Here is a 269,358-nt window from a genome sequence, read left to right on the forward strand (position 1 = left end):
AAACCTTTCTTCATATTTTATACCTTTCCTTTTACCTTAAGGTATTTCCCCAGATCAGAAATGGACTACCTAAAACAACTAATGCAGAATTCAGATCCAGGTTCTAGTGCAATATCCAGTACATGTCTTATTATTCTTAAAACGGGAGGCCAAAGATTCCCATTCTGCTAGTGGAGGCTTTCTAACAGTCACCAGGATTCTTCTAGACTGAAATAAAACTAATGCCATCAGATATAAATAAGAAATCTCCTTCTCAAATACTTATCTAGAGACGCAAGTCAGGGAGCATCTAAGTTTACCAGCGTGATGGAATCTTATGGATAAGCAGCAACATCCTGACATACTGATTCTGCTGTCATTTTCTATTCCCATTCAAAATATTAACAGATCTTTCAACTGTGTTGACTCCCTGGGGTCTTACTGATATGCTTGGTTGATAAGCAATGAAGAGTATTACATTTGACCTATACAAGGTGATTTGCTCAATTTTCCATAACCCTGACACCTAATGTTGGAACTCGTATGTGATAAATGTACAACAGGATTTGTGTTGTGTTTGTAGGCTTTGTTTTGTTTTGTTTTATTTTGCCAAGTATAATATAGTAAGTGCTTTTCTCATCCTGAGTGTCTTCAAATACATGACCTTCTTTAAAGGGAGACAGGTACGCTGTCCCTCCACACATACATCAGCCTACCCCATGACCCAACTCTTGTCAGGGTCCTTTCCCACATCACCCTCTCCTCTGGACAGAATGACTTTCAAAATAGGCAAATTCACTCTTATTTTACCAGGTCTTGAGACTGCTTCCTCCAGACCTCACACCACCTTCTCCCCAAGTTCATGACCCTTTACTTTCCTTGAAGACAGTCTTCTAGACGCTGCCCAGCATGTGTTCTCCACATTCACACCTCTCATCAACTCCTCACATAGATCAGATCCAGCTTCTTTCCTCATCACTACCCCAAGATTTCTGTCATCATTGTCACCAACAAACACCAAGCTTCCACAGCCAGAGGGCCCCTTTCTTTCCCCTCACTTAGCCATCTTCTCAGCAGTCCTGGTAAAGTTCAAAACTCAGTCCTTTCTCAAAACATTCTCCCCACTGGCCTTCCTCCATACCACATTTCCTATCCATCCTTCTTTGTCTCTTTCTGGCTTTTCCTCAGGCTTCACCTTCTCTTCACCCTATAAATGTTGGGTTCTCCAGTGCAAAGAGTTTCTCCTCTCTCTAGCCATCCTCCTTTGTGGCTTCATCTTTCCCATGACTTTAAATGTGATGACTGCAAATGTGAGTCTCCAGCTTAGATCGCTCCTCTGAGCTCCTGACTAGTGTTTCAACTTGAAGATTTCACGGACTTCTCAAACGTTGCATCAACAAAGTGGACTATGGATTCCATTCCTTTCTCTCTCACACCTGTTTCCCTCTGCATTTCCTATTCCAGATTTCTCCATCTACCCATTTACTTAGGCTAGAAATCTAAGAGTGATTTCTGACTTGTCCCTCTCTTCATCCCATATCTGATCCACCTGCAAGTTCTTTCCATTTTCTGCTTCAAAATATATTATAACAGCCTCAAGGGCTCTGAATGATTAGGCCTTTCTTCTCCAGCCTCATCATAGAACTCTCCCATTTATTGTCTAACCACACAAGCCACCTTGCTATCCTTAGAACACATCAAACTCTCCCATACTCAGACCTCTGCCACTAGGCCCCCTCCCTGAAAACTTCTCAGGCCATCATTCATTCAGATGGCTCCTTTCTACCTTTTATGCATCAGAATACTTGGTGTTCTCTCCAATTCAGAATTCTCTCCTTACAAAGAACCTCCCTGACTGTAATCATGGTTTATGTCATCATGTCTTGTTTATTTTTCCTTAGAGGATTTATCACAATTTATAAATCATAGTGTGTTTTTTATTCATTTGCTTGTTGTCTATATTATGTCCTTGAATCCTAGCTTGAAAAATGAAAATACCATGTCTGTCTTGTTTAGTAATATATACCCAATATGCAGCACCATTTGTGACATGTAGTATGCACACAATTAACTGTTTACTGAGTAAACTGGTAAATATTTTAGATGAATATACTCAGCCAAAGTAAGGTGGCATAACTTGCCAAACTGTAAGTTTAAAATCCAGGATTGGATTGCAGGTCTTCATACGTAGATTTAAAACCTTTCCCACTACACCAGAGGATCCTCCCTACCAGCAACCCAAATAAAGAGTTCATGAGGCATCCAGCTGGCTTAACCCTTGAAGGGGGATTAAAAAAATGTATCAACTAGGGCATCTGCTTTAGAAAGGAATTATTTTATTTGGCAAAAATTTTACAGTTAAATAAATATTCATTAACAGCTAGATAGTAGTTGTTAGAAGATGTTCCAAAACAGGGTCATTGCCATTAGGCATGCATAGGGTCAGACACAACCAGTCTACATGCATCATCACATTTGCCCTGGATCCAAGGAAGAGAGGCTAAGATGCTACTTACTGAGTTTCCCTTGTATACCTCAGTCACCACCGGGATAAGTTTGCAATAATAGCATAAAGATAAAATATGCCGTCCCCTTCAGTAAGCCTAAAGAGCTCAGGTATATCCGAGACAGACAGATATTTGCAAGATGCACATATAATATAAATACAGGCATTTATTATATACAAACGTGTATATATTATATGTACAAAATATTTTTAAAACATACATGTATTACATATATGTGTGTATTCAGACATGTCTATTAACAGATATATATGTAGTGTTACCCAAATCCACATATACACATGCATAAATGCCACACATGTACATAAATATAAACATACATAGGTTTGTGGGTATATGTTTACAACACACACATACATACACAGAGGTTAATCATACTTCTGTTTGACATTTCTCCAGGCATTTACATGTACCCATAAAATTCTTGAGAAAAAAAAAGGCCTTTTATTTTGGGAGAATGAAGACAATATATCAATACTGCATAGTGTCTATATATGCCACACCAAAATATGAGGCAACAAGCATTATTCTATATATAGCATTCTTTTTAAAGCTGTATTGTTCAAATACCTATTTGTTTAGATAGTTTACAATGACAATACAATCTATAAGCATTGGTAAAATTTTTCAACAGTAGCAGTTTCTGTTTAGAATAAATGGAAAAAGAAATGCTAAAAAAAAAAACAAAATCAATTACCACATAAAGGGGGAACTATTTACATTTTTAGTGAATTATGTCACAATAACTCCTGGACTCCCAGAAGAATGGGAATATTAAAATTTTTGCTATATGTATACTTATTTTATCCCTGTGAGCCTTCTTTCCCCTAAATTATCTAGATAATCTCAGGATCAGTACAGGATGCCAATTACTCCAACCACATTTATTTCATAAAGCCAGCTTAAACTAGCCCTGTCATTTGTGTAAACCAAAAAAAATCATTACTTGAAGAATTCAAAATCATTCTAATTTATTTGCTTATAGATGTCTTATAAATTAAACAGAATGGTTAGACACACCGTATGATTCTCTATATCCAAAGGTGTATCATTTTATAAAGTTCAACCAGCCAATCGCCCCTTCAACTGTTCACAGTCAGAGTCACAGTAGTGGGAAAAAATGACCCTTCAGAAGCCAGAGTGGGAGTCTTAATACTCCTCCACTGTCATTTCAGATGGGTTTTTTCTTATATTTCCCACCCCTCAAGACCAATCTAGGCTGATCTTCATGTTCCTGAAGACAGAGGTCCTAGCACTTGCCTTGGTTAGCTAGCTCAGAAACTCTAAGTTCTAGCTGGATGTTTGCTCTGCCTTTCCTCTTACCCTGCTAACAAAGTTAAATGTTCTTATGCTTGCTTTATGCTCATTATAATATATACGATGTTTAATATTTCCCCACTCTCCTTGGATTTAACATCTAGTATACTGTCTTCCTAAGTTTTTGCTGGAATTTCTGTAACCTACCCTCAGTCATCGCAGAGGAAATGTCTCTATGTATTTAATGCTTTCAAACAATCAACAAAAATGTAGTTTCTATTTCATCTCTGTTGTATGAGCCCCCTCATTCCTCATGGCATCCCACCAAAATCAAATTGGGGACTCATCCTCTTAATATATTTTTTTCCATGTAGCCCCAGAACTGTGGGTCTTTCCCTACAATGCTACCCTCCTGACGATGTATGTACAGCTTATTTTTACCAGCACCCCATATGTGTCTAATCCTATGACATTCTAAGCCTCTTTGTAAATCTAATTTGCTTTCTTTCACAAAACTATAAGTCTACTTATGTGTTGACCATCAAAATTGAATTGACCATCATCAATTGAGTAAAAATGTTAAAATAGTACTTGGAGACATAAGCTCTATTTCTATCCCCCAAAAGAAACTCATTTTTAAATTTTTGTTTATCTCAATTATATTGATTTCTATCATTCACTTTATCTCTTTCTATTCAAATTTATAATTCTGGGTAGACACACACACACATACACGAGTATGTGTTGATGAAAGATACACAGGTATATAGACAAGAACCAAATACTGACACCTCATCCACCATACACCTTTATACGTGGATTTAATATTTAAATTGAATAAGTACATTTCATATATTAGTCATAAAAGTGACTAAATGGCCAGTAATAGCATACCTGGTAGTTTTTTTTTTATATAAGTCTTACCCGCAACCTCCAAATTGAACACCACATTCAGCCTTTCTGTATGGTTTGTCCAGCTGGTTCCACTGCGTATGCTACCTGCTGCCCAACCAAACTGAATTCCTTGAACAAATACAATATGGAAAAATCATAGCTTTCTCCAAAGTCCAAGGGCATAACTAACTGTTCTTTTATTTTGCTCTTCCCAGAATGTCACCAAAAAGACATCTTATTTATTACATTGAAACTTGATGCAAAATCAACACTCTTAATAAAATTTTAACATGGTATTTGGAAGCTTCTGAAAATTAGTCAATACACTGAATAGAGACAAACATACTATCCTAAATCAGACATAAGGCTGTTACAAGAATATATGGCATATTTCTGCTATTTTAAAGTATATTACTTATTGACACAGCACAAACAACTCACCTTCCTTCCTTCCACGGATTGCTGGTAAGTAGATTGGGAAATGCATCTGAATTAATGTGATTGATATGCATTACAACTATGAAATACTTCCAAAGTATGTATCTGTGTAAAAGTGTCATACACATCAGATACTCAGCCAATTGCCTTATGATAAATATATGGTAGCCGCATAAGTGTATTAGAAAATGAGGATAACCATCTGAAATTTATAAATATTCAAACCTTTACTGAAAGCAGCTTGTATGTGAAATTTAAATGACATATAATACACTAGAAAAAAGGCTCCATTCCAAAATTCTACAAAAAAGAATTGTATTTACAGATGACATGAACTAATCAAATACATCTAGCATCGTCTGGAAAACTTAATGGCATGCCATAACTTAATATCACAGTAAATATGCATAACAGAACCCATAATTATTTTTCTAATAATCAAGCCAAAAGCAAAGAAGTAAATGGAGCAATATAAAAATGAAAACAGAAAAAGACAAAGGCAAGTAGCATAAAAAAACATTTATGATATAACTCAGATGGCTTGAGAAACCAGTTAATCCCCTGAAGCTATGTTTTTTTGTCTTGTATTTTTGTGTTTTTTTGTTTTTATCACATGCTAGTCCTATCTGTCCCTAAACACTAAAATGCCCTCATGATTCTGCAGATACATCAGACTGCGGCTATTCCTCCAAAAATCCCTCCCACTGAAACAAGTTAATGGAAAGTACAGATGTGTCCATAAGACACGCAATCTCTCCATCAGGAGAACTGCTGAATGGAAAGCAATCGCCCCTCTATCCCACAGCATCTTCTAGGTGGTCACTCTTAATTTGCCTCTGAGTCCTGCCCTAGGTATTCACAACAGCTGCAGAGTAAAATGCTGTGTCCAGAACAAAGCTCGCATACCATGCGGGTTCTCTGTTCCCTCACCAACACCAAACTGCTCCTTGGTGGAGGTTTCCAAGATGCAAATGCAAAGTGGGCTTCTCAGATGGATTTGATTTCAATCAAAATTAGTGCCAAACAAACATCTTTGATATGCAAAATGTCTGCATGTCTACACCAGCAAATAAAAAAGAATTATCCACCAAGCAGCACAAAGTTTTCTTCCAAGATGTTAAAGGAAATAGCAGATCTGTAAATGTTAAAATACCTGTTGTAAAGATGAAGAAACTGAGAGACAATAATTAAGGGAATCAAATGATCAGAAGAACTACAACCCATAAAGTCTTGGGAAAAGTTAATATTTCATAGTCTTTAATAAAGCAAGGCTATTATCATTTCATATGGAAATATTTTGAAAGTTTATAGCTAGTGCATATTAAAAGCACATTTCATCAATAAATTTTCACATCCTGAACATATTAGCATATAATTTTAAATAAGAATTTCAAAATATCAAACAGAACTAAGTACTAAGCTAAGGTGCTTGGTTTTTTTTTTTTTTCACATATTTTCAACCATATTACATATTACAATTAATCCACTGAGCTCCTAAAAGTCCAATCTGCTTTATGTGTAATTTGGTGTACAGATTTGCCACTTTTTTTATTTTTATTTTTTTAGATTTGCCACTTTTAAACATAGTTTAAGGTTTCTGTAAGCATGCACAATTCAGTGAATATAATTAGATAACCAAACTCCTGTTGGTAAGAACGTGGAATAAGTACACATTCTCAGTCTGGTTGTGGCCCATTGTAACTGATGTGTTTGCCTGGCTCTCGCCACAAGCACACTGCTATCTATTTTTAAGTCATAAATAATTGGCTTACAGGAGTCAGTGAATATGTATGTGGATATGCATGTGTGTGGAGAAAAGATGGAATAAGTTCTCTGACAACATTTGTTTTCCGTTCTTAATTATTCTCCAAAGATTTTTTCGAAGTGAATGCCAAGAAGGAGACTTTAAATCAAAGCTTCCCTGGCCCAGGTAGTGGTATTATGTCATTATCAGACCTTTGTGACCTGCATGACCCCTAACAGGTGCAATGAAAGGGAGACCCATGCTACCTGCTTCTTTGAGAATTAGGTTAGTGATAGCACCTACATAGGATGGAAACCTGTGGTTATCTGGAAAGATTCTAGGACCTTCCTACTGGAGGAAATCACAAGTAAAATGTAAAAGCAAAATTGAAATACCAACTAAAAAGCTCACAACTAATTCTATGCTGGGATCACCAAAACAAAATGAAAAAAAAAAAAAGTTCCGTCTTAAAACCTCTCAAGAAAATGCTTGTGGCAATAGTTTGATTAGTGATGTATTTGAATATGCCGACCAATAACCAGAAATAGTAATCCAGCAAGCAAAGAAAAAAATATCCCCGCCGGGGCCAGAAAAAATGACCAGCCATACAGAACAGAAGGGGTGAACTCCAAGCAGTCTCTCATTTTCATGTTTTTGTAGCCTTCCATGTCAGCCACTGCCTGGACCCAGATGACATACAGCATCACCACCAAGGAAAACAGGATGCCTGAGAAGGACAAAACAAAAGACCTTTAGTTTTTCTGAAGATGTTTTCCCAAGAATGCTAACCAATCATTTGCCTGATGATATGTCTCTAAAAATACCATTCTAGCCAAATCACCTACTTTGTGTCATACCCTTTATTATGTGCTTTATATGCACACTGTTATCTTTAATTTTCATAGCATTGAGACAGGTTATGGCAACAAGAACAATGGCAACAGCTGACATGCATTTATTGAGTACTTACTGTATGCCAGGCTCTGTATTAGGGGTTTGTGAACATAAGAGTCAAAGATCCTGCCTGGAATTTCTTCTAACACTTTCCATCTGTACTATATGCCTGATTTGGGGTGAACACTATAATACATTATAGTATTATACTATATATATATAACTATAAATATAATAAATATATACTAAATATATATAATTATATATTTAATATGTATTTCAATATATACAATGAATTGGCAAATATATTTAATATATATTTCAATATATACAATGAATTGGCAAAATAGATACTATTGGCCCCCAGTTTTAAGTATGTGCAAACATAGCTACTAATTTTCAGATTTTCAGCTCAGGTCTTTCCGACTATTATTATGTTATTATAACACAGCCAACTTGTGCTGTGGATAATTTTGTCAATGAAAGAGAAGCCAAGGTAAGTACCAGACAAGAACAGAGATGAAAGCACTGAACTAATGTAAAAAAATAGACATGATTCCTTCAAAGTGAAATATAGATGCTAAAGACTGACCTATAGCATAAAGGCAACAATGCCTGGAAAGAATGAGGAAAAAAATTAATGAAAAAATTCTGTGGAATGTAAAACCACAGGTTTAAGAGCAAGAGTCTTGGTAGATAAGAGAAAGAAATGAAAGGAGAACGGACGGATGTAGGGAGGGAGCACTATGACAGAAGAGCTTTACAAATACTAAAATTTGAGAATATTGCTAAGCATATACTTTTCCATGTGGCTGTTACTGAAATAACAGAAGGGAGCAGCACCATGATGCTGAGCTACAACCCCAGGAAAGTCAGCTAAGCTGATTCATTGGTGAGTGAGTGACAGGTCTTGCACACATTCAAACCACACACCCTGAGGGATTCAAATTTATACCTGAGCAAAATATACTTGAGGTCATTTTCTAGTCGCCCAAAAGTTCAATCCAAACATGTCAAGGACCTATTATAGTCTTTGAATTAATGAATGGAACCATCATGCATAAAATCTCCATATTCTAATTGCGAGTCAGTCTGAAAGGTAAACATAACCCTGTGACTAGAAGCAGAGAAGGAGGCACATTGGCAGGACAGAGTATCTTTTAAGAGCCCAGCCATTAATCACCCTTCTCCAGTTAATTGTGCTCCAACAGTATTTGGGATGTCCTCTCTCTCTTAGGCCATCAATTGCATAAAGAATCCTGAGAAGTACACACAAAAGAAGAAGGGCTCATAAACATGCCGAGGTGAGTCTTAAACTTTCTCATAATCGTGATACGAACTATGAAGCAATGAAGAATCAACAGAGATGCTTCACTAATAAGAAACATTCTTCACACTGTGGTCTGTAATGTAAATGCAAATACTGGAGCACAGAAGAGTGCAATTTAACCACTGAACAACAGCTATGTCAGAGAGAAATAGTAAAGTCATAGCCGGCGAGCAAACTACTTGCAAAGCCGTACCTCAGATGTTGACAACAATATGGCAATGCCATGTGTTGTCGAGCAACTCTGTGCATTTCAATACATTTTTCTGCAAATATATAGACACTGTTCTCTCCTAATGTAAAGGTTTGGCTTAGTTATTTGCATACTATTTGCCTAATGCAAACACACTGCAAACCTTTGTTATCTGTTGCTATGTTTCTTATCTCTGTTGTATCATGTGAATCTCTCATGCTTTCAGATATTTTTATAAAAAATGAAAGTTGCTTTTGTGAAAAACCAGTAGCCTTATGCATATTTTCTTTCAAAAGTTGCAAAACCTATTACTGAATTGAGTATTTTAAAAAAATGTATGGCAAGTAATCATGTGGATGATTCTTAATAAGGAAGAATTAACTTATATTTTAAAATTGCTGTTATTTGAAGAGCATTTACATCCTGAAAACAATGAAAATAGGCATTTCTATCACTACAGTCTTTAATTGTTCACTAACTGAAGAAACTGTCCATTTAATTTATATCATATCAGTTTATAATTATATCTTCCCATGGGGTAAAAGAGTGTTTCCCTACCTATTAAATTGCCAGTATTTCATACCAGTGTGTATATGTGCATGTGCGCACTCACATGCAGAGAGAGAGAGATAGGCAGAAAGAAAATGAACTAACGGGCATTGGAAAGTATTTATACCAAAGGCCAAACGTTTAGCTGATGCGGCAGCAAGACTTTATGTTGAGGGCTTTACATAAGGCATTTGGCCAACAGAAGAGTCAGAAGACTGTTACATAGAGGTAGACTAATGAAACAAATAAATATATTGATTGAAATTAATTGGAGTCATGTTATTCACTGCCTAAAAAGGGAGTTACAAATTTGAAAAGGAGGAAAACTAAAATAAAGCCTATGATGTTTGTTTGGAATTAAATCTATCAGTGTGAATTTATGGTGATAGATGGATAGATAAATATAGAAGTGTGTGTGTGTGTGTGTGTGTGTGTGTGTGTGTGTGTGTGTTAAGATACACTAGTATATATACAACTGCATATATGTCCTGGCTCCGTGTCCTGAGAGAATCTGAGAGCAATAACACCCCAGTTGCATGGAGCACATTAAGTGTCCAGATCATGGTTTCTAAATACCAGGAACCAGGTATCTCAAAGAAATAGGTGAATTCAGGCTGGAGTGGAAAGTACAAGGTAAATCTGGAATGGCAGATGTGCTCTAGGAATGGCGGGAGTGTTTCAGAAGCTAGCTTGAGGGGCTTCCCTTAGCCAGTTCTGAGGCGATCAGACTATCAAACAAATAATGATAATGACACATGATACCTTACTAAATAAAAGAAAAATCCATGAGCCCACCGTGATATAAATAAATGAATGAATAAATTAGGCAGGGAGAAGGGAAATCTTTTCCTTTGAGAATGCTAACTTATGGGGATCCCTGGGTGGCGCAGCGGTTTGGCGCCTGCCTTTGGCCCAGGGCGCGATCCTGGAGACCCTGGATCGAATCCCACGTCGGGCCCACGGTGCATGGAGCCTGCTTCTCCCTCTGCCTGTGTCTCTGCCTCTCTCTCTCTCTATGACTATCATAAATAAATAAAAATAAAAATAAAAAATTAAAAAAAAAAGAGAATGCTAACTTATAAATGTAGAAGGAATATTTCAATTAGAAATCACCACTTGGCAATCATTTAGGTAATAATTCAGGCAAGAAACAAAAATGGATGCTAAAACTAGTAAACGAAATTCAGATGAGAAATAAATACTACACAGGTTCAAAGTCTCTTCCCACAAGACACTTAACAATTGTAAAGGGAAAAACAGTAATTTCATACTGTAATTTTATAGTAAACAGTAAAATTATTGCAAACAGTAATTTTATATTGAAATATCACCAAAATATCCCCAAAAATGATCAAAGTGAACATCACCAGTGGCATGACATATGACATATTGATGTCACTAACCACCTTGTAAGATACAATGAGAATAATACAGCATCACTGCAATGATACAGCCAAAAATGAAGAGCATAAATCCAACCAGAAGGAAATATCAGGCACACCAATTCAGGAACATTCTAGAAAAGCACAGGCCTGTACTCTTGAAGAGTCAAGGTCATGAAGGTCTAAGTAGGACTTATTCTGGTCTGATGGAAATTCAGATGACATAACTACTAAATGCAAAGCATGTCTCAGGACTGGAGTCTTTTGCTGTAAAAGACATTGAGATAGTGAAAGATGAATGGAATCTCTGGGTGGAAAGAGTTTCAACTTCTATGTAAATCTGAAAATATTTCAAAACAAAAAGCAAAATGAATGGGGATCCCTGGGTGGCGCAGCGGTTTGGCGCCTGCCTTTGGCCCAGGGCGTGATTCTGGAGACCTGGGATCGAATCCCACATCGGGCTCCCGGTGCATGGAGCCTGCTTCTCCCTCTGCCTATGTCTCTGCCTCTTTCTCTCTCTCTCTCTCTGTGACTATCATAAAATAAATAAAAATTAAAAAAAATTAGAATTAAAAAAAAAACAAAAACAAAATGAATAAATAAAAAATGCATGGGGGGGCGGATCTCTGGGTGGCGCAGCGGTTTGGCCCCTGCCTTTGGCCCAGAGCGCAATCCTGGAGACCTGGGATCGCATCCCACGTCAGGCTCCCAGTGCATGGAGCCTGCTTCTCCCTCTGCCTATGTCTCTGCCTCTCTCTCTCTCTCTCTCTCTCTCTGTATGACTATCATAAAAAAAAAAGCATGGGGGGAATCTGTGTTTACGTGTATAGAAAGTGCATGCTGGGAGGATGGGAGGAGAGTATGTGTGTTCATACATCCAGAAAGACACATCTTCTTTTGGTGGGCTATTATGACAATTAATGAACAATAATATTGCTGATTTGTCCCATCTACCAAGTGGAGAGTCCCATTTGGAGGAACACTAATGGAAAATACTATGGAAAAAACTTAATTATTATCCCCTGATATCTTAAAGAATTCTCATTCATGAAAACGTTAAATAATATCTGTCTTGAGTAACAAGTGAGTTACATTTCAAACCCATTTGCCATTATGATTTTAGCAGGAAGAGAAAATATTGCTAATATTTAGGTAATAATTTATTTTTAATTAAGTTATATTTAAATTTGGTCATATTTTGAAAGCATAATTTATTTCCAATTAAATTTTAAAATACCTAATTTTTGAAGACCAAAAAAAATAATAAAACAGCTCACTGGAGGCATAATCAAAGTAAGGTACCAAATCCCAAGAAGATTTGTGATAATAAAACCATAGACCAATAATTAAGTCACAAGAATAATGTGTTGGTTCTCTTATTAATTAGCAGTATGGGAAAGAACCATTCAAATGCATGATTTTATATGGATCATCTTACAAAGTTGAAAACTTTTCCCTCTAAATATCTGATTTCGATTTGGAAAGCATTTTCTCTGAAACAAAGTTCACATAGTCACTAAGGGCCATTAGGAACGCAATTGCTAATGATAAACAATAAGGAAATCTTCACAATGTGGAAAAAAATACAAAAGAATTTACCCAACATCAAGTCACAGACTGAAAAATAAAACTGGATGTCCTCAATATTTCATGGAAACAAATATGGAAAAATAAGGCATAGCATAAAGATTTTATATACTATATTATAAAAACCAGATTTAAAAACACATTCCTAGGGAAAAGTTAGCCACAGAAATGGAAACTCTTCAAAAAGACAGGCAAATGTCAAACCCCTATATTCTTGCTTAGAAATATATCTACCTGTATCAAAAAAACAAAAGCCTGGGCAGCCCCAGTGGCCCAGCAGTTCAGCGTCGCCTTCAGCCCAGGGCGTGATCCTGGGGACCTGGGGTCGAGTCCCACATTGGGCTCCCTACATGGAGCCTGCTTCTCTCTTCTGCCTGTGTCTCTGCCTCTCTCTCTCTCTCTCTCTCTCTCATGAATAAATAAAATCTTTAAAAAACAACAACAACAACAAAAAGCCTGAATAACTGAAAAATAATAAACTTGATTAGGTATAAATGAACTGCCTTTGAAATATGTTTTAACAACGTGAATCACAGGCAGCTATTGGATTACTTAGGGAAGAATCATAAATTTAAGATGATTCCATTGGCCTCTTTTAGTCATGCTTGCACACAAATTCAGTGGCAACTCATTTTAGCTTTCAATGGGCACAGGAATGGCCAAAGAATTCTGTAGTCAAGAAAATGCATTATGAAGGAAGTTAAAGTGAACAGTGAACAATACATTAGAATCAGAAAAAAAATTGCCTTTTCTCCCACTGTAGGCAGCATGTACTCTAGAGACAGGGCAATATCCAGCAAGCACATCTAGAAAAACAGAACTAGAAAGCAAGCTTCATAAAATTTTAGGGATGATAGCATCAGCTTACTCCTTGTGTCTATTTTCAGAGGATGATATGAGGTCTGCAGTCCCAAGGTCAAACCAGCCTGTGGCATAATTCAAAGGGATACCCTGATAACAGGTACAACACATTAGGATGAAGACATTCAAAGATATCCTATAGCAGGGAAAACATTCCAAGGAGGTGGAAGGAGACGAAGTTACTTTTCCAGGGGGAGATCCCAGGAAGGCAGAGAGAGGATTCATGCTAACTACAGAAATGAAGAAAAATCTGGAGCATGGGTAAGAATGCAAAGGATAGTAGCACTAATGGAATGGTAAACCTGGGTCTGACATGCCCAGAAGGAAGATCAAAAAGGAAGTTTGATAAGCTATGTATTTACTATAATTTTCTAAAAGGAAACATAGCAATTCCCCAAGAAACATATAACAAGTGCCTTCTCGGATCTGCATAGGAGCACTGGGCAGCGTAACTGACCATGTCCCCACAAGGGGCCTTTGCAGAAGACCCACAAGTAGTCTTCAAATAAACATTTCTGAAATCAGTCCACACTAATATTTGAAGGTACTATATTAAGCCCCAATAGTTTGCAGGTTGTTCTAATAGGTAAAAAAGCCTTCCAAGTTCATTGTTTCTTTCTTTTTTAACTGAGGTGTAATCTATATAGCGCAAAATGTAGGAGTTTTAAGTATATGGTTTGATGAGAATGTATGGTTTGAGAAATGTAACCATCAGTGTAGCCACAATCCATTGAAAATAGAACATAGTCATCACTATCATCCTAGAGAGGTTCTGCATGCCTCCTCACACCTTTTCCCCAAAGCATCTATCAGTACAGCAGAGTTTTGCCCTTAGAACCTCATAGAAATGAAATCACGACAGTGTGCAGTTTTTTATCTCTTTCTGTTCATACTCAACATGATGACAGAAAACTACCCATGTCGTGCGTGTGTTAGTAGTTCCTTCCTTTTTACTGCTGCATGCTATTCCCGTTGTATGAATAGACCACAATTTGTTCATCAATTTATCCTTTGACAATCATTTGGGTTCCTTCTCGGTTTTGGCTACAATGAATTAAGCCACGATGAGTGTTTTTGGTTCATGATGCTCAAACTCAAACATAGAATCTTGAAATGATGGATACATTTCCTCAGACAAATGATTTTCAAAAAAGAAATAGGCAACAACATCTTTTTATGAACCATGATTTTACATCAAACTGATAAAATGACACCGGGCTCACAGGTGCTATGGCAGTGACCTGAAGCGCACCCACTCAGGCTTTCCCCCACACCCCTCAGCCCTCCTAGGAATACAGTCTTCCCTTCTCTTCCTCATGTATCCGTTTTGTCAACAAAACTTTTGACAGCTGTTCAATAGTGCTCACTGTGCAATTAAACTCTCAAGTGCTTGGAGCATGGGGATGTTTTGTGACTCTTTGTCTTCTCAGTTCCTTGATTCTTATTTTTAACTGTTATGTATTATTTGAAATATACAAAATATGACATATGAATGAATGTTACGAAGTTTCATTATAAAATTAACCCCTGTGAACTGGTCTGCTAGGTAGGAACCAGATGGCAATCCTGCATGTTTGTCTTCTGAGACTTCTTTGGAAAGACAGTTGCCCCTCAGGTATCTAGGGAGTGTCTCTAGCCTTTAATTTAAAGGATATAAAAGTACAACCAAGGAGAAAGAGTTAGACCCTTCCTGAGAATGAGCAAGGGTTTAACCTCTTGGGATGGAATAATAGTGCTCCTTCATGATATGGATGACACTGGAGTCCATAAGCAATATGTGTTTGGGGCCCAAATTCATAAAAAGACTTTGAATAATGCCTGCAAATTACAATTATATATAGGGTCATGATATTTATGTATACGTTTTAAAAATAGAGAGTATTAACTTATAAAATGTAAACACTGAATGCCGCAATATTTTCAAACTGGTTTGTCATGTATTAACTTTTCATATACTAAGAAGCTTAAAAATTGCAGTGTTTGAGACCTTTTTCAACTTTTAAGAAACCAATGTGTCAGGTTAAAGGAGGAAACATGATATGAGGGTAGGTTATTCTCATAGATCCATTCCAGAATCTAAAATGCATACTTATTTTTCAAACATTACATTATGGGGAAGGAAACTTTGCCAATTCTACATTTTCTGAAGACTTGTTAGACTTGTCATTACATCGCAACATACTTTCAAAGTAATTATGTATCTGTTAGTTCACTCACTAAGTTAGTTTTTCTGGGAAATACATTAGAATGTCTTAAAAATAATTGAAATTGTACCTTTTAATAGTCCTTCTTTACATTAAAAGCTATACTTTTCTCTTATATTTAAATTATGCTAATTTTTATATGTCATATTTCAGAAATTTTAAAGCTGCTCATGCATAGTGGTCAACCATAAACAATTTCCACTCTTCATTTTCTTAAACTCAATTTCCACTGATGTTTTTCTAATTTTCTGCGACAGTCTGAACACCTTATATAACTATAATTTCATATCTGTATGTTTTCATTACATCTATTTGATTTCCAAATATTCATTGCTACCCAAACTTTACCACACACATTACTGTACAAATATATTAATTGACTCTTCGCTTTCATTTTCTGGCCTCATGTTTTTATTTAGTCAACCAAACCTATATAATGTCTATTGGAATTCTTAAGTATTTATTACTTTCTTAGATTGGCATAATCATTGTAGGCATTAAACACCCTGTCTATCCAACACTCTGTACTCTCTTGAGAAACAGTTATTGATAGAGAATGATCCTGAGGGTTTATCCATCTGCACAAGTCATTAGGGATTGCATCTGGAAAGTGGATTTTCATTTAACTCCAAGGAAGTGTTTACTCACAATAAATGAGTTTCAAAAAGCAGGAGGTGGTTGAAGGGCATAGGCCTGGACTCTAACTTTTTTGGTAAAATACAGATCATGCAGGTGCCTACTGCAGACAGTAGTCATGAGATTAATGGAGGTAACACGCACTGGGCGAGGTGCCTGGAACAGGGCAAGCGCATAATAAGCATTGGCTAGTTTTGTTATTATCATTATTTTTATTGAGCTTTGGCATTAGCTCCTGATAATGGCTAGTAAATATTATTCTCTGAAATCTTTTAAAGCGTCAGAGCTTCTCATATGACTGGGCTATTTCAGGACTAGTCAAGAGGCAAGGGGATAAACTGCCTTCCAGTCTGAGATTTCATGAGAAGTGAGGGAGATTGTCTGCCCATGTCTTACTAGAATCTTCCACCAGGTGGCACCAGTCACCCCATAGGCCCATCACAACATTTTAGGAAGGTTAACAGGTGAATCCAGACTTGTGCTCACTTATACATATTAAGGACATTTTCTGTTTTAAGTGTCCAGTAAGCAAGCTTTCTGCCCATCCCCAACAACCTTATAGTTACAAGAAGTAAAAATCCTTCTAGGACAGACTTAGCAGATGTCAATCTGGTCATTCAGGGGAGTCTTACTAATGTATTTCTCTTTTCTACAAGTAAGTATAAAGGGTGGGAGAAAAGGCCTCAGGAAATTCATAAAATTTTCAGTAAAAAAAAGCAATATGCCTTACTCATTAACCACTAGCTATTTCTGAGCAAAGTGATTATTTGGGAGAAGGGTATGGAATAAAACAGAATATTTGCAAAGAAATTAAATCCCTTGCAGAACTAAGTTAATAGTAGATGTTAATGATACACATACTTTAAAAAAGCAGAATGAAGCAGATGGAAATTCATTCTGCCTTTCCACCGTACCAAAAACTAACCCCAAACTAGATATGCCGTTTATAAACCAGAACGAATCTTGTCGTACTACACATCTGAAAACTCCCTTTCAGTGTGGAGATTAATTATATCCTATAATAAAATATCATGTGAGTAAAGGCATTCTTTTGTAGGCCTACAGCTCTAGTTCTCAGAAGAACCACACAAATACATTTTTAAAGGGGAATGGGGACCATTCATTCATGTTTGCAGTTCAAGGTTTTCCAAAAAGTCCTACTAAAGCTGTTACTGAGCTGACCTCTCATACCCTAGATTCATCTGGGCAAGGGCTGGACCGTCCTCTCAAATGTCTCCCATAAGGACACATATGCACAACCAGCCCAGGTCAAAGTAAAGACTTAGGAGCACAGGTCTCTCTACGCAACCACTCTGCGTCTCTTCTTCACATTCCTCATCCCTTCTCCAGCCTTCATTTGACTGAGGTATTAGAAACTCACAAAACTGGGCCTCACTCATGCCCTCTGAATTCTTCCTCTGGGAACCTGCCTCTTCACTGTTGCATCATACATCCTATCATACTGGTGCCCCGTTCAACACTGAGTGGGGACAAGTCTGATCCTAACAGCCCGTTACACACATACCAACTAATAGCAATGTGGGGAAAAATAAACTTTCAAAGAAGTATCTGAGAAAGAAAAGTTATATGCCTTAAAGTATTTTTGTAAATGAAAATTCTTCAGAGCTCTTTCCTCTTTAATATTGACCAACACTGATTTATTCTAGCACTTGACATTTCTATGAAGTGACATATTGAGGTCATTAAAATTCCACATCAAAATTTGAAAGGAGGCCTTCCCACATTATTATATTATCAATATCCAAAACAATGCTTTTCCTGAACAAATTACCAAATATGGCAACCAAAGGCACAAAGCCAGGGCATGAAGCAAGTAATTTTAGAAACATAAGAGTGACTGGTTCTTCCAGAAGTACTCAGAAAGCACATCTAGTGTACAAAGGTTTTGGACTGAGCAAAAGAGAAGTAAATCCAAGCTGCTGTTTTGTGTGTCATAAAAATCGGAGACAGGAATCCTAGTACAACAAGCACATTTGGCTCACGTATCAGTTACTTCCAGTTATAATGAGTCACGCCTTTGTTTCTGTCACGTACCTCCAACAGAACAGACCTATGAATGAAATGTTAAGTCCTGGACTTTGGTGAAATATTCTGTTCCCCATTGGGAGGTTATGTTGTGGTTTTCTCCCGAAAGCCTACTTTTGGTGCACTAAGAAAGACACAGAAGCTTTAGAAAAGCCATTCTGGCAAGCATTCACAGGCCTTCCAGGCCTGTTCTGCTAATAGAGAGGCCCCTTTGCTTGGCCGTGTAAGCGGCTGTTTATAGCCTGGATCTCTCACTATATAGACATGGAGACAGCAGGTGCAAGTAGGGAGATGCGTGTGCCTGTAAGTTTAGAATGCCTGCCTCTAGGCTGTCAGCAGTTCTTCCCTAATCCCTTCCTGCTCATGGTCTTCTGTTTCCTCTGCATATTCTTCTCTTGCTCTACTTTATCTGGAGGAAGATGTGAGGAGCAAGGTACGACACTGAATTCTTCCTGGAAGCCATGTGTTCAGTTTCAACAACAACAACAAAAAAAAGAACATCTAAAATATGTCCCTTGGCTGCTGTGTCTTTTTTTTTTTTTTCTAGGATTAAGGTGAAAAAGTATCTTGTAGTTTTCATCACCACACCTATTTTATCTCATATAGAAATAAATATGGTTTACTGATGAGCTACTACAAATTCCATTGATCTTTTGAAAGAAAAGGAAAACAAACCACAAATCCAATTTAATTCTGATTCAATAGTTTATATTATATTTTGTAGTCAGATTTTTATATTCCTGTCATTACCGCTCACCTTTTCTATTCTACTTTTTTTTTATTCTATTTTTTTATTCTACTTTTTTTAAGAGGGTTCACATCACCATAGTTTCAGAAAGCACTGTCCTCCAGATCCAAAGCGAGCAGGGAGGGGTCATGGAAGGATGTGCTTCAGACAGTTTGTCCCACATGGCAGAACATTTTTAAATTCACCCCAAATCACTCAGCTTGTATCCCTGGTGACCAGTAATGGCTTGAGCAACAGCCTTCTGGGCAAGGAGTATACTCTGTGGTCACAGAGTGGGGCAGGAGTCAAACCACTGCTTTGCCGCCAAAGAACTAACTAATTGTTCCAAAGGGCTAATTACACAGCAGAGGTACCCTTTGCTTCCATTAATGCATCCTGAGTCTAGAATAAAGGCTGCTATCTTCCTCTGGCTTACAAGATGTCTGTGTAGTCTCACCAACTTGAGGGTCTCACAAGGGACTTAGTTGAGATTCAGAAGCCTTTCAGGCACCTCAACCCAGGAGGGACTCTGTCTGGCACTACATTCAGCAGAAAAATGTAATCTCACTTTGTCACTCAGGAAAAGGCTATTTCAATTACAAAAGAAAAATATTTGTACCCTAATATGCTGGGAAATACTGATTTCAAGTTTTTACGGCTTATTACCTAGTAATGTCAGTATCCCGGAACTTCCAGATCACATCATTATTCTTTCCTGTACACTTAGAAGTCTTACTTATGCACAGCAATTCCTGTATTGATGTTGCTTTGCCCAGGCACTAGGAATATTCAGCTATGTTTAATTTCCTCCATATAACTTAAATGTTTTATAGTGGTATGCTCACCCATTCTAATTTCTCCTGCATCTTTCTTATCACCTCCAATATCAAAGAACTAGGAGAAGACAAGTGTCAGCCCCTTTGGACTGGAAAGTCCTCTGGGAGTCCACATTAAAACAAATTTCAGAATTTGCTTAGGTTTTATAGAGTGTGCGATGAGATTCACTGAAATAGGTTTGGTGTTATAACATCCTGATGATTACCATGCACTTGTTCCAGAACTGAACCTCCTCGGGGAACACATGGCTTAGCCTGATTGAAGAGGAATCTGCCCAACTGCAAGGAGTGGCAACATATGTCCTCCAAACTTTGCTCTAAGCTTGTTGACAGAGCAAGAGGAATACCATGGACCCCTCCCCTTACTCATACCGACAACTGTGACATCAGCATGACTCAGTCATGCATGGAATGCCCAAAAACAGTCTTCTTACTAATGCCAAAGAGACTTCATACATGCACACACCCAGCATTGGCCATTTGGAATTTGGCTATTCCCCATCCTAAAGCCATCTGTCCAAATAAAGAGAGAGTGTGCAATCTTGTTTGTGGCATTGATAAAGCTGCCACGGCAACCCCAGGCCCAAGCTGCACCTGTTCCTAACTGCCCAGCACAGCACAGAGCGTTGGCACAGGGCAGCATGGGAGCTCAGTTAGGCAGGGAATGACAAGGCAAGCCATAAAAAACAAAGAGATTCTAGAGTACCAGACACATAAAACGAGATCCCTTCATTTTGAAAATATAAAATCTAAACAAAGAAAGCATTCTAAGTTCAGTTCAGTTTAACTCATTGACTATGTGCATAGTTGCATACTAAATGTGATACACAAAAATTTGGCTGGCCGAAAAACCTAGTGTTTACTATATATTTTCCAAGTGTTCATATAGCATATAAGTTTCCAACTTTGATTCTGAAAGGATAAGTTGCTTATTAATATTACCTGAGAATCTTAATAATAAACAATGAAAAGATTTTTTAAATTCTTCTATCAATAAGTACTGAAACTTAAGAATGATTTATTGAAAAAAAATAAATAAATAAAAGAATGATTTATTGGCCCCATAACCACCTTATAGAGTTGTTTCACTGTAAAAACTGCCACTAGACTGTAAACTTCAGTTATTCCTGAGAATATCACCTTTTCTGCCCAAGCTAATTTTGTCTCATCCTACAGAATTTCTCTCTCTGTTCTTTGGAAACAAATGGCCCTACACAAACAAAGAAATCTGCCATGAAGGAAATTAAAAGTCAAGTTTGAAAGGAAGTGTCCTCATAATTGTCCAGTTTGGTTGTTTTCAGAATGGGTCCCAGAATATCATGGACACCTCTCAGTTCCCAGGGGCCTTTTACATGAAGACCTGAGCAAGGAGAACCCCAGCCCCATACCCACACAGAGCAAAGATTCTCAAAAAAAAAAAAAAAAAAAAAAAAGAACCTCACTGGTCACAGGCATGTGAGTACAAACTAAATACTTTATCCTCCTACAGAGTTCTCAGCCAAATGTAATTATTTGGATATACTACCTTCTTGCACAATTTAAAAATGACCAACATTTTTTTTTCAAAAACACTAAACACACACAGGGACACACAATTCTTTGATCAGACTAAGCCAAAAATCAGAGTGTTTCTGAGTTTAAAACAACTGTGCTGTCCATAATGTATACTAAACTCACACTATTACAGTTGACCTTTGAACACTGTAGGGTTAGGAGCACTGACCTTATGAAGTTGAAAATCTGCCTACAAATATCTTAACTCGGGATCCCTGAGTGGCGCAGCGGTTTGGCACCTGCCTTTGACCCAGGGCGTGATACTGGAGACCCAGGATCGAATCCCACGTCGGGCTCCCGGTGCATGGAGGTTGCATCTCCCTCTGCCTGTGTCTCTGCCTCTCTCTCTCTCTCTCTCTCTCTCTCTCTCTGTGACTATCATAAATAAATAAATAAATAAAAAACAAATATCTTAACTCCCCAAAAACTTAACAATAATTGAAAATTTGCCTGTAACTTTTTTTTGCCTATAACTTTTTTTAAGATTTTATTTATTTATTCATGAGAGAGACACAGAGAGAGAGAGAGATGCAGAGACATAGGCAGAGAGAGAAGCAGGCACCATGCAGAGAGCCCAACATGGGACTCGATCCTGGGTCTCCAGGATCATGCCCTGGGCTGAAAGTGGCGCTAAACTGCTGAGCCACCCGGGCTGCCCTGCCTATAACTTTTGATATCACAAAGACTTAATTGTAGTTAAAAATTTCCCTGTAACTTTTGACTCCCCTAAGACTAAGAGCCTACTGTTGACCAGAGAAGTCTCATTGATAACAGTCAATTAACACTATATATTGTATTATATACTATATTCTTACAATAAATTAAGCTAAGAAAAGAAAATAAAATGTTATTAATAAAAATATAAGAAAGAAAAAATAGATTCACAGGATTGTACTGTTTTTATTTTAAAAATTGTGTTTAAGTGGACGCATCAGTTCAAACCCATATTCCAGGGTCAACTGTATATATTTCCTTTTTGGGAAAGATTTATAAAGAAAGGTAAGGAATGAGAAGAAACAAATATTTATACACTCTAGCAGACAGCTCTTGTTTCTGGGAAAACCATGGAAAACAATGTACCTTCACAAGACCTTTGAACAAAGTAAAGGTAGAATGTGGTTTGCAGGAGGAAAAACTATTTGGCTCAGAAATGTTCAGTTTTATGGCATATAAGGGGTTTGGTCTTATGGAATTATTAATTAAAGAAGACGATTATAAATTGAGATTGAAGTGAAAGAAGCCTGATACAAAAGGCCACACATTGTATGAATCCATTAATATGAAATCTCCAGAATAAACCCAAAAAGATAGAAAGTAGATGAGTGTTGGGAGCCTGGGTGGCTCAGCGGTTGAGTGTCTGCCTTTGACTCAGGGTGTGATCCCAGAGTCCCGGGATTGAGTCCTGGGATTGAGTCCTGCATCGGGCTTCTGGCCTGGAGGCTGCTTCTCCTCTGCCTGTGTCTCTCATAAATAAATACATAAAATCGTTTTTGTTTTTTTTTTTTTTAAAAAAAGAAGAAAGTAGATGAGTGTTGACTCAAGCCCAAGGGGAGGAAAGGAGAGGAGACAATGAGGTCTCTTTGTGAGGTAATAAAAAATATTCCGGAATCAGAGAGTGGTAATATTTGCACAACTCTGGAAATGTACTAAAAATACATTTTTATACTGCATTATATACGTTAAAATGATAAATTTCGTAGGTAAACCCAGGCCCTTGAAAACAAGGTCCTTGGAAAACTAGTGAGGAAAGAAGTGAATAAAAGACAAAAGAATGACAGAATGGGTTAAACAGGACTCTTATTCACAGGGTGGGTTTGGGTTGGGTGGGTTTTTTTTTTCTTTTTTGAACTCTTTGGACAGAGGATCCATATCTGATTATTCTTTTTTATTCCCTCTACAGAATTAAGCACAATATTATGGACTAGGTCTGCTTCAAGGAACTGTTAATTGGCCATCAATTAAATGATGACGGACAATATCAGGAGCTGTCTTTGCAATGATTTAAAGAGAACAACGCTATCTATTCTATTTCTTTCCTGTCGCTACCATTTCATACAGAAACACTTTGTCCTTCTGATTTGATGCTATAAAATAGCATAGTCATGTACAATGTGGTCTTAGTCATAGTGAAGTTCGTCTCATTTTCTAAAACTGTTACCTTTACAAATCATCTGTGCTTATATGTTTTCAGATTAATGTTCTGGCTTTTACTTCCCAATTAAATGAAGGACACTTAACATTCACAAGATACACCTAGTCGATTATTTTTCTATTTTTACTAAGATCACTGTAGCAGGATTAAAAAGACTAGTTGGAACGCTGACTAAAACAAATGCAGGTTTTGCCAAGGACAGAATGTGTTTTGATAACGCACATGAACCACAATTTAAAAAAGTGAATGATGACATTGTAGAAAGAGATGTTTTTCTTTTTTTACCTGTGATAAATAAATCATGCCAGTTTGTAATTATCATCATGGGGCTATCTTTTTAAGAATGCACAGAAAAGTTCACACATATCCTGATGTTACAGAAAGACATGTTATGAACCCATTTTACGGATAGAAAAGAAACAGGTTAAGAGAGATTAAGGAACAGAACTTTCCCTTCCTGTGCTGTCATCCTACAACGTGGATACAGTGAGCAAATGCTGTGGAGCACACAGGAAATGCTAAGTCCCTGGAGGAGGGTCTGCATACAGTGGGCACTCAAACAATACTGCATATGAACATCATTGTATTACTCCTAGTAGAGGCCTGAAATCTGAAACTAGAAAAGGAAAATGTGAGGATATGGAGAAAAACATGGCTGGAAATCACACTTTTTGCCCTGCACATACCTGCAGCGATGTACCCGCCTCCACCAGCCTTATAGAGAACGTGACTTGTGAAAGGGGCTGCACAGATGATCAGAAAGCTCGCAGTCACCACAGCGATGACGCCCAGAAGCATCAGGACTGCCCAGAAACCACGGTAAACTGGAAACCCCAGGGGGAAAAGGAGAAAAGAAAAACGCATTTAGATTGTGAACCCCACTTAGACTGTACCAGTCAGTTTCTTTCCACTTTATTGTTCTGATTTTAGCCATAGCAAGTTAGAATCCCACGCCATAATCCTGGATTATGATCCAAAGGAAATCTTATTAGATAACTCTATACTTAGTGATGTCAACCTTCAATTCACTCATGCTTGTTATTTGTACCCCACACACTCCCAGGACAATCTGGGAGCTCATTTTCTGAATATATTTTCCATTTTAGAAGTGGAGATGTTCTAACATTCTGGAAAGAGTTACCCTGAGTCCGTACCTAGTTGAGTCACAGGTAGGTGTTTCATACCAAACGTACAACGACATGAAAAGGCATTCACATTTACCAACACTGCTTCTTACAATCACTATCACCCCCTAGGAGCTAATAATCACCCCAATTCCCTAATAAAAAAGTATACTTCTGTTTAGACTGTGACTTTATTGGAAAATAGTCTTCAGGTAATAAAAATGTCAAACAAAACAAAAAATAAAAGTTCGTACAGACTGAGATTTTAAATCAGATATATTTAAGGCATACTACTTTCCACCAATATTTTTCTTAGAAAGACTCAAAATGAGAAGCGAGAAGTTAGAGTGGTCTCTTATGCATGGACCAACAAGACTGAATTAATGGATGCAGCTGGTGATAAACGGATTGTGGGTTTGGTGATACATAGTAATCAAATAAAGAGGAAGTCTAATGATCATTTTTGAATGGGATAATTACTGATCTATTAAACAAATTCATCATTTCCCAAGGGCTACAACACTAAAATAAGTTCCTTTTGGTGTAAATGAGGGAAAGCTCCATAAAATACATTAGTCAAATTACATTTTTTAATGAAAACATAGGCTTTATATGAGAAAGCAAAAAATGATTTTTCTCCACAAGCCCACCTGGCAAAGAAAGAAATGTGCCCATCAGCTGGAATCTTAAAGCAAAGACTATGGCAAGATGGAAATTTGTAGGGAGGAAGCACTGCATTTAAATGGGAAAGGAAGGCTGGAAATGTTGTGTGGACACATCTGAAAGACAGGAGTAAAAGACCGGCTTGTACCCCGCATGCCCATGCTGTTCACTTGACAGTGGCTTCCAGGTTTGCAGTGCTAGGAATATTCTATGGCTGCTTTCAGGCTCTGCAGGGTGCCAAGCAGTGAAGGAATACTGATCATATTTGAGCGTGGGAAGAGTGGCAGACAGTGAGCCAAACACGTGCCATCCGGGTCCTATCAGAATTTGCTAGAGAATTGGCAAGCTTCACATTTTACATTTTCATTCACATACACAGAAAAGATTTCCTGCACATTGGTGAGCCACACATTTTACACTTGTATTCCCTTCGTTTACCTAAATGTCTATTATGTGGTAGGTTCTGTGGCAAGTGCTAGGGGTGAAAACATGATTAAGAGCCAGTCCACGGGGGATCCCTGGGTGGCGCAGCGGTTTAGCGCCTGCCTTTGGCCCAGGGCGCGATCCTGAAGACCAGGGATCGAATCCCACGTCGGGCTCCCGGTGCATGGAGCCTGCTTCTCTCTCTGCCTCTCTCTCTCTCTCTCTCTCTCTCTCTCTGTGACTATCATAAATAAATAACAATTAAAAAAAAAAAGAGCCAGTCCACGGAATAAGGAATAAGGAGCCCATTCTGTTGCTCCCCTGACCACAACTAAAATGTGGACACACATGGCAAACAACCACCTGAGGAGTCTGAAAAGTAAACAACAGCAAGTGTATTCAGGAGAGAAGTCAAACCTTAAGGAAAGATAAAATTGGCTACAAAGAGTTTTCAGAGTATTTCCTTTTTTTCTCCTTCTGGATTTGGCCTGAAGGCAAGCCAAATTGGGAACTTTATAAAAGGTGCAAACAGCAAAACAAAAACAAAAAACCTGGAGTTAAGATTATTATTCTGGCTAGATCAACAGGAAAGGGGGTTGGGTCCCTATAAGCCAGAGTATGGGGAAAGTCCTTGTGTTGAATTTTCTCTTTTTATTTTCCCAGGCAGGCCTCAAGGCCTCAAAAGTAAATCTACACTTCTACCCCGGGCGTGGGGGGTGGGGAATGGACACTTAAGATCCCAAATGATGATTCAACATTTTGGCTATAAGAAGCAGAAAAATGGGGTGCTTGGGTGGTTCAGTGGGTTGAGTGACTGACTCCTGGCTTTGGCTCCGGTCATAATCTTGGGTTGTGGGATTGAGCCCCACATCCACTCCCCCTGCATCAGGCTCTACGCTCAGCGAGGAGTCTGCTTGAAGATTCTCTCCCTCTGCCCCTTCTTCCCACTCATGTGTTCTCTCTCTCTCTTTCTCTCTCTCTCAAAAAAAAATCTTAAAAAAAAAAAGAAGCAGAAAAAGGGACACCCCTCCCTCCCCAGTTTGCAAAGGGTGAAGGAACCACTGCTATGGGTTTCCTCTTTCTTTCACTGCATTGCATGAAACTGGGCCATGGCCCAGGAGGCCAACTCTGAGAAACTCATCTTCCCATCCATAAAAACTGGAAAAGTGGGCCCTAGAAGCCTGAGGAGTAGAAGAAACCCCACAGACAAGAGAGAGAGCCAGAGAAGAGAATCTCTAATCTGTGTTTGATCCTTCACAAGTGATGAGTTCATGCTCCAAGTTGTACATGCCCAGAAAATGCCCAAAGAAGTACAATGATGGTTTTGAGAACTAAATTACAGTATAAAAATCACCCAAGTACCAGAATAAACCCTGAGTGATATACAAGCCCCAGGCAGACCCAAACAGCATGGCAAATGCATTGAAAAGTGAACTGATCTTGACATGACTATCACAAAAGAAAAGGACAGATCGCACAGGTGGTTTGCCTGTTCAAACAACAAATCAATATTCTCCAGAGAATTTTCACAGTATGCCAAGTCTAACGATATAATATTCAAAATGTCTAGGTTAGAATCCAATATTATTTGATATACTAACAACCATGAAAATCTGACTAATATCAAAGGAATGAGCAAATGAGCAATCAGCAGATGCCAACCCAAAGATGGTTCAAATGTGTGAATTATTACACAGACTTTAAAGCAGCTACTAGAACCATTTTCTATGAACTAAGGTGAACATTCTTGAAATGAATAAATGACAGAAATTCTTAGAAATAGAGTCTATTAAAAAAGAACTAAACTGAAGTGAAAAATATAATATCTGAAACTTAAAATCCATGAAATGAGCACAATAGCAGAATGGAGATGAGAAAGACAAGTGAACTTGAGGTGAGAACGGTAGAAATTATATAATCTGAACAACAGAAAGAAATGAAATTGAAATAAAAAATGGCTAGACTCTCAGAGACGTGAGAGACAATGTCAAAAGATGTCACATTTGTGTCACTGAAGCCCCTAAGGCAGAGACAGACCATATTGGTACAGAGCGAACATACATAGAAATAATGTCTGGAAAATTCCAAGCTTTGCTGAAAGATAAATTTATAGATACAAGAACTCAACAAACTCTGAAGAACATAAACCAAAAAAAATCAGCCCAGACACATATTAATAAAATTACTGAAAACCACAGATAAAGAAAAAGTTTTGAAAGTAGTCACTGGCGGTTGGGGTCGGGTGATATATTAAATCCAGGGAAACAACAATCCCGAGGACCACATTTTCTCATCAGATATGATGGAGGCCATTTTTAAGATGACAAAAGAAAAGAACTATCAACCTCAAATTCTCCTTCTAGTGAAAATATCTTTGAGGGATGAAGATGAAAAAAAGCCATTTCTCAAGGAGGAAGACAGAATTTATCAAAGCAAACCTGTTCCATAAAGACATAGGAAAAGGAATTTCTTTAGGTTGAAAGAAATGACACCAGGGTACTCTTGAAACTTCACGAATAAAGGAAGAGAAACAGTAAAGGTGAATATCTGCATAAATATAGCCTACTATTTTTTCTCATCTTAATTTCTTTAAAATATTCCTGCCTCTTGAAATACAAAAATATATTGTCAGCACAGTACGATAAAGACATGAAGGTTAGAATCAGATACTCTAGAATCAGAGTAACTTCTTTACCATTTACATGTGGTATAACCTTGGACCAGTTACTTAAGCTTCCTGAACCTCTCTCTCTTTTGTAAAATACAGATGTTTGTATACCTCCTTTAGAGTTATTAGAAGAGTTAGTAATAATGTATGTGAAGTGTGTGACATACAATAAGAAATCAAAGAATGACATTTATTTTGTGGTTGCTTTCATTTACATTATTATTTAAATTGCATGAACACTACACAGCATGTGGTACTGTGTTCAGTAATAGGAAAGTGAATTACTTCCCTCAGAGAGCCTTAAACACTGCTTTTATATACCATCGATGTCTGGAAATCCCTTTAGATTCCTGCACACAGTGCAATAGAGAAGTTGTGTTTGACATACTGTCTCCCATGGGAAGTTTCCTTGTCTGCTAACCTCTAAGAAGGCAGTGGCCATAACATGTGACTCTACTCCTAAATACTCAAAATACAAGCAAATAGGGTCAGATACCTAACACAAAGACAGCTCAAATAGGGTGACCTCTGGCCCATGTCTTATGACCTACGTTTTGTAAAGATGAGTTGGGCCCATCATTGTGATCCCTGGAAACCTGGACAACTGGAAACATGAGGCGATTAGTAGCAGGGCTGAAGTTTAAAAATCCAGAAGAGCCGTATGCAGGCAGGAGAGCAGGCATTACAAATCAGGCCACAGAGAGGACAGAAACAGCAGGACACGCCTCTCCACAGAGAAAAGCTGAGGGACTCAAAGGAAAGAAAGTACCTGGTGAGGGAGAGAAAAGGAGCAAAATAGAAATGTGGATGGATGCTCCTCGGAGCTGCTGTCGCTCCTGACAGCTACCAGTTCCCGTCCTGTCATTTGCTCTAACAGAATAGCCTGACTTTTGATTCTGAGTCCCCTGTAAAAGGCAGGAGCGACAGATCTGTATTTAAGGGAAGGAGGAAGTTGTTCCCTGAAGAGGTGTGACCATACGGAAATCGCTTCCAAGAGAGTGATTCCTTATTGCGGTGACTGTGTGATTTATTTTTCTGCTTGTCCCTCAGCATTCAAAAGTGTGTTAACTTCAAGTTTATCTCAAAATTTTTTGGAACTTCCTGTTCCTTAGCTAATTATATTACCTACTTCAAATATATGAGACACTTTGATTCCAAAATTAAAATGTTCACTCCCAATTAGGAATCATCTTATGGAATTGGGTAGAGTTCTTTCACCGTCTGACATGAGACTGAGGCAATCAGAGAATCCTCTACATAAAGTGAATTAAGTATATGTGTTTTGAGAGTCTGCATGATATTGGGCCGTCCCACTAATTGTGTGACTCTGACAGACCTTAGTTTTCTAAGATGGAAAACAGTATCTGTCACATAAGCTTATAGAAAGAATTGAGAATATATAAGAAAAGTAGCTGCATGCAGTTAAGTACTCACATACATTTGCTATTACTCTTATAAATTACTACTCACTCTGTAATAAAATGTCCTTGTGAACAATGTAGTTCACACACAAAAGATATCTACTAACCTCATGGATCTAGGATGGGGACAAGCTTTCAGTTCTAGTATATCTACACCTTTGAAATTTTGTCAGGGAGGATGTTTTTGTTTGGTTAGTGGTTTGTATTAAGACCCCTAGATTGTGAATTTATCTCAGAGAACACTGATTTGTTTCCTTATTCCTTATATGAGCCCATTAAAACTGCGAAATTTCGTCTTTGAAATCTTTGGACCATGCCAAGTGACATCATCTCCAAAAATCCATTTGTACCATTAATTACAAGTCAGTGCTTAACTTACACAATATTGGATTTCCATTAATTCCTATTAGAACACGAGGCAAGATTTACAATGTAAATAGATTCACATGTAATCTATATTATCACAATTTGGATTAATTAAAGAAAAGCGTCATCTGAATCTGTGAAAGGCCAGAATTAATGACTACTTTTAAAGCAATGAAGTTCTGTTGATTCTAAATAAATTGGTGAATTGACCTGACAAAGTGCTCCTTGCTCGAGTGTTGTAATGAGGATGAGTAGTAATTAGTCTAACAACAGATGTTATAGAAATGGTTCTTCTAGAGTTTATTTTCCTAAATAGATTAAGCTTTTACCCAGGATATCCTGAAACGGCCTATCAGTATATTCCATGCAAGTATGTCACTTCATATTTTTATAATTTTATAATATTTTCACTAGTATACAGTTATTTTCTTTTTCAGTTTTCATTAGTTTTAGTCCTGAAGTTTTCATTTCAGGACTATCCTGTTGCTTTTTAATGGCAAAAAAGACATATCAAGTCATTAGAGATTGTCTAGTTTGTTAAATAAGAGTGTATACGGAATGAAAAATGTTCACAATGCATTTTACTCATAAAAAGTACTAACATAAAGAGTATTAACCACTTTGAAAATCCAAATTTCGGACTGAAACATACATCAAAAGGAGCTTATATCTTGGATATACCTAAAAAGTCAAATTCCAAAAAGACATAATTAGGAAGTGTTGGGAGACATCTATTAAGCATCCTTCAAGAAGGAAACATAAAAATCATCCCAAACTGTAGGACAATGAAGGCCATGAAATAAAGCAGACTATGAATTGTATACATCAATATGTGTGCCTAGGTGTGAGTGTGAGTGTGTGTGTGCATGTGGACATGTATGCAGATTATGCATGTATGCAGATTACCACCGACCGCAGACAGGAAGCTAATGGCAGAATTGGCATCTGCTCTGAATTCCATCCACAAGTTTGGAAAATTTCCACTGAAAATGTAATAAACATGCACTAAAACTCATTAATTTTGATGATGGGTAGAAGCAGCCTGAAGTTTTAACCCTGGGTTATTTTATAAGAAGACCCATTCCCAGCCATTCACATCCATCCAGCAACTCAAGGCAGTGTCTCCCAAGAGACTGCAAAAAGAGACCCTGCCAGGCTTGCTTGGCAAATGGGTACATGGTTAACAACCGTAAGTCACTTAATTTAACAAACATACTTTGATAGCTCTCTAGGCACCAAACACTGCCAGAGTAAGACATGATCCTTACCCTCACAAGTTCAGTCTAGTGAGGAGAAAACAAGTAAGTTTAACGCTGTGGTAGGTGCCCCAGCCAAGGTATGCACAGCAAATCATGGAGCTGGATGGACTCCTGCCCTGAGAATCCACTATTTCAGGGTTGAATGGTAGTGAGTAAAGCCCTACAGTTCTGAATAGAGTTGGACTATTGGAAGGCAGGAGGAAGGTCAATCCAATTGGAGTAGGCAAGAGTTCCATGGATCGGGAAATAGAAACCAGCTCCCTGCAGCTGCCTCCCATGTGGATGAAGGGGCCAGAAAAGAAGAGGGAAGGGTAGTCATGGCCTCATGTGCCACCCTGAAAGAGTTGGTCCTTATCATACTGGTCCTGGGGAACCCCTGAAGGTCAGTTACCAGAAATCATAGCCACATTTGTACCAGAATACCACTCCCATCGCTGTCCAGAGAATCAACTGGCAGGAAAAAGAACAGAACGTGGGCGGGAAAACTAGTCAGGTAGTTATTATAGTAACACCCAAGTGGGGCCTAAAGCCAGGAAGTCAGGACAGAGACAAAATCAGCTTTAGTGATAAGCTGTTGTCACAGGAGGTGAGAAACCAGCAAGAATAAAGCCTGTCTTCATAGATTTTTCATTTGAATGCCAGAACAGTTTGTTCGGTTAAGATATTAACAAATCTCCTCTTGTTTTTGTGATATTATAATGTACACAACAAATCTTCCATACAGAGTACAGAGGGAAAAAGTCAACCCAAATGATCACAATTCCAAATTCGTAGTGTTTTGATAAATTATTTTATTGTGTATATAAAAATGTAAATATTGTATTTGCAGTTTAAAGATAAACTTAAGTGTTATTCATTTTTTCAAAACTTGCTATCTTGCCTCAGACACCTCACAAAGCTAGTTCATAAAGCTAATCCTATGTTTCGACACATCCTCAAGCACACAGTGTGAAGTGCTATAAAATGTTTTATGAGAAGCCAAAACAAAACACGCCACCCCCCTCCACCATCCTCAGCAGCAAATGAGAACCTCCAGCATATGTTGCCGTAGCTTTAGGCAAGACGCTTCTGTTACACAGGCCAGCAAGCCTGTCCTGCATCTCCATACACTACTTGTCTTGGCAGCGTTGGGCAGGTCTAAAAATACAGTCATGCCTTCACCAAAGCAGAAGGACAGGCTGTACAGTGTGTCCGCGTCTGAGCTCCGCAACTGTGGACGTGCCAAGCCAAGTCACGTGCTCTGCATGGTCCATTGATTTTTTTCAGAACAAAAAGAACATTGAAAGGCCTGATGGAGTTTATTTACCTCCCTACTATAAACACAGGCAGTGAAGGAATAGCTGAGAGGAAGGAGTGTCTTGGGTAGGAGGGGCAGAGGCCTCACCTTCCCTGCTGGCTGTGACCTTGGCAAAGTCCCTGACGCAGGAGAAGCATGGGTTTCTTCACATGGCCTCAAGAGCTTTCCAGGCTTGAGAGTGCATCCATGGTCACTATCTCGTTTCTCCTCCTAACGATCTTGGGGGGTAGGGAGGGAGGTTTGCTGGGTGCTGCACTTTGCAGTATTAGAGGTAGAAGTGATGGTGACTGTGATAACAGGGCTACTAGTACAGTGCAGCTTGATCACAGAAACAGCCGGCAGACTCAAGGCCACAGGAGTGAGGAACTCCAGGCACTCAGAGGTGAGGCAAAGGAGGATTAGAATGTGTCACCCCAAAATATGCCACCTGGGTAAGATTACTTTGACCTGGAATCAAATCAGTGAATGCAGAAAGAAAACTTTCCTTATCTGACCAAAAGCAGAAACTTTTGAGAAATGAGGACTGCCACAAGTCTACTTCTCTAGGGGAGTTTTATGGCCATAAAGGAGACAGCTAGTCGGCACCAAGGTGGGTCATTGAACAAATCTGCTAAAATACCCTTACTGCCCACTACTTCCCCCATATATTCCCCAGTCACTTTCCCGGTTTGCCACCCTGAGCCCAAACCCCTTTCTCCTCTGTCTTGTCACATCACCACATTCACTGTTCTTTGTTAAAAAGGCTTTGATAAATAAGCTCTCAGGCCTATCTGCTTCTTTGATTCTTCGTTTTTCTATGAAGGCCTCCATATATGCATATAATACTAATAAACTTTTTCTCATCTACATCTTTTTGCTTTGTTTTGTTTTATAGTCTAATTTGCAGGGCCACACTCACTGAACCTAAGGGGATAGAACAAGGTTTTTTCCTTCCCTAGAGAGGTATCATGTACAACGACACTCAGATCCTAAAACAGAGGACCAGATTAACCTCCAGCTCCAAGGTCTTCCTCTGACCCTTGCTGCATCAGAGGGCCTAGACTAGAAGCCTCCATCCCTGCCTAAGCATCAGAGTAGCCTGGAGGATTTTAATATCATACCCAAGCCAGGATTCCAACCGAGACCAATTAGGTGAGAATCTCTCAGGGTGGGCACATGCAATTGTATTTTTTAAAGCTCCCTAAGGAGAAAGAAATACGCAGCCAGGTGGAGGACCACTGGACTCTTGGGTCTCTCTGGAGCTGCCAACATGATTGCAAAGATGCTGCATGCCACAGAATGGCTCAGCCTTTCCAGGGTTTTTTTTTTCCTCTGTCATCACAACAATCCCTACTCTGTAGTTTATCATAGGGCTGGAGAGGTTAAGTTCCAAAAATTAAACAGCCAGTAAATGACAAGGTCAAGATTTGAACTCAGGGCTGTCCAAGCTCAGTCTCAGGCACCAATAGTTTCTGTCTTCATTGTTTTGTTTGTTTGTTTGTTTTTTCAAATAAACTGCCATTGCTGCATTGAAGCTTTCCAGGTTCAAATCCCTCCCAATTTTGATGCTCTCACCTGATCCTCCAGAAATGCTGAAAGTTTACCTGTTTCCTGGGGGGAAATGCTGTTATGCCGCTAGGCTTTTGCAATACTGTTTCCCTTTCTAGAATGAAAAAGGCATCCTACTTGTCCCTTGAGATTCAGTCAAGCTCCTTCCTTTCTTGAAGGAACATAGTGGAGTTACTTCCTCATTTCCACCAAAAGGCAAGAGACCCTAGAACCACTAGAAGTAGAGAGCGAGACTCAAGAGGTGAAACACCCCTACTTGTGTGACTTTGAGCAGTTACTGAAGCCTCTCTATGCCTTAGTTTCCTTCCCCAATATGTAATAATAATAATAATAATAATAATAATAATACCTATATTATGGTGTTGTAAGAGGCCTGAGAGAGTTAACACAGGGAAACACTGAGCAGAGTGCCTGCCCTCCTTCTCAGTCAGTGTTCTTGACACCTGCCAGTCACCAGACTTAGTGGACTCTGGTCTATCTTGCTCACTTTATATATCCACCTCCAATTCTTGATTGTGAGCTCTTTTGGGGCAAAGTCTCAGTCTTGCTTATCATTCTTATCTTAGGGGAAGCTTCATGCCTGGAGTGTACTAGACGGTCAATAAAAATAGGAATGAGTGAATAGTCAGTAATTTATCACTCAGTACCAACTGAAATCTCAAGTTACACAGCCAAGGCCTATATTTAATGGCCATGGGACAAAATGAAGCAAACTTATTCACTTATTCCAGGAAGGAATCCATGGTCTCAGCCTCATTACAACAATGGCTAGGGAGTCTTTATTACCTAAATCCCTACTTTAGGCACTTGGAAAAGAAGAGCTGAGAGATCAACTAATGAGGCATTAACAGTTGGGGACTAAGCAAGGGTACTGATGACTATGTGACTGCCCTTTCCCTGTTCCTGAGTACCCCGTGCACAGAAATGAATCAAGAACATCAGAGTCGTGTCAGTTTTCCCACCTGACTCTAAAAATGCCAGAAGACATACATTTCCTCATTCCCTTTGTCCCTTCAAAAAAAAAAATCTGATATATACCAGATAAGCCTTGTTATCCTTTATATTCAGGTATGAAAAGAACATTTTTGGGACCACTTTACTCTTCTTTTGTACTTTTTGTAATATTCTTTTCTTGGAACATTAAATTTGAACCTGCTTGCCCAAAGCTTTTGTACAGATGATAGAAAATAATTATCACAAAGATTTGCTTACTTTAAGTATTCCACTGTAAGTATTCTAGGACTCCTGAGTCTTCATATTCATATCTTTCAGATGATTTGCCTCTATAAACCTCTAATATCCTACACACCACATTTATCCAGGGAATTGTATGATCTTTTATCATATTGCAAGTATATGGCTAAGAGCATTTCCTTAGAGATGTGACTCAAAAGTGGTTTTTACTAGTTCTGTATAGGAAAGTTAGTTTAGGAATTCAATAGCGAGGAAATGATTTGATATGTTCCCTCTATTTTTATCATAAAATACCCAACAAAAGAAGTAACTAACAACTAAACTGAATTCCACTCTTTCATCTACCTACACTTAGACATTGATTGAAAAAAATCTACCTTGTATCAGGCACTGTGCTAGGTAAGCACTTCCTGGTGATACGACATGAATGAAAGTACAACGTGTGTTATCAAACAGTCTAATAGGAAAGAATTACACAATCAGATGGCTATTGGCTGTGCAAAGAGAGAAATCAATGGTATATTACACAAGGGAACTTGGCCCAACCTTGGCATCTGATGGAAGGCTTCCTGGAGGAGGCAATTCTTAGAAGGGAGGGTAGGAATGCAAGAAATGCAGGCAGAGAACAGAAAGCACAAAGAAAAAACAAACAGGAAAGTAGGTGTGTGCAAGAAGCTTAGTGTGAAGGCACAGAGAGAAAGAAGCTTTGGTGGCAGGGGAAGTGGCTAGAGAAAGAAAATAGAAGGCAGATCACAATAGTCCATGTAGGATACTGTCATTTTCCAGGGGAACATTTTCAGCCCATATTATGTGAAACTTTCCCTACAAATGATATGAAAAATCACAGATTAACTTAAATCAAAATAAACTTTTGGTACACACGAAGTTTCTATCTGTCAGTAATCCAACATTGGCATTAGGTTTGCAGTCTGGTTCATAGGGGCTGGGTTTTCAGTGAAAAAGACAAAAATAAAAACAGAAAAATACATATTCCCTTTTCTTTCTTATGGAAATTTGTATTTTCTTGATTTTTTTTTCCTGAAGGAGTAAAATATACTATGATAAAGCCACCAAATAAATCTGATACTACTTCATGGAAACTAGCCTGCCTTGTGGGGAAAATGAAATGGAAAAACCTTATCAAGAAATTGGAATAAAAAAAGACATGAAGCAACAAAGTTTCTAGGAAGAAAATAAAGGTATTGAGATGAGAGTAATCACCAACTGCTGTGGTGAAAGATTTTACAGGCAAGTAGTGGCCTGCCCCTCCCAGCAAATGCCTTTAGAAAAATACGTGGCCAGCTCAGTAGAAGGACCTGCGTGGTTTGAGATAACAACCACGCATGCAAGGAGTGCTAGTACAGCCAGTGAAGATGAGAGTCGCATGGGGACAGACAAGATAGCTGGGACACAGCTGGCACCGCTGGCACAGCAACACCTCATTTTACTCCAGAACAAACGTTCCCACTTTGCTTGTTCATGAACAGACTGGCAGTCGTATTTTCTCCACTTAGCAGGAAACATGACCTTTGGTGTTCAAAGTCGGCATTCACCAAGTATAGTACCTAAACCCCTCCTAGGCATCTTTCAGTGACTTGGCCTCCTCTGGGGGTCAATCTGAAGGAATGTGGCAGAAAGCCTACTGGCAGCCTTGAGTTCTCACCAACCTACCCACTATTTGCTGTGTGTCCCTTAGAAGCGAATCACTTAACTGGCCTCCCTAATTTTCTGTTTGATTCTTGATAAAAAGGTAGAAGTCTCAGAAGTCACTTCCAGCTCTTCTGGTTAGAGCCCCAGCAAGTAGATGGTCAGTACTTCCCTTTGATAATGAACTGCATAGATTGAACTTCCAAGTCTCCGCTGGAAAGGACCAGCCTGCAAAATTGCCCATTTTAAGCAGAAAATCATTGAAAAGATCAAACATAGCATCCCCATAGCTACTCCGTATATGGTCTAGTGGGGGATTTGGTTTTATTTATTTATTTGCAGTGATAGGATACATCTTTGGAAAACTTCCCTCTCTAGCTACCCAACATAGCAAACTGTTACAGCAAATACCCTCCATATTGCATAACAACAGCTGTTGCTCTGGAAACAGGTTAACACTTTGCTTTCCAGAAAATGCATTGCTTCCCTTAAAAATACTGAATTCAAAGCTCTGTGGATGTGAAAGATAGCCTTAGCCACTTACAGACCTGAAGGGATAAATTTGTGTATTAGGAGAAACACTCACAAGATCCATCGTATTTTAAAATAATTAAATTTAAAAGTCATTTTAATCTTACTTCTATACCCCCAAACTTGTTTGTAAAGAGTAACAAATAGTTTAAAGACAGGATGCCTGGGTGGCTCAGTAGTTGAGCATTTGACTTTGGCTCAGGTCGTGATCCAGGACTGGTCCCGCATCGGGCTCCCTGCGTGGAGCCTGCTTCTCCCTCTGCCTATGTCTCTGCCTTTCTGTGTTTCTCATGAATAAATAAAGAAAATCTTAAAAAAAATAGTTAAAAGAAACACTGACATTGACTCTCTGTACCAAAACTAAAAAGTGAAATAACAGAACTTAACAGTTCTTCTCTAATCAACCAATGGATTTTGTTTTAAAGTAAATATTGCATGCTAGATTAATGAAACATAATTTCCCCCACAGTGTTATCAAGAAGGCTACTATGGAAATGTAGGCAGCTTACCACAGAGCATGATCTTGGGGTTGAGAAACCTAAACACTCTCAGTTTCCTTGGCTTTGAAATGGCAGCAATAAATCCTACCTCATAGTGCTGTCACCAGATCTAAGGGAACAATACATATAATGTCAAATAGGTGGGCTACCACAAAGATGGCACATAGGAGAGGTTCCTCATATGCTCTCCAGTCCATTGAGCTTGTAATAAGAAATGAAGTAAGCCATTTTGTTGTGATATCAGTAATGCTTAATAAATAAATTAAGATGTTGGGGCCCCTGGGTGGCTCAGTCAGTTAAGCATCTGATTCCTGACTTCAGCTCAGGTCATGATCTCAGGATAGTGAGATTGGGCTCTGCCCAGCATGAAGCCTGCTTAAGATTCTCTCTATCCTTCTCCCTCTATCCTTCCTACCTCTCTCTTGCTCTCTAAAAAAGATAAAGAAAATGTTTCTTTTTTATATATCTATTAATAAATTAGTAGATTTAAATAAGCAGAAATAAGGACAGAAGCAAAATGCTTTGAAGTAATTGTGATGGTGTCTCTGAAAATCTCAAGGCTCCAATTACTGATAAATTCACTGGTTCTAATTCCTTATGCCAGCATGGGAATTTATCAAGAAATATTTGTGTTTATCATTCATATCCTATGATTTACAGATGGAAGAAAGAAAAAAGAGAGTTCAAAATAATGTAATCTGTTAAAAGGAAAATAAGAGTAGTGAGTCTTAGAAGGAGGAAACACAGCTTGGGAAGCAGAAGGTAAAACTGCTGGGGACAGACTGTTGAACCTAAAAGTCAGACCACACTCCACTCCTTACTCTGCCTCTTAGCACTTTTGACCAAACTTGCCACTCTTTCCTCTGAGAAGAACTCAACCGTAAAACATCCTTGAGCTCAGTCTCCTGAGCTCCTCACTCCCCAACTGGTCTCATCTTATTCCATAGCTTTAAATGTATCTCCACACAATGACTCCCAAAGGGCAAGGCCTGTTCAGATTTCCACCTTTAACACTAGACCCTGTGATCCAAGAACTGACATAATGTCTGCACTGGGCAGCTTAACCTGACATGTCCAGAAACTACCAAAGCTTCCTCTTAAAAATCAGGTCTACCTCAGTCTTCTGCATCTCTGATAATAGCAGCAGCATCCCTCCAGTTGGTAAAGACAAAAAAGGATCACTGTGGATGCTGCTCTTTCCCTCACACTCCACACTCAATCCATTGGCAAGTCTGGTCAGTTGTTCCTTCAGTATATAATCAGAAATGGTGAACTTCTGCTTTTTTCAATCCAATTAAAATCCCTGGAGAGTATCTATGAAACAAACAAGATTCAGAAATATAAGCAGAAGAGGAAGACCAGTGAAGGAGCTTAGAGTCCAAGTAATGGCACAGTAAGGGGAGTTCCCAGAGTTTTCTTTTTGCCTCATTCATCTTACACTTGACACTAGACAAGTAGATAAATCAAAAAATGGCAACAAACACAGGTCAGTCTAGACAAAGTGCCAGGAAAGGGGCAGTCCACCATGACACCATGTTTAGACAAACAGCACAGAAGATTTCAACAAAGTCTGAGTGAGGAGTTTAGATTCCCCTTCATCAGAATACATGGACTACTCCAACATCCATGCTAGGTGGTGTCAGGGAAGAAAGGGAGTGGAGACTTTCATCATTACAGATGGTAATATTCAGCCCCCATCCTGTGGTGTCCATGGAGATGGAAAAGCCAGTAACCTGGAAATGACAACAATCACAGACAGGAAGAGCCCTCCAAAACAACAATTTATCTAAAAGACAAGCTGAGGGGCTGCCGAGTAAGGCAGGAAATTTTTAGGAAATAAGCAAACTATACTAGTAAACACTACAGAGTAAGACTTTGGCCCTCAACTCTACTCTCATCAGCAAGACCAAGAAGGAAGCCTAGACTTTAACACTTGACAGTCGATAACAAGGTGCCCCAAACTCTCCCCTTACATACATATACATACATACACACACACACACACACACACACACATGCAAGGATGAAGGATGTATTTATTGGAAAAGGCTAAATAGGGAGTCAGAACTTTCATCTTTACAGGTATAATGAGGTGACCAATCACAGTGACAGGAGAGATGTTGGGTAGAGCCTGGACTTACACCCCTATAAGGTGAAAATGATACATTCCTTCCACCTAGGGTGCTATCAGAGGAAGCCTAATGGAAAGTCAGGTCTTAAACTACCACCCAATAGTAATGACACCACTCCTGCATATTCCCCATGTCAGTGGAAGCCATGGAAGAAACTGTAATGATTCAATCCTACCACTTCTGGCCAGGATGGTATCAATGGAAGCATAGTGGAAAGCCAGAACTCTCACTGCTATCCAGCAGTACCACTGCCTCTCCTCATGTTAACACATACTAAGTGGGAAACCTTGAATTCCATCCCACCTGATTTTTATTGAGGCAGTACCCACTCCTTCTCCTGCAGAAGCAGTGTCAAAAAGCCACCAAAACAGAAGATACGGAGTTTCATAATACCCCCAAATTCCAGGTTTTAACTGAAAAAAAAAAAAGGCTACTCATACAGAGAACCAGGAAAATCTCAACTTCAATTAAGATCACTCGGTAGACATAGCATTTGCACTACTAGGTATTTATCCAAATACAGTGATTCAAAGGGGCACCTGTACCCCAATGTTTATAGCTGCAATGTCCACAAGAGCCAAAATATGGAAAGAGCCCAAAAGTACATTGGCAGATGAATGGATAAGGAAATGTAATATATATATAATATATAGGAATATTACACTGCCATCAAAAAAAACAAAATCTTACCATTTGCAATGATGTGGATGGAACTAGAAGATATTATGCAAAGCAAAATAAGCCATTTAGAGAGACACAATTATCATACTATTCCAGTCATATATGGAATTTAAGAAACAGAATAGATGAACATAGGGGAAGGGAAAAATATAAGATGAAATCAGAGAGGAAGACAAACATAAGAGACTCTTAACTATAAGAAACAAGTTGAAGGGTGCTGAAGGGGAGGAGGTGGGGGGATGGGGTGACTGGGTGACGGATACTAAGGAAGGCACATGATGTAATAACACTGGGTGTGATATCAATGATGAAATACTAAACTCTACCTCTGAAACTATTAATACATTGTATGTCAATTAATTGATTTAAAAGAAAATTTTTTAAATATCACTCAGTAGATGCCAACAGTTAGTATTAGCTAACAAAGATTTTTAATGAGCCATGATAAAAAATGTCCCAAAGAGAAATACAGATATGCTTGAAAAAATCTTGCCAAAGAAATAAAAGATATAAAGAGGAGTCCAAAGAAAATTTTAAGAATAAAAAAATGTAATAGCTAAAAATAAAAACACAGTGGATGGTCTGGAAAGTAAAATGAAGTAGAAAAAGGAAACATACTAAAAATATTAAAGATAAATCAAAATGGAATAAAATTCTAAGAAAATTCAAGTGACCCATAGTAAGGCATAAAGAGAAGACAGAGAAACAACAACAACAAAAAAATCAGAACAAAGAGAAAATAAACATTTAAATGGCATGCCTAACATAAGAATATCAAACTGCTTGAGGTAGAAACTGACAGAACTGAAAAGAGAAAAGAAAGAATCCACTATTACAACTGAAGACTTCAACTCATCTCTATAAGAAATGGACAGATCCAGCAGGCAGAAAATCAGTAAGGTCATTTTGGCTCAGCAACAGAATCAATTAACTAGATATAACAGACATATGCCTACAGACTACTTCACCAATCAACAGTTTTCTCAAACTCATATGGAACACTCACTAAGATAGACCACATCCATTGGATCTACCATTAATTCAAGACCCGAAAGCACTCTTTAACAAATTTAAAATAGAGATCAAATAATGTCTGCTCTCAGACCACAACAGAGTTAAATTAGAAATTGATAACAGAAAGATAACTGGAAAATCCCAAAATATATTTGAAACATACTTCTAATGCAAGGGTCAAAGAAGAAATCTCAGGAGAAATTTAAAATATTTTCAATTAAATGAAAATGAAAACGCAACTTATCAAAATATGTAGGATTCAGAAGAAGCAGTGCCTGAAGGGTAATTTATAGTACCAACTGCATATATTAGAAAAGGAGAAACACCTAATACCAATTACCTAAGTTTAAACCTTAAGAAACTAGAAAAAGTTGAACAAATTAAATCCAAAGTAAGCAGAAACAAAGAAATCATATTAGAATAAAAAATCAATGAATTTGAAAACAGAAAAATTAATAGAGAAAATGAGTGAAACCAAAAGATTGACTTTGAAATGATCAACAAAATCAATAAATGTCTAGCCAAGCTATCTAAGAAAGATAAAAGAGGACACAAATTACTACTATCAGACATGAAAGAGGGATCATCACTACATTTTTGTATGGACGTTAAAAGGGCAATAAAAGATAGTTAGATTTATCATGGTGATCACTTCATAATGTTGAATCACTAAGCTACACACCTGAAATTAATATAACATTCTATATCAAATACACTGCAATAAAAAATTAATAAGCAGCCAAACAATGGGAGAATAAAGGAATACTATGAAATATTCTATGCCTACAAATTTGATAATGTTAATGAAAGGGACTAATTCCTTGAAAGACACAATCTGCCAAAACTCAACAAATAAAGGCCAATATCTATTAAGAAATGGAATTAACAATTAATAATCTTCCTAAACGGAAAGCACCAGGCCCAGATGGGTTCACTGGTGAGTTCTACCAAACAAATATTTATGGAAAAATTCTATCAATTCTCTACAATATCTCAGAGATAGAAACAGAGGTAACACTTCCCAAATCACTCAAGAAGGCCAACATTATCCTGACACCAAAATCAGACATTACAAGAAAACTAAAGACTAATACCTCTCATTAACACAGATGCAAAAATCTTCAACAAAATATTAGCTAATTGAATCCAACAATTTATATAAAGAATTATGTACCATGATTAAGTGGGATTTATCCTACATATGCAAGGCTGATTCAACATTTTAAAAAATTAATATAATCCATCACATCAGTAAGCTAAAAAAGAAAAAAAATCACATGATCATATCAATAGATGCAGAAAAAGCATCTGACAAAATCCAATACCCATTCATGATTTAAAAAAAAGAAGAAAAGAAACTCTCAGGAAACTAGGAATAGAGGGGAAATTCCTCAAACTGATAATGCATATGTACAAAAATCCTACAGCTAGTATTATACTTAATAGTTAGAAACTTGAAGCTATTCCACTAATACTCAAGGATGTCTCCTCTTACCACTCCTTTCCAACATCACACTGAAATCCTTGCTAATGCAATGAGTACTGAGATGAGAAAATAAAATAAAAGGTATATAGATTGGAAAGGAAGAAATAAGACTGTCTTTGTTCATTGATGACATGATCATCTATATAGAAAATTTAAAAGAATCTTTAAAAAAATCCTCAGGTACTAATAATAGCAAGGCTGCAGTAAGACTGATACACAAAAGTCAATTGATTTCTTATATACCAGCAGTGAACACATAAAATTTGAAATTAAAACCAAAATACCATTTATATTAACAGCCCTAAAGTTAAATAGTTAGGTATAAATTGAACAAAATATGTACAATATATATATGAGGAAAACCAGAAAATGCTGTTGAACAAAATCAAAGGAATAAATAAATGGAGAGATATTCCATGTTAATTGGTGGGAAGACTCAGTATAGACAAGATGTCACTTTTTCCCAAATGGATCTATAGATTCTATGCAATCCCAATCAAAATCCTAGCAAATTATTCTGTGGATATCAACAAACTGATATTAAAGTCTATACAGAAAAAAAAAGTTTATACAGAGAGGCAAAAGACCCAGAATAGCCAGTGCAATATTGAAGAAGAACAAGGTTTGAGGACTCACACTATTTGACTTCAAGATTCACTCTGAAGCTATAATAACAAAGACAGTAAAAAAATAATTGACGGGATCCCTCGGTGGCGCAGCGGTTTGGCGCCTGCCTTTGGCCCAGGGCGTGATCCTGGAGACCCAGGATCGAATCCCACGTCGGGCTCCTGGTGCATGGAGCCAGCTTCTCCCTCTGCCTGTGTCTCTGCCTCTCTCCCTCTCTCTCTCTCTCTGTGACTATCATAAATAAATAAAAATTAAAAAAAATAATTGACATATATAAATCAGTGGAACATAACACACAGCCCAGAAATATATTCATATAAATAGAGTCAACTGATCTTTGACAAAGGAGCAAAGAAATGCTCCTGGAACAACTGGATATCTGCATGAAATAAATTGAATATAGATACAGAACTTACACCCTCCATGAAAATTAACTCAAAATAGATCATAGACCTAAAAGTGAAACTATAATAGCTAAGTAAAATTAAACTTTAAAAGTCCTATAATATAAATATTATATTATATTATATTATTATATTATATTATATTATATTATATTATATTATATTATATTAGAAAACCTAGATGTCCTTGGATATGATAATACTTTTTGGACATAATACAAGGGCAGAATCTATGAAAAAAAGTAATTGATAAAAAAAAAGTAATTGATAAACTTGACTTCATTTAATTAAAAATTATTCCAAAAAAAAACATCAAGAGAATGAGAAGACAAACTACAGAGTAGGAAAAAATATTTACAAAAGAAACGTCCAATAAAGGACTGTGATTCAAAATGTACAAAGAACTCTTAAAAATAAGAAGACAAAAAAATTAAAAAGTATACAAGGATCTTAGCAGAAACAAAGAAGATATAAAGATAGCAAATAAGCTTATAAAAAGATGTAACACATTATATGAGATCAGGGAAAAGTAGATTAAAGTAACAAGATACCACTACACACCTATTAAAATGGTCAGAATCCGGAGCATCGGAAACATTGAATTCTAGAGGAATAGAGCAGTAAGAAATCTCAACACTATTGAAAATGCAAAATGGTTCAATCACTGTGCAGGAGAGTTTAGTGGTATTTTATAAAATGAAAGAACTCTTTGCCATTCTATCCAGTAATCAAGCTCCTTGGTAATCACTCAAAGGATTTGAAAAGTTGTGTCTGCATAAAAACCCGCATGCTGATGATTATAGCAGCTTTATTCATAATGTCCCAAACTTGGAATCAATCAAGTTGTTCTTCAACAGGTGAATGGATAAATAAACTGTGGTATAACTAGCCAACTGAGTATTATTCAGAAATGAACTACCAGTCCATGAAAAGATACAAAAAAATTTGAATGCATGCTACTAAGTGAAAGAAACCAATCGAAAAGGCAACATGCTGTATGATTTCCACAAAATGACATTCTAGAAAAGGTAAAACTATGAAGGCAGTAAAAAGAGCAGTGGCTGCCAGATGTTGGAGTGGAGCAGAGGTGTGAGTAGGCAGGGTGCAGAAAACTTTTAGAGCAGTAAAGTTATATTATATGATAATGTAGTCATGGATACAATATGCATCATTATATATTTGTCTAAACCCATAAAATGTACAATCTCAAGAGTAAGCGCTAAAATAAGTTTTGGACTTTTGGTAATTACAAGGTGTCAGTGTAGGTTCATCAGTTGTAACAAACATACCACTCTGGTGGAGGATAATGATAATGGGGGAGGCCTGCTTGTGTTGGGGCAGTAGTCATGAAAAATCTCTGTACCTTTTCTCAATTTTGCTGTGAAACTAAAATTGTTCTTAAAAATTTGTCTTTAGAAAAGAGATGCCTTAGCAGACTTGATAAAAAAATTTTCCCAACTATACGCTGTCTATAATTCATTTCAAATATAATAATATAGAAATATTGAAAATGAAAAAGTGAAAAAAATACACCACATAAATATCAATCCAAAGAATGGAGGAGTGGCCTTATTAATATCAGATAATATAGATTTTAGAATAAAGAAAATTATTGGCAACATTAAATTATGATAAGAGGGTGATTCTACCAAAAAGACATATCAATACTAAATGTGTATGCATCTAACAAAAAAGCAGCAAAATATGTGAAGCAAAAACTGATAGAAATGAAAAGAGAAGCAGATAAATCCACAATTATAGCTGGAGACTTTGATATGTAGGAAATCAGCCAGAATCAACAAGGTCATCGACCAGTAGGCTCCAACTGACATTCACAGCACATTCCATTCAACAACAGTACATTTTTTTCGAATGCCATGGAATGTACAGAAAAATAGACCATATTCTGGGTCACAAATAAAATCTTATTAAATTTAAAAGAATTTAAATTGCACAGATTATGGTACTTAATTACAAGGGAATCAAACTAAATATTAATAACAGAAAGATTGAAAGAAAATCTTCAAACTCTTGGAAACTAAACACACTTCTAAATAATCTGAGTCAAACAATAAGTCTCAAGGGAAATTAAGCAACACACTGAGTTGAATGAAAATAAAAATAAAACTTATGAAGTGTGGAAAAGCAGGGGCACCTGGGTGGTGAAGTCTATTAAGCATCAAACTCTTGGTTTCCTCTCAGGTCGTGATCTCAGGGTCATGAAATCAAGCCGCATGTCAAGCTCCATGATCAACACGGGATTCTGCTTAAGTTTCTCTCTCCCCATCCTTTGTCCCTCCTCCCACCTTCTCTCTAAAATGAATAGATAAATCTTTTTTTTTTTAAAGTGTGGGAAGCAGCTAAAGCTGTGCTGAGAGTGAAATCTATACCTTTAAAAGCTTATAATATAAAAGAGGACAAAATATCAATAATCTAATCTTTCATCTCAAGAGAATATAAAAAGAACAAGACAAATCTAAAGCAATCAGAAAGAAGGAAATAAGAAAGTATAAATTAATGAAATTTAATATGGAAAATCAATAGAAAAAAAAAGTAGGATCAGGAATGCCCGGTCGGCTCAGCAGTTGAACATCTGCCTTGGCATGATCCCTGCAAGGAGCCTGCTTCTCCCTCTGCCTATGCCTCTGCCTCTCTCTCTATGTCGCTCATAAATAATTAAATAAGTAAATCTTTTACAAAATGTAGGATCTTTAAAAAACTCAACAAAATTAACAATCTTCTAACAATATTGATGAAATAAAAATAAGACACAAATTACCAATATCCAGAATGAAACATGGGATATCGCAACAGATACTGCATACATAAAAAATTATATGGGAATATTTTGAATGACTCTATACATATAAATTTTATGACTTAGATGAAATGAACCAATTCCTAGAAAAATACAAACTATCACAAATCATATAATGTTAAATATATAATAGGAATAGCCCTATAACTATTGAAGAAATTGAATTTATAGTTTTAAATTCCATGAAAGTTAAATCTCCCAACCTAGATGATTTCAATGTTAAATTCTATCAAACATATACATTTAAAGAGAATTAACACCAACTCTCCACAATCTCTTCCTGAATAAGGCAGAAAAGAAGACACTTCCCAATTTACTTTATGAAATCATTATTACACTAATACTAAACCTAGGTAAGCAGTAAAAAAAAAAAAAAAAGGAAAGGAAAACTACAGACCAATGTCCTTCCTAAATACCGATGCAAAAATCCTTAATAAAATATTAACATAGAATTCAGCAATGTATAAAAAGAATTATTTATTATGAAACATATAGGATTTATTTCAATGATAAGAGTCTAGTTCAGTTTTTGAAAATCAATAAATGTAATACACAATACTAATATGCTAAAGAAGAATAGTATTGTGATCATACCAATTGATGCATAAAAAACCATTTAACAAAATTCAACAACCATTTATGACAAAAACTCTCGGGATATAAGGAGTAGAGGGGAACATTCTCAAGTTAATAAGAAACATCTGCAGAAAGGTCTATAGCAACATCATATTTAAGGAAAAAAATACTGAATGGTTTTTCCTGAAGGCTAAAGATGGTGGCAAGAATGCCTGCTCTCACTGCTGCTATTCACCATGATACTGGAAGTTACAGCCCATGCAATGAGGTAAGAAAAGGAAATAAAAGGCATATAAATAAGCAAGAAAAAAATAAAATGGTCCCTATATGCCAATGACATAACTGTCATATGTAGAAAATCCCAAATAATCTATAAAACAAAACCAAACAAAACCTCCTAAAACTACTAAGTAAATTCAGCAAGGTCTGAGAATACAATATAAACATTTAAAAAATCAATTATACTTCTATTATCAATAAACACAGGGAGACCATAATTAAAAATATAATAGTTATGATTGCTAAAAAATTGAAATATTTAGGTGTAAATCTAATAGTGCACAGTCAGGATTTGTAAGTCGAAGACTACAAATTGCTAATGAAAGAAATTAAAGGTCTAAATAAATGGAAAGATATATTGCATTCAGCGATTGGAAGTCTCAACATAAACAAATTAATTCTTCCCAAATTGATATAGGCAATTCCATCATCCAAGAAAGATTTTTTATAGATATAGACAAGATGTCCTAGATTTATGAGACGCCTGGGTGGCTAAGCAGTTGAGCATCTGCCTTCGGCTCAGGGCATGATCCCAGGATCTGGGATCAAGTCCCACATTGGGCAGCCCGCTTCTCCCTCTGCCTATGTTTCTGCCTCTCTCTCTCTGCATCTCTCATGAATAAATAAATAAAACTTTAAAAAAAAAATACTGTCCTAAATTTTATATTGAAATGCAAAGGATCTAGAATAGCTAAAATAATTTTGAAAAAGAACCTAGTAGGAGGAATCATTCACTCCAACTTCAAGATACAGCTAAAGTAATCAGGATAGTATAGCACTGGCAGAGTGATAGATACATAGGTCAATAAAACAGAATACATAATCCAGAAAAATTCCAACAGAAATATAAACAATTATATTAAGATGCATACAAAAGCAATTCAATGGAGGAAAGATAGTCTTTCTAACAAATGGTGTTAGAGCAATGGGATACGTTTGAAAAATTATAAATCATACACCTTATACAAAAGTAATTCAAACTGAATCATAGATTTAAATGTAAAACATAAAACTATAAAATTTTTGGAAGAAAAGTAGAGAAAATCCTCAGAACTTGGGACTTGCGAAATAGTTCCCAGATATGACACAAAAAGTATGATCTATAAAAGAAAAACTCCATAAACTGAACTTCATCAAAATTCGCAACTTTTACTCTGTGAAAGATCTTATTAAGGTGATGAAAAGACAAGCAACAGACTGGAAAGAAATGTTTGGAAACCACATATTCCATAAAATACTCATATCTAAAACATATAAAGAACTCTCAAAATTCACAGTAATAATCATTTTGTTTAGAAAATACGTTGATAACTATTGTGCTCACTTTGGCAGCACATATATTAGAAAATATGTTGATAATTATTATAAATGTTTAGAAACTGATACAATGAAATACTTTTAAAACATTTTTTAAAAAGGGAAAACTCTGGGATCCCTGGATGGCGCAGCGGTTTGGCGCCTGCCTTTGGCCCAGGGCGCGATCCTGGAGACCCGGGATCGAATCCCACATCGGGCTCCCGGTGCATGGAGCCTGCTTCTCCCTCTGCCTGTGTCTCTGCCTCTCTCTCTCTCTCTGTAACTATCATAAACAAATAAAAATTAAAAAAAAAAAAAAAAAAAAAAAAAAAAGGGAAAACTCATGTTTTAAAGGTACATAGCAGTCTGGACATGAGTGGTGTTTTGTTGTGTTGTGTTACTGCTATTGTCCACCTGGTAGATTTCCTAACTGGTTGTTAAATAATTTTAAAAGGACCATGCCAGCCTCAGACAAATGGTTCCTTCCTAATGTCTTTGTGTCAGCCATCTGTAATCCAGCAAACCTCCTAACTGATCCACCTGATTCCACATCGGGTTTTCTACAGTCTGTTAACGATGCAAGACCTAGACAAATTCTTTTACAACAAAAATCAGGTCAAAACCGTCCTTTAGACCCCTTCACCTCTTGTTCACAACATGAGTCACAACATGAGTCAAGTCCTTACAATGGCCCAACCTCCTGCTGTGCCCTCCACCTCCCTGGCTATTTCCCCTACTCTCTGCTCACTCCATCTCTTCCTTGCCGTGCTGCCTCTTCTGCGTTCTTTGCTCACATCAGGCATATTCTAGCCTCTGGGTCTTTACATCTCATGTTCTCTCTACCTGGAGCACTCTTTTGGATATCAAATGGCTCACTCCCTCACTTTCTACAAGTCTCCACTCAATATCATTTTCTCAGAGCCAAGCTTCCCTCTGACCATATTACAGAGTTCTTATCGCCCTCATTTCTGCCAGCCCCTCATCTCCAGCCTCTTTCCATGTTTTATGCTTTTTCAGAGTAGTTGTTATCTTCCAATACGCTAATTGGCTTATTTTATCTTGCCTTGTGTGTCTCTCCTCTCCAGAATGTCAGCCCTACAAGGACAGAAATTTCTATCTGTTTTGTGTGCTGCTATTCCCCAGAACCTAGAACAGTGCCTGGCACATAGTATGTGCTCAATAAGTATTTGTTGAATGAAATTTAATAAAAGTTACTAGATAAACACTGGCAAAGCTTGGCTACTACAGATGGTAACATTAACTGACTTGTACTAGGATAATGGTGATCATGATAATGATAATGAACACCGCTTTGAAGTCCTTATTCTTTGCCAGAAACTCTACCAAGTAATTGATGTGACTGCACACACACACACACACACACACATGCACACACACACCTCAGAGAACAGGAAGCATTTCACTAGGGAAAAGTTACAATGAACTCATGTGCCCTCATGAGGACTTATTTTCAGTGTTCTAAATTGGTATGTTGCCATAGCTGACATTTATTGAATACCAACTACATGGCAACTACTCTGCTAAGCATTTGGATTATTATCTCTCCTCATTTGAACAACTGTGGGATTTAAATACTATACTAATCTCCCCTTTACCAACAAGTACAGTGAGTTTTGTGGAGATAAAGAGGCAGAGCCAGGAAATGGTGGCTCTAGGTAGTGAACACAGACATACTGGCTGAAAGTCCAGCTTGTAACTCCCATAGACACCTTACCACAAGCCAGCCCCTGTGCTAAATACTCACTGTACAGCATCCATCTAGTCCTCAGAAGAGGGATTGAGGAACCAGGACAGCTTAGCTGGATGACAGAACCCTACTCAACCAGGGATGGCCACCTCAAAACAGACATCACTTCTGTGATCACCTTTTTTAATATCGAGATTGCCTCCACAGACACTCTATTTCTTTTTATTTCCCTCCAAGTACTTGACTGACTTATTTTGTTTATCATCTGTCTCCCTACTATAATGAAAGCTTCACTGGGGCAAGAATTTAGGGCTGACACTAAAGCACCCGGAATAGTGCCCAGGATTTAATATTTTCTCCATTGGATTGAGTAAATATTTTTCCTAAGAAAAGATCCACAACTCAGAGCAGAAGCAGTAATATTTAAAGATGAGAGAGACCAAGTTCAGTACCTTGTTCCTTTTTTTGTCTGCATATTCTGCATGGAAGAAGGAAACTAATGTGCTTTTCATGTGCCTTTGAGCCCAGACTTGGAACTGGGCACAGAATGTACACAGTATGAATATAATTCTGAAGAGCTTGGGTCCTCAGAAGTGTTAGCAATGAATATCTAGAATGTTCTCATCAAAGGTGGTTTTTTGCCCACCTTATACCCCAGAATATTTGGCTATAATGAGACATTTTTTGATTGGCACAACTGAAGGGTGCTACTGGCATCTAGTGGGTAGAGGCTAGGGGTACTGCTAAACATCCTACAATGTATGGGACAGTTCCACAACAAAGAATCGTCTGGCCCAAAATGTCAATCAATACTGCCAAGGCTGAGATAGCCTGGCACCAAGAGGTTCTCTGTGGTTGGATGAGATTTCTACTTCTGAGCGTAGCTGACATTTTAATAGGTATAACAGAAGCCTCTGTAGAGGCTGGAGCCTGTCCTCCATGATGGGAAGACAAGCCACACTATGTAAATATCCACAGTCTTGTTTACAGAAGGTAATCTCCCCCATTAGGGCAGGGATGTTACATAAGCTGCCAATCAATCCTTAGATATACATGAATAAATTGTAGGGAACACAAAATAACACCCTCTGAAAAAGTGATTTTTAATTACAGCTTTGATGTTGGGCCCTGGAACTGGAAAGCCAACTGTATCCTCATGAGCTGCAGTTTTGGAAGGCTGAGCAAGCTGCCCTATGAGTCCCCTCCAATCTGAATGCAGTAGAGCATTCACTGGGTCACAGAAAAAAAGTCAGCCAGAAATCGGGAACTGAAGCCACCCTGTAATATCATGCTGTACCTGTGGCCATCACTGTGTAATCCCAAATGTTTGAATGAATAGTAGGATGTTAAGGTATTTTTAAATATCTAGGTACTTGACATTTATGACCAAAAAATAAAAAAGGAACTGTATATTCCATTATGTTTTGCAGTGTATGTTTTCTATATAACTAAAGCAGAACAGAAGGCAGTTTGGTAAATTTAAGACAATGTCCAGACTCACCATATTTTCAACATGAGAAAATTGGTAAATAAGACCCAGCTACACCAGCATTATTGATCGGGAAGCAGGAGGACACCCCAACAAAATTAGATACCTAGCACATGTTGATACACCTTCTTAGTTATTTAAGTGTTGACATTAACTTTAGACTCGAATCTTAATTCATCTCTGTGCTGTTTAAAATTGTAAAATATAGGGGATCCCTGGGTGGCGCAGCAGTTTAGCGCCTGCCTTTGGCCCAGGGCGCGATCCTGGAGACCCGGGATTGAGTCCCACATCGGGCTCCTGGTGCATGGAGCCTGCTTCTCTCTCTGCCTGTGTTTCTGCCTCTCTCTCTCTCTCTCTCTCTCTCTCTCTCTCTCTCACTATAATAAATAAATAAATTAAATTAAAAAATTTGTCAAATATAATGGTATTTATATTTTATTTTGCCTTGTATAGTAAAGCAAGATGTTGTGTGTATGTGTGTAGTGTGTATGATTGTTTTTATAAGGACTTTGTACTCTCTGTAAATGTTGTGCTCTTTTGGTACTACTCCAAGTCCAAGTGCTGGCTAATCACAAAGGTCTCAACTTCCTCACTTCCCATTCCCTATACATCCCAAATGAGGGTTCACACCCCCATTATCCTGTTGCTCTGCCCCCTTTATGAGTATCTCTGCTTTCTGACTTCTCCTCTTGGGAGAGTAGATGGAGGAGCAAGCCTGAGGTAGGGCTATCATCAGGTGACAGAAGGTAGGGGAAAATGGAATGGTTCCCTGAGGGAGAAAGGGCATTGCCAGGAGAAGAGGGCAGGGCCCTCAGGTCCAATCTAAGGGAACAGACAGTGAGCAGGAATGGGATACAGAGCAGCAGGCCTACAGGTCTCAGGCCAAACCAGCAGGACACATAGGTTAAGGTTTAGAAAGAGATGCCTCTGTAGCTGAGGCTTCGGTGGGGACAGCTGTCCGTGGCCACCAGAACTCTTGCATTATCCTGTCTCACCCAATTCCTTTGTGCCCCTCTCACTCTCATTCACTCTGCATTTGTCACTGAGGGCTGTGACCTCCTTCCCAAGACTCTCCCTGCCACCAGCCCCTGTGACAGTGTTGACAGTCTGCTGATGAGCAGTTGATGAACTTGCTTTCCAAGGCTTCTTTTTCATTCACCTTTATGGACTGTCTCCGCTTCTTTCTTTCTCTAAGTATAATTGATATTTTACCACCTCATTTTCTGTGATTTTTTTCTTAAAGATTATCTCTGATATCAAAAAAACACTTCTATAATTCCTCATCAGTATCCGCTGCTCTAATGTCTTTCGGGGAAATCAGTTTTGTACATCAAGTTACACGCTGAATTATTTCAAAATGATGTTTTACCATAAACTCAACTTTAAAATGTTGAAATTCAAACCAAATTCCATCCTCCACTTCCAAATATGACCCTTCCTCCTATTGTTCGTATTTCTGTCCTCCTTATCAAATTTTCCTAGCTGAAATCATTCATAGTTCAGTACCAGTTGGCAAGTAATGTGGTACGATGGCATGATACAACAACAAAGAAAACCTATTCCTACCTTGTGATTCACACTTCCATAAATATAATCTAAAGAAGTAATACAAATTATGAAAAATGTTACATGTATAAAATTATTTTTATGTTTTATTATTCATTTTTTTCATGAAATTATTTTTAACGTAGAGGTAGCAACTAACATTTAAAATTTAAGAAACCATTAGGTTAAAATGTGGAGAAATGGTTGCTAACTTAGAAAAGATGTATGTTTATATTTATAATAATCAAAACTATGTACAATATGCATATAAAAGGACTGACAAGAAATATCCTAAAATAGTATTTATCATTTAGACAGAGATGACCATCCTACCTTTTATTACACATTGTTTAAATTGAATTATGCCTTTTCAAAAGGGAATTTCTTCATCATCTTAGATTCCTCCAGCTTTCTTTTGTTTGACTACCAAGTTTTACACATTAACTCTTTAAATATCATCTATATCCATTATTCCCTTTTCATCCTTGCTGCCCTACCCTTGTCTGAGCCCTTTTTTTTTAAAGATTTTTTATTTATTGAGCTACCCAGGCTGTCCTTGTCTGAGCCTTGATGACTGTTGATCCTTTATGGAATCAGCACTGACTACCAGCCCTTCTCCCTTTCCTCCTCTACGATCCTGACTAAAGAGCCAGGCAACTCCAAGTTGCCTCCAAGTTGCCAACTCCAAGTTGCCAACTCCAAGTTGCCAACTCCAGCTTACAGAGGCCACATGACACTGTCCTGGTGACTAGCACTTTGGTGGAAATCTACTGGAGAACTCTAGGGATACTCTGCTCTTCTGAAGATGAAAGAGCATGGTGGCAACTGTACATCTGCCAAGGATGGTGGGAGGAAAGCCTGAAAGCGCCTGGGTCCCTGACAGTATAATTGTGGCAGCTGCTTTTGACCTTGCTGTGGAACAAAACTGCCCTTATTTCTTACTAGTTAGTTTTCTGTCACTTACATCCTAACACATGGGCTTTCCTAGATGATTCTTTCCTGTTCTAGTCGGCTATAGTCTACTTCATCCTACAATTTTGCATAAGGATGAAGGAAGAGAAGACCAGAAAAGAATACAAAATAAATAAATATTGACAATAAAAGCAAAGGGCAGCTGACATGTGAAAGCAGTGCTGAAGATCTAAAAGTTATTAAAAGTATGAAAAACAATTTAAGAGTAATCTAAGTCCACTTAATAAAGGTTTGAGAAATTCCTACACACACCAACAGCTCCTTAGGACATCAGTATTAGTACCACAGTATAGGGTAGTAACAAAGACTCTCCCAGAGTATACATTTAGCATTCAGTCTACAGTGGGTACAACCAGTGAGCCAAACACACAAGACATCACTGCCATGGAACTTAGAGTTGAACTAGGAAGGAAATACATGAACAAAATAATTACACAAGTAAACAAAGTCTGTGCTATGGATATTCAAATTAAAGAATGACTCAGTCAGTAGAGTATTCAACTCTTGATCCCCATATAGTAGTGGGATAGGGGACTGGCAAGGAAGGCTTCTTTAGAACACTGAAGTGTGTACTAGCTTGGGGGATGAGCCTGCTTGTTAGAGAAATGAAGGGAAGAGGGGTGGGGAAGAGAGGAACAGCTTTTGGGGAAGAGGGATGCCTCCTACAGGCCCTAAAGCATGAGGGCAAACACTGATTCTGAGAAACTCAAGGAAGGTCATGGTGCGTGTACTTGTTCCAACTCACCAAGAACAGAAGAAACTATGTTCAATATATTCTTCTTACAAAGAAAGTCAAGATTTTTTTGCATTAAGTAATTCCATAGAGACATGTAAGCATTTACTAAGTGCCATGCACTATACTAGGTTCTGGGAGTATACAAATGAGTAGGATACATTCTGTACTTTAGGGAGTTCCAACAAATAATGAAGGGAGTAAGGTAAATAACTGTAGTTACATATAATGAGCACTTTGATTGGGGGGGGCAAAGGCTTTTGGGACACTGACAAAAATGACTAATTCACTCGGGCTGAATTATCTAGAAAATTAGTCTATGTTCTGTACATCATTGCCAATTGATAACAAATAAATGCACCACGACTGGGTTTAATCATAAAACAAACCAGAAAATCTAAATTCTGACAGATATCAAAAGGTAATGAAATTGTTTAAAGGATTTCAAAGTATATAATCCTACTTTAACAACCTCTCTAGGCTTGGGCAAATAACTAGATTTGAGCATAACCAAATTTTAGAATATGTTTTTGAGACAAAAATAAAGGAAACAGGGATCCCTGGGTGGCGCAGCGGTTTGGCGCCTGCCTTTGGCCCAGGGCGCGATCCTGGAGACCCGGGATCGAATCCCACATCAGGCTCCCGGTGCATGGAGCCTGCTTCTCCCTCTGCCTGTGTCTCTGCCTCTCTCTCTCTCTCTCTCTCTTTCTCTCTCTCTCTCTGTGACTATCATAAATAAAAAAAATAATAAAGGAAACACTAAATTAGACCTGATTATACACACAGGTCAGGATCAGATAGAAAAGTAGAAAAAGCCAACATAATGTTAAAATTGGTCTTTTGTTGAGATCCTGTGAAGAGACTTATACTCAAAAAAATTTAATGGCTAAAACTAAAATTTGCCCTTTGACTCACTGTAGCTTTTAAGATTATCAATAAACAAAATCCAGAGACTTGGACCTTTGCATTTGTTCTGCCAATGATCAGCTGTGTCACAACAGTCACATGGTTTCTCTGGCTCTCAGTCTCCATATTATGAAATAGAATAATTTCATCAGTAGCATCCAATAATTATAAAATAATCTTTCCAGAAAAATTAGACACCACTATATTATTTTCACTGATTTCAATACTGGCTAACTGCAACTGCAAGAACTCAGGAGAATACAAAGCCATTTTGCCAAGCTGGAATATATCAGATTTTACAAACAATACTTTGAATTTAGCCAGGATAAATTAGCAAATGTATAATGCTGGATAATTATAAGGCTACATGAAGCCAAAGAGTGGCTATGGAGTCTAGTAAAGCCCAGATGGCCTCACTAACTAGAAAACACGACTTTTAGTCAAGTAAAACTCTTCTAATGATATCCATGGCCCTTCTCTTGGAAAAGGGAACCATAAGAAAAAATCACCCAAATATAATATCAGATATCATTGTACATTATTATGAAGGTACATGAAATATGTATATGCTATTTCTGCTGTAGGACATGTTTCTTCCCATCTCAGTGATTTTTGCTAAAGTGTTTGATAAAGTTGCTTAAAGTGAATAGGGAGTTACAATATGTGAGCCAAAGAGGAGTCTGATAATTTAAAACAAAAAAAATTGGAATATGGTTTTGTCATTAGATCCAAAAAATGACAGTAATTATATGCAGTGCTACATAATAATTCTAAGCATAATTGCAGTATAATTTTTGTGACATGCACTTACTATCCATCTCCATCATAATTATTATGTTTAGATCATGTCACCTTGTTTTTCAAGTTCTCTACTATTTCCTTGAGGTGCAGACTTTTCAAATATGTAGATTCATTTTAAATATATGGTGCCCACGATACCTATCTCATCACAGGGCCTGAACATATAAGTATCAATAACAATACTAATACCTATGCAAATACCTAATGTTGTGGAAAGTCAACTCTGTACCATTTATCAGTCCATTTTACAAAAGTAAGAATGTCAGAGGATAGCTTTTTTATAACTTTTGTAATACAAAATGGTTTATCCTGCTCTTTCCCACACCATCTCTTCTCTTATCAGTTAGAAGGTCCATGTAACACACTATGCAAAAGGCTGTGACAAATGGGAACTGTCTTGTGCAGTTTTTAATGAAGAAGAGTACCCACACCACACATTCTCAAGGCCAAAAGCCACAGCCATTTTGAGCAAAAGCAACTTTGATGGACAAGCATGGCTATATGTCAACTCGCCTCTTTTCCTATCCAGATCTCATGCACACTCCATGAAATGTCATGTTAATCATGTGATATAAGTAAATGTTTATATTCTGTGCATTAATTTGTCAGACCACTCATATGGCCTCATCTAATTAGTTGAAGGCATTAAGAGTAAGGGCTAGATTTCCTAAAGAAGACATTATTCTAGAGTTTTCAGCCTTCAGATTCAAGACTATAATAGCAACTCTTAATCAGCCTGCTGGCTTCCCTTACAAATTTTAGACTTGTCAGCCTCCACAAACACATAAGCCAATTCCTTAAAATCTCTCCATCAATCTATCAAACAATCAATCATTCTGTCTCCCCAAACTCCACCCCCACCTATATATCTCCTACTGATTCTCTGGAGAATACTAATATGAGATTATTTGGAACATTAAATATATTACTTATTCTCTTTAAAAAAACAAATATTTTTGTATCTGTTTATGACATTGGTAAATTCTGAACCAACTCTTAGTTTTAAGATTATGATAAACACCCTTTATTAAAACTTCATGAAACCAGCCGAGAATAAAGCTGACATATTGAGCCTATGTACTTTCTATAAAACTAGATTTAAGTATATATTATGTATTTGCCATATGAACTAAGTTTGTGTACTTTCCATAGAACAAATAGTATGAAAATATCAAAGAAACTAGGTAATCATGACTCTCAGTTATGATATTTGACTATTCTTTTTCTATAAGTTATCACACATAACAAAGTTCAATCATTTTGTAGGAAAACAGGAGCATACTCAATTTGTATGTGCAACAACTGCAAAAACAATGTTTTAAAAGTAGGGTGTGTATTACAATTATTTTTCATTGTAAGACTAGTTTTAGGTCAGTTAAACCCATAAGAAGCAGTTCTTCCTAATAAACATAATTATTTCCACATTGGAAAATACACATTGGAAAATGCAGGTAGATACCAGAGAAAATGTTGAAATGATACATGTTAAATTTTTTTTTTTTCAGAAAAACAAGTCCCTCTCCGAGGGATTCTGTGGATAGAAGTACTTACTAACAGCAGAATCATACGAGGTTGAGTTGTGCTCGCCTCTCATAAAGGGATATGGTGACAGGTAAGCATGTGCGCAGTTCTTGGATGGTGGCTGATTGGCTAGGAAGGAGACCAAACGATGGTAGTTGTTACTGAGGAAATGAATGAAGACTCATTCTTAACAGGAGAGAAATATGGGATCTGGGGCTCACAAGCTACATAAATTGCAGGTTAGATCAACAGATTCAAAGAACTGTTGAGTGAGGAAAAAAAAAACTCATATCAAGAAACTCAGGGGATCTGGAAAGTGGATTTATCCAAAACATCTAGCTCAGGACATAGTTCAATGCAGAGAATGCACCTAACATCACCTTAAGATTAAAGGTCCTACCCTTCATTTATTTTCACAACCATATTCTCCAGTTCCTAACATGACGCCTAGTGCATGGTAAGTATTCAAAAAGTAATTGTTTTAAAAATCTAATAAACTTAGATGTAGAGTGGTTCAGTCAGTAAATTGTCTGCCTTTGGCTCAGTTCGTGATCCAGAATCAGCCCTGCATTGGGCTCCCTGATCCTCAAGGAGCCTGTTCTCCCTCTGTCTCTGCTTCTCTGTGTGTGTGTGTCTCTCATGAATAGATAAATAAAATCTTTTTTAAAAATTGGACTTAACCTTGATCAGTTCTGCTTAACATTAAAAGTATTCTATATTCCATTTTTAGGGAAAAATGGAAATAATAGATAATACAAGTTAATAATTCAAAAGCATTTTTAGTATTTGGAGAAAAACAAGAAAAAAATTTAAGATTCTATTTATTTATTTGAGAGAGAGAGAGAGTGAGACAGCACAAACAACGAGAGCTGCAGTCAGAGGGAGAGGGAGAAGCAGGCTCCCTGCTGAGCAGGGAGCATGAGGTGATTCTCAATCCCAAGACCCTGGGATCATGACCTGAGCCAGACAGATGCTGAACCAACTGAGCCACGTAGGAGACCCAAGAAAAACTTTTATGTTGTTTGAAAACTTCAAGATTTCACTGCAAGGAGTGAAATTCTTCCTTTCTCTAAGTCCTTGGCAAAGTCTTCCTCTTGCACAGTCTGACTTACTCTAACAGAGTCTAAATACTTTTCATTGGCAGATTGCATGCTTATTCTCTTCCCCAAAATGACTATAAGATAGCCTGTCAACTATTTCCTGCAAAATTCCATTTCATCATTACTTGGTTCCTTTTATGTATGCCAGCTTGTTGTCAGCTTGCTTAAGTCTTCCAAGATCTCATATTTTTATTATATATTCTTTTATTGTACAATCTTGACTACTGTGTAAATGCCATATCTTGATATATCACAGGAGTATATAAGGAGACTAATTATTTCAACCTATAATAACCTTTAGAGTAATAAGCAGTTTTTATTGTTGAATGCAATAAGATAGAATCTAGTTATTTTCGATGAACCGATTTTCAAAGATTAATATAATATAGGAAATACAGTGAAAAGAATGCATTGTATTTTCAAGAGGCTATTCTACTTCAAAAGAGAACTTTCAAGTTTCTATGAGAGAATGCAAACATCAAAAGCCAGGCATTTCTTGATATTGCCCACAAACATGCTTAAAGCCCAAACAGAGTGAGCTTTCATCCACTGCTGTCGGTAATTAAGTTTCATTATTTAAAAAAAAAAAAAAAGATTTTTTTAACTTTAAAGCCATGGATATAAAACAACATATCTCTATTTCTAAATCTTTAAATTTGTGATTTCAAGTGTTGATACCAAACCCCCCCCAAAAAACAAAAACCACCATTTACTTGCAATACAGCAATAATAGACACTTGAGAAAAACACCATAGGTAATATATACGGTTTTTTTAAAATTAGGTTTAGTGTATTTTAAGTAAGAGCAAGGAAACAACAGATAATTCAGTTTTGCATTAATTATTCAGGCTTCTACTTTAGGTTAGAAAATAAAATAATTATTCATATAGCCATTTCTACTTCCTGAAAAAGAATCACTTCATGAGTCTTTTGGAAGATGTCTTTTCAAGATTCTATAGTTAAGAATCCAATCCTATCTTGTAAGTGATCTGTACTAAATAAGAAGCTTTTCATTCTATTTTAATGACAAGGGGGAAAATAAATATAAATTGCACTTACTGTACCAGAACTTCCAAATACTAGAATCATTCCCTTCCACAATCCCATTAAACCAACATCTCCAGAAGAATCCTTCATGGTGGAAAGTGACGTTCTCTATCTGTACAGGAACACAGATGAAGTAACTTGCTGTCAACCAAAGTACATAACCAGGAAAATATCAAAGCAACGTATTTTATCCCAAATAATAACGGTCAGTAGTTTTCTACCAATCTCTTCTGTAAAGAAATAGGCACTCCACTACTATTCTCTGATTTCAAGAGGATACATAAGGCTATCTTCACCCTACCAAGTACATCAATATTTGGAAGAAGAAACGCACATTCTGTTCACCTGAACACTTCCCCACTTCAGTTGCAAGAAGCCAATAATCCGATCCAAAAGCCACCAAAAAGAGTAAAACCCCCAAAGCACCAAAGAGAGCCCCAAAGAAGATGGCAATATTTAGTCTCATTTTCAAGTCACTGGTTTCCCTTTAAATAAAATAAGAAATTAAGAAATGTCAGACACCTAGCTTCTCAATTAAAAAAAAAAAGAAGAAGAAGAAAGATGTTTTGAGTAAGCAGGATCTTCTTGAGAAGCCTCCCCTAGCTCATGTTGTGGTGGCTTCTCACTCACACTCAGCCAGTGGATTTGTGTTCCCTTTGCTCTCCCCTGGAGGCACTCCAGCCCAGCAGCTGAGAATGGCCAGCTATTTTAGGATACTGATTGAGGAGCTGTCTCTCTCCCATGGGGATCAAAAAATAGCTGACCTTCCCTTAACTATAGAGAGGAGTATCAGGAGCTGGCTAGAATGACCATTATTGCTATTGGGTAATCCAAAGAAGTGGAAAGAAGATGGAGTGGTATGTGGTCATTGGCAGTATTGGCTCAACATCTTAATTGTCTTAACGAGCTTCTCTTAGTCTAGAATGACCATTACAATCCCAAAGCCAAAGACACTTAAGACTCCCTTTGAAGATAGATAAATAACAGCTATAAGAAGCCACAGAGAGTTCTCTTAAATACAACTGAAGTTGTAATTAATTTCTTAATTCCTTTTGGATATTATTGGGATACAAAATAATCTGTGGGTCAAGTGGTCTAATGTAACATGTAACACAGAGTACAGTTCAGGTTTATAAACTACATTCAGATGTATACTTAAAAGATCAAGAATAAAGTAACATAAACTATTTATACAAAAAAGTACTTTCATGCTACATATGCTATTGACATAAAAACAGTATTTTGTACAGCAGCTCCCAGATCTTGTAGAAGTTACTCCAAATAACCATCCCCAAAGTGGCCAGGTGAAAAAAAAAAAAAAGTCTCAAAATATATTGTTTTCTGGATTAAGATGAAAGAATCTGGTCTACTATTTCTTTTGTTCCTTTTGTTTTAAATATCTGACTCCCTCTTAATATGTCATACTTAATTTTCAAAAATTTTATTTAAATTCAGTTAGTTAACAAATAATATATTATTGGTTTCAGAGGTAGAGGTTAGTGATTATATAATATATAATACCCGGTGATCATTACATCATGTGCCCTCCTTAATGCTCATCACCCAGTTATGCCCTCCCCCCACCCCTCTCCTCCAGCGACCCTCAGTTTGTTTCCTATGATTAAGAGGTTTGTCTCCCTTTCTGATTTTGTCTTGTTTTATTTATTCCTCTCTTCATCTATGGTCCTGTTTGATCCTTATACAAACCACCTAATGAATTGACACTTCCTTCATGCCTTGTTTCTTTTTTTAATTTTTTCATGCCTTGTTTCTACAGTTGTTCTCTTTTCATGTCTGAATATGCCAGAGAGGATTTTTAAGTATTTGTGTAATATTTTAAAATGTGTACTATCTCTATGGCTACTGTTTTTTAAAATACATATTCTCAAAAATAACATGAGTTACTGCATCTTCTGAAAAGGCATCAGCTCTACCACCTTCCTTCACCACTTCTGCTTGGTATGGGACAGATACTTAAATAGAGATTCAGTGAGGGCAAGAGATGATTCTTCAGTAAGGATGTAGGGCCTGGGTCAGTTCCAGCTACCTGAAGTCAGAGGTGCCTGAAAGTCACCAGAATTCTAAGTCACAGAATCAGTGGCTGTGAGGGTTAAATGGAGTTTGACAGTACACCTGAGATGATTCTTCATCTAATGCTCAAATCTCTTTTGTAAGACACCCCCATGGCATCAAGCCCTGCCATTTCTAGCCTGTCTAAAGGACATCAGTAATGTCCACACACCCTGCCTTAATTTCTGGCAAAAGCTGCTTCCCTAAAGTTTCCAGGATTAATCCTACTCAGTGCTCTGAGTTTGCACAGCACGAGTGTCCAATCCTGTCACATGACAATTTTCTGCTATCTTGAAGAAAATAGAGTCTAACACCTTACTACCACCACCTTTCCAATTTGGAGGCTGTGATAAGCAGAGTAATCATCTCCCAAAGATATCCACACCCTAATGCCAACCATAATCACATAATCTGTGAATAGGCTATTTTCCATGGCAATATCCTGGGTTGTACACAGGTAGGTCCAATCTAATCACATGAACCCTTAAAAGAAAAGTAGAGAATCTCTTCTAACAGAGTGGTCAGAGAAAGAAACGTGACAAGAAAAAGGATCAGAGAGTTGCTGGCTTGAAGGGACCGCAAGCAAAGTAATGTGGGTGGCTTCTAGTTCCTGGAAGAGGAAAAAACAGATTCTCCCTGAAAGCCTCCCTGAGAAAGAAACAGCTTTACCAACACCTTGTTTGGGGGGATTTCTGACCTCTGGAACTACAGGACAGTAAATTTGTATTGTTTTAAGCTAGCCACTAACTTTTTATTAATTTGTTACAGCAACAATGGGAAGCTAATACAGGTGCTATTCTCTAATCAATGCAATATGCAATCAAATTAAGTTTTTTTTGGGGTGGGGCTGGAGTAGGAAATACATCTAGAAAAAGTGCTTATTGAGAACTTAGGAGGGTCTAGGAATTTTGCCAGATATTAAGGTTACAGTACACAGGCCCTGACCTAGAGGAGTTCATACCCTACTGGGAAAAAAATGATTCATTAAAATGAAGTACATAGGAACGCCTGGATGGCTCAGTGGTTGAGCATCTGCCTTCAGCTCAGGGAGTGATTCTGGAGTTCCAAGATCAAGTCCCACATCAGGCTCCCTGAATGGAACCTGCCTCTCCCTCTTCCTGTGTTTCTCATAAATAAATAAAATCTTTAAAAAAAAAAAAAGAATGAAGTACCTAGAGGTTCTAATAATGAACTTCTGGCCAACCTAGACACGTTCTCCTGCTCCCCACCCATCCTTCTAGCAGCATTTGTGTGGTTGTGTAGTTGTGTTTGTAGGCATATCAAAAAGGTTTGTAGTAGGCATTAATACTAAATCTTTAACACACACATTCACAAACACACACACACATACAAACAATTAGATTTTTAAAATAAGCAGAAAGGAAAATTTTTAAAAAAATAAGCAGAAAGGAGTGTAGGGCTTTGTTATAGTTCATCTCAATTTTGATCTTTGTCACACACACACACACACAAAATCACCTTTCTGGACTGGTCCATCAACGAATAACATTTTCTTACTATTCATGGTTTATCCAAAAATGTATCAGCATCATTATAAAAATGTGTTTATTAAATCAATTATAAGTAACCAATCTAGGGATCCCTGGGTGGCACAGTGGTTTAGTGCCTGCCTTTGACCCAGGGTGCGATCCTGGAGACCTGGGATCGAATCCCACATCAGGCTCCCGGTGCATGGAGCCTGCTTCTCCCTCTGCCTGTGTCTCTGCCTCTCTCTCTCTCTCTCTGTGACTATCATAAAAAAAAAGTAACCAATCTATTTTTTTCCACCATTCACTTGTAAACATCTATTTGATATCACAGAGTACTTCTGACATCTTGAAACTGAACTCCTTCAGCTCCCTTATCACAGTGTTTGACACACAACAGGCACTAAAATAAAATAAAAATCAATTTGTATTAGGACTCTTGGCTGAAATCCAAATACATGACCTTCTGGGCTATCCAACTGGCAATCTATCCCAAAAGACATGGCCCTGATCTGGCATGGCCTGTTCTTTGTGAAACTTGGAGAGACAAATTTTAGTGGGGTATGTGCTTCCTTTGTAGATACTCACAAATCATGTTTTTGAGAATCTCCATTGAGACTCTTACTGAGAAATGAAACAGAACTTAGCATCCAGGGGTCAAAAAGTGTCTCTCTTTTTTAGAAAATCAGTCCACTTGCTCATCATTTGCAACTCCTCTAATTTTGTATGACCCCTAAAGTATTTCTAACAGCCATTGAGCATCTCTTCCTTGGGTTCTTTTGGCAGCCCGAACAATTGCCCATACACCAGGAAGATGGCTAAAAACTGCTGGGTTATTATCATCTCTACAGATTTGGGCAGAGCTTCTCTTTTTCCCTTCACACTCCTTTCTAGTTGAAAGGACAGGAGCTGAGGAGAGACAGACATACTTAGGCACCAACCTCAACTCATAATAATCCTATAAAAAAGTAACTCCATTGCCTATCCTTTATGTGAATATTACATCTATTTTTATGTTGATATGATTATCGCACTGAATCCACAAGGCCACAGCATAAATATGGTGTCTCAGGTTCAATCCTCTGGGAGAGTTTGATTGTCAAAAATGTGAAGTGAGGTACTGAGGTGAATAATAACAGCTGATATTCATGAACATCTACTATGTGGCAGACACAAAGCTAAGCATGTTAAATACCTTGACTACAAGTCAGTCTTCATTAGACAAAATGTGATACAATCACTTTCTCTGTGGGGGTCCACTCTCTTGGGCAGAAATCGTAGCATTTAAGTCTTCTTGGTGGTCAGAATTAAAGATTCTCTTGCTCACATGAAGATGGTGAGAGGTAAACCAAGAGAGATCTGCATGGTGTCTCACCACTAAAGGCAATTGACAATAATTAATGGGTCATGTTTCTATGTTTATACCCTAAACATTACCCTATAGCTTTGTTACGACTTTCAATTGTTCTCTGTGCCCTCAAGACTAAATGAAGAGGCAAGGTAGTTGAGTACTGACTTGGGACTGGTCCTCCAGAATACAATGAGCCTGGGTGCAAGAAGAAGACCCACAGGTACCAGCTCCCTTCCCTGAATTCTCCCCCACTGCCAGTCTTTTGGAATGAGGATTTCATTGAATAAAGAAGAGTAAGAATTTTCTTTCATAGGTAGTGATCTTGGGCAAATCATTCAAATCTCTGAGCTTCAATTTCGTATATCCTCTCAATACTTGAGAGGATAATTGGGGGTATAAGGTAAGAGAACATGTGTCAAATGAGTCAGTGCATCACACACATTGGGTTTCTATCTTGTCTTTAGCTGAAGATCAGTTTTTGGTAAAAAAAAAAAATTAACAATCATAATACAAAATAAAACTCCCTGTACTAGCATTCCAGATAGGACTCAGGTTTATTTCAATAGACACTAACCTCTCACCAAGTGCCCCAGTGTCCCCACACCCACACACATGGTCCTCCTTCCTGGGCCACCAGCAGCACTTCCCCCAATCCTTGCCTATTCTGTTCCCTTCTGATGAGAAGTCTCTTCTCTTCCATCTGTCTGATGAACTCTTCATTAATCCACTCAACGAATATGCACCAAGTCCCCGCAGTGGGCTATGTATTCTTTTAGGTGTTGAGCACCAGTAGCACTCCCAAAGAGATTGTATTATACAACCTATAACACTTTACCTTATTGGCTTAAGTACATTCTTTCTCCTCTATAGACACTTTTTGAATCCCTATGTTCTGGGAAAACTTGGATCAAGAAATGCTCAATGAACAAATGAATAATGAACAAACAAGTAAATGAAAGCTCCGTTATAAAATCTGCCCCATTAATCTTTAAAATGTTACCAAGAATATTGGTCCCTGCATCTACAGTTTCTTCTTAGGGAGACCAGGAAGAAGTTTCTGAATATTAAAAGAAGTTTTATTTCCACAGACCAATACTGTAATTTTTAATCTCAGAGGCACTATAAATCTTTATTCATTTGATGCATATTTATCACATGCCTGTTCTAAGACATTGCTGTTTCCCAGAATGGTGAAGCTCTCTTAACTTCAATGAGCTTATACTCTCATGGCACTGAGAGTGCTTCTCTTCTCACCTGGGTACCTAGAAAGCTCAGAAGCAAAATGTACAAAGATGATGTCCCAGCTTCCTAACCCTTCCGCTACCTGCCTTCCTTAGTATCCTTCCTGGCTTTCTCTATAACACATACTTATTTAACCTATTATTTTATATATATTTTATATATGTTTATGTAAACTGCTTCAAATACTTTAGAGAATAACATAAAGACTTAACAATGAAGCAAACAAATATAGGCACTTTGTGAAATCAGATATTAAAAGGCACAATGCACCTGGCTAAGAAAGCTGGTCATGTTTTGTTGTCCCATTCTGAAAGCCCCGTGAACTCTTTGGTCACCCCTGCTGTTTTCCTCTCATCCTGATCATTTCTACTGTCATAATTTCATTTGGAGATCCTCCTGACTTCCTGAAAATAACTTCCCTTTTAGAGTCTTTTGTCACTTAGAGAAATAATGACAAAATGTTTTTAATTAAAAAAAGTTTAAAAATCAATCTTTTAAAACCTAGAGTATATGAAGATCATTAGTACCACATTACCACCAAGATAGTTTGGTAAATTTCCTTCTTGTTTTTTACAAGTTAAATAAAACGTGACAACCAAAGGCTGGATTGCCATAAAAAGTGAAAGGCTTTCTCGGTGTCCATCGAAAGATGAATGGATAAAGAAGATGTGGTCTGTGTATACAATGGAATATTACTCAGCCATTAGAAACGACAAATACCCACCATTTGCTTCGACATGGATGGAACTGGAGGGTATTATGCTGAGTGAAGTAAGTCAATCGGAGAAGGACAAACATTATATGGTCTCATTCCTTTGGGGAATATAAAAAATAGTGAAAGGGAATAAAGGGGAAAGAAGAAAATATGATTGGGAAATATCAGGGAGGGAGACAGAACATGGGAGACTCCTAACTCTGGGAGACGGGCTGGGGGTGGTGGAGGGGGAGGGGGATGGGGGGTGGGGGTGGTTGGGTGGCAGGCACTGGGGGGAGGCGCTTGATGGGATGAGCACTGGGTGTTATTCTATATGTTGGCAAATTGAACACCAATAAAAAATAAATTTACATAAAAAAAATAGTGAAAGGCTTTGATTATTTTGATCCAGTCTCTCTCTCTCTCTCTCTCTCTCTCTCTCTCTCTCTCTCTTTCTGGTTAACTGTGTTTTTTGATTGGTAAATACACTGAAACTTAGCAGGAATCACAAGTCATGTTTAATTTGTGAATAATAATGAGCAAAACATTCATTTTTCTAAGGTCATGATTTCCAATCCTGATGCTGCAATAGTCTTAATTCTCTCAAAATATCTAATGAAACTAAACAGTCTCAAAACAAAATTAATTCTGGTTCACTTTAGTTTTAAAAAAATCAAGAATGACAATACCCAGTACCTAAAAATGTGGAACAAGTTTGTAAACAAATACAGGCATATGTCAGAGATACTGTGGGTTTGGTTCCAGAACACAGCAATGAAGCAAACAAATATCACAATAAAGTGAGTCAAATGAACTTATTGGTTTCCTAGTGCATAAAGAAATTATGTTTATAGCATACTATAATCTTGTAAGTGTGTAAGAGCATCATGTCTAAAAATACAATGTGTATACCTTAATTAAAAATATTTTGTTGCTAAAAAATGCTAAGCATTATCTGAACTTTCAATGAGTGGTTATCTTTTTAGTGATTGGGGGTTCTTGCCTCCATGTTGATGGCTGCTGACTGATTAGGGTGGTGGCTGCTGAAGGCAATTTCTTAAAATAAGACAACAACGAAGTTTGCAACATGGATTGACTCTTCCTCTCAAAAATGATTTCTCTGTAGCAGTTGGCACTGTTTGATAGTATTTTACCCACAGTAGAACTTCTTTCAAAATTGGAGTCCATCCTCCAACCGCGGCTCTTGCTTTATCAACTAAGTATGTGATATTCTAAATTCTTTTCTGTCATTTCAGCAATCTTCACAGCATCTTCACCAGGAGTAGATTCCATCTCAAAAAACCACTCTCTTTGCTCATCTATAAGAACAACTCCTCATCCATCAAAGTTTTATCATGAGATTGCAGCAATTCAAGTATAATAATAATAATGAAAAAGTTTGAAATATGGTGAAAATTACCAAAATCTGACACAGAGACATGAGTGAGAAAATACTATTGGAAAAATGGCACCAACATACTTGTTTGATGTAAGGTTGCCACAAGTGCTAATTTGTAAAAACAACAACAACAACAACACAGCATCTATGAAGCACAATAAAGTGTCCTGCAATAAAACAAGGTATACCTGTATAGAAATCAAATGCTCACAAGCTTCTATAGACTTGAGAATACACTTTCCAGAAAACTGAAATTTTTGGGGGGAGATTTTGTAGAATAATATAGATCCACAATACTTCTGAAAACCAAAAGCTGTTAGCAAGAGATCTAATTGACATAGGGGTGTATATAAATTATAGTGTGAATTTTCATGTATTTTATTGCATAAGCATGAATGTGTTTGATTACAGGGCTTCCCCAGGTTACACTGTGAGTGTTAGGCAATATAGAACATACTACTTTTCCAAAATCCTCAAAATTCTGACTTCTAAACACACCTGGCCTGGGGTTACAGGTAAGGGACTCTGGTCCCACAGTCTTAAACATAAGACAATAGACTGCATGATGACCCTGAACATCAATTGCTTCCCTATTATAATTACTAAAACAGATTTTTACTGCCAATGAAACGCTGTTATCTGTCTCTGTGACTCTACTGACTTTTAGGGGGAGAGGGAGAACGAGAAAGAGAGAGAGAGCAGTAGGGGAAGGATAGAGGGCGAGAGAGAATCCTAAACAGGCTCGGTGTCCAGGGTGGAACCTGACATGGGGCTTAATCTCATGGTCATGAGATCATGACCTGAGACTAAATCAAGAGTTGGATGCTTACTGGACTAAACCACCCAAGCATCCCTCTAATAACCTTTTTAAATTTTGTTTTTTATGCTGGTTCTTGGTTCTTGTGTGTGTTCCTTCCCATACATGCCCCATCCACCAATATGACAACAGGATCACATCCTGTAGTTTTTAAGAGATTATTCACAGGCATTCTCATCTTAAAGGTATACAAAACAACGAATAAACTCTATGGGGGTGATTAGTGGTTCTGTTTCTATTTACTGCCATATCCCTATCACCTCCCAGTACTTGAGGTGCATGCATGAGCAGGAAAAATTTAGTTGACCAAATAAGCAAGATTACGGAGTTGAACTAAATTGGGTTGAACACTGCCATCTGCTGGCCACAGGTAAAATTTGCATATTGTGGTACACAACGGTTGGTTGTTGAGATTTTAAGAGAATACAAATATGGTAGTGCAAAGATTTGTTATTTTCACAGTATTTGATGCTGATCAGCAACTAAGATGACATCACCAAAGTACCAAGGCCCTGATGAATAGCTCACACCGAACACAACTGCAGCAAGATCCACTGGCTCATTCACCTCATTAATTTAGGCGGCTTACACTCCATTAAATTGGGAGCTACTTACACAAGTAACTCACACAAAGGGAGTTGTATTACATTAACATCCTTTGCTTTGAAAAAGAGCTCACTATCTAGCTCCAGGTTAAATTCCATAAAGAACTCAATTAGTGAACTTAAGTGCATCAACTCCTGAAAGAGATTAAAAAAAAAAAAAACTTAGAACTTACTTGTTAAAAAACTTGCCTTCGATTGTAATCAAAACACAATAAACATTTCAGAAACAAAACTGGGTACCAAAGGGGAAATTTTTTGATATATAAAACTAGAAATCAAACTGATGTAACTTAGCAGAAGGTGTCTATTATCCAAATACATATCTTAAAGGACTGCTATCTTGGTTTTAATTAAGTCATCCCTTTGCTCCATTGTGATTCTTTCTTGAAAGTATATGCTGCACTCCAAGCACCAGAAGCCTGTGAATGAAAACGCTCCCATCTCCTGTCCCTTGGATGTGAAAGTGCTTTGCATGAATCATGTGTGCTGTGACCTGAACTTGAATATAGAGAAAAACACTTTTACTCTTGGCTCTGGGGTGTGTTGTCTTTTCCTCACATACCTTTGCCACTGGGTCTTCTTTATCAGTAAGGTTGATGGTGCACTTTTAATTCTTACTTCATATGACTTTGCCAAAGCAAGGGGTTCAAATGGGGTCAGTGTCTGCAAGCCAGTTCTGGTTATGTGCCCCAAAGGAAAGATAATCTGTTCCATGAATCAGAGTGCAAGGCAGGGAAATGCCACCATATCTCCAAGAAGAGAAAATAGTCAGTGTTGTGTGGGTATTAAAATCCAGTCAGAGCTGTCTGCAGAGAGGCCATTGTCTGCAGGTGCTGGTAGTTTCTGTATAAAGGACTCTACAGATGTCTCTTCATGTTTTCCTCAGCCAAGTCTTTCAAGTTGTGTTCATTTAATTACATATGCAGTACGGAGTAAGCACTTGAAAATCAGACATCAGGATACTCAAATAATACAAATAACAAATGACAACGGTAACAAAATAATAACATCCAGGGTTTGCACAGCATTCACTTTGTTCTAAGCACCATTCTAAGTGCCTTGGGCTTATTAATTCATTTAACCTTCACAATAACCCACTAAAATAAGCACTATGGTTTCCCCTATTTTATCAATAAGGAAACTGAGGCAACTCTGCATCTCTCTATGGCACGGTTTCTTATTATGCTAATTTGGGTGGCACCCCCACCTCCACTGTGACTGTAGTTGGGCACAGGGACTATTAGGAGGTAATTAAGATAAAGTGAGGTCATAAGCTTAGGTGGCACCCTAATGTGTTACTCCCAGAACATAGAATTAAAGCCAGGAGTTATGCTCTATGCAGATTTCAGTTCAACATCAGTTGTCAAAGAATTTTAGCAATATTTTAAAAAAAGTAGTAAGTTCCGTTTTCATCTTGGAAGTGTAGGGGACCGGAAAGAACATTCTGTCCACCTTCTCCTCAAGCAAAAGGTTAGACAAACTTTATATGAATGACTTTTCTTGAACCCATGAGAGAACTGAGGCCTCAGGTAAACAACTAACCAGTTTGTGTCTCTGGGGAAAAACAAGTGCCTGTAGGAAAAAAAAAAAGGAGAAAGGATCCAAGCATTTGCTAAGCTATAGTGTATGACACTGAGTGGAATACAAGCTCCTACGAATATTCAACTAAAAATTTCTAATGAATTGCTATGGGCCAAATGTGGCCAGCATTAAAATCCTCCAGGTCCCACAAACAGAGGGATTTGCATCTATTTATTCGCATCAATGAACCCTACCAGCTATTTATAAAGACTGGGGAAAATCTTGGCCATCTTCGCATCTCAGTGTTGCCTTGGTGCATAGAAAACTAGCCACTGCCAAACTCTACTGACCTGCCTCCCCCTGGAACAAAAGCCTTAATCTGCATGAAGAAGATCAACAAAACTGTCACATTAAGGCACAGGTGAAAACCCCCTGTAGCTGACAAAGATAAAAGGTTTTTTTAAAAAGTAAGGAAGAAAGGGAAGGAAAAAGAAATGAAGAAAGAAACTTTTTCCCAAGAGAGAAGCAGGAATAGGCTCAGAGTACACAGAATTGTTAGAGCGGTGAGGCCATTCTGGATAGTATTATAATGGTGGATACATGTCATTATGTATTCTCCAAACCCACCCACTGTACAACACAAAATGAACATGGATTTTGTGTGACAATGATGGGTCAATTCAAGTTCACTAATTATAACAAATATACCACTATGGCACAAGATATTGATAATCGGGGAAGCTGTGCACATATGGAGGCAGGAGATATATAGGAACTCTGTGCTTCCCACGTATTTTTTTTCTGTGAACCTAAAACCAATCTGAAAAACAAGTCTATCCCAAAAAAAACTCTCTTCCAGGGCACGAGCATGGCTCAGGTAGTTAAATGTCCAACTCTTGATTTTAGCTCAGGTCATAATCTCAGGGCCATGAAATCAAGTCCTGTGTTGGGCTCCATGATGAGCATGGAACCTGTTTAAGATTCTCTTTCTCTCTTTCTGCCCCTCCCATTCCTGCTCATGTGCTTTCTCTCTCTCTCTCTCTCTCTCTCTCTCTCTCTCTCTCTCAAAGAAAAAAAAAAAGCCCAACAAATAAACAAAAACAAAACAAAACACAAAAACCTTTCTCCCTGAGCTGGGAACTTAAATATGTTGATGCCAGGCCCAGTACTACAGCTAGATGAGAATATGAACACTTGTGAAGGTCATGCCCCCAAGCCTCAGATTTACAGTACCTGGCTAAGACATACTTGGAACATCAGAGAATGCTCCCCCCTTGCCAGCCACCAATATATTAACATGTGTCAAGTAGAATTAACAGTGGAATACATCTAGGAACTGCAAAAGAAAAACTGTCTCTGAGGGACAGTACAAAGCCAGCCAAGAGAGAAGCAGACATAATGGAAAACACTCTAGCAAACTATTTAAAACATAAGGTAGCACTAACTTTGGCACTCTAAACATTATGCACTGCATAATTCTCTTGTGGATGCTGTCCTGTGAGTTATAAGATGTTTAGCTGTATCTCTGTTTTCTACTCACCAGAGATAAGAGATGACACATTCCAATGTGGCAATCAGAAGTGTCCCAGGCAGTCCCAAATGTCCTCCAAGAGGCAATCACCCTCAGCCGGGAATCCCTGCACCCAAGAAACACCAAGCCAATGGCGCACTGATAATAACCATCAGGGTAATCACTGATGGTAACTGGGCAACAACAAATTTCAAGCTCAGTCCAACTACTGACTAGATTAATACACACTCTCATGCTGAAGAATCAGCAAAAGGGAAGTTATGCTCAACTCTAAGTATATAAGCAAAATATACGTATATATTTATGTTTATCTCCCTAACTAGTGTCCTATACAACATGTCAAGCTTTCAACAAAATATTACAGAGCATGTGAAAAGCAAGAAAAAAACGGAACCTGAGTTCCACTTCAATAATGGCAGCTTGAGGAGCTTCATGGACACTTTCCCCAATAACACAAACATAACTGGTAAAAGCTATTTAAAATATTCAACCATTTAAAGTCTAAGGAAATTGTCCTAAAGGCATACAGCACATGTAAAAACATTTAGCCAAAAAGTCTACTAAAAATTTGATAAAAACAGCAAGAGTCCTTGATATTTAAGTCATGGCCCACTGTCTCCCTCCCTTTCTCATAAAATATACAAAAAATTTAATTCACTGTGGATCAAAGGCCTAAATTTAAAAGCTAAACTATGAAATTCTTAGGAAAACATAGACATAAATATTCGTGACCATGGATTAGGCAATGTATTTTCAGATATCACAACAACAGCACAAGCAGCAAGAGAAAAAATAGACTGGACATCCTCAAAGTTAAAAACTATTGTTCATCAAAGAACACTGTCAAGAAAGTGAATAGATAACCTACAGAATGGGAGAGATATAAGTAATCCATACACTTGATTAGAGATTTGCATCTAGAAAAAAAAGAAATTTGCATCCAGAATATATAAAGAACTTTTACAATTCAATAACAAAAAGACAACTCAATTTAAAAATGGGCAAAGTATCTGAACAGACGTTTCTCCAAAGATTTGCAATGTAAATAGCAAATAAGCACATAAAAAATGCCCAATGGTATTAGCCATCAGCAAAATGTAAATTTACACAATTACCATTAGATAATAAATGTTGATGTGGATGTGGAGAAATTAGAATCCGTACCCACTGCTAGTAGGAATATAAAATTGTATGGCTACTTTTGAAAAGTTTGACAGGTTTTCCAATGTTTAAACATACAGTTACCACCAGTATTTCTACTTCAATAAAAATGGAGGGTGGGTGGCTCAGTCAGTTAAATGTCTACCTTCAGCTCAGGTCATGATCTTGGGGTGATGGGATCAAGTCCTGCATCAGGCTCCCTGCTTAGCTGGGAGCCTGCTTCTCCCTCCCCCACACCCTCTACTTGTGCTCTCTCTCTGTCAAATAAATAAAATATTTTTTAAAAATGGAAAATATATCTACATAAAAATTTGTATAAAAATGTTCATAGCAGTATTATATCCACAATATCCCCAAATTGGAAGTAACCCAAATGTCTGTTAACCAATAAATGGATAAATAAAATATGTTATATCAACAGAATGAATGTTATTAGCATCCATGCTACAATAGGATAAACCTTGAAATCAATATGGCAATAGAAGCTGGTCACAAGGGAACACATATTGTATAGTTCTATTTATTATGAAATGTCCAGAATAGGCAAATATATAGAGGCAAAAAGGAGATTACTTGCTTCCTAGGGCTTACGAGGGCTGGGAGTTTGCAGGGTGATCTCTAAGATGTACAAGTTCTTTTTGGAGTGACTAAAATATTCTAAAATTGATTGTGGTGATGCTTGCACAACCCCACAAGTATTCTAAAAGCTGTTGAATTGTACATATTAATTAGGTGAATGGTATAATATATAAATTACATCTCAATAATTTTTTTTAAGAGAGGGGCACCTGGCTGGCTCAGTTGGAAGAGCATGTGACTAATGATCTTGGAATTGTGAGTTTGAGCCCCACTTTAGGGATAGAGATTAATTAAATAAAACCTAAAAAGAAAAGAAAACAAAAACAGTCTGAAGACACAAAACAATCATCACAACCAAGCCCAGACATGACCCAAATATTGAAACTATCATAACACAGATTTAAAATAACTATGATAAATATTAAAGACTACAATAGAAAAGGTAGACAACATTTAAGACTTGACATGTATCTTCAGCAGAGATATGACTATAAGAAAGAATCAAATAAAATAGACATCAAAGCACAGTAACAGAAATGAAGAATGTCTTTATCGAATTCATCAGCAAACTAAAGACAGCCAAGAAAAAAAATCAGTGAACTTAAATATAGATCAATAGAGATTACCCAAGCTGAAATACAAAAAAAAAAAAAAAAAGAAAAAAGAAAAAAGAAAAGAAAAAGAAAAAGAAAAAAAGAAAAGAGGGGAAAAAATAAACATAACACACTATTCAAAATCTGACGGGCGATAATAAATGGTGTAATGCATGTATTACTGGAGTCCCAGCAGTAGAAGACAGAAAACTGGGCAGAAGAAATATTTGTAGAAATAATGGCTGAGAATTTTCCTAAATTAGAGATATACCAAACAGATCCAAGACACTCAGACAATATTGAGTAATATTAATATCAAAATGGGGGGGAGTAGGTCTATCATATACAAACTGCTGAACACCAAAGACAAAAATAAAAATCTTAAAGGCAGCCAGGGAAAACAAGTTAAATAACCCACAAAACAGTAAGAGTTACAGCAAGATTTTTCATTAAAAAACATGACAGATGGGGATGCCTAGATGGCTCAGTGGTTGAGCGTCTGCCTTTGGCTCAGGTTCTAATCCCAGGATCTAGTATCAAGTCCCGCATCAGGCTCCTTGCCGGGAGCCTGCTCCTCCCTCTGCCTATGTCTCTGCCTCTCTGTCTGTGTGTCATGAATAAATAAATAAAATCTTTAAAACAAAAAAAGAAAACATGACAGATGAAGATGATGGAGTGAAATCTTATATATATAAGATTATATACTGTAACACTCCATGCTCATCCTGTCAAGTGCCCAGCTCAGTGCCCATCACCCAGGCACCCCATCCCCCCGCCCACCTCCCTTTCCACTACCGCTTTGTTCATTTCCCGGAGTTAGGAGTCTCTCATGTTTTGTCACCCTCTCTAGTTTTTCCCTCTCATTTTCTCTCCTTTCCCCTATAATCCCTTTTACTATTTTTTATATTCCCCGTGTGATTGAAACCATATGATGATTGTCCTTCTCTGATTGACTTACTTCACTCAGCATAATAAATACCCTCCAGTTCCATCCACGTTGAAGCAAATGGTGGGTATTTGTCATTTCTAATGGCTGAGTAATATTCCATTGTATTTGTAGACCATATCTCCTTTATCCATTCATCTTTTGATAGACACCGGCTCCTTCCACAGTTTTGCTATTGTGGACATTGCTGCTAGAAACATTGGGGTGCAGGTGTCCCGGCGTTTCACTGCATCTGTATCTTTGGGGTAAATCCCCAGCAGTGCAATTGCTGTGTCATAGGGTAGCTCTATTTTTAACTTTTTGAGGAACCTCCACACAGTTTTCCAGAATAGCTGTACCAGTTCACATTCCCACCAACAATGCAAGAGGGTTCCCCTTTCTCCACATCCTCTCCAACATTTGTTGTTTCCTGCCTTGTTAACTTCCCCCATTCTCACTGGTGTGAGGTGGTATCTCATTGTGGTTTTGATTTGTATTTCCCTGATGGCCAGTGATGCAGAGCAATTTCTCATGTGCTTGTTGGCCATGTGTATGTCTTCTTTGGTGAAATTTCTGTTCATGTCTTTTGCCCATTTCATGATTGGATTGTTTGTTTCTTGGGTCTTGAGTTTGATAAGTTCTTTCTAGATCTTGGATACTAGCCCTTTATCTGATATGTCATTTGCAAATATCCTCTCCCATTCTGTAGGTTGTCTTTTAGTTTTGTTGACTGTTTCTTTTGCTGTGCAAAAACTTTTTATCTTGATGAAGTCCCAATAGTTCATTTTTGCTTTGGTTTCCTTTGCCTTCATAGACGTATCTTGCATGAGGTGGCCAAGTTCAAAAAGGGTGTTAGCTGTGTTTTCCTCTAGGATTTTGATGGATTCTTGTCTCACATTTAAATCTTTCATCCATTTTGAGTTTATCTTTGTGTATGGTGTAAGAGAATGGTCTAGTTTCATTCTTCTGCACGTGGCTGTCCAATTTTCCCAGCACCATTATTGAAGAGACTGTCATTTTTCCAGTGGATCATCTTTCGATGTCGAATATTAGTTGACAATAGAGTTGAAGGTCCATTTCTGGGTTCTCTATTCTGTTCCATTGATCTATGTGTCTGTTTTTGTGCCAGTACCACACTGTCTTGACGATCACAGCTTTGTAGTACAACTTGAAATCCGGGATTGTGATGCCCCCGGCTCTGGTTTTCTTTTTCATTATTCCCCTAGCTATTTGGGGTCTTTTCTGATTCCACACAAATCTTAAGATTATTTGTTCCAAATCTTGGAAGAAAGTCCATGGTATTTTGATAGGGATTGCATTGAATGTGTGCAATGCCCTGGGTGGCATAGATATTTTCACAATATTAATTCTTCCAATCCATGAGCATGGAATATTTCTCCATTTCTTTGTGTCTTCCTCAATTTCTTTCAGAAGTGTTCTGTAGTTTTTAGGGTATAGATCCTTTACCTCTTTGGTTAGGCTTATTCCTAGGTATCTTATGTTTTTGGGTGCAATTGTAAATGGGATTGACTCCTTAATTTCTCTTTCTTCAGTCTCATTGTTAGTGTATAGAAATGCCACTGATTTCTGGGCATTGATTTTGTATCCTGCCACATTCCCAAATTGCTGTATGAGTTCTAGCAATCTTGGGGTGGAGTCTTTTGGGTTTTTTATGTACAGTATCATGTCATCTGCAAAGAGGGAGAGTTGGACGTCTTCTTTGCCAATATGAATGCCTTTTATTTCTTTTTGTTATCTGATTGCTGAGTCTAGGACATCTAGTACTATGTTGAATAGTAGTGGTGAGAGTGGACATCCCTGCTGTGTTCCTGATCTTAGGGGACAGGCTTCCAGTTTTTCCCCATTGAGAATGATATTTGCTGTGGGCTTTTTGTAGATGGCTTTTAAGATCTTGAGGAATGTTCCCTCTATCCCTACACTTTGAAGAGTTTTGATCAGGAATGGATGATGTATTTTGTCAAATGCTTTCTCTGCATCTTTTGAGAGGATCATATGGTTCTTGATTTTTCTCTTGTTGATGTGATCTATCACATTGATTGTTTTACAAGTCTTGAGCCAAACTTGCATTCCTGGGATAAAGCCCACTTGGTCATGGTGAATAATCTTCTTAATGTACTATTGGCTCCTATTGGCTAGTATCTTGTTGAGAATTTTTCCATCTGTGTTCATCAGGGATATTGGTCTATAATTCTCCTTTTTGGTGGGGTCTTTGTCTGGTTTTTGAATTAAAGTGATGCTAGCCTCATAAAACAAGTTTGGAAGTATTCCATCCCTTTCTATCCTTCGGAACAGCTTTAGTAGAATAAGTATTGCTTCTTCTTTAAACGTTTGATAGAATTCCCCTGGGAAGCTATCTGGCCCTGGACTTTTGTGTCTTGGTTTTTGATGACTGCTTGAATTTCCTCCCTGGTTATAGGCCTGTTCAGGTTTTCTATTTCTTCCTGTTCCAGTTTTGGTAATTTGTGGCTTTCCAGAAATGCATCCTTTTCTTCTAGATTGCCTAATTTATTGGTGTATAGCTGCTCATAATATGTTTTTTAAACTGTTGGTATTTCCTTAGTTGTGATCCCCCCTCTTTCATTCATGATTTTATTAATTTGAGTCATTTCTCTTTTCTTTTTAATAAAGCTGGCTAATGGTTTATCTATCTTATTCTTTCAAAGAACCAACTCTTGGTTTTGTTGATCTGTTTTGCAGTTCTTCTGGTCTCTATTTCATTGAGTTATGCTCAAATTTTTATTAACTGTCTTCTGCTTGGTGTAGGTTTTATTTGCTGTTTTTTCTCCAGTTCCTTTAGGTGTGAGGTTAGCTTGTGCATTTGAGTTTTTTCCAATTTTTTGAAGGATGCTTGTATTGCAATGTATTTCCCTCTTATGACTGCGTTTGCTGTATCCCAAAGATTTTGAACAGTTGTATGTTCATTTAATTAGTTTCCATGAATATTTTTAATTCTTCTCTAATTTCCTGTTTGACCCATTCATCTTTTAGCAGGATGCTCTTTAACCTCCACGTGTTTGAGTTTCTTCCAAATTTCTTCTTGTGATTGAGTTCTAGTTTCGAAGCATTGTGGTCTGAAAACATGCCGGGGAAAATTCCAATCTTTTGGTATCAGTTGAGACCTGAATTGTGACCCAGTATGTAGTCTATTCTGGAGAAAGTTCCATGTGCACTTGAGAAGAATGTGTATTCAGTTGTGTTTAGATGCAAAGTTCTGTATATATCTGTGAAATCCATCTCATCCAGTGCATCATTTAAAGCTCTTGTTTCTTTGGAGATGTTGTGCTTAGAATGTCTGTCATTTGCAGAAAGTGCCATGTTGAAGACTCCCACTATTAGTGTATTATTATCTAAGTATGTCTTTACTTTGGTTATTAATTGATTATCATACTTGGCAGCTCCCACATTAGGGTCATAAATATTCATGATTGTTAGGTCTTCTTGTTGGCTAGACCCTTTAAGTATGATATAGTGTCCCTCTTCATCTATTACTACATACAGTCTTTGGGCTAAGCTTTACTGATATGAGGATTGCTACCCAGCTTTCTTTTGAGGACCAATTTGAATGGTAAATGGTTCTCCAACCTTTCATTTTCAGGGTGGAGGTGTCCTTAGGTCTAAAATGAGTCTCTTGTAGACAGCAAGTAGATGGGTCTTGCTTTTTTATCCAGTCCGAAACCCTGCGTCTTTTGATGGAATCATTTAGCCCATTCACGTTCAGAGTAACTATTGAAAGATATGAATTTAGTGTTATTGTAATACCTATTCAATCCCTGTTTTGTGGATTATTTCTTTGGGCTTCCTCTTTCTTTTACAGGGTGCCCCTTAATATTTCTTGCAGAGCCGGTTTTGTGCTTACATATTCCTTCAGTTTCCTTGCCCATCTTGGAAGCTCTTTATCTCTCTTTCTATTCTGAATGAGATCCTTGCTGGATAAAACATTCTTGGCTGCATGTTCTTCTCATTTAGTACCCTGAATATGTCATGCCAGCTCTTTCTGTCCTGCCAGGTCTCTGTGGAGAGATCTGCTGTTAATCTGATATTTTTCCCCACATAAATTAGAAACTCTTGTCTCTCACTGCTTTAAGGATTTTCTCTTTATCTTTGGAATTTGCAGGTTTCACTATTAAATGTTGAGGTGTTGAACAGCTTTTATTGATTTTCTGGGGGGACTTCTCTATCTCCTGGATCTGAATGCCTGTTTCCCTCCCCGAATTAGGGAAGTCCTCAGCTATGATTTGTTCACATATAGTTTCTGACCCTCTGTCCCTCTCGGCATTTTCTGGAACCTCAATTCTTCCTTCTGAGACTATCATTTATTTCCCTTAACCTTTCCTCATGGTCTCTTGTTTTTCTCTTTTTTCCTCAGCTTCCTTCCTTGCCATCAACTTGCCTTCTATGTCACTCACTCTTTCTTCCATCTCATTAACCCTAGTAGTTAGGACCTCCAGTTTGAATTGCGTCTCATTTAATTGATTTTTAATTTCAGCCTGATTAGATCTCAATTCTGCAGTAACAAAGTCTCTAGAATCCTTTATCCTTTTTTCCAGAGCCACCAGTAGCTTTATAATTGTGCTTCTGAATTGGCTTTATGACATAGAATTGTAATCCATATTCTGTAACTCTGTGGCAGAGAGTACTGTTTCTGCTTCTTTCTTTTGTGGTGAGTTCTTCCTTCTAGTCATTTTGCTCAGTGCAGAGGCTGTTTGAGTGGGCTGAGTCAAGAATATCAACCACAACCTAAGTAAATTTCACCCTGATGATTCTGAGGGGTCCTATAGGGTGATCCTCTTGGTTCTGAGTATATTAAGTTCTGTATGTTAGAAGATGCTCAGTCCCAAATTTATATTAACCAGCAATACTTGTAGAGAGCCCCAGCATTGACCACCAAAACATAAACAAGATAAAAGAGGGGGACAGAATGGGAATGAAGAGAGAATATAATCTCACAGAATGAACCAGCCCGGGATACCACTTGGTTCTGGGTGCATGCTGGTCATGTTTTAGAAGGCATTAACTTCTACCATTGTGGAACAAAATGAGACAGAGAAAACAAAAAACACAAAATAAAAAACCATATATTTTTTAAAGATTTTATTTATTTATTCATAGAGACACACACAGAGAGAGAGAGGCAGAGACACAGGCAGAGGGAGAAGCAGGCTCCATGCTGAGAGCTGCACGTGGGACTCATCCAGGGTCTCCAGGATCAGGCCCTGGGCTGCCGGCGGCGCTAAACTGCTGCACCCCGCGGTCTACCCTTAAAAAAACATATCTTGTATATCTCCCAAAATTAAGTTGAGTATGTTGAAGGCAATCTAGAAGTGGAAAACATATCTAAGACATGTAATTGTAGAAATATGAAAGTCGAAAAGGAAGAAACTTAAAAATGAAGAGGTGATAAGATATTGTAGTTAAGGTGGGAAAAGAGAAAAAAATATTGGAAATTTATAGTCTGATATAAAAACAAGTTGTACTGGAAAAAGGAAAAAACAGAGGAGGAGTACCCTCTGGTTCTATATACTGCAAATCGCTGCCTTCCCCTGGAGCTTTCCAGGGCTACTTGGTCAAGAACTTGCTCTTTCCCTGTCCTTCCAGCTGGTCTTCTGGGGGAGGGGCCCGCTGCACTGATTCTCAGGGGTGTGCACCTGGGGGAGCTGCCTCGCCCCCCTGCTGGGTGCCAGGCTCAGCAGGAGCTGTTTTGCCGTGAGGCCCCTCTTCCCTGACAGCCCCACCCCTCCGAGGCACAGGGTGACACCAGGAGGAACAATAACACTGGTGGCGGCCAGCTCTCCAGCTCTGGAGTCAGCTCCCCACAGTAACTACTGCAGTCTCCCAGTCCACACTGACCTAGGTGCTCCGGGGCGGGGGCGCTGACCTGCACGGCTCGGGGGCGCCTGGTGGCAGGAGCGTCCTCGCTGTCCTGTGCCCTCTCCGCCTCCGCCTGTCCCGAGGGGAGTGCAGGATCCTGGGCTGTGTCCCCCACGCCCTGGCATCCGGGGCCTGCGCTGCCGGAATTGTGTTCCCGGGGCTGCGGCTCCCCAAGGCAGCAGGGCGCAGCCCCCTCCTCCCGGAGCCCTGCCTGACCCCCGGCCTCTCCCCTAGGTCCCGACCGGCGCCCTCCAGCCCTTTACTGAGATCCGCCCGCGGTCTGTGGTGTGCTTTCCCCCAGGCGCACCTCTTCTGTTAGTGACCCCAGGAACCTGGAGGCTCCACTGCCCCTCCTGCCATTCTCCCAGAGTTACCTGCTGAGCCCTTTTCCCTCCAGGAAGAATCCGATGCAGATTTTTAAAGTTCCCACTTCTCTGGGGCTGGGCTTTCCAGTCCCGGAGGCTTTCACCACCCTGCTTTAGCCCAGCTCCTCGTGGGGCCCCTCCCCCACTTGATTATTTCTTATTTTATTTTTTTCCACCTTCCTACCTTGCTAGAAACAAAAACCCTTCTCTCCGTACTGTTCCAGCTGTTCTCTTTAAATCTCAGGTGGAATTCGTAGGTGTTCAGGATGTTTTGAAAGTTATCTAGGTAAGTTGGTGAGACCAAGTGAGTTGAGGACCCCTACTTTTCCCCAGAAATCTGGAGTGAAATCTTTTAAGTGCTGGAAAAAAGTAAAACCCACATGCCATTCCAGAATTCTATACCCTTTAAATGAAGAAAAATCAAACCTAGTCATAAATAAAAAAAGAATTAACTGCAGCAGATCTACTCCGTAAGAAATTTTAAAGGAAGTTCTTTGGAAAGAAGGAATGTGATACATATTAGAAAACTTGGTTCCAAAGAAAGAAATTAAAATTGTTTTTCCTTCAGTTTCCTAAAATTACGCTTAGATAATTGGTTTTAGACCTTTCTTCTTTCTGATATGTGCATTCAGTGTAATAATTTCTCAGAATTGCATTTTGCAATTCTGATTAAGTTGCATTTTCATTATCATTTAGCTGAAAATACGTTTTTAATTAATTAATTTGAGAGGAAAAGACAGCATGGGAAGTTGCAGAGGGAGAGGGAAAATCCTCAAGCAGACTCCTTACTGAGTGGGCAGCCCATCACCAGGCTCAGTCCCAGGCCCTGAGATCACAATATGAGTCAAAATCAAGAGTTATGCTGCTTAAATGACTAAGCCATCCAGGGAACCCAAAAATATTTTTTAAATTTCCTGTAAGACATCGTCTTTGAGCTGTGTGCTATTTCAAAGTGTGTTGTTAATTTTCAAGGGTGTTTAAAATCTGGTAATTTTATCAACTTTTAGTTTTTCCATTGTGAATAACTTTTATATTTTTCTAAATTTGTTAAGGTCTATTTTAAGGCCCAGAGTGTGGCCTCTCTTGGTGAATGTCAACATGAGATGAATGGATATCCTGCTGATGCTAGATGAAGTATTTCATAAATGTCAATTAGATCAAGTTGAATACTGGTGCTGTTCTTTGGTTTTCTGCATTTTGAATATACAACTCATGTAGGGTTTTTGGTATTTATCCTGCTTGGTGTTCATAAGCTTCCTATGGCATGGTTTCTGTCATTAATTTTGGGAAATTTTAGGCCATTGTTACTTCAAATAATAATCTTCTTTCTTTATCTGGTATTTCAATTGTGCATATCACATACTTTTGGAAATTGTTGCACAGGTCTTCAATATTCTGATATTTTTTAAAAATCATATTTTATATTTGCTTTTCACTTTGGGAATTTTCTTCTGACCTATCTTCACACTCAATGGTTCTTTCCTGGGCTGAGTCCAGTCTACTGATATGCACATCAAAGGTAATCTTCATTTCTACTACAATGTTCTTGATTCTTATCATTTCCTTTTGATTCCTTCTTAGAGTTTTCATCTCTGCTTGTATTGTCCCTCTGTTCTTGCATGTTGTCTACTTCCCATAAAAGCCTTAACATATTAATCACAGTTACTTTAATTCCTCTTATGATTAAAAGACATGCGCTCAAGTGAGTCTGGTTCTGATGCTTATCTCTTCAGATTGTTCATTCTTGCCCTTTACTATGCCATAAATTTTTGTTGAAAGCCAGCCATGTATGTATGGGGGAATAGAAACTCAAGTAATAAGGCTTTTAATTGGAAAGTTTTACATTAATATTGCTAGGAGTTAGGCTGCATTTAATATTTTTTATAGCTGTAGGTCCCAGAGGATTCAGTTTTCTCCAGTTCCCTTGTTTTTTTCTTCCCTGCTGTCTTTGGGTTTCCTTAGAAAGTCCTTCTTAAATAGGGTCTGTTTTACATCTTTCACAGTTGTAATGCCCTGTTACAATACTGGAACTCTGCTGATATTTTCATAAATTGTAAGAAAGGAGGAAATTCTATTACTTCATGATTAAATCTCAGGGTTTAGTGGGTTTGAAGTCTTTGAATTATGACTTTTAGAAGATACCTTTGCCTTTTCTTCCCCCCTTTTGTGTGAAATAAAAAGGTTAGAGGGTGCTGTAATTGTCTTTTTTCAAGTCAGATAAGACTATAGTAGTTTCCCTTAGAGTCACCCTTTGTTATAGAAAATGCCCTTTGTACCTCAAAACAGATAATTTCCTGTGGGTATATTTTTAAATGTTTACTTTTCTCCTCCCCTTGCTGAAGACATGCAGGGGCTTTTCTCAAATCTTCACCAAAAGAATCTGGTGTGAAGCTTCTGTTGGTAAATATCATGAGAGTATTTGGATCCCCAAAACTGGGCCCCAAGAATTCTTAACTCTCACACTAGTCCACTCTCAGCCTCAAGCAATTCATTAAAATTACCATTGAGTGTTCCTAGTAGTTACCAGTTCCAACAACTTCTGCTTGACCTTGACTGTAATTGTATTAGGTGAGGAAATCCCTCCAGATTTCCAGGTAATGGCTTATTCTGTGATCTCAATTTTCAGATGGGTCTATTAAAAGTTGCTGGTTTCCAGGTTCTCCATCTTTTTTACTTAATGTAAGAATGGGAGTTGCAACTTCCAAGCATTTTACATATTGGAGCTGAAAACAGAGTTCTGTGAAATCTTTACATAAATAGAATCCTACATGTATTTATTTGGTCTCTTTATTTAGTCAGCATAATTATTCTGAGATTCATCCATTCTGTGGTATGAATTCATAGTACTTTATTGCTAAGTAGTACTCCATTTTATGGATTTACCACAATTTAACAATTCACTTTCTGATGGATAGATTGTTTCCAGTCTGGCACTACTATGTACAAACCTTGTTTGGATATGTTCTTATATACATTGGGTAAATATCTTAAGAGTGTAATTGCTGAGGTATATATGGTAGGTATATGTTTAACGGATTAAACTTTTAAAGAAACTTCCAATCTTTTCCAAAATGGATGTGGCATTTCACATTCCCACAAGATTATTCCATATCCTACCACACTTAGTATAGTCTTTTCATCTGTAGCCATTCTAATGACAAATAGTGGTATATCAATATAGTATACTATACATGAGAATAATATATTAACAATATTCAGTCTTCCAAGTCCATGATCATGGTATATCTCTCCATTCCATGTCTTTTTTCATATCTCTCAGTGTACACATCTTTGTTGAATGTTTAATTTAACCTTTTGCCATTTAAATATTAAGTTAGCCTAAGTTTCACAGATGTCAACAGAAGACACGAGACCTCTGTATCAGAGACAAAACACTTTATTACTCATGATAAGACAAGCAGCATAAACATCATCATGTTTGCACCAGTTTCCTTGCTTCCATGTTCCATGGGAGTGATGCAGCAGACCCAAGTGGATTTTGATTCTGTAAACAGTGGTTTTTAATTACAACTGATGAACACTGAACTTGTTTGTAAGCAGAGAGTAAGCATTACCTTTGAGCAGTGGAAGGATATTACCTCACCTCTCAGGGTTACCAGCTGTATAATCAGGTCTGAGAAAATGGCACAAATAAATAATGGTTAGAGGCTTACCATCTTGGTGTGCCCACTAAAAAGCACAGGAATTCAATAGGTCCAAAGAGGTTTCTGCAAAAGTTTTAGTCAAATTTATCCTTATTTCATATTTAATTTTTCTTAAAAGGTTTTCTTCTTAAACTCCAGTATCTCATTGTTGTTAGGATATATGAATAAAATTGTTATCTGTACAATGACCTTGTATTTTGCAACCTCATTAAACCTTTGGTTCTAGTAGATGTCCTGTAGATCCCTTAGTATTTTCTATGTAGGTGGCCATGTGGACTATGAATATAGTTTTATTTCCTCCCATCATATCTGGATGTCTTTGTATCTTGCCCTGAGTTTGGACATTCTTTTTTTTTATGTTTTTTTAATAAATTAATTTTTATTGGTGTTCAATTTGCCAACATACAGAATAACACCCAGTGCTCATCCCGTCAAGTGTCCCCTCAGTGCCCGTCACCTATTCACCCCCACCCCCCGCCCTCCTCCCCTTCCACCACCTCTAGTTCGTTTCCCAGAGTTAGGAGTCTTTATGTTCTGTCTCCCTTTCTGATATTTCCCACACATTTCTTCTCCCTTCCCTTATATTCCCTTTCACTATTATTCATATTCCCCAAATGAATGAGAACATACACTGTTTGTCCTTCTCCGACTGACTTACTTCACTCAGCATAATACCCTCCAGTTCCATCAGTTTGGACATTCATGATACTCAATGGAAAGCCAGCAACCCGGGTGTCTGTGGAAATGGCTAGGAAATTACTTGGTAGAGCACATGGGAGGTTCACTTGGAGATCAGCTAGGATGCCCATGGAATTTGCTGCATGAGTGAGTGCCACTGGAACTTGCTGGGGAATAAGCACCGTTAGGTATTTCATACTCTTCTGGCTGCTATACACCACAGGAGCAAGAGAGAAAAGCACATTCATCTGGAAGAGAAGCTCCTTCTTCATGAAGTGTCCCTTCAACACCTTGTACTAAAAGTGTAACATTATACCAACTAGTAAAGGAGAAATTTTGACAGGGTTCTGCTCCAGAATCACATAGCAGGGCAATTATATGCGTATTTGGAAATGACATCAATCAATCAATAACTTTGTCCATCCTCTGGCTACTTAGCTTCCAAATACATCCTTCTATTCACATTTCAATTTCCATACAATTCTATTTTCCACCTAAAAGAAGGAAATGGTATCAATAATCATTGTACCTATTGCTGACTATATTAATTACTCTTCAAATTCAGTCACCATCATGCTGAATATTACATTATCTAAAGACATTACATTATCTAAAGTTAACCTCCAATCACTCGTATATATAAAATTATACTTGGAAGAAGACAGAAAAAATGGTTAGCATATACAAGTAATCATACATGTAGAACAAAGAGAAAATGTGCAGAGCTTCTACAGTCCCCACTACCGTAACTACCGTAACTGGGCACAAGGTCATAGTTGCTGTATCATCTATGGTTTTCTTCTTTTGCTACCTCATATTTCACTTGCCCTCTGCTAAAATATCAGCTGGTCAGAGTTCCTTACTTACCTCATGGAATGAATGCAAATCTTCATTAATAAAGGGTCTGATTCCGCAATAGTTTTATCTTTGTTTGTTTGTTTGTTGTGTAGTTTTCCACATACAGACTTCATGCATTTGTATAACAACAACCCAATTTCTCCTTGGTAATCAGAATCAATCAATTGCTCCAGCCAGTAGAGTAACTTGTTTCTTTCTGGTTTAGTGGTATATGCAGGCCAAAATGGACAGGTGATGGTCTCATTTTCTAACTCAATAGAACCTTTGTTACCCACCCTGGTGGAAGTATTGCCCTCTTGGGATCAAAGACCTCAAAACTGAGAGCTCAATGTTGCCAAGATGGCATTAGTATTCTAAGTGAGTTATGGAGTTACAACAGTGAGAGGACTTACTACCACTTGTACTATTTGATTCCTAAACTCTCTTTTGGAAATGAGAGAGATAGCACCATATAATGATCTCTAATTCAAAGCATATACTATACGTTTTAAAACAGAATTCCATTCTTTTAGGGTATTGTCTCCTATCTAGCACTGTAATTGAGTCTTCAATAAGCCATTTCTCATTCAATTAGGTCAACCTCTTCTTGGTGATGGGAAATCTGATAAGATCAGTTAATTCAATAGGGATGATCCTATTGCATTACTTCCTTTGTAGTGAAAGGAGTACACTGATTAGAAGCAATACTATGTGAAATACCATAGTGGAAGATATGCTACTCTGAGTCTATGGATAGTGGTATTGTCAGATGTATTATAAATAGAGATGGCAAATGTATATGCAGAATATTTCTTAATTCCATTGAGGATGGATCTTTGCACTTTCCATAATAGTAGAGGTCTGATACAATCAACTTTCTATCAGGTTGCTCCCTCAGGGAATGGTGGCATAGGAGGAATCAATTGTTGGTCTCTGCTGTTGACATATTAGGCATCAAGCAGTATCACTAATAAGTGAAGCCATGCTTTTAAGCCTATGTATAGTCTTCATCTATGTAACCACTGCTACTTTGATCATGGAGACATTGAAGAAACATTGGTTTGGGTAGGGACATCCAAAGAGCACATAATTTTGTCTACCTGGTTTTTAAAAGCTCTCTGCAGTAGACATCCAATGATGGGCATTCACACTGGAGAAAAGTTATCTTCTACATCCTGTGCCTCTTTAGACATCCAGCCATACATCTCTTCTCTAGAGTTCTTTATAATTTATCTCCCAAATCTATTCCATCTAGCCTATTAGAAATTGCCCATAAATAGTGTATTTTATTTTTTTGGCCATCTTTCACTCCAGTGACCAACCAAATTGCCACTTGAAGTTCCAAGCAATGTTAAGATTTTCTTTCACCACTATAGTCACTCCTGTGTAGTACTATAGTGCTACAGGGGTCTACTTTGTGATGGTACCAGAATGTCATGCCTATCATTTGTAAACCAACCTCAAGACTTTTCTTCCTCAGTCAGTTGGTTGTGAGGAACTCCCAAGAGGCCATGGATGGAGACAGTGCAACAGGTGTCAGTATTGAAGGACTCAAAGTCAATCCACCTGCTCACACAGTTTCTAATTTCTGGAACAGCCCAATACTGACTTCCATTTCATGATGGCACATACAACCTTATGTCTAGGTGAATGGGGGAGGCTTTTGTTTCCCCTAAGGAGATGTAGCCAGAAAAATCTTGCTAAAATCAATGTCAAAGAAATTATTGCCTATGTTTTCTTATAGGTATTTTATGCTTTCATGTCTTACATTTAGATCCTTTATCTTTTTTGAGTTTATTTTTGTGTATAGTGTAAGAAAGTGGTCCTGTTTCATTCTTTTGCATATAACTGTCCCAAAGGACAATAGTCAGACTTTTCAAAGGATAATAGGCCTGCCATGTTAACTCTTCTGCACAGTAGCTTAGAGTAGTGAGGTGATAGATGGGCACTGAGTCTCTGACAATTTCTTGTGGTAGACAACATTTCACATATATCACTGCTCATAGCGGGAAGAATTAATTATGTCTTGTGTGACTCCACTGGGATAAGATGCTTGCAGGCTTGTACCAATGTTCCTTTAGACTTCATCCCATGTAAGTCACTTTGCTGATTTTGCTTTGTGTCATATTCCTGTAATATTCTTAGCTGTGACTATATGTTGAGTCTTGAGTTCTCCTAGCAAATCACTGAATCTAGGACATGGTCTTGACAATTACCAGTACAGCTCCATTCTTACTGGTGGGGCACAGTGACATTGTGAGCCCCTAAGGATTAGTGTGTCTCTGGAGCCAATTTCTAGTAATTCTCCAAAGATCTGGGTATTTCCTTTTTCATAATGCCCACTCTTGTAACAGTTGTAGGTTCCACAGGGGAGAAGTCTGGAGGAAGACTTATGGTATACACTCACATGAATGCTTCAAGATTCCTTCTAAGATTATCTAGACTCCCCCTAAGTCAAAAGGCTCTGCTTGTGAATTGATTTATGTCTAGTACTGGGTGAGAGGCTGTGATCCCAGATCCTAGTGTAAGTCAAGTCAGGATTTGGGGTACACAATCCAGAGGTTTTTCTGTTATATATATCAAGTAATTCTCTGATAGACTATTTCATTCCCAGCGATATTATTGTCAATTAGCCAAAGATCCTTGAAAGCCAAGGCATTCTGATTACTGATACATGCTACCTTTTACAGTAAATGCACCCACCTTGCCTTTGATATCAAAGTGCTGCCATCTGGCCTCTAATAATCTGGAATCATATCACCTCCATTTAAACCAGGGAGCTGGGCAGCCCCGGTGGCTCAGTGGTTTTGCGCCACCTACAGCCCAGGGCATGATCCTGGGGACCCAGGATGGGTCCCACATCAGGTGCCCTGCATGGAGCCTGCTTCTCCCTCTGCCTGTGTCTCTGCCTCTCTCTCTCTCTCTCTCTCTCTCTCTCTCCTCTCTGTGTATTCTTATGAATAAATAAATAAAATATTTTAAAAAGTAAACCAGGGAGCTCACCTCAACAGCATTATCACCCATAGCTACACCCAGCCTACAAAAGAGAGCAATAACAAATCTTTTCAAGAATGTAAATGTTTCTCTAACATAGTCCTTAATGCCTTAATAGGTAGTATCTTCTGGGCCTTTTTTATGGAATATATTTGGGGCATAGGCATGCAGGTCATACATCATAAATCCACTCTAACATTCTTACCTCCCCAAGCTTTGGATTCTCTTCTTCATATTAAGTCAGAAAACCCCTGGCACCCCAAGATAATTAAATGTAGGTCAGCTCTGGGTCCATGTTGCAGTCAACCAACCCAGGAGATTACGAGAGCCACCTCCAGCTCTCCAAGCTAACACATTACATCTGGAATCTCTAGTTAAGTGCACCTTATCAGTGAATTCTGCCCAAACTAGTGTTATATTTTTTTCCTCCTTAATCTGACACACTTAAAATCTCTACCCCACACATTTCCAAGGTATGCTGATTATATGGGAGTCTTTCAATTCTTTTGGTCACACTTTCTTCGAGGTCATAGTGTCCATCTGCCCCCAGGAACACAGATTTTACCCTATTTATTTAGTGAACACAGTGAGTGGTTTCGATGGGTCTTGAAAAACGGGCATTCCTCTTCAAGGCACCTACCCCGAATGCGTTAATCACAAAAACGTTAAGCACAGTAAGGCTAGTTTCCTCCCATACAAGAGGACAAACTATTTCTAGTGGCAAAGGAGACTCAGAGTGGCCTAGGGTGGGGGTCTCAAGATTGTGTTTCATCTGGCTCCAACCACATATCTCCCTCCTAAATTCCAGTATTCCATTCTTCCCTAAAGAGTGCCCCAACTTTCATAGGACAAATTCTGCAACATCGAATCCATAGATGTAGTCATTTAGCTGCCTGCACGATGGTAAATTGAGATTTTCATGAAAATCTCAGACTCTTGATACCAGAGCTTGAAAGGAGCAAGGGCTGAAATAAGTTCCTGAATAAAAGAGGGCTAGTAACCACAGTTAACGTTTCTTAAGTGCTTACCATGTGTCAGTCATTGTGTTAAGTGATGGACACACACCACTTGGGTCTCACGCTCTGCTTCCTTCCTTTCACTGCACTGAGAGTAAGGCCTTAAAGCTCTACCAGGGTCTTTAAGGTCCTGAATGACCCCGCCTCCTGCCTATCTCTCAGATCAGTTTGTTCATAAAGCTTCGGCCACATTCGCGTCCCCGATCTCCTCGGCCCACTTGTCACCTCTTCCATGCTGCCTACGGACGCCAGCTAACTCCTTAGTCCCCACCCGGAGACCGTGCTCTCTCCCGTTTGTCACCGTAGTATCTTATTTATCGCGTTCTTCCTCCTCTCCTCTTGTACATTACACGCTTATGAATTAAATGACTTATCACGTTGATTCTGTGAGTCCCGGGAACCGGAACCTCTCGGGCTCAGGATGCATTTGCAGGATGCTCACAGCGCTCTGAGGTGAGTCCACCTCATTTCTGCCTGTTTTTGCAACAGGCAGACCCAAGTCTCCAGGTCACTCAGGGTCAACGACGGTCTACGTCTGTGGGTCGCCGCGGGCCCCACATTCTATGGGGAAGCTCAGCAGTTCCCTCCCGCCCTCCAGTACCAGAGGCCGTCTCTTCTCCGAGGAAAAGGGGAGATCATCCCACACCCCGCCGCGCCCGCCGCGCCCGCCGCCCCGGGCCGTCGCCCCGCCCCCGCGCGCCCCTCCGCGCAGGCGCACACAGCTCACTTCCGCCCGGGGCGGGGCCGGCGCGCTCACTTCCGCTCGGGGCGGGGCCGGCGCGCGGGGGGAGGTCCCGGCAGCGGCCGCGGGGAGCCGCGCCCCCAACCCGGCGGCTGGGAGTCGGGGGGTCGCGGCGGCCTGGCCCCGGCGGCCCAGATGCCGAGGCAGGAGTCGGGGGCCGGGGCTGAGGCGCGGGCAGGCGGCCCCGGTGCCGTCGGAGCCCGCCGCTTCCTGCTGTGTCTTTACCTGGTGGGCTTCTTGGTGAGTGCTGGGGCTGGGGCTGCAGGGCGACGGCGTCTTCCATCTGGAGCCCAGAACCCGATGAGACGTGTTTGTTTGTTTGTTTCCTGAAGCCCGGGTGGATGTAAACCTCAGCCAGGGCTGAGAACCTGCCATCTACCTGGTGATGCCTTCTTAACCTTTAAGCCCCTTTTTGCCCCCAAATCCCTTTCACCCTGCACCAGGCCACATTGCTGTATTGCCCCTCGCGGGCCCGGCCCGCAGCTCCTCTGCCCCCGCTGCCCTTTAAGAGCCCCCTGCGCCAGCCTGTCCTGTGACTGCGCCCGGCTCAAGGGTGACCCCAGGCGTTGGATCCTGTGAACCGTACAGAGCACGCAGGTGGACGGCAGGGCTCCTGGGCAGGTTTGGGGAGCCCTGGCTCTTGTGCTGTCCGTAGGTGTGGTCGGAATACACAGGCCAGTCAGTGTTGATGACCCCGCTCGGGCAGACTTAGGCACATTTCATTAGGGTTCCTGGTAGGCTAGAATGTTTAAAAATGCAAACCACGGTGACTTAGACACATCTGCCTTTCAACAAACTGTTTTTTGGAAAAGGCAGACTTTTTTTTTTTTCATGATTTGTCGGGGGGGAGGGGTTTCTAGTTCAGTAAGAACAGTTATTATGAATTTCCAACCTAGAATGGAAAGCTTAAAAAGATGAGTGTGAGGGGAAGTCATCCCTACCTCCCTCCATTTATTATTCATAGAATTTCTGAAAACCTTAATGTAATGGAGTCTGTGGAGCTCCATTCACTGAAATACACAGTCCCTGCCAGAAAGAACTTAAAATATTACTAGGAAGCTTGTGTTGGTAGTTCATGAGCCTATGCAGGAACCCTAGATCCAACTCCTCACTCCTCTCCTTCAAAGTCTAGACCCGGTTCAGTTGCCCTGGTTGCAAGCTGGTCCAGGTTAGGGGAGAACTGGGACAAGGACCCAGTAGGATTTCTTCTTTGCGGAGACTAAGACTATATCTTGAGGACAAAAGGGACTGGTCAGGTTAAGTGTCACTGGGCAAAGACTGCCCCCTGAGGCTTTGAATAGTTCCCAAAGGCACTAGGTCCTGGCAAAGAAGAATTGGTGTTTTCTGCCCAGATGCAGGTGAAGACCACTACTCCCCAGTATGTTAGCCTCACTGGAGTTTGGATACTGATCCATGCTCAGCTAGGAGAGAAGCAGGGAGGCAGTTTCCCAATGCAAGGTGTTCATCAGTCTGCAAAGGTTTGATGTTGAGTTATAATTGTTAAGACAATGATGAAAGCATTTTCCAAATCCCTGTAAACACAGCACCATGAGGCTCTCAGGAGGGCAGCACCTCACACAGAATCTCTGCCTGCAGTTAACCTTGCCTACCCTACCCCCAGGCCCAGTGCTTCCAGTTCAGAGCCTGGCATTCCTTAATCTTAGTTCAGTCTCAGGGTGTAGATACACCTCTTCCACCTTCCATTCCAGTCACCCACAATTCAGAACTATTGATTGTGAGTGGTTCTTGAAATTCCAGAAGGGAGCTGACTGCCATCCACCCTCTGGGAGGGTCTGGGACTGGCTATATGCTACTGCTCCCCTCTCTCAGACAGTGCTACTTGTCTGGTTCTGCCAGATGAAAAGAAGGTGGGCCCTCACCTGGAAAGTCCAAATTGGAGTTCAGAGAAACCAACATGACCTAAAATTCAAAATAGTTTGAATGTTTTCAATAAATTCACAGATCATTCACTGTAAGTTGGCCTTCTGATATAGATTTGACTATACAGAGCTTCTCATATGTTGTCTAGGTGCTGTGCACACAGCGAGTCTAATTTAGCAAGCCCGATGTAAAATTTTAATAATTTGTGCAAGACAGTTATTAGGTCTCTAATATGTTCAGGGAAAAATGTAAGATTTCCCAAAAGTTTAAGAGAGTAGGCCTTTTTTTTTTAAAATGGAAAATGTTGTAAGCTTTATTAAAATATGTGCAGCTTTGGATATTCTTGAAGGATCTAATGGCTCTTTGTTAGGTAACATCTAAGGAATATTATGCATAACTTAGTTATTACTTTAAATATATTTAGAGATGTGAAGACCCCTAAGACTTTTGGGGAAATAGTTTTGGATTAATAAGAGAGGAACGGAACAAGATTAAAGAAGTCATTTACCAAAGTATTCTGTTTTTAATTCTCATCTGGGCTTCTAGGTTTTAATTTGTTTAAGAAGGAAGATGAAGATGGCCCTCTAGGCCCTTTTTGGTTAACATTGTAAGATGGTGCTAAAATCTATGATTTCAATCCCTTTTTTCCTCCAGACACATGGTAAGATTTGTATTTTATTTCATCAGCTATAGTCAGGACTCTTACTCATTTTTATGCAATTTCTAATCAAGAGGCAATTTCTAATCAAGAAATAATTGGGTTCCTATCCTGAAAAAGATCCTAAAACTTTTTAGTGTATTCACCAATTTTCGTTGAGAGATGTCAGTGTTCCATGAAAGGTTTAAGAGGTCCTCTCTCACCTGATTTCCTTTTTTAAACAGTTACAAGCACATGACCAGTTGCCACATTCAAAGTGCTTTCAAAGCCAGTGGTTTTGAGGAGGCTGTGGATTCACAGGAAGAGAGGAGTTGCCTTTTATAGTAAAGGGGAAGAGAATTTTAGGACACAACTTCCTGAAAGAAGTAGCACCCGCACCCTTGGAAATAGATAATTTTTTTTTCAGGCTATAAAGTGTTAAAATATACTGATCTGCAGCTACTACTTATTACTCTGTTTTCTTATTGCCTTCCATAAATATCAGCCTACTTAATTATTTCTCTCTTATCTTTTATGGAGAATAACCTTTTGAATGTTACATGACAAGTGGAACTGGGAATTTTTTGGAAAAAAAATCTTTTTGGACAATTATGATTCCTTTTCTGAAAGATCCAGAAAATTCAGTAGGTAACTGATGTATTTTGGGTCTTTTAAGTATCATACATCAGCAAGTTGATGAAACAAAGCGGACAGCAAAGCCCAAAAGACATTGGCTTAGACCCAAAAGAAATTTAAAGTCCTTAAAATCAATATAATAAGCTGTAGTTCTAAAATCCTTAAAATCAATATAATAAGCTGTAGTTCTAATAATATAAATTTATGAGCTATTTAAGGACACTGGATAGTAAATACATGGCCATCAAAGATGTAACCATGGAAAGGGGCCACTGAAAAGTGCATAGAGGTTCGTGTTTCTAAAATTAAGTGAATGTACAGCACCAAGAAAAGGGGCAAGCAGAAGATTAATTGTGGTCCCAAAGAAAAAATATTTTTTGTGCATTTCTTTCTTACTGTTTAACCAGGATTATTAAAAAAAAAAAGAATTCCAGTTGAATATAAAGAAAACTGTGTGTGCACTGTGTTTTCCTTCTTCTAAAGCACTTAATGCAAGTAACCAAGTGAAGTAGGAATAAGAACAAAACTTAAAGGAAAAATTCATTCTTTCTGTGAACTCAGAATACCTAGCAAAAAGGATCAGTACATATCCCCAGGACTGGAGAAAAAAGAAAATATGTTTGAATTTCTGTTGTGTGTTACACCTTTCACAGCCATTACATCTCTTAATGTACATCATATTTCTACCAGACAGGTGTTACTATCCCCATTCTTTACAGATGACAGCACTGATGCTTGGTGACATTAAATAGCTTTGCAAGCACACATGTTTAGTAAGTAATAGAGCTGGAGCTTAGAACTGTCTTTCTGACCCCAAATCCCATGCGCTTTCATTGACTTAGCTGCAGAACATTGGCTTTCCCCACTGCCCCATCCTTCTCTCTCCTTCCTGGTTTGCTGAGACTTTCTTTTCAGATAGTACTTGATTAGGCTATAAACCACCTTTTAGTCACGTTCCCTGATTCCAGGACGACATTCATATTATGAAACAAGTGCTGCTTTGCCAAGAAATATGCATTATCCCTGCCTCCTTTCCCCCTTCATTACACACAAACACTTTTTGGTTTTTCTATTTGATTCACTTCTATAGCACGTCCTCCTTGAATATTAAGGATCAGTTAAAGGAAGCTAAGATTGAAATGATTCTAGGTCAGGGTGATCAGGCCTTTATAGGTAGCAACCATTATAAAACAATTGTATTTTGATTCTCTGATAACTTTAACCTAATGGGTATAGCATACTATAGGATGCAATTATGATTTCTTATTTGCTCAAAATTTAGATACTGGTTTTATTTTTTTAATCAGTCTTATTAGCATTACTACTTTAGGAACACCTAAGCATCAGTTTCTAATTTGTATTAATCAGTGTTTTGTTGTTTAGGATTTGTTTGGTGTCAGCATGGTCGTCCCTTTATTGAGCCTTCATGTCAAGTCTCTTGGAGCAAGTCCAACAGTTGCTGGAATAGTAGGTAAGTGGCTAATATTGCACATTTTTAGAGCACCGAATTTTCAATCTTCTGGACTAAGCACCTAAAAACAAATGAGTCTTATAGCTGAATATTACCCAAAGGTAAACTGAAAGTGGAATAAAAGGAATTTTTAGAATATTTCAAAATATTATCCTGGAGCGAATGTAATTCATCTTTCCTAGACTACCTGTGTTCAGAGAGGTTTTGAGGGTTAACATCATTCCCCTTCCTTCACCACCAACCATATTACAGTTACTTACTGAGCCTTTCCAAGGAGTTGGCTGTGTATGTTAAAGGCTAGGTGCAGACTTCAGCCTGCAGGAACCAGAAACGTAATCCACAGAAATCAAGTCCTGTTGCAAAGAGACTTCGAGTGAGCCTTGACAAATTGGTTGCAAGCTTCCTGCACCACCACCAGGGTGTCTTGGATGGATGATAGGGTTTCTCTACCTGTGCAGCATAAAAATTCCATCTGAAAGTCACTATTTACCAAAGAGACAGGACACAGCAGAGCTTAGGATTGTGCTAATTAACAAAAAATTGTTAAGACTAACAACTGATTATTCACAAGCTGGATAAGCAAATGTTTGGGGATAGTTGTATACACTGTATTTGGTAAGTCCTCCATGCCATGATTTGTGTTTCCCATGGAAAATAGAGTTACACTGGCCCACACAGCAGCATGAAGGTTTTTATGAAGAGCAGAAGGGACATGTGATTTGATGTAGTGGAGGCAAAAATACTCTGTAAAATTTGTCAGTTCTTTATGAAACTAAAGCATTTCATAAAACTGGAATGTTAGAGGCATAAAAGATAATACAAAAATTTTAAGACTTAGTAGAACTGTTAGAAGATTTGAATTTCTACTCCCCTGAGTCCTCTCTGTTGGGTCTTCTCAATTGAGGGACCACACCCTCATAAAGCGGGAGAGATCCTCTCGGATAGAATGGGCAGCCCTTGCCTTAAGTCTCTCTTCTGCTTCCTTCAATTTTATTTTGAAGGTCTTTTAATAAAAATTGTATTGCTTTACTCTTCCAACTGAAAAAAAGTTGGGAGGGGGGAATATCATTTTTAAAAATGGTCTCTGTTTTCCCCTAATGTTTTCCTGTTAATTTCTATACAATTGTTACCAAGTTAATCCATTTTTGTGGTGGGTCCTGCTGATTTTCTTGATGTTACTGATGTTTTTTGTAGGCTCCTCCTATGGCATTTTGCAGCTCTTTTCCAGCACATTGGTGGTAAGTCGTCTCCCATCTGGCAATACATCTTGGTAACATCTGGCGGGGATTACTCTGGTGGAGATGGTGGTGGTTATTAAAGGTGGTGAGTCGAGGACTTTCTGTGTTCCTTGCTTTCCTCAGGGCTGCTGGAGTGATGTGGTTGGAAGACGATCTTCCTTGCTGGTGTGCATTCTGTTCAGTGCCCTGGGTTATCTGATTCTTGGAGCATCCACCAATGTGTTCCTGTTTGCCCTTGCTAGAATCCCTGTGGGTAAGTTCTTGCCCTTTTCATTCAAAATAAATCAATTATATGTAAATGTATAAAGAGAGACAGTCTTACTTGTCAGTGCCTTCTTTTTTTAAGATTTTATTTATTTTAGAGAGGGATAACAGGTGTGAGCTTGGGGAGGAGCAGAGGGAAAGGGAGATAATTTCCAGCAGACTCCATGCTGAGCACAGAGCCTGACTCGGGGCTTGATCCCAGGACCCTGAGGCCATGACCTGAGCTGAAGCCAGGAGTCAGATGCTTAACCAACTGAGCCACCCAGGCACCTCTGTTGGTGCCCTCTTGATAAGAGGTTATATAAAGAGAGAATAATGGCAAGAGCAATTATAACTGGAACACCAGCTGCTGCTGTTGATGGTTCACTTAGTATCAGTCAGGCTCTGCTCACTTGGAGCTACAGAGCTACATGACAGGGCCCAGGGCCTGGAGCCCTCACTGTCAGTGTGAATCATTATGCTGCTGTGTAGACCTGTCTCCTTCCCATTGATCTCCCTACATTCAATCAGTAAGAATTTGTTAAATGTCTTTGGCCAAAAAAAAAAAAAAAAAAAAAAAAAATGTCTTTGGCCAGCACTATGTTTACTATTCTCTCCCTTTTCAAGTGAACAGTTTTAAAACTGGGCTTCCTGACTTCACATTGAAATTTCCCACTGTAGCTCTCCTGCAGCCTTCTGTAACTCTAGCTGTTGCTTGAGGGAGATACTAGGATGACGATGTAGTGACTTATGGGTCAGTGTCTGTTTCCAAACTGATCTTGAATGTTTCTGACATTTTCAAAATAGCTTTTATTTTGTCCATTCTTTGATACAGTGCTCGTGAGTGCTGTCATACTGTGGCTTATAGGCAGTTCCTGTGGAAGCTCTTTATTCTCTCTTTGCCTTTCTTAGCTGTTAGAGCCCTGGAGTTTCAGTGTTTCCTTCTCCCCTTACTCAATAGAGCGGTGACAGACTGCTGCCCTGGTAGACAAGTTTGCAACACTGGACCTCTGCCCATATTAAGCTGCTCATTTTTACGTAATGTCCCAGAGGAACAAAGCATAAAATAAGTCCTTTTCATCAACATAGAGTTGATGATCAGCTTATTTGGGATTTTCACACCATTTCTATGACATACATACTTAATCTCAAAGTCTTGAGTTCACCCCTCCAAAATTTGTGCTGTGCCTTTCTTTTGACTCAAAAAATATGCTTTAAAATAAATATGAGCAGTATCCTAACTTGCCTCCCTACCACACAAAATCCAACCAAAGGCTGCTCTGTGTGCATCTGAAGTTGAAGTTATTATACATGCTTTGTTTGGGTTGCAATGTATAAATATAATATGGTCCACCATTCAGCAGTAAGGCTGTTCATAATTCTAAAGAAATATATGAGGTTAATAGATCCTGTATACAATAGGTAGAATTTTATAGAGAAGATTAAAATATATTTACTTAATATGACATGAGCCTGCTTAGAGTAGTGCTGGCTCTATTATGTACATCATACTCTTGGCCAACAGGAGAGCTATATATAAAAATTCTTTCTTGCTACAGGAACCTCTACAATGTTTAGTTAGCCCAAGAATATTAGGGAGCCATGGGGAGCTTTGCCAGAGTTGTGCTGTACAATGTCACATGTAGGTTCAGGTCCTTGTATCCTGAAGATGAGCCTGAGGGAGGTTGAAGTACAGGGATTAGATACATAGTTTCCCCCTCCTTTCTCTGTCCCCCAGTCTAACCTCTAAAAGGTAACAGGAAGCTAGTCTGGGTTGCTCACAGGATACCTTCACCTTCCTCCTTCCTTGGGTGTGTAAGGTGAGCCCAACATTGGTATCATTTCAGAAATAATCACAGGATTCCTCTCAGGCCTCTTAGGAATCATCTCACATTTAAGGAAGTAGCGCTAGAGAGAGTCTTTCTACCTAATTCCAAAAGAGCTTTATAAGTTTGCTTCCCAAAGAGGCTGGTTACAGGCAAATGCCTGCTCTAATATTTAGACACAGTTGGGTATAGAACCCAGGATCAGCATGCAGGCAGAGTGACATACAGAGTGATATTAACTTCACAGAGATCACCGGAGGCCACCGTGTTGCATAACCGGTAGAACACTTTAGGCTGACCCACCAGCAGTGCTGATTGAGTTCCTGCCATGTTTTGATCAACACTGTGGGCAACCTATGCTACCAGAACCCATCAGTCTGTATTCAACATATGGGTGTATGGATGAAGACGAGTCAAGTACATCAGCAGAAGTATGAGGACTATAAAGTCGTTCCATACACTTAAATCTCTTATCCCACCTTTCAGTTTGTTTAGTTAACCAATTCACAAACCTCTTGCTAGTAGAAAGGCAGTTGATAGTGTATAGATGACCATGTCATCATATTTTTATATTTTTACTCACTCCCTATCCTTCTTTCCCTGCCCTGGTGCTCTCTAGCAGTTCTCACCTTTACATACGTGCACACACATGCGCATGTGCATGCACACTCACAAACTCTGTGAAGCATATGTTTGTGTCCATTTTGCTCTCTGTTCCTTGCATTAACTTCAGGGTCAGGACATATAGTAAGTGTGCAGTGAATGTTTATTCACTGAGCAAATGAAAAAAGAATGATACATCTCTGTGTAGAAGCCACCCATGAATTAATTGCACTTGGGTAACAGAAAACTGGAAATAACTGGGATGTCCTGGTAGAAGGAGGGAAAGCAGAGGACTCAGGGCGTGGCTACCAGGAATAAGGTGGTCAGCTAGGACTGTGAGGTTAGACCAGGAGTCCAGTCATGGCAGGATGAAACTGCAGACTTTAGAGGTTCAGTGGAGACCAGAACTCTATCAGTGACAGAGATGAAATGCAAGATCACATGCACAATTCTTTTGGTCCAAAAAATGTTACATAGCATGTTTCTTGTCTCCTTGCAGGTATTTTTAAACATACACTCTCCATTTCAAGGGCTCTGCTTTCTGATCTGGTTTCAGAGAAAGAACGGCCGCTAGTAATCGGACAATTCAATGCAGCATCTAGTGTGGGCTTCATCTTGGGCCCCATGGTTGGTGGATATCTTACTGAGTTAGATGGTGGATTTTATCTGACAGCCTTCATCTGTTGTTGTGTCTTCCTTCTCAATGCTGGTAAGTTGACATTTCATCATAAGAAGACCGTTTGGTTTATGCACTCCTACTGACCAACCTACCTATTTTATCTCCTTAAAATTCATGGTTCCTGAAATTGGCAGACTTTTTGGTGGTGTTGTTCCAGGATAGGTAATACACGTTGCTATATTAGTTTCAGGTGTACAATACAGTGGTCCAGCAATTCTGTACATCACACAGTGTTTATCCTGGTAACTGTATTCTTCATCCCCTTCACCTTAGAATAGGCAGACTTATTTTTCAAAGTTGGACCACCTCCTCCCCTGCTGCAGACCACCTGCCTGTATCTCCCCAACATGCTAAAGCACATTTGTGTCTCACATGGCATGTGGTGGGCTGGCCCTGCCCCTCTCTCTGCCTCCTGTGTGTTCCAGCCAACTGGCTTCCTAGTCAGCCTTACATGTGCCAGGCTTATTCCCACAGATGGGTACTGCAGTTTGCTTTTTTCATTTACCTACAACATTCTTCCCACATATCTTTACTGGGTCTTTCTTACCATTCAAGTGTCAAATATTTGCTTCCTTGGAAAGACCTTTCCTGATGATTCTGTTTAAAATGACTCCGTTTTCTTCATAGCACTTCTCAAATTTTACTCTCAATTTGTTTTCTTGCTTATATTCTCTCCGCCTCTCTCCTCCCTATCTCTCCACACCTACCATTAGAAAGTAAATGCCATAAGGGTAGAGATTTGCTCACTGTTGTCACTCCTGCCCAGAACTGGCCAGGCATAAAGCTGATGTTAAGTAATATCTGATGAATAGAAAGATACATACTGGACTATGAGCAGGGCCAGTTGCCTAAAGCAAAGAGGATGAATTTGCCCAGAGACTGGTACCTGGCTGACCCTTAGATAAGCAACTTTATAAACAAGAGGACTGGTTCATGTTACTCGGTTTTCCTTAAATTTAATGAGAATCTACTCTACTTCGTCTTTTTCAGTCTTTGTATTCAAGTCTCCAGGGTGAATGATGGATTCCATGTTGAGCTAGGGTATCACACTCAGGAAGCAGAGTTCAGGAGTTCAATGTCAATCCTTATAGGAATACTTTATGATTTCCTACCAGAAGTTTAACCTGTGACCTCAGCCAGGAGGTGAGGTCTAATGGATTAGTGTAAATCTAGATAAAATACTTGAAGCACATGACCAGCTGGTATGGCCAGGTACCTTCCCCCGTGAAGGAATGTGATGAATGTGATAGCTCTCAAAGTCAGAAGTCAGTGTATAAACGAAGACTATGATGATGGAGTTCTGTTCTGGATTCTCCAGCAATGATGCTGCTTAGTATCATGCCCTAACCTAAGCCTGTGAATGGATCTGGGTCAGTCAGGGATAGTTCAGCTGCAAGTGTTCTCAACCACAATAGCTAAAAATAGTAATAGGGATTTCTTGTGCATTCTTAAGAAATGTGGAGGTCAGCAGGCCAAGCTGACGCAGGCAATAGCAGAGGCAGGCCAGCAGACATGTCTCACGCCAGGGTTTGGGCTTCCAGTGCAATGAACACAGTATATTGCATTTTTTCCTTTAAATGCCTTCGACTGTTTTCCCCAACCCCTTTTCCACCTTCAGCTTCTTAGATCCTCACTCTGATCATCCACTTTGCTTGGGAAAGTACTTTTATATCTTTTTTTGTCCATGATTTCTGTTTTCCTGGTTAAAAACTCAGACTCTGGAGTCTGGCAGACATGGATTCAGATCCTGCTGTGCCACTCTTTAGTGTGGGCTTTGGGTGAGTTGCCTCAGTCTACTCATCCATAAAACGGGGCAACAACACTCCCAGGCTTACTAGGATGGGAGTTGGAGATCTTACATGTGAGGGGTTCACCCCACTGCGTTAAGTACGCTGAGTTCTCACTAAACATCAGTTGCTGTCATCACTATTATTTTTATTATTTTAATTATACTCTTCCTCTCAGTCCACCAGTGAGTCCTTTTACATTTTTATTGAGATTCTGTAAAGCGTCCAGAGGCACTTTTAAAGATGATAAGAGGTAGAAAGTCGAGGCCTGCATTCTCGTGTGGTTAGTTTTCTGTCACAAATTAGTCCCTGGTGAATCATCTGCCTGTACTGTGGAGAAACAACATATACAGATATGGTTGCTGAAAACAGCATAAAGCAGTCTGAATGGCCCCTGGTCTAAGTTGAATATAAGAGTGGAAGGACTAAAAATCCAGCAGGATGAGTTTGGAAAAGATGTCCTAGAATGGCAAGCTGGAATTTGGTTTGAAGAAATTTGGGGGCATGGATTGGCAGTAGGTCATTCTACTTGGATGGCATGGGATAAATAAAACGACCAAGGCAGGAATGTGCCAGTCCCAAGGGTGGAGATGGGATTATCTGAATAGGAATTGAGCTGCTCTGTAAGGTCATGCATCATGGTCCATGAGAATGGCACCCCCGGAGATTTTGAGGTGTGACTTGCAAAAGTACATGGTGGCCCTGACCAGGGGCAGTTCCAAGCAGATGCTTCCTGAGGGTCAGTAGTGTGCAGCTGCCCCTCTCTTCTCCACAAGGCAAGGGTGGGTGTTCACAGCACCCTGTGCTTCCCCTAACATAGCACTTACCCTATAATCCAATTGCTGTGTTTTACTTGTCCAAATCCCTTTTTCGAGTTAAATTCTTTGAGGGCAGAGATTTTTATAGGCCTTGTCTTATTGGTTAATATAGTCCTATTTAGGAAGCATAAATATTCAGTGTTCGGAATGAAGTACAAGTGGTGAATGGATGGGTAGGCAGATGGTGGATCGCAGAGAATTAGAAAGCATGAGAATTTCAATATTAAATGATATAGGAAACCATCATGGGCTCATGAGCAGAGAAAAAAAGTAAACATTTTGTAGATGTAGATTTTTTTTTTGAGGCGAATAGCAGAGTTCTATCAAAAATGGAGTAGAAGTGTCTGTGGGAATAGTTAAACACTGGATTCGAAAACAGATTAGTAAACGGACTAATACAAAAATACAGAATCGTAATCGCATGCAAATAACTGCTCATCCCCTGCGGGGGCACTGTGGGATTCAGGGGACGCAGCCTGCCTTGACCGGTCCTCTGCCATCTTCCAGGTCTGGTTTGGCTGTTTCCCTGGCATGAAGCAAAGCTCTCCAGGATGGAGCAAGGCCGGCCGGCCGGTGACAACCCTGTCCCCTGGGGGAGGACGGACCCTCCCGAGCAGCAGACAGCCACCCTGCGCCAGAGCACCGCCAGCACCAGGCCTGCCGGGCCGCCCTGGGCGGAGGTCGCGTCCACCCTGCGCGACATGAAGAGCCTGATATTTTCCGAAATGTGGGACATCTTCGCGGTGCGCTTGCTGATGGCCGTGGCGGTGATGCTCTACTACAGTAACTTCGTGCTGGCCCTGGAGGAGCGCTTCGGGGTGCGGCCGCGGGCGGCGGGCTGCCTCATCAGCTACAGCAGCGCCCTGGGCGCCCTGGGCGGCCTGGCGCTGGGCCCGCTCCTGCGGCTGTACGGGCACGACGGGCGCGCCGTCCTGCTGCGCTCGAGCGCGCTCACCTGCCTGCTGCTGCTGCTGCACGCCGCCGCCCGCTCGGCCGCCCTGGCCGCGCTCTGCACCTCGCTGCTGGCCGTCTCCACGGCCGTGGGCAGGACCTGCGTCACCGACCTGCAGCTGGCCGCCGGCGGGGCGCGGGCGGGCGGCACGGTCATCGGCGTGGGGCAGTCGGTGACGGCCGTGGGCCGGATCGTCGCCCCGCTCCTCTCGGGGCTCGCGCAGGAGGTGAGCCCGTGCGGGCCCCCCAGCCTCGGGGCCGCCCTGGCCCTGGTGGCCATTTTCCTGATGTCTCTGAACAGAGCCCGCCACCGTGGCGGCGGGAGGGACAAATTAAAAAGTGAGTAGAATGGAACCGGATGGAGGAAGCCAACTCGGAGGACGTGAGGAAGGGACAGAGGCCAGGACGGATGGTCTCCCAGCGGATGTGCTCGGTTCATAGACACCAAGGTCCAGCCTGCGGGCACATCAGAAGTCAGAGCCTTGTCAAAGGAGAAGGTATTAAACATTACTTAGAAGTCTCCTCTTTGAACGTGGCCAGTGGGGTTAAAGTTTTCCAGGGGGAAATGCTAGCAGCTTCAGGACAGGAAGATGTGCTGGGATAACCGATGATAGGCTTCCCTGCTAAGTAAAAAGGAGGGTAACCCATTAATAAAATGATCTGCTGAGACACGGGTTTCATGTCAAGTTGCATAAGCTAAGAGGGCGGTTTTCTGCTATCAGAATCCTAGAGATTAAATAAGCCACTATATTGAAACGAGCTTGTCACTTTCTCAAGTTATAACAAGGATTCCCCTGGTGAGCTGGGGGAAAATCAGATGGCTGGCCTCACCCCCAGTTACTGATTCTGCGGGCCTAGGGGAGGCCGAGGAATCTGTATTTAATAAGCAACACTTGCACTTTTTCACGGAGACAGAAAAAGGATCATTCAGAGACTCTGGTTTTGATTAATGTCAAAGCCAGAGACTTGTTTGTGTTTATGAATAGCTAACTCAGTTTGAACTATTAAAATTATGTGATTGCAGTGTGTTACACCTTCTCCCCAGCTTGTGGCAGTCACGCTGCATAATAGGAGAAACAGGTTCATGGGGCCTCTATCCTGTGTCCACAGCTTTGGAGGCCCCATGCTCTTCGAGGAGCTGAGGTTGTCAGTGTGGCCAGTTCTCCCTGGATATCAGGCCTGAACTGCTTCCAGAAGCCCATGCTCTGTTAGGCTGCATTGATTGGATGGTGGTAGAACCCAGTGGAAAAGACAGAGCACAGGAATGCCTTTAGGATGAACATCTCATGCAGTGTAAGACAGTGAAGTCTCATCAGAGGGACTAATCTACAGTGTCTTATGGTGAAGGTCATTTTCTTTCTCTCATTTTCATATCACACCTGAGAATGAAAGAGCTACACTGATCTACAGGGAAATGTTTCGATTTGCCTTTTTCTAGGCCTAAACAGTCATTCCAAAAGTAGCATCCCAGGGTCCAGCTGAGAGGCCCAGAGTGAAGTTTAGCACAAACTCACAAGGAAGCATTTGTAAGGCTCTTGCTATTTAGATGATGTCACCTATTGATAATTATTTTGAAGCCCCCTCGCTTTTCCTCCTGTGGATTATCAGAGTTCACATTCCTTTCATTCTTTTTGATTGGTCCTCTAGAAAATCATTCCTGTTTTCAACCTATCACATGTATAATTGTAAATGTATGTAAAGCAGGAAAAAAATGTTTTCTCTAGTTTTAGAAGTTGTGTGTTGGATAAACCCAAGTATTTATGATAAAGAATTAATCGGATGTTTGAAGATTGTCCTTTCTCCTGTCTAGCTACAAGGAAAATATTAACCTTTTATTAAGTGCCATAATTGTGAACTTTTATGCGAGCACCAAGTCCTTTTGAGGAAACCAAAATATAATGTAAAATGGCATGACCCTTAAGGAGCACATTAAATCATCATAGAGGTTAGACTCATAGGACAAGAAGTAATCATGGGTTTATTCAATGAAATAGAATCTCTCTGAAGATTATATCTTTTCTCTGCACTCAGAAGTAGACAAGTTTCTTAGACATTCCTTAATATAGTCATTATTAAATTTTTCAAATCATAGCACTTTATTTTTGAAGGTAAATAAAGCCTATAAATTTATTAGGGCTTTACAGTTAATCAGACACATGGAAATACTGAAAACCAGGGTTGATTTTAGTATAGAGAGTAGAGAAACATTTTTATTATTCTCCACACTCATATTGCTTTTTAAAAAAATAAATATTATACAGGCATACCTCGTTTTATTGCACTTCATCTTATTATGCATCACTGTGTTTTTTGCCAAAGGTTCATAGCAACCCTGTGTCAAGGGATTTATCGGCACCATTTTTTCCACCAGCATTTGCTCACTTTGTGTCTCTATGTCACATTTTGGTAATTGTCACAATATTTCAAACTTTTTCATTATATTTGGTATTGTTATATGTGATCAGTGATCTTTGACATTACTATAATTGTTTTGGGGCATCGTGAACCGTACCCATATAAGATAGTGAATTTAATCGTTAAATGTATGTGTTCCGACTGGCTGGTCACCCGTCTCTTGCCCTCTTCTTGGTCTTCCCATTTCTTCAGATGCTAACAACCCTATAGTGGCCCCTAAGTGTTCAAGTGAAAGGAAGTGTCAGTCGACGTAGAAAACTTCATTGCCGTCTGATTTTTTAAAATTGCCACAGCCACCCCAACCTTGAACACACACCACCCTGATCAACACTGAGAAAAGACCCTCCACCAGCAAAAAGATTGCCACCTGCTGAAAGGTCAGTTGATGGTTGGCATTTTTTAGCAATAAAGTCTTTTTCATTAGGTATGTACATTGTTTTTTAGACATAATGCTACTGTAAATAGACTCCAGTATAGTATAAACGTAATTTTTATGTATGCTGGAAAACCAAAAAATTTATTTGACTCACATTATTGCAATATTTACTTTATCGCGGTGGTCTAGAACCAGCCCACAATATCTCTGATGTATGCCTGTAGTTCCCCTTAATAAAAAGTCTGATGTGTGGATATTTAAAAGTGAGTTCCAGAACCAACATTGTCCACATTCCCTGGAGCTTGTTAAACATACAGACATTCACACCCCACATAGACCTGCTGAGAACCATTCTCACAAGATATCCAGATACTTTTTATGCACAGTAAACTTTGAAAACCACTGGTCTATAGACAGTATTTGTATAATTGATGGAATATTATCTCAGGGAAATTAAATCTGCTCAACTAAAGTTTGTGTTCTGTTTTTGAGTTCTTGGGAAGCTTCTGTAATAATTTCCTAAGTATTTAGGTTGAGCCACATGGAATTGCTATTTTTCTAAGTCAAAATTACCTGCAGTTTCACATGGTTCAACTTAATATATTTTTTTAAAAGATTTTACTTATTTATTCATGAGAGACACAGAGAGAAGCAGAGACATAGGCAGAGGGAGAATCGGGCTCCTCACAGGGAGCCCGATGTAGGGCTTGATCCCCAGACCTGGGATTATGCCCTGAGCCGAGGGCAGATGCTCAACTGCTGAGCCAACCAGGTGCCCTGAGAGGTAAAGTTTTAGAACCGACTTTGTTACTACCTCAGTGTTAAGAGAAATGGATTTTTTTTTTTTTTTGCCTTTCTTAAAAGGTGTCCCTGGTTCAACTTAATATTATATGGAATCTTATTTTAGGGGCATTGAACTTGACTGAGAAGTTTATGAAGGATATGGCACTCTTTCAGCATTATGCTAGCCACAATTGGTAAGTTCTGTGAATCAGCCTCAGGGTTTGGGGTTCTAGAAGACTTTGGCCTTCTCCACAGAAGGAAGGTATACCTCTGCCCTCATGTCCAGACAGATGAGCAAAAGTCAGAATGCCAGGAAACCTGGGTGGCTCAGCGTTTGAGCATCTGCCTTCTGCTCAGGGCATAATCAAGTCCTGCATCAGGCTCCCTGCATGGAGCCTGGTTCTCCCTCTGTGTATGTCGCTGCCTCTCTCTCTCTCCCTCCCTCTCTCTCTCTCTCTCTCTCTCTGTGTGTGTGTGTGTGTGTGTGTGTGTGTCTCACGAATGAATAAATTAAAAAATCTTTAAAAAAAAAAAAATCAGAATGCCTAGCCAGGGCAGTAACGTGCAAGACGCCAAAGCCCCGGCCGGGTGGGTGAAGAGTTATGCCTGCAATAAACAGAAGGGGCTGAAATCAGTGGTTCTGGCTGCATATTAGAGTCACCTGCCCTAGACCTCTAGAACCAGACTCCAAAGTGCCCCAGCGTTGAGAGTCCCTGGGTTGTTAGATCATGAAGGGCCTCATGTACCATGCTCAGGAGTGAGCTCTTACTCTCACGGGTGAGGGGGAACCACAGAGGAATTCATGGTGGAGAATGTTGGACTTTATGTTAAGGATCCCTCGAGGGCAGTAATCTAAAAGGAATGTGAGGGAGAAGTCATGCACACTAAGGGAATCAGGGCACAAAAATCTGAAAGGCCTGGGCACTATCAGGTTAGCTGGTGATGAGTGTTGAGACATCCTGCCCTATCCTGTGTTAACTGGCCGAGAACAATGTGGGCATTTATGGGAATTTGTGCTCTGCATATTCAAATCATTAAGACACCTTTTCCTGAGGACACTTCTTTAAGAAATTTAGACATCTGTGGGGAGAGAGAAGTCAATCCACTTAGGGGAAATTTCAGGCATTTGGGAACTGATTAGAGAGGATAACTTTTTATTTGGAATGTATAGTAAAAGCCAGCATGGTGATTCTGGTGCCCTATTTCCCCCTGGAAACCTTAGCCGTTAAGGAGTCTCTGAAATAAGGTTACCACAGCTCTAGCCAGGATGATGTACAGTGTGGCTCTTCTCAGAACAGGGTAATGGACTGAAAAAATCATTTTTCTGTCCTAAATTTTTATTTTTCCTGAAGAACTTGCTAGTTACATGGTAATAATTTTCTTTAGCAATACAATCCCTTTAAAGTTATAAGGAAGTGCTATCATTTATTCTGATTGTAGTTTTTGGGAGCTATTGCTATATCCTGATGTATATGTTAGGTCAGAGTCCAGAAGCACTTGAAAATGTTAACCTTCAGTTATACTTACAACACATTCTTGTAAGAACAAGAAGCTCTTGGCTTTTCAAACCATATGCTAAAGCCAAATGTATACATAATCTGAAACTTATTGCACATCTTTGGCAAGCAAATCATTTTAAGATGACATCTCATCAGTAGGATTTATTTTTTATCAAGTACACAAATACCAACTTATTTTAAAACATTATTTTACTTTAGATTTCTCATTTTTCCCAGATCGCCTAGACGCACCACTTTACAGACAGGTGTGCATGAAGACAATATAGACAATTTTTGTTTTCCTGATTCAGTACATTGTAAGAAATAATGCTGATTTTAATTTGGAATTGGATACTCTTAAACAGCTTGTGCTGTTCCTCAAGGGGAAAAGATAATTATAAACATTAAGGAAGGAGGTATTAATTATTATCAGTAATTATATAGCATAAATTATAGCATAAAAGTGGACTATAGGGATCTTGTTAGAATAAAAAATTGTATTTTGATCAGTCTTGATTTAAACTATACTACATCCTGATAAATAAAAATCCTTTTTCAAAAGCATATACTATGGGGGAAAAAAGTAGTTAAAATACCTATTAATAGTTGCAGTTTACAACACTGAATAGGAAATGACCTTTCTTTGGGCTTATCAAAGAATCTCTTCCATTTTGAATCGTTGGAACTCAGGTGCTTCCCCAGACTGAGAATTATTATTTTTTTTTCTGAGAATTATTTTATTGTGTGATACCTTAGACCCACCTAAACCTATCCTGACTTTTCCTAATGGAACTAAAACCACATGAACTATCCAGAATGAACTGATATAATAAATGCATTTGCTGCTGACTATGGAGTCTGTCCCCTGTGGGTCTGAGGGCATGTGAATGGGTACATGTCCTGGGCTTGCTTTGGTCTGTGCTGCAGGCTGAAACACAGGCCTGGGCATCACAAAGCCAATTTCTGACAGTGTCAGGCGGTCATGACAGGGTTAAGAGTGAGCATTTTCTCCTGGCCACCTTCAAAGCACCTTCACTGTGCCATCTTTTTGGAATTAACAAAACAATCAAGTATGCCAAGTTGTAGCACATTCAGAATAACCTTCCAGCTAAAGATAAGAACTTAAACTGGCTGTCCAACAGTCAGATACTTATAGTAGCAAATACAGTAAACAGTTTTGAGCAGGTGCCAAAAACTGTGTGTTAGTGAAAACCTAAAAATTTGATGTGTTGGTACAGAACCCTGCATAATGTTTAAAAGCCATTTGGTAAAGACAGTGGATGAAAATAATCTAATTTGTCTTGCTTGAGTTGGCTTGGGAAGGCAGCACTTAATATTCCAGAGCATGCATTATCTTTGAACCATTTACAATAGTCTGTTTACATGTAGAATATTAATGGACCAGTTATAATCTTCATTAAGTTTCTTTAACACAGTAACAGTGTTAGCCCTGTCTGAAATATTATGTGTATTTGAAGCTAAGGCAACTGAAATTTTTAATACTTTTAAATTCTTACCTTTCACTAATTCCAGCTATATGACCCCAATTTTAGCACAAATGAGAATGGTTTTGATATATAAATGTAAAAATTGGAATTGGGGGCTGTCCTGGTTTCTTGTGATGTATTATCCATAGTGATTAAATATTTTCATTTATGTTTATTCCATTAAATGTTTCCACTCCATACTGATTTAACACTTAGACTTTTGTACATTTCACAGAAACCAAGAAAAATTCTTTGTTGGTATACATATATAAAATTTCTGTTTGGCAATCCAAACTCTGGACGCAGAGAGCCTCATTTAAATTACAAATTTTGTTACCACATGTACTGATGACATAACAGGACCCAGTGAAATAAAAAAAGAAAAGGGAGAAAAACATTTGCATATTTAATTCAGGGTGTTTTGTTACAGTAGTGAAAATCAGAAAAGTCACCGCCGATGTGTCTGGCATCCTGTCTACTGGCCATCTCATGGAGGGACATTTCCATATCGTACAATACAAGGATAACAGATCCCCATGAAACATCTGTGACATAAAAGCCCTGAAGTAGGTTCTGAGCCGTTCAAAATCATCAATATGCTCTGCAGATTGAAAATTTGATAATCCATTTACAGTAGATACATTAACTCTACACATAGAAACACTTCTTTCTCTGACCGGACAGGTAAGAGAACTGACCACCATTATCGACTATTTTTAGAGGTAGTAAAATAGAATTTTCTTTGAAAAAAATTGTAGAAAGTTAGAAGACAAAAGGGATCAAAAAACTATGTACCATTACAACAGTAGAGACGTTCAAAACTAATCATGTGGGTGCTTTGTCTGCACATCTGCGGTGGGTGACCACGTTTAAGGATGTCAAGCCACGTGGAGTGAATGACATTGGAAAAAAATTCTGAAGGGAGGTGTCATTTCTCGTGAACAAAGAGCTGTGGTCACAGCCAGGCATCAGTTACCCAAGTGGGCTCTCACTGCCTTACAAGTAGACTGAAGAAAGGGCCTGGTTAAAATGTCAGATATAAAGTAACAGCAAGCTACACATTTTGCTCTAAAAGTTAAGCACACACATACACACACACGCAAAATCTCAGATCATCAGACAGTTGAGTCATAAGCCTTTCTCGTTCATCTTGACAAAGGGAATCAACATACAATGTTCAGGCTTGGGCAGATAATGCCAATAGCTACTTCAACCAGACAAAGAAATCTTTTTAATCACTCTTCAGAGAAGAAAGTCAAGTGTGAACTTTGAACTAACAAAATATTACAATTCTCACACTTGTTTATAAAATGCCAGTTTTAACATAAACATGACTTGGGTAGTGCAACAAATGGAAAAACATACTGAGACATGTAATAAATAACTTCTCTATGTTTTTTACATAAATAAACATTCCCCTTACCCACCACGAAAATTAGTAAAAGCCAAGGGAATTTTGTCCCAGATATTCTGGGGTCTTATCCACAAAACGCACATTTTTTTAAAAGTATCGAGCTTTGGAGTCAATTTCTAGTTGTTTGCTAACTGGCCTAACTGTTCCCAACAATCAGCCCTTAGCATTACAGGTAAAGAAATAAGCCTACACTTTGCACTTGCAGGTAGTTCAAGTCAAAATTGTTAAATACCAAAGACCCATCAAAATTCTATAGTCACACTGGAACTTTGGTTGGATCAAGTATTGCTTGCATTAGCGAGTCATTTACAAAGGGTCAGGGGTGGGTCTCTACCACAGAATATTGAGACTGTTTCAATATTTAAGGGGTTTCATATGCTCTCCTGTAGTGTCTAGAACTTAATAATTTTATGTGAAAAAAAGTATGGAGAAAAAACAAAATGAAGTCACATTTATTTTTCATTGCTTTTGTCATTCAAAAATACAAAAAACGTTAAACTGATAATGACATAAGTGCTTTTTTAAATTTACACCATGTCCACCAGATTCTTTATTGACTTTTAATCAGTGTAAGCTAAATTTGGTATACCTGTTTAACAAGAAATGTAAAAAGATTTTCATATTTTCTTCTTCGGTTCCAGAAAATTAGACTTATTATAATATTCAGTATTCTAGGACACCAGAAAAAAATCAGGAACTTTATTTTTAAGGTCATTTTACTTTAACCTTTCTTTTCAGATTTCATTAAGTTCTAAAAATTTACTCTTGGCATTCTCAAAAATATACATCCCATCTCTTGATGAATCACATTCCTATAATAAAATTCTAAGTTAAAAGTCATTTTAATTTCTTTTCAGCAGATGAAATATATATATTTTTAATATAAATATTTTCAGTTAAAATTAAGATATTTGGCACAGAATCCTAAGTTTACAGTTTTCAAAGGTGTCTATACTGCTTTCCACTTATCAACGTGGAAGAGTTTGGGAAGGAAATTGTACCTTGTATGTTTATCTTTTCCTCTGCCTCACACCCAACAATCTTAGCACTATTCCAAGACTGTAGAAGATAAGAGAAAGGGTAAAAGATTTATTTCTCCACATTGGTGGGGGTAGAGGAGGGAGATAAGAGAAGCACTGCTGGGGATTTCTGAGTCCTGAATCTTCCTGTTTAATTTATTCATGTTTTCCCACTAACAATCCAATGGTCGTTTGTATCCTTTGCTGCACCTCTAATGTGCTCTCAGTAGACTATCGTGTGGCCTCATTTATATTTAAACCCAGACATTTAGAGTCTCATTCCAGTCCAGTTTTAAGGAGTTTTTCAGGGGAAAAAAAAAAAAAAAAACAATAAAATCTACAGCTTGAGACAAAAATTCAAAATATTTACTCAAAAATTCAAAAATATTACTCTTTAATGATTATATTCCACTTCTTGTCTTTCTGTTGTTCTTTTAAAAAGTACTCAGATGAGTAGAATCCATTTTTATATGAAGAATTTGTCACTACTTTATTGAGGGGCGAGAAGTAACAAATTACAGACTAGTGCAAAAAATAAAAAAAAAGAACTCCTACATTCTCCAAAGTACTTCCTGAATAAATTTCAAAACCTGAACTCTCACCAGTTTATTAAACATTGGACTATGTTTATCTAAATGGTCTGCTTGGAGCTTCTGACCTGTATTCAAAGTTCTAGAATGTTCTAAGAAAAATTCTAAAGCCGATAGTCATAGATGGGCATGAAAGGGAATCTCCTGCATCCTCTTCCCAGTATTGCACAATATAAAACCTGCCAAAAAAAATGTAAGCAGGTGTCTCCCCGCATATACCATGAGGCCCACGTGCTGGAACTTCGTCCAAAGCTGCCACCAAGTCTGTCACACATCGTGTCACCCACACAGTCTTTCTCTTTGCACCATTCAAACACAAACAAGAGATGGAATCTATATGTTACCCTCAAACGTACAGTAACAAATAAATTAAATCCAGTAGACTCATTATTTATGGGAATCTGCGCTATGGGAGCCAGGCCTCCTCATCTGCCTAGATGTTCTGACTCCCTCCCCAGCCTGAGTTCACCAAGAATCCCTGCTCCATGCTGCGCTCGTCCTTTACCAAGTGGTCAGCAGCTCAAGATGGGGAAACACCTTGACTCTGAGCAGATGGCCCACCATCCTGCGGGAACTACCCTTTACACCTTGGAGAGATGTTGAGTATTTTTAGCGCCCTTCGCTTAAAAACTGATTACAGATATCCATAGGTTTTCATAAATAAAATGTGAGGCATATATGTATATATTAAAATTTTCACCAGCACAGGTGTGTTAAAAACTTCAAGTTCTGTCATTCAAGTTCAATAAAGGCACACAATTTTCTTTCTTTAGGCTTGTGAAGAATACAACTGCTAGCAAAAAGTCATAAAAGGCATTTTATAGGGCTTTTTTTTTCTTTGATTTTTCCTCTTCTTGGGTTAAGCATCCATCCCATAAATCAATGGTATGACTCTTCTACCCAAAGAAAGGATTTAGATGCATAGAGGGTATGAAATGGATCCCAATGTTGTGTCAGGTTTCAGAGTAACCAACGCCAGGGGTGCTGGGTCAGTCACCCCAGGTCTGCTTTGGCCATTTCCATTAAGGCTTCTCACTTCCAAATTGCGCTTTCCGGTTGCCAGGCTCCGATGCCCTCCGGACCAGCCTGGGTGGCGGCTTGGGTTGGATACCTTCAGTCACACTGTCTTCCTGCACTGGGCCAAACTGGCCTTTGGAGAGAAGGGGCTGCCGGAGCATGCCTGGGGTCTGGGTGCCCCCCTCTTTGCTGTGGGGAGCTGCGGGGGTACAAGGCTGCCCCTGTCCCGAATCAACGTCTACCTCATTCTTCCATTCCATTTTATAGGACTGCGGGGCTTTCTTTGAGAACTGTTCTGGCAAGAAGCGCCTTGCTCGGGGCTGCAAATTGAGGACGGTGGTCCCGACATCTGTGTCTGAGTCACTGCTATTGCCACCTACCACAGAGCAAAAGGATAATATGGGCATGCGTTTGAGAGAGAAGGGATTGTAAATGACTCACAATGCATGATTGGGGCCAACACCTGCTGAAAATTGGGCAGCGGAGGGTCAGAGGGCTCACTCTCTCTAGCCCACCAACCTGGGCATAAGACATCATCTCTGTGGGCCTTAATGTTGAATGTTCACACACTGAAGAGTTCACTGTGCCAGACAACTGTCCTAAGCACTGTTAAACTCATTAACCTATTTAATCCTCATAGTCACCCATCTGACAGGTGGAGTAACTGAAGTTCAAGAGACAGTATAAGTGGTGGAGCTGGCTATCAAAGTGAGGTGCTCTGGCGGTGGCAGCTGTGTTCCCACTTGCCCCATCAGAACAATCCCAGGAGGGCTCAGCTCTGTGTCTGGCACACAGAAAGCAAACCAGCACTTGGCTGCTATTATGCAAATGCTTGTCTTGATCTGGAATCTGAGAGACAACCTTCTTTATCTCCTTTATATTTTCATAAAAGGGCTGTAGTAACAATATGCACTCTCCAAACAATGCGGAGATACATGATCAGAACTAGCTGGTTGTCAGAATTCAAGTCCTAGAGAACTGGGTAGGACAGCTGGTGGGAGCTGAGATTCTTGGGGCAAAAAGAATGTTCTGGTGGACACGTGGTGGTGACAAGGCCCACTGCTCTAAACATTCAGGCCTCCCTTCTCATTTCTCATCTTACCAGTCATCACCACCAGCTGTCATTTGACTTTCCTCTTCTTGGTTAATTAATTAAATAAACAAGCAAAAATAAAGGGGTAGGGGAGGTAATTGTTACATCCCACATTTTAATAACATGGTACCTAACATACTTCCTCTGGGGTTCACAGTAGATGGCTTGGAGTCTACACAAAGATTATCATTAAATAAAGAGATATGAGACTTTATGTCAAAGCCTTAATGATTTCAGGCAGTAAAATTTATGGCTGCCTTTATGAAAATATATGGAAATTGCAAAAATTTAAATACACCTTTGCAAATTTACAACTTGCTGTTTACCTGCTCACTAACCACAGGTGACAGCATTTGCTTTTGCTATATATAAAATAGAATCATTATGGAAAATAATGAACTCATTCATAATGTGTACAGCAGCTCCATCCAAAAAGCTTATAATGCTAATAATAAGTCACCATATTATTATTATTATTATTTTAGGCTTGCAAACTATTAAACTCATTGTCCTCAATGAAGAAAAAGAATGGGGAAATTTCTCTACTTTATGAATATTAGGAAATAAACTTACTCATTCTGCTCCAACTGAAATCATTACCTGTATTGGAAATATTCTTTTTCTTTTGTAGCTTTTCTGGAAGCTTTGTATTTTTTGGTAAGGATAAATATCGAGAGGCTGAAGTGGAAGCCTGTGGAAAACATGGAAAATCTTATTTAGACTATGCAGAGGTCAGTTACTGTATATCAGAAATTTAAAATTTTACATCAAACCCTGATGTTAAAAATTAAAATTGTACTTCTCTATTATAAAATTACTGTGTGAGGGGCTGTGGGGATGGTGAATAAAGTTCTGAGCAATAATTATTTCACTTAAAACAACTAAATCTCTTCTAAAATGTAACCAAAATCAGTATTAAGGAAAATGAAAATAAAGTGGGACCGTTAGAAATAAGAATAATGAAATAATAATGAAAACCATTGCGTCTTTTAAAGAGAAGCTATGGAAACACCTATTAATAAGAGTATTACTAAAAAAGTAGAACCTATACATATGGAAAGAAAATATATGAAAGATGTAGCATATTTAACTTTTAGTTACTTTAGTAAGTCTTGAAGTGATAGAATGAAAAGCATTACCATAGCTAATTGGCTGACAATTCAATTGTGTCATACTTTAACTTTTAATCAGGGCTGCCACATTTTCACATTTAAAAAAAAAGATAATCTACCTGTTTACATATTACCATTTTAGTCTCTGATGACCAACACAGAATATTACTAAAAATGAGAAGCAATCCTAAAACTAATGCAACCTTGTATGTCTGTTATACTCACAAAAATAATACTAAGATGCAATAACTGCTGTGAAGTCAATCAATTGTAATGTCATTTAAAAATGATTTTCCTTATCTTCTTGACAATGCCTTGGACCAAGTGAGAAGGTGAACATTCACACCCCCCAACTGCTGTGATTTTGCAGTTCTAGTACCTGCAGCTTGCCTATCTTCTGGCCACAACCTCTCCCCAGAGAGATCCAACGTGACTCATCAAATGAAGCATGGTCCAGCCATGCTGTTTAAATTTGTAACTTGACCCTTCCTTGTACCCCCAGTCTCCTTCTCCAAGCACCGTTTTTCTCCACAGCACTCCCTGCCTACTAACATAATAGATAATTTACTCAATTGCTGGGCATCTTCTCCCCACTAGGATTTGAATTCTACAAGCAAAGATATCTTGGTCACTTTCATTCACCAACATATACCAAGTGCCAGAACAGTGCCCGGACACAATAGGTGTTGTAGAAACATTCGGAAAGACTTTACAATTAATTCCATCCCAGAATTCCTATGAATCAACCCTCAGTGGCCATCCGGTCACAAGAGCCTCTGGAATGGCTGCTGACTCTATTCCTGGAAGCCTTCCTCACCGCAGACAAATGGTTAACAAACGCCAGTTACCCTGCGCTCGTGGTTCAAGCTGCTGTCTTTCCTGATGCTTTCTCGCAAACTGTGCCTTCGTCGGATCAGAATCTCTTTAGCTTGTCGCTCACTTGTGTCGGTCGTCAGATTGTGTCTGTTGTAGGACAAAGTCTGAAATGAAAACACAAGAGACATCTTACAAGAAAAACTGATTGCTACCCCAGAGATTCCCAAACTTTACTGTGCTGCTTTGGCTCTCTGTACCTCAGCGAGGCACTTAACAACCAACATGCAGAGCAGAAAAATAAATTTTAAAAAAGTATAAAAATTAATGTGTATGGGAGATGGAAAAAAAAAAGGTTAACATTTGTTCGAAATTTGAAAGCATTTGTCTTCTAATAGAAGTTTGCCAGTTATCTTTCACTGAGAAGTGCGATCTTCATAAATCAGAATATGATGGAATTCATCATCATTCATACTTTATCTACCTTGAAGTACTCTGTATGTATTTAGCCATCATTAGCAGCTGGGGAAGAAATACAATTCATCTTTACACAATTTACTGAATAGGAATTACCGGTACAAAAACAAACCACTTTGAGCCACTTGGTGGTGCCATGTCCTTTCGATTAAGAACACTTCTTTTCAACTGGGTTGTCAAATTGAAAAAGCCGTTGCTAGAATCCGCATTAACCATGTGCTAGTATTTGAGACAGTAAAATTTCTAAACCAGGCCTCTGAGTGACATACATTTTTAGTTTTATAAGTTTTTTAAAATGAATTGCAATTAGTAATTAAGTTCATTTTCTGATAGAATAAATATATATTTCTTGGGAATATTCCTGTGTCCTGAACTATATTAAGTCTCAAAGAAATATGAGAGAATGTTAGAGAAGAGGGCTCAAGCCTGCCTCGAGAAATCTGCTAGCTAGATGGACCTCAAAGGCTAACGAAATCATACAAATCATGAAGTGCTAAAACTGTGTGGTATGGTGTGAACTCCGAGTGCTATCCCATTTAAAGACAGGGCTGGGGATAATATGGAAGTTGTTAAGGAAACCTTAAAAATTGGAGGATGTGGAACAGCTAACAGGAACCAGTGGGGACGTTCCACGTAGAGACAGAAAAGAGAGGAACCCAGGCCAAGGAAGGCAGAACCTGGGCATTTGGGGAGGGAAGGGAGATGTAAGGTCAGACACAGCAGAACTGAGAATTAGAGATCCCGAATTCTGAAAGAAGAGTTTAGCCTATAAGCCACAACTGTTGCTTGTTTCTTTTTAAATAAGGGAATGCTGCCATTAAAGGTGCTGTGAAGAAGGCGGTGGAGCAACCATAACTCAGGAGGGACTGGGGGTCGCATCTGGGGAGACCAGCTAAGAAGGTACAGAAATGACCCCAACATGAGTGATCTGTGTGTCACCTCCCCTCCCAGTACCTTAATTGATTCATCTATAAAGTGGAAACAGTAGTAACACCACTTGGAAGACTGAGTTAATATATGCTGAAATGGGGCATGGCCAATTGTATGCATCCTGGAAATGTTAGCTATGTTGTTAGCCAATTGTTAGAACGAGGTATTAACAATGGAACAGCACTTAGGAGATACATTAAAGGAAGAAACTATAGTACTTTATGAGTAATGAAAATTAAATACATTTTAATAAGTTTTCTTAAAGCTCTTTTCTTTAAGCTCTAAAAAGATTTCATTTATAAAAAAAAAAAATTAAATGAGAGCCACAACTAACTCAGATGCTTTTATCTCCAAATCCACAGTAGCAGAACTCCTGGGGACTCCCACACTTTCCCCATGGTGTCTGAGAGGGAGTGTACCCTAATAAGATAGGACTCTCAGAGAAGAGAAGATGCCTGATGTGCAACATGCAAAAGGCTGGCGTAAATGGTTGGGCAATCTCTGCTACAACGGAGTAGCATGAAATGAGAAGGCATATTTTTAGCCAAAGGCAAGGAAACATTTTGCTAAATAAATTATTCTCACTCGCTGACGGATTTGATAGAGATTTCTGGATAATATTTCTCGAATTTCATCCATTTCACCAGGTGTGAGCTTCCTTATTTTTTCTTCCCGGCAATCACTGTGAAAGGTTAGAAAAAGAATATATTTTACTATTCAACAGATATTGGAATCATATTTTTTCCTTTTTGGAGATACAATATCATTTAAGAAGAATCTTAACTTAAAGAATAACACTTAGGGAGTATTCAATATTTTTAAATAACTCCAGGGACACCTGGGTGGCTCAGTGGTTGAGTGTCTGCTTTCCGCTCAGGTTGTGATCCCGGGGGCCTGGGATCGACTCCCACATCGGGCTCCCTACAGGGAGCCTGCTTCTCCCTCTACCTTTGTCCCTGCCTCTATCTCTGTGTCTCTCATGAATAAATAAAAACTCTTTTTAAAAAGTCTAAAAAGTAAAATAACTCCAAATTCTAAAACTTTTCAGTGTCAAAATTATTCAAAACGAGTTTAATCATGCACAAGTTTTCAGAGTCTGTTCACGCAATTACTTCTTTTTTTCCACGCAAATATTTTTTAAGGAAGAAAAACTGTAGTAGCTTATAATGCTGTCACTTTATTATTTTTAATACTCTCTAATAAGGTAATATACAATTGGGTTTGTTCTAACAGAAACTCAATTACCTACATTTTGCTAACAAGGCCTAGTCTTTTAAACACTTCATTAGAAATATTTGCAAAGACACCATTTATAATATGTACGTATATACAATCAATCATCATTATTCAAGGATTTCATATTTGCAAAGTCACCTAAACATGGTGTCAGTATGCATGATACTTTTTCATAAACATGCGCTAAGTGGGGGAAAATTTGAGTTCCCCAGTGCACAGGTTCCTAGATGAGGCTAAATATGATGATGCTCTGCCTTCCTGTTTTAGCTCCTTCCTCTACTGTAAGCAAATATCCTTTTCACAGTCCATTTAATGACACATTTTTCATATTTCCGTGCTGTTGGTGACTTCACTATTTAAAATAGCTCCCAAGCATAGGTCTGAAGTGCTGTTGAATGTTCCTAAGCAAAAGAAAGCTGTGATGTGCCTTCCAGAGAAAAGTCATGTCAAATGAGCTTTGTTCTAGCATGAGTTATGGTGCTGTTGGCCATGAGTGGAACGTTAATGAAACAATAAATACTAAATAAGGTGTCTTTATTTTTTTTTAAATAAGGTGTCTTTAAATAGAAGCACACATAAAATAAGGTTATGTATCAATTGGTTGATGAAAATGTTGTGACCAGAGGCTCACCAAGAACCTAACCCTGTATTTCCCTTAGAAGCAAGGGTTCAGTATTCACAAATCAGCATTCAGGGCAATTTTATAGAACATAACTACTGCAACAATGAGAACCAACTGTATTTGTACAGTTTTAGCCTAACTTCTTCAAAAAGGCTTTGAGGGGGCCTACAAAAATATATAGTACAATAAAATACATAAGAAGATAAATTAAGAAGATAAAGCTGAGAAGTTTATATATATTAACGCAGATTTTAAAAAAGATTTTATTTATTCATGAGAGACACCAGAAAGAAGCAGAGACATCGGCAGAGGGAGAAACAGGCTCCCTGCGGGGAGCCCACTACAGGACTCGACCCTAGGACCCTGAGCTCATGACCTGAACCAAAGGCAGATGCTCAACCACTGAGCCACCCAGGTATCCCTATTAATGCAGATCTAAACAGAAGATGGGCTAGGAACATACCAATTGAAGAGCACAGTTCTCTTATTTTTTTAAAAATGCAAACTTGTTTACAAAAAATAAACATGATATTAATTACCTATGCCCATAAGGTAATGGAGAAACACAAAGGAATTAACATAGAAATCTAAGGCTTCATCAGGGCAGACTTCTGTAGGTATATATGATTCATTTTCACCTCAACCTCAATTGCTTGGGTGAGTTTTTAAGAAGCATCTTCTTAGACTAAGGCATTGTTACTCAAATTGCTGTCTAGGTTTCTAATCAGGTTTTTGATCAGCAAAGTTAATTCACAGAATTTTTAGAAGGACTTAAAAGGTCAAGAGGTAACAATTTTGGAGCGATGGATCTTGCATTCTTATAACAATGTTCCCACCAAGTTGTATCCAACAAATGTTTGTGTAACTCTAGTGTTAAGTGCACAATGAAGCATACATTTAAATTTATTCTATTGGAATATAATACAAAAATAGAAAAATATGTGAATCTGCCACGTATGGCTCAATGAACTATCACAAAATGAATGTACTTGTGCAACCACTATTCAAGTAAAAACAACATGAACTAGAACCCCAGAAACCACGTCATATTCCACCCCCCAATAATCACTACTTCCTCCCTCTTTGACAAAAACAACCACTATCCTAATTTCTGAGTTGACGGAACAGTTGTACCCAAGTCTGAATTCTCTATAAATGGAGTCTTTTAAATGCAATAAGTATATGTATGGATGGATGTATGGATGTATTTTTTAATAATAGTCTTTTAAATTTAGCTTCTTTTGCTTAGGCATTGCATTTAGATGCATCTGTGTTATGACATGTAACTTGGTTTGTTCATTTTACTCATTGTATAATATTCCATCACATGAATATGTAATGATTTATCCATTTTACTGTTGATGGGTGTTTGTGTTATTTCTAACTTTTGGATATGACAATGTTTTTGTAAGTATTCTCATATACGTATTTCGGAACACATATGATTATTGACCATTTGGATACCTTCTTTTGTAAACTGCCTGAACAAGTCCCTTGTCCATATTTCCATAGGACTATCTTTTTTTTTTTTTTTTAGACCTTTGTCAGTTTTATGTGAGGCAAGTATCTTCTCCCATTTTATGGCTTGCCTTTCATTCCTTCAATGAAATCTTTTCCTATCAAAACAGTAAGAGGATATTCTCTCATACGATTTTCAAAAGCTGTACTGTTTCACTGCTCACATGCATACCTATGATACTCCTTGGCTTGATACAATATGACCCAGTGGTCAATTTCACTTTATCTCCATATGGATCCCTAATTGACCCAGGACCGGTTTTTGTTTTTTATTTTTTCAGGCCATCTTTTCCCTACTGCTTTGTACTACTGTAAACTTTGCCATTAGTTAAGTATCCATATCCAGTAAGTGTAGGTCTACTCCAAACTCTTACTTCGTTCTGCTGGTCTATTTATCCTTTTGTCTTTGCAAAAGACACTGTCTCAGTCATGGGAGCTTTACAGAAAGTCTTGCTACCTAATAGTGTAAATCCTTTAAATTTGTTCTTCAGTTTTGAAGACAATCTTGTCTTGGTTAATTTGGGCCCTTTACGTTTCCATAGAAACTTTAGGACCAGACTGTCTAATGATACACACACACAAACACACTGGGATTTTTAATGGAATTGCTTTGAATCTATAGATCAATTTGAGAAGAACTGAAAATATGGCAAATAACGGATTGATTTTTGACTCTTAAGCCACCCTTATATTCAATTATCTGCCATCCACTTGTGTCTGTTACTACTCTGTTTTTATCTTTTTTTTTTCTCTAAGTTTTCAATAACATTTCCTTATTTACTCACATGCTTTTGATTGGTTGCTAGACATTATGCATGAAAAATCATGGAGGTAGTTTAAGACTATCATCTTATTTTCCTCCAAAGAAAAGTTAAGTTTATTTCTCTCAATCAGCTGGGATAAAAGTAATATCAATCTCAGATTTAAACAATCATGAATTGAGATAATTCTAGGCTAGACTTCTTTTCTTTGAGGGTTAAGTTGTAGAATTCTGAAGTAATAACCTATAGCTGAGTACAAGAGCTCCTCCTCCCTGGTAGGTCCTGATTTCCAACTGTATGTATTCTCAAAGACCAATCAGTCTATCAAAACTTCTGTTTTAGCCTTTTAGACTATTCTGTGATCCAGGGAAGAAAGGGCACCAAATGCCGGTTCCATCTTCTTGGACTTTCCTTCTCTGTTGACTCTTGGTCAAGAAATTCCTTACTGTACTGGTACTTTCCAGCTTTTAAGCAGATTTTTAAAACATATTTGTCTTTTTTTTTTCTAGCGGTTTTCATAGGATAGTTTGGTCTAGAACACTTAATCCATCACTGTCAGAAATATAATACCTTATTTCCTCCCTTTTCACTTCTAATTTCCCCTAAAGAAAACATTTCAAGAGATGTGGAATGGTCAGTATGGTTGGTATTCATTTATCTAACTATGCAGCTGACCATTAATTGTGCTACCTACTTCCATAACCTTAAACCTTTGCCTTTGTTCTGCTTACTGCCAGCTTCCAAAAGAACTATAAACAGAGCGGAAAACTAAGATTTTTTCTTCTGTGATCACAAAGACAATGGCTCTCCTTTGTGAAGCTGAATAATTGAATTATCCCTTGCTACAATTGCAAATGGAATAGTGCATAAGAAAGATCATTAACTTGTAAAGCTAGATGGCAACAAAGATCAAGTCTTGTCCCATTTTCTACTTGAAGAAACTCAATCTCAGGGCAATAGATGAACCAGTCTAAGGTCACACAGTGAATTACTGCAGGGTAGGACTATAAACCAGTCACTCTGTTCAATCCACTACTGTTTTTAAGTGCAGTATAATACTTTTACCTCCAAGCCATCCTGATCACTGTTTCTTTTTATTCTGGATTGTGTAAACTTCCATAATTTTAATAGAGGATTTACAGTCTTAGTAAAAATCCTCCTAGTTTATATGGTTGAGTGTGATTTGGCATTTCCTGTCTCATTTCAGCTCTCCCATAGACAGTATTTTAATTAAGTGACATGTATTTTAAATGTATTTCAAGCTCATCAGTGAAAGAAGTCAGCAGAACCCATAATTTCTATCATTTTTTGTGGTAGGGAAGGATTGATGCTTACATGATAAAATGACCTACTGTTAACTGAGCATTTACTGAGGATTTGCAATAAGATTCTGGGTAAGTCACTTTACCATTCTGAATCTTCATTTCCTCATTTTTAAAATTAGGGAGACACAGATCAGTGGCTCTCAATCCTGACTGCATATTGAAAATATCTGAAAAACTGATAAATAAAATATACCTACACCTAGGCCTTATCATGGGCCTGGTCATCATATTATTTAATACTCCTAAGGTATTTGTAATATACAACCGGAGTCGATTACCACTATACCAGATGATCCCTGATGTTCTTTGCAAGCCTTAAAATATGATTGCATGAATAATTCATGAGGAAATAACTATAAATTACATGCATATTTACAATAACACACCTTAAGATATTCCATTTCAAAATACTTGCTAAAGAGGTACTGGTACCTGGTACTTTTACAAAGCAATGAATGACCTCAAAAAAATATAATACAGGCATAATTATCCTAAATATGACAAAGTATTTTCTGACTAGTCAATTCTAAAATAACATAACATGATGTGATCTGATGTGACATAACATAAGGTATACATTTCGAGGCTTCACATTTTAACCAGAATCTCATTCTTCCATGAGGTCTAGGACATGAGTGAAATTTGTTACCATCACTGGTTTCAAAAAACTATTAAGACATACTTAGTAATACTAACTTTAATTTTCAAAACAGTACTTACTTCAGAGATGCAAAAGAAGGAACAGCACTTATCATCCCCGTCTCCGCCATCTCAATGGCATGTTTTATTTCAAGCTTTTTATATAAAGACACAATGCTTGATTTGGGTTGGTTTTCTCGAATCAAAAGCTTCCGCAGGTATTTGTCATCGAACTTCTTAAACCTGGAAATAAAGCAAATCCAAGCTTCAATTAATTAATACTACAATGACCAAAAAACAAAATAAAGCAAAACCAAAACACAAGCCTGTTTTACCATCATTTCTACCACACCCAGGGATAAATTGAGTAGTAGTGTTTAGCTTGTCTGATTATATATATTTTCATATGTGCATACTCGAATATATACATATGTAAAAATATATGTATATGTAAATGTTACTATCGGTACATTTTTATATAGTCATGATAGACATATATCTAATATTCACCAATTATATATTAAAATATATCTATGTATATTTAACATTTGCAATTTTGCTGCTTCTCCTTTCAGCGACATTACTCAAAAGTATTAATACTTCCTACATCTATTCCTCTCCTCTGATTTTCTCTTGAACATTCACAAATTAGGCTTTTGCCCACAATACTCCACTGAAGCTACTCGTATTGAGGTCATCAGTGACCCCCACAGTGTAAGTCCAATGGCCAATCGTTAGTCCTCACCTTTCCTGACCTCTCCTGCTTAAACACATCACCTTCCAGAATGTCACACTACCTTAGGTTCCCCCTACCTCTTTCTCAGACTCTTTGGTTGGGTCTTTTTCTTCTTTCTGGCCTCTTGATCCTATTTACCTCCACTCGCTCTCTGGCCATGTTGCCCAGTCTCATGATTTTAATGGCATCTCTGTGCCAGTGACTCCCACATTTGTATCTCCTGCCTCAGCCTCACACCCAAGCCCCAGAAATGAATATTCAGCTGCCTAGTTAACACCCCCACTTGGATGTCTAGTTCTCAAACTTGATGTTCCCAGATTGAACGTATCTTCTCCTGTAGTCCTCACCATTTCAATTAATGACCATTCTACCAGATCAAAAAACCTGATGCCACCTCTGATCCTTCTCCTTCTTTCACATTCCACGTTACGGCCTGAATTGTGTGCCCTTAAATATTCATAGGTTGAAGTCCTCACCCCTAGTACCTCAGACTGTGACTGTATTTGGGGATAGGGTTTAATATGAGGTCATTAGGGTGGTTCTCAAACCAATAGGACTGTTGTCTCTATGACTAAAGGCAATTTGGACATAGACACATAAAGAGGCAGGAAGGCAGCTATCTGCAAGCCTAAGAGAAAGGCCTGTAACACGTTTCCCTTGCAGCCCACAGAAGGAACCAACTCTGCTGATATTTTGATCTTGGACTTCTAGCCCGCACAATTGTGAGAAAATAAATTTCTACTGTTTAAACCACCCAATCGGTGGCACTTTGTTGTAGCAACTCTAGAAAACTAATACTCCATATCCACTCTGTTGGCAATTTCTGTTAGTTCCACCATCAACACACACAATCAAACCATGCTTCTTCACCCCTTCTATACTCCTATCTCTTGGATCTACCCTGGTCTAAGACATCATCATCCCTCAGGGGATTCTTGCAACAGGCACCCAACTGGTGTCCCTGCTTCCACCACAGCATTCCTACAGACTACTCGACACAGTAGCCAGAGTGATCCTGATAAAATATAAGTCAAACCACCTAAAACTCTACATCTCTCTTGAGAACATGTACAACAACCTGGAGACCCTACACAATTTGGAGCTGCCTATCTTAGCACTGTGCTTCTCACACCCAGCCTCACTGGTATCCTTCCTTCCCTGGAAACTCACCAGCTCTGCTCCCAACCATGGGCCTTGATACCTGGTGTTCCTTCCACCAAGAAGATCCTCCCCCAATACACCTTCAGGGCTCTGTTGCAGACCCTCCTTTTAAGTCTTTCCTCAGCAGTCATTTTTCAAAAAAGCCTTTCCCGTTCATCCCATTAGAACTGCATGCCTCCTCCCACCACCTGGATTCCTATTCTACCTGCAGGTGTATTTTTTTTTCCATAGCAATTATCATTTTCTAACATGCTATACAATTTATCTTCCTTTCTGTCCTCTAGCACTAGAATGATACATATGGGCAATAATTTTTTTTTCTACTTTTTCCCATATCCCCAGTGCCTAGGACAGTGCCAGGCACACTATAAGCACAGACTGTAGAACGGATCATTTGGTCTCAATTCCTCCCTGTATACGACACCCTCTGCCATAATACTTGGCAATGTCCTTCCACCATGGCCTAGGTGGCCTGTGCTGTCCTGTTTCCTGCCACTGGCCCCAATAATGTTCCCTGCTCTGGTCAGTGACCTCTAGCAGACAAGACAATTAGAGCAGAGGCTTAAAATGAGCTTGCATATTAAGCTTACCTCTCTTGTTTCCACAATTACCATGAGAAGGATATGGGTGGAGTGACTCTTTAGTCCCAGGACAAAGGGTAATGCCACATGAAATAAAGTTCAGTCCCTCCAGTCACATCAGAGAAGGCCAAGCCTCTGAAGCATGAGCAAGCCGGGGCCACATCAGCCCAGCACAGCCCAGATCCTGGACTCTCAGACTCGTGACTCATGGGCTTTAATAATGTGACTGTTGTTTGAGCAGCTAAGTATCAGGGTGGTTTGTTATGTAACATCATTATGCTAACAGGTAAGCAAAACAGCATGCAATGAGTATTTGTGGAGAAAGAAAGAAATGCATTACAGTGATTACCATAAGCCCAAGGAGATTTACAGGTACACCTGTGCTATGAAAGGAAACAAGGTGAGCCCACATTCTTGTTACTAGTCCTTTGTTTCTACACTGGAGGGTGATGAATAATTTAAGAGTCATCCATTCAACTGGCCACTACGATAGACGGGGCCAAGTTTTTTTGAAGTTTATTCTGAATTTCACACTAGGCCATTGGGCCAAGACTCTTTAAACTTCTGTTATTTTTATTATTGTTTTGGCTTTTCACTGGAGAGAAACAAAAGGAAGAATAAGCATTAAGGGCAAGAGCATCTGACCCATTTAGCATAGGAACCCTGTGCTCTCTTTATTTTCACACCTTTCATTTCTCTGCCAACCTACACTGAGGCACTCTCTTTCTCCATTTTACCAAGTTTGAGAAACTTGCCTAATCAAAAAGCCTTACCGTTTCTCCAAGGATCAGATGCCTCACAAATTCTCTGGCAAGACCACTAGAAATCCACAGCATTAAGGATTCCAGAAGAAATGGAAAGATACCCAACATACCTAAAACAATCCTCTTCTTTATATGTGATCTTCAGTAACATCAACAATTATGTACATACCAGAGATAGGATCTGAGCAGAGCTAATTTTAAAAATGACCTGCGTCAGCACCAAATTCCTCCATACTCACACACACTTCTCTGCTCTACCTGCGATATACAGTGTGCTTGACAATACAGGGAATTATGTGAACCTTACCTGGAGAATGTCATGCATGGAAATATACAGGGGTTGAGTGAAGTATGTACGCTGCAGAGAAAAATGTGAGACACATAGCCATATTACCTTTCAGACATGAAATCAGAGTTGGCTCTGCCACCTTTAGTATTTATGGTCCAATTAGCCTGGCAGGCTGTAGATGTTTGCCTGAACAGACTCACGTACCCCAGAGACACAGTATCTCTGCCTGAAAGAGAATGTAGCCAGACTTTCCCTGAAGTTCTTTTACCAAAGGTTCCAGACCAAATCCACATGATCACAGAGTCTACTACTTTCTCCTAACACTGCCCCAGGGACTGCTGCCCTGATGCCTACATCTACTCCCGTCTATTTACCCTTGTCTGGGAGGCAGAAGAGTGGTATAAATCCTTAACCCAGTCTCCCCATTGGAAAGGGACCAACTGTTCCGGGTGATTGCTCTCTCTTTTCCCTCCAGGGAAGGACTGATGATGGAATGCTGGAGAAGGAAGAAAAGCAGTCAGGTGGAAAGGGAGGATGTAAGTGGAAAATAGACCTGGCTGAGAAAAAGAAAAAAAAAAAACAACCCAGAATGGGAGGCAGAAAAAGTCTGAATCGCTGGCTTGGCAAAGACAAGGATCCATCTTTGTTAGGTAGGAAGGTCCCGGGGATGTAAAGCAGGGTGGCATAGAAAGTCACAGGGCAGATGGGTAGGGTTCTCTCACCTACCTCCTGCCTTCAAAAATGTAAATCCCGCCCAAGATAAATGGTCATCTTTTTCCCATATTTTTACAATGGAGAGTTTAGTTTGCTTTATTACTTTGTGCCCCCATGTAACTAACTGGGTGCTCTCTCCATATGAATAAAATATTTTTTCTTTACATATTACGGTAACACAAGGTCCAAGAGGCTTTTCCACATTAGTAAACAGTGTGGTCAGGTTTGTAAAGGTTGTTTTAGCACTTAAAATCTCTGCAATGCATCTCATCACTTAATGATATCTCGCATACACACGCACATACACACACATACACACATTTGCTGTGTGACTGTTTTGTGGCCTTTATTATATTGTTAAAATTTTAAAGTCCTGAGTCTATGGTTTATACTTCTCATATAATCTAGTATCATGTCAGAACACGTGAACAGACAATGAGCACTCAACAGCACCCTTCTGTTAAACTACATACACTGGGAGGCTGGTCAACTTCACGTAAGTTTGCAGAGGGGAGGGCCAGAAACTATTAGCAAGTGAGGAAAGCCAAGGCAAGAAGGCAAGAGGAAGCTACCAAAATAGAGTTTAAATCTGTCATCTGTCTCCTTCCAAAGGCCTTCCTAACCGGTGATGTGCTGATAAATGTTCACAAACTGCTTTATGGGGACGAAAAAATGCCCTGGTTTATAACATTTGTCAGTTCCACGGCACACCCCCACCATGGCTGCCTCAAGCTACCCCTACCCTTGTGAATGAGGCTCACTGTCAGCTCCTGGGGGCCAGGTAAGCCAGCTCCTACACTTCGTGGTCCCTGACCCTGCTGTCAGAATCAATCCCATAAGTCTGCTTTTCAGTTTATTTTCAAGCACGTACCTAATTCTGCCCAGCTAGGACACCTCGTCCATTTCAACTATGAGATCCTTGAAGACAGGCACTGAATTCTATTTATCCACCACAAAGCCATTTAAGATTAAAACAAAAACAAAACAAAACAAAACAAAACAAAAAACAAAGAACTAGATAGACACATTTACATAAGCACATATAATCTTTAAAAATTTAGCTTTAGGAATATTTGTTACTTCTATTTGTTACAATATTTGTATTTAAAATGTATTTGTAAAATACTCGTTAGTCTATTTATAATGTTAGGTGCTCCAAGCTCTGCATCTGACAAAGCCCCTCAACATGTGTGGGAGAACAAACAGGAACAGAATCCTCAGTTTTTCACCAAATAGACTGCATTCCTCAGCCTCCCTTGCAGTGAGAAATGCCTACATGGCTGAGTGCTAGCCACAGAAGGCCAGGCCACGTGTGTAACTGGAAGAATTGCGTGAAAGCTTCTGATAACTTCAGTTAAGAGGAAGCCAGTACATGTTCTTTGTCTCCACATTATCTTTCTTCCTACATGCAGCCTGGACCGTATGCATGATGGCTAATGCTGGAGCACCCATTCTATTCTAAGAGTCAACCTTGGAAATGGAAGATGTTAGTGGATTCACCAGGACAGAAGCGTCCTGAGACCATGAGGTGTGTGTGGAGCAAAGTTCATCTATTACACCTACATTAGCTACAGAGCTCTGGCTTCTTACAGGGAGCAAAATAAGCCTCTATCTTGCTCCAGGTCTCTGTGATTTGCTGAACTTTATCTTAAAGGACACACTATGGCACAACACAGGAAAGATTTGCAACTCTGAAAAAAAAACACAGGTCAGTAAGTCCTGCTTCCAGAGTGAGCCAGAGCCGCTTCATAATATAATGGCGGAAGACCTTCTTACTTGTCTCTCCAAAAGTTGTGACCCCAATGTCCACAAACATCTTCAATCCCAGTCTTCACATGATCAAAAAACTAAAACAGAAAAAGTAGGCTACTGATTAATTTTTACCCGAAATCAGTAATTTGCACTCTACTTATAGGATGCCTAAACTTCAAAGACCCTGACTGTTTTTGCTTCTTCTTGTTGTTGGGTTTTTGTTTGTTTTATTTTTACTAAAAGCAATGAAACAATGATTCATCTCTAAATACACTGATTTTATTATATCAGTATTAGATAATTCTCAGGTTATTTTTCTCATAACAGTCTGTTCATAATTTTGGAAAATATGAAATATGATGATACTTTTCCAGGGGAAACATTTTCAGATTGAAGGAAGTTACAAGAGGGATTCCTTGTTCCTGGGGTGCCTGGGTGGCTTAGTGGGTTGAGCAGCCGGCTCTTGGTTTCTACTCAGGTCATGACCTCAGGGTCACAGGATTGAGCCCCGAGTCAGGTTCTGAGCTAAGCAGGGATTCTGCTTGGGATTCTCACTCTCCCTCTCTCTCTGCCCCTTCCCTTGCTTGTGATCTCTCATTCTCTCTCTCTAAAATAAAATCTAAAAAAAAAAAAAAAGGATTCCTTGTTCTCGCATTCCCGAGGGGTCTAGCAGATTAATCTGGAGAAGGCACCCTGGGGCTGTGCTCACTCTACACCCCCCAACTCATGCCCTTCTTGGCCCTCTCTCCCTTTTCCCCTCTGCCATTTCCTTCTCCTTCAGGAAAGGAGTGCCAGAATATGCTGTCAACTGAATCCACCAAGTTTTTCTTCTATCATTTAAATCATTATTACTACATTAACACTTACCCGGCAATGGATTTCTTCACTGACTGCTTGCTGTTTCTTATTGGACCTCTTAACATCAAGAAATTCCACTAGTGGTCGGATAGTAATTCCCTGCACAGAAAAAAACAAAGGTGTATCTTCTAATAAAATTAAGTGAAAATTTCAAGAACAACTTTTATTCTTCTGAGCTTTGGTAACCAACAAAAGATATCCTCCTCTCAAGATTTAACAGAACATATGCAACATTTTGTTAATTTTTCCTCCTCTCCAATAACTGGCATATTTTCAGAGGGCCATGTCCTAGCATTGTTCTACTAGAAAACAAACAATGGACAAAGTTGAAGAAATTGCAAACTACTTCTAAGTAATTCTAAGAAACAGAGAAAGAAATTCCAGAAAACAATAAAGTATTATCTAAGTAAGGGGATTCACCTACTTGCATCATCCATAGAAAACTTTTTAATAATTCTTATATTCATTATTTACTAAAACCATGTTAATGGTACTTCTGCTGCACACGTGTCTTTGGCATTTGGGATACAAAAAAGTTAAATGGTTAAGGCACTCAGTCCTAGGATTTTGTAGTTTTAAAGGGAGAAGGATATGCCAAAAACAGTTACAAATATGCAAAGGAAGAATAAGAGAGACACAGGAAGCTGGTCCAGAAAGGCCTTATAGAGAGGCAACACTGAAGAGTAGTCTTAAAAGATGTTGAAAGGATATCATAGCAGGGACCAACCATGAGCAAAGAATCAGTGGTGAAAGAGGGTACAGAGGGGTTTGGGCATGTTTGTGAACTTGAAAAATGGAGAGAACCATAAGCTATTTAGTAATCTAAGAAGAGAAAAAAAATATTTCCTTAACATGATAAAAAAAAAGCTATCTGCCAGAAATCTATAGTGAACATCTGACTTAATAATTAAACATTAAAAGCTTTTCCATTAGAACTTGACAAAGTCCTGCCTGTCCCAGTCAGTTAAATAAGAGAGAGGGAGAAGTATAGACACTAAAAATGAAATAACAAGATTTCTGTTGCCCATGAATGATCTAGTGTTTGTCCTAAAATATCTAAGACAATTTTTTTCATTTAAAAATACCAAGAAAAAAATAAAATAAAATAAAATAAAAATACCAAGAAATTTTAGTTAAGTGATTAAACACAAAATCAACATACAGAAATCCACCCCATATACTAATTTAAAAAAAGAATCAGAATAAACACCTACATGAAAGAAAATACATATATATAATTGACGTGTACTAACACATATGTAATATATATTTTACATACATAAGATGTGTATATACTTATATACATGTACATATATATATAATATATAATCCTATCACGGAAAGCATAAAACCTTTACAAAAAGAACTATAAAACTTGGTAAAAGGATATTCAAAAGATCTTAATTTTTAAAACACAGTTCCCAAATGGGATTACATAGCAATATTATGTTGACAACTTTATCTCAGTATTTGCAATAAAATTCCAGTGACCTATTTCAAAGGATTTTTATTAACAGAACTTGAGAGGGCAGCTCTAAATTAGTCTGGAGCAGTAAAGGTAATCAGAAAAATTTAGGAAAAAAACAGTGACAGGAGAACTCACAGATATCAAAACAACCAGAAAATATACTTAAAATTACAACACAGTAGCACTAAATTGGGCCAAGTGAAGAGGGGTGAGAATGGGTGGTCAAGGAAGATCCCTAAGACTCCTGCGTGGTAGCAGTGGCCGGCCATTCTTGGCATGGGGAACACATGCATGGTGGGGAGGGGGTAACTGGATTGTGGGGGGAAGGGAGGAGATGCATATATTGAGATAATGTTCCCTGCCATGCATTTGACTTCATCTCACCTTTCTGCATGTCTTTATTTAAGAATGCTTTTGATAATGTAAACTGTGACATACATACACACTTTTTTTTTTTTTTTAAGATTTTACTTAGGTATTTGAAGAGAGAGAGTGATAGAAGGCAAGCACAGGCTAGGTAGAGGAGCAGAGGGAGAGAGATAAGCAGACTCCCTACTGAATGGGGAGCCCGATGCGGGGCTCAATTCCAGAACCCTGGGATCATAACCTGAGCTGAAGGCAGACACTTAAGCCACCCAGGTGCCCCCATACATGTTTTTCAAAGGAGGCCATTCAATGTGCTCCATCAATCCAGCTTCAGGCATTTTTAAGCTTGACTTTATCTTTCTGGAGTGTGAGCCAATTTTGACCAAATTTGGGATAAGACACACCTTATGTTCTATATGCAATTCAGTCTGCCATTTTGAAATAATACAGGAGGTAATAAACAGCTTTCCAATCAACACATATTCTGTAATTTTTAACTTATGTAAATGAAAATGGGTGTAAACATGTGGTTTACTAAATTCCAGATTCCATGAAGCCACTGGTTTAATTACCACTCCAGGAAAAAAAAAAAAAATCAACAAAATCAATCCAATGTTGAAACTACATAATGTGTTCTAAGGATGTTAACGGTTGTTTCGTATGCTTTTTTTTTCCTATCAGTATTCATTTAAAAAAAATTCTATGAGGGCCCAGCAGTTGTAAATATGGGACAGAAAAATAAAGATAGGACACAGGCCCCAATCCGGATGCAGACTCCTTCCACTGGATAGATAATCCTTCTAGATTTAGAAGTTAATGCACCATCACAAATTAAACAACAATAAAACAAAACTGATCAACTACAGGAAGCAAGTGTGGCTTGCTGCCTAGAGCAACTCCAGTGTCTAAATATATCACATATTGTAGTTTATGATTAATAAAATATATTGGTTATATGCCATGGATCACTGACACTGCCTCTGAATAACCAGTATTTAAACAGCTCCTTTAAGAGTCTCCTATTTACTCTCTGAAGTATTTGCAGTTGTCATGTCATGTCAACAGGAATGATGTGATAGGTTCCTCTCCCTCTTTTTCCTTCCTTCCTCAATCCATCTATTTTGGAGGCAGAGGACATGACATCTGCGAGTGTCATATTAAGTTCCCCAAGCTGGAAGCTATACGCTAGGAGCCCTGGGTCTTGGGTTGGAAGAAATAAAGGAAAAGCAAAAACAAAACCAACAACCAACTTTTGAGAAGGCACCTTATTTTATAACCACATTGGAAAATTTCCAATTCAAGTCAACTGGGAAGCAGCCTAACAAGGCTTAGAAAAATAGCTTGTTGCCATCCAAGTAGGTTTAAACAATAAAGGAACCCTTGGTTTTCCATCACACCATTGAAAAACATATTTGCAAGATACAAATGAAATGTTTACCCGTTCATTTGGCTTTGGCACAACACACACAACACCTCAGGCCAGACCTGATGGAAGGGAATCATTTAACAGCAGGAATGAACAGGACAGCCAGGTGAGCTATGTTTTCCACCTGTGCCACCTCTGTCTCCACCTGCCCTGCCTGCTTTTTTTCCTCAAAAAAGAACTGCTGTCTGGTGAAAATTCTTTTGGTTTGAGCTTTTGGAAGAAAAGGATTTCTTGGGGATCCCTGGGTGGCGCAGCGGTTTGGCGCCTGCCTTTGGCCCAGGGCGCGATCCTGGAGACCCGGGATCGAGTCCCACGTCGGGCTCCCGGTGCGTGGAGCCTGCTTCTCCCTCTGCCTGTGTCTCTGCCTCTCTCTCTCTCTCTGTGACTATCATAAATAAAAAATAAAATTATAAAAAAAAAGAAACGGATTTCTTGTTGGTTTTCTTTTTTTAATTAAATTTTTTGGGGAAAAAAAAGGTGGGAGGAACTACCTTATATTTCTCTGCTATGTAGTAGACAACTTCTAGAAAAACTTAAAGGAACTCTCTAACAACAACAACAACAACAAAAATGTCATTATCATTGCTCTACTATACCATATCCTATGATCACAGACTTGATCACAGAGATCCTAAGCCTGGTGGCACACACAGTGTTTATTGTTGAATGGGTAAGTGGGCAAGAACCATATAAGTGGTTTTTCATGCTCTTTGCACCGTCTCCCAGCCTCTTTCTTTCCAGACTTAACCGCATTGTGCTCAAACTGGCTGTCAGACGTGTCTCTTCCCCTAAATCATGGCTTTCTCTTTACTGTGCCACCAGCAAGCACTCAGGCATGCGTCTATGGCTCTCATCTTTGAAAAACACAAACAAAAGCCCTCTTCTGGCACACATTCCCCTCTCACTACCACCCGTGTCCTCTCCCAGACCTCACCAGACTTTGTCTTGTATCTCCCGTCTCCAATCTCTCTTTATCCTTCTCCCTGGAATCCAACTGATCAGAAATTCCTCACCATCTGACCCCAGCACTCTTGTGAAGATGTCCACTCATCATGGACTTGCTGCATCCAGTAGTTCGCTCTCTGCTCCCACCTTGCCTGACCGTGATCCCATTTGTCACAGTTGCTAGAACTCTCTTCTTCCTGAACATTTTTTTCACTTCTAGGTGAACTCCTCGTGATCTTTCTCCCATTTTACTATTCACCTTTTTCCTCTCCTTGCCTGGTTCCTGAACATTTTCATGACTTCTCAATATTGGCACACTTCCTTTTCTATACTCTTCCTATGCTTGCTCCTGAATTGCTTCTTTCAGACTCATGTTTTACAGACCATCTATATACCAATGTGTCTCAAATTTCTATTTCCCACTCTGTCTTCTTCCATAAATTCTAGACCCATACATACAATTGCCTCGCCAGTACCTCCACCTGGATGTCTAATAGGCAGATATGCATGTCCAAGAAGTGTGTGTCTAAAACCAAACACCTGATTCTCCACCCTTCAAACCCAATACTCCCCTGATGCTAAATTAAACATCACCTTCTTTTACCTAGTTGCTCAGTCACAAACCCTAGGAGCTATCTTTGTACTTTCTCTTACAGCCTAAATTATTCATATACATTTTTTTAATCTCAAAAAATCCTGATCATCTTACTCATTTTATTGTAGTACCAGAATGAATGTCTGTTAATTCCAGAACTCCATTTAGTATGTTAATTAAATATAGGAATGTGTAATTGCTACACTATCTACATATCTTAAATATGACCGTTCATTTGATAAACTAAAATACAATGCCTATAAAATAGTTGGCATCATCACCCTAGTTTGACAGGCTAAGTCAGCAAGGTGTTTTTTTTTTTTTATTGGGGGGGGGGAGGGGCAGAGGGAGAGGGAGAGGGAAAGAGAGAATCTTTAGTAGGCTCCAGGCCTAGTGCAGAGCCCCACGTAGGACTTAATCTCACCACCTTGAGATCATGACCTGAGCTGAAATCAAGAGTCAGACACTTAATCCACTGAGCTACCCAGGCACTTCCAGAAGTATTTGATTATTGGGAAAGGTCTGCCCACCCTGGGTCCTGAGGTACCACACACTCTTGCAGGGTAGGGGTGTCAATGATGCAGTGCCTCAACTGCTTTTACCCAGGTCAGTTTTCAGGGTTGCATTTGCAATGAGCAACATTGAGAGATGAAGTCATCTCACCCTTGAGACAAAGAATGATAGATCCTCAAGCCCTGGGCCTGTCTCCTGTAATGTTGCCCATTGCATGTGTAGACATCCATCCTGAGACCTCTGTGTGTGGGGGGGGGTACCTGGGGTGTGGAACACTGACACAAACCAACACCCACCTCTGACTACTGCTTTTGCCATGAGTAACAAAGCCCTTTGTCTATGACGCAGGAGTCAGGTGTCTTCTGCAAGCATCCATGGAGATTTTACAGGCAAGTTAAACTTGTTAACTTGCAAATAGGGTAAAATCTTAGATGCTTCAGACTTCTGGACAATGACTTACAAAAGACACAACACAGATCTGCCATGGAGGCAGAAAGGGACTGTCCTCTCTTGAATTCCAGTCAACTTTGCTACCTGCCGGGCTGCTAGATGGATTTCCAGAGGGTCTGCTACATGATTATAGGGATTCATTAAATAATGACCAGATTGTTGGAGTGTTCTGCAATCATTTTTCCTTTCAAAGAAAAGAAAAGTACATCAAAAGGCATTGTCTTTCTTCTTTCTACTACCATTTTACTTAATGTCATAATTAAAACATAGCAAATCATCAGGTTAAATCATCAGGCAAGTTGTTTGCATTAACTACTATGTTTACATGCAAATTTCTTCTCTGTTGCCTAGGAGGAAGGTACCATTATCTGGATCTTTAATTTTTATTTTTTTATTGGGAGGGGAAGGGGCAGACGGAGAAGGAGAGGGAAAGAGAGAATCTTTAGCAGGCTCTAGGCCTAGTGTAGAGCCCCTAAAGTCAAAAGAAGCTCACAGAGGTTGTTCTGGGCAATAACTATCAGAATATTAACCAGAATGTCAACCCAGGACAGCCTTGCTCCAACGTCAGTGTTTTCTACTACTGGACTCTACCTTGTCCCCAATATTGAATATAAATTTAAAACGAGAGACAGCTTATATTTTATGTAATGTTACCAATCTTATCTAAAAGAAAATGAATTCATGTGCCCAAAGAATCACAATTGTTTACTCATTCAATATTCCACAAGCAAGACTGTATTCTGGTAACATGTTAATGTTCTTCATCAAGAGGTTACTCTCCTAATTATCAATATGATTCAAGGAATGTTAAAAAATTCTCATTATAAATCTAAGTGTCAGATAATAAACCATATGTCACGTGGAATTCTATTCTATAAGACAGTGCTAACTCAATAATACTGGGATGGAAGACCTACTGTATAAGAAATATTGAAATAAAAGGGGGGAAGACATTTAGAAGTTTAATGATAGATCCATCAACATAAAAGTTGTCACTTGAAAAAGAATGCATAGTCCTTAATCAGAAGGCAACACATTATGCATAGATTATAATTAATTATTCCTACTATGTTTATAACCCATTAAGTATTTTCTTTCAGCTTCTTTTCTCCGAGTTCCTTAATTATTGATGTATTCTGAGAAAAAAGATCCTAACTGAAGGGAGTGGTGTGTGCATTTGTGTGTGTATGCACATGTGTGTTCATAACCCAGAGCCTCTTAAGAGCCAGATCCATTAGTCTCCAATCTGTACACACAAAGGGGTGGGTCAGACAACAGTGCAGGAGATTACAGTATGTGGAACTACAGAAATTCCTCTTCCAAGTGAGCATCAGACAGAGCTTTGCCAGCTTAAACCTAATTAGAGGAGAAGACTGTCCATGGGGTATGCTTACAGACTCCAACTATGGACTCCCTGAAAAATCTCTAAAGGGTTAATTTAATATGTTTACGGTGCCAAATACAGCCAATACATCTAAACTACTCTGTTTGTAGCCTGTTTTTTTTTCATTTGTCACATCAAAAACTGTTAATCACAGTTAAATATTGATAGACACACTATTCATTCAAAGTGGGTGTGTATGCTTTGAAGATGGGGAATCTAACCTTCACCCATATCTTCTGGTTGATTTATAATTCCCAAAAGCCAAGATATTATAAATAGAATAATGATACTCTATATTAATCACCTATGCACACATTCATTGAAAAACAGTATACTTTTCTGTAATTCTTTCCTTTTCCCTACGCTATGCTTGTTCTAATTGAAGAAATGTGATTTTATGTCTGTTGGGTCTACTAACTAAAAAATTTGAGCTTATCTTTTGTATGTCCTCTCCTGAATTACATCTTCCCTTCTGGTCATTTTTCTTGGATTTTACAAATGCATGTGTCCCTGATGCCAGGGGAGGGGGCCGGTTCTGCACTACAGATGTTTGAGAAACACTTATGTGGATGATTAGCAGCTGATATATACATCTCCAAATGACCCAGTTCCTAGTTACACTACACTAACATGGTTCTATTTTTGTATTTGACACCTTAAGTTCTGAGAGCACTGACTAAGCCTTGGCAGGGATCACTGGGAGTGCTAAGGACAAGGCAGCCGGCCTAGGAGAGGTGATGAGTCACTCACCCCCGCCTGACTGTTCCCCTCAAGCCTGATGCTCTAGGGTGCTCCTGAGAGATTAAAAGGCTCAAGGCAAAATGGATTCAATGCACCATTCTGCCCCAGGTAAAGTGTGGGAGTAGCAAATTGGAGGACTTTTTACAAGGATCCTATAAACACTCTACTAAAAAGATAAAGACAGGGGCATTTGCTTCTCTCAGGTGTATAAGAAGGCCATGGAGTATCTGAAGCAAAACTCATATGTGTTCCTGTAACTGAAACTGTTGCCAACCATGACCTGGTAAATCACGTCTCCTGAGTGAAGTCACTGGCATTCAGTAGTTCTGAGCACATCTGTGGGTCAGAGTCCCAGGCTCAACCTCAGCTTTTCTCATTGACTTTTGTGTGCCCTTGGGTCAGCCTCCTTTCTCTCTTTCTGCCTCACAGGGTTCCTTCTCAAAGGTTTGTTTTGTGAGGATGAAATGAGATAATACACATAGGGAAGGCCTTGTCCGAGTGCCCGGCACAAGTAAGCCATCACTGGTGGGTACGTGCAGTAGGAGGGCGCTGGTGATAAAAATAGTAACAGGAAGTGGACACTTCTTGACTTAGGACAGGGGCTCCCAAGGCCTTCTTCTCCAGGATTCCTCACACAGGACAACCCACTGTCCCCAGCACAGGAGGTATGGATGGATGAAGGATAAACTGCTCTTCAGGGAACTGATGAACGGCGGAGGAGGAGGAGCACAGTGAGTCACAATATTGAACAACGACTATGCACTTTATTTAGAGGTACGAATGAACTGGCCCCCATTCCACCTTTTACTATCTGTGTAGACTTGGGAAAGGCACTGGAGTACAGGCTCGGTGCCTCAGTGTCCTCAGTGATAGAGTTCTGTGCCACAGAAGTGTTATGAGGATTAAATGAGATTATATAACAAGAGCTTGGGCTGAGTCAGCCACCTAGAAAGTATTCTGTGATGAACTGTTAAACAGAAAAAAAAAATTTGTAAGTACCTCCTAGGGCAGCACTGGTGGCTCAGTGGTTTGGCACCGCCTTCAGCCCAGGTCCTGATCCTGGAGACCCGGGATCAAATCCCACGTCAGGCTCCCCACATGGAGCCTGCTTCTCCCTCTGCCTGTGTCTCTGCTTCTCTCTCCCAATTTCTCTCTCTCTCTCTCTCTCATCAGTAAATAAAATCTTTTTAAAAAATAAATAAATAAAAAGTGCCTCCTGAAGGGGCGCCTTCAGTTAAGCAACTGACTCTTCGTTTCAGCTCAGGCTGGGATCTCAGTCTGGCTCTGCACTCAGCAAGGAGTCTGCTTGTCCCTTTCCCACCCTCTCTGCCCTTCCTACCTCTCTATCTCTCTCAAAAAAATAAATCTTTGTTCTTTTAAAAGATTTTATTTATTTGAGAGAGAGAGCATACAAAGAGGGGTAAGGGTACAGGCAGACGGAAAAGGAGATTCCCCCCAAAGCAGGGAACCCGATGCGGGGCTCGATCCCAGGACCCTGGATCCCAGGACCCTGGATCCCAGGACCTGAGCCAAAGGCAGATGTTTAACCAATTGAGCCACCCACTAAATAAATCTTTAAAGCAAAGAATAAATAAATAAAAAGTACTCCTAAAAATAAACAAAATAAAAATAAATAAAAAATAAACAGTTACCTCCTGGCTTTTCACCTCTGTCATTATCACTAGCCCTTGGCTGCCTTCCTCTTCTCTCCAGTCTTAAGGTTGGGCTGCCCTAGAGACCAGCTCCTGGTCCTGTGTACTGGCTTCTTTGATATATGTTCACTCCTTTGAGAATCCTGTCAGGCTCAGGATTTCAAATGCCAGCTCTGTGCAGATGACCAAGCTGTCTCCTGAAGTCCAGACCCAGCCAGTATCCTGCCGCCTACTCATCCCTCTGCTTGTAGGTCTAATTGACACCCCTAATCTGGCATGCCTGTGACTGAGTCCCATCCCCTCCACCCACACCCCTCCCTTCTCACCTGAGAGGAAGTCTCTCCTCCCAGCTGCTCAGGCCAAAAGCCCCAGAGTCCCCTGGGACGGCTCTGGCCCTCACATCAACATCTAACCCATCAGGGATCCTGTAGGTTCCACCTTCAGAATGGATCCAAGGATCTCAACCCTTCTGGGCGCTGGTCTTGCTCGGTGATTGCACTGGCCTCCGTGCAATAGTGTGTCTATACTCCCTTAGGAGCCTATTCTCCCAATGTCCAGGTGATCCTTTTACAAAGTCAATCAAAACACATGCTTCTGCACAAAACCTGATGGCTTCCATTCCACGTGGTGAAGAGCCAGTCCCTACGTGGGCTTGTGTGGCCTTATCCTATGTAGGACATAGGATAGTGAGACTCCCCCTCACTGCTTTCATCCTCATCTCTCCAGCCACACTGGCCAGGAACATACTGCCTGCATACCTTTGGTCCTATCTGCCTGAACTGTTCTTTGGCTTAGCTAATTCCTTCACTCCCCCACCCATAAGCCTTTGCTCAAATGTCATTCTTTCATCGTCTTCCATGACAATTCTATTTAGTGAGTGAGCTCCCCCTCACTCACCATTCCACTTCTTATTGCACAGAACCTTTCACCTTCTTATCTCCTCTATAATATTTACTCACTTAGTATGTCTAGTGTCAGGCATCTGGCATCCCCTCTGGGATGTAAGTTCACAGGGACAGGGATATTTCTGCATCTTGTTCACTCATGGATTCTGAGTACCTAGAGGGTGGTCTGACATATAGCAAGAGTCCAATACATATTTACTACATGAGTAACTGCAAAATATAATCCCCGAAGGGCTGGCTTATTGACTTAGAGACTGATAGACAAAGTGTGGATCTTGATGCCAACCTGCATTCTTCCTACCACACTTTCTGCCTCTGGTACTAAGCATATATTCACGCATCCCACCCTTTCAAGGGACACACTGCTATGCAGTCAAGTAATGTCAAATTGCTGTTGGAAGGTCATCACACAAGTAGCATTTAATGAGTACATTTACTAGGTCAGAGAGTTCGACAAATGACAAGGATTAGTAAGCTCAGTTCATAAGTTTCCAGCAGTATGCTTAGATCACTTAGCTGAGTTTCCTTAAATAAGAATTCCTGCACGTGGGCCAAGTGACCAAATTGGATTCTCTTAGGCCCCTGCATAATCAGGTGACACAAGGAAGCAATATTTTCCTTAACATCATAACCACCAGAGCTTCGACAAGCCTTTGCCACTTTGCCTCCTGTAAGAGGAGTTCATCCAGATAGCCTGACAGGTCTTGTCTCCTCTCCCAGTAACCAGAGAGACTTTGCCAGGAGAGAGAGTTTTACTCACCAGGATGAAGACAGTAAAGAATATGACAACAATTGCAGCTGTAATGAACAGCTTTTTCCTAGGAAACACAGCAGCAGGTAGGAGAAACACAAGCGCAAAGCAGATGGCACCTCGGAGCCCTCCATAGGCGATGATGAACTGATCCTTAAAGGTCAGGGGGATCGTCCGGAACCAGTTAATGACCTGAGTCAGGACAAAGACACCTGAGAATGAAAAGCAAAAACCAAAGAAAACAGATGGTGTGAGTCCAGAACACAAAACCAGTGAGACTCATTCTCTGCGCTTCTGTGACAGGACAAGCCCCACAGTCTTTTCACCCTTCCTTGGTGTTTGTTGTTCTGGGATAACGGGTGAAAACGTGAACTCAAGGAGGCCAAGGGAGGTCATTCAGATGGCAGAGTCATGAAGATACTTGGGGATGAAAAGAATCCATGTGGAATGGGGGAGATGGGGAGGAGAGGGAGAGGAAGAAGATGAAGTAGCAGCAGCCAAGGGCAAGCCACGAGAAGAAGCAAGCCCCATTCTTCTAGTGAGTGTTGCCAGATATCCCTTTGGGAAACAAGCACCATTACCCAGTGCTCTCCAGATGAGACAGAAGGCAAGTGTGAAGCACACGAAGGCCCAGTTCCACTCGTGGTTCTTCCCGACAGTGGACACGCCCATGAAGATGAAGATCAGGGTCTCGCTGACACTGCTCAGCATCTTCATGAAATACTTGATGGTTGTGTAGGACTTTTGAGATACGTTTTCTTCCACATACTTATTCATAGTCATTGCACAAGCAGTGATCCTGCAAGAGAAGATACAGCTTCTATATAAACATGACAACGGGCCTAATCGGCATGTAACAGTCAGCATTTAAGAGCTAAGTGAGGCCTCTACCCTTCCACCCGTCACTAGAACATGACTGGTTGACTTGTATAAATGAATGTGATTTGCATCGTTGGGACCTAATTCTAGAAGTCTTCATCAGTACCAATTGGTTTGAAATTCTCGGCTCCACCCAGCTTTGTAGTCTGTGGGCATCGGCACCTGCCAACATCACAAAGAAAGCAGTCCACAATAAACTCAAAACCTACTAACTTCCTATAAAAGCAGTTTCATCTTCTCCATCCCTCTAGTGCCAAAAATGCTAAGGCATTGCCTAAAAGCCTAAACTTGAAACTAGTCTCATGCCTTTTCTCCCTTGCCACACCTCTCCTGTGCCCCCCCCACCTGCCACCATCTCATTGGTCACCAATTGTTTTTTACCCTGCATCCTGAGTATCTCTTGGACGCACTAACTCTTTTTTTTTTTTTTAATCCCAGTGCCTTTGTTTCCACTTCTGGAAAATTCACAATGTATTCACAGGTTCTGAGAACACCCAAAGAAAAGAAACTTTTTTTTTCCTGTTTCTCCCATAATCTCCAAAACTCCAGGACCACAGAGCTCTGATTTCCCCTCCAACCATATCTATTTTAATAGAGCATGTGCGCATTCTGGTAAGGGAAGGGCTCTAAGGTCACAGCCACACTCCTAAGGTGGACATCTGAAGCTCTTCACACTCTTCCCTCAGTAGACAAATCCAGTTTCACCTCCTACTCCCTCTCCACCCAGCATACACCATATGCCTCAACTATAATTTCCCCAATACGCCCTGCTCTTTGCTATCTTCTTGCCTCATTCTGTGCATAAGCTCCTCTCTGTCTGAAATGCTCCCCTGACCATCTCAAAAGTCCCTACAGAGGGAAATTCAGTATGAGGTGGCTGACAGCTCATCCCAGGTTCTTTTTTTTTTTTTAAGATTTTATTTACTCATTCATGAGAGACAGAGAGAGAGAGAGAGAGAGAGAGAGAGAGAGAGAGGCAGAGACACAGGCAGAGGGAGAAGCAGGCTCCAAACAGGGAGCCTGACGTAGGACTCGATCCCAGGTCTCCAGGATCATGCCCTGGGCTGAAGGCAGCGCTAAACGGCTGAGCCACCAGGGCTGCCCTCCCAGGTTCTCTCTAAAGAGACACTGATACCAGACATCAGCTGGTATCAGCTAGCAACATTTGTCTAGATATATCTCCTGAGGCAAGGCAAATAAAAAGTAAAAAAACAAAAAATACTGAGACTATCAAAATGAAAAGTTTCTGAACAAGGAAGAAAGCAATCAATAAAACTAAAGGGCCACCTGCTAAATGGGAGATGTCTGCAAATGGCACAGCCAATAAAGGGTTAGTATCCAAAATATATAAAGAAGTTATATATATTTTACTTATATATCAATACCCCCAAAACAAATAACCCAATTATAAATGGGCAGAAGACATGAACAGACATTTATCCAAAGATGACATACAAATGGCCAGCAGACACATGAAAAAATGCTCAACACGACTGATCATCAGGAAAATGCAAATCAAAACCACAATGAGATATCACCTCACACCTGTCAGAATGGCTAAAATCAAAACCATAAGAAATAACAGGTTTGGCAAGGATGTGGAGAAAGGGGAACCTACCACGTACTGTTGGTAGGAAGCCAAACTGGTACAGCCACTCCGGAAACTAGCATGGAGGTTCCTCAGAGAGTTAAAAATAGAACTATTCTATGACCCAGGAATCACACTAGTTGGCATTTACCTTAAAAATACAGAAACACTAATTCAAAGGGATACATGCATCCCCGTGTTTATAGTACCATTATTCACAATAGCCAAACTATGGAAGCAGCCCAAGTGTCCATCAATAGATGAATGCATAAAGAAGAGGTGGTATGTACATACAATCAAATAGTCCTCAGCCATAACAATGAATGAACTCTTGCCATTTGCAACGACATGGATGGAGATAGAGAGTATAATGTTAAGCCAAATAAGTCAGTCAGAGAAAGACAAATACCATATGTTTCACTCATATGTGGAATTTAAGAAACAAACAAGCAAAGGATAAAAAAAGACAAAGAGACAAACCAAGAAACAGACTCATAACTATAGAAAACAAACTGATGGTTACTGGAGGGGAGGCAGGTGTGGGGATGGGGAACAAGAAACAGACTCATAACTATAGAAAACAAACTGATGGTTACTGGAGGGGAGGCAGGTGTGGGGATGGGGAACATAGGGCATTAAAGAGTACACTTATCATGATGAAAGAAAAGTTAAATGGTAAAAAAATATATACATAGACAGGGATATTAGAAAGTACCAGAGGACTTCATTATCAGAAGGTGTTCTAGGTGAAGGAAGACAGAATTTGAGTGAGCGTCTGCCTTCCATGAGTGATCACCATGCTATAAGCCAACTACTGGTCATGATCTGTCAAGTTTTCCCCAATCTCGTAACTTCAGAGCTACAATGACCCTAAATGCACCCTGCTCCCAAACACTGCATGTAGTCCTCCTTACCCTGAGATTTTATTTTTATGTTAGGAAAATCCTCCTACTGCAAGCACAAGGAAAGGAAGAAGAACACAAACCCAAGGGCTCTCTGAGTGAAGACCTAAACAGGTAATCATGAACATATTTCCCCGCAAGAAAAAGATCGGTTTCATACACACAAACAAATATAACTTTGTTTGTGTGCCCCTATTAAGAGAAAACAAAGACCCCACCAGGTCAGGACTTGTGCATTTAGCCAAGATGTCACTGCCCCCAGAATGAGTGGGTACTTCTTTTGGGTGTTTATGAGGGAAGAATGCATAATTCATGTGGTTCCCAAAAGAATGAGTGCCTTATTACATAAGCCAATAAATTTCAGCAACCACAAACACAGGGCAAAGCCTTGAATAGCCGAGGGCTTATATAATAACAGTCAACCTTTATAGCACCCCTGCTCTGTGCCAGGTACTATGTAAGCGCTCGGTGTGGATTATGCCAGTTAACTTCATTACAAGCCTCTGAAGCAAGTTCTGTTATCATTCCCATTTTACAGATGAGAGAACAAAGGCAGACAGAGGTCCACTTATTCAAGATGACACTGCTAATAAATGGTGGTGCCAGGATTTTGACTCAAGCAGTTGGACTCAAAGCCAGCACCGCCGAGCCCCGTCCAAGCTCTCAGTGAGCCTGGTTACCTCTGATGGGGAAGAAGTCTTACTCCTCTGCCAAGCCCTTGCTCATCCTTTCTCAAGTGCAAAACTCTCTGTATTAGGTTCCATCAGCTGCAGTAAGAAATCAGCCAGAACTTAGTGACTACAACACAGACTTATTGCCTTTCACTTTCAGGGGTCAGCAGTCTAAAACCACTTTCACTGGGCTAAAATCAAGGTGCTCTGTGCCTTCTGGAGGCTCTCGGGGAGATTGTTCCTCACTTTTTTCCAGTCTGGAGGCTGCTCCCATGCCTTAGCTCACCTCTGCCTCCTTGGCCACATCTCCCTCTGACCTGGACCTTCCTACTACCCTCTCCTCAGTGTCTGTGTGATGCTATCCCACCACTCACCTAATCTAGTGTCATCTCCCCATCTCAAGACTCTAACTTAATCACACCTGCGAAGTCCCTTCTTCCATTAAGGTAACATGTTTACAAGGAGGATCTAGGGATGAGAATCTTTAGGGGCCCATGTTCAGCAGATCACACTATTGCTGGATTCACCTCCCTGGTGTGATGGGCACAATCAAGTACGTGTCTCCAGAGGAGCGTGGCCAGGGCTGCTCCAGTGTGCTTGGTGACAGAAGCAGCTAACAGATGCTCTGTCATGCTGACTTCAAGTCAAAGGGCTTGTACCTCCACCAGCAGATAAGAGACAGGGGAGAGCAAAACGGCACGTGGCATCTCTGAGTAAGCCTACACTAGGGCATCTTGCCAGCCCCCCACTGGAATAAAAACCATTGTTAACTACGGTTTTGAACATCTTCTCCTTTCATATCTTGGTTTGATTTTTCCTTAACCAGACTTGAAAAAGTAAGATTCACCCAATATGAAGGCAAAAGCCCAATTAAACTGATTAAGATTCTAAAGCATATGTTTTTATAAAAAGAGAGAGAGAGATACCCAGCAACACAAACTAATGGGCCTCTCCTAAATTTTATCAAGTTGAAGATTTGTAACAAAAATAAATTATAATGGTCATTTTACCTCCTGACATGCTCTAATGCTATGCAAAAGGTGCCTCCAAATGATTTTATTACAAAGCATTTAAGCTTAGAGGCAAATACAGAGAATAAACACCAAAGTACCCACTACCCAGCTCTTTCTAATCCTTTTATTTTTTAAAATAAAACATCAGCTTTAGAGTTTAAATCCCTATGTTTTTCATACTACCCCATCTCCCTCTCTTCCTCCTGGCATTGGCTTTTCTTTTTATCATTCAAAAAGCGATTTTTGAAAGGCTGGAGAATATTGTTTTTGTGTATATGATAAACATTTCCCTCTAAGACCATGTTTCCATCAGTCACTGGGCAAAACGTAAACCATACGGGTAAAGAGTCATTTTCAGTTCATTATGTGAGCAATTCAATAAAAATTCTACTCAGAAATTATCAAAAATAAAGCTTTGGTGTAAGAATAAAAAGAATAAATGAATTTTACATGAATGTCCACAGGATCGATTTCCACTGCTCTGTGTCCTTAACGTGACACCAGCGGTGATGCTCATGTCTGCCAGACACCTCGCTGTAACTTAAAGCTATTTCCTACCAGCACAGTGAGACCCTGCAGAGAGAAGAATGGCCCCAGTGGGTACCAGAGGCCTCTGCATCTGGGAGTGCCCCGTTCAGGAAGCCTAGGCGTGTCTACGACATTGATGCGCTCTATAGGCTGGGGACAAAGGCTCCAAAGGTCCCTGTTCTGGTCTGCCACATACAGCTTAATGCACGTGGTCCCTCAAGCAAAGGCCAGCAGGTGTTTTCATTGCAAAGGTTTTTTTGTTGTGGTATACTCTGACCTGAAGCCAAACCACCTCACTGCAATAGCATCGCAAGTACACAAAACTACCAGTTAGGGAGGCAAACACAATACAGTCTCCCAGAAGTAGAGAAGAATAGAAACCTTTCTCCCTCTGCATTGATCATCATCTACAGCTATTAGTCTTGGTACCATAAATTTGCTTCTTCTTTATTTTTCTAAAAGAACTACATGAAACTTATGAGATGGGAATGGTGCTGGCTGGTGTCTGACTGCCCTCAGTCTCACTGGGTCCAAAGTGCCTAGCCAGGAGTGTCCTTGGGGACAAGGTCATGTCAAAGCATATCCCAGAAGCACTGTCTTTACAGAGAAGTGGGATTTCTTCCTCCATCAGTAATGGAAACTCATGAGGATTTCATGCCTGAAATCCATGGCTTTTCATTCTGAACATCGATGTGTTAGATAATATCCACAATAGAATAATAACCTAAAGAGACTCTTTACATTTTAGAAAATTTGAGTTTAATTTTTTTTCTTTAAAGATTTATTTTCCCGAAAGAGAGAGAGAGAGAGAGAGAGAGAGAGAGAGAGAGAATGCACACATGAGTGAAAGAGGGAGAGAGAATCTGAAGCAGCCTCAGCACCGAGCACAGAGCCCAATGCAGGGCTGGATCTCACGACCCTGGGATGACAACCTGAGCCAAAATTAAAAGCCAGACACTCAACCAACTGTGCCACCCAGGCACCCCTCCAGTTGAACTTCTTAACTCTAAAGATCCTTCATATATAGAACTATTGCCCTTTAGCAATATGACCTTACTTTTACTTGCCTATGTCATGGAGTCGTCCCCCTCTTTCCATGCATGTCTCTCTTTACTAGTCTCCATATTTAGCTAATAGGATTATGAAGAACCATTTAATATCAATCAACATTTTCTTAGCATCTACTCTGGGTTGAGTTCTGTGCTGGGGTCTAGGAAGATAAAATCAAGTAAGACACAGCTTCTACTTTCAAGGGTTCACCGTCTCAGAAGAGAAAGGGTCACAAAAATACCGTGATAGAACAGTGCAAATGTCAGCAATGGAGATGAGAAACAAGGCTTTGGGAGCACAAGGAAGGAAACCACTACCTCTGCCACAGAAGGGGGTCCCTTTGAGCAACATCTCCATGGCTAAGTGAAGAGCTCAACAAGCAGGAAGCCAAGAAAATGAAGCGGCCATGTGCAAAGGCTTGAAAGAAAGCAAGAGACAGGTTGGCATACTCAGGAAATGGGCACTGATTCTGTTAGCCAGAGAAGAGAGGGATGGTAATGTTAAAGGGCAAGGATGAAAGGAAGTAGGGGCCAGATGATGACAATGATACAGCTATACGCTATGCATGCTTACGAGTTTCAACTTTATTCCAGAGGCTGGAGGGATAAAGTGAGAGTTTATCTTTGATCATATAATTAATGCCTATTTCCCCAAATCAACTTACAGTTTCATGAGAAAAAAAAAGTGTCATTGATGTTTAGCATAGTGCCCAACAGGTCATTAATATGATTTGAATCAATGATTGCATTGAAGAATTGTTCATGGGGATGGTGTTGTGGTGTGGACAGATTTTGTGTTTTAGAAAGAGAACCCTGAAGGAATTATGGGGAACAGATTTGGAGGGACACAAAACTAGAAGCAGGAGTCAACTCATTTCCTGCACTGGTCTTCATTTTGTTTGCAGAATCCATTGTAGCACCTACCTGGCCCACAAAATATCCCAAAATATGTCTCTGTTTTGACAGGTGTCAGCTTCTATTCTGTGGGGCCACATGGAAGTAAGGTATGTGCAGAATGCATGGGTACTTTCTGCTTTGTTATTACCTTACCTCACATCACATCTCAACATAAGTGTATGGTGATTATCACCAATTTAGAGACCAAGAAGCTAAAGCACTATAATTAGTGGTTTTTACGTTCACCAGCAGTTGAGGTTTTCTTCATCGCTATGTCATGCTATATACAGCACACAAGAAATTCATGCCAGCTAATACCATCTCAGCAGTGTCTTTGGGGGGTAAAAATAGACTTTGTATTTAGATGATCTGTCATTTGACGATTTCTGTATAGAAAAATTTCAACAAACACTTTTCTCTGTACTACTCCGTGAGTCCATCCCATCAGTCCATGAAGCCACTCTTCCATAGATGTTCATTCCTTCTACCAGAATGTATGCATTGAAAGAGCAGGACTAGCATTCATCTACGCTTACCATGGTTCCCTGCATGTCATGGTACTGAGATGCAGGTTCAAATTATACTGGCTGATTTTAGTTTAAATGAAGGTCCAGAATCCTTCATTTAGATGGCTGTGATCTGTAGAACCAAAGGGACCAGCATTAATAAACTGAAGGCAGGTAGAGACAGCAGATTGCTGGTTGTGAGGATAAACAATATGTATCTTGTCTGTTTATGTTCATGAGGTGAGGCCATGCCTCAGGGAATTCAGTTTCTAAATACAAGTGCTTTCATTTTTTTAAGGTGTGGTCAATTCTCTAATTTCCATTCCCAGATGAGGAGAGGTCTTCTGTAATCAGAACTGCTTAGAATTTGAGTTAAACAGATAAGAAGAATGTTGCAAAGTTCTTTTGCTCCTATTCTATCTCTATGTATGAGCTTAAAAAGTATGGATCCAATTGTAGACAGTCCAAATACGGTCCAAATAGAGTTGCATATTCTCAATAAAGACTTTCCCAGATATGAAAGCATACTCCACTAATCAGTGTTAAGCATTAGGAATGACAAAGGACAATTAAAAAGCTTTCTCTGCATTGATTAAAGCCAGGTCTTATGGTAACTCGGGGTAAACTGTATGCTCTCAAAATAAAGTATTCACTTATGTGAGGTAAATTACTTATTCCAGGGCATGAATTTACCATATAATGGATCACCTCTTCTAAGAAACCTGACAACCAAGAGAGAGTCTGATATATGAAAAAAAAGCAAACAAAATTTGTTTTTTCTTTGTTTTGTTTTGTTCTGTTTTTGAGAGAGTGAGACTATGTGAGTGGGGTAGGGGCAGGGGCACAGAGAGAGAGAGAGAGAGAGAGAGAGAGAGAGAGAGAGAATCTTAGGGAGGTTCCATGTCCAGCACAGAGCCCAATATGAGGCTCAATCTCATGATCTGACCTGAGATCATGACCTGAGACAAAATCAAGAGTTGGACACTTAACTGACTAAGACACTCAGGGGTCCCCAAAATTTGTTTTTGAGAGGATCCAAGCATAAAAATTAAACTTTTCTTAAAATACAAAAAAAAAGAAACTTAAACTATGATAAATGCCTGATTATTCATATAGTCTTGCCCATTTCCCAGATTTTCCACATCTTTTGTCTCTTCTTCTTTATAGGTTTCAACTCAATTCAACTAATGTTTACAGTTCACTTACTGACATTTAAGTCAGTCATGATTTTATGGAAAGAGCACATACAGAATCACAGCTCACCGTCAATAGTGTAATGACACACAAAGCATCAAAGGACCCACAGAATCCACTGACTTTAGTTGGAAAATGTTGGCAAAGGCTTTGTGTTTCTTTTATAAAAGTATGGATTTTCTTTCTTTTTTCTTTTTTTTTTTTTTTGGCTTTTCTTTAATTATTAGAAATTCTTGGAAAAAAATGCAAATTCCTGGGCTCCATCCCAGACCTATAGAATCAGAATCTCTGGCTGGGCCCTGGACTTCTGTAGATGTATCAACCTTTCCAGGTGATTCATAAATACATCCAAGGCTGAGGAAAGCAAAAGGGGTTATAGGCAGCAGGTTCAGGGGAGAAGTGAATGAGGGAGATCTGAAACTTGAATCATTTTATTTACAATTTTATTGAAGAGTGAAAATAAGGGCCAACATGAGATATGAGGACTTCATTGTACTTTGCTACCTAATTTTTCTTTCCCTTCTCCCAATTTCCATTACTTGTTCTGGGTGCAGGCTCCAACTCCTCTTGCCTGGATTAGTAGGTAGGAGTCTGTACACATTCCTTTCCTGACGTGTCTCCACCTGGGTGCCTTCACCCTGCTGCCAGCAGCTCTTCCCTCTCCTTCTACCCAGACAGGGATTCCCTGGCCCTGGGGGCATCCAATGAGCCCGAGGCCATGACGGCCACTGTCACTTCAGAGTGCTATGAAAACACTATCAGTTTTCTATGTAATGACGCAAGAAAGCTTTGGAGGCACTCCAATCTTCACTATGAAACAGATGTACAATTGTGTCACCTCTTTGCTCAAAGCTTCCAAAGTTCTCAACTACCTACAGAACAAAACACAGCTAGGCCAAGCCTCTACTACCTTTCTCAGCACCCTGAGGCTCCACTCCCTGGATGTACCAGAGATTTTCAGTTTGGAGTCCTCAGCCCCACACCAGCCTCAACACATAGTGCCCTTCTCTTCATCACTGAGACTTCAACTCAATATATCACCAGGCCAACCCCCACCAAGGACTGAGGCTTCCCTGATACCTTGTCTTCAACATAGATTATGAGGCTGGTCCACTCAAAGTAAATTTAACTTGACTGCCTTCTACCAGTACTTCTCACCGCCACAGGGCTGGTCAAGTGACACCATCTGATCCAATCACAGCTCTCCAAATCCCTGAGCCAATCACAATCCTTCCTTTGAAATGTCCTTTGACAGGAGCTGGCAGGTAGAACTCTGTCCTCTGTAGTGACAAGAGCTGCAGAGATATGAAGCCCAATCTGTGAGCCTTGTTTGATGTTTTAGAGATGGTTGGCCCAGCAGAAGGAAGAAGAGACACAGAGAGAAGTAGTTCTGGCCTGGGGTCCATTCACCCCAAAATGAATTTATTTATATGAGCCAATGAACCTGGTCTGATTTGCGCTTCCCTGAGTAGCCAATAATCTGGTTTGATCTGGGTTTCCCTTGCTCACACAGAGCCTCCCTCTATTGTCTGAGCTTGAGCTCCTGCTTACAACGATCCCAGGTGACTCGACTTCTCTTGACTAGCTGAGGATTAACTGTGAGGGTGCACATGGGAAAAAGAATCTTGGACACTTGACCAGGTCCCCTGGGAACATCATAAAAGACCTGAGATATGATTGATGTAAGGGAAAAGTGGCAGCAAAGAAGAAAGCACACTGAGAGAACACACTACAGCATCAAAAGGAGCGACTCGCAGCTGCTCTGTGCCTAAGACACTAACAGAAAATGCCTCTGGGTTTACACCCACACAGAGAACTGCTGAGAAGTACACCAAGATTTGTTAAAGCAAGTGAAAGAGAAGCAGGTTTCCTTAGGGCACCTATCCTATTCTTGAAAGAGCCCATCTTGACTCCCATGGCTGAACTCGCTGATGAAGGGAATGGCACCCTAACTTGTGTCCAAAGGCCGGTGTCCTACTCAGAAGGACTAGCTGGGAGGTACCTACACGTGTCCTCTCAGTATCAGCTTTCTGAAAAGATTTTCATTAAGACAAAAAAGGTAATTACTTCTCAGCAATTACACAACATTTACATTTCCGATTTACAATCCTATTGCTAATCTTTTGGCCTATGTATTACTGGGAAATAATTTTAGCCTTACTATTGCAATTTACTTACACCTGGAAGTCTGAAAGAGAGAAATTCTACTTTAAATAGTCAGCTTGGAAAAATAAATAAATAAATAAATAAATAAATAAATAAATAAATAGCTAGCTAGCTAGCTCGGGACAAAGAGTAACCTAATGATACAATGACATAATCATTTTTACTTAAACACTAAGAATGGTTAAGAAACAGTCAAAAGGAAAAAAAAAAAAAAGAAACAGTCAAAAGGAAAAAATGAGAATAAAACCAGTATCATCCAGTTGCTGGTTATTATCTAGAACCTCCATTCCTCAAAAAGATCTCAGGGAAGGGGTCCTTAGTTCAGGAGAAGTTGTTAAAGTTGCATGTAATTTAAATTCACCAGGCAAATACCAAATGTGTTCCCTAGAATAAAGGTGCTTGAAAATGACATACCTAAGAGCCATGAAAGCCCTTCAGTGAGGAAAGCCCCAAATTAAATTATAGCATTTTATTCATTTGCTCTTAAGAAGTAATCCGTAAAATGCGTTTCACAAAATGAAACGAACTTTTTTTTTTTTTTATGAGAAAGAGAGAGGGGGGCGAGGCAGAGAGAGAGAATATTAAAACAGGCTTCATGCCCGGCACAGCGCAGGGCTTGATCTCAAGACTCTGAGATCATGACCTGAGCTGAAAATCAAGAGTCAGATGGTTAACCGACCCACTCCCAAGGGATCCCAAAATGAAACTCTCTTATGCTGGCATTTATTGTAACAGCTCTTTTTAATTTTTATACTGTTTTCAGGTACTATGAAATACCCCATATGCTATTTCCTGCATTCTTACCATATCTGGAAATACCTAATTACAAACTGTGTAAGTGAATCATATACCACTCCTGTGGTTGACAATTCACGGATTATATGAATGATATTCCCCATATAGATGATTATGATGTTCTTAATGTTCTTTTACTTATAAGAAGATGAGGCATAAAAATATATTATTTTGAACACTGAATAAATATAATCTCACTTTGTGAAAAATGTGAAATATCCAACCTCAGGGAATCTGTTTCAACGGACTTTGCTCATTCCTATAGCTATGGCAACTTGTTCTCAGGGAGAGTCCCATCCCTCACCCAGGTTTTGAAGAGTTTATATCACAACCACCAAATGTGGATCTTGGGGTAACATTTTTCCTTTGTTCACAGTTGCTTCTGCCTTCCCTTCAGTTATTCCTCTTTTGCTTTCTAATCTCCCCTACTCTCAAAGAAATGTTCTTTATAAATAGCATGATTAACATCGATGAAGGGAATGCATTTCTATTCTGTTTTTTCCTCCATCTTTTCATGCTCTTTTTTTTCTTTTACTTCATCAAGAGGGGGAAAAAAAAAACATATTTCAACAAGTCTTCAAATATCCAAATAGCAAAAACTAATGGTGAGCCCTGGAGAAAAATGCTAATAAATATATATAACACAAGTCATATTTATATTTTTAAATTTCCTAGTAGTCACGGTTAAAAGTGTAAAAACAAACTGGTGAAGCTGATTTTCATAATGTATTCATTTTACTCAACAAATTCCATGTCAACATGGAATCGATATAAAAATCATTAATGGGAATTTCTATAATCTTTTCCTACTAAATCTTAAAAATCTGGTGTAGATTTTAAACTTAGAGCACATCTCAATTTAGACTAGCCACATTTGAAGGACTCAAAAGCCATATGTCATTGATGGTCATCATGCTGGACAGCAGCGAGGAAAAAAGTGACAGGCCACTGATTCTGCACCTTCTTCAGAAAAACCAAGCAAATGCTGGAGTCCATCAACTGAATCTATTTAATTTAACAGTTTAAACCATAAAAATAAATCCAAGTAATTTCATGAACCACTTCTACTACTCTGAACAAATATGGTATGATCTCATTCATGTAGGGGAACTAAAAAAAAAAAAACAAAGTCATAGGGGCGCCTGGGTGGCTCAGTCCATTAAGGTCCAATGCTTGATTTTGGCTCAGGTCATGATCTCAGGGTCATGGGCTCGAGCCCCAAGATGGGCTCCATGCTCAGTGTGGAGGCTGCTTGTCCCTCTCTCTCTCTCTGTTCCTCCCCCCTGCCCTCTCTCTCTCTCTCTCAAATGAATAAATAAAATCTTATTAAAAAAAAAAAAACAAAGTCATAAAAACAGAGTAGACCAGTTGTTATCAGGCACAGAGAGCTGTGGGGTGGTAGGGGAGGAGATGAAGGAAATGGATAAAGGTGGCCAAGTGTACAAACTTCCCCTATAAGATGATTGAATAAGTTATGGGATTTAATGTACAGTATGGTGACTATAGTTAATAATATGGTATTGCATACTTGAAAGTTTCTAAGGGATTAGATCTCAAAAGTTCTTACCACACATACAACAGTCACTGTGGGATGTGATTGATGTGTTAACTAACCTAATTGTGGTAATCATTTTGTAGTATATACATATATTAAGTCATCATGCTATATACTTTAAACGTACGCGTGCCAATTATAAAGCTACAGTGTGTGTGGGGGGGGGGAAGTTTACACTTTCATATTCCCTTCTGCCTTTTCTAGTTTTATCCCTCAATTGAGGCAAAGTTGTACAAAAGGAAAAAAGAAATAAAAGACATGTGAGTGGTAATAAAAAATAATAATAAGCTTTTCATTTGTTTGTTTTTACTGTTCCTTGAATGTGCCCAAAAATTAAGGAAGATAATGATTTATTTTCTCATTACTTGACTAATCTCATGCCTCATTTTATTACCTCCTTCCAAACCCCCACCATTTAGCATTTGTGTTTCAGGTGGTCATGAGATTTGAAAGAGGTCAGTTTGGGCCAGTCAGAGTCACAGTGAAGGCATGCACCAAAATCAAAAATAAAGCTTTGATTTGCCAAGGCAATGGAAGGTATAATGAGCCAATGAAAAGTGCAGAGCCAGTGAAAACCCAGAACCAGAGATCTAAGGCTACCATCTTGGTCCCCTCTGTCCTCCCATCCAAACTCTACTCTCCCTGCTTTTCTTCAGAACCCAAAGGGTTGATGCTGTGAGTCAAGTGGCACTGCATATTTGAAAGTGTGTGATAAACATGATGCTCTAATTCTGAGGGCTAGAGCACGATGCAATGTGGGTTAACATAGCAGAACAACAAAAGTATGGTTTGAGCTTCTTCCCACTTCATCTCCACTTCCACTCCCCTCTCTCCTTCCCTCAATAAAGGAGCCCCCATTATAAATGCCATGCACTGCTCTTGAGAAAACAGACCCTGTCACCTAGAGCAGGATATTAGAGCTGGAGGCTCTTCCTGGAATTGTGTTCACCGAAACCCCAAGCATCAAAGTCTAAATAATTTTCACTTCAGTAGGTTAGATGGGTAGATGTGTTTTTTGGAACAAAGACATGGTAAATGTAACCAAGGATTGATGCATGTTAACTGTGGCATAAAGATTTGTATCCTAGCCTGCTTATTCAGCTGGGAGATGTTCTATGTAAATCTGAGGTATAGATCAGAGCCCTAATTAGAGGACAAGAATTTTTGTCAGGCTCGTTCACAATCACTTGTGCATTAAGTGTTACTATCTGTCACGAACCTACCAATTGTCCAATTCGTACATGCCAAACAGCTGACATCATACAAAATACTAAGATACACTGGATTGTACCGGATGAATCTGAAAATCTGAAATTAGTGTTAAAGAAGTGTGGTGCCCAGCATTATCAATGCCTCATTCTTACTGTGCAGCTGATGTGAGGGTGCACCAAAGCATTCCCTGGAACTGACCTTTGGGGCAGTGTTGATAGCAGTGAGACATTTTAGAGACTCAGAGGGAAGCCTGTGGTAGAGGCCAGAGCTGGTACCTGCCTTAGAAATGCCAGTCACATTTGGAACTTTGTAATAATTGATATTTTATAAAACAGAGTACCTCTCTGTTCATTTAGCTTATGCTGTTAGAAATAAGAATATACTTTGCTTATTTAGAATCAATTTCTGTACATCTCTCTATCCCAAAATGTTAGTGTTACAAGCTCTAAAGTGCTATAGGGAAACACGGCTTAGAGAGGAGGAAGGTGCAAGTATAGATAGGTTGCAACATGCATGCCTAAAAGCCGAGTGGCACCAAACCTGGGCCTGTCCTTAGAGCATCCCTCGTCCATTCTTGACCTGCCCTGCCTCAAGAGCTCCAGCTGGCCTGCAATGAAACCAGTAACTAACTTTCAAGTGTTGGCTGAAGGATAAGCTAATTCTTATGCAGCAGACACAGTACTTAAAGGCCATTTCTTCCTTGTGTGTGGGGGGGGGGAGGGGGGAGAGTATGAGGGAGTGCATTTGAAGTTTGAAGTTCAAACTAGAAATAAGCTGATGTGATCTGCTTGCTGTTTCAACAGGCTTTACGACCAATTGGATTTGCATGGAGGCCAAGCCAGAGAGTGCATACTAGCTGATGACTTGCAGGCAGGCAAGTATTTATCCAGGTTACATTATCCAGATTGATTTGTTAAAGCTCCAGGTCATATTTGTACACTGAGAAAAACATTCAGTAAACATGAGACAAATCTGGGAAAAAACTAATAAAAGAATCCTGTCTTACATACATATAAATACACATATATCTGTACCTACATAAGAAACTTGTATAAGGTTTTATGATTGTCCTTCAATGTGGTGTACATTTTCTCCCCATAGGGACCAGGTGGAAGCTTCAAAATGGTGAACGGAGACATGCTTTCCTATTTTTCTCCAAGTTTGAAATGGATGACAATTACCAGCTCATACAGAAAGAAACAAGGAGAGAGAATCTGGTCTTCACATCTTCAGCGGTGACTGCCTTAGTCCTGCTAGCGTGGCCTGCTCCTAGATTTCATACCTGAGCTTACCATTCTGGAAATTCCTGCTAAAAGCCTCACTTAAAAATTTCATTGAAATGTACTTGATTTTCTTTTCTTAAGTGGATGCTAGGGCACGTGCTGGCCTGGCCTGACAACTGGAGACCTGTGGTCTAGGCCCAACTTCCACAGACTCATCAGTAGCCATGTTTTTTGCCCATCTGAGCCTCAATTTACTCATTCATCAGACAGTACTAATATTTACCATTTCCTATTTTCTTTACTGCTAGAATAATTGAAACAGCAAATGGAAAACATCTTATATACCCCCCAAGAGAGGGAAGACTAAGGAATTATGAATCTGTGAAAACAAGTAAGTGAGCCACCTGAGTGGCTCAGTTGGTTGAGGATCTGACTCTCGATTTCTGCCCAGGTCATGATCTCAGGGTCATAGGATTGAGCCCTACATCAGGCTCCATGCTCAACACAAAGTCTGCTTGTCCCTCTCCCTCTGCTCCTCACCAGCTCCACCTTCCAAGCCCCCACCCCCACTCATGCTCTCTTTCCCCCTCAAATAAACAAATAAATAAAATGTTTTTAAAAAGTTAGAAATATTGGGTCCTTACTCTCCTATCCAAAGGATGACCTAGCCATTTTTTGAAATGCCTAGAGCACCTCCAAGAGAAATCCACACATCCCCACAGGCTGCAAGCTGCTGTGGAGACCAAGCATCCCCTCCTTTGTGACCCTGTATTTTTGATGTCTTATTGACTACAATACAGGAGACTGTGCTGGGGTACAGATGAGGACCAGAAAAGGTGCCTGCCATTCACAAGAAGGTAATAAAGTCCTATTTCAGTTCACTTCTTTATGGATCTGATTTAAGGAATTTTTTGGAGGGGAGGGAGAATCATCTTAGACATTTGTTTTCGTGTCTTTGGTTAAAGAAGGGGACAATGGGGACTCGTCAGTGTTTTAACTGAGTATTTTTCTGAAACCAAGAGTCAGACCTTCAATTAACTGCACCTCCAGGAACCCCTCGAAATAGCTTTCATAAGACAGAGGAGCAGAAGGTAGATAGAACACCACCTCGTATTATGTCACTTACTTATTTTTGGTGAAAATCCCATCACACCACAATTCCATGACGCCAACTCAATAGTTGCAAGTAGAGTTTTGTGATTACCTGAGGTACATCGCTTCCGACATCTCTCGAAAGAAATGAAGATGCTGCAGTCCTGCCCAGAGCTTTCCTATCTAAGAGACTGATTTGCATTTTGAACCCAGACCCTACTCTTCTGTTCTGCAGAAGGATGTTTCTTTTCTTTCTTTCTTTTTTAAATTTATATTCAATTAGCCAACATACAGTTCATCATTAGTTTCAGATGTAGTTTTCACTAGTTCATCAGTTGCATATAACACCCAGTGCTCTGTTTTGTTTTGTTTTTAACCAGACTTTCGTGTCAACTTCCTGTTCATTGAGTGTGATCTCAATCTAGGACGGGCTGCCTAAGAGCCAGCCCAAGACAAAGCTGAAAGCACAGGGGATTAGAGGATTGGATCTGAGAGGCAATCCAAAGGGGAAGGGAGAGGAAGTAGAGATGGAAAGAAGGAAGGAGAAGAGGGAGACAGGGAGGAGAACTTGCAAAACTCAGGCAGGCAGAGTCACGTCGCTACACTGTTTTACAGTTTCTGAAAGGGGCTTTACCCTCTCTGCCCCCCGGCTGCCTAACCTCAGTGCTTCTTTTCCTTTCTGTGTGGCCACCCACTTCTCTTAAGCAAACAAGGGAAATTACTGAGCATGCTCATCATGTCACATGCCTTCCCTCCCATTTACCTTAAAATTTGTTTTTAAATGGCAAAAGAGTGCAATTATAGAAGTATGATAGGAATCCTAAACTCAGGGCAACTGAAATGTGGAAAAATCACTAGTTCTATAAAAGAAGTGCACACCGGTATGCAATTTTAATTGCATCGTTACAGTGGATCCTCTGGACCAACATCCCAAGGTCAGGACGGTACTTAAAACGTGGAAGTGCATGTTGTTCAAAGCGGGGATCACTCGCATCTACAATGTACACCATACAGAAGCAGCAGACAGCACACGTGGGCGAGTTCTGAATATCATGCTAATCACCTCACATTAGAAAACAGGGCATTACTTCTGAGAACACACACACTCCAATGTCAATCTGTCCCTTCACTGGCTATCAGCAGGTAATGGGTGTGCATGGTAATTCCAGACCCCCAAAAATGTTTTAAACCTCTCATAATATCTCATTTAAGAGTTACCTTATTTTAGCGCACTGTGTGCAATGACAATATTAGTTCAAATGTAATAAAGGACCTTTCTGTATGCTAAACTGTAAAATAAATGTTCACTCTGAAGTTGGAAACAGAGGGGATGTTTTTCTTCCAGCAACAAATCATGCAGAGAATTATCTGTGCTGTTTACCAGGAACACGGTGTCCTATTTGCCCCTTATTTCCTAACTCCCAGAGCGAGTAAATGCATAATAATCCCATCTTCACAGGAGGTCAGGATCTTGATGAAGCACCAGCCTCCAATCTCTGTGGACTCTGGCCCTCATGGACATCGCTAAGCAAGATGCACCAACCCCAACTCCTTCCAACACTTTAACCCCCATCCCGTACTCTGGGTCTTCCCATCACAGTTCCTGCCCCCAACCTCAAGCCAATTGACACATGTATTCAGACAACCATATGAGTGTTCTAGAACATTTACTACTTATGCATGTGGTCCAAATATATTCAAGGTTCTCACACAAACTGCTATTAGAACACTGCTGGAATGCAGCCACAAAGTCCCACCGCCATCATTCTTTAGAGACCTTGAAAGTGCTCACACACTTTCAAAGACACTGGTCAAAGAACAGTGAAGCAACTGGAAGTCATACAAATGATATGAATAGCAACCAGGAAGATACAGAACATTTCATGACTGGGTCAAACTGGATTAATATGTTGCTTTATTTAGGTTCTCTGTGAAACAGAAAACCATACAGCCTTTACCTCATGGCTAGCATTATAATGGGTCTCACTCTCCTCAGGGAGAGGCACTTGACCTCTTCCACCACAAATCTAATCTGCTTCCCATACAAAAGAGGTGAAAAACAAATTGTCCTTAAAGCAATGCCTGAATCAGGCTGCAGACCTATGTTTACCACTCAAAAACTTGATATATAGCTGGCCCTCGCATAGAGCCCAGCACCTACCGAGCTGTAAGTATCTGCCAAAATGAAAACGTATAAAGGCTTTTCATTACTAAGTATTTCTCACTAACCCTATATGGGGTGTGACCATAATAAATAGACTTGTTCTTGGAAGCTTTGTTACAAAAACATCCACGCCCAACAAGGAACCTCCTTCAAAGGGATGCTCGGAAGGCTAGAATCAGATCCCAACACCACCCATCTTCAGCCCACTTGCAGAGCTTCTTGAGATCGTCCTTCCAAATCCATTAGTGAATGATACACTAACTGCATCTGTAATAAAGAATTCCTTGCTTTATAATCATGCCTCTTTATTTAAAAAGCGAAAGCCAGAATGACATGATTACGTGCCTTATTCACTGGATTCTGCTGTGAATGACTGAACGCCATTATTTCAAATCAAATCTAGCACACAAAGTGAAGGTTCCCTACTACTAATATCATTCAAATGAATATCCATAAGCAATTCTAGAATTCCAGATGCAGTTTAGGTGATATGACCTTACTGGAACAAGCATAGAACTTCCCACATGGACTACCCTGAGTGGGCATCAAACTCAGAAAATTTTTCGTGCCTGACAATCCACTCTGACAGTTTATTGTCAGATTTCATATGAGAGTCAAGAGATAATTCTTAGGTAGCTTTCCATTCTAGTATGAGATCACTTTAGTATAAATTTAGCGGAATTTCTTCATTTATTTGACACAAAGAGTTAAGGAAAATTCATTTTCAATTTTTTTGAGAAGAATTCAAGAGAACCTCTTTTATAAAACTTATTTGACCTTAGCATCTTGGCTTAGAATACTTAAATTTAATGAAACTAAGTACTTTTAACAAAGAGGTAAATACTTACGCCATGATACCTGAGAGGTGAAACATTTCGGCTGTTATATAGGACAAATAACTGTACAGGAAGACAAAGAGTGGTTCAATCACTCGGATGTTATGCGTGAACCGAGTAGTAAATGCTGCTATAAATCCCAGGAAGATGCCAATCAACACCCCACCAATTCCCACAACAAAGAAGTTTGCAATTCCAGCAAACACGTCAATGGTCTCAATGGTTTTCATCTGGCAAAAAGACTTGAACAAGTTGTACAGGACCTGTGGGAGAAAGAGAGGCCATGGTCAAGACTCCAACTTCACCGTTTTCACTACATTCACAGAAAAATTCAGCTGGCCTTCTAACAAGGACATTTCTTCTGTACACCCAAGTCGATGATCAGTGACAGTGAAGTATTGCACTCTCTCATGCTTTAATATGATATTCAATAACTTTGAACAAAAAGCTATGATAAAAGTATGTTGCCCGGAAAGCTATTTCTCAAAGTGAGAGAGAAGAGAGTTCGTGATTATGATGCCACTGACTCCTAAATATTATTCCTAAGATACCATCTAAAAGATAATTTTAAATGACTTGGCTGCCATCCAACAGGCCTTGCTGTGTTACCGATGCTGGGAAGTAGTTGGTCAGAGAGAAAGCTGGTCAAGCTTGCTGTGAATTTAGTAACTTTGCAAGGCTCTCTTATGGGTCTTGCCATGGAAGGGGCCCCAGCCATCAGTACAGGTACCACACCTGAAGATATCTTCCTCCCAGGACACTGAGGTCTTCCCTCTTCACTTCACCCCATTCCCCAACCCCCCCCCACACACATCTGCTATAACATGAGATCCAAATCCTCTTTCTTAAAGCCAAGAGGCAGCCACCTGTGCTGTGTACATGTGTGTGTTGTGTGTACATGTGCTATAATTTCATACATATTTTGTCCCTTTTTAAAAGTAATGAGCCTCCACAGCTGTTTGGCTTCTGAAAAATCCACACAGTCTTTACATGGTCTTAGTCTAATTAAGCTTCAAAAATGCTAGGCACTTCACGTCTGTTAGGGAATATGCTCACAAGCCTGTTTCTAAGGGCTACTGTGCCAACTGAAACAGGAAGTGATGGCTTAGGCCCTACCACATGTTTTACAAAGCCAGCAGGGAAAATATGAGTCCAGCAGGTGCCCTGCTTCTTTTCATTGTGTTATTTACAGCCAGAATCTCCAGGGGAGCTGGCTGGCAGGACACTGGGATGAAGGCCTTTTACGGTACAGGCCGTGCTACACCTTTATTTGGTTTCTGAGAAACTAAAATTGAACCCATTGGTCCATGGTCACGCAAAATGTCAGACATGATACGAAAATCCAGGTCTCCTGACCTTCTGGGTGAGTTTTTCAAGGTTCAACCATGGGAGAATGAGTCAGGTTCTGCCCCTGGGAGCCAGCATGTGATCTGGGGAGAGTCGACTCCACTCTTGGCCTCACCGAAGGTCCGTTAGGGCCCACCACAGCTGCAGGTTTTTATGTAATTTTTCCGTCTTTTCTGCTGGCTCATAAGCTCCTTGTGCTCAAGGTTCATTCCTTATTATGATTTGCCTTTTCCGTGCTGCCTGGGAGATGACAATAAATGTCCGCCGACTTTGAAGAAAGCAGCAGGTTATGCTTAGATGTGAGTGGGCTTTTCTTTTCTCATAATCGTCGGCGTGACATCCAAGAGCATTTGCTATTGTACCATCAAGAAAGACTTGAGTAAAAAGGGGGAGGAAAAGCAGCTCCTTCCCCTGAGGATTTCAATGCCTTGACAGTATCATCACTTGCCGGAAGAGAAACTGACCCATAGCAGCAGCCGCTTCCGCTTCCGGCCAGAGGCTCCTCATGGATCCTGTGAGCATCTGCAGCCGTGGTGGCTCCCGGAGGTCAGAGATGTGCTATATATACCCCTTGTCTCCGAAGAGCCAAGGCCAAAGGGTGACAGTCACCTGCTGCCAGAGGAGAGAGCTGGGTTTCCCTGCCAGCCCACTCTGCACAGACAGCGCCTCCCACAGCCCCCAGGCCACTTGGTCTCTGCTGGTCTGTCCCTAGACTCCCAGGCTTCTGCCCCCCCCCCCCCCACTCCCACCTACACTGGCAAATCTCAGCTTGCCCTGGCTCCCATGCTCCCTATGGCCAATGCAAGACTCACTTCCTTTAAATAATGTTATTCCATTTGTCACTCTCAAGTTTAAAATCCTTGACTTTAGGAAAGCTCAATACCTGGCTGCTGCTGCTGTTTCTTTTTCTTTTTTTTTTTTTTAAACTGCTTTCCAACACCCTTCAGCCTGGGAGAGTCACAGCACAGATCCACAAAGCATACCATAATTCATCACTGCCCCTGGTTCCCTCCTTGTGGTTTCTTTCAGGAGGAACCCAGCTCCTAAGCCCAGGGAGACTTTATCTGTCTTCCATGGCCCAGCTGAAGCTGCTGCTCCCCCTCAAGAGCCTTCCTGAACTCCTACAGCCCCTTCAAATCACCTGTTGCCCTCCTGCAACAAAGGTGATCTTCCAAACCAGTCAGGCTTTGGGGACCTGCCATCTTGCATTGTGGGTGCTGCCTCCTGGTTGCCCACCTCATTTCCCTGCAAAATTCAAGAGTCCTCCTGCACAGAACCCGCATCTCCTCCTCCTCCTCTCTTGTATCTCCCCTCCCCACCCCATCAAGCACATTTATGAGGCTTCCAAAGGAGACTCAGGCCTGTGTCCCTAAGGAACAACCTCACAGTCATAGTCTTTTCCTGGCAACTCAATCCATCAAGTCTGTCAAAGGGGCAGGGTGGTTTTAATATCTCTTTAGGTTTTGCAGAAAACAAATCTATCAAAGGCACAGGCTGGTTTTAAATATCTCCTTAGGTTTTGCTGAGTCATAGGCACTGAAGTTTCAGTACATGGGCCAGAAGCTCTAGTTCGATCATTCTACTGCCTCAGATGCCAGGGCAATGTTACGGGGCAATGTCTTAGGTAGAGACGTTGCCTTGACAACCAGAAAGCTTTCCATACCCTCCAACCTGCCTTACAATGAACCTGATACCCAGTGATCAGCACAAGATAAAATTCTTTTAGTTACCACTGGCCATAATCCATAGCTAGTTCATTCTAGTTAAATGCTTTCATCGTAACACAAGGGAATCTATGTAGAAAAGTACTGTTGGGGTTATAAATTACATCTGCATATGCATATATACTAGGTATGTTGGCTACAATTATGTCTCTAGTTGCTCTGTGCAAAATTGACCTCAACTTGACAACTGTGTTTTTCAAAGACCCAGATACCAGCACTGACTTTATTTTATAGTGGGCTAATTCGACAGTTGAGTACTTTCAAATCATTCTACTCATTATTGTGATTTCTTAAATACTTATATAAGCACCCAGCTAGCTCAGTTGGTAGAGTAGGAGACTCCTAAAATACATACATATATATATATATATGTATATATATGAATTAGAAACTATCTATTTTGATCTTTGATTTAAAAGGTGTGAGACAGTGAAATAATGTAACACACAAAGATGCAAACAATACCAAGTTCTTTATGAGAATAGCTCTGTTCCAGAAAAATAGCTTTTGGGTCACTTTTTTTTTTTAATATGAAATACAAGAAACAATCATTTTTGCATAGGAATTTTAAATATATTCTACTATTTGCAAGAGGAAAAATGAGTAGCAAGTGGTTACTGTTTATCTTCCAGCTTCCTGAAGTTAAATACCAGTGCACAGCTCATAATGCCTGGGCGATGAAGCCCGTCTGCTGCCCGGTTCCAAAGAGCCAGTTCTCCCTAACCATGCCTCGTTGTGGCAGATTGAGGAAATTCTTTAAGTCTTCTTGGAAAATGCGTTAGATTATTCAATGGTTGCATTATTAAAATGTTCTAGAAATGATGTTGGAAATGACCACGCGAGCTTAAGTCACTTGATTCTGCATGACTGTGGGATGGCAGGGCTGATCTGACAACTAAGACCCTGAGCGATCTTGGCCTAATAAGGAAAATTTTGAAAAGTTTTCCTAAAATATTTATGGTAAAGGAAAGCACAGAAATTCTATTTAAAAATCTGACCTTTGCTCCTTCAGCTGTCATTTCTCCAGCTGATTCCAATCTACATAGCCGTGGACAATGGCACGGCTGGACTGCAATTTATACAGCATTCATTTCTCTTCGCACCAAAACATTTTTACGGTAGGTTTCTTCCCTTAACGCTGCTCCCTCAGTATTGTATCTACCAAGATTTGGGGACAGAATGAATTGCATTGACCTTTAATTTTACTCCTCCTCCAGACTAGATTTTTAACATGAATTCTTCCTGTTTAATCTTTACCCTTCTCATTGCAACTCCTAGTGACTCATCATCTTCACCGTATGCAGCAGGGTCCATACTTTTCATGCCTTTCCCTACCCCGTGAGTTCCTTAAACCTCTCCTAGAGATAAGACGAGAAGTCAAAGAATCCATAAAACATGGATTCTACCTCTGTACTCCAAGGGTACCTGACTAGGAGGCAAAATGATCTTTTTTTTTTTTTTTAACAATGTGGTTCTAATCATTCCTAACACCTGATCCGTTCAGTCCACTATTCAGGCATTTCAGTGGCTATGATACCAGGAAGCTTCTTCTTCACCTTTAGGAGGGCAAAACCCTCAGGCATGCCTGCTAGCTTGTAGGTGTGGGTCCACGGGGCTCCGAGCCCTGGGTATATAACGTGAGGAAGGTCCATACACGGGAAATCCTTACAGTCATTCTGACTTACAGGCGTTGGCCTGTAACAAGGGCTTCTACATCTAAAGAGCAGCCACGCCCTTTCTCTGTCCTTGCCCTCTTTCCTCTATTGAACAGCGCCCTCAATCTGGCCCGCTGCCTTCTCTGGGTCAGGGACTCCCTCTCTGTCCATAAAACCACATTGGATGGCTTGGGGCCTCTTGACAGGAGGCAACAGATGTACCTCTGGAAAACCTGGGGCCTTTGCACACTTTCAATGGTGGTTTAGTCAGATTGTTTCCTCAGGTCTGATTCCTGACAAACTCAAAGAATGGACACTGAGGTTTCTGAATGAGAATTTTTTTTTTTTAAGAGAAGGGAAAGCAGGGTAAAGGCATGGCATATCACACTGAAACTGAGCTGGCCTTGCTAGACTGCCCTAGAATGAGTGCAGCAGGGCTGTTACTATTTCTTTATAAAGTTTCCTATACAAGAAAGAGATCCAAGAAATCCTTATTAAAAATGTCCCCATCTAAAAAAAAAAATGTCCACAATCTACCTCAACAAGGGTAACATGTATCTATCAAACCTAAATCACCATGAAAACCTTGATGCCTCTGGAAATTAGAATTACAAAATGTCTTCATCATCATGGTAGTCTCTCAGTTATAATTTAAAATTGCTAAGTCTAGGACAAATCACTGTTAATGAATAATGGAATAAATGGAGTGTATTTTGTTACTTGAATGAGGTACCTTAGCTGCCTTAAAATAGCTATCTTAGCAGCTATTCTAAAAAAAACGGGATTTCCTTATCAATTACTTTCTACCCAATAACGTCCACAGGGAGCTAATGGACATCCTTCAAAATGACATTTTATGCAGTTTGGGGGTCTGCATACAAGCTCATGGAGGGTGATGTTGGTATCTATGCAGACTTTTAAATGGATCAGGAATAATATTTTAATGAAAGGAACTAATGGAGGGGGTACTATAAACTAGTTACCTAAAATCTTTTAATATTTTTCTCTGCCTCAAGTGTCTTACCTACCAAATGAGAAAAATAATTACTATATAGTTGTAAAGACCCGAGCACAATGTAGGCATTCACAAGAGGTTCACAGTGATGCGGACAATTATGCATCATCACTGCAGAATAGGGGCCAGCATAAAACTGCATCACTGGTGCTCCCTAACTGGTTTACTGATACAGGGTCACCTGTGTGTCTTTCACTGATGGAGGAACAACCTGTAGGCCTCATGGGTGGTGGAGAGAGGCTTCCTTACCACTTCTCCAAATTTTGCCGGAACTCAGGAAGGGCAGAGGTAAATTCTGTTAACATTAAGATCACAACAGCCTCTGACTCTAATTATGTGTTAATTAGTGAGAATTAAAAATAAATTTGTATTCTCTGAATAAATACCCAGTTATGGGGAAAATGGTGAGGACCAGAAATCAGCTGGCTGAGTAGTAACAGAAAGTGAGAGTGTAATGGAAAACTGGCCTAAAATAACAAAATAATAAATAAACCATCCCCAGACACAGAATGGCACTCGGTAGGTATCGTCGTTTCATTTCTATTACACATAGTAGACTGCCAGCATCATGTCTCACAATGAATTCTGGGACCTGAAGTCCTTCGAGTCTGATCAAAGCCCATCACTTTTGAAAATGCCAAGTGAGAAATCTTCAGAGGTAGAAAGGCCACGATCACTTTGATGCCCCCCTGGCACCAGCAGGACCTTGCAAGCAGAGACCAGCTACATAGATTGCGCGACCCAGTGCAAAACAAAAATGAGGGGCCCAATGTGTAATAATGAATTTAAAAAGTCAATAGTCAATAAAGAGAATGTTACACAACATTTCAAGGCAGCAATACCAGAGCATTAAGCTGAGTGAGGGGCCGTCCCAGTGCAGAGCTGTGTGAGGGTCTCCCTCAGCTGTCATTATCAGAAAGCTGATGCAGACCGGTGGCGCCCAGTGGTGTTGGAGGGACACAGCGTGAACATGCTACTCACCACTGTCACTGCATCATTCAGCAGAGACTCTCCAAAGACCAGGATGTAGAGCTGCTCATTGACATGAATGTTCTCAAAGACGGCGAGCACGGCCACGGGGTCCACGGCTGAGATCAAGCTGCCGAAGAGCAGATTCTGGAGCAGGGTGATGTCACTCAGGCCAAAGGCTTCAATCTGGCAGATACCATACAAAGACACCCCAATGCCAATGGAATTCCAAAGGGTCCCTACCACAGCATACCAGAATATGGTGCCAATGTTCTCAAAGAATGGGCGTGTGGGCATGAAATAGCCCGCGTCAAGCACAATGGGTGGGAGGAGATACAAGAAAAACACATCAGTCTTCATCGCAGGGGGGGACTTTTCATCGACCCCAAAAATAATCCCTCCTAGCAGCAGGCCAACCATTATAAGAAGGCAGCTCTCCGGCACTATCGTGGGCAACTTGTGATACAGATGGAAGCCTGTAAAGGAAAAAAGATAAAGAAAAAACATTTGGGTTGTGCAAGACGTAGGGTGAAGGTAAATTGGTTCTCTTTGCCAGAACTGATAGATTCTATCTCAAAACCTCCCAGGTGAGCATAATCGGTCGGCTACAGACTGGCTTTGCAGAGTATGATGCAAAAGTCAGATGATCTCCTTAAGACTATTCATGATGTATGGGGTAGGCATAAGTGCAACTTTACATCAGAAGTTGAATGACAGGGATCCCTGGGTGGCGCAGCGGTTTGGCGCCTGCCTTTAGCCCAGGGCGCGATCCTGGAGACCCAGGATCGAATCCCACATCGGGCTCCCGGTGCATGGAGCCTGCTTCTCCCTCTGCCTGTGTCTCTGCCTCTCTCTCTCTCTCTCTCTCTCTCTCTCTCTCTCCCTCTCTCTGTGACTATCATAAATAAATAAAAATTTAAAAAAATTTAAAAAAAGAAGTTGAATGACAGAGGTTCATAGTACTTCCACAGCACGGCTGTCGTCTAAATTCCAGTGAAGTGTTCTTAAATACAACCATGTGATTTTATATTTGAAGCAGTTTTGTGATTTCTAACACATTTTCAAAGGTGATATCTCATTTCATCCTCACAAAAACTTTAAGAGGAGGCAAGGCAGTTATTTTCACCTTTTCAGATATATTTATTTAACTGGAAACTGAGGCTCAAAGAGATACAGGGTCTTGTCAAGGTGGCCGGATCACACACCAGCTTTCAGGTTACCACTGCCCCCTCTGGTACTGAGAAGAGTTTGCAACGTATTTAATATTTTTAATTTCAGGGGCACCTGGGTGGCTCAGTGGTTGAGCGTCTGCCTTTGGCTCAGATCATGATCCCAGGGTCCTGGGATCAAGTCCCGCAGCATCAGGCTCTCTGCTAGGAGCCTGCTTCTCCCTCTGCCTGTGTCTCTGCCTCTCTCTGTGTGTCTCATGAATAAATAAATGAAAATCTTTAAAAAATATTCTTTTTTTAAATTTCAGGGCCGCCTAGGTGGCTCCAGGGGTTAAGCTTCCAACTCTTGATTTTGGCTCAGATCATGATCTCAGGGTCATGAGATTGAGTCCTGCATCAGGCTCCTTGCTCAATGGGGAATCTGCTTGGAATTCTCTCTCTGCTCCTCCGTCTGCCCCCTCATTGCATGTGCTTGCGTGTACATGCATGCTCATGCATGCATGCTCTCTCTCTCTCAAATAAATAGTCTTTTTTAAATGTTTAAAAATTTCAGACTACTTCACTTGGAACGCTAAGTATGTTTAATTTTTCAGAGGTCTGCTCCTTCAGGGACAACCCAATCAATGCTTTGAAGACACTTCAGCCAATTATGACTTGAGAGATGTAAACCACCATGACCTCCAGGCTCAGAGCTTCTAGTCAAGACCATGGAACAGATGTGTTTACGACCCGCTGTGAGGAGACCCCACACTAGTGCTAGGGGAGGAGGGAGGGAGGAAATCAGCTAGGACATCACGGAGGAGGCAGCCTCTGGCGGGGCTTCCTGGAAGGACAGACAGACATTAAATACACAGAGAAGGCACAAAGGGCCTCCCAGGAAGTGAGCAATTGGAGGAAACTATCCATCTCCTAATTCATGGGGGAGCCCAGTGTGGCTGTGATGCAACGATTGTGTCGGGGGGAGGCGGGCAGCGGGGGGAGATGGCACACGGGCTGACAGGGAAGCAGGTTCACACACGAAGGCCCCCTGATAAGGCTTCGGGGGGACCATCCATACCGACACAGCAGCCCATCCTGAGGACACCTCGCACGCTTTAGGATGAAAGCAGCATGTGGAAGTTATCTGACCTACAGGAACGTGATGTTAAAACGTCAGAATGTGTCTTTAGAAACTCAGGATCACAGGGAGTTTACTAAGTAAACCCTTTAGAGCCGACCAACCGCACTAAAGACATGGCATGGAACAGCCTGTGAAAAAGAGCATAAAAGGAATTGTCATGATCTCAAGAGCTCTGAAGGATTTCTAAATAATAAAGTGAACAGTTTGGGGTTTCAAATCACCCAACCAGCACCGATGGTTTTCTTATCCAGGTCACAGGAGGCCCCAGTCATTGCTGGGGGATGAATGTACTCAGCTGGTTGGGCCGCTCTGCCCCTGTGACCTCTGCCCGGCTGACCTCTGTGCCGAACAGAGACTCTAAGGGGGTCCCCTGATGACCCCACCTTTGTAACCCCTCCTCACACTGAGTCCAGCTTCTACATGCAACGTTCCCTGTGTGATAAGGATGTGCCTGCCCTGAACAGCCCCCTGGAGTCTAAGGGAAATGAGCTCCTTTCTGGAATGCAGGACACGAAGGCCCAACCCAAAGGTGCCGTGTGCCCGGGCCTTAATGGGTGCTACGTGGCCTCCGATCCAGTCGCCCACACTCTGTGCTGCCGAGGAGAGGTGACACCCAGGCCCGGGTCCGGGTTGCTCACCTACAAAATGGGGACAAACGCGCCTGCCACGACAAGGATTGAACAATAAGGAGTCACCACTGTGCCTGTGATGTCACAAAGGCCCCCCCAGTTTTGGTTTCCTCCCCCTGTCCAACATGAAGATGCAAGAGGAAACAGTTCTAGAAAAATGCACAAAAGCAAGGAATAGGATCGTCCGCAGATGGACTGGAGAGCGAGCAGCGCCTCTTGCGCCCTGGCGGCTCCCCACTCGTGTGCCGGCCTCTGGCTCTCCTCTTCCTCCACCCGGCCCGGGTCCCAGGGCTCTCTCCCACATGGGTGCCACCTCCTGGCACTGTGCTGAAAGGAGGCCCTCATTCCTAAGGAGGGAGCGTGGGGAACACGGCCGATGGAAGAGAGGAGGAAACAGAGGCTGCGTGTGTGCATCTTGCAGGATCAGGCCTGCCACGCTCCAGCGCTGCGATGGATCCTGACCAGGACCCGCGAGGGCGGACCCCAGGGCCAGGCAGCGGCAGACGTGCAGGATGCTCAGACAGAAGGGCCACCGGGACAGGAGACCGGGGGAGCAGGAGGGGACATCTGGCTGCAGCAAATATCAGGAAAGAGCAGCGACAAACCAACAACTGTTGTTTAAAAGACCCTATGTTTACATTTCAAAAACACTGTTCTCCTTTCCTTCATGAATGCTAGGTCACCCTTGCCTGAAACTGGTAGTCACTGAATCTGCCCAGCCCTTCCAGGAGCAAGAAAGATTTAAATGAAGGTGGTCACCAGAGACCTTAGCTCCGTGCTTTTTGGTGAACGTAAAAGCAGAGACGCTGAATCTTCGAACACTCTCTGCGACCATGGAAGGTTTTGTGTGTGTGTATGGCTTATAAATGTCAGGAGTCCAACGTACCAGCAAAATAATTAACCAAAAGTCTTCTTCAAATTCATTGTTCACAGAATAAAACAAGTAAATCCATTATTTGCAAATGTGCGTTCATTTACAGCTCTCCCACTCCCAACTACTCAGAGGGTAAGTCAACTTGAATCGAATTTGCTCTTCAGAGTCCTTTTTTTAAAAGATTTTATTTATTTATTCATGAGAGACACACACAGAGAGGCAGAGACACAGGCAAAGGGAGAAGTAGGCTCCCTGCAGGGAGCCTGATGTGGGCCTTTATCCCAGGACCCCGAGATCATGACCAGAGCCTAAGGTAGATGCTCAACCACTGAGTCACTCAGGCACCTCTGGCTCTCCAGAGTCATTATCTCAACAAATGTTATGGAGAAATAGACCACTTACAAGGGGGAGGCAGGGGGGGGAATGAAGTTTTTGATGGTTTTTACAAGGGTGAACATGAGCTACCACAAGTATAATCTACTGCTCAGTCCAGAGGTCATCTAACTTTTCTCTATAAAAAGCCAGATAGTAAATATTTCCAGCTTGCAGGCCATATTTTACTCTGCAGTTGTAGTACAAAAGGAGCCAGAAATAATACCTAAGTGTATGAATGTGGCTGTGTTCTAATGAATCGTTACTTGGGGACATGGAAACTAGAATTTCCTACTAGTTTTCATGTCACAGAATAGCATTCTTCTTTTGATTTTGTTTAACAGTTTAAAAATCTAATAGGCCATACAAAACCAGGGTGGGGGCCATGCTTAGCTCCTAGGCTGTGGTTTTCCTCCCCCTGTTTTAGTTTGTTCTTTGTACTTTTTGCTAACTTCTACTTTGTAGTATCTGGAATATTGTACTCATGTCATTCGCTTTTATTATTCATACACAAAAGTCCATGAGGATGGGTACTTTAAAATTGTACTTTAATTGCTATAGAAATTCATCAAGTGGGAAGGGGAATAGGATTGGACTCTCGTACAAGACATACAGTTAAGACAATCCGCTCTTAGAATGAAGCTATTTTCATTTCTTTTGCACACTAGCGTTGAAACGAATTGAGCTTAAAAGCTAAAGATCTATGGATAGCTAAGTACAAAGCCATTGATTCACTCTGTTTTCTCATCATACTTGAAAGAATCTATTGGTCAAATGCTGAGAAGAGAGGACAGGAAGCTTCAAGATAGCAGGATAAACAAAAGAGCAACAATGTAAAAATCTGAATCCCTGAGAACCACCACCGTCAACAACAATAACAAAAAAGAAGCTATACAAAATAAGTCTCAAAAATGATATACACTTCTAATTACCAAGAGACACAGCCAGAAGAGAAAGGGGGAACCTAGCAGAGGTGAGCAGGGACAAAGCCCTCAGGAGAGGAAGCACATCCTCCAGGTGCAAACACAAATTATCCAATTAATGTTCCATATTTTATGAGAGCCTACAGAATAAATAATGACATTTATTCGATCTACAAATATTTTCCAAGCTCAGGTTGAGTTGGGGACAAGTACCCTTGGAAACAAAGTCAGCAGAAGCAGTGTGATTCAGAACTAGCTTCCCGGGCTGCTTCTTCTTGAAGCAACCCTGGGAAACACTGGATTTATTAACAAAGAATATTCTGAAATAAGTCATGCCTCTTTGGCTGGCGGGGGGGGGGGAGTTTGGGGAGGAGGAGGTAAATATTTACAGGGTACATTGAACTTGTTTTTAAGTATTAAGAGAAATAAACAAGTACACTCAATGGTAAAAATGCTGGGTTCATCTATTCCCCTGTATATAGCAACCAAATACACATTTTTATTTTTTTTTCAAATACACATTTTTAAAAAACAGAATTGCAATAAGCAATAGATAAGGAGAAACAGGAAATAGTGAGAAACATCATTTTGATCTGCTACAGCAACAAGCTGCCATCATTGCATAATACTAAGTAGACAAAGACTGAGTGACCGAATTCAATCCTAAAAATAAATGCAAAGTCGCCTGGGTGGCTCAGTCAGGTAAGCATCTGCCTTCAGCTTAGGTCCTCATCCTGGAGTATCAGGATTGAGCCCCACATCAGGCTCCCTGCTCAGGAGGGAGCCTGCTTCTCCCTCTGTCCCTCCCTTGCTGATGCACACACTCTCTCTCTCACTCTCTCTCTCACTCTCAAATAAATAAATAAAATATTTTAAAAATAAATAAATAAAAATAAACAGAATCAAACTGAGTAAATAAACAATAAAAATATGGAAATAAATAAATACATAAAGACAAAAAGAATTAACTGATTCATGTTAGTAACCCAGTAACACATTCTTACAACATTTAGTCATATGCTAGAGCTAAAAGATACATTTAATTTCTCCCCACTAAAAATAGTGCAACTATGAATACGATGCCAAACCTTGTCTTACTGTACTTTGCCTTCTTGTGTTGTGCAGATACTGCATTCTTTATAAATTGAAGGTTTGTGGCAGTTCTGTGTCCTTGAGCAAGTCAATTGGCACCATTTCTCCAACAGCATTTGCTCACTTCATGTCTCTGTAGCACATTTTGCTAATTCCTCCGATATTTCAAACTTTTCAGAAATATTATTTCTCCAACAGCATTTACTCACTTCATGTCTCTATAGCACATTTTGCTAATTTTCCTGATATTTAAAACTTTTATAATATTATTATATTTGTTATGGTGATCTATGATCAGTGATTGTCACTTGCTCGAAGCTCAGATGATGGTGAACATTTTTTAGCAATAAGATACTTTTTAATTATAAAAAAAAAAAAAGGTAGGGGGAGACGCCTGGGTGGCTCAGCAGTTGGGTGTCTGCCTTCGGCTTCAGGGCATGATCCTGGAGTTCAGGGATCAAGTCCCACATCGGGCTCCCTGCATGGAGCCTGTTTCTCCCTCTGCCTATGTCTCTGCCTCTCTGTGTGTCTCTCTTAAGTAAATAATAATAATAAAAAGATATTTTTAAATTAAAGTATATTATTATTTTATATATAATGCTACTGAACATTTAGTAGTAGACTACAACATGGTATAAATATAACTTTTATATGCACCAGGACACCAAAAAATTCATCTGACCTGCTTTATTGAAATAGTTGCTTTATTGTAGTGGTCTGCAATATCTGCAATATCTCTGTAGGGGTTTTAAAAATGGTCCCCTTATGAGGTTGCAAAGAACTTATCATAATAAAATAATTGGGAAAAAGATGAAAATATAACAGAAACATTAAAAATCTGTTGGAATTATTCCAAAGCAGAACTTAGATGACATTTAATTTTTCCAAATGACATGACTACTTGCAAAGAAAAGAAAAACAAAATGAATACAGTCTGTCCGTGAAGAATTCTGAAAAGGAACAAAGACTTATACCCTTCATCAGACTGTTGAATCCCTTCTCTGCACAAGGATCTGAGGGAGCCAGTATTGGATCCCAGGTGGGCTATATCGTCCATAAACTTGTATTTGGCACAGAAGATAAGATAGGAACACAAGTAATTATCATACATGATAGGAAGGAAGAGATGTAGTAAGTACCAGAGGAGTAGGGAAGGGAAGGCAATTACAGATGAGGAGATTCAGGGAGGTGGCACTGAGATAACTGGCCGTGAATATTTAGGTTTCAGGGGGAGTGAGGCACAAGGAAGGCACGAGGAAAGCCTAGGCACCATGAGGAAGGCGTGGCACAACGACCTGGCTACAAAGTGTGTACAGCAAGGAAGAGATGAACCAATCAAACAGGGAGTGGCCACACCATAGAAGGCCTGGAGGGCTAATCTCTGAAGATCTGCCTCTGTTCTTTGGGCAAGGGGGAACTAATGAAGGTGTCTCTGAACCATCCTTGTCTTCCATACATGGAGTGAAGGGGGACAAGCCCACCCCCACCCCAAGAGACTAGAGACTGGAATTTGGAAATGAGGTGATGAAAGCTGCCAAATGAAAGTTTTACACCAGATGGATTTGATTAGCCATCAGTGAAAATAAATAAGATGTTGATGCAAATATGTGACTAAAAAGGCTAAGAAGAGCCCAAACTCCAAAGGGATCTATCTGTAATAATCTTAGAAAGGGAAGTCTGAGAGGAGGCTCAGCACAATTACATAGTAATGAAAAATAACACTTATATTTTAACAGGGAACTGCTATATTGCAAAATGATATATGATAGGGAAAATTCAGAAGCAATACAAATGATCAGTGTCATCCAATCAAATTTCTCATTCATTATACATTATGCTGGGACTCTACTATATGCCAGGTATCATATCAGGCATTAGGAATGCAGCAGTGAGGGGGCCCTAGGTGGCTCAGTCGGTTAAGCATCTGCCTTCCATGCAGGTCCTGGTATTGAGCCCTGCATCAGGCTCCCTGCTCAGCGGGGAGTCTGCTTCTCCCTCTCCCTCTGCCTGCTGCTGCCCCTGCTTGTGTTCTCTCTGTCAAAGAAATCATTAAAAAAAAAATTCTTAAAAAAAAGGAATACAGCAGTGAATGAAAGAAAGCCCCTGCCCTGGAAGGCTGCAGTTTAAGGGGGGGGGGCAACAAGAAATGAATAAATCAACCAATAAATTCATAGTGACAAGTAGTGATGAGCCCTACAAAGAAAGACAGAGAAGGGTGAAGGCACCCAAAATGCCAGGACAAGGTGGTACTTGCTATCAGCCCGATCAAAGAAAGCCTCTCTGATGTGTAACATCTGAACAAAACCCTGTACAAATGGAGTATGTGAAACATGGTGAAAGAACAAGGGCCCTGAATTGGGAGCACCCTGACCAAGGAAGCCAGTGTGGCTGGAACATGCAAAGTAGAGACCACATGGTAAGAAATGAAATGGAAAGGCAGCAAAATAGTAAAGCACATGCAGCATGTGGTCATAGGAAAGACTTTAGATTTTTTTTTTTTTTTAGTACAGTGGTAGCTACTGGAAGCTTCTGAGCAGAGCAACATCATGATCAGATTCATAATTCTATAGTCATTCTAGTTGCTATTGAAGAATGAAAGCAGGAATACTAGTCTATCAGTAACCCAGGAAGGAGATGATGGTTCTCATTAAAGTGGTGGTGTATATGAGAGGAGGTCAGATATGGAATATATTTTGACAGTTTCTCCAACACAATGTGTTGCTGGCCTGGATGAGGGATGTGAGTGTGATCCTGTGGTAAAACAGAATATATATATATATCTTCATCCCAAGCTCTGGGCCTTCATCTCAAGCTCCTAAAAGCTTTATAATTTCCTAAGTGATAGAGATGCTAGGAGCATCTTTCTATTATTTGGCCTTTAATCACAGTTCTTGACACAGAGCTCTTAAATCCCTTGGAATTTCCTGGGTCATAGAAGTGTCTTTGGTTCTAATGAGGCAACTCTTTGATTTATTGCTGGTCAGTAAGAAGTCCAGGGACTTACATCTGGCATCTGAAATGGGAACAACCTTGTGAGCCTTTAACTAGTGGGCTCTGACACTAACTCCATAGATAACGTCAGAACCGAACTGAATTATAGTACACCCAGTTGGTGTCCTCAGAGAACTGGAGAATTGCTCGGTGTAGAAAAACCCACACATCTGGTGGCCAAAAGTTCTCTATAAGTGTAGGGAGAAAAACCAATGTTTTTTTCTCAGTGAGACAGATGAATCAAAGATGAATCCAAGAGTTTGGGGAAATTCCATATAGACTGAAGAATTTAGCATTAAAGGAAAGAAAGAAGAATCTATAAAACACACAAGGAAATCCCATGCTGCAATAATCTCTCTTATAAATCAGGGATATATTACAATCAGTGACCCAAAAGTAAAGAATATTAGGACAGAACTTAGGTATGCCTGAAGTATTCACCTTTTAAAGATTGGAGGGGGGTACAGGTAAGAAGATTAAAGGAAAAGAAGCAACCTCAGCTTCTAGAAAGATGGAGTATGCATTTTCCTCTATTCCTCATACTAAGTAAAGAAAGATAAAATCCCTAGACATTATATACAAAACAAATGTAAGGAGATTCTGAAAAGTGGACAGAAGAAGGAAAACCAGCTAGGGACCTTGAGATCTGAAGAACAACACAGCTGTGAGTTTCTCGGGTTTTCTTCTTGCCTCTCATATCTCAGACCTGAAGAAGCCATCAGGCTGAAAATGCCAGTGATCACAAACAAAAGTCCCAACAAAAGCCTACTCTGTCTATACTATGGACCAGGAAAGAAACAGCAGGGAAAAACAGAAAACTTTTGGGTAATAGCTTCTCTACTCCTGAACACCAAAAAAAGAAACCGTGGTCCCAGTCTTGGCCAAATATGAGTAGGAAATCTAGATTCTATGACCACTAGACTATAAGGAAAACCTCAACTTCCCTATAGGGGTATTGTTAGAAAAGAAAAAGTAGGGAGGTCACCACTGGGTGGTAACTCCCTTCCATAGTGCCAATAAAGACGATGTGGAGGATCTAGGCTTCCACCACCTGCAACAATGAGGCATCCCACATCCTCTTCACTGATGTGGGTCAAAAGAGGCCAAGTGGAGTCAGGATTTGCACTTACACCCAAGAGAAACAAAGCCACCACTCCACTATAGTGTCAGTGAGATCACCAGAGGAAAGCAATTAGGTTTCCTGACCCCAATCAGCCAAAGAGGTATCAGGAGAGAGCTAGTAAGAATACAGAATTGTCAGCCCTCATATAGTAAAGAGGAGCAGTCCGTTCCCCACAGGTAGTCCATGCAAGCAAAGGGGGAACCTGAAAATCTACTCCCAACTGGCAGTAATGATATGGCACCTCCCTCTCCCACTTAATATCATAAGAAATCATCTAAAACAGAAAGTAAAAATAATATTCAGAGTCTCATAACTAATAGCCCAAATGTTCATGTTCCAATAGAAGATAACTCATTGTACCCGTGATCAAGAAGATAGTCAAACTGAATGAAATAAGAAAATTAATAGATATCACTATCATGATGACTGAGATGTGAGATTTAGCTGACAAAAAATTTGAATGCTGCCATGATAAAAATGTTTCATGATTTCATGAACAATTACAAATATACTTGAAACATGAAAAAAATAGGAAGCCTGACCAAAGAAACAGAAGATAGAAAGAACCTTATGGAAATTTTAGAACTGAAAAATATGATTGAAATAAAAAATTTAATTATGTGGGCTCAAGAGCGGAATGCGGTAGACAGGAAGGAATTCGTCAACCTGAAGATAGAATGATAGAAATGACTCAATCTGAACAATAGAGAGAAAACAGACTTAAAGCCTGAGGGACCTATGGATATACAGCAAAAGATCTAAGATTCCTGTCATCAGAGTCCCAGGGAGGGTAAAGAAACAGGGAAGGGCTACAAAAGTACTCAAAGAAATAAGGACAAAGAACTCCCCAAATCTGGCAGGATACATAAACTTACAGAATCAAGAAGTTGAGTGAGCCCCAAATATCATCAATCCAAAGAAACCTACATCAATTCATCCCACAAACTTTTGAAAATATAAAAAAAGAAAAAAATCATGATAAAGCCAAAGAGAAATGATACCTTCTCTACAGGAGGGAAAATAGAACATCAGATTTCTTGTCAGAAATATGGAGATTATAAGGAAGTAACACATTATTCGTGTGCAGGAGAGAAAAAAAAAAAAAAAGAACTGCCAACCCAGAATTGTATATCCAGTGAAAATATCCTTTAGGAATAAAGGGAAAATCCAAACCTTATCAGCCAAAGGAAAACTAAGAAAATTTGTTGCCAGCAGACCTGCCTTAAAATAATGATTAACAAAAATTCTCAAAAATAAAATATGGAATCTTAGAACATCAGGAAGGAAGAAAAACACAAGGAATAAAAATATGGGCAAATTCTATGCATTTTTCTTCTCCTCTTAAATCTTCTAAATTAAGTTTGACCACGGAAGCCAAAATTGGAACACTGCTTGATGTGGTTCTCAATGTATACAGAGAAAAGGTTTAAGCTGACTATATGACAAGTTGGGGCAAATAAAAAGATGTAACAGGAGGTAAGGTCTACACTTCACTCAAAGTGGTAAGTGACTACACCAGATATATATAGAGAGAGGAACCACTAAAGAGGTTACACAAAGAGGCACTCCCCAAAAACACTATACATAAATAAAAGTGGAGTTCTAAAAAATGTTCAGATAACCCAAAAGAAGGCAGGAAAAGAAAACAGAGAAATGAAAAACAGAAAAAAAATAAAGTCACAGATTTAGAACTCACAGTATAGTGAAATTCTAAAGAATGTTCAAATAACCCACTAGAATTTCACAGTATAGCGAAATTCTAAAGAATGTTCCTAACCCACAGGAAGGCAGGAAAAGAAAACAGAGAAGGAAAAATAAAGTCACAGATTTAAACACACACACACATATATATGTATATATGTAAACATTCCTACATATATATGTGTGTGTGTGTGTGTGTGTGTGTGTGTGTGTGTAAAATGTAAATGGTTCAAATGCATCAATTAAAGACAGCTGTTAGTAGAATAGATGAAAAAGTATCACCCAACTATATGCTGTCTACAAAAAGCTCCCTTCAAATACAGGGATATGAGCTGGGTTGAAAATAAAATAACAGATGAAGTTATATCATTAAACATTAATCAAAAGAAAGTAGGAATAAGCTTTGATGCAAAGAAAATTACCAGAGACAGGAAAGGCCATTACATAATGGTAAAAGGGTCAATTCATCAAGACATGGCAGGCCTAAATGCATATGCACCAAACAACAAAACTACAAATACATGAAACAGAAAGTGATGGAATTAAAAGGAGAAATAGACAAATACATGACTTCAATATCCCACTCTCAATTAATTGATGGAATAACTAGACCATCAATTCTATAGAGGACTCTAACCAACAACAGCAGAATCCACATTTAAGAATCCACAGAACAAAAAAAAAAAAAAAAAGAATCCACAGAACATATATTGAGATAGAACATATCCCGGGCCACAAAAACAAACCTCAGTAAACTTAAAAAGAACTGAAATCATAGAGAATATATTCTCTCATCACAATAGAGTCAATAGAAATCAGTAACACATACAAAAAAAAAAAAAAAAAGGAAAATCACAATGTAGGCACTCAACAACACTCTTCTAAATAACCTAAAGGTCTTCACACACACTAGGATGGCTATAATCAAAAAGACAGGTAATCACAAATATTAATGAGAATGTGGAAAAACAGGAGCCCTCATCCACTGCTGTTAGGATGTAAACTATACAGCCATCTTGGAAAACAGTCTGGAAGTGCCTCAAAAAGTTAAACACAGACTTCTTTGGCCAGGAAATTTCATTCTCAGGTACATATCCCAAGGAAACGAAAACGTGTCCACATAAAAACATGTATAGGAACGTTCATAGCAGCACTGTTCATAATAGCCAAAAGACGAAAACAATCCAAATGCCCATCAACTGATTAATGGATAAACAAAACATGGCAAAAGATGGAATATTATTTGGTCATAAAATGTTACGACCTATTGATACATGATATAACATAGATAAACCTTGAAAACATTGTGCTAAGTGAAAGAAACCAGTCACTACAGACCTTGCTGACATCAAAAGGAGGATATGAACAACTTTACAAACATATCTGACATCTTTGATGAAATTGACTGAGTCCTTCAAAAACACAAACAGCCACAATTTACTCAACATGAAGGGGCTAATATAACAGCCTTGTAACTAGCAAAAAAAAAAAGGCTGGATTTGTAATCTACAACTCCTAAAAAAAACACCAGATCTTTAGGCATAGATGGTTTTACTAGTGAATTCTACAAAATAATACCATTCTATATAATCTCTTCCAAAAGACAGAAGTGGCGGGAACATTTCCTAGTTGATTTTATGAAACTAGTATTACCCTGATATCAAAATCAAACAAAGAGTACAAAAAATAAAGCATCAGACCAATGTCCTTTATGAGCATTATGATATGATAATTTATAATAAGAAATACATATTTGTTCTTCAATGCCTTTCCCGGTGCAGAGCTTTGTTTGATAAGAGGGCAGTCTTGTGGGACTGAGCCCTTAACCTGGGGAATCTAACACTACCTCTTGGTAGATGGTGGCAGAACTGAGTTGTAGGGGAACCTACGTGGTGTCCAAGAATTGCTTGGTGACGCTGGAACTGGGTGCAGGATTGTGGCATAAATGCAAAAATCCTTAGCAAAAAATTCAGCAATATATAAAAAAGACTTACACATTGTGACCAAGTGAGGTTTATTTCAGGGATGCAAATGGGGCTCAGTATTCAGAAACCAACCAATGTAACCCATCAGATCAAGAAAATAAGGAGGAAAAGTTATGCGATTGATGCGGAAAAAGTGTTTAGCAAAAATTCAACATTCGTTCATGATACAGATCCTCTGCAAACTACTAATAGAAGGAACTTTCTGAAATTGATAAAAGATCATCTACAAAATCCTGATTCCAAATGCCAAGTTGTAACTACTGTGCAAAAAAATACATAGATGGCAGAAAGGTGGCCTGCTGACTTTTACAACCCCAAGTTGGTGCTCGAGACATATATGTTGGAGAAATGACTGAACAGTTTGTAAATCATTAGAATGGAAACCATGTATATGATGGAAAAATAATTGCAAAGAAAATCTTCATCCTTTCTAAAAACTGATCAATAAGTTACATGACCATTTATTCTTTTATTGACCCACAAGCATTTCCAAGCACTCACCATTATGAAGTGTACAAGGCACCAGAGACACAGCAAAATAGAGATGGCTCTGTGTCCACGGAGTCTACCATCTACAGGGACAAAGGACGTCAAAGAAGTTGTTACAAATGTCATGCTTGTTATGAAAAGGGAATGCAAGTCACCGTGGAACCACAGCAAAGTCTCGATTTAATCTTGTCTGCCCCACTGGAGAGGGGCTCCTTAAGGAAATGAGGGGGAGGAACTGGCAAGGCCCAGAGACGTGGAAGGGGCTTCCAAGCACAGGGAACAGCAGGTGAAAAGCTCACTAGGGTGGGCACCAAGTGTGGCCCATAAGAGGCGCTGCGAGAAATCCAAGAGAGGGTGAGAGTTACGTGCCCTAGGCCTTGTATTCCATAGTTTGGATTTACCTCAAGGTACTGGGAAGTAGTAATACCCAGTACGGGCAATGATGTGAAGGACAGGTATACTCTCCACGAAGATGTTTATAAAACGTTTTGAGAGGACAGAGAGTGACTCATGGGCCTCTGTGTCTTCAGTCACATTGTGCAGAGGCCGTTAGCAGACTACCTACTGCAGCAGGGTGCACAGATCCACTTGATCGTCTGCTTCACCCCCTAGGACATGTTCTCAGGGTGGTGGCAAGTTCTTCTCAATTCTGCACTCCCACTGCCTACTTCGGAGCAGGTGGACAGAAATGGCAATAGAGAGAAAAGCTCTTTACCTTCCTGTTGGTCTGGCTCTTCTCCTTGAGGGGTTTTAGTCCATGCCTGTGGACAGACACAGCACAAAAATGCACCACATGTGCATGCCGTGGCTGGGGGGGGGGTCAAGCACCTGACAGCAAGGATTGTGGGCCTCGCCTTTTATCACAGTCTCCACTCACATTCTCAGTTCCAATGTTCCTATCATCTTCTCTAATCTGCAGTTTTGCTATTTTATTTATCATGGAATGCCCCAACTGGTTTGTATCTGATTACCCTAAAGGTTTATGCTTTCATCACTGATGGTGATTTCTACCTTCACCTCAATTTCCCTAATGTTGTAAGAGCTCTGTTGTTCCTCCTTAAAAATCTTCACTCCCGGGATCCCTGGGTGGTGCAATGGTTTGGTGCCTGCCTTTGGCCCGCATCGATCCTGGAGACCTGGGATCGAATCCCACGTCGGGCTCCCCGTGCATGGAGTCTGCTTCTCCCTCTGCCTATGTCTCTGCCTCTCTCTCTCTCTCTCTGTGTGTGTGACTATCATAAATAAATTTTTAAAAAATTAAAAAAACACACATTCAAAGTGTTTCTTATAAAAAAAAAAACTTCACTCCCAGAAAACACAGAAGAACAATTACTGTATGATCCCACTTCCATGAAGTATCTAGAGATGTCAGATTCACAGAGAAGAAGAGTAGTATAGAGGTTCCCAGGGGTTGGGAGGATGGAGGATGGAGGAGTTGTTGCTTCATGGGCAGAGTTTCTTTCTGGGAAGATGGAAAAGTTCTGGCGATAGGAGGGGTGATGATTGTACAACACTGAGAACGGACTTACTGCCACTGAATTGTACTCGTTAGGGTGAATATGGTAAATTTTATGTTATGTGTATTTTCCCACGATAGAAAACAAATTTTCACTTTTGTGTCTCACTTTGCTACTCATTCTTATGAAATAATTATGACACAACAAAAGGAAATATTGATATAGCTGCACAAACACTGCTAAGCAAACAGGTATGAAAAGATGTAGCTAAAACTGATTTCTGCTGATAGGCACTGCCACCGGGCACATAACCCAAAATAATCAACTGATCAGCTGACCCACAGTCTCTGAATGGGGCCTTGAAAGGCCACTCTCAGAGTGGTGATGTAAAACGTGTGTCTGGTATTTTCACCGCAGACATCCTTGCCACAAGCATTTTCACTTGCCGACATTTTTGTTGCTAACTAATTGACCATAAGGCAATTCTGCTGTAAAAGACAGAAGAACTGATTGACACTTTGGTTTTTCTCCATTGACAAAGTTCCCATTTTGACATTATCTCACTCTTGGCTAGAGCTCATAATGTTTTATACAGGGATGAGCAGACACGGTGGTCTTAACAAAGTGGACGATAACTAATGTATGGATTGGCCAGAGAACACGGTGATAAAACTTACTGGAAATGGGAAATAAGAGAGGATAAAGCTGGACTGCATACTACACCAGAAAATAACACCTCAGTTACAATGATAACAAAGCCCAGTTAAAAATGCATTACAGCATTAGTATGTCTTGTACATTCCCCGTAGAACTCTGGAAAGCCTGTGAACTGACATGTGACAATATGTCAAGAATGAATAGCAGCGTAGAAGCCTTTCACAGTGCAATACAAAGGCTCGGTTGCAAATGTTCATCCTAGTATTTGGAAAACTGACACCTCTCTAAATGAAGGAAGACATTAATAATGAACTTTATCATTAATTCTTTCATGTTTAATTATGTCCTTTTAAATGCCCCTGTTTTATTTTTCATGGCTTTAGCTTTTATGGCAAATATCTTTATGGCACTTTAATTTTTCCACGTTGCATTATGTCCTCTTTAATGAACGTTCCTGTTATTTTTCATGATTTTCTCTTTTATGGCAAAATTGCCTTACAGCCAATTAGACATGTGGCAAAACGCTTGCAGCAAATAAGTTTACGGTGAAATGACTGAGAACAACAAAATGTGCAAAGCATAGGCTGTCCAAAAATAAAAAGCAAAAAAAAAAAAATCAGACTTCTCTGCAATGCAAAGGGTAAAATAACTAATTCCTACAAAAATGCTAGCAGCAAAGTATCAAAGAACGGACATGCCTGAGTGAGGTACAACATGCTGCTGTGACATCCCAATCCACCACAGCACATATGTTTATTACGGCAATACTCCTATGGGTTTATTCGAAATGATGCTCAGTGAACAACAGCAAAAGATGTTATTTGCTTTTATTATCTTTGAAATGGTTAAATTCACTTATTTTTATTTCACAGACACATTTTTAAAGGAATGAACCTCTGGTAGGGGACCTGGTCATCTGCTGAGACCCTAAGACCAGATATTCTTTTTTTTTTTAATTTTTATTTATTTTATGATAGTCACACACACAGAGAAAGAGAGAGAGAGGCAGAGACACAGGCAGAGGGAGAAGCAGGCTCCATGCACCGGGAGCCCGACGTGGGATTCGATCCCGGGTCTCCAGGATCGCGCCCTGGGCCAAAGGCAGGCGCCAAACCGCTGCGCCACCCAGGGATCCCCAAGACCAGATATTCTTATTTAAATTAACAAAACAGAAGGGAAGTGAAGGGAAGTAATGCTTGTCTTGTTTAACAATTGTCAGGATAGCATCTGATTTATCCACAGGATTTATCTTTCATAAATAATGAGGTTGCTGTGTGACTCGACTAAATGTCAGAGGCAGCGTGAGAGGGATGTGCCAGCAGCCTGACCTCCATCCCAGCACTGCTTCCCACACCTGTGCTGCTCATTCAAGGTGTAAAACGGGAACACCTTTAACTTAGAGATTCCATAAGGGCCTCCCCGTTTTTATCAATGGTAAGAGGACGTCATCACTTTTACTTATTTCTCTTTTTGTGATACAATCACATTTGGAGGATGGTATTCATTTTGACTGTTATTAACTTCACAAGTTCCAACCCATCCTGAGCGCATAAGTCAATAGACTGAGATCCCTCATTTATAAGCAAATATGAAGGGTAGAAGCAACTTTTCAAGTAACGTGAAAAAGTCTGGACTAGAGGTGACACAATGGACCAGGGGCCCATTGTGGCCCACAGACCTACTTTATTTGCTCAGCTGATGTTCTTGAATATTGAGCTAGCCTCTGGAAACCGAGAATTTTCACACCTAAAATGCTCTGGTTAGTTTATCTTGAAAAATCAGCAGACTGGGCTCTCTGTCTCCCAATTTGTGCAGGTTGGCAACGGGGTGGAGCTGGGCGGGCGCTTCCTGTCGTCAGGGCAAGTGCTGGCTCTCCACTTTGCCCGCCAGCTTCCCCCACCCCTGGCATCCTCCTCCACCCATCTCATAGGGCCACACTGTCTGCTACCTGACTAGACTGCAAGTCCAAAAGCCAATCTTCAGAGGCTCTCTAAGACAGCAATGGAGATGAGGGCGGGAAACTTTTCATTCTCTTTCTCTTCACCATTCTTTTTAGACTTCTGACTTCAAATCTTGAACTGAAGCAATGACAACACAATTTAGCACCATGATTCTGTGGCTTATAGGACTGGTTTCCCATCTCTGAAGCAAGTGAGTAGGGCTCAGCTCCTTGGGGGTACCTCCCCGTTCTTACTGGGCTGGTTTCTGTCAATGGGACATCCTGACAGGGCCTATGCAGCACACTTAGAGTTGGTTCACATTCAGTCTCAGAAACTGAGAGAATTTCTGGAGGGCACTGCCGGCTGTGAGCTTTCCTCTCTGTTGAAGACAGCTGCCTCCTCATCTGACCCCTGAGCCAGGGCTGGGCACAGGATTGACTCATGCCCTTGCCTCATTACCACTTGCATTAAACCCTTTCTTCAGTCTCACTCATTATTTGCATTCCTGGGCCATCTTCAAGATAAGATCAATTCTCAGTATTACATTTTCCTTTCTACAAGAAGTCGGGCCAAAAGCCTTAGCCCATAACCAAAGGGCTGGAAAAGTATTTTGGCTGTGTAGACTATGCAAACATCCATGAGCAGAGAGTTCATATTCAGTTTTTAATTGGCAACCCTGTGATGGCTCACGATGGACTTAAAAGTTGTGTGTGTGCGCATATGGTGGCACATGTAACACACGCAGACACATGCACAAGAGCCATCTGTGAGTCCTCCTGGTTTGCCACACCTCGTGGAAGACACGGTATCCAATGCTAAGACTTTTATGTCCCACAAAAGATATATTTACTGGGGCCAAAGGCAGATGCAACTGGAGGTGCTGCTCTCAGAAATCTGGAGAAAAAAGAAGAGACCCCCTCTCTCTCTGGGTTCCAAGGGAAGTCAAGAACTGAAACAACAGCAAGCTCTCCCTTCAAAGGACAGAGAATTTTTTGATTCCACACATGGAGGTGTTTGGGAGGAATGATGCCCTGAGCAGGAAGGGGGCACTGAATCCCTTGGCTCTCAGGGGCCTGGAGGGTGAACAAATGGCCCAGAGCCTCTCCACGCTTTGCTGCCCATGTCAATTTTGGGCAGGCCACACCCGAAAGGAGTTCTCCTGGCTGGGAAAGATGCTGAGCCACAGTGGCGAGCATGCGGCTCCCAGGCTTGTGCCTCACAGCGTATCCACAGTCCTCCAATATCTCTATAAATAATCAATTCCATGACGTGACAATCACAGGCCCTGGCTGCTCCTTGGGTACTTCTTGTGACCAAAAAAAGGTGCACTATTTTCCCAGGAATTTTAAGAGAGACTGTCATGCAAGAGGCTAGCTAACTAGCATCTATGTAAAGTACACCTACCATAATTACGTTGTGTAATGATCTTATAAAAAGCAAATCAAGCTCTTCCTTTCCAAGATAAGAAACTGTGCTTAAAGAGTCAGGAAAGCCAGTGAAGAAAGAACAAATTAAAATAAACACTGTGTTTTTCTATAAATTATATTTCTTTCTTAAATTTTTTTTTAAGATTTTATTTATTTATTGAGAGAGAAAGAGAGAGAGGCAGAGACAGGCAGAGGAAGAAGCAGGCTCCATGCAGGGAGCCCGATGTGGGACTCGATCCCGGGTCTCCAGGATCATGCCCTGTGCTGCAGGTGGCCTTAAACTGCTGCGCCACCAGGGCTGCCCTCTTGCTTTTTATTTAGAGTTATTCATGGTTTCCAATTTTATATTAGACTGCTTACCGCTAGCGGGTTTTCAGAGGATCAAAACCAATGATGTACCTCATCATCTTGGTTACTTCCTGCCGGAGGAGACCATCTTCGACTACTTTCTTTTAATGCATCACAGTCTCCTTCTAGAAGCTACAGGTGGGATAGGCCAGGGGGATGGATTCCAAAGATGTTTAGTTCTTGCTATCAGCATGCTCAGATTATGATGTCCTCTGAGTTTTGCAGAATGTTCTGTGAGCGCCATGCAACCAAGATGGAAGAGACATACCACCCCATCCACACAACACAACCCAGAAACTGTAACTGGTTTGGGTGCACCCTCACCGCCCACCAAGGCAGCAACCCTTGCACCAGGAAATAACAATGATGCTGGACAGTGTCCCAAGTATTCTCGCATATTTTATGTCTGGGTGTGAGATATGTGCCTCCCCATGCCAAGTAAAGTAATCCACAGATACCAGGGGAATTTCTCATGTAGCCAGGTGGGAAATAAGATCCATGCTGTTAAAATGATGAGAGAATCCCTTGGACACGCTGCAAATTCTTATTTAGAAAAGTCCTCGACTCATGTTTCTCATGAAGTACACATAAAGTCATCGCAGAACTCGTTCTGAATCTGTCAGGACAGCAGGTGTAGATGTTACAGCTCTGAAGCAGATTCGAAGGCCGCATGTTCTAAATATCATTACTGAGTTTCACCCCCTTGTGGCTCTGGGCCCACACTTTTCTCTTTCTGTCTTTATTTTTTTCCCCCATTTTAGTAACACCCTTTGATGAAGGAGTTTGGCCAAGGAAGGGTTAGATTGAAACAGATCCTTCCGAGGGTGAAAACTTTCCCGGGTGTAGGCATTATTTAGAGGGAATGACAAAATCCAAGGAGTTAGGCTCTGCTAACTATTCCTGAATAGACCTCTGCGGATCGGGAAGGAGGACAGGGAGGTGGCCCCAGGATCCAAGGTCCAGGAGAGGTGATGAGGGTTCTGGTGTACTCTACCCTAGAGTCAAAACTTTCCCTGCAGGTCAACAGTTGAAAGCAATTTCTTTTCTATTGCCCCGGGCTAGACGTTAAATCCCCAGATTTGCTATTCTTTCAGCCATCTGCTAGTAAATGATTTAAGCCAATTTTGGTTTTGTTGTTTGCCCACCGATCATTAAGTTGTACACGGTTATCCAGGGAGCCTACCCCACCCACTCAACCACCTTGTGTTGGAGTTTTATATCCTTTTTGGTTTTTATTCCTCTGAGAGTCCAACTTCTAAACAAATTTACCACTTGCTTAAAATAAATAGATCAAAGTATAGCAGAGGAACCCACAATTGCCAGTAATTGCTACCTAATTTCATTTTTCAATTAAGTGGTTGCTAACACTTAGCTGTAGTCCCCAGTTATTTACACGGAGGGGAGCTGGGCGCACACCAGCGGCTAGAGCTAAATTAAGAAACTGCCCTATTTGGTAAATTATACTATTTTCTAAACCTCCAGAATCATCATATTTTTGTTCACTCTGCCTCCTCTCCAGCTTCCGATGACCAACTCGGTGGTCTCTACACATCCATGTGTCTTTCCATTTGCTCGCTGTCGCAAAGGCCAAGAGGATTTCAATTCTTAAGATGTACAGATCATAAGAATTCTATGGTTCCAACATCATCATAACCATTACATTTTAGTAAAATAATAATCAATACTATAACATATTTAGTGGAAAAATGAAAAACTGGAGTCCTGCCAATTATACATGTTTGTTCAGAGATTCAGTAATAGCAGTAACTCCCCTGGTTTCAGTGACTTCAAAACACAAAACCGAGGCATGCCTGAGCAGCACAGCCAGTTAAGCACCCCAACTCTTAGTTCTGCCTCAGGTCATGATCTCAGGCAGGGTCATCAGATTGAGCCCCACATTGGTCTCTACATGCAGCATGGAGTCTGCTTCAGATCTTCTCTCCTTCTCCTTCTGTACTTCTGCTTGTGCACAAGTGCGTGCTCTCTCTCTCTCTCTAATAAATAAAAATAAAATCTTAAAAAAAAAAGCAAAACACAAAATTGAGACATCAAGACCAAATGAAAAGAGACAAAAAAAAAAAATCACCGCACAGGGAGTAAAGTCATTAAATACATAAATTAGCAGTCTTATCAACCAAATCCCTTTAGCAAAACCATTAGCATTCACCCACTGAGCTTAGAATGTAAGCATGTGAGTGAATGATAAATGTCAGCAGTAAAACAAAACCAAATGAAGGCTCTTGTGAGCATCAGAATAGGCTATAAATGTAAAACAGCTGAAAATACAAAACAGTACTGAGAATGGAGACATCATTAGTTTTAACTGTATGCCTCCTAAGCTCCACCGAAGTAGACAAAAACAAAAGGCCCCCAGCCCAGAGCCTCTACTTGAGAAGGGAGGGACAGTGAGCACACACAGGTGACTAATGAATAAATAAACACATGTCAGATAGTGATAAAGGTGCTGAAGGAAGGCAGCCCACACACCAGGACCCAGGAGACCGGGGCAGGAGCTACTTCACACAGGCATACATATACTTTCTAGTTCTCTTAAAGATGTGAGCTCCTCAGGCCAGAGGCAGCATTTTCAGCCCCTTCCAGACAGGTCACCAGGGGATGCATAAAGAATGATGCCATTTGCCTAAGAAGACTAGTGGAAATGAACAGTGCATTCTTGTCAATCCTCAAGACCCAACATTTCAACCAGATGGAAAGGAGCGGTGACAATTTCCACACCATCCTGGTGTTTCGTTCGAGAAAATGAACACTCAGCCAGTGTGTGATTCTGCCTTAGAATACTGCTCACATGCAGGGCCAGTTGACAGTTTTTAAATGGTAATGATTACCTGGGGCAGCACATTGTTTTAAAATCCTTTTCCCCCTCGATTCCTAAAGAAACAGTTAAAAAAAAAAAAAAGTACCTAAGGACTTGGAAATGATCCGCTGAAATACATTTCCCCTGTGTGTGAACTGACATACCCTGGGGACACTTGAGTATCCCTAGCAGCTCAGAGGGTGTTGGGAGAAGGGCCAACAAGAGAGCTCACGGAGTAGGTCTCACCGGACCAGGAGCCTTGTATGGGGGGGCCCTCTCTTCAGCCCCCCACCTATTACACCTGGCTGTTCACCCTTTAATTTCCAACACAGGACCCTGGGACCAAACAAAGCGTGTGCACTGCCTTTCTTTCCCATTGCAAATTAACTTACAAAAGCAAATAGATTTTTTTTTTAATTTATGCAACACTGACAACTGAACTATATATGATCTAGAGAGAAACCCAGGCATAACCCCAATAGCAGGTGACAGAACCATTCAGGTGATCTAACAACTCGCTACAGAATAACTAGAAAAAAACAGACTTTCCTGGTGCAATGGCTTTGTGCTTTGGAGGAGGAAGCAAGACCTCTGTTCTTATCCAAGCATGAACCACATTTCCAAGATCCAAAGGTGGCAAGTTTTCTAAGTGCATTAACTGTACCCTCACAACAACCTAATAGAGGAAGCTACTACCATTAGCCTATTTTACAGATGAAATGATTGAGGTTATAAAGGTTTATTAACTCACCCAAACTCCACAGTGAGCAAGTGGCAGAGCTCAGATTTTGGGCAACAGAGCTGAAGTTACCACCCAAAGTATGTGCAGTAACAGTATATATATTGTAAGTAGAGAGACCAAATAAATGATCATGTGAACTAGTGTATTTGAGAGTAAAGGGCACTCTATTAATGCGGGCACTAGGATATTGAATTCAAATCATGGGTATCATGGACAAACCAGGGTGCACAGTTACCTTAATTACCACATAATTAAGCTGAGGTGAAACAAAAAGTGTCTCTGAATATTATTTAGTGATTTATTTTCTCAGCACTTATTTACTGAGTACCTGCTGTGTGACAAGCACTGTTCTAGATGGCGAGTCAAACAGACAAAGTCCTTTCCCTCATAGAGCTTCCATCCTAATGAATGTCATTCATGTGTACACATGTATCTGCAGGTGCATATGTGTGTATGCAATTCAACACATGTGCATGCACGTGCAACCACAAAACAGATTTAACACCTTCTCTCCTGGAAACTTGTTAAAGTTGTACTTTGGCCTATTAAGATTTACATGGTGGCCCCAGTGATGGGTTGAACTCTTATCCTATGAATCTCAACATGTTAAATCTACATTTTTTCAAAAGCACTAGAATTCTATATTCCCTAAGTTATGCATGATGGCAAAAACCAGACCAAGATTCAGAAATTCTAGACTCAAGTTCCAGCTCTGATACCACTTATGAGTCTTGCCTTCCGTACCTCTCATAGCTCCTTCTGTTCCACCAGTATATACAGAGCTGTGGTGAGTTGAGACTAATGTCACCCGTGGAGTCAAATGTGCTTTCATACATTATTTCAGTTGGTCCACACAATGGTCTTGTGAAGTAAATAGGATGTAATTATCATTATCTGATTTTATAGTGAAAAATCTGAGACAGTCAAGATTAAGGTTAAGAGTGTAGGAGATAAGGCACATTGAGGTGCTCTGGAGACCACAGACAGATGCCTAGAACTTAACATTCTTCTCCAGGGTGAAATACAGTGGATCGATGAAGTACACTGGCCACGTATCCCACATCTACCACTTAAGAACTGTGAAACCCTGGACCAGTTACCTAAGCTCTCTCAACCCATTTCCTCATCTATTTTTTAAAACGGGGGGTAATAATGGTGCCTACCAAACAGAGTTGCTGTGAAGATTAAATAAGATAATGGGTAAGAAATACTTGGCCCAAGTGCCTGGCATGGAATAATGCTTCATCCTTGTTAGCTATTATTATTTTATTAATGAAACCGTGATAGAGGGATTATCTGGGCCCACCCATCTCCACCGTCCAATGCCACAGTAAAAGACTCTGCTCGGCTGCCTTACACTGATCAGATTTCCCAGCCCCAGGATCCCTAGGAAAGCAGCTTAGTAATAGGGAGTAGCAGAATTGCCAGTGGCAGAGTCACAGGAATATGGTGAAACAATTGTTCCACGGCTTCGGACTCCATGAGGAACTTTCTATGGATCACAGAGCACTTTCACATATAGGCAGTCATGTACAATCAGTCTCATTTTCAGTTGAAATTTCTAAATACAATTGTCAATCTGATTTTTCTTGTTTTACATGTGAGCCTTTGTATGTCAACGCTAAGTAATAACATGAAACTCACCTTTAAAATATGATTATGTCACAGACACATCACTTTCAAAGGAGTTCCCATGCCCTCCCCTGGAATTATTGAAGAGAGAAAGGAATACATACATCTTCAAAAATTTTACAAATCAAAATTAGAAAGCCCTTGGACAGTGATGAACAATGTGCAGGATTGTTACAGGAAGTACATCAATTATGATTCATTACATTTAAAAGATGTAATTGCAAGAGAGTAACCTGTAATTGTGCATGCCTCATTTGGAATGACAATACGCCCATGTGTGCACATCACTTTAATATAATAAACACATGCTTCTCTTGGCTTAAGTTTCTTTTGCTATAAAAGTAAAATCTTTGTAATAAATTACTTCCTCCCCTACAGACTATCTCATATTATCCCTGTGGAAGTGTTAAACAGATGGGGCAGATACATATCCCTACTTCTACTAATTAAATGTGAGAACCAAATAGTTGAAAACTTGGCTGGGTCATACGACAAAGTTGATGGCAGAACTCAAATTGCAATAGGGTCTTCCTACTTATAATCTGAGGACACCTTTTCCAAAACTTAGGTCCAACACTTCTTCAATTGATGAGTTATTTCTCTTCTACCCAACCAAGAAAATATAAAGATAAAAGCAGAATAGTCACATCTTCACATCCTACACATAGAAAAACTAGGAAAGCACATATTACATTCACCTTACCTTATTAAAGAAAGTCCATTATGATAATTTAGGGGTAGAGCATATTCATGGACTTTAAACATTATATAGCAAGCATCTGTTTAAAAAGTGCCAAGTAAACTGTCACTGAGCCATCCAACAATGTGAACACAGATAAAGCCACTTCTTAGTTCAAACATGTAAGATTACTATCTAGCCACATTCAAAATAAAGGAAAATGTCTGGAAGGCCAGAAGTAAAGAGAGGAATCTAAGCAAGAGATGACAGTAGGATTTTAAGCCACAGTGAACTAGGTGGATTTCAGACAAGTTACTTGCCCTATGTGCTAGGACTCAGTGTTCGAACACCTACATGAAGACAAGAAATTTGACATCAGACCAATAAGGGAAGCATTCATGCATAAATTCCTGAGTCTCAAAGAGCTACTTTGTGCCAAATAAATAAATACTAAAAGATGCCTATAGCCAAGGAAAAATAGAAGGAAACACATCAACTCTTTATGGCCTTGGACAGAGGGAAAAATTACCTGTGAATTGTAAAATTCCAGATTTACACCACATACAGGTATAAAGTCCACTTGAATCATATAGGAAAACCAAGCTAGTACTAAAAGCCAGCCACTAAAACTCTGGGTCCCAGCATGAAAACTCAAAACCATTTTTCTAAGAACCATTCATAACTTAAGGGAAACAAACCACTTCCAAGTAAACATCCCCTGCTGAAGCTAAGCTCACAATAAAAAACATAATCTATGTAAGGAAATAAATACCCAAAAGGGAAAGTCAGTAAATGTGATAAACATAGGAATGTGATTAACATAAGAACAAATAAAAATAACAGAAAAATCTAAAGAGAAGCTATAAAATGAGTATAGTTTAAATAAATGAAAAAACTGAAGGAGGAATAAAAAGTAATTAAATAGAAAAGTATGAACAAAATGCAGATATACTTTAAAAAGAAACAAAACAGCATAAATGAAAATTAAAATGAAAAACTCAATGAGTAGGTTAAGCACAGAAACACTCTAAGAGTAATGGGGTACTAGAAAAAACATCTGATTAAACTACCAAAAATTAGAAAACCAAAGAGATGAAAAACATGAAACAGCATTAAGAAACATGGAAACACCAAGTTCCAAAAATCAAAAATAAAATAAATCAATTCCTAGACACAGTGAAGAAAGAGAGGAATATCAAAAATAACCAAATGAAGATTCTTCAATACAAGCAAACAGAAAAGTCAGATTAATTCCAAAGGGCAATGAAAGGGACAATATAATTCTCCTCAGCAACAAAAACGGTCAGAAAGTAATGAAATAATGTCTTTCAACTAATAAGTGATAATATTTCCAACCCCTATACTCTGTTATATAATTGTTCAAGAGAATAACCAAGATGAAGACATCGTCAAAGATTAAGAGAATTTATCATTCAAAGGCCCTCCCTGAAGTATCCACCAAAGAACATATTCCAGTAAAAAGAAAACAACTGGGGGAAAAGGGGAGACAGAAGAAGTAAATTTTTAAAAAATGGTAAGCATGTTTGCAAATGTAAACACTGCTTTTAAAAATTAAAAACTAACTTGGAGGCAATTAAATACAAACCAGGTCTAAGAATTAAAGTCTCATTTGGAAGAAGTTAACTATAAACCAGGTCTGGATTATAAGACAAAAGTTAAAATTCTATAATAGGCAGATAATCAGTCAAAATTTTTAAAGTTTAGAGATGTCTGGGTGGCTCAGTGGTTGAGCCTCTGTCTTCAGCTCAGGGTGTGGTCCCAGGGCCCTGGGATTGAGTCCCACATCAGGCTTCCAACAGGTGGCCTTCTTCTCCCTCTGCCTATTTCTCTGCCTCTCTGTGTCTTTCATGAATAAATGAATAAAATCTTTTTTAAAAAAGTAAAGTTTATTACTCAGAAAGAGGATAAAACAGTAATACAAATACTATGTTTACCATGTTCCAAAAAAATATTTTAAGATTTTACATATATTAACTAATTTGATTTTTACAACAGCCTATGACACTGGTACTTTTACAATACCCATTTAACCAATAAAGCAACTGAACCCAGAGAGTTTAAGTTATGCACACAATATCATAAAACTACAAAATATGTAGGAAAATGCAATTGGGATGTAAGCCAAAGCAATCTGGCCTGGCTCCTTTAAATCAGGTAATCAGATTAAAAGTAAAGAGTAACTATAAAAGGAATAGAAACAGAATGTATAAGTATATATAATATACAAAGGGAAAAAATTTGACCAAGCCAAAATATGACAAGAAAACTAAAGACACCAAGTAAAAGACAGTAAAGAACAAAGTAAACCCACATATAATACTCATAATAAATGGAACTGCACTTCTTTTGAAATTACAAGTATTATTAAAATTTAAATTCAAGACAAAAATAAAATATACCAAAAGGAAAATTATCTAGTTGATTTGACAGTAATGGTATAGGAAAAGATATGTCTGGAAAACATAGATGTGGAAAACAGATACAGAAAAAAGATGTGTAAAATCTAGTTTTATTTTGAATAGTAATAGTAGTAACAGAAAAAAACAGACTATGAGCCACAAAAATATTATTGAAAATAAAGAAATTCATAACTTAATAGTTAAAGGACAAATTCACTCAGGAGATAGAATATTAAACTAGTATGCACCTAATAACTTAGCATCAAAATATACAAAGCAAAAATTAAAATTATAAACAGTAATTGGCATCACGATCTTAAAGACTGATTTTAGTGTATCATATAACCTAATAAAATAGCCAAAAAAAAACCTGGTAATTCTATTAAAGATCTGAACATGATAATTACAAATTCAATTTCATCTGTGTATGTGTATATGCATATGTGCACATGTGCCTTTATACAATCCTGTACCAAATAGAGAACATACAATCTTTTTCAAGAAAACATGGAAAATTCAGTTTAAAAAGGACCATACAATTAGGTGATGAATCACTGAATATTGCACTTTATGTTAGCTAACTAAAATTTAAATAAAAATTAAAAAGGACCTTATATTAAATCACAGAGAATATCCCAAGCAATATAAAAATCAGTATCAGGCTTATCTAACCAAAAATGTACTAAAATATGAAAAAAATTAAAAAATTATCATATAGCTATATGTTTACTAACTAAAAATTATACAATTCTAAATAATTGTTGGGCTAGAATAAAAAAAAAATCACAAGGCAGACCTGGGTGTCTCAGTGAGTTAAGCAATCAACTCTTAATTTCAGCTCACGTCTTGATCTCACCACCAAGAGATTAAACCTCACATCAGGTTCCACACTCAGCTCAGAGTCTGTTCCTCTGCCCCTCCCTTTGCTCACATACTCCCTCATTCCCTCTCTCTCAAAAATAAAGAAGTATTAAATAAATAAATACAATCTTTTTTTAAAATCACAAGGAGATTTTAAAATACTAAAAACTAAATAGTGAAAACTACATATCAAAACTCTACAATGCAACTAAAATAGGAAAAAACAAAGTATTTCTAGCCTTCAATACATAGATTGCCATTCCTCTAAGATATACCCATCTGGATCATGAGAAACCACCCTTAAGAAGACTTTCTTTTAATATTCCTACTTCAGCTCATGAAGCATTTCTTTGACTTCATAAAGACTAAATTAGATTTTACAGACATTAAATTAGTGACAGAGTGCCCCTGATAAGATGCATAAGATACATCAGTCATCTTTCCAGCTTTATCACTAATATGTTGTATTAAATTCTGATCTCAGAATATACATGTTTTATCAGTTACTAGCAATAATGATTTCATGCAATTTATTAGGAAAGTACAACTTCATCTACATCACCTCCCTGAATTCTTTAGTCTTTGCCACTCTCTTATAATTTGCAATAAAGATGAATTTACATAAACTTAGAATTACCATGACTATGCTTTGTAACATAGTCTTAAGTGTCAGTTTATCATAGCTTTGAATTTAATGGAAACAAGTAAATAGCTGTATTTTGGAGAAACTAATGAAGACAAATGGCTTCTTAGGAGTTATAATAACTAAAAAAACTATTGAAGTAGTTTTGTCCCTGTTAATAAGACCGATGTCATTTGAACATAAGAGTATGCCAAGTTTAGAGCACAGGAGTTTATAAAAATATTTGTCATTGAAATTATTGAAAGTAATATTAATTATGTTTTCAACTGTAAGCGCTTTTTCAGGGATTAATTACCCTTGTATAGTGGGAATCAATATATTAGAAAACCAGTGAATTCAGTAACTAATGAGCTAAGCTCTAAATTCAGGAATGGAAAAAAAATAACAAAATACATGCCAATACAGTAGGAGAAGCTAAATAATAAAGAGAAAAAATTGGTAAACTAAAATGAATCAAAATCTAGTTCTTTGAAAAAGTATATAATAGACAAACTTCTGAGAATTTTTCTCAAGGTAAAGAAAAACAAAAATAACAACATTAGGAATATAAAGGTAGGACAATACATGCAGATAATGTAGATACTTTTTAAATAATACAAAATAATTTCCTTCCTATAAATTTAAAAACTCAAATAATGATTTTCCAGAAAAACAAAAACATAAATACTAAAATTGACTGAAGAAAAGATAGATAAGCCAAGTAGAACTACAAATTTTAAAGGCAATTGAATTACTGATAAAAATCTATCCACATACAAATCAACAAATTCATTTGGTTTTACAAGTAACTTTTTACAACCTTACAAGGAATAAATATACTTACACAAAATGTTCTTTGTATAATTTTAGGGTTTCATAATATGTGAAAAATTCTGGAAAAAGTATCCCATTAATGACAATTATTATTGTCATTGTGGAAGTTGATACAGAGAGTAACATTTTTGGTGAAAAATTACCTGTTGCATTAGAGGGCAGTGATAAAATTCTAAAAGGCACCTAAAATGATCTGTAGAAAGAATACGAGAGAGCTGTTTACACAGAAAGCATAAAATATATGGTTAACCGAAAGAGAAAAGATGGAAGCTTTGAGACAAAAAGAATTCAAAACTCTCCTTCTAGCTTTATTAAGAACAAACACATGCCATCAGGAAGACAGCTTCAGAAATTTGTTCAAAATGAGATGTGGTTCAGAAAAATAGGTAAAAATCATGAGATTAATCCGCTGACCAACCAGCTGCTGTTATATGCTTCAGGAAAACCAAATACAACAAAGAGAACCAGATCAAGAGATCAAGGTCTCAGCAAATACAGATAGATATCAACTGTAGAAATTATCAGGTTTCATATTTAAAATCAGGACAGGCTAGAGCCCAGAGGAGAAACCTTCATGGACCAAATTGCTTTGCCTTTTCCTTAAAACAATACTACAAGTTACTTAATGTCAAGACAACAGGGTAGAGGGAAGTGGAAAATTCTGCATCCTAACCCCAAGTTTAAGGGTTAAGGAAATGAACAGGGCAGAATGCATGCTGACACCTGGAAGAGGCAAACAGGCCAGCTCAAGCCTCCAAGATAAGTGAGGGGACATCTGGGAAGCCACTGTGGACAAGAAAGAGAGTTCCGTTGCTTTAAACAGCAGAGGCCCAGTGCTCTGGCCCTGAACTCTGATAGAGGGAAGAATACATGCCCAAGTTCACCCAGTTTAGGACAAATTCCACTGATCCACTTCATGGGCAAGGAAATCAGAGAAGACCATCTTAGAACACTCCAGGAAATGTTCCTCTTCTTAGTTCTTTGGCTATTATTCTATGCTGCAGAACTCTACCCCTGTGTATAGGATTTACCAAATAAGGCGTGTGTTTCTGTTAAAAAAAAAAAAGTCAATTGTTATTCAAAATATAAATATTCAAAATTAAAAGGAGCAATACAAGTTCACATGTGTAAGGATCTAAGTGAAAAACAAATTGGGAAATGTTTCCTCCCAAAATTCTAAGACGGTTCAAAGGTGTACTAAATTTGCTATGTTGATATTTATTTAACCTACTTCACATATGCATTTGAATTGTCATCATGACTACAGAACTTTGTTTTTGACCAAATAATTCAGAAACTGAGTTTCCCTGATAACCAGGTAAAACAATGAAAAGTTGAATCATTCAACACTCTGCCAAAAATGCACTTGCTCACTTCTGACTGCAATATTTGTAAGATTATATTGTGCTGCTATCTAGCAAACTATTCTGAATTCACCATCAGGAATGATATAAACCTCCTACAGATGTGATTAGGAGCCTCCATTTGGGGCACCCTGTTACCTTTATTTAGATTAATCACTAGCAGTGGGTCTTCATGTTCTCTGTGGCAGGTAAGTTCAAGTACACTGGGTTCACGGCATAAAAGTGCCCCAAATAGAAACCACAGCATGTGGCATAAGTTAACACATGTGTTATCTCATTGTGTCAAGTCCCCTGCACAGCTCAATTCATCATCCTGCCCCAAATATGAGCAAAATAAGTCATATAAGTAGTCATATAAGTCACCCCAAAATAACAGTTTCTCCAGTGCAGAAGTTAAAATAGAATTTGAATGACTAGATATGGCTCAATGGGCTGGAAAGGCAGTACAAGGACAGTCGTCCCCAAAGGCAACAGAAAGTTTAGGGCCTGGGGGAGATGGTGGGGGATATCTGGGCATTTCCAGGCTCCTCAAAGGACAGAGGACCCTGGAACATCAGGAGGACAGGGCTGGACTATACACAGGAAAAACCTAGGAAAGACCTCCAAGGGCCAGCTTTTGGTGATGTAAAAAATTACACTTGCTGCTTTGGGAACTACACCCTTCACCCCGCCCATGGCAATCTCCACTTGGGTCTCTGTGCTCAGACACTTGTGGTTGGGACATATGAACATCTGTCTGTATTTCTATTTCTGTGTTGCCCCAGATGCAGGAGAGAAAAAGGAGATGGTAGCCAGTGAAGTTGAGAATTTGGTGGGAGGCGTGGGCTGAAAGATCCAGAGAACAGCAAGTACCAGGGAATATAAACACATCTATCTATCTATCTATCTATCTATCTATCTATCTATCTATCATCTATCCTGCCAATGGGCAGATCAATAAATACAACTATGAACTCATACAAGCATTTTAATAAAATATTACACAATTCACATAAGGTCAAACAAGATGAATAGATCATGATAGAAAAAGACCAAGTACGAAAAAGCAATCCATGCAATAAGAACACCTGGAAAAGGCTGAGCCTAAAACAGAAACAGAGAAAGACAGGAGGTAGCCCAGCACAGTGGAAAAGGAGACACGGTGCCAGAGCACTGCGTGAGGCTACTGTCACTCCTCTTCCACTCCTGCTAATGATGAAATATTCAGCGCTTCTTCCATGCCCAGGATTTTCTAAGAATGTTAAACATAGGTAGTCTCATTTAATCCTCATGTAAGAAAACAAGCCTCCAGGACAGACACAAACATGAGACTCACATCAGGCCGACCTGGGTGGAATCCTGGCTCCCCACCCACCAGCAAGGTAACCTCCCCACTTCTGCTTCCCTGCATAGGAAACGGGGTAATCATCCTTACCCAGGATGGTTGTGAAAATTAGAGATAATGAACTTAAGTGCCTACCAGCGGCTGTTATTAGTGTAATTAATTAGATTAAAATAATTGAGAGCGAAGAACAAAACAAAGAGTTGTAATTGAATAGAAATGGCAACCAAGAAGCAGTAATGGAAACAGGGCACACAAGCACTAGGCCAGTGATGGAGGCTGGGAGAGAGAGTGGACAGGGCTCCCCACTTTGTATACCTGTGGGCACCTCATGTAAACTCCCTGGAGTTTCAGTTTCCACCTCTACCAAGTGTGTGTGTGTGTGGGGGGGTATTAATATCTGCTCTTCCCACATGTTGTGAGGACCATATGCGGAGATAGTACCTGAGCTTATCATTACCGGCAACAAGTTCATGCAAATGTGCATACCTGCTGGATAGGTGGGGAAATCCATTTCCTCTGCTTCTATTTCTCAGGTGGAATTAAAGCACACAACTAATACAACCATGTCAAAGCCAGGCAATTGCAGACTGCAAAGTCCTTAAACATAGCATGTGCCTCCTTTGGTCAGCACTTACAGAATCAAATTAGCTTATTCTGCCATGGAGCTTACCTGCCTCAACTTCCACCCCGGTACAAACCATCTCTTCTGCTTGCTTTGTGCCTTCCCCCCCAATGAATGCCTTGTTTATTTCTCTCTGGAACGTTGTTCCCTTTCATCTCCAGCTGACATATCCTGGTCATCCCTGAAAACCCCATTTAAATGCTTCCTTTGCAGGAGGCAGTGATTTCTGCCTCCTACACTGCCACATTATCTTTTCTGACTGGGTCACACTACTTAGCACTTCCCTGTATTACGGCGGCCGGTGTGTGTGACATCTCCCCCGCCAATCAATAAGCTGGAGGATGACAGGCAAGGTGTCTTCATCCTTTATGGGGACCTGCCTTACTTGAACAGCACAGGATCTTTCCCAGGACAAATGCAGAAGATGTATGCAATAACGCAGACGCTCTTTTGACCCAATAACTTCTTTGAATCTTAACAGTAGCTGACATATTTTAAAATGAAAAAGTATTTAAAATATCAAGTAAAAATAACGTAAAGCCCCATGATCACAACAAAAGTTTATGTGTGGGGGGGTGGGGGGTGGGGGGGAAGGGGTTATGAAGATAAGAAAATACATTCTGAGCCTCTGCTTTCCAAATGAAAGTTAAAGAGATAGTTTGGAAAGTGGGTTATCTTTAAATATGCATCTCGTTTCACTGGCCTGGGTCACCTAAGAAAACGCTTCCTGGAGAGTGACAGCCTCGGCCCAAAGGAGGGAGGAGACAGGGTGTTCCTGTCGCAGCTGCAGGCACTCGGTTGTCCCTGGTCCCCTCCCAGGCACTTCATTAGTCAGGTGCATGGCGGGGTCTGTGTCGTGGCCAAGGCGCCTCTGTCTGCCCAGAGCATCCAGGGCTTTCCTGCTTCAGCCTCCTCCGTGCTAGCCTGCGCCCCTCTCCCGGTGCAACAGCCTCAGCCCCGTCGCCTCCTCCCTGGGCAAACAGGTGTGTCCCGCTGGGCATGTGAGGCAACGGTAAGCAGCGAGGCCCCGGCGGGGTCTGTGAGGGGCTGAGAGTTTGGGGCTATTTCAAGGCCAATGTCCACTTAGGAAGCAACGCATGAAAATGCTCTTCCCGGGGTCCCCTTCGAACAGAAGCTGCGTCGTCGCCCCCGCCCCGGTCCGCGGGGAGGGGGGGTGGCCGCGACCCCGGGTCACCTCGCGGGCTCGGACGCCCACCCGCGCCTCCCGTCGCGATCGCCCCCACCCCAGCGGGTGGATCCAGCTCGCTCACCTATCTTAGCCAGGGAGGCCAGCAGGATCCACAGGGTGATCTCGAAGGGGATCTGCACGTGGGGGTAATCGAGGGTGAACACCGGCAGCCGGCTCTCCTCGAACGGCGCGGTCCCGGGAGCCACCACGCTCGCGGGGCTGGGCGGGCTGGAGCTGGCGCCCACGGCCCTCGACGCGTCCAGCAGGGTCTCGGCCAGGGCGCCCGCCGGCCCCGCCACCTGCAGGAGCAGCAGCAGCAGCGGCAGCGGCAGCGGCGGCGGCAGAGGCAGCGGCAGCGGCGGCGGCGGCGCCCGCAGGCTCCGCCCGGTGCGCGCCGGCTCCATGGGGTCGGCTCCCCGCGCCGCCGGCGAGCCCCGCGCTCGGCCCTCGGCGCGCTCAGCGCATCGCTCCCGGCAGCGCCGCCGCCGCCCGCCGCCCGCCGCCCGCCGCGGGGCCGGCTCTGTGCCGCCGACGGCTCGGTCCCCGCCGGGCGCGCACCCTCGGCCGCCCTCAGCCGCCCTCCGCCGCCGGCCGCCGGCCCATGCCCCGCGCGCCGCTCGCCGGCCGCAGCTGCAGGCCCTGCCCCGGGCGGCCCGCGGGCGGGCGGGGGCGGGGCGGGGCGGGGCGGGGCGGGCGCGGCGCCCGGGCCGCGGGGCGGGAGGGCGCGAGCACCGGGGCCGACGCGCCGCGCACCTGCCCGAGCCGCGGGCGACGCGGGGCCGCGCTCCGCTCCGGCCGGCACCGCGCGCCCCGGCCCCCACCCCCGGAACGCGCCGGCTCTGGGCGGGACGGCGCGAGGTGCCCGGGCTGTCCCCGCCCCGGAGGCCGCGTCGGGCGTCGCTCCAGCCACACGGGGCCCTTTCCCCCGCGGGCTCCGGCGACGGGGCGCCGCGGGCCGGGCCCGGGAGCCGCGGGGGCCGGGGCGCACCGTGGGGCCGCGGGGCGGCGCGGGGGGTCGAGGGGAGCCTCGTTCCGCTCCGCCCCTTGGGGTCGCCAGAGCGCGGCCTGCGCGGGGCGCTGTGCGCCGCGTTCCCACGCCCCCGGGGGCCCCGCTGGCTCCCCGCGCCGGGCGCCGCTCTGCTCCCGGCACCACCGCCGCTCCCGCTTCTCCCCCCCCCCCCGCCCCCGGCCACGAGAAAGAAAAACATCTCTGTGTGTCTCAGGCTTAGAGGCGCACGTGTCCGAGAGCTGCAGCGACATAATCATTTCGCGGAAAGCCGGTGATGTGCCTCGCTCAGACCGACTTGCTCCGCTAATTACAGGCCGCCGGCGGTTAGGAAGGGGAAGGAGAGGGAGCGCGAACCTCCGTGTGGGCCTCGGAGGGCGTCCAGCGCCCGCCGCTCCCTCCACCCGCCCCCGCGCCCGCGCCCGCGCCCCCGCGCCCCCGCGCTCCGAGCCTCTGCCCCGCTGCCTCTTACTGTCCCAGCATCTTTATCGCCAGAAACTGAAAAGAACATAAAAGCAGACCAGGTGTCGCTCAATTTTCCCTTCGATATTGAGGAAATGAAATTCTCTCTCTCTCTCTCTCTCTCTCTCTCTCTCTCTCTCTCTCTCTCTCTCTCTCCTCCAAAGTTTTTGAATATCGAAACATGACTCCTACCGTTAAGCACTGGGCATTTCAAGATTTAAAGCGTATTTCTTTTTTTTAGAGTTCTAACGTAGGGAATCCACGAGGTGTCAACAGAGGACACAAGGGGAGAAAGAGAAGAGAAGGAGAGGAGAGGAGAGGAGGGGAGGGGAGGGGAGGGGAGGGGAGGGGAGGGGAGGGGAGGGGAGGAGGGGAGGGGAGGAGAGGAGAGGAAGAAAGGGAAAGGAAAGGAAAGGAAAGGAAAGGAAAGGAAAGGAAAGGAAAGGAAAGGAAAGGAAAGGAAAGGAAAAAAGAAAAGAAAAAAGAGAAAGAAAGAAAGAAAGAAGGAAGGAAGGAAGGAAGGAAGGAAGGAAGGAAGAAAGGAAAGAAAGAAAGAAAGAAGAAAGAAAAAGAAAGAAAGAAAAAGAAAGAAAGAAAGAAGAAGGAAGGAAGAAAGAAAAAGAAAGAAAGAAAGAAAGAAAGAAAGAAAGAAAGAAAGAAAGAAAGAAAGAAGAAAGAAAGAAAAGAAAGAAAAAGAAAGAGAAATAAAAAACACTCTCCACCTGAATCGGTGCATATAAGGACCAGTCATCTTAAGACTTTGAAAATGACGCAGGGACAAGTCCAGGATAAAATTAGAGAAGGATCCTAGGAGAAGACACAGAGTACTTCAGTTAATATTTTATAAAGCATTAGTGTTTCAAAAGTGCGACAGTATTGAATGTATGGACGTCCTGTCTTCTTAAAAAGAATCATTGAGCCATCCAAAAATCTGCCTCCCTATCTAAATTCACCGGAAATCTTCATTAAAGTTATAGGCTTCGGTTCCCCTGGAAGAAAGGAGCAACGAATAATAACTTTGTAGAACTGTGTAGCTCAACATGGGAAGCTCCATGCAAGGCGCTTTATCTGTTTCTTTGTCGATTATCACAAAGCCCCAAAGAGACAGACATTCTTGTATCCATTATCCATTATACATTCCTGTACCCATTTTGTAAGCAAAGGATTTTAGATGAAGAAATGTTTAAAAACAAACAGATGTATCCAAATTTACCAATCAAAAAGGGTCTAGAAGGCATTTAAACAGCCTGTCCATGCTAACATTGGTTTCAGCCCATCCTCAAGTTGGGGACCAGTTACCCGTAAATGGCCGGTTATTTTCTCAAGGGCCTTTACATATAACAGTAGAGGATAATTTAGGGAATGTAAAAAAAAAAAAAGCCATAGCAGAATAAAGTTTTATTTGCAGTAAGCAAATCAGGCCAGTTCTACAAGTTTGGTGAAATAATAATAGGGCAAGGACACATGCAGACAATAATTTCTAGGAGTTTGAGTCACATAATGCTTTTAAAAACAATTTAAAAACAATTGCGCATCACGGTGCCTGGGTGGCACAGCAGGTGGGCATCTGACTCTGGGTTTCAGCTTGGGCGGTGATCTTAGAGTCATGAGATCCAGCCCTCTGTTGGGCTCAGCACCGAGTCTGCTTTAGATTCTCTTTGCGCTTCCCACTACTATGCTATCTCTCTCTCTCTCTCTCTCTCTCCCCTCCCTCCCTTTCTAAAATAAATAAATATTAAAAAGATTTTTTAAAAGAATGTGCATTATAAACAAGAAGATGAATGATAAATCTACATTTCTGGGATCTTACTGCCCAGAGTACCTGGAAATCATAGACTCTAGTATCACTTTACTTTTATAAATCTATGTTATTGTAGTTAAAGATTATCAACATTTTCTCACATTTACAAAAGTACTCTTTTATATAAATGGAAGATGAAAGACACAGTTTTAAAAGCAATCTTTTCATCTTTCCCCTAAAGCAAAACAAGAGGGCAGCCCAGGTGGCTCAGCGGTTTAGCGCAGAGCCTGATCTTAGAGACCCAGGATCAAGTCCCACCTCCGGCTCCCTGCATGGAGCCTGCTTCTCCCTCTGCCTGTGTCTCTGCCTCTCTCTGTGTCTCTCATGAACTTAAAAAAATAAAAATAAAAATAAATAAAAAAGCAAACAAGAAGGAAGTAAGCTATGCCTTCATGCTGATGAGGACCTGACTGAACCATTTTTTTTCAAAGGACCCTATGACTAGGACCTCAACCCCTGAGTCCTGAAAGGACCTCACCCATTACTGTACCCATGAAATAACCGAAGGCAAGATCATGTCTCTATCGAGTTAAAATCCTTCAGCGACTTACCTGATTTGACCTCTGCCTTTCACTCCTACTACCTCACTCCCCCAACCTCCAGTACCAATGCTCTATGAACTCTGACCAAAATCCCAGGCTCTCTCTCACCTCAGGACCTTTACACATTCTGTGCTTTCTCCCTCTGCCCTTCACCTTGTTAATTCCTCCTAGGGTCTCTGCTCAAAGGTAACTGATGCAAGGGTGTCTTACCTGACACCTGCCTTTCTGGACTAATTAGAGTCCTGTTTTATGCCCTTTGATACCTCTCTGTCTTAGCACTTAATCATTTTACTTCCCCCCCCCCCCGAAAGCTCTGTGAAGATAAGGATGATTGATTTGATTCACTTGTTTATCCTTAGTTCCTAGCACAGTGCCTAGAATAAATATCACTTAGTATGTATTAGATAGATGACAGCTCTCCTGCCTCAGGAATATGGGCCCCAGGCTTTTCCATGGTTGTGTCAGTGGCAGGACAGACATGCACAGTTCCACATGAAATGTTTCCCTCCAGTGATGCCTGGTTCATATTTTATGATCTCACATCTCCTTTTTTTTCTACCCAAATACTTTGGAAATCCAATCACATGACAGGATTTCTAAATACGTTCATTTACTATAGTTACCTGATTTGAGCATGACCGTCCCATAGTAGCACAGAAGTGTTTACGAGGCTCTTATAGACTCTTTCAGAGAAACTTGAATCTTTTTCTCTGCCCTCTGAGCTGAAGGGGTCTATTGGAATATTAGTGTATGTAGTGGAGTCCTGTAACGGCACTAACCCTGCGTCAAACAGTCATCAAGCCAGTCAGTACCCCTGGCATCACTCACACTCACCAAGAACTTTAGAATTTAGCTTAAGAGAAAGTGCACGTTTAAAAACAGTAATGTGAGCTCTGCAGGGAAGCTCAGGGTCACCGTGCCTAGAGCAAGGCTGTTCTTATACCCCTGCCTCCTGCCCTGGGAAGCTCTGGAGGTCCTGGGATTTAACTTGGTGGCTTACCACACAGGACTTGGAGCTAAGCGAGGTTGTGAAGCGTTGAGCCCCCAGGAGCTTCTGGGTGGAGGAGCAGGCGGGGATCTCCATACCCTAGCACACGACTCCAGAAGGTTTAGGGTATCAACCCCACTTGCCAGAAGCGGAGTGGAGGCTGACCCAGAGGAGGTGATGTGTCCGTGGGTGGCAGTGGCTCCCTCGCACCACAGGGTGGCGCCAGCCCTCTCCCCACAGGCCTCAGCTCAGGGGGATCCAGGCGGCTGTGCACTGGGAGCAGGGAAGGGCTCCCCGTTAGGTACTACTGAGCCCCTCCTAACAGAAGGTTTAGAACTGACATTTCGCACTATTTATTTTGTACATATTTTTATCATATTCATATTTTAAGTTCCCCTTTGAAACCTGCATTGTACAACCACTGACCCTTAATTTTAGAGTGAGATTTCAACCCAAAATTTCTGCCTCTAAAAAGTCAGCACTTGTAGTATCATTGACTTGATAATCTTATTATTGTATTTGAAAGTCTTAAAGTCTAAACGACCTTCGTTTTTGTTTTGTTTTGTTTTGTTTTGTTTTGTTTTGTTTTTAAAGACAGTCCTCGACAAAAATCCAGAGCCCTCTTCTCAGACAGGGCTAACGAAGATCATGCGGTGGTGTGAATGCTTAATGCGGAATTATATGCTTTTCTCTCTTTTTAGCCAAGATACCAGTTTCATGTCAGTAGAGAGTTGCTTTGCTATCTGAAAAGCTACGTTCTGCAAATTGAAGGTTGATAAACAAGAGTGGTCCTTTTATTTTTTTAAATATATTTTTAAAAGATTTTATTTCTCTATTCACGAGAGACACACAGAGAGAGGCAGAGACATACGCAGAGGGAGAAGCAGGTTCCCTGTGGAGAGTCCGATGTGGGACTCGAGCCCAGGACCCCGGGATCACGACCTGATCCAAAGGAAGTCGCTTAACCACTGAGCCACCCAGGCATCCCAAGAGTGGTGCTTTTAATATTGAAATCTACTGGTATATTTATTTTTTTTCTAGGTTTATTTTTTATTTTTTTAATAAATTAATTTTTATTGGTGTTCAATTTGCCAACATACAGAATAACACCCAGTGCTCATCCCGTCAAGTATCCCCCTCAGTGCCCGTCACCCATTCACCCCCATCCCCCGCCCTCCTCCCCCTCCACCACCCCTAGTTCATTTCCCAGAGTTAGGAGTCTTTATGTTCTGTCTCCCTTTCTGATATTTCCCACACATTTCTTCTCCCTTCCCTTATATTCCCTTTCACTATTATTCATAGTCCCCAAATGAATGAGAACATACACTGTTTGTCCTTCTCCGATTGACTTACTTCACTCAGCATAATACCCTCCAGTTCCATCCACGTGGAAGCAAATGGTGGGTATTTGTCGTTTCTAATGGCTGAGGAATATTCCATTGTATACATAGACCACATCTTCTTTATCCATTCATCTTTCGATGGGCACCGAGGCTCCTTCCACAGTTTGGCTATTGTGGACATTGCTGCTAGAAACATCGGGGTGCAGGTGTCCCTGCATTTCATTGCATCTGAATCTTTGGGGTAAATCCCTAACAGTGCAATTGCTGGGTCGTAGGGCAGGTCTATTTTTAATTCTTTGAGGAACCTCCACACAGTTTTCCAGAGTGGCTGCACCAGTTCACATTCCCACCAACAGTGTAAGAGTGTTCCCTTTTCTCCGCATCCTCTCCAACATTTGTGGTTTCCTGCCTTGTTAATTTTCCCCATTCTCACTGGTGTGAGGTGGTATCTCATTGTGGTTTTGATTTGTATTTCCCTGATGGCAAGTGATGCGGAGCATTTTCTCATGTGCATGTTGGCCATGTCGATGTCTTCCTCTGTGAGATTTCTCTTCATGTCCTTTGCCCATTTCATGATTGGATTGTTTGTTTCTTTGGTGTTGAATTTAATAAGTTCTTTATAGATTTTGGAAACTAGCCCTTATCTGATATGTTATTTGCAAATATCTTCTCCCATTCTGTAGGTTGTCTTTGAGTTCTGTTGACTGTATCCTTTGCTGTGCAAAAGCTTCTTATCTTGATGAAGTCCCAATAGTTCATTTTTGCTTTTGTTTCTTTTGTTTTCGTGGATGTATCTTGCAAGAAGTTACTGTGGCCAAGTTCAAAAAGGGTGTTGCCTGTGTTCTCCTCTAGGATTTTGATGGAATCTGGTCTCACATTTAGATCTTTCATCCATTTTGAGTTTATCTTTGTGTATGGTGCAAGAGAGTGGTCTAGTTTCATTCTTCTGCATGTGGCTGTCCAATTTTCCCAGCACCATTTATTGAAGAGACTGTCTTTCTTCCAGTGGATAGTCTTTCCTCCCTTGTCGAATATTAGTTGACCATAAAGTTGAGGGTCCACTTCTGGGTTCTCTATTCTGTTCCATTGATCTGTGTGTCTGTTTTTGTGCCAGTACCACACTGTCTTGATGACCACAGCTTTGTAGTACAACCTGAAATCTGGCATTGTGATGCCCCTCTATTGGTATATTTAAAAATAAGATTCTGTCTTCAGATATTGAACCACTAAGCTTTTCAGAGCCTCAGTTTTCCTGTGTAAAAGACTTGGAATAAAGAACTTTATGTGTCTTTCCAAAAGGCTTAATTAAAATCTAGGACTTGAATCTAATACAATTGTATACAAGAGACATGCACCTACATCCTGTATTACCCTCCTCTGGCCCTGTGATGTCAGGTGTGGGAGCAGAGGTTCTCTCTCCTTTGAGCTCTATTGTGTTATGTCTCAATTCTGAAATGCAGAGCACTCAGAAAGCAAAAAGACAACCTCCCGGGAACTTCTGAATAGCATCCCATTAATATGTATAAGGCCCACCCATTCACCAATTCAACAAATATTTATAAAGTGAGACTGTGCACTTGCTAAGCTTTAAGGGCCCAATAAATAGGAGAACTTCAAGGCTTGGTAGGGAAGGGAAAATCACTTTCCCTCTACCCTTCTGAGGTTTTAGCAGAGACCTCTATAATAAAAGATTAACAATAGAAAAACAGGCTTATTAACACATGTGCCTCATGCAAACATGGGAGCTATCCAGGGAAAAATGAGTCTCTCACCAGGGTGGCTGCCTGGATGAACTGCCATCTTTGTAGGAAAAGGGAAGGGGAGATATAACCTGAGGGGTTAGGACTATTAGGGAAGATGAATGGGCCCTTAGAATAAGTGATGGGAGATGATAGTTTCATGACACAGTTTGTCTGGTGTCAGCTTCTGGTCTCCTTTTCCGTAACAAGTCAATCTTTCCTGGTTGATGAAACTCCCAGGAAGATGTATGGCAGTCAATTTCCTTTTGGAGAATCTGTCTTTTGGCAGATAAAGGGAGTTCAGAGAAAGCCTCTTCCTGCATCTGCTGTTTTTCAAATGTCCACAGCTCAAAATAATCAATGTACCCAAGTGGCGTATTTGGGGATGGCATATTCATTCTGCTACTCTTTAGGATCATGGCAGAAATGCTTCTAGAAACAGTTGGAAATGAAGAATACCCTTGCAAATGTATATTTTGTTTAGTATTCTAGAACTGCTTACCATACCGGAAATAGAAATCTGACTAAACCCAAGCCTGAAAATAAAGGAAGTGGAGTATAAAACACCAATCTTCACCCAAGTGTCTTTATCCACTTTCTACTGATTTTTTGATCTGAAGAATTCCTTAAAGATTTTTGAGTTTTATTTTTTTTTATTTTATTTATTTATTCATGAGACCCACAGAGAGAGGCAGAAAGAGAAGCAGGGTCCTTGCAGGAAGCCCGATGTGGGACTTGATCCCCAGACTGGGATCACACCCTGAGCCGAAGGCAGAGGTCAACCACTGGAGCCACCCAGGCATCCTGCTTTTTGAGTTTTAATTTTTCTCTCCAAAGATCACTATAAAGGCATGCTTGTGCAGATCTCATTTATTAAGGGTTCACTCTGAGAATATCTCATCAGCTGCATCAACAGTCTGAACTCTGGCCCAGACAGTTCACAGAGAACTGTTTTCTCTGGATTCCCAGTGTGTACAAGGCAAAACAGAGCATACATGCCTCTGAATCTCCATTCTCTCTTCTAAAGTTCTCTTTATCAGCCTTAAAACTTGAAAACATCTTAAGGAGACAACATTAGTTTGAAATTGAATGTGTGCTATATTATGGTCTGCCTATCTTTGACCTATATTTTCTTCATCCATCCATTCAATCATTTATTTGTACAACCAAGCCTCAAGTATTTATTTAACTTTTTGAGACTCTGTGCTAAGCACTCATTGTCGCAGGAAATAGATCATATGAACCTTGCCCTTGGGAACTATATACCATTATAGAATCAATAGACTATCCATAGCTAACATTTGCTGATGACATGCAATGAGATAGGCTCCTTCTCAAAGATTGTATCTACCATCTCATTAAATACTTTTGACACCTTAAGATTATAGATATTATTTGTAGAGCCCTTTGAAAAATGAGGAAACTATAGACAGAAGAGTTATAGAACTTGCCCAAGGTCAGCCAGCTAGTTGAGTTTTGAGTACAGGTAATTTGATCCTGGAGGCTAAACTAGACTCTGTGCTGTAGAACAATGATGATGGTGATAATGGTGGTGATGATTGTAATGGTGATGATGGGTGGTGGTGGGTGATCATGATGATGGTGAGGATGGTGGTGATAATCATAATGGATGGTGGTGGTGATCATGATGGATGGAGGTAATGATGATCATGATGATGAATGAGAGTGATGAATGACAGTGATGATGATGGTGGTGGGGTGGTGGTGGTGATGTTAAATATGATGTCAACATGAATGTAGAGCTTTCAGTATGTTTTCTTTAGTTACTGCATCCTATATGATGAGCACTATTCCCCCCATCCTCATTTAGATACAGGACATATGAAGTGCCACAAAGCTACAAGAAAATTGATCAAAAGTTATTCAGCTTCTAAGTGACAGAACTGAAATGAGAACAGAAATTTCTTTCCATTTTTGTAGGCTGTGCATACATTGAAAATGCCTCAAATGTGATAGAAGCCACAAGAGAAATAAATAATAAAGGTTATGGAATTCAGAAGTGGGGATCTGGGAAGAAATGGGGGCCATTGCACTGAGGGCTCTGGAGGCCCTGACAAGGACATTGACATTTGCGCTAAGATGGGAAATCTTTGAAAAGCTTGAACAGAAATAAATGAGACCAACTGACTTTTATTTAAACGGGATTTCTCCAGTTCTTGCCTTGACAATGGAGTTTAGGAGAGCAGGGACAAAAGCAGAGATGCAAGTTAGGAAGCCTTTAAAATCAACCAGATGAGAGATGATGCTAGTTTGCGTCTACGTAGGGGAAGTAGTGATGGTAAAAAGTGATTGGATTCTGAGTATATTTGAATTATGGGTGTATTTCAAAGGTAGAATGAACATTATTATCTGAAACACCAGACTTGGAGAGTGGGAGAAAAAGAAGAATCTAGGGTGACTGTAAGCTATCTTCTCTGAGCCACTGGGAAAATGGAGTTGCCTTTTAAAAGTTCTGTATTTTGGGTGCCTGTGTGGTTCAGTTGGTTAAGCATCTGCCTTTGGCTCAGGTCATGATCCCAGGTGCTGGGATCAGGCAGCATCAGACTCCCTGCTCAGCGAGGAGTCTGCTTCTCCTTCTCCCTTTGCCTCTCCCCCTACTCATGCTCCCTTTCTCACTCTTCTCTCTCTCTTTCTCAAATACATAAATAAAATCTTTTAAGAACGAAAAAAGGAGAAATTTCTGGGTTTGTTTGTTTTAACACAGACAAGGAATTTTGTGGAGGAGGTGTTTTAGAGGGTGTTTATCAGGAACTTTGGAAATGGTAAGCTGAGGGTGCCTAGCAGACCTCCAAGTGGAAATGTCCAAAAGAGTTGAATATTCAGGGGCGGGATTTAGGAGAGAAGCTCAGAATGTATATATATAAGTCTGAGTCATCAGCTAATAGATTGGTGTATTAATTAGGGCAATACTGTTGCTACTACAGAAAAACACAGCCCCTAAGTGACCAGAGCTGAAACTCAAATGCAAAATCTTACTGGCTTAAATTAATAGAAATTTCTCAGTCCATTAAAGTCTGATCCATACTGGGGAATAGGGAAATCTCAGGGAAAGGGTTTCACACAGCCACTAAGGGACATAGGCTGATCGAGGCTTGCCAATTGGTACCATCACCCCACTGGTAGAGAGGAAAAAGAAATGATGCCCAAGGGAAATTTTTGAGAAGTACAGATTACTTCTACTCATATTCCATTGGCAAGAAATAGACTAGTGGTCATAATTAGATGTGAGAACTTGGAAATATAATCTCTGACTGGGCAGGTTTTTTCCCAAGCAACAACAGTCACTAAGGAAAGGAAAGAAAAAAAATCACTGAAGCACTATCCTGGTTAGATGAGAGGGATGGTATCCAGTGTGCAGGTGGAAGGACAGGGCTGGGCTGGGAGCAAGGACAGTCTATTCACAGCAGCAGGAAAGAAGGACACAGACAGGTGAGTGAGCACTTGTGATGACAGCAGCTTAACAAGTTCTGAGCTCATTGCTTTGATTCTTCAATGAGAGTGATGTTAATGAGAGCAGCATTGGAGATTCAAGGAAAAAAATGAAAATATAAAGCATATGTTCAAGGAAGAGTAAATGACAAGGCATATAAGTTATGAATTCCAAACAGAATTAAATCTCACCTGAGGTTTATTTTTTATTTTTATTTTTTTATGATAGTCACGCAGAGAGAGAGAGAGAGAGGCAGAGACACAGGCAGAGGGAGAAGCAGGCTCCATGCACCGGGAGCCCGACGTGGGATTAGATCCCGGGTCTCCAGGATCGTGCCCTGGGCCAAAGGCAGGCACCAAACCGCTGTGCCACCCAGGGATCCCTCACCTGAGGTTTATAACCAGAATATAAAAAGGTACCAGTGAGTTTAATCGTGTGTTTTCTGGATCCACATTCTCTTGTACAGGTGCAGGCATGTAGTGGGCAGAGATTAGATTAACCTATACTGTGGTTTCATAGTGAAGGCCAGGATTGATACGGTTAGGGTATTTGAAGGAATGAACCTGAGAGATATGAAGGGGCATGGAGAGTAGAAGTTTTAATATTTGAATTTATTAATGGATTTATTTTCACATAGACTTCAATTTATGAAAAGGGGGCTGCAAAAGGTAAATGTAATTTGTGAAATGTGGTCACATTGATTTCTTCATTCGACAAATGATTATTCAACTGACTTCTTTTAGGCTTTGGGACAGAGACTCTCATTGTACAACATGAAGTATTTTAACTAACAAAACTCGTTTTCTCATGGGTTGGTACAAATCTTACATGGTAATTCAAGCTTAAAGACTTTTCCAACTCAGGAAGCAAATGAGCAGCCCATAAGAGACTGGTCTTCAAGACTCAAGTTTATATACCAATATAGATCACAATTTATTTTTGCACAGGCTTGGAATTTCTTCAGAATTCTGTACTTGAGTAAAAGGGGCTATTTTATATTAAATAAATTATCCCTAATATGAATATATGTATAGTAAGAACTGTACAAATATATATATACTGAATATATATATACACAGTAAGAACTGTACAAATTTAGAGCAAGATTTAAATACCAATAAAGTATTTCCAAATAATTTCCAGTGCTTAACCTGAGCTAGAATTTACCCAGGCTGTTAAAAGTAATGCCCTGATTTGCCCTAGGAACCTACTTCCTTCTGAGCCATAGACCTTACTTAGGAGTAGTTTTGTGAATCCTACAATTCTGAGGAATATTATACAGAGAAAATCCTTACAGAAGACTTTATATAGCCCTTCATTATTTGCTTATGAGATAGTCCATGGCTCTCTTCCCTGTGTTCATTCATTCTCTGTCCCTGTCAATCCATGTGTGTACCCCTTCTACAAATGTGAGCTGCTGTTGAGAGAGGCCATGAGTTTTGGTAGAATGGCAGTGTATAGTAAATACTCAGCCAGTGGTTGAATTTATTTTTTTTTTCCCATCTGGGATGCCCTTCCTGGCAGGTGTGCATCTCTGACAGTCGCAGCCCACTCCATCCTGGCCGCCAACTCTGCTTTTCTTTTTTTCTCTTAAGTATATTTTGACCTCTAACATGCCATATGATTTGCATATTCAACCCATTGAATGTTTGCTAAACATCCGCACGGGCCCCAAACCAGAGCCAGAATCTTGGTATTCTCCTTGATGGCTTTAGTACCTGTTATCCAATGAGTGCCCCCAAAATCTTGAATTCGAATGACTGCTGCTCAAAGGAGGCTTCTGGTCCTCACCATTGACACACATCTCATCTTGCCACCTGGAGGGCCTCTAAGACTGGAAGGGGAAAAAAAAAATCACTGAACAGTTGATTTGCTGTCTGGACATGTCCTACTTAATTCTTAGAGAATTATTTTTCACTCTCTTTGTCCTTCTGTCCAGTGTTTGCTCTTTGCACTTTCATCTCAACTCTCCTTGGTCTTTATTACATGCTTTTTGCATTATTGTAAATTATGCCAATAAAGAGAAGGAAAGTGAGCCAAATGCTATGCTAGCATATCTGAGCTTGCAATGGGCTTTTTCTACTCAGGAGTGTGGGAGTGTCCTCCCAATTATAACATTGCCCTGGTGGCTTCCTCTTTAGGTGAAAATGACTATGTGGAATGCCAAAGACAATTGACTAACTTGAAAAGAAATGAAATGGTCAATTTATGTGAAAGCCTCAATGAAAAGTAGTTAGGTACAACAAGTCAGGTGAATAGCAGTAACCTTGCCTCTCTGAATCCAAAGGAGTTATTACAGAACTTCCTTCAGAAAAGGAAATGTTTTTGTTCTCTTTTTAAGGTATAATTTCTTTTTTAAAAAATATTTTATTTATTTATTCATGAGAGACACAGAGAGAGGCAGAGACACAGGCAGAGGGAGAAGCAGGCTCCCTAGGGGAAGCCTGATGCGGGATTCAATCCCAGGACCCTGGGATCATTCCTTGAGCCAAAAGCAGGCGCTCAACTGCTGAGCCACCCAGGCATCCCAACGTATAATTTCTTTTTAAGGTAAATCTTTTTAAAGATTTATTTATTTATTTATTTATTTATTTATTTATTTATTTATTTGAGAGAGAGAGAGAGCAAGCAGGGGGAGAGTCAGGGGGAGAAGGAGAGGGAAAATCTCAAGCCGACTGTGCTGAGCACAGAGCCCCAGGCGAAGCTCGATCTCCTGACCCTGAGATTGCAACCTGAGCAGAACCAAGAATCAGATGTTCAACCTACTGAGCCACCCAGATGCCCCAGAAAATGAAACATTTTCAATTCAAAATGTAACCTCTCTGCTCCTTCTAGAAATGACACTGTAGGGATGCCTGGGTGGCTTAGTGGTTTGGCACCTGCCTTCAGCCCAGGGCATGATCCTGGAGTCCTGGGATCGAGTCCCACGTTGGGCTCCCTGAGTGGAGCCTGCTTCTCCCTCTGCCTGTGTCTCTGACTCTCTCTCTCTCTGTCTCTCATGAATAAGTAAATAAAAATCTTAAAAAAGAAAGAAAGAAGAAGAAAGAAAGAAAGAAAGAAAGAAAGAAAGAAAGAAAGGAAAGAAAGAAGAAAGAAAGAAAGAAAGAAAGAAAGAAAGAAAGAAAGAAAGAAAGAAAGAAAGAAAGAAGAAAGGACACTGTGATTGCAATCATCTCAAGTCCACTGGAGTTCCAGAGCTGTGCATGCTGGTCTCTGAGGCTAAGACCATACCAGTAGCAGGGTAGGTCCTCACAAACATTTCCAAATGAGTCAAATCATTGTACTTTAAACCTTAAATATACAAAAATTAGATCTTAAATTTATTATGACAATGGGAGATACAAAATGGATGAACCTAATAAATAGGAATGAAAGGAAATCAGGACCAAGACATTTCCTACCACCTCATGTAAGGGCTCCTGATGCTCCTTCTTAGAAAGGAAATTGGAAACTAATGCAGATCCATACTGCACATCACTTTTAATTTGATTAATATACTATTTTCCTTTTCAATTTTTACATTTTTAGAAAACAGTAAATATTTCTTGCTTATGCCACAATGTCAGAGAAAGAACATTTTACTCACTCTGGGTTTAGAGAATTGAGATAATTCAGATATATTGTTTCCAATGATACTTGGTCTGGCTTCCACAGAAATTAAGTTTGAAATATTAAGAAAGTTTTACTCTCTAAAACTAATTTTAAGTACATATTTTGTGGTATGCACTTAATATATTTAATGTTCTTCTAGGTTAGAATACAGATTTAATTTTATGAAAAATAATGGAATCACTTTGAAGAGATAAGTATGCCTTAGGCCAACTAACAGGTACATATAACAAAGTATGTAGTGAATAGTCTCCTATATCAGAGGGGTGCCTGAGTGGCTCAGTTTGTTAAATGTCTGCTTTTGGTTCAGGTAGTGATCCCAGGGTCCTGGGATTGAGCCTCAGGTCAGGTTCAGAGGAGAGTGTGCTTCTCCCTCGCCCTCTGCCCAACCTCCCCCCTGCTCTTGCTCTCTGTCACTTGCTCTCACTCTAGAATAAATAGTCTCCTATACTAGAAATAATGATGATAATAATAATAGTACTCTCCTACTGTATTATAATAGTGTGTGTCCAATAAAATAGGCAAAGACTAAAAATGTGCAAAAAGGGATTCAATGATGAAGGGCAGTCAGTATGGCATCATCAACATACATGACTAACATATGTGCAATCACTGGCCCTGAAAATGAAATTTCACATTGCAGTGAGGTTTCCTAAGAATTCTATTGAGGATGTAAAATATTCCCTTCTCTGGAATAATTGACCAAAAACTAGACTTGATTGTTTATCAGTGCTTATTACTGTTAACATTCCTTTGATGGTTCCACATAAATTTTATACCCATACTGATATTTCTGAGTTGTTCTTCCATTTTATAATTGTGAATATCTTTTCTATTCTAGAGTTAGTTGAGAAAAAATGTGATACACATACGAATGCCTGAGTGGCAAAAAACAACAACAACAACAACATAGTAATAGTGAATGTGCATGATTCTGAGGGTCCCTATGTGGGTACATTTTTATAGCTTCACAAACATCAATTTCTTTATTTTTTCATATATGCGATTAGAGTAATGCTATCTCCTTCTTAGAGAGCTGCTGTCAGGATTGATTGTGAAAATGTATGGTTAAGTTCCCAGCGCAGGTCTGCCCAGAGCACACACTAAATAAATATTAACTGTCCTTCCTACATAGTCACTGGAAGTCCCTGGCAGCCTCAAAATTCTCTGTATCACATCATGTAATGCCTAATGACCACTGATATTGCTCAATAACACTTGAGTCTTACCTGAATCCCAAGGAATCCTAAGAATAATATTTAGACTTGGCATCACTTCACTTATGTAAAGTATGCCATTCAGAACTGAAGGAAATATAACTCCTTCCCACATACAAGTAAGAAATGAAATTCTTTGCCTTTATGTATTCAAGGGACTCAAATATTTTAATGATTCAAAATTAACTTGTGACCTTATTTCTCTATTTCTAATTAGGCACTTATGAAAATAATCAGCAAGACATGAAAATAATGAGGTTGAGGAGTGAGTGACAAAGCACCAGTTTTTACTGTGTACTCAACCCATCATTTTCCTTTGGATCTTTTTTTTTTCCTTTGAATCTATATAGGTACACTGGACATCCAGAATCACTAACTCCAATTGCATATGCAAATAAGAAATCAGTTTCAGTTCTACTAGACTTAATTTCAAGCCTACTCAGGTTTAAATTCAGGCCTATCCAGGTTTGAGTTTTAGATTAAATTCACACCTACGTGGACTCATTTCCAATGACTCAAAAATGTGGACGCAGTTACCATGCTCAGGAGTTAACAGTTCAATTATCCAGGAACTCTGTGTCATCCTTGAATTCAAAGGTTAGCAGAAAGGCCTTCCAACAACAATTTAGTAGAAAAACACACACTGTGGCCACCAAAGCAGCTGCTTGTGCAAAATTACACTGGCCTGCATGTACACCGTTTTCCCAGATGTTCGTGTTTAGTTGTTACATCACAGGTATGAGCCAGATGATCCAGGCTTATAAACTGGAGCCGGATGAATCACTGAAACTGAATGGATTCAGATGCCTTTTTAGTAATACTTAGAGTGGGGTATGACAGTCCCCACAATGCTAAGAAGAAGAAGGAAACAGGGAAGTGAAATGTCCATGTGCCAGTTCTAAGAAATAATGTCTCCAATTTCCTAATTACACACACACACACACACACACACACACACACACAGTCTTTTCTATTCCAAGGCCTACATTTACAGAAGAGTATGAGGTCCTAACACATGCACTGACTTAATAATAAAAAAAAAGTCAGTACCATATCCAAGAAAAGAATTCTAACCTGATTTACAACTTGGTATCTTCCCATTCAGTTTAATAATCCTGGTAGCTTGATGAGCCCATCAGGTTAATGTACCTTGGATGTTTCTTGGTATCTATCTGGGATTGACTGGAAGTTTTCCCTGTGAATGTCTGGCCTAAATAAAGATACTGTATGAATAGAACATAATCACAGATGTTGCTAAGACATAACAAGCTTCCATACTATTGGATTACCATTGTGAAATATTATATTTTTGTCAAGGACAGTGAGATTTCGGAGGAAAGAAATAGCTAGGGACAGAAGAGAAAGTGAAATGATTTTTTCTGATCCCAAAGAATGCAGGCACAACGTGATCTACCCTCCTACCTGCAGAGAAGAAAGAACTGCGGAAAGTTATTGTTGATTTGCCGTGAAAATACCGGCTCACTGAGAAGCTGAAATCAAATCTAGTTAAACCCAAGAAACTGTATTTTGCAACACACACACACACACACACACACACACACACACACACACACACAAGCATATGCGCCTGCACATACCCCCTCTAGTTCAGCCATGGCCTGAGTTCTCAGCGGGAAAACCAGGCAGGGCCTTTACTGACACCAGCACCTGCTGCCTCCCCTGCCCTGTTGTCAGGACTCCCACAACCTTGCCTGCCCCCGCTTAGGGAAAACAGCTGCAGAAGAGAAGTTTTCAGTGACTGAGAAATAATGGTCTCCTCCAAGTCTAAAGCGTAGGAACAAAGGTCAGCTGCGATAAGAATCTCCATAGTTGTTGATAGGGAGGAAATAAAATCAGAAAAGAAATCTCCATTCCCCCCCCCCCCCCCCGTTCTCTGTTTACTCACTTAATGATGTCCTTACTATTCCCAGACTTCAGTACCCAGCTATTGACAAGTGGAAAATTTTGTCATTATCTAGAAGAATGAAGTAAGGCAGTCATGCTCCCATTCCTACATGACTCTCTACTTTTATATATGGTCTCTGTTATGAATTGTTCTTAAGTGCATAATACACATTCATAAATGCAAGTCTGTATATTTATGTGTTTTGTCTCGCTCTTTGTATCTTTGCAAAAGACAGTAAGGGAACCGGAAATGATCCCCTGGGGTGGGCAGGGACTGTACCATGTGCTTTTCATAGTTTTTTCTCCTGGTATATCTCCTCCTCCTCCCCCTCCTCCTCTTGTTCCTTCTCTTCTTTGGCTTCTCCTCTTCCTCCTTCCTTGTCCTGCCGCCTCTCCCCCTTCCTTCTCCCTAATGGATCTTTCCTCTCACATGCACAGGTACACACATGCACATGCGCACACATACACCTCAATTTGAAGCCATGCGTAGAGAATTCAGTGATGATTTGGTGACAGTATAGCTATATCTAGCTCACTCTGTCTTCTGTTTCTCTCTCTCTCCAGTGCTGTAACTTTTCTGCACCTAAACAAGGAGGCATGCTTCCTTTTCTTTATAACCGCCTCCAGGTCTCTTTGGCCCCAGGCTTTTATTGCATTTCAATTGGTCAAGAAGCCTCTGATTACTCTCAACTTCTCCCCATCGTGACCATTCTTGCCAAGGTCCTAGAAAGGTAATACAATAAGATTTTGGCTTGTAACAGTACCAAGGAAAACCTAGAAGTTAGCCATCAAAGGGAAAAAAAGGATATGCCCATTCATCTAAAAGTAGTGGCCAAGCTGTGTTCATAAGAACACATTATTTGGCTTATGTTTAAATCATTTGTAACAACTGAGGTGGCTCACTGCCTAAGTCATATTTATATGGTGAAGACCAGCAAAGCATATGAAATATTTTGGCTCACTCACCCTGTGTATATTCAACTCAAGGTAAGAGGTAGTTTACTCTTCAGAAATGCCTGTGGTGCAATCTAGCTTTCACTGTTTAAGAACCAGTTCTTATAAACCTGTTTTTAAGACCTGTTGTTTAATTCAGAGACATCAAACACAGTTGTAAAACCAGTTCCTCTATTAGACTGTACCAAGAAGAGCCCTACTTCTATAAATCTTTTCATTATATTATGTAGCTGTCTCTGTTCAGCAGACCTACAGTCTTCTCCTAGTACCTGGGTTCCCCCTTTTATAATGAAATTGCTCCCATTTCAACAACTGATGACTTGGGTTGATAAAGATGCTTTATCATAATTTGTTAATTTAAAGGCATAATCATGGGGGTGCATGGGTGGCTCAGTCAGCTAAGCTTCTGCCTTTGGCCCAGGTCATGGTCCTGAGGTTGTGGGATAGAGCCCTGTTTCAGGTTCCCTGCTCTCCCTCTGCCCCTCCACCCATTTGTACTCTCTGTCTCCCTCTCTCTCAAATAAATCAATAAAATCCTTTAAAAAAATAAATAAAGGCATACTTATGTTTTCCACCAACATCTCAGTGTGCTTCTGTCCTGAAATGTGCTGTAGTCTGAGAAGTGGGAATCTGTTTCATCAGGCATTGGTGAACCTTGATTCAAAAGGCTGTGGTTGAAATAATACCTATTTAAAGGTGTATCTCCTAATGTTGATCCATATAGATTTTTTTTTCAAAAATGTTTAAAATGTCATGGTAAATTAAAAAAAAATGTCATGGTAAATTACCATACATACAGGATATGCCCCTAAAGTATTGGGCATAGAGAATAAAGTCTGTAAACAAATTAATCTTGTCTATTGAAGTCACCTGAAAACAAACATAGGACTATCCACAAGAGATTGAGCAAGAGATTGCAATGAATTTGCATTGTTAAGGAAAACTCACTTTATTTCTTTACTACTGACTAAAGAGTTAGTTGTTTTTTGAGAAGTTGACCAAAAATATCTAAAATTCAGGGCTGTTGGTTAAGTCTCTGCCTTTGCCTCAGGTCATGATCCTAGGGTCCTGGGAACCAGCCTAAGTTAGGCTCCCTGCTCAGCAGGGAGTGTTTCTCTTCCTCTGCCCCTCCTCCCACTTGTACTCTCTCTCAAATAAATAAATAAAATCTTTAAAGAAACTAACTAAAATTTTGAAATTTTCAATCAAGTCTAAAAACACTTTTAAAATATAAAATAAGAAGTTGGCTTTGAGCAAAATAAAACCATTATCCTCACATCTCTTGGTTCATTGTCCTTCTGGCAGGCACTGCACTTGACAGAGGCAAGGTAAAGCACATTTTTTATTCTGCATAGTTAATATACAAAATATCCTTACTTCCCTCGAGAAACAGTATGATACCTAAAACACTTTGATGGACACTGAGTCTTAAACCTTTATATGACGCTACACAAACTGATTGAATAGAAGTGAACATACTTCTTTTACTTTTCAATTTTTCAATACACTAAGAGTATACCACAGCATTGATAACGTGAAGACAAATATTTGGATTATTTTTAAATTCAAAATTCTTCTGGCTATTTTTCAGTGAAGGGCCTTAAAGGTGAGAGGTAATCAGGTTACCATCAAAGGAAATGCATCTGTTACATTCTTGCTGTCTTCCCGCCCCCTGAGTGAATCAAGCCAAATGTCTGCTTTCCCTTTATGTGCTTCCAAACAGCGGCGGAAAACAGAAAAGTCATTAAGATTTGGGACATGAGAAATTCACAGTACCTCACCACTCCTGAGACCTAAATGCTTTGAGGAGAACAATTAGGTTTTCTTCATTTTCTCTCCCATTTTTTTTTCAAACTTGCTCTGCTCTCCTAAGGAATAATAGTTTATTTACCTCCTTCCCAAACCACTCTTTTCTTCTTAAAAAAAGAAGAAGAAGAAGAAGAAGAAGAAGAAGAAGAAGAAGAAGAAGAAGAAGGAAAGAAACCATCAAACCATCAACAAGAACTCTCTCACCTACACCAGATCAAGCATTTATTTGCTTCCATACCATCTCTTTCTCTTCTCCTACTGAGGAGGGCCTTGATTGCTATCTAAATTTTATTCTTCCATCTGAGCTTCAAATGTCATTCTCTTGGGTCTTGTCAGGAATGTCAGCATACTGATCATTCCCTTGCTCTTTGCTATTCAGCCTCTCCCTCCCTGCAGGTGCACATACACCCTTCCTGCATAGTCTTCCTCCCTATGGCTTAGGCTGCACATTCTTAGCCTCCCTGGAAAGATCGTCTCACCTGTCCACCCTCTCCTTGCTGACCTGTTGACTGATATTCTTCACCATCTGCTCTCTTACTTCGTATATTCTCCATGAGCATTTGCACCCTCTCCCTTGATGTTCAATTCTGACAATACTTGCGACCTATAAATACTTGTGACCAGGCCTAAATTCTCTACTAAATTTCAGGTTCATATTTACTGCTAAGTGGAAGGCAGTGCCTCCTAGATATCTCACAAGTGTTAAAAATAAGACAATAGACCCCAAACGGAGTCGCTTATGCTAAGCCCCCTGTCACCAAACCAAGACTTAATTTCATTATAGTTTCAGCTCTCCCAGAAATGGAATATTAAACCAGTTGATCAGGAATAATCTCACCAACACTAATTAAGTAATCTACCAGAGAAACCCCTGTCATCTCCCAAAGAAAAGTAACCTTGCCATAACCTTGCACATGCTGATATGCCTCTTCTCCATCTTTCTTGTTCCAGCTTCCTTCTGCCCATATAAGTCTTCCTTTTTATACAATTCCTCGGACCTTCTTTCTGTATTCTAGATTAGATGATACGTGATTTCAATTGATTTTTGCTCATATAAACTCTTAAAATATTTCCTATGCCTCAGTTTACCTTTCAACCCAGGTAACTCAATATTTTAGAATAAAATTTATTGATCTGTTTTTCCCACCAGCCCAATGTGACCTTTTCCTCTAGCTCTTATTTCATTAAATGTAAAACCATCAATTTGACTAGTCAAGAAATTTGGGCATTAAACTTGCTCTCTCACTCTCCATTCATCCTCCATGGAATCAAACTCCATGCCCCCTCCCTGGGACTCCAAGATGTCACTGAAATCCATCCCCATCTCTCCACCCCTGCTACATCCACCCTTGGTTGTTGAACTATCACCTGTAGCTTAGACACTGCAGTGGCTTCCCTGCCTCCTCTTTCTCCATGTCTTTGATCTACTCTTTATTCTGTGGCCATAGTCACCTCTCCACTCAAACTCTGGGCTGCATCTAACTATTTCACTTCCAAGCCAGTTTGCCCTCCATCACTTCTTGTACAGGCTAATATACTTCTTCTCCACCTTTGCCTTTTTAACTCCCATGTATTGGTTAGGCTTTGGCTTAGATGTCATTTTCTTTGTAAAACCTCCCTTCACACCAGAATTCTGGAAACTGCCCTTCTAATGGACTCCCACAGTATCCTACTGAATGAAATCTCCTACTCAGTTGCCTGTGTCCAATTCTGAACTTCATAATTTCTGCCTCTTTTGTTCACTGTTGCGGTTCTGAATCTAGCATACAGTACCTGGCATAGGCAAAATATTCTAAATAATTATTAAATAAATTCACGAACTCATAAATGCATGGTTTTAGGACTAGTTGAATTCTAAATGGAATAAACTGGGCCTAGGGAGGGAAATCAAATGCTCAGTAAGACAGTGAATGAGGGCAAAATATTCTGTAAATTATTCTTAATGTCTGTTTTCTATCACATATTCTTTAAAAATGTATTTATAAACTTATGATTTTTACAGGTTTGCAGCAGATTTCTTTAATTCCCATTCTTCACTCCTCCTTGTATCTATGCCGTTAATCAAGTAATTTTACAAAGGTCACTAACTGTGGGCCAGACACATTTCTTACTTCAGCTCTGGTCCACAGGTAGATGTGAAAGTGACACAGTGTTGGTCTGAGTCTCAGACTCAAGAGGCGTTGCATGTTTCTGCTGGTCCTTTTGTGCCTCAGCCATCACCATGAGAAGAAAATGGCTGTGCCCACCTACTGATTCCAGAAGGAGAATAGGAGACCCATGGAACAGAACAACCCCAGCCAAGACACTTCAGCTGAATCCAGCGTAGGACAGCTGACCTCAACTGACCTCTACCCTTGGTTGTTATATAAATGCTTATTGTTTTAAGTTGCTATGTTTTAGGATAGTTTTTTATTACCAATTTTTTTGTGATGGCAATAACTGCCTGGTATATCTGTCACTCGAATGTTTGGGTATAGCTATTCCAGAGAATGGTTATGATATGTACTTGATATTGCTCATTAAAAAATAATAGTTTTGGAAAAATATCTACAGTACCTATATCTAACTAAAGACTTGAATCCAAAATACATAAAGAACTGTGCTTGCTTTGAAAGTACATATACTAAAATTGGAAGAATACAGAGTAGCTTAGCATGTCCCCTGCACAAGGATGAATGCAGATTTGCAAAATGCATAAAGAATTCATAAGAAAAAATACAAACAACCCAATTTAAAATGACCAAAAAAATAAAACCCCACACTTGAACAAATACTTCACAAAAATGTATGCAAAATAGCCAATAAGCACATAGAAAACTATTCCACATCATTAGCAATCAAATGCAAATTCAAACCACAATGAGATATCATTTCACATACATTAGTGGGGTTCTTATCAAAAAACCTGACAGAACAAATGTTAATGAGTATCAGAAGCAACCAGAAGTCTCATTTATTGCTGGCAGGAGTATAGAAATGTCCAACTACCACAACTGGAAAACTCCTTTGCAATTTCTCATAAAGTTAAATTTGCCCCATGACACTGAAATTTCACTTCCAGGTGTCACATCAGTAGAGTAGTATAGAATTTATGCAAAGTAAATATATGTTTACAAAAGGACTTAGAGAAGAGTGTTCCTAGTAGCCTTATTCATAATTGCCTCAAATTGGAAATGACCCAAATAACCATCAACAGGTAAATGAATAAAGACACTGTGGTAAAGTCATACAGTGGAATGCTTCTTAGTAAAAAGGAATGAATTACTGACACACACAATTTAGATCAACTTCAAAAACATTATATCAACCCCCCCACCCCCGACCAAGAAGGCACAAATTTTGTGATGCAATTTGTATGAATTTCAATAAAAGGAAAACAAATCTATGTGTTAGAAACCTGTGTTCTGTTCTGTTTTGTTTTGTTTTGTTTTGTTTTTAGTGGAAATAGTGTAGAACTGACTAGAAAGAAGTTTGAGTGTTTTCTGGGGTTTTGGAAATACTTTCTATTTCCTCAGATGGTGGTTAAACAGGTATATACAATTGACAAAACTCTTCAGAATGAACACTTAAAATCTATGTATCATGTGTAAATTATACAGCTACATCCATAAAAGATTGTTCTGGCCAAAGGGGATGGGGAGAATGTATACACAGGTGAGAAAGAGACACAGAGAATAGAAGAGAAATAATCAAAACTTATGACTACACTTCAGGAGGGCAGTTGTAGTGTTTTGTGACCGTTTGATAACGGATGATAAGGGATGGTGCTCTCCGTATCCACAATTTAATAACAAAAAGAAATGGTACTTTCTATGGGAGATGTGGTATTTGTGAATGAATGGCTGCTACATATGTTCTGAGGTAGTTGCTCTCCTGAAGACCCATGCTGCAGTAAGAACACTGAAACCACCGAGAGCACAGGAGACTACAAATTTTGCACAGCAAGACATTGCTGTACAAGATATCACAAGGTAAGTAGACACTTGAGGCAGATGTGGTGCTTTCCTAACAGTGCACACATAGAACTCTCGAGACTTCAGGTTTGCTTGAATGGAATGGCTTTCACCTGGGCTCTGCACCTGGTGGAATTTCAGACCGGGGCAGCTGTAGCTACTTACTTGGCACAGGTATTTTTATTCGGTACTGTCTTTGGTGCTAGTGTAGGGAAGGGAGGAAACCTTTGCCCTCTACCCACCTAGGTTCTCCAGCTAGAACCTGAAAACAAACTGACAAAAGACATATGAACAAGAGAAAAACAGAATTTATTAATATGAACAGTATGTATATGGGTGGGAGAAACTCAGTGATGGGCGACTGAAAGGGGTGGTGCTGACGTGGACTTACATGGCATCTTAACAAAGAATGACAAATTTGTAGGTAAGTGACAAGACAAAGGGAAAGGGGTTGTTAGGTTTCTAGGGGCTGCAGACTATGAGAGGGTGACTATATGGGAGAAACTAATGGAAAAGGAGGGCCCTCTTAGCAAGGTTTGTTTGTGCAGGTCCACTTTGGGGCCAAACTTTCCATCCTCTAAATGGCCATAGAGCTTCCCTGGGAAAAGGGGATTTGGAGCAGTTTTCATTTTCAGAAGCTTCTGCTTTGAGTCAGATGAGAGAAACTCTTAAAAGGCTTCTTGATTCTCATTATACCAAAGCAGCATATTTGGAGGTGGCATAGTCCTCCACATTAGCTAGTGAGCTGAGACAAAAGTATTTATATTTAGGACTGAGTCATTTTTACGAATCTTGGAACCTGGAAATCAACAAAATTCAGTTCCCCTCACTATGTTCCATGCCCCAAACCTGAACCCCATTGTATACCATAGTATAATAGTTTTGTTTTAAAATGCCCCAGTCCTTAATGAGAGCTGATAGTACTGCCCTCCGGATGGGTTCACTCTAATCACTCTTCTTTTGTAATTTAGATTTAATACTTTGCATAATACCACTGATTAATTCCTGAGGAAATTGTATATAAGCCATGATCAAATCATGTTCATGCACTGGAAAGACTCACTATTTAACAAATTCACTATTGAGAGGAAAATTAGATAGAACCTCTCTCGGTACCATTGGGCCAGCATCTGTGGTTTCAAGCAGAAGGAATACATTGATTTTCTCAAAAAGGAAACGGATGCTTGGAGAGATAGCTGGGGCTCAGAGCAGTAAAAACTTATGTTCCAAACCAGACCAGGGCCACAGAGCTCTGGAGTGCTGAATGCTAAGAACCACAGCCAAAGTCACAGTGCAGGCACCAGACACTCACACTGCAGCTTCCACCATGATGACTGTGGCTTCAACCAGTGCTCTTGCTCTTGGGTCATTCTCCTAAACATCAGTTCCCCCAGAGGGTCCAAATGTCCAAAGGACTGTCCTCCACCTGCGACCCCCTGCATGGGATTTTATTTTTAAGTAATCTTTATACTCCACATGGGGCTCAAATTCACAACCCCCAGATCAAGAGTCACCTGCTCTAATGACTGATCCAGCCAGGCACCCCTGAAAAGCAATCCTAACACATACCTGCAGAAGAGATTTACAAAGGTGATCTTGGCAGCATTGTTTATAAGGCAGAAGGCAGACAAGAAACCATTTACATTAAGTGTTGATCAATACAAACCTTGTCAAATAAATTATAGTAACTCTGAACAATAAAACAATGTATAAAAACCTTGTAGTTATGAAAAGATCTCAAAGAATTTCTTAAGTGTTAAAAAAAAACCAAGCTGTAAAACAGGGTGGATGGTATCCACACATTCATTAAAATAAAATTGTTAAAAACAGAAGTTTGGATAAAAGGGAGGCATGTGCAACATCTATGCTGTATACATGCATAGAATTTTCTTAAAGGATTCACAAGAACCTGTCAATCAGTTTTTTTTCTGGAAAGGGAATTACAGGTTTGGAGTAGAAAAGAGGCACCTTTCAGTGAAAATCCTAGTGAGGGGTGCCTGGGTGGCTCAGTGGGGTAAGCACCCAACTCTTGGTTTAGATCCAGGTCATGATCTCGGGATTGTGGGCCTGAGTCCCATGTCAGGCTCCATGCTCATCATGGAGTGGGCTTGCTCCTCCCCTGGCTCAAGTTCTCTGTCTCAAATAAATAAATATATAAATAAAATCTTTTTTAAAAACCCTATTTATTTTTTTAAACATGAATGTATTACTCTTGCATTAAGGTAAAAAAAAAAGGAATTTTCCATTGCATATGTTTGTAAGCTGAATATCCAACATTTTTCACTGTAGGAACACCTGCAGTAAACCCCTTAGAGAATAGTTTAATTCTTCACACAAACATAGATTATAAAATTATTAGATTAATACAAATTTCATAATAACTATAAGCCCTTTATATGAGGCATACAAATTAAACTTTACAACATACATGATGCTTACTGGTGGGAGACTTCACCTTAGAAATTTGAAAACTAGGGATCAGAGAAGTTAAGCAATTGAGACATCAGAACCAGCCAAAGTGGGTCAGGAATTATCACCGGCTTTGCAGATTCCTGACCAGACTGCAAATCCTCTTTTTGTCTCAGCTACTACTGATCTGTGAGATCAACTATATTTTCTACCTAAGATTCAATACAAACTTAATTAAAATACATTGTGTTGTTTTTCTCACTATTGATTAACTGATACCCATGTAGCTTTGTAGAGAAACTTGGCACTCATCAACTTGGCTCATTCCATTGGCCAGTTTCTTAAGAGATTAATAAACATCAAGAAATTTTATATTTACAATCTATAGTGAATTCAATAAAATTCTTGAATGTCAAATCAGAGATTCATTTTGAATTCTAAGGTGTTGGGAGTAAATTTCATTATTAGAGATGCAAAATTTTAAAAGTCATATTTTTAAAATTATCTTTAAGAGTATAGAATTGGAAAAAAAGAAGATAGAGGTGAATGTGAAAAAAGGGAAAGTAAGTCCCCCATCTTGATTGTGTGAGGAGATGCAATATTCAATTATTTCAAACTAAAATTAATAGGAGAAGTTATCAAGCAAATAAAGTAGTTCTATATACTCTTCCTGATATCAACAACTAACCATGGTAAGGGACAATTCATTTAGAAAAAAGGGAAATCCAATGGTTTGATGACAGCATTTTCTTTCCAAGCATCTAAATTTTATTTTAGAATGTGGTACTAAATAGTTTAATAGTGTTTAGAAATATTTTTGAGCTTTATTTTAATATATGAACTATCATATAGCCAGATCTAAAATCATCAAAGACACTTAAAAATGTGTACAGTGCTTTTTTTGCCAAGTGCCTTTTGGTCACTAATTAGTGCTTTAAAATGCATTTGGAATATTTTACTAGGTTTTCACGTTCCATAGGAATGATTTAGAAGTTCTATTTTAAGATAATTAATCTATGTCAGTGTCCAATAATTTTATATGGCACAAAAACCAGAAAGAATAAACAAGCAAAACCACTGATATTCCACAAATTGTCTATAGGTGAGTAGTAATGACTTGCCAATACAGTAGATTTACAAGCATTTTTCTTAAAATATTTTATTTATTTATTCATGAGAGAGAGGGAAAGAGAAAGAGACAGAGAGAGAGAGGTGGAGACACAGGCAGAGGGAGAAGCAGGCTCCATGCAGGAGCCCAATGTGGGCCTGGATCCCAGGACTCCAGGACCACACTCTAGGCCAAAGGCAGGCGCTAAACCGCTGAGCCACCCAGGGACCCCCCTTTATGTGCATTGTTTAGTAAGACCTCTCTAAGTTCTTAATGACCCCAGGAAGTGCTTTCCCATCAAATGTTTTAATTTTTAAGTTTCAGTGATTATTTTTCCCCTAGATACTCAAGAGATCTCAACTGTAGCACTGATCTGCCCATGGCTGGTGCCTGAATGCTGTCACACATTTTGATCAGTATTATCAACCTGCACAGATGTAGGGATTTGCAATTCTATGTGAGGCCTTCACCCTAAGTTGCCAAATTTTGCAAATAAATATACTGGGTGCTGAGTTAAATTTGAATCAGAGACAAACAATGAGTAATTGTTTAGTGGGAGTCTCTCTGGCTTGTTTATCTGAAATTCAGATGAAACTGGGCACCCCATCCGGAGGAGTTTTTTTTTTTTTTTTTTTTTTAAGGCAAAGTCCTATGAAACTTTGTATTAAGATAATGTTGAGGACATTGCTTGTTATATCATCTAGTTTCTTTTTCACAAATAGACTTTCACTTTCAGAAGTGTTTTTGTTTTGTTGGGTTTTGTTTTTGTTTTTGTTTTCTGGTCTAAATACTAGGAAGACTTGGTTGTCTTCTGTGAAATTTATTTGTTTTTATCTTTAAGAGTCTGTACAGGAGCACTTGACCAGGCTACTTTATTCACTGTGGCTGCTAGCAGGTTAGAGTCACATCTGTGGCCCATACTGTGTTTATGCATATTTTTAGCCTCTTTTCTGGCTCTGTTTTCTGGCTTTATCTTTATTTTCCTTTATTCTGTTGCTTCTGCTCTATTATTATTATTATCTTCTTGGGGTTTGTATCATTTTTAGCACTCTTTAAAAGTCTTGGGGACAGGGTGTGTGAAGAAAAATAAATAGTTAACCTGCAGTCTTACAAAAATAGTTTGGTAATTTGATAAGGAAATTATTTGTTTTGGATTCCATCTAAAACGGTTTTGTGGCTAAAGGTCCATTTATTGCTATTAGGAGGTGTGCAGTGTAGGCCCACTGTGAAGGTGGTCCTGTGGTTGAAGCCCCTCAAATGTCAATGGAGTGAGGAACCAGGGTGTTTCTGTCCTTCATTCAGGGAAGAAAATATTCTAATTCCTCACCTGGCTGTTGTATCCTCTTTCCTTTCTTACCATCTCTAAAATGATCATTTTGTTCAAAGAATATTTGTGTTAATATTATATTTCTATTCAAATAAACATCCTATCTCCTGCTCTTTCTTTAACCTGTAAGTTATCAGTATGCAGATAAACAATTTTATACCTCGTTGGTAGAGGGGGGAAATAGGGCCATTGTCCATATGGGATGCTTTCTGTGTAGCCTCATAAGAGAGCTGAGTTAATTAGGCAGAAAGTTAATTGATTCAGTCAGTGCAAAGGTTGAAACCGAACCCCGAGTCTCCAAGTTAACTGTTAGCTGGCTGACCCCCGATAGCATAAGTGTTTATGATCTGATGACAGTATTCCCGTTTGTACTGGCTTCATAGGATAAATTTTCTTTTTTCTTTTTTTTTTTTTTTTAAGATTTACTTATTTATTTGAGAGAGAGAGAGAGGGCAAGGAGGAGAGGTGTAGGGAGAGAGAATCTTAAGCAGACTCCATGCTAAGCGTGGAGACTGACGTGGGGCTGGATCTCGTTACCCCAATTATGACCTGAGCTGAAACCAAGAGTTGGACACTCAACAGACTGCACCACCCAGGTGGCCCTAGGATAGAGTTTTCTTGCCTTTAATCTCTTAAGTAGTTATCACCTTGACTGTGGCATCAAGAGCTGTCTCTTTCATTTCTTCTTCCCTCTGAATTTACACCAAATTTTATGTGTCAGTACATAAACAATAAGAATAAATATAAACTAAAAGGAGTTAAAAAAAAAAACAAAACTAAACTAAAGTATTGTGACTATGTCTTCCAAAATGCAGTATGGGTTTTTTAATTGCCTTGATTAGAATGCTGCGGTGACTCATGAAAAATCAATCCCTAGTACAAAACGTTTAAATCTTTGACTGTTGAAAACCCCGTAAAGTCATTTACAAGAGTGAGTTTAAGCTTGTGCCTCTCCGTGGTCATGGAGGGAAAAGATTCAGACAAGTTAACAAAGAAGCTGGGCCAGCCTACTTACGGAAACAGACCAACAGTGATGTTCTGCTTCCCGTGTTCTCTAAGCTCCTTTGATATTATTTCCTCCTCAATTTTGTCCAAGACTGGGACTGGCTCACATTTCAACCTCAACTTGACTATTGTTAGTTACAAGGACTCCTATCTGGAATTCCTCACTGCACTTTCTGGTTTCATCAAGAGAGGTCACTGTGGCACTGCTACTAATAACAGCCTGGCCAGCTATTGGAACAATGGAAAAATGCAGTCAACAACCATGTCGTGGATGGTGTCAGGCACTACCGCCAGGCAGTAAGAACAAAGAGGTGCATAAAGGAGTCAGTCTGGTTTCACTGGAATGTAGAGGCGTAGGAATAGAGGATGCCAGGAAATATGCTGGAACAGTGACCATGTGCCAGAACATCAATGGCCAAACCATTGATGTCCTATTTACATCTGGCAAGTGTTGCCTTTAATGGTGTTATGTAGTCTTCAACCCGAAGAACTATTTTTTTAAAAGATTTGATTAATTTGCATCATGTTTATTCTGTATTTCAAAATACCTTGTAGGCATGTCTTCAAACAAACAACAACAAAAATCCTCATGAATCTCTTTTTTTTTTTTTTTTTTTTGAGAAATAAACTCACATGTGTTATTACCTTTTACAAACAGAAGTCGCTACAGCAAGTAATGGATAGAGTTTTCTATCCATTACTTTCCTCTAGAGCAGCGAGGTTGAGGCTCCTGGTTGAGGCTCTTTTAAGAATCCCCATGGCTGGGCTTCATCCCAGGACGATTCCATCAGAACCTTCGGCAGGGGGGCAACATTAGTGTCTATTAAAGCTCCAGGAGACTCCAGGGTGCAGGCCACGAATGAGAGCCAGTGCCCTAGGATGTCCTCAGCCCCGGTCATCAAATTGGGTTCATGCTTAACACTGAAAATGAGATTTTTTAATAAATGTGTTGTTAGGGTTTTAAAAATCTTTTTCATGGGAACTGCTTGACAAATGAAGGGTAATTTGGTTCTAAAATTTTGAAAAATTGCACAAACTGAATGTAGGGCTGTTGCCACAATTAGTTTTAAGGAAATGATGGAGTTGTGAGCGGGTACCCTTTTGAAGGCTGCCAGCAATTATTGTGGGTCATGTGAAATGAGTTCTATGTCAATATAGTAGAAGCTGTTTTGTGTAGTTAAGTACTTTTGCCTGGTTAAATAAGCAAACAAAGGTGGAATCGGGAAAGGAGCAGAGTCTGATTTGCTTTGTGCTCCCCAGATAAGTGGCCTCCCTTTCTCTTAGTTTGGTTTAGAATAGAAACTGTCTCTCCATCTCCGCCCCTGGTTTGTAATTAACAGAAGCTGATTGTTAAAGAGATCTAGGTACATGACTTGATTTTTAGGACTTCTCTCTCTTTTTTTTTTTTTTTTTAGGACTTCTCTCTTAATCCGTGACTATTCTTTTCATTGAAGTGAGCTCTGAGCTATGTAAACGCTTACTGCATGATGAGAATTGGTTATTATTAAAAAGATTGTTTTAAACATTTAGTTTATTGAAATCTGTAGTGATTATTTTTAATACATAAAAATTGCTAAGATATTTTTTCCATACTGGACACAGTATGCAAGGAGTAGGAGGAAATAAAAATGTCTGAGTAAAGTGAAAATTGTTCAACTCCATTTCTAGTGAAAGATCTCAAACAAAAGCAATAATTAAATTCATTTCCTCTATTAAATTATTTTTAAAATTGTAGCATATAGTACAGGTGAAAATATGGATGGGACTGGTATACTTGTCCATTGCTGGAGACCACATAATGTGGCAAAAAAAATGTTTGAAAAATAATTTGACAATACTGACAACAGCTTTGAAAAATTCATACTTTAAGTAATATGAGTCAATATAATACACAATGTTCTGAGTATTATAGTTAAATACTATGAAAGAATAATAAACTTTATAACATATGTGATGTTCACTGACAGGAAACTCGACCTTACAAACTTGAAAACTGGGAAGCAGGAAAATTAAATCATTGAGACATCAAAATCAGCCCAAATTATAGAACCACTTTTAAATATATAAGATAATAACATATAATATATGATATATGAAATATATAAAATAATATAAATATATAATAACATCATTTTTTAAATCCACAAAAAGTAATACCTTTTCTGGCAACAAATGGTAACTACACATGCTGTGGTGAACATTGTGTAATATAATACGATTGTCAAGTCACTATGTTATGAACTCAAAGGAGAAGAAAGTAATACTTTTTTTTTTGTCAAAGATTTGTTTATTTATTTGAAAGAGAAAGAGTAAAAAAAAAAATGAAAGAGAAAGAGTGTGTGTGCGTGCAAGTGGGGGAGAGCAGAGGGAGAGAATCTTTTTTTTTTTTTTTTTTTTTAGGGAGAGAATCTCAAGCAGACTCCTGCTAAGTGAGGAATTCCCACAGGGAACTCGATCCCAGGAGCTCTGAGACCATGACCTGAGCTGAAACCAAGAGTCAGTCACTTGACTGACTGAACCACCCAGGTGTCCCAAAAAGTAATACTTCTTATACTTCTTAAAATTAAGATTAGGAAATAGAGCAAGAGTGTATGTTTATTTAAATATCCACAAATGAAAATATTTGGCAAGTAATTGAATCTAAATGCCTAACAATACATTATATAAGACATTATATCTACATATAACATATTGAGATGTGTTGATATGTTTAAGTCATTACTTTTATGACTTAAAAATTAACTGTGAAGCAACATAGCAGAAGCTCATGCCATACATGTGATCAAGAATGAGTCCACACAAAGCTCAAGGAACAAAGATAAGTTACTTAAGACCTGGGTAAGGGTGAGAAAAAGTCAAGCAGCATTCAAGCTTTGCTATAATAGAAGTGACAATCATTACAGGACTTGAGTTGCAGAGACAATAGTTTATTTGGGGGGGGGGGATTAGTAAGGCTCTAGAATGAAGGAGGGGGCATCTAAAATGAAATCTGAGAGGATATCAGCAGGCAGATATTTGTGTAAAGTTTCTTAACCAGCTATAGATAAAACACTGGTCAATCAAAGGGGAGAAATCCATGAATGCAGAAGGCATGTTGGGGAAGTGTGAATAAACCACTTTCTTGAGGGAAAAAAAATTCATACCATCTTACTCAGTGATTCTTCATGAATTCTATCTACCAGTATTTATTGAATGGTTACTTGGAACTTAACACTTGCCAGTATTCTGGTTAAAATGGTGAAAGAGATAGTCCTTGCATTCATGGGGTTCATATTCCACAGCGTGAGACAGGAAAGACTTGCTGGATTAACAAAAGTGCTATGAACTTACACTGGGTACACTAATATTGGGTGACTCTGCTTCCAAATATTTATTATTACATTTAATGACGATAATAACCTTATGAAGTAGAAATTCTGTCAGGCTTCTTTAAATTAGTCTGATGGAGTTACAATCCAGATATCAACACCCAAACTAAAATTATATTCTGTAAGTAAATATCCAACAGAGGAATATGGACCAGCAGGAGGAGGGGATTATAGTTTCTTTGAAGATGCATATAAACCAAGAGTGTATCATTCATGAGATTTTGTGCCCTTCTCATCGCTGTCCTTTAGGATTTTATCTGGACCTTTAGACTAGTATAAACTCTTGCCATCCTTATTTCAGAAATTCATTCCAAGGCCCCTGAGTGGCTCAGTTGGTTAAGCATCTGCCTTTGGCTCAAGTCATGATCCCAGGGTCCTGGGCTGGAGCCCTGTGTCAGGCTCCCTGTGCCCCTCCCCCTTGCTTGTGTGCTCTCACTCTTGCTCTCGCTCTCTCTCTCAAATAAATAAAATATTTTAAAAATTCATTTCATTTAATGAAGAACTGTTCACCCGGTACCTTTGATATGTTGAATGTGCTATTAAGCCCTCGGGACACAGTCAAATAAATCCTGCTCTCTGTCATCAGAGACCATGGAATCTAGTGGAGGAGGCCAAAGACTGAGTGATCAATGCTGATAGTAATGCATTCCAAAACCAAATCAAAGAATCAGGGCTAGCTTCCTGAGAGAAGTGTTATTTGAACAGGGTTTTGAGGTGTGAGTAAGAATTAAGCAGGTTAGAAGAAAGTATGGCATGGTAGAAAACATTCAAAAAGGAAGGGCACAGTGATAATAAAGATCTTATTATTTATTAAGCTCCTGTACTGGATATCATACATTTTACATGCACTATTTAATATTAACCTTATGAAGTAGGCAGTACTACTGTTACCATTGTCTCTACGTTAAAGATGAAGAAACTGCAGTACAAAGCTGGTATGACCCTAGATCCCGATTTTTATCTCTAAAGACTAACTAGACTATTCTATGTGTCATGGTGTTGAGGACCTTTCCCCAACTACTGGATTCTCTTGGCTTAGCTATGCTTAGTTATTTTCTGTTCATTGATATATCTCCCAACTATACTGGACATCCCAGAGAGCTGCATGCCATGTTTCTTGTTATACTATGTGCATTACTTTACAGATGTCCTGAGGTTTCATTGGACCTATTGACTGAAGAAGAAGTGCCTGGCTTCAGCAAACCAGTGACTTTTTTTAAAAAGTAGAGGAAAAAGAAATCCCTTTCGGAGAGATTACACTGGTCTCTTTCAAATGTTAGAGATCTGTCTGAACAGTGTTAATTTTCTTTAATTATTTCTTCATATATCCAACAAGCATCAATATCTCAAGACTGCTCTTTAAATATTTTATGTGATTTATTTGCTAATAATGAGTTGTCTGCATTTAATCCATTACTTGTTGGGTAATATATTTCTTTTATCTTGCAAAATGATCTCTTCCAAGCTGTGATAGGTCTTTTTCATTAGGAAGTAAGGCTGCATTGGTTTGCTCTTATATACATGTTTTCCGCTGACTCTGAACTGAGAGACTAGCACTCCATGATTTCTATGGTGCCAACTGGTTCTCAGACTATAGCCCTCCTGGGGAATTTTTGACTTCCCAGATATACAGACTGTAATTATTTCTTCTGCCTCCCATGAAACCTTCTGTGCTGTTTTAATGTCTGCAGCTTAGAAATCAGATCTGCTATGTTTTTCTTAAAGTGTAGTAACCAGATCTGCATGACATGCTTCTAAGGTGATCATTTCCTCAAGGAGAGATAGCTTAGCCTGGAGAAATGAAGCCAGAGGAAGTGAGCAGTTGTTTGCCACGTGACCACTCCCCCAAAGGGTCCAAGTCACAATCAGGGACTCAATGTTTGGTGCCCCAGGGCTTAGCTTCCCAGAGAAGGGAGGAGGGCTACAGGCAAAGGGGACAAAGAAGGACAAAGGGATCTGGGCCCAGGCACAGCCAGGAAAGAGAGAGAGCAGTCAAATCTAATCAAAGTTAGCTATGTAGTCCTGCCAGTTAAATGAATCCCTGTGATTTTTCCCCAGTTCAACTTTGTTGCCTATTTCTCAAAATGCAGATTATTGGACCCCAGCACAGACCTGTTGGATTATCTGGGGGAGAAGAGAGCGAGTGTGCAGAAATCTGTGCTTTGAACAAACTCCCCAGGTAATAATCATGCACAATAAAGACTGAGAATCATTAAGACAAAATGTTGGTACAACGTTTTACAGGTGATTGCCCTTGCTCTTAAGAAAACATTTGGAATGTGCAAATGTCCAGAAAATAACCTTTTTAACCTTTCTACCTGTCCAAGTGCTTCTATCAAAAGACTTCCCTGAGAAAAAAAGGCAATGTAAAATTGCACGGCAAAAGCAAGATGGCAGATTTTTGCATCCCTTTCAACTAAGCTTAAAATAGACTCCTAAGTGCTTTCTAGTTTTTGCTTCAATAGATTGCTTAAAGTGGTTGCTTTAAGTCAGTTCAAGTTCAGCTATCTACTAGTTCAGACCAATTTTTCTTCTGGTCTGGAGTCGCATACAGATATGAATGTATCATGTTTTCTTTTAAGAAAGCCTCCCTTCTTATGTGAGTGAGAGGGAATCCCTAAAAACCCTTTTCAACTACTTTGATGTCAGAAACTCATTTTCCTTAAATGAGGCTCAGAAGTCAGGGCTCTGAGAGATCTAACACAACGAAATGTAAGGTGCTTATTCTGAACTTGCCTAAGGAGGCATTTCGGTAAAGGAAGGGGGTGCAGGGTGAGGTCTGGAAGGGAGGGGTGTTCTGAGCAACAAGGAGATGGATCCTTTAGAAGACCTTGACCCCCAACATCACTTCCCATGACCAGCCCCACCCTGTTACCACTTATTTCCCTCGAGAGTAGGGAACAGCCATTTGGAGACAATGGCTGGTGCTCCCAGAAGCATGGCTATTTGGAGCTAAAGGACCCACTCACTCAAACCTTGTCTCAAAGGAACAGAGGAAAGATTGTTTCGGTTTAGTCAGATAGTAGATCAACCCAGGGAAAACTGATTAGTCCATAAAAGCCTTTCAGCCAGACTATATTTGCTATACAGAAAAAGAAAGACATTCTATTTTAGCTACTCTGTACCTCCTCCCGGAGCTGCCTTAATTAAGGGTCACTCCAGGATTTTCAGAGTTTTCTTTGGTGGCTTCAGAAGGGAAAGATAGGAGGTGGCTTTGAACAAACAGGAACCTCACCCATAAAGCCAATCTCAAATTTCAACCTCAGTTCTTTTGCCAGCTAAAGCATCCACATAGAGAAAGGAGCTGGCCATCGTGCCAGGGAATTCACCCTTAGGGAAAGACAAAACCCCAACAAGCAAGGACTAACAAAAGATTATCTCAGAAACAACCCTTCACACTGACTTTCAGAGTGAAACACACTCTAGGTCTTAATTCCTTATCATTGAAGATAATAAGACCAAATATTGGGACTTGGATCCCTATGGTGGAAGGGTACAGCATGTACTTCAGTCTAAGATTTGATGTTCTCCAAATTAAAGTCAGAGGTCAGGTGAAGTTTCTTGAATACTTGCATACTGATGACTCCCAAAGTCACTGCTGTTCTCTTAGTTTACAGCCTGGCTGTGCTTACCCATCTGGTAACTCTCGATGATCCTCAGGTGTCACCTAGTGATTCTGTCCCTAGCTCCCATGCTGCCATGCCCAAGTCTGAAGGCATTTTCTAGGAGGATTTGAAGAAATGCCAAATGGAAAGTCAAACACGCAGAAAGCTTAGCAAGAGATTAACTCACAATAGATAAGTGTGTATTGGTGCCCTACAGGGCAGTGTTGTGCATGGAAAAGCTATTCAGAGGTTTCCTTTGGTTTTAAAAAGGTAATACAGGTATCCCCTGATTTTTGAAAGATCATATTACCTCACTTTGCCTTTACAAAAGACCTACAGTAGTACTTGCTTTCCTTAACCAAAAGAAATCCAGAAAGGATTTTTCCTTTTACAAAAGAAGGGAAAATAGCATTCATTGTTGGTTTTGCAGGAAGCCACTATAGAGGCAGTTTGCACCGCCGCCCTCCCTGAGCTACGCTCAGCATTTCACCATCACACCGCCTGAGCTCTGACCGGTGTCAGTGAGCATCTGGGCTTTATCTCAATTTGTTCTGTGCATCTGTTAGCAAGATGTGTGCTAAGGTATCAGAAGAAACCTAAGAGAGGTGATTTTTGCGGTTGGGAATGCTCAAAACTTTTTCCATATAAATGAATAGTAACTGTTTCTTCGCTTTATGCCATTTTATGCCAGTTTAGGAAAGATTTCATGGGAGCACTACTTTTGGGTAGCAGAAGAAATCTATAATAAATTTACTAAAATTACAAATGTAAAATTCAGACGCTCAGCTAGTTCTCTAAACTTTTAAAGTCAGTCCACATTTGACAAATCAAACTTTTTTAAAAATTTTTATTTATGATAGTCACGGGGGGGGGGGGGGGGCAGAGACATAGGCAGAGGGAGAAGCAGGCTCCATGCACCGGGAGCCCGATGTGGGATTCGATCCCGGGTCTCCAGGATCGCGCCCTGGGCCAAAAGCAGGCGCCAAACCGCTGCGCCACCCAGGGATCCTGACAAATCAAACTTATTATAATTTTACTTCCATTGCCTTTTGTAATCTTACTAAGATGGCTACTTAAAAATCATGGTACTATTTCAATCATTTAAATATTCATTGTATACTGAATTTATAAGACTAATCTGTTGTCTCATTCAGTTGAAAATCTGAAACAATACAAATACATAAAGTATCAATCATGAACAGATTTCTTAATTCCAAGATACCAGTGCCAAATATTAGATCTAATGAATATTTTCTATATTAAGTTTAAAGTCTTCTCATCATTGAAAGGTAGGTATCCATTAAGGAGAGAATTATGGCATTTCACACAATTTGAAAATTATTTTCCTATACAATTTTCAGCAGTACCTTTTCACCTTGGTAAGCTTTTTTTTTTTTTTTTTTTTTTTTTTTTTTTTTAAAGATTTTATTTCTTTATTTGAGAGAGATCATGAGTGAGGAGGGGCAGGGTAGAGGGAGAGGGAGGATCAGATTCCCCTCTGAGCAGAAAGCTGGATGAGGGGCTTGATCCCAGAACCCTGGGATCATGACCTAAGCTGAAGGCAGACACTTAACAAACTGCACCACCCAAGTGCCCCTCAACTTGGTGAGCTTCTTAATGATGAGGGATTTCAGGCAGGACATGACTGATACTTGCCTCTGACTCTAAGCATTGTTATACCTGTTTGTATGTGTGGTGGCTGGATTAATTCTACTCAGAAGGAAGCATTAAGATAATCTCAGAAATAGAATTAATTACACAAGGACTAAATATTTGGGAAAGAACCACCCAGATGTTGCACCATAATACAGAAGGCTCATTAGATTGTATGCTTCTTTGGCTCTTAAGATATATAATATTTTCTCATTGCACTCTGAAGATCTATGGACCTGATGAAATGCTCCATTCTTTTTTCAAATACTCCTCTCTCTTACTGATATTAAATGATACCTGCTTGAATATTGACTCGCCTCTTGTGATTTTGAATACTTGATCATAATTTTCATAGTCATTCTGTTAACACTGAGATCTATTTTAGAATGATGTTGAGAGGCTGCCTGGAGAGCTGTTTGATGCTGATTCATAGGAACATACATGGATCATAAAGGCAGCTCCTCTGGTAAGGGCTGACTAAGTTTTCCATTCATCTTAACTGGTCATTTCTACCCTCATTTCCTGCCCCTCACAATCCTTGTTCTGGCTAGAAATAATTTCAGGTAATAATGAAGATCATATAGTAATGGAACTCAAAACACTGAAGAGCCCATTGTCTGGTTTCATGGGGAAGATGTGCTCTATTCTGAAAAGCCAGGTAGATAAAAGGAAGTGTCCACTGGGAGCTAAAATTTACTGCTCATATAATCAGAAAAGTAGTTTAGGAGATGTCTACAGATAAGGTAGAAGTTGATAGTCAGATGTAAGTACAGTGTGAAATGGAAGGAAACACTAAGCACTAGCCAACCAATCAACTGACCAAAATTCCAGCCGAAAAAAAAAAAAGTAAAACACTAGTGAGCTTCATCTCAAATAACAGAATTACCTGAGTTCCAATCCTTATTCCTCATTTACTAACTGTGCAACCTTAAGCAGGTAACTGCTCTGATCCTTCACTCATTTATTTGTTAAAAGGAAACAAAACCTACCTCTCTGACAGAGATGTGTTGCCTAATAGGAAGACTTGACCCATGCTTAGAGCACCAGGTGAGTGTTTAAAAAAACAAAAGATTTGCTTTGTTAATGTGACATTTGATACTTCAAAAGAAAAATGATCGATGTGTTATTAAGAAATCATAATTCTGTTGCATTTCCTTATACACGTTTTGTAATTAGCATTATTTTTAATTATTAGCTTGTGTTCACTAGAATTTTTTTTAGTCCAAGAGGCCATTAAAGGCTCAGTTCCCACAGTTATTATGAGAATTATATATGTGTGAAAATTAAAAGTTTGATAAATGTAATAAGTGACTGATAATTTTTATGTGAGAGGGACAAAAAGTTAAAGTAAAATAAGAGTTTCATGGTTGTTTTACTTCCTCTACCTGCCAGGGAACATTTTGTCTTTGACTAGTGACATTCAGGCCTCCTTCAGCTATACCAGCCTTATCCAATTGAATCCTGGAGAGGAAAACTTTAAAAGGGGGAAAAAAAATCATTTGTTGCAGAAAAGAAAGATTAGATGTGGAAAGAGAAAAAGTATGAAAAAAGAATCTAGATCTTGCATGGTGGCTGGGTTTGAAAACTTTTGGAAGCCTTGAATAAAAGGATGACTTCAGATACCAGCACACTAAGACAGGTCCTCAAAGTAAGAGTTATGAAATTAATTTTTAAAATGATTTCAGGCATTTGGCTTAGAATGTTCTTTATATCTGGCCTTTTCACAAGAGAAAAGTAAAAAACTAAATTGTTTTTCAGTAATTTGTTTTATTGACTGATGTATCTTTCACCCCAAGTCTCCAGTGGAATGAGCTTGAAGTCAGAAGAAGCCATTTTGGCTCTGTGCCAGTTATATTATTATCATTATTATCATTATTTAATTCTGACTACATAGAGAAAAGTAAAGGGTATCATGGAATCCATGTAGGCAAAGAAAGTGAGCTCAGGCAATGAAGAACAAGGGCATCCAAATGAAAAACATGTAAAACATGGTATAAACCAGTTTAACAAACATGTGCTGGGCACCTGCTTTGTTCCGGGCATGGTGATAGAGCTTGCAAAGTTCAGAAACAAAGATTTCTCTCTCTCTCTCTCTTCTCTCTCTTTTAAAACAATTTATTTGTTTATTTGAGAGATAGAGCAGGGAGAGGGGCAGAGGTAGAGGGAGATGGAGAAAAGCAGACTCCCCCCCAGAGTGAGCCTTATGTGGACCTCCATGCAGGCTTGATCGCATGACCCTGCAATCATGATCTGAGCTGAAATCAAGAGTCTGAAGGTAAACCAAGTGAGCCAACCAGGAGCCCCATAAAAGTCTCTCTTTCAAGAGGATCACAGTCTTATGGAGGAAATACTCAAATATCCTGGACATACTAGATAGGAAAGGTAGAAACAGATACAGAGAAAGCATAGCAAAGTTAAACTGTTATATACAGATTGGAATGATTAATTGTGAATAGAATTGAGACTAAAGTCATGAAAGAAATAGAATAGTTCAACTGAACCTTGAGGTGGAGATTGGATTTAGATTGGCGTTTCTGAGAGAAAAGACTTCATGACTTCATCTTGAAGTAGATATGCTCTTCATATTCTGTTATATATAAGATAAAATTATGTATATATATATATCATATATAATATGTCTTAGTGAACACAGATATAAAAATCCTAAGTAAAATATTAGCAATAAAAATTCATCAACATTTTAAAAGATAATTTGTTACAATAAGGTTGATTTACTAGCAGCATACATACTTGGTTTAATATTAGGAAATCAATTAATGTAATTCACCACATTAAAAAGTAGAAGAGGGATCCCTGGGTGGCACAGCGGTTTGGCGCCTGCCTTTGGCCCAGGGCGCGATCCTGGAGACCCGGGATCGAATCCCATGTCGGGCTCCCAGTGCATGGAGCCTGCTTCTCCCTCTGCCCATGTCTCTCCCTCTCTCTCTCTCTCTCTCTCTCTGTGTGTGACTATCATAAATAAATAAAAATTAAAAAAAAACAGCTTTAAAAAAAAAGTAGAAGAGAAAAACTCCATGAAAAAGTTGATAAAATGTGAAAATTAATCATAATAAAATTTTCTCATCAATATAACATAAAGAATTTCTGTAATCTGACAAATGAACACTGAGATAACTTATCCAAAAGTAGCCTAAAACTAAACCATCTACAAGATCACTGGATACAGTAGTAATTTAATTGCCTGGAAAAACAAAACTCAGTATTATTTAGAAAAAGCTAACAAAATATAGAATCTATACAGCAGGGATGCCTGGGTGGCTCAGTGGATGAGTGTCTGCCTTTGGCTCCAGGTGTGGTCCCAGACTCCTGGGATTGAGTTCCACATTGGGCTCCTCAAAGGTAGCCTGCTTCGCCCTCTACCTATGTCTCTGCCTCTCTCTCTGTGTCTCTCATTAATAAATAAACAAAATCTTTAAAAATAATATCAACATAGAAGGAAAGCTATTAAAAAAGAGAAGTAAAAATTATAGAAATGAAAAATACATTAACAGGGAAAAAAATTGAATTGGGTCTTTTAACTGCTGAAAAGAAAAAAATGTCAACCTAGAATTCTGTGTCCAATGAAAATATCTTTACAAAAGAGAGGCAAATGAAGACTTTTTTTTCTCAGTTAAACTAAAATTAGAAAATTTGACTCCAAGGAGCCCTATAGAAAATCTTAAAACTTCTTTAAGCTGGGAGGAATTGGTGTCAGTTGGAATCTTGGATCCATATAAAGGAATCAAGAGGAGAGGAAATGAAGACAGTGATATTGGCAATAGGGAGAGATAATTCAGTGCAACAGAAGATATGTGTGTCTATACCTGGATAGGAATAGACACACATATTTAGCCAGTGATTTGTGATTTTCCTATTCAAGATCAAGTAGATCTAAGTGGACTCCATAAAGCTGCACTTATAAATTCAAAGCTATAGTGTTACAGAAGCCCCACCCAAACTGTGAGCACTGGACGTTTGGGAGTGTGCAAATAGGTTTTAGTGACAAACAACAGTGTCATTATGTAGGATGAGTGGAAGAGAAGGAGCCAAGAAAAATCTTGGTTTTCAGAGTTTTCCCAACAGAAGACTCCTTTCCTACCACAGTCTACCACCACAACTTTTACTATGGAGTGGTTCTATCATTCTCTTGGACAAAAAGAGTCCATTGAATTCCCATTTTAAATTAAAAGAGTACTTTTAAAAATAAAGGATACTAGTTATCAGATTCTTGAAAGGCCAAAGGAAGTTTGAATGGGGTTCATATTTTGCCTGGAAATGATCATAGCCATTAACATGCATTGAACAGTGACCATTGACAAGCAGTAGTTCAAATACTTTTCAAGAATTCTATTTTCACTTCCCAACAGCTCATATGACCTTTATCATTGTTTTTGAGATGAGAAAATAAAGATCAATTACCCAACATCATAAATCTAATCAATGTTAAAGCTAATATGAAAACCCAGGTAGTCAAGCTCTAAAGCCCATAATCTTAACCGCTAGTATATATCTGCCTTCCACCTATGCAACACTTTAGCATCTCCCTTTGGGGGAACTATTTTGCCCATATTTGATCACTGCAATTCTTGTTGTATTTCTTACTTTGCATACATTTTCAGATAAAGTCCAGCAGCCAAAATGTTTATGTATCTGAGGAAGCTTTCGTTAAGATTGTGTCCAAATGTACTCTACATTCCTACTCTACAAAGGGTGTGTGTAATTGGATTATTTGCAAAATACTGAGGCACAAGTTCTCTTGACATCACATTAATATTAGAACACTGTTCTCATGTTCTCCAACCTCCTTTAATAAATACTTCCCCACCCTGTAACTCAACCTGTAGGCTTTCCTTGTGACCAGTGTGTGCAAGGATGGATTGCTACATTTTCTGAATATGGGTTGCTACCTCTCTGAGTCATGTTTATCCTGATTATTTCTTGGTTTCTTTATTCTCCTTTGTATGAGATATCTAAGTTTCAGAGAAACTCATGTTCATTTCCTTATCTTACACTAAACCAAACACTCTCTCAGCAAACCTATAGAATTCTTATATTTAACCAACATTAATGAAGTAAGAACTTGATATGTGTGACTCCTTTATCTGAGCATGTTTAAGGAAAAGCTGAAAATCATTTTGCTAAATGTGTTAGGTACTGCACCAGGCTTTAGAGAAATAAAGATGAATAAGACTTGGTAATTGCCCTCAAGAAGCTGCTGATTCAGTAGTAGACTTGTTAATGGACTCTGTTTATTCTGTGGATTTAGACAGATGTTAGAGAAGAAAACCTAGCCAGAGGGCAGCCCGGGTGGCTCAGCAGTTTAGCGCTGCCTTCAGCCCAGGGCCTGAATCTGGAGACCCAGGATGGAGTCCCAAGTCAGGCTTCCTGCATGGAGCCTATTTCTCCCTCGCCTCTCTCTATCTCTCTCTCTCTGTGTGTGTGTGTGTGTGTACCCCTCATGAATAAATAAATAAATAAAATCTTTAAAAAAAAAAAGTAAAAAGAAAGAAAAGAAAAGAAAACCCAGCCAGAGAAGTGAGAGCCCTGATATCCTGACTGAGACCCTATGGCTGCAGAAACCACATCTCTATATATGATGACTGAATGAACTGGCCCTTTATAAAAATAATAAATAGCTGTTGAATGTCCCCCATGCAACAGACATTGTTTTAGGGTCTACAAGTATAGTTTTTGAAAATCACTACAATCTCTTGAGGTTGTTGACTATTATTACCCTCATTTCATAGATAAAGAAATTGAGGCACAAAAAAGTAGGGTAACTTACTCAGAGTCACCTAGGTGTCAGGAGCAGAATTTGCATTTTAAACACCAAAATCACATGTCTTTACTAACTGGGTAGTCTCAGGCAAGTTATTTTCTTAAAAGTCAAACAACAGTATTTGTTCAACTTCAAAATAGTAATACAATTAGCTGAGTTGCTATTATATTTCAAGCACCATTTTAGATTCTAAAAAAAAAAAAAAACAAAACAAAACAAAAAAAAAACAACAACAGTAAGCCTTTCATTCGTTGGTGTGTAACATTCAGGCTGTATATCAAGAAGCCTAGCTAGATCTAAATATATCTATTTATTTCTTAATCTATTCAATAATGATTTACTGACTATTCTGGTTTAAACTCTGTCCTAGCTAAAGCCAGCAGGTATATCTACGAACATTAAATTTTTAGGCCTCAAGAAGCTCCTACTATAGACAGAAGCAGTGAATAATAAATACATAAATCAGCAAATAAATGAAGCCAACTTATTATGGTATATTTTGCTTTTCTACAACTATCACTGCATGGTAAATATTTTTTTCATGTTGTAAAGATGTAATGGATCTCTTTATTTTATTTTTAATACTTGAAAATATATATCATCCTTTGAAAAGCCTTTGTATGTTGGAGTACATTCCCATGTTATGATATCTTCATTCCTGTGTCATAGACAGAGTTGAATATGCACTTCTTATAGCCGTAACACAGATGGATGTAGGTTCCTCCAATCAGGTACATTGGCATTGGATTTGAGTTGAAAGGAACAAAGAAGTTGGCTCTGCAGACACTCCTACTTGCTGATAAAGGTGAAGGTAAGGCATTTGTCTTTTAGGGATTATAAAGTCAAGTCCCTGATGTGAAAGGGCAACATGGCTAATAGTAGCAGGACTACAGTGGAGTTCCTGGCACTTGCTGTCTACGGTCCATGATGGCAGCAGCAGGAACAGCAGCTCTGAAACAGGCCAGCTCTGTGGTGATTTTAGGCATTTTATGTGCACGTTGGGGCCTAGACCCATTTCTCCTTCTCTCCCACTGATACTATGAGCTACTTACTGAATGTCAGGTGAATATATTCCTTGTAAACTAGATAGTGGATTCTGTTGTTTGTGACTGATTCAGTGATTGTTACCAGCAGTGGGTGCAAGGAACATGCCTTAAAGGAGAAGGCACTTAAAGGAGAAGCTGGTATTGCTTATGTGGCCTGGCTGAAACAGAAAGAACTGATTAGAATAAGAAGATGGGATTCTGGTAGCCCTGGTAGCACACAATTCTGGAATAAGTTCTTTAACTGTTGTCAACACTTACTCAGAATAGCATGCCCCATGCAGACAAGGCCTATGGGACCCAGTGGGTACTGCCTTAGGATAGTAGGGAAAACATAAGGAACACAATACTAGGGTGGCTGCTGCTTTCCATTGTGCTGGAGGGTGTAAAGGAAGACAACCTTAGTTTCAACTTTTAAAATTCTCTGAAGACAGCAATGGACTCCTCAGGCAGATTACCTAGTTAGTGCCAATCAGGGGATTCCATTTCTGGGAGAGCTGGAACTGTAACTAAGCTAAGTCCCAGTTTGATGATGTGGGGTTTAGCATAAGGGACTCCATTTGTGGCCTCTTGTCTCACTTTTCATGACTATATGAGTTGCTTAATTAAGACATCACTTAAATTCACAACTCACAAGTTCTCTTATGTAAAGCCATAGGCATTGCTTGGAAAAGAGTGAGATGCAGAAAATTTGAGTGGGCACATTAAGGAATATTTGAATCATTCAAAATGCCCCAAACTAAAAAACTCCATTGAATCTCCCTAGACAGAAGAAGCAATTCCTTCCATTCTACATGATAAAGGCCTACTATGTCTGAAGACCATAAAATGCTGTAACTGGGCAGCTACTTTGCAAGGTAGAGCCACCTCTGTCACCATAAGTCCTTATCATGTCCCAGCATGGCATAGGGAGCCAATCTTAAGTGAAAGTTTTCTCCCCAAAATAATTGCAAGATATCTTCTAGTCTATTTTGATTAAATGAGGAAAGTATTTCCATGATCATAAATTCACAAGGTTATAGACCAGGGAGGCAGAAATAAAATTTTAGATTAAGTTGATTTTGATACAGATGCATTTACTAGAGATTCTGGATTAAATGTACTTGTTTCAGCAATATTTGCTCATTGCATTGACTGGCATCTGAATTTATTCACAATCTACACTGAATGAAGATCAGAGGCCAGAAATCCACAGGTAACGTACAGGAAGGATTCCAAAGACATAATCAGTGTTGTGTATGTATCTGTGTTACTTTTTGCCCCATCCATAGCTCTGTCCCTGAAAGGAAACTCTGAAATTCTCTTCGCTATGATGAGGAGAATGCCATTGTCTTTGGAAAATATTGTAATAGCTATTTCTATAGACCATAGATATGTTTGGGAGATACTGGCTTTGAGGTGGACTTCCAGGTCTCAATGTGATAAATCAATCACACACATTAGATTTCCCACCTAATATTTCCCAAAGTGAGTTGCAGATATTTTTCTTATAATTATGTCCAAAAGAAAGAAAGATATAGGGAATTCTTGGACATGGGTCCATGAGGTAACTTTAATTTCTGCAAACCTAAAATTCTGCAGTGGAAAACTGGTCCAAATAGAAACTTATGAGGTAAAGCAAGACATGGAATTATGGTATGAGCCCAACTATCAATGATCTGCTAGATCTATGGATCTAACTGTGGTTAATTTTCCAGATCTTGAATGCACAAATTATATATATATATATAATTCATGAGAGACACAGAGGGGGGGGGGGCAGAGACATAGCAGAGGGAGAAGCAGGCTCCATGCAGGAAGCCTGACGTGGGACCCGATCCTGGGACTCTGGGATCACTCCCTGAGCCAAAGGCAGATGCTTAACTGCTGAGCTACCCAGGCATCCCCTGAATGCATAATTAAAATACAGCCATTGGCTCCTGGATTCATCAAGTAAGGGCTATTACATCATGAAAGAGCAAGTAGAACTCTGTGGAGCTTCTCCCACTATGCAAAATTGCCAGCTGATATTAGTACTACATTCCTAGGGGAAATCACAAGTATCAGTGCCATTTTCAAAGCTTAAAACATGCAAGGATGGTGATTACTAATATCTCCCCATTTCACTTGTCTTTTTAAGACTGTGTGTGAAATTTGTGGGTGCTGTGTATGCCCTTCGGAACCCCCATTAGCCCCGAGGCGTAGCTGTCATCTGTTGAAGGTTTGTGACTGGCTATTTCTTCCCTAGAAATACCCTTAGCTAAGAAAGTGGCCTCGTCCAAGGTTATGAACCCTTGCTGGGACAGCCCACACCTAGTGATGAGTCCTACTGGAGGTAAAGAGGCCTGGCCTCCTTGCTTTAGTTCAAGTCATCTCTCAAGGGCTATCTCAGTTTAATAATTCCCTTTGAGTTTGGTGGAGGCCTTTGCTGCAACTATGTCACAGTTAAATCTCTCCTTCTGGCTAATCCCGATCCCCTCTCACTCCCTCACAGATATTCCTGGGAATACTGTCTATTAACATTTCTGCATGCAAATCTGCTTTTCAGAATTGATTCCCCTGGGAACCAGGCCTAACACAGTTGGTGCCAGGATTGGTCCCAGGAATCAGGACTCAAAGTGAGATTTTTGGAACTGTATTACCCATCAATTGGCAATAAGGACCTCATATGTGATGGTAAGTATATATACACATATACATATACATATACATATACATATACATATATATACATAGACATATAAAAAACCTTCGATATACTATTGTGCAGTTATTAAAACTTTTATTGGTCATTTATTGGAATTAGATACCAGTGAAAGGAAATACTCAGGCAGGTGCAATAACTCAGGTGTTCCAGGGACATGGAGAAGTAGTAATTATAAGGAAAATGAGAATAGATGGCTATTTCTGAATGCCATTAATCAATTAGGAAGAGGTAGTGAAATGCTGAGGGTGATTAATTACTGATTTAATACAAAATATGAAGCCAGAAGCCTCCTTGGAAGCCTATAAAGACACTAACCTCCTGCAGCTGGAGAATAGAAAAAGCTAAGGGTCAGACCCAGAACTTAATAATATAGATAGCAGAGCTCCAGGTTGAATCCTGAATCCCAGTAATTCCCAATATCAGGGTTCTGAGACATCAGGGCTAATGAACTTGAATCTTTTTTTTTTAATTTTTATTTATTTATGATAGTCACACAGAGAGAGAGAGAGAGGCAGAGACATAGGCAGAGGGAGAAGCAGGCTCCATGCACCGGGAGCCCGACGTGGGATTCGATCCTGGGCCTCCAGGATCGCGCTCTGGGCCAAAGGCAGGTGCTAAACCGCTGCGCCACCCAGGGATCCCTGAACTTGAATCTTGAGTAGCAGATACTCTGAATTTCTGGGTCTGTTGGAATGGCCCACTATTCTCTGCCAAATGCCAGCACCCCCCATCTTTGGTTGAAAATGGTGCTGAGGTCTGCTTTGCAAGACTACGTATGCTCCTTCATGATGTACCTTCACCTCTCCTCCTGGCCAGTAGGCCAATAACTGGTATTAATTTTTATCATTGCCCAGCTGGGGAAGTGCTAGGCCTGAGAAGGGAGAAAGTGACTACATCCCAATTGAGTAGCAGGACCTAGACCACATGCACTGGTAGGAACTGGTGGAAGAGTGGTGGGACCAGGTCCTGAGGTGCTTCATCAAGGTGGTAAGAGGTGCACAAAGTTTGATAAAAGAGATTTATAAATATAGGAGCACTCTCTTGTGATTCAGGATTTAACACCCTGGAAAGACTTTGGGAGATGGTGCTACTACTCTAGGTTAGCCCTTGAAATCCTAGAAAAAGTGATGTCCCATATTAAGTGATGCCAAAACTTCAATGACAAATGATAATTTTTTTTTTAAAAGATCAAAAGGCTCAAAGAATTGGTACTGTTTGAGTGGATCTTTCATGAAAAGCCAGAAATCCACCACCAGTCAACTTTGTTCTCTGTTGAAGTTTCTGGAAGACATTCCATCTACTAACAATAAAGAATGTGCTATTAAGAGGACAGCAGCACCACTCAGTAGACATTATCCTTTATAAGGAAGCCTGATGGGGGAGAGACTCACTGGTGGAAATGAGAAGGAAAGGATCCCAAAGCAGGAGAGGCAAGATGGAAGAACTGTGATGAGCATGAAGATTGGAGTGGTAGGCTGTAAGCCCAAACTGCAGAGAGTAATTATTTAGAAGTGAATCTATCTTCTCTTTAGGGTGTGATAAGTGTGCAGTGAACACTTTGTACTGTTCAATATTTACAACCAAATATCAAGAGATAAATGATTCGGGAAGCTGTCTACATTAGATTCCTATCACTGCTCTAACAAATTGCCAATTTAATGGATTGAACAAATGCTAGTTCGTTCTTCTATAATTCTAGAAGTCTGAAATGGGTTTCCCTGGTCAATATCAAGGTGTTGGCAGTGCTAGTTCTAATTGGAGACTCTACGGAAAAATTATTTCCTTGCCATTTCCAGCTTCTAGAGGCCACCTACATCTTTTGGCTTCATGGCTCTTCTTCCATCTTCAAAGCCAGCAGTATAGCATCTTCAAATCTCTCTGACTTTTATCTCTTCCTCTGAGCCTGACCCTTCTGCCTCCCTCTATAAAGACCCTTATGCTTATATTAGGTTTCCCTTCATAATCCAGGATAATCTCCTGGTATCAAGATCCTTAACTTGATCACATCTACAAAAATCTCTTTTGCCCTATAAGGTAACACATTCACAGGTTTTGGGGATTAGGATATGGAACCTTTGGGGGTCATTACTCAGTTTATCACACTACCCAAAGAAACATGACAATTACTTGCTGGCTTTCAAAACTGAGCAGGATTTCAGAACTAGAACCCATGGACTGAAGAAGAGTCCAGACCCCCGAAAGAAACTGATTTGTAACAAATTTGTAATTTATATGGGATGATTTCCTAGTCCTTCCCTAAAGGGACCTATAGCCATTTACTCAGGAAACCATTCACTGAGAAAAGAGGGGTACCCAGACATTTTAAGGACTGTTGTACTTAGGGTCTGATTTAACTTTAATAGCCAGAGATCTGAAGGATCATTATAACCTGTTCAACTGGGTACATACAGGAGCAAGATAACAATTTGATTCCTCACCCATGTTTGGCTGACTGTGGGTCCATTGTCTCATCCAGTGGTCATTTCCCTAATCTCCAAATGTATAATTGAAATGGGCATGTTTGGAGGTTGGAAGAACTCCCCACTTTTTCCTTGACGGATGAGGTAAGAGCTTAGAAAGCCAAGGTGAAGCCTTTATCACATCGCTACTGTGGCCAAAATATTAAATTAAAAACAGCATTCTATCCCTTGGCAAATGGCAGAGATTAGTTCCTCCCTTAAAGACTTAAGTGTTATGGTGAGTATAGTCCCAATATATTTCCATTTAATTCACCAATCTGGTTCCTATAAAAAGCATATAAATACTACACATTAACAGTGGATTATTGTAAATTCACACCAATAGTTGCCCCAATTGCAACTGCTACTTGTACGTGGTATTATCTGCTAGCGGTGCTAACAGGGACTCAGGTAAAAAGTAGGCAGCCATCCACTGTGGAAGGATTTTTCATCCCCATCCAGAAGAAGAGCCAGAAACAGTGTGTATTCTCATGGACTTGGCATTAATATACCTGTGAGGTCTTCCCCAGGTTATGTTAACTCTCTATCCCTCTGCCATAATCTGAAGATAGCTGGGCCTTATGATCTTTATGTATAACATCGTAATGACATCGTTCTAATTGGAGGGCTGAACAAGAAATGGCAAATGTTTTCGGAAGCCTTGATAAGGTGCATGGGAAGCAGAATTTGGAAGATGAACAGTATGAAGATTCGGGGATCTGCCACTTCCTGAAGTTTTTATGCCCAAAGTTCTGGGTCGTACTGAGACAATCCCCTCCAGCGTGAAGGACAAAATACTGTGTTTTGTACTTCTCATCACTAAAAAGCAAGCCAAAAGGAACCCTGGTAGACCTCTCTGGGTTTCGGAGGCAGCATATTCCATACTTAGTAATGTTTCTCTGATCCAGGTATCAAGTAACACATAAGGCTGCCAGCTTTGAGTAGGGTTCGGGTCAGAAGGACTCTGCAACGGCTCCAGACGTTGGTATAAGCAGCCCTGCTGCTTGAGCCATCAGATGTCATGAACCCTGTGGTGTTAGATATCTAACAATAACAGATGCTATATGGAGTTTATGGCAGAAGTTTGTAGAAGAAGGACACCTGCGTGGCTCAATGGTTGAGCATCTGCCTTTGGCTCGGGACATGATCCTGGAGTCAGTCCCAGGATGGAGGCCCCTCGGGCTCCCTGCAGAGAGCCTGCTTCTCCCTCTGCCTGTCTGCCGCTGTCTCTATATCTTTCATGAGTAAATAAATAAAATCTGTAAAAATAAAAAATAAAAAAAGAATTGTGTAGAAGAATCACAAAATCAACACTTGTAATTCTGGAGCAAGGCCATGCCATCTGTAGCACAAAATTACACATCACTTTAAAGCAGCTTTAAAAAATTTTAGCATGCTCCTGGGATCTTACAGCTTCCGGCCATTAGACATAAAGCAACTATGTTGCAAAACTGTCCATTGGGAGCTGAGTTCTGTCTGAATCCATTGAACCAGAAGCTATGGTAGGCCGGGCAACAAGCAAAATATCATATTGGCATATCTGGGATCAGGCATGACAGGGCCAACAGGCACAGGTAAGCTGCACAAGCAGGTGGTGTAGACCCTTCATCTCTAGGCGTCTTTCATCTAGGAATAGAAAAGACTTCCTTTACTAGCCCAAGGGTATTTCACCATCCCTCATTGATATTCCTAACTTTGTCTTCACCTTTCTAGATAGATTCTTCCTCAAGAAATCCTTATTTACCAATATTTGAGGATTTCACGGGTTCTTAATAGAACCTTGACGAATACAAGAAAGAATAACCTGCCTGAGACTACTGACCTGAGAAACCTTACTGACCTGGAGGACCCTTGAATTTTCATTACACAAGTCACCTATTCTCATACACAATGTTTGTCTTTTTTTAAAAAAAGATTTTATTTATTTATTCATGAGATACACACACACACACAGAGGCAAAGACATAAGCAGAAGGAGAAGCAGGCTCCATGCAGGGAGCCCGTTGTGGGACTCAATCCGGGGATTCCAGGATCATGCCCTGAGCTGAAGGCAGATGTTTAACCACTGAGCCACCCAGATGTCCCCACAATGTATGTCTTAACAAGCCATCAGTGCCTCTTGCTATTTCCTGGTCACCTAGCCTTATCAGCATGTCATCAATGTAATCACCAACATATACCATGGGATGGTAAAATAACCAAAATCCATGTAGTTGTAATTTAGGTATTTGTCGACTCATGCCTTCAATGCTCAGGCAATTTACAAGTCTGCCTTACTCTTTATTTCCAGCTTGTATAGAGATTTAAAGATAGCCAGAGGTGACCAGAACCTTTTCAGCTCTATTCTGTACATGTGTAAGGACTTGTAAATCCCCAGGAATACACCATAGCTTTTTAAAGTTTCTATGGAAACTTCCTAGATTTCACTTCCTAGATTTTCTTTTTAAATTGTTGACCAGTTATTGTTTGTCACAGCTGGCATCCCATAGCCTTAGGCAGCTGTGATATTAACCAATTTCTGCTGATTGTTTTTAACAAACACACCACAGAATTTTTCTCACTGAACAAGCTCTGATTCAGATCAAATAAAACAAGTTCTGTGAACTGGACTTTTCCAAAGAGCTGTCAGACAATCACAATTCTCTGGTCATGGAGCTTTTCTGAGAATAGGAAAAAGTGATCCATACAAAATACCACAAAACCTGCTGTCCTTACCGAGAATTAGTAGTTATTGGATAAACCATCTTCAGATTGTTATGAGCTTTTAGCCAATTGCCAGTGCTTTGAAGTTAATTTTGATAATTTTGCCAGTATTTTCATTGTTTTTATGAAGGAGAGATTTATGCAGCTCCTCCTTCTGCCATTCCCCTGGCACTAACTCTGGAAATGAATTTGCTTACCTTGCTTTGCATCCTTCTGGAAGCCATCCTTCTGGAAGCCATACTATTTATTTATAATCATGATGCTTACTTATTCATAATCACAATATTTCACAAAACACTGTTCTGACAAAATCCCATGTTTTATAGCAAAGGAATTAATATAGTATGCTGAAACCAACAGAATTCACTAGTTTTACCATATACCCTACTACTCAGAAGTAGGATAGTGAAATAGTCAGTTGAAGGCTGAGAGAAACCACCTTGTGAACTTAGGTAATAGTCTTAAGAAGACATGGAATGTAGACTGAACTAGGCACCAATATGTGACTCTGCAATAACTGTAACTTCAATACATGGATCCCAGAATCAAGAATAGAAGTGGGATTGGCTCTTGTCTCTATTAAACTAAATGAAAATGTTTTGCATTTGCTATTGCTATACTAGCAAATAAATACCTAATTTCTATTCTTATGTCTTGTCTCTCTTAACATGAATTCTCATTCAAGTTTAATTTAAGGATAAAGCTGGGTCATATAAGAACTAGTAATATTGTTTACTAGGAACACTTTGTTGTGGCTGTTTCACGTTATAGAAAAATAATTATATTGACATTGAGTATCTGAGAGGAAGGGTAAGTACTCTTTTCCATTTTTATGGCAGCTAAGCATTTTCCAAATATTTTCATATTGGGGATATGTTGTCTTTATGGAGCCACATGCTCCCTTTAAAGAGAACTTTCTCTCTCTCTCCTTTTTTTTTTTTTGAAGATTTATTTATTTATTTTAGAAAGAGAGTGTTGGATGGGGGGTGAGGAGTAAAGAAGAGGGAGAGAAAAACTTAAGCAGATTCCATGCTGAGCACAGAGCCTGATGTAGGGATTGATCTCACAACCCTGAGATCATGACCTAAGCCAAAACCAAGAGTTGGCTCTTAACTGACTGCATCACCCAGTTGCCCCTCAAGAGAACTTTCTATAGGGAATATAATTCATTGATAGCCTCCAGTTGCCATACCTTTAGATCTCTCTTGATATTCATAGCAGGTCATATTTCCCTTGGGCGACTCTCAGCCAATGAGTGAGCACAGCAGGTATATTAGAAAAATCATTTTTATGTATGATGAAAGATGGCAATTTGATTTAATGTTTTTTTCTGATGGGCTGCCAGTTGTCTCATGATCATTTATTGACAGTATATTTCCAAGTATGTGTGAGTTCATTTCTGGAGTCTTTCAGTGTCATCCTATTGGTCAATATATCTATCCCTTCATTAATATTGCAATAGATTTATAAAAAGATTTGAGAGCTGATTTAACTAGCCCTCCAGATCTTCCTCTTCCTCATCTTTTCTCTTCTTCTGTCTTGTCAATCTTGAGACTTGGCACTTTCATATAAATTTTAAAATCTTCTTTTAAATCTAAAAATTTTTAATCTTGGTAAATTCCATATTGAACATGTTCAGGTTTTTATTTAAATTTAATGAAATATATAGATACATTCAGGAAGCATTACTATATTTATCATGCTGAATCTTTCTTTGTCCTCTAATTTTACTTGGGTCCTCAATATCTTCTCCCAAATCTAGTTGTTTTCTTCAAAGTAGTCTAAAATACTATTTTTTAATGGAAAAAAAATCCAATAATACCAAATCAAGATGTATGTATGAAATAACAAAACACACACTCTTCCTGGATAAATTGAGGATAAGGGTAGTTACTTTATTTTTTAGAGCCAGCTAGGGGCTTTGGCTAGGATTTTTATGTGTATTATTTGTTTATTTCTCACATCAGTGGAAATATTGTTCCCATTTTGTATATCAATAAACACGGTTCCAAGTTGTGGTAGCTTGTCTGAGTTCCCACAGTTCGAATGTTACATGGCTGTAATTTGATGCCACATTAATCACACCCTTAAACTGATGCTTTTTCTAACATATCAAATGAAATGAACAGTCTGAATAGTGAACTAGGAGAAAACTAATTTTAGGACAGTTTTGCAAAAGTTGGGAGTAGATTAAAAACAAACATAGAGATAGTTCATAAGGTTAGAGGTATTTTTAAAAAGATTTATTTACTTAGAGAAAGAGAGAAACAGAGAGAGCACATGCAACGGGTAGGAGCAGAGAGAGAGGGAGAGAGAAACCTAAGCAGACTCTATGCTGAGGGTGGAACCTATCTGGGGCTCAGTCTCCCCAACCCAAGATGAGCTGAGCCCAAACCAAGAGTTGGGTGCTTAACTGACTGCACTACACAGGCTCCCCTCATGGGGTAAGAGTTTTAAATAGGGAGCAAAAGAGAACTATACCCTAGGATATTTGTATCATAATTAGTTATAATCAAATGAAGGCAACTGCTAATCTCAGACTCATGAGAATCACCTGGATCAGTATACTACTTTAAGTGTCAAATCTATTGAAAGCACAGGAGAAAGGATCAGATTTGAATTAGTTGCAGATCTGAACAGTAGACAATAATGTAGTTGGGGTTTATCCCCTTTGCCAGAGAAACTGGAACTTTCTGAGTTGTAGTATTTCCCATGAGTTTTTAGCAAATGAGAATTTAAGTTCACCTCAAGGTGCAAATAATAATAATAATAATAATAAAAATTTTAAAAAATGTCCTTTTCTCTCATTTTCTCGATTAACTTTAACCTGCTCCAAGCACTATAGTTTTAAGTTTTTATTGTCTTTAAATTATACTGTTGTTTCTCAGCTAATTTTGATTCTGTAAATTGTAGAAAACTGATATCATTCCAAATAATTCTTGTCTGTAGACATGCAAATGGATTCTGTTGGGTGAAGAGACAACTGATTTCTCTTCCCACCATGTTAAAAGCTTGTATCACATTTATCTGTGATTTCCTTTTAGCATTTATGACTGCCTCTTAAATGTGTGGTGTTCAGAATTCTCCTTTGAGATATTGTATTGGTTCCCTCATGAATTAATGAGTTAAATATCATTTTCAACAAGTGTGCACTTTATTTTTTGAGAGTCACAATGTTACCTCTTAAAAAAGGACTTGCAAAAAAAATAAATAAATAAAAAATAAAAAAGGACTTGCCCTTTCACAGGTCTGGGTGATCTGATTGCAGAGCCCCCATCTTTCATCACAAAACTATGCTAACTCCTTTATTAGGGTAACGAGTAAAGTGTATCATGCACTAACTATTTAAGACACTCCGCTAACAGCTTGAAGACTGTAAACCTTGGCTAAGTGAAGTTTCCCAAAGCCACAGAAAGGGATTCAGATTCGGGTTTGCTTTACTCCTGTACTCCAGCTCTTAACCACTGTCTTAGAATGCCTCCTTAAGTCTTCTCACAGCCCCTCAAATTTTCAGCTTGCTCAAGAATAATGCAGGGATCCATCTTTTTAGAGTTCACTAAACCCTTGACCTCATTCCAGAGTCACACCCCTCTCATGAGTTAGGCAGAATAGATGTTGTTACTCTCAATTTAGTGATATGAAATTAACTGAGGAGGTTAAAGAGCTTGATGGGCATCACACAAGCACCCTTGTGTGGAAGGATGGACCCTTGGCTTGGAAGGATGGAGCTAGTACTCCGACCCAAACCTTTGGATTCCGAATTCTACATTGCTGTGTTGGAGGAGGAGGAGGTCAGGTCATCCCCAGGAAGACAGAAATGGCTAGTGAGAAAGACTCTACTGCCGGGTGACTCCTCTCAATGTAATCGTGGAGTAATGTAATTTTTCTGAACAAAGCCCTGGGAGAAATGACCCTGCGGTGTTCAACCAAGATTTGACCAACTGCTCTAGGATATTTAGTTCTTACCATTTATTAAAGACACATTAATGCAACAACATTTCCCAAGGCTTTCTTTATAGCTGGTATTCAAAGAGTTTATGGTCTAGAAGGGAACAGTGTGGTACACCAAGCCTTGCAAATAATTAATCAAATGTAAAGTTATCTTCTGTGTATGAAGTTTTCTTGAGTCTACCCTAAATGCAAGGAAGGGTCTAGTATGAAATAATCAAGATTCTACCTTTTTTTTTCCTCCAACAAATTCATTCTACTTCCTCAAACCATTATGAAACTACTATCCTGCTTGGAGGTACTCTTCAAAAGCTATTTTCTTTCATCTTGCCTGGAAGAATTTATCTCAACTCACCAAAGATGTATTTCACTTTTCAAATATTCATTTTGATTCTCGCAATATTTGTCCAGATATTTTTAACGAGAACTGCCCGAAGCTCCATGTGTCAAGGAAAGAAACTGCAGAAATTCCAGCTGTATTGTCTAAATTCAGAACTTGAAATTCAGCTCCAGGGGTGTGGGTGGAGTACAACAACCATTGTTTGCTAAACCCCATGCTCTTAAGACTGCTGGTTTGGACTGCCCTGCTCCGTAAGCCTTTCCCGTGGGCGTTTCCCTGGGTGAGGACCTGTCCTTTGTCCTCTTGTTTCAAGAGTATCTCCTTTTTGGAGGACAAAGCATTTATTCCTCTTTTCCTCTTTCTGATTGGTTTTTTAACTTCTGCATTTATAACTCTGGAACATGCCCCTCTGCTCATACACACAATCCCTTTTAAAGATGGCATAATTAGATAATAGGGCTGCCTCCTGAACTAGGTCCAGAACAGGCACAAACTCAAAACAAGGGCAGCCTTCACCAGTGAAACAGTACACCAGCGAAACCCAGAGTCTTGGTTTCGCTCGCTCTTAGTTACCCAGAAAAATTCCTGTAAGGAAACAAAATAAATGAAACACTATGGGGCCTTCCTTCCTTTTCCACTGGTCCAGGGCTGTGGTGCTGGGTGACCCTTTATTTTGAAAGTTTCTATCTGGCTTTATTTCTAGTATTTTCTTTAGTTCCAAGATAAACTCCAATAGGAATAAAAATATTAAAATTATAAAAACCAGTCAAAGGATAATTCATGTTCTCATTTCACTATACTTAATACAAGACACAGACTCCGGAAGCAATGATTTGGCCACAGGCACTGTTAGCTTCAATTAGCACTTGAACATCAAGCCAAACAGAAAGGAAAGTACTGGTTGTGGCAGCAGGTGCATAAACAAGACCAGAACCATTACTTGATGTAGTGACGTGATGTTAATTATTCAAACGATGATGGTAAACACAAAATTCATTTTTTAGGTTACTCAATATATTTTTTACAACATCTCTAAAGGTGTTACTCTAGCTCAGTGGATAGAATAAGTGACTTTGGACTCAGGTCTAAATGTTAATACACTGCCATTTGTGTCCCTGGATGAACACTTGGAGAAACTGTGTGTCCTTAGTGAAAGCTTTTCTGACACTCAGTTTCTTCATCTGTAAAATGGGGATAATAATCCTAATGGCAACTTCACAAGATTATTAAGAGAATTAAATTTTTAAAAATGTGTATGAAAAAATTCTTAGTAAAAAAAGCGAGGTACTTAATATGTTTCCAATTAATGGCACAGGGCTCACCAAGAATATATGTGCCTCTTTAGATATATGAATGCTTTAGTAGTCAGTCACTCTCCTGACCCCCTTCCACCCTGTTTGTAAAAACAGATTTTCAGAATTACATCACTTTCCGCTGTATTTGTCCATTTTGAAGTCAAGTTCTTTTTTTTTTTTTTTTTTTTTGAGGGTGGAGGTCTGCTGTTTCTTTCCACTGGATCTTTCCCAAGTGAGAAAAAAATCAAATTCTCAATTCTTCTCAGGGAGAGAGTTTAGTCAATGGTTCTGAACCAAATAGACCTGGTTTTCAAGATCTTTGTTGGAAGCAGGGAGACCTTGGACCTGTTACTCAGTCTGTCCTTTCTTTTAAGATGGGGTGACACCACATCTATGTACTATGTGATAAAGCATTTTGAATAGCGCCTGGCATATACTAAGTACCCTGTAAATGTGGGCTATTATTGCTGTTTTATGCAAGACTGATCTCTTAGGACATAGAGTATACACCTTGATTTTAGGACCAATTTTGATTCAAGGTCTGCATTGTTGTGCCTGGAAACAGAGTCATGGCCATCTTGGTTCAGTTTACAACATGGCTCCCATTACTCTGTTGAAGAAGCCCAAACTTGAAGAAGGCCGAGCAGTGGAAATTTTTATTTCTGACATGTCATACTCACTTTGACTACGACCCTTGGCTTGGAAGCGTATTAGAGTCTCAGAAAGAAAAAGAATTTATTAAATCAAATATTGTGCACAGATGAAACAACACATCACTTGCTAATTACGGGAGTGACTAGCACTGGTGCAGGCATCTCTTTTATTTCCCTCGGCTTATGGCCCAATTAACAATTAGCAGTGACTGATGTCCTAAAAGGAAGCTTTCTGTCTGCACTGCTGGCTTTTCTCAGGAGGAGTTAGAAATAAGATACTTGACAGAGTTTACTCAGGAAAAAAAAAAAGTTAAACTATAAGAAACCACCTGTATTACTTGTGGATGAAATATATTTACAAGAACCCTACACAACACCAACACATACACTGACTTTATTTATTTGGGAAAAACTACTGTCCCTAATTTTAGAAAGTTATGAAACACAGTAAAACTACCTTTTTTTCCATGCTGAAAATCCTTAAACACTTATTTCACTAGTTAATACTTATAAATTAAAAATAATCACTCTTTCAGAGGGGAGGTCTCTTACAGAAAAGATTCCAAGCTGAGGAATTAAAGCCCATTGAATGTTTCCCAACACAGAGAAATTTTCCCTTTCTTCACTGGGTACCTATCATGATATGCAGAGTTAGGTCTTCTAAATTCTTTGTCTCTTTGAGAATAAACCATGATTAGGAATGGACACCATGGTGACCATCTCCCCCAAACAAGAAAATACAATAATTTTGAGATAATGACAAAAAAATTAAATAAGCTTTGCTGGAAAAACATGAATCTGTATCCAGACCTGATCTCTGGTTTTGCTATGGATTGATGCATAGTCCCAAGTATCCTCTATTATGTTATTCAAACTGCCTCTCAGAAAGGTCTCAGATGTCTGTTATTTATACCTCTTCATGTAATTAAATTAATGTATGTCCTCTGTCATGAGTACATATATTTTTGCCTAAAGAATTATAGCTGTTAGTAACCAAACTCTTACTATCAAACCAGCACTAAGCTGAGAATCTTAAAAATATTATCTTATTTAATCCTTTTGATCATTCTACGAGGTAGATAAAATAATTATTTTATCAATCAGTCTATTTCAGCTTGAAGATGATAACTAGGTTTCCCAAAGTCCCA

The 269,358-nt window shown here is 39.7% G+C and overlaps 3 protein-coding genes and 1 non-coding gene across 8 annotated transcripts; 2 read left to right on the top strand and 2 right to left on the bottom strand.

The window, feature by feature from the left end:
* Nucleotides 1-5,391: 5,391 nt before the first annotated feature.
* Nucleotides 5,392-62,191, bottom strand: TMEM182 (transmembrane protein 182). The gene is made up of 5 exons (XM_055327765.1): nucleotides 61,896-62,191; nucleotides 61,574-61,673; nucleotides 59,445-59,543; nucleotides 24,472-24,609; nucleotides 5,392-7,564 (listed from the first exon to the last, which is right to left on the bottom strand). Exons 1-5 carry the CDS (start codon nucleotides 62,025-62,027, stop codon nucleotides 7,344-7,346), a joined length of 690 nt encoding a protein of 229 aa, XP_055183740.1. The 5' UTR covers nucleotides 62,028-62,191; the 3' UTR covers nucleotides 5,392-7,343.
* A 31,579-nt stretch (nucleotides 62,192-93,770) lies between these two features.
* On the top strand, nucleotides 93,771-122,043 carry MFSD9 (major facilitator superfamily domain containing 9). 5 transcript variants are annotated; one of them, XR_008664840.1, is made up of 8 exons: nucleotides 93,771-93,962; nucleotides 98,260-98,347; nucleotides 99,542-99,585; nucleotides 99,709-99,838; nucleotides 102,757-102,966; nucleotides 106,049-109,284; nucleotides 110,191-110,260; nucleotides 121,393-122,043. XR_008664840.1 is itself a non-coding variant. In XM_055328234.1 (6 exons), exons 1-6 carry the CDS (start codon nucleotides 93,858-93,860, stop codon nucleotides 106,837-106,839), a joined length of 1,368 nt encoding a protein of 455 aa, XP_055184209.1. In that variant the 5' UTR covers nucleotides 93,771-93,857; the 3' UTR covers nucleotides 106,840-110,180. The 5 variants fall into 5 exon arrangements, 2 of the variants coding, with proteins under 2 accessions (XP_055184209.1, XP_055184211.1); XR_008664839.1 differs by lacking the exon at nucleotides 121,393-122,043 and having other exon boundaries at nucleotides 110,191-114,141; XR_008664841.1 differs by lacking the exons at nucleotides 110,191-110,260; nucleotides 121,393-122,043 and having other exon boundaries at nucleotides 106,049-106,989; nucleotides 109,100-110,180.
* Nucleotides 114,261-208,454, bottom strand: SLC9A2 (solute carrier family 9 member A2). The gene is made up of 12 exons (XM_055328233.1): nucleotides 208,133-208,454; nucleotides 172,662-173,125; nucleotides 165,952-166,202; nucleotides 146,251-146,468; nucleotides 145,679-145,881; nucleotides 134,483-134,572; nucleotides 133,640-133,710; nucleotides 127,700-127,861; nucleotides 122,103-122,199; nucleotides 120,146-120,277; nucleotides 118,786-118,876; nucleotides 114,261-117,468 (listed from the first exon to the last, which is right to left on the bottom strand). Exons 1-12 carry the CDS (start codon nucleotides 208,452-208,454, stop codon nucleotides 117,098-117,100), a joined length of 2,472 nt encoding a protein of 823 aa, XP_055184208.1. The 3' UTR covers nucleotides 114,261-117,097.
* Nucleotides 208,455-231,475: 23,021 nt separating this feature from the next.
* LOC129512275 (U6 spliceosomal RNA) lies at nucleotides 231,476-231,583 on the top strand. Its single transcript, XR_008665012.1, has one exon. It is a non-coding gene; the product is annotated as a U6 spliceosomal RNA (small nuclear RNA).
* Nucleotides 231,584-269,358: the final 37,775 nt, after the last annotated feature.

The sequence above is a fragment of the Nyctereutes procyonoides genome, unplaced genomic scaffold (genome assembly GCF_905146905.1).
Source record: "Nyctereutes procyonoides isolate TBG_1078 unplaced genomic scaffold, NYPRO_anot_genome, whole genome shotgun sequence".
In the NCBI taxonomy this organism is placed as follows: domain Eukaryota; kingdom Metazoa; phylum Chordata; class Mammalia; order Carnivora; family Canidae; genus Nyctereutes; species Nyctereutes procyonoides.

What these genes read in the sequence shown, in the direction of transcription:
- TMEM182 (XM_055327765.1), bottom strand. Translation starts at nt 62,027, where the DNA reads ATGAGACTAAATATTGCCATCTTCTTTGGGGCTCTCTTTGGTGCTTTG. An exon ending in AGTGTTCAGGTGAACAGAAT is followed by an intron (nt 61,674 to 61,895) that starts GTGCGTTTCTTC and finishes GTTCCTGTACAG; the next exon opens with ATAGAGAACGTCACTTTCCA. An exon ending in CTCGTATGATTCTGCTGTTA is followed by an intron (nt 24,610 to 59,444) that starts GTAAGTACTTCT and finishes TGGGGTTTCCAG; the next exon opens with TTTACCGTGGTTTCTGGGCA.
- MFSD9 (XM_055328234.1), top strand. Translation starts at nt 93,858, where the DNA reads ATGCCGAGGCAGGAGTCGGGGGCCGGGGCTGAGGCGCGGGCAGGCGGC. An exon ending in CCTTGCTAGAATCCCTGTGG is followed by an intron (nt 99,839 to 102,756) that starts GTAAGTTCTTGC and finishes GTCTCCTTGCAG; the next exon opens with GTATTTTTAAACATACACTC. An exon ending in TGTCTTCCTTCTCAATGCTG is followed by an intron (nt 102,967 to 106,048) that starts GTAAGTTGACAT and finishes GCCATCTTCCAG; the next exon opens with GTCTGGTTTGGCTGTTTCCC.
- SLC9A2 (XM_055328233.1), bottom strand. Translation starts at nt 208,454, where the DNA reads ATGGAGCCGGCGCGCACCGGGCGGAGCCTGCGGGCGCCGCCGCCGCCG. An exon ending in TGAATGATGCAGTGACAGTG is followed by an intron (nt 166,203 to 172,661) that starts GTGAGTAGCATG and finishes TTTCTCCCACAG; the next exon opens with GTCCTGTACAACTTGTTCAA. An exon ending in TCTCATCTGGAGAGCACTGG is followed by an intron (nt 145,882 to 146,250) that starts GTAATGGTGCTT and finishes TTTCATTCTCAG; the next exon opens with GTGTCTTTGTCCTGACTCAG.